Genomic DNA, 288,358 nt, shown 5'->3' with positions numbered 1-288,358 from the left:
CTGTCAGACAAATCCTGGATAATGCTGATGATTGGGAACCAAATTGGGGTGACCTCAATGAGGTCCTGTAAGCACAGAACAGCCACATATCTAGTGTGCGGCTCTGCAGCTGGAGAAGTATGAAAATTTTCAAACGCATTGACAAGTAAAAAACTCAAATTTACTTCTGTATATCCTGGATCTGCATTTCTACCTATCAGCAGAGAGGAATATCCACATTTATTTCCTTCTACATGAACTGAATTGTGAAGTTGCAACGTGAGCGACATCAGGCTATTAGGTGATGGTGGATAATATGCAGCATAGAAACTGTCTTACTTTGAAATCTGCCATTGGTAGATGATAAGGGCTTTGAGTCACTCATTGAAGCCTTTGAAAGAGTAGGAAATTGTTACATTTCCTTGATTCAAATCTTCAGGCTGTCTCAGGGTACTCCTGATTTTTACTGAAATTATTTTTTGGGGAGGCTGCAACTGGGGTTAACTACCCAGGGAGGACCTTGCGCAGTTCTGGAAACAAAATGCAATCATTTTTTTAAAACAAAATTGGTAATCTTCCCTGACTCAGGACTTTTCCGATTCCATCCAATTTTTAGTTGAATTGATATTATTTGGGAAATCTACTGGGATGACTTTCCCAAGGTAGAACCCTGGTCAGGATTGGGCCCATGCGCTGTGATGGGCAAAAAGTAAAAAAAAAATTATTAGTAAATTGCCAGGCATATATATCTCCCAAATTTATTTACTGTAGATCTCTGCTTCCTCCTCCATCATGTTTGACAGAAGTGAACATTTTTTGGGGGGCGTCTACTGAGATAACTTCCCCCAGATATTATTCTGCACATCATTGGGCCCCTGCGTAGGACAGAACACAAAGAGAACAATTCTTGTAATTTAGGAAACAATAATTCTTGGTATTCCATTAATGCAATTTTCTTTAACAAAATTCTCAATTTTTGTTTAAATAATGTTTTTTGGGGGTTGGGTTAAGTTACCCAGTAAAACTTTGTGCAGGATTAGGCCCCTTCCCAGGGCTGGGAACATAAAAGGCTCTGGCAGTTTTTGTTTAATTATACTTCCTATATTCACGATTTATCAGCATAGGAGGCTGATAAATCGTGCTCAATGCTATCATATAGCAATATTAAACAGTTATCTTGAAAAGGCATCTCTTTTTAAGGGTTCCAAGTTGAACATAATTTAATTTACAATTGTAATTTATTGCCAGTTCCTCAGCTAGATAACAATTTTGCAATTCAGGTTCTTCATTCAGCAGTGTCATTGGTTGGCACTAAATTATATATATGGAAAAAATGATCACTTAAGGAATAAAACCGTGAGTCTCTGTTTTTCATGGTCTGGATACCATGCTACCCATGCAAAGTACCACCTAAACATGATAGGTCACATGGACACAGTGTCATTGCCACAGGAATGGATGGCCGTCATCAAGTCCAGGACTTGTGTGCATTGTTTATAAAATGCACTATCAATTAGGCTTGGTGTAGACCACTGGCCTAGGCAGATGAATTTTAAAAAAGCACTCTCATCAAAATTTTTATCCTATTCATATTATTATTATTATTATTATTTTTAGAGCGCCATTGATGACAGGTACAGAGGGGAGAGGACCCTACCCGTGTGGGCTTGCTTTCTATCGATATTCTACAGGCATATTGCAATCATCAAATTATATGGCACTGTGTACTTACAATTGCTCATTTTTCCCATCCACCCAGCTATTTTTTCTCTTTCCCATTAGGTCTATGACATCACGTGATTAAAAACTAACTTGCTGAATTCTTCTAAGCTCTATGTAAAAATAGGTCAATTTTCTCTGTATAAGTAATAAGTCACTACAAAAGTCCCTGCCAGGGGGAGGAGGGAGCTGCTGAGTCAGGAGTTGAAGAGGGAAATGATTCATGCAGGGAAAAGAGACTTCCTGTTTCTACATGGAGCAAAGAAGAGAAAAGAGAAGAATTAGCTGGGTAGAAAGGCAAAATGAGCAATCGTATGTACCCAGTGCTATATAACATGATGACTGCAATATTATAAAATTGGGTCATCAGATATAAGATGGGAGTTGTTATGATCTGCTACAAGCACTAAGGAAAGAAAGGAGATCTGTCCCTACAATAGAACTAAGCTAGATGCCTACGATGTAACGGGGAACCTGATCCTGCGATCAGACCCGCTAAAGTCCTCGGCTAGTCTGTACGAAGACCTATAGATGCAAGGGAGGGATCCCTACAAGAACTAGGGACTGGGATAAAGTTGGGCACCTCCTAGCGGAAATTGTAGCAGTAAAAGACAAACACACAACATAGAACATAAAGGTCCGAAGACCAAGCAAAACTGACTGAGAAAGGTAACTAAGCACCAGGCTAACTTAAGAGTAGAAATTACAATGAAGTCCAGCAAGGCCAGGAGGGCGGAGCAGGATTAAATAGGCAAACAAGGTCATGTGACCAGCAAGATAGAAAAAACCTAACAGGAGAGTTCTAACAGTACCCCCTCTTCTATGAGGATCCTCCGGATCCCCTAGGCCCAGGCTTATCAGGAAACCTCTTGTGAAACGCTCTGACAAGTCTGGAAGCAGAAACATCATCCGACCTCACCCATGAGTTATCCTCGGGTCCGAAACCTTTCCAAGCGACGAGATACTGCAAACTCCCTCTATACCGTCTAGAATTTAGGATGCGGGAAATTTCATATTCCCCGTCCTCCACCACCGGAGGAACAGTGGCAGAGGCGTCTCCATCCGACACATAAGCTCTTTTCAACAGAGAAACATGAAACACCGGATTAATCTTCCAGGAGGTAGGAACCTCCAACCTAACAGCAGATTGGTTAACTATCTGAAGCACCTTAAAGGGCCCTACAAACTTGGGACCCAATTTTTTAGAAGGAATCCTCAACCGCAGATTCTTAGAGGACAACCAAACCATGTCACCAATAGCAAACAAAACCTCTTGCCGTTTCCTATCAAAGTACCTCTTAGATTTTTTGTTAGCCTCCTGAAGATTACCATGCACATCCGTCCAAACTCTCTCCAAGTCACCGGAAAAACTCTCCTCCTCAGGCACAGCCGATACCAATTTGGAGAATGACCCAAAAGACAGATGTCTCCCAGAACAGCAAAAAAAGGCGAACAACCAGCAGAAGAGGATGTATGGTTGTTAAGAGCAAACTCAGCAAGTGGCAGAAACTCAGACCACCCCTCCTGATTGTCTGCCACAAAACAACACAAGAACTGCTCAACATCCTGATTCTTCCTTTCTGTCTGGCCATTAGACTCAGGATGATATCCGGATGAAAGCGACAAATGAACTCCCAACCTGTCACAAAAAGCACGCCAAAAACGAGCCACGAACTGAGGTCCCCTATCCGAAACAATGTCAGTAGGAACGCCATGTAGTCTGACAATTTCCTTGACAAAGGCCTTAGCGAGTGTCTTAGTGCAGGGCAGTTTGATGAAAGGAACCAAGTGACACTTCTTGCTAAAACGGTCCACGACCACCCAGATGACTGTGAAACCCTCAGAGGGGGGAAGGTCAGTAATAAAGTCCATAGCCAGATGTGTCCAAGGTGCACTAGGAATCTCCAGAGGGCAACGCAACCCCGCTGCAGGAGTATGTGAAGACTTAGATCTAGCACACACCGTACATTGACGCACCCACTTAATGACTTCCTTCTGCCATCCAGGCCACCAAAAACTGCGACCCACAAGTCTCTTGGTCTCAGAAATTCCTGGATGACCTGCTAACCGAGACTCATGACACTCAACAAACAAATCTCTCCTAAAGGTCCTAGGCACAAACAACCTCCCATGGGGAGTGTTAGATGGGGCATTCTGCTGTGATTTAAGAATCTCATCTTCCAAAACGGAGTCCAATGCAGCAATCACAACACCCTCTTGTAAAATGCTCCCCTCCTCCTCAGCACCGACCATGGGAGAAAAGCTGCGAGGCAAAGCATCAGCTTTAACATTCTTGGTACCCGGGATGTAAGTAACGGAAAAATTAAACCGCGAGAAAAAAAGTGCCCACCTAGCCTGACGGGCATTCAAGCGCTTGGCAGCATCAAGATAGATCAGATTTTTATGATCAGTGAAAACCTGAATGGGAAATTCAGCACCTTCCAAGAAATGACGCCAGTGTTCAAATGCGAGTTTAATAGCCAGCAATTCCCGATTACCAATATCGTAATTAAGTTCAGTCTCAGAAAATTTTTTTGAAAAAAAAGCACAGGGATGTACTCCATCCTTGTTTTTCTGAGACAACACCGCACCGACCCCCACCGAAGAAGCATCAACCTCAACCAAAAACGGCTTAGTCACATCAGGCTGCATAAGGATGGGAACAGAGCTGAACCTCTCCTTTAGAAACACAAAAGCTTCAATGGCCTCAGTAGTCCACTGAACCGCATTAGCACCTTTCCTGGTGAGATCGGTCAGTGGTTTGACAATAATAGAAAAAATTGTAATGAATTTTCTGTAATAATTGGCGAAACCCAAAAACCTCTGTATCGATTTCAAACCAATAGGCCTAGGCCATTCCTGAACCGCCTGAACCTTCACAGGGTCCATCTCAAAGTCCTCGCTGGAGATAATGTAGCCCAAAAAACTAATTCTCTGTACAGCAAACTCACATTTCTCCAGCTTAGCAAAAAGCGAATTGTCAATTAATAACTGTAATACCTCACGCACGCCCCGCCAATGAGACTCCAGATCAGGCGAATAAATCAAAATGTCATCCAAATACACAACCACATTTTTGCCAATCAAAGGTCTAAGGATGTCATTAATAAGATTCTGAAAAAATGCTGGAGCATTGGTAAGACCAAAAGGCATAACCATGTTCTTAAAATGACCCACAGGAGTGTTAAAAACAGTCTTCCATTCATCACCCTCCTTCATGCGCAACAAATTGTATGCCCCCAGGAGATCAATTTTAGAGAACCACTTGGCCCCCACTAACTGGTTAAACAAATCAGGAATCAATGGCAGTGGGTAAGGATTGCGTACAGTAATTTTATTAATCTCACGAAAATCCAGACAAGGACGTAAACCGCCGTCCTTTTTTTTAACAAAAAAAAATCCAACAGCCACAGGAGACTTGGAAGGCCTAATGTGACCGGCGGCCAAGCTTGTCTGTATGTATTCCTCCAAAGCTTTTCTCTCAGGAATAGTAAGATTAAATAAATGACTTTTTGGAACAGTCGCTCCAGGGACAAATTCAATGGTACAATCATAGTCTCTATGGGGAGGCAATATTTGTGACTCCTCCTCAGAAAAAACTCTCCAAAAATCCTGAATACGTACAGGTAATTCCCCTTTTTTCACCGCAGCAATACGTCCGTTACAACACTTGTCATAACACTTAGGACTCCAGGACTTAATTTCATTGGTAGACCAATCCAGTACAGGATTGTGCAATTTTAACCAGGGTAACCCCAAAATTACTGGAGAAGGCAAATTATTTAATACCACCAAATCCAAATTTTCTTGGTGAAGCAATGCTGAGCAAACCTTGTCCCGGGCCTCTCGACGTTCCGGAATCGGTGTTGTGGCCGTTTCCCGCAGGGCAGCAATCTGTTGCAGCATCAGTTCATTTGTTCTTTGCTGCTGCTGGTACAGTAGCTGCTGCTGCTGATTGTGCTGCTGTTCCCGCTCCTGCTGTTGCCGTTGGAGATCCTGGTGCTGCTCCTGCTGTTGCCGTTCCCGCTCCTGCTGTTGCCGTTGGAGACTCAGGTATTGCTCCTGCTGTTGCCGTTGGAGACTCTGGTGCTGCTCCTGCTGTTGCCGCTGAGACTGTATCTGCTGCTGCTGGGTGAGTACCAGCTGCTTTAACAGCTCCTCCATTTTGTCCATGGGGTGGAACTGAAAGGTGGCAGGCCGAATTGTGGTCATGCAGCTGCCGGTGGGGGTATGCCTCAGTCACAATGCCCGCGTTCTCCACCAAACTGTAAGGTGGCGGTGTTCACACCGTGCAGTAGCTGAGGCAGTGACCCAAGCAAGTCCAACATAAACAGCTTTTATTCAGCAACTCACGGGTAAACAGAAAGTCCTCCGGTTCGCAGCCGGGTTAACATGAGTCCATAAACAACGGTTGCCGGGGACAACGGCCACGCTGAGCCGCTCAGAGCCTGACAGGTGCAGAGCCTTCCTAGGCGGTGGTTCGGCCACACACTCAGTCCTGCTGAGCTTTCCTGCTATGCTCCTAGCAGGTTGCAACATAGAACACCACTAATCCTTAGTGCAGGGATTTTAAAGGACCTTTGGCAAGAGCCACTGGAAAACCCGGGTTGGAGGGAGGAGGCCGCCCCACTGCCTCCTGTGACCTCCTCCAAGAAATGAAGGCCCTGCCGGGTTTTACTTAATCTGCCTTAGCCAGGTAGTCTGACCAGGTCATCGCTCACCTTCATTCCTGCATTGCAGCCGCAGCTGTGTCTGTGACTGCAATGCACTCCAATGGATTTAATAGGTCTCTGTACACATTCTGGGGGATATATAACGTCCCTCGTATACGATCCCGGTCACTGCCTCACAACGTTAATGACCAGGCCAATTTTTACAATTCTGACCACTGTCACTTTATGAGGTAATTACTCTGGAACGCTTCAACGGATCCCCCTGATTATGAGAATGTTTTTTCATGACATATTGTACTTCATGATTGTGGTAAAATTTCTTCGATATCACTTGCGTTTATTTGTGAAAAAAACTGAAATTTGGCAAAAATTTAGAAAATTTTGCAATTTTCAAAATTTGAATTTTTATGCCCTTAAATCAGAGAGATATGTAACACAAAAAAGTTAATAAATAACATTTCCCACATGTCTACTTTGCATCAGCACAATTTTGGAACCAAATTTTTTTTTTATTAGGGAGCTATAAGGGTTAAAAGTTGACCAGCGACTTCTCATTTTTCCAGCAAAATTTACAAAACAATTTTTTTAGGGACCACATCACATTTGAAGTCACTTTGAAGGATCTTTATGACAGAAAATACCCAAAAGTGACACCATTCTAAAAACTGCACCCCTAAAGGTGCTCAAAACTACATTCAAGAACTTTATTAACCCTTCAGGTGCTTCACAGGAATTTTTGGAATGTGGAAGAAAGAAATGAACATTTAACTTTTTTCAGAAAAATGTTACTTTAGACCCAATTTTTTTTTTACTTTCGCAGGGGTAACAGGAAAAAATGGACTCCAACATTTGTTATGCAATTTCCCCTGAGCACGCAGATACCCCATATGTGGGGAAAAAACACTGTTTGGGCGCACTGCAGGGCTCGGAAGGGAAGGAGCGCCATTTGACTTTTTGAATGTAAAATTTGCTTGAATAATTAGCGGACGCTATGTCGCATTTGGAGAGCCCCTGATGTGCCACAACAGTGGAAACCCCCCACAAGTGACACCATTTTGGAAACTAGACCCCTCAAGGATTTTATCAAGGGGTATAGTGAACATTTTGAATCCAGAGGTACGACACAGAATTTGATAACATTAGGTCATCATATTGAATAAGTTGTCATTAGTCTTGAGCGCAAGTGCTCGCTACTTGAGTTTGCATCGGGTACTCAGGTATGCACCATGTATCGCGTGTGCTCGAGTGACATGCTCGAGTCCCCGCCCACATGTTTCACGGTTATTAGACACCCAAAAAAAAAAACATGCGGGGATCGCTCGTGCATGGCAGGCAATCCCCGTGAGTTTTTTTTGGCCACGAAGCATATGGGGCGGAGACTCGAGCATGTCACTCGAGCACCCGCGATACTCAGTGCATATCCGAGCACCCGATGCAAACTCAAGTAGCGAGCACTTGCGCTCAACACTAGTCGCCATATTGTCATCTTTTTTTTTTACTTTCGAAAAAAATCCCAACCCTAACCCTAGCTCAACCCTAACCCTAGCCCAAACCTAACCCCAACCCTAACCCTAGCCTAACCCTAACCCCAACCCCAACCCTAACCCTAGCTCAACCCTACCCCAAACCCTAACCCCAACGCTAACCCTAGCCCCAACCCTTACCCCAACCCCAACCCTAACCCCAATCTTAATCCTAACCCCAACCCCAACCCTAGCCCAACGCTAACTCTAGCCCAACCCTAACCCTAGCCCAACCCTAACCCTAGCCTAACCCTAACCCTAGCCCAACCCCAACCCTAACCCTAGCCCAACCCTAACCCCAACCCTAACCCTAGCACAACCTTAAACTTAACCCGAGAGTTTATTTTTTATGCCGTTCCTCATGCGGTATAAGTGATTAGATGACTTTATTCCATATTTTGGCCGACAGAGTCATGTGATGGCTTGTTTTTTGCGGGATGAGTTGACGTTTTATTGGTGCCATCAGGCTTGTGACATTTTTTAATCGCTTTCTATTCTGATTTTTGGGAATCAGAATAAACAAAAACCAACAATTCAGGAATTGTTTTTTTTTACATTTTTTTATGCTGTTCCACGTGTGGTAAAATTTATAAGGTAGCTTTATTCTTCGGGTTAGTATGATTACAGCGGTACCACATTTATATCGTTTTTCTATGTTTTGGCGCTTTTACACAATAAAAGCTATTTTATAGAAAAAATGTTTTTTTGTATCGCTTTATTCTGAAAGCTATAACTTTTTTATTTTTTGGCTGATGGAGCTGTATGGCAACTTGTTTTTTGCGGGACAAGATGACGTTTTCAGCGGTACCATTTTTATTTATATTCGTCTTTTTGATCGCGTGTTATTCCATTTTTTGTTTGGCGGTATGATGATAAAGCATTGTTTTTTGCTTCGTTTTATATTTTTTTTTTTACCGTGTTCAATAAAGGGGTTAACTAGTGGGACAGTTTTATAGGTTAGGTCGTTCTGGACACGTCAATACCAAATATGTGTACTTTTATTGTTTTTGGTTTTTTTTCATAATAATATTTATTGATGGGTACATTATATTTTTATTTTTGGTGGATTATTTTTTTTATTTTTTTTAATATTTGTACAATTTTTTTTTTTCACTTTCTGACACTTTTTTTTTTTTTTTATACTTTGTCCCACTATGTGACTTTCACTTTTTTTATTCTGATCGCCTGTATAGCACAGGAATGCGGCACCATTCCTGTGCTATACAGGCTGTCAGCGCTGCACAGTGAGAAGATATTTTGGTCATTCACTTGCTCATGACCAAAACATCTTCCTGCTGTCTGGTGACCCGGATGTTGTCATGACGACATCGGGTCGTCATGGCAACATCCAGGAAGCCGCGGCAGACAGCGCTGGAGGCCGGAAGAGGAGGTGAGTATTGCGATCACCTCCCCTTAGCCACCGCAATGCTGTGATCAACTTCGATCGCAGCATTGCGGGGGTTAATGTGCCAGGAGTGGTGCGGGACCGCACCCAGCACATAGCACCGGGTGTCAGCTGTGACTATAAGCTGACACCCGGCAGCGATCGCGCCCGCACAGCCTGTGTGCGCGCGCGATCGAAATGACGTATTAATACGGGTCAGGCTCTTAAAGCCCAGGGTGCAGACGTGTATTAATACGTCTTGGGCTTTAAAGGGATTAAGCGAGATAGTTATATCACACAAAATAGTTAATAAATAACATTTACCACGTGTCTACTTTACATCAGCATTTTTTTGTTAGGAAGTTAGAAGGGTGAAAAGTTTATCAGCAATATCTCATTTTTCCATCAAAATTTACAAAACCATTTTTTTTTATTTGAAGTGACTTTGAAGGGCCTATATGACAGAAAATAACAATAAGTGACACTATTTTAAAAACTGCACGCCTCTATGTGCTCAAAACCGCATTCAAGGATTTTATTAACCCTTCCGATGTTTGACAGAAATTAAAGCAATGTGGAAAAAAAACTTAACATTTTATTTTATTCATAAAAATGTTCCTTTAGCCCCAAATTTTCCATTCTCACAAGGGTAACATGAGAAAATAAAAATAGACCATACAATTTGTTGTTCAATTTCTCCTGAGTATGTCAATACTCCATATGTGGTGGAAAACTACTGTTTGGGCACATGGAAGGGCTCGGAAAAAAAGGAGCACAATTTGACTTTTGGAAGGCAAAATTGGCTGGAATAAATTGTGGACGACATTTTGTGTTTGCAAAACCCCTGATGTACCAAAACAATGGAAATCCCCCACAAGTGACCCCATTATGGAAACTATACCCATGAAGGAACTTATAAAAAGGTGTGATGAGCACCTTGAACCTGCAGGTGCTTCACAGAATTTTAGAAAGTTTAGCCGTGAAAATAAAAAGTTATATTTTTCACACAAAAATTTTGCTTTAGCTTCAAATTTTTTATTTTCACAAGGGTAGCAGGAGAAAATAGACCACACAATTTGTTGTGCAATTTCTCTTTAGTACGCTGATACCCCATATGTGGTGGTAAACTACTATTTGGACGCACGGCAGGGCTTTGAAGGGAAGTAGAACCATTTGACCTTTGAAACGCAAAATTGTTTGGAATCGACAGAGGACGCCGTGTTGTGTTTGAAGAGCCCCTATTGTGCCTAAACAATGGAAACCCACCACAAGTGACCCCATTTGGAAACTACAACCTTGAAGGAATTTATTTAAAAGGTGTGGTGAGCACCTAGAACCAACAGCTGTTTCACATAATTTTATAACGTTGAGCTGTGAAAATGAAAAATTACATTTTTCACATAAAAATGTTGCTTCAGCCTCAAAGTTTTCATTTTCACAAGGCTAGCAGGAGACAATTGGCCACAGAATTTGTTGCACAATTTATCCTGAGTACACCGATACTCCATATGAGGTGAAAAACTACTGTTTGGGCACATGGCACAGCTTAGAAGGGAAAGAACGTCAATTAAATTCTGGAGCACAATTTCGGCTAGAATAGATTGCGGGTGCCTAACATGCCAAAACAGCAGAAACCCCCACAAGTGACCCCATTTTGGAAACTACTTCTCTTTAGGAATTCATCTAAGGGTGCAGTGAGCATTTTTAACTTTCAGACCGCGATTCACAAAATTATATAACATTTGGCTGAGTCAATGGAAAATTACCATTTTTACCTCTAAAATGTTGCTTTGGCCCTTAGTTTTTAATTAAAAAAATGAATAATAGGAGAAAATGAACAGTACAATTTGCTACGCAATTTCTGCTGAGTATGCCAATACCCCATAGAGAAGAAGTGCCATATTGGAGTTCAGACTTTGCTGGAATGGTTTTGAGGTACAGGTATGTCAAATGTTGTGAAGGGATTAAATATAAAAGAAATTTCCCCAAAATCCAGACATTTAACTGCAACTTTGTACCACACAAAGTGTGCCTGTTGCAAACACATTTTTTGCACATCTATTTTACTTGTTAAATCTACACGTCACACCAATATAGCACCATGTTCCTGCGTTTTTTACATGTACCTACTTAGAATTTCTTGTACAGTACAGACCAAAAGTTTGGACACACCTTCTCATTTAAAGATTTTTCTGTATTTTCATGACTATGAAAATTGTACATTCACACTGAAGGCATCAAAACTATGAATTAACACATGTGGAATTATATACTTAACAAAAAAGTGTGAAACAACTGAAAATATGTCTTATATTCTTGGTTCTTCAAAGTAGCCACCTTTTGCTTTGATGACTGCTATGCACACTCTTGCCATTCTCTTGATGAGCTTCAAGAGGTAGTCACCGGAAATGGTTTTCACTTCACAGGTGTGCCCTGTCAGGTTTAATAAGTGGAATTTCTTGCCTTATAAATGGGGTTGGGACCATCAGTTGTGTTGTACAGAAGTCTGGTGGATACACATCTGATAGTCCTACTGAATAGACTGCTAGAATTTGTATTATGGCAAGAAAAAATCAGCTAAGTAAAGAAAAACGAGTGGCCATCATTAATTAAAGAAATGAAGGTCAGTCAGTCTGAAAAATTGGGCACACTTTGAAAGTGTCCCCGAGTGCTGTTGCAAAAACCTTCAAGCGCTACAAAGAAAATGGCTCACATGAGGACCGCCCCAGGAAAGGAAGACCAAGAGTCACCTCTGCTTCTGAGGATAAGTTTATCCGAGTCACCAGCCTCAGAAATCGCAGGTTAACAGCAGCTCAGATTAGAGATCAGGTCAATGCCACACAGAGTTCTAGCAGCAGACACATCTCTACAATAACTGTTAAGAGGAGACTTTGTGCAGCAGGCCTTCATGGTCAAATAGCTGCTAGGAAACCACTGCTAAGGACAGGCAACAAGCAGAAGAGACTTGTTTGGGCTAAAGAACACAAGGAATGGACATTAGACCAGTGGAAATCTGTGCTTTGGTCTAATGAGTCCAAATTTGAGATCTTTGGTTCCAACCACTGTGTCTTCGTGCGACGCAGAAAAGGTGAACGAATGGACTCTACATGCCTGGTTCCCATCGTGAAGCATGGAGGAGGAGGTGTGATGGTGTGGGGGTGCTTTGCTGGTGACACTGTTGGGTATTTATTCAAAATTGAAGGCATACTGAACCAGCATGGCTGCCACAGCATCTTGCAGCGGCATGCTATTCCATCCAGTTTGCGTTTAGTTGGACCATCATTTATTTTTCAACAGGACAATGACCCTAAACACACCTCCAGGCTGTGTAAGGGCTATTTGACCAAGAAGGAGAGTGATGGGGTGCTACGCCAGATTACCTGGCCTCCACAGTCACCAGACCTGAACCCAATCGAAATGGTTTGCGGTGAGCTGGACCACAGAGTGAAGGCAAAAGGGCCAACAAGTGCTAAACATCTCTGGGAACTCCTTCAAGATTGTTGGAAGACCATTTCCGGTGACTACGTCTTGAAGCTCACCAAGAGAATGCCAAGAGTGTGCAAAGCAGTCATCAAAGCAAAAGGTGGCTACTTTGAAGAACCTAGAATATAAGACATATTTTCAGTTGTTTCACACTTTTTTGTTAAGTATATAATTCCACATGTGTTAATTCATAGTTTTGATGCCTTCAGTGTGAATGTACAATTTTCATAGTCATGAAAATATAGAAAAATCTTTAAATGAGAAGGTGTGTCCAAACTTTTGGTCTGTACTGTATATGTGATGGTTTTTCCATGCACTACTCCAAAAAGTCCATGTGTACTTGGGACAGCTTCCCACCAAGTTGTAGATAAGTCCAGAAAGTGAATGTTTCCAAGGCATCGGAGTCATTATCTCGTCTTTTTATTTTCCAAAATGCATATAAAATACAAAACAACATTTCTTATTATGTAATTTTTTGGGAAGGGGTTTATTTATTTATTTTAAATGTAATATGCAACTGTGCTTGCCTTTTTTTTGCAAACTTAGCTTACTGGTCTAATTTGACGACTGTGTACACGTGACATCATTTGGCTTGCTGCTAACATTTTGTTTTCTGTATGTGTACCTTCCCACCTCTCATTTTTTGTTTCTCCTTTTTGTCAAGAGTTGAATAATTGGGGTCAAAAAGATTGCCAAAAGTTAATCATAGTATGGTACAGCTTACATAGTAAAAGAAAAAATGGCAATATCAATTAACTGTGTGGTGTAAAAAAAAAATCTGTCTGTGATCACAAATAACTAGGAGGGGCCATTTTTTTTTATTTCAAAAACTATGAAAAGTACACTACTGTTCAAAAGTTTGGGGTCACCCAGACAATTTTTTTTTCCATGAAAACTCATACTTTTATTTATCAAATGAGTTGCAAAATGACTAGAAAATATAGTCCAGACAATGGCAAGGTTAGAAATAATGTTTTTTATTTGAAAGAATAATTTTCTCCTTCAAACTTTGCTTTCGTCAAAGAATGCTCCCTTTGCAGCAATTCCAGCATTGCAGACCTTTGGCATTCTAGCTGTTAATTTGGTGAGGTAATCTTGAGAAATTTCACCCCATGCTTCCTGAAGCCCCTCCCACAAGTTGGATTGGCTTGATGGGCACTTTTGGGGTACCATACGGTCAAGCTGCTCCCACAACAGCTCAATGGGGTTGAGATCTGGTGACTGCGCTGGCCACTCCATTACAGATAGAATACCAGCTGCCTGCTTCTTCCCTAAATAGTTCATGCATAATTTGGAGGTGTGCTTTGGGTCATTGTCCTGTTGAAGGGTGAAATTGGCTCCAATCAAGCGCTGTCCACAGGGTATGGCATGGCATTGCAAAATGGAGTGATAGCCTTCCTTATTCAAAATCCCATTTACCTTGTACAAATCTCCCACTTTACCAGCACCAAAGCAACCCCAGACCATCACATTACCTCCACCATGCTTGACAGATGGCGTCAGGCACTCTTCCAACATCTTTTCAGTTGTTCTGCGTCTCACAAATGTTCTTCTGTGTGATCCAAACACCTCAAACTTCGATTCGTCTGTTCATAAAACTTTTTTCCAATCTTCCTCTGTCCAATGTCTGTGTTCTTTTGCCCATATTAATCTTTTCCGTTTATTAGCCAGTCTCAGATATGGCTTTTTCTTTGCCACTTTGCCCTGTAGGCCAGCATCCCGGAATCGCCTCTTCACTGTAGACGTTGACACTGGCGTTTTGCGTGTACTATTTAATGAAGCTGCTGTTATGTTCTGCTACCAAAGCTAAGGAAAGAGAGGAGATCTGTCCCTACTATAGGACTCAGCTGAATCCCTACGATGTAACAGGGAACCTGATCCTGCGATCAGACCTGCTAAAGTCCTAATCTAGTCTGTACGGAGACCTATAGATGTGGGGAGGGAATCCCTACAAGTACTAAGGACTGGGAGGAATATGGGACACCTCCTAACAGAAATAGTAGCAGACAGACGAAAAAACAAAATAGATAGAACATAGAGGTCCGTAGACCAAGCAAACTAACAGAGTTAGATACAGAGCACAGGCTAGCTAGAAAGTAGATATACAATGAAGTCCAGCAAAGCCAGAAGGGCGGAGCAGGATTAAATAGGCCAACAAGGTCATGTGACCAGCAAAGGAAAAAAAACCTAACAGCAAGGTTCTAACAGTACCCCCCCTTCTAAGAGGATCCTCCGGATCCCCTAGGACCAGGCTTATCAGGAAATCTCCTGTGAAACGCTCTGATAAGTCTGGACGCGGAAACATCATCTGACCTCACCCAAGAGTTATCCTCGGGTCCGAAACCTTTCCAGGCCACAAGATACTGCAAACTACCTCTATACCGTCTAGAGTCAAGGATGCGAGAAATTTCATATTCCCCGTCCTCCACCACCGGAGGAACAGAGGCAGAGGCGTCACCATCCGACACAACAGCTTTTTTTAACAGAGAGACATGAAAGACCGGATTAATTCTCCAGGAGGTAGGAACCTCCAACCTAACAGCAGATTGGTTGACAACCTGAAGCACCTTAAAGGGCCCTACAAACTTGGGACCCAATTTCTTAGAAGGAATCCTCAACCGCAGATTCCTAGAGGACAACCAAACCATGTCACCAACAGCGAACAAAACCTCCTGTCGTTTCCTATCAAAGTAGTCTTTAGATTTTCTGTTGGCCTCCTGAAGATTACCACGCACATCCGTCCAAACTCTTTCCAAATCACCGGAAAAATTCTCCTCCTCAGACACGGCAGATCCCAACTTGGAGAACGACCCAAACGACGGATGTCTCCCAGAACAACAAAAAAAAGGCGAACAACCAGCAGAAGAAGATGTATGATTGTTCAGAGCAAATTCGGCAAGTGGCAGAAACTCAGACCACCCCTCTTGATTGTCTGCCACAAAACAACGCAAGAACTGCTCAACATCCTGGTTTTTCCTTTCTGTCTGGCCATTAGATTCAGGATGATATCCGGACGAAAACGACAAATGAATTCCCAACCTGTCACAAAAGGCACGCCAAAAACGAGCCACGAACTGAGGACCCCTATCAGAAACAATGTCAGTAGGAACGCCATGAAGTCTGACAATTTCCTTGACAAAGGCCTTAGCGAGAGTTTTAGCGCAGGGCAGTTTGACGAAGGGAACCAAGTGACACATCTTGCTAAAACGGTCCACGACCACCCAGATGACAGTAAAACCCTCAGAGGGGGGAAGGTCAGTTATAAAGTCCATAGCCAAATGTGTCCAAGGAGCACTGGGGACCTCCAAAGGACAAAGCAACCCCGCAGCAGGAGTATGTGAGGACTTAGATCTAGCACATATAGTACATTGGCGCACCCACTTAATGACTTCCTTCTGCCATCCAGGCCACCAAAAACTGCGACCCACCAGTCTCTTGGTCTCAGAGATTCCGGGATGACCTGCCAACCGAGATTCGTGACACTCAACAAACAAATCTCTCCTAAAGGTCCCAGGCACAAACAACCTCCCATGAGGAGTGTTAGATGGGGCATTCTCCTGAGCTTTAAGAATCTCATCTTCCAAAACGGAGTCTAAAGCAGCTATCACAACACCTTCTTGTAAAATGTTTTCCTCTTTCTCAGCACCGACTATGGGAGAAAAACTGCGAGACAAGGCATCGGCCTTAACATTCTTAGTACCAGGGATGTAAGTAACGGAGAAATTAAACCGCGAGAAAAACAGTGCCCACCTAGCCTGACGGGCATTCAGCCGCTTGGCAGCATCAAGATATATCAGATTTTTATGATCCGTAAGAACCTGAACGGGAAATTCCGCACCTTCCAAGAAGTGGCGCCAGTGTTCAAATGCGAGTTTAATAGCCAATAATTCCCGATTACCAATATCGTAATTCAATTCAGTCTCCGAAAATTTTTTTGAAAAAAAGGCACAGGGATGTAATCCATCCCCGTTATCCTGAGACAATACTGCGCCAACCCCCACAGAGGAAGCATCAACCTCAACCAAAAACGGCCTAGTAACATCAGGCTGCATAAGGATGGGAGCAGAGGTGAACCTCTCCTTGAGATACACAAAAGCTTCAATGGCCTCAGAAGACCACTGAACCGCATCAGCACCTTTCCTGGTGAGATCAGTCAGAGGTTTGACAATACTAGAAAATTTTTTTATGAATTTTCTATAGTAATTGGCGAAACCCAAAAACCTCTGTATCGATTTCAAACCAATAGGCCTAGGCCATTCCTGCACAGCCTGAACCTTAACCGGATCCATCTCAAAACCTTTGCTGGAGATAATGTAGCCCAAAAAACTAATTCTCTGTACAGCGAACTCACATTTCTCCAGCTTAGCAAAAAGCGAATTGTCCATTAATAACTGTAATACCTCACGCACGCTCCGCCAATGAGACTCCAGATCTGGCGAATAAATCAAAATGTCATCCAAATACACAACCACATTTTTACCGATCAAAGGTCTAAGGATGTCATTAATCAGATTCTGAAAAAATGCAGGAGCATTAGTAAGACCAAAAGGCATAACCAGATTCTCAAAATGACCCACAGGAGTGTTAAAAGCAGTCTTCCATTCATCACCCTCCTTCATGCGCAACAGATTGTATGCCCCCTTAAGGTCAATTTTAGAGAACCACTTGGCCCCCAATAACTGGTTAAACAGATCAGGAATCAATGGCAGTGGGTAAGGATTGCGTACCGTAATTTTGTTAATCTCACGAAAATCCAGACAAGGACGTAAACCGCCGTCCTTTTTTTTTACATAAAAAAATCCAACCGCCACAGGAGACTTAGAGGGCCTAATGTGACCGGCGGCCAAGTTTGTCTGTATGTATTCCTCCAAAGCCTTCCTCTCAGGAATAGTAAGGTTAAATAAACGACTCTTAGGAAGAGTCGCTCCAGGGACAAATTCAATAGAACAATCATAGTCTCTATGGGGAGGCAAAACCTGCGATTCTTTCTCAGAAAAAACTCTCCAAAAATCCTGAATAGGAACAGGCAATTCTCCCCTATCCAAAGCTGCAATACGCCCGTTACAACACTTGTCATAACATTTATGGCTCCAGGATTTAATTTCACTGGTAGACCAATCCAGTACAGGATTGTGAAATTTTAACCAGGGCAAACCCAATATTACTGGAGAAGGCAAGTTATTCAACACTACCAAATCCAATTTCTCATGGTGAACACCATTAATAGTGAGAGGAAATTCACTGACCTTGAGAGTAATATTCTTCAAAGGGGAACCATCCACAGAAACCACAGCAATGGGGGATGATAAAGGTTCAGGTTTTAAATTGAGTTTTTCCACGAATCCCCCATCAATTACATTCAGTGTAGACCCGCAATCAACAAACACCCGAAATTCCATTAATTTTTCCTGAGCAATCGTGGAAGCAGCTAAAAATATACCCTTGGAATTTAAACAGGCAATACGGGCGTGACTGACCATTTTTTTTTCTTTCTTCATACGAAGCTCACAGCCTTTAATCAAATGACCAGATTTTCCACAATAGAAACACAAGCCTTCCGAAAAACGACGGTCTTTTTCTTGAGAGCGAGGTGCCACCGATCCAATCTCCATCGGTTCACCACTGTTAGTACACACATTATCATAACCAGAAACTGACATAGCAGAGGATTTGCTCTCATTAACCCTAGCACGCAGTCTTCTATCCACCCGTATGGCTAATTGCATAGCCTGTTGCAAATCCTCAGGTGTAGGATAAGCAATTAGCAGGTCTTTAACCCTTTCACTGAGCCCAGCAAGAAATAGACTTTTCAGAGCAGAATCGTTCCACCCTGTTTGAGTGGACCAACGACGAAAATGTGTACAATATTTTTCCACATTACCTGATCCTTGTTTTAAACGTCTCAACTCAGTCTCAGCTGATGCGACACGGTCAGGATCATCATATAATAGTCCCAAAGCAGAAAAAAAACTATCCACTGATCTGAAGCATGAATCACTAGGTTGCAAAGAAAAGGCCCACTCCTGAGGCTCTTTGCGCAAAAGTGACATTATGAACCCTACGCGCTGGGATTCATCCCCAGAGGACTTAGGTCTCAAACGAAAATACAATAAGCAAGCATTTTTAAATGAAAAAAATTCTCGGTGTTCACCAAAAAATAAATCCGGCAAACATACCTTAGGCTCCAAGAAATGTGCTCCAGGACAGTTACTCACGTGCTGACGGAGCTCGGCCACCTCCAGAGAGAGTCCCTGCAGGCGATGAGCCAAATCCTGAACCGACACCATGATGGAACAGAAAAATCTTTCCTTAGAGAATTTGCTGGCTGGACTTACTGTTATGTTCTGCTACCAAAGCTAAGGAAAGAGAGGAGATCTGTCCCTACTATAGGACTCAGCTGAATCCCTACGATGTAACAGGGAACCTGATCCTGCGATCAGACCTGCTAAAGTCCTAATCTAGTCTGTACGGAGACCTATAGATGTGGGGAGGGAATCCCTACAAGTACTAAGGACTGGGAGGAATATGGGACACCTCCTAACAGAAATAGTAGCAGACAGACGAAAAAACAAAATAGATAGAACATAGAGGTCCGTAGACCAAGCAAACTAACAGAGTTAGATACAGAGCACAGGCTAGCTAGAAAGTAGATATACAATGAAGTCCAGCAAAGCCAGAAGGGCGGAGCAGGATTAAATAGGCCAACAAGGTCATGTGACCAGCAAAGGAAAAAAAACCTAACAGCAAGGTTCTAACAGCTGCCAGTTGAGGAGCTGTGAGGCGTCGATTTCTCAAACTAGAGACTCTAATTACTTGTCTTGTTGCTCAGCTGTGCAGCGGGGCCTCCCACTTCTCTTTCTACTCTGGATAGAGCCTGTTTGTGCTCTCCTCTGAAGGGAGTAGTACACACCGTTGTAGGAAATCTTCTGCTTCTTGGCAATTTCTCGCATGGAATAGCGTTCATTTCTAAGAACAATAATAGACTGTCGAGTTTCACATGAAAGTTCTCTTTTTCTGGCAATTTTGAGAGTTTCATAGAACAAACAAATGTAATGCTCCAGATTCTCAACTAGCTCAAAGGAAGGTCAATTTTATAGCTTCTCAAATCAGCCAAACCGTTTTCTAAACATCCATTAGCCTTCTTACACAGTTAGCAAACACAATGTACCATTAAAACACTGGAGTGGTGGTTGTTGAAAATGGGCTTTTATACAATGTATAGAGTGTATTTCTGTTTCATTTAATGTTAGCTTCATTGAAAAAAAATGTGCTTTTCTTTCAAAATTAATTACATTTCTTAATGTCCCCAAACTTTTGAACGGTAGTGTATGTCAGTGCGCTGTTATTAAATAGGCTGTTGGTTACTACTGTGTTACCATATATTGTTATGATAAGGTCACTTTGACATTATTATGGCTGTGTTTGTATTGAAGAGCTTAAAAAGAGTTACCGTATTTTTCGGACTATAAGACGCACTTTTTTCCTCCAAAATTTTGGAGGAAAATGGGGGGTGCGTCTTATATTCCGAATGTTGGGGGTGGGGTATATTTATGTGTGGTGTGGGGGGAACGGTATCGGTGGAGGAGCGGGGCACAGGAGGCAGCAGCCGCCTGCTGCAGCCTATACTGTCCCCGCTGATAAAGAAAATGAATATTCATGCTCCTTAATAGCAGCACACAGTGTAGCCATGCTGCGGCTCCTGCTGCTGCCGGAATCACCTGTGCCCGCTGTTAAAGGGCATGGGGAGGGGGTGAATATTCATGCCCTTTAATGAGTGGGCACAGGAGATAGCCGGCAGCAGGAGCCGCAGCGCGGCTCTGCTGTGTGCTGGCTAGGAAGGAGAGTGAAGTCACTGCTCCCCGCGCACACAGTCCCGGCGTGGGGAGCAGTGACTTCTGGCAGCTGATCTCTCCTTGTAAGCCGCGCATGGCAATGACGTCATGCGCGGCTCCCATGGAGAGATCAGTGCAGGTTGACAGGACGCGGCGCTGGAGGAGAGAAGAAAGGTGAGTAGGAGTGTTTATTTTTTTTAATGTGCAGCATGATGGAGATTAGGGGTACCATGTATGCTAGGATAAGGATGAGGGGGCCATACATACCAGGACAGGGATGAGGGGTGCCATGCATATCAGGATAGGGATGAGGGGTGCCATGCATACCAGGATAGGGATGAGGGGTACCATGCATACTAGGACAGGGATGAGGGGTGCCATGCATATCAGGATAGGGATGAGGGGTGCCATGCATACCAGGATGGGGATTGCTGTGCCATGCATACCAGGATAGGGATTAGGCATGCCATTCATACCAGAATAGGGATTAGGGGTGCCATGCATACCAGGATAGGGATGAGGGGTGCCATGCATACCAGGATAGGGATTAGTGGAGCCATGCATACCAGGATAGGGATGATCGGTGCCATGCATACCAGGATAAGGATGAGGGGTGCCATGCATACCAGGATGGAGGGATGCCAGGCATACCAGGATGGGGATGGGGACCACGTATAAAAGGAGGGGGGGGTATATATACCAGGATGGGGTATATTGTCAGAATTGGGGGAGATTACCCCTATACCAGTGTCAGCAGAAGACCCCCTCCCCCTTAAAAGTGCATTATCACCACATTTTTTGCTTAAATTTTTATTTTTGGTCCGGTGCGTCTTATAGTCCGAAAAATACGGTAGATACAGTCCTAGGAGACCTCCAAATGTTATACATGTATATTCAGGGCAATTGGAGGTTTTGTGGCATTGCAATTGATTCGATGCAAATCAATTTTTTTGAAAAATTTGTTGAACCAAACTATTCGATCATCTGTAATGTTTAGAAATGCAGTATGCTTTATACACAGCTATATTATGGACCCATAGGGCACCCATTAAGGTACATGGTTCCACACTGCATCTGCTCATGTGTCCAGTTTTATATGAAGGTATACATTCATAAAAATACTGAAAGAAATAAGACATGCTCCTATACATAATGTAGTATGGAGGAGCACTGATATTATTGCCCACATGTTGAGTAGCTGTGGCCCTGATTCGGACATGAGGCCTTAGGCTGCGTGCCCACTATGCGTTTTTTAAGCGTTTCTGCAGCGGCAATTCCGCCGCGGAAACGCTTAAAAAATGCTTGGTAGAAGGTCTGCAATGGTCCCCAATGATAATCCGCATGTGCTGTGCACATGCTGCGGAAATTTCCACTGCAGATTATCATTGCGGAAAAATCCGCAGCACGTCCATTAATTTTGCGGAAACGCGGCGTAATTGCCACCATTGACTTGCATTGAATCGCATAATGTCCGCATGAGTACATGTACACATGCGGATATTAAGTGATTCAACACGCGGATGGTACCCGGGTCTGGAGAAGAGGAGACTCTCCTCCAGACCCGGGTACCATAGTATCTGTAGTTAAAAAAGATTTAAAATAAAATAAAAAATTATACTCACCTTCTGATAGCCCCCGGTCTCCTGTACGGTGCGTCCGGTGTCTTCGGCGGCTTGCGGTGGTGTAAAAGGGCCTTCCAAGACGTCATTTTGTCATGTGACAGGTCATGTGACCACCGACGTCAGCGGTCGCGTGACCTGTCACATGACTAAATGACGTCATGGAAGGTCCTTTTACACCACCACGAGCTGTCGAAGACACCGGAGAAGGAGACCGGGGGCCATCGGAAGGTGAGTACAATTTTTTTTTATTTTTTACCATTTTATTCTTTTTTTTTTTACTATTGATGCTGCATTTGCAGCATCGTAACTTGGTCACACTTTATAAATCCATGCCGGTTGCATGGATTTATATAGTGTGACCAAGTTGTCAAGCACTTTTCCAAGTGAAGATAAAATCGCTTGGAAAAGCGCTTTACAACCCGCATGCGGAAATGTATGCAAAAACGCTTCACAAACTCTTCTACCTGGCAGGAAAAACGCATGTAAAATCTGCATGCGTTTTCCTGCCAGGGAGATACAGAAAAAATCCAGAGCATTTCTGCTTCGTGGGCACTTAGCCTAACTTTGCATTTCTATCTTATCTCCTCTCTTGTTTTCACTAATGGTTTTAGTACTGCTGTAATCAAATGTTAAAAATGGGATGTCCTTATGGCAATTGTTTTACAGTAACCCTAAAATTAAAACTTCCCCAAGGCAACTTGATCTTTGAGGAACATCCTATCATCAAATTTCCACACCATGTAGTATAAATAGTCTGCATGGCTTAACTTAAAGGGTTGTCCCATAAACAGCATTTATACAAACATGATGTGTGAAAAATGCAAGTTCATTGTGTGAATGGAGCAGTAGTGAATATGTGTGACCACCACTCCAATACACTGTGTGCACAATTATTAGGCAAGTTGTATTTTAGAGGATTATTTTTATTATTGATCAAAAACTATGTTCTCAATCAACCCAAAAGACTCATAAATATCCAAGCTTAATATTTTTGGAAGTTGGAGTGTTTTTTTTAGATTTGACTATCTTAGGAGGATATCTGTTAATGCAGGTAACTATTACTGTGCAGAATTATTAGGCAACTTAATAAAAAACAAATATAATCCCATCTCACTTGTTTATTTTCACCAGGTAAACCAATATCAGTGCACAAAATTTAGAAATAAACATTTCTGACATGCAAAAACAAAAAACAAGAAAATTAGTGATCAATATAGCCACCTTTCTTTATGATGACACTCAACAGCCTTCCATCCATAGATTCTGTCAGTTGCTTGATCTGTTTTCGATCACCATTGCGTGCAGCAGCCACCACAGCCTCCCAGACACTGTCCCGTGAGGTGTACTGTTTTCCCTCCCTGTAGATCTCACATTTTATGATGGACCACAGGTTCTCTATGGGGTTCAGATCAGGTGAACAAGGGGGCCATGTCATTATTTTTTCTTCTTTTAAACCTTTACTGGCCAGCCATGCTGTGGAGTAGTTGGATGCATGTGATGGAGCATTGTCCTGCATGAAAATCATGTTTTTCTTGAACAATACCGACTTCTTCCTGTACCACTGCTTGAAGAAGTTGTCTTCCAGAAACTGGCAGTAGGTCTGGGAGTTGAGCTTCACTCCATCCTCAACCCGAAAAGGTCCCACAAGTTCATCTTTGATGATACCAGCCCATACCAGTACCCCACCTCCACCTTGCTGGCGTCTGAGTCGGAGTGGAGCTCTCTGCCCTTCACTGATCCAGCCTCTGGCCCATCCATCTGGCCCATCAAGAGTCACTCTCATTTCATCAATCCATAAAACCTTTGAAAAATCAGTCTTAAGATATTTCTTGGCCCATTCTTGACGTTTTATCTTATGTTTCTTGTTCAAAGGTGGTCGTTTTTTAGCCTTCCTTACCTTGGCCATGTCCCTGAGTATCGCACACCTTGTGCTTTTTGATACTCCAGTAACTTTGCAGCTCTGAAATATGGCAAAACTGGTGGCGAATGGCATCTTGGCAGCTTCACGCTTGATTTTTGTGCCTTTTTTGGCCAACACGCTTCTTGCTACCCTGTTGGCTATTTGCCATGAAACGCTTGATTGTTCGGTGATCATGCTTCAAAAGTTTGGAAATTTCAAGACTGCTGTATCCCTCTGCAAGACATCTCACAATATTGGACTTTTCAGAGCCCGTCAAATCTCTCTTCTGACCCATTTTGCCAAAGGAAAGGAAGTTGCCTAATAATTAAGCACACCTTATATAGGGTGTTGATGTCATTAGTCAACATCCCTCCTCATTATTGAGATGCAGATCACCAGATTTACTTAATTGGTAGTTGGCTTTCAAGCCTATGCAGCTTGGAGTAGGAAAAACATGTATAAAAAGTATCATGTGATCAAAATACTCATTTGCCTAATAATTCGGCACACAGTGTAGACTGGAGAGAATGGAGCAGTCAGACCCAGCCCCTAGCAATTATACATTTATGATCTATCCTGTAGTAAAGTGATAAATGTAATTTATGAGACAACCACTTTTTAGCATGTGTCATTTATTGGGAAACAAAGATGTTTCTATACTGTATATTAAAAAATGCATATAAATCAATTATTATATGCAAGACAAGACAAACGGGAAAGAGCACAGCAGAGCTGGAAGTGTAGTGCACATCCCACTGCATTTGCGATTAATACTTGAATGATGGATTTTTCAAAAATGCCCCAAAAAAATACAACAATCAAGTTTTGAATGTAATAAGCATTAAATAGAGTCTGTCTCCCCAAAATGCATTTTAAATGGGCTCTACAGCATTGTAGGGAACTTCCCTGTACGTGTTACTGGTACCATGCGTGTGAAAATAACTTTTCATTTGTATACAAGTGAGGAAGCTTCTGTGCACCCTTGGCGTGGCCAAGAGTTTGGTGCACCATTATGCCTCCTCGTTTGCTTACTGGGGGCGTTCTCCAGCTTCTGATTGACAGTGCTTGATACCCAGGGTGAGGTCTGTCTGAATGCTGCTGGCATGTGTGCGCATGTGTACTGACATTGCCTGTCCCCAGCCGTTCTCGCACAGTGGCCAGGTAAATTCTCCTCCCTATCTTCTTTCTGCTGATACCACTTGCTATACTACTGTGGCGAGGGAGTTCTCTGAAGCCTCTCACTACACTTCCGGGAGTAAGTATTAGTTTGGCGAGTGGCATCAACATAATGATGACAGGGAAGAGAATGTGTCCGCCCACTGTGTCCGTGCTCTGTGTAGCGGTGGTCCAAATAACAGAAGGCTGAAACAAAAATCCGGCTTTATTATATACAAAGGGATTATATGCCGGGAAGCGAGAATAACAGAATTTACAATGACAATATCAAAAACATGAATACAGGAAAAAAAGCTGAAGCGAGTCACAGAGCTATGCTCCAGCTATGGCAATGAAAGCTCAATACAACAGTACACATCAAGTTTCACATACTACTCTAGGCTAGTCCCCTATCTGGCTTTCCGCTAATCGGGCCACGCTGCTACAGCATTCTATCTAAAGAAAACTACACTAAATCCTAGCACAGTTCACACCAGTGAGTCACTCACTGTTGTGCAGATCAAACGCAGATGACGGCTACCGCTTGTTCATGGTGTAACCGAGCAGTATCACGTCACTCGAGACCTTTCCTTTGCATACTGGATCTCTTTCTTCTGCAAGCAGGCAAACCTTGCTTCAGTTTCACTGAGGTAAAATGGCTGGTACTCTGTGTTGTGTGTTACTGAAAGTCAGCAACCTTCAGGGAAAACGTTTTTCAAAAAGGGATGGATTTCTCTACTCTTGACACAGTCCTGACAACAAATTTTGATAAAGTCCATGCTCTTATCTTTCCAGAGGCTTAAGGCCCCGTCACACATAACGAGATCGCTAGCGAGATCGTTATTACGTCACGGTTTTGGGATCACTGGAGAGTCGTTTCGTGATCGCTGGGGAGCTGTCAAACAAGCAGAACTTCCCAACGATTTCGGCCGCCCCAGCGATCTAACTAACGATCTCGGCGGTCGTTGGGACGCTTTCACACAGCAACTATTTCAACGATCCACACCTTGATAGGGACTGTACTGTGTCACAAAGGCGTGCATAAATTACTTTTCCGCGCCCCCTCATCTCCGATTGGTGGACGCTACTGTGTTCTGATTGGGCGGCCTTGGTTTAAAAGAAGGCCACGTTGTAGCAATTCCGTCCCTTTGTTCCTGACTGCGTTCTGGTTTCAGATCGTAGTAGCGTTCTCCGGCTGTGACTCTGTATCCATTCATCTGGGCTATGTTCCTGACAAGCGTTCTGGTTTGTGGATTGTAGTAGTGTTCTTCGGCTGTGACTCCACATATCAACAGCCCGGAGAATTCTGCTAGGATCTGCAATCCAGCACGAGGTCAGAAACAAAGGATGGAATCGCTATTCTGTTGCCTTCTTTATGCACGGCAGAAAATGAGAATGCTGTAGCGACCACCAATCAAGGACGAGGGGCGCGGAAAAGTCCAATTTATGCACGCCTACGTGTCTCAGTTCTGAATCGCTAACGAGGTCGTTGATGAGCTGTCAAATACAGCGATGCACACTGCCCAGTGGGAGCGCAATGACCCAGGAATGGTCCAGGAAGCTTTGTAACTATCAACAATCTCACAGCAGGGGCCTGATCGTTGCTACCTGTCAGACATAACGAGATCGCTAGCAAGATCGCTATTGCGTCACAAAAACCGTGACGTATCATCGATCTCGCTAGCGATCTCGTTATGTGTGACGGGGCCTTTACAGTTTCTTTTTATGGTTTCTCTTTTTCAGGAACAGGCAGGAGCCTCTCTGCTCCCTCAGACACACACACAGGTCCCTCTGCTTCCTGGTTCATATCCCTCTCCCAGCACTGACCAAGAAGCCGGGGGGGGACCGACTAGTCCATAAGCATAAAACCCAGAGGGGAGCATGGTTTCTTAAAGCCACAGTGTATTCAATGTCTGGTAAGGGCTGATCCCCTACACGCTGCATGCACGCAAACGCCTGCTGCATTCCCACACTTATCGCTCTAGGAAGCGAGAACTGTCAGTCTAAGCAGAGAAGCCCCCCAATATGCAAATGAGAAGGCATAATGGTGCATCAAACTTTTTTCCATGCGAAGGGTGCACTGAAGCACCCTCATTTGCATACAAATTTAAAGTTATTTTCTCAGACACTGTACCAGTAACATGGGCAGTGCTAGCATGATTTTTTATAGGGGACAACACCCCCTACAACACTTTATATGCCATTAAATGTATTTTGGGGCTTTACACTTTACACTCATGCATTTAATTAGGGGTGGAATATCCGCTGACATGTCCTCTTTATGGACAATTTCTAAAAATTCATTATTTGAGACACTGATACCTCTTTGCAGAGTATTGCATCCAAACTAAGGCTGCGTGCCCACGTAGCGTTTTTCAAGCGTATATGACGCGCCCCCTGGGCCATATTCGTTAGTGGGAATATCCGGAGCCGGATCAGATGGGGGTTGTAGTCTTCCGAGTGGCTGTGACCCGGTCCGTGCCCAGGGTGTCAAACTCAGTTGTATGTGGCAGTCCTACAGATGTTATAAGTTCTTAATGTCGACTACGCCACCCGTTGTGTTGCGGTCACTATGGCCGCCGCTGCAGCAGGGTCCGCTGAGGCTGATGGTGTAGGTGCAGCTTTTGGTGGTATAACCCCCAACGGGTGGGGTATAGCCTCAGGGGGTCAGGTGCAGAGGATGGGGGTTGTGGTGGTGCAGCATAGGTGTTAAAGGAAGACAGAGTCGGGTTGTGCAGTTTTAGGGTATTTACTCACTGCTGATGTTCCGGTCACTCCAGCTTCAAGTGACCACCCGAGCCGTGCTGCGTCCACCAGGTCCTGGATCCAGCCAACCCCCAAGCGAGTCCGGAGCGTGACCCTGAGCTCTCCTTCTGTCCTTTCTCTGGCCGTCCCCACTAGTGATCCACCCAGGTCCAGCTCCCTCGGGCCTTCTGTTGGGTGACCCTTGGCCTTGGGTTCCCTGACCCTCCGCGTGGTATGCCTTCGTGGTGGATGTGGTGGGTGGCCGTGGCAGACGCTGCCCACGGCCTCCGGTCTCTGGCTGGGGTGTGTTTTTGCCCCCACCAGCTTGGGTTCCGGTACCCTAATGCCGGCTCTTCACCCGTTGTTTGAATTTGGGGTCTTAGAGTCCTCTCTTCTGCTTCCCCCTCTGGGTCTCTCTTTCTTTCTCCTCTCTCTCTCTCTGGATCTGCTCTGCTCCTCTTCCTGTGACTCCTCTGCAAAGGCTGACAGACTGACCCTGATCTCTGATGGTGCCCACCTTATATACACCCTCTATGTGTGAGCTCAGGTGACCAGCACCCAATGAGCTCCTATCTTTACCCAGGCTGCTCCCCCTATCTGCCCCTACACTACTTGGGATGTTCCACCCCCCTCCCACTCCAGCCAGGAACAGACTCGGTCGTACCTGCACATTTCTAAGTGGGAGTACCGTCGGCCTGTTCCTCGGAAATGGGATGTATGTAGTGCATGCAGCCTACCGAGCTCAGTTCCACACTCCATCCTTACCCGGGAGTGGAATATCACACCTCTGGGTTGAGGTGCAATACCCCTGTAGCAGCCGAATCCTCAGGGTGCTACATATATGCTGCGGAATTTCCGCAGCGTAAACGCTTGTGAAACGCTAGGTAATCCGCCCCCCATGGTCCCCAAGGGGATTCCGCAAGTTCTATGCCCATGCTGCGGATTTTTCCGCAGCGTTTTTGATGCGCGGAAAAATCCGCAGCATGTTCATTAATTTTGCGTTTCCGCAAGCTGAATTGCCTTATTGCAATGCAATAAAAAACGCAAGGCAATTCCGCATGTGGAAAACGCGCGATAAACGCGTGCGGAATTCCGCATGCGTTTTTCCGGGAGAGGACTTGCAGAAATGAAGCAGAAATTTTCTGCTTCATTTCTGCAACGTGGGCACATAGCCTTACACCGAGGTTTGGAATAAACAACTGCCACTAAGAAGATGCTTGTTCACAACAGCAGTCGTCACTTTCCTACGATGGAGTATGTGGGAGAAGGGGCAGAGCCTGAGCGTGGTTACGATACTCAAGGTTTTACTAATTCAGTATAGTGTGATCCATTCATGAGTCAGAATGTACAATGTTAGAACAATGTCGCCTCAGATCACCCTGCAGTGCATGATATAAGACGCTACAGGTCCTGAGCTGACTCCTGGCACAGTCCTCGTCCCATTCAACAAGATGTCTACTTTATTAACGTATTACACTTATAAGATAGTTAAAAAAAAGTTTCATCACTAGTTTTCTCCCTTTTCTTTTTTTTTATTATTTTCTGCAGCATTTCAAGAAATGTCAAAATGACTATACTTTTAATTTCCATAGCCAAAAATAAAAATGGTAACTAATGTAAATCGATGCAGTTTGAGCCTTTAGCTTGCAGCTGCTATATTTCTTTAGTATCAGTAAAGTACAGAAAATCTACAATGAAAACACCATTATGACACTTACTTCTTTTAACTCCTTACAGCAGAGCTCATAAAACTGAAACCTTACCACAGAGACAATAAGAAAGTATATTAGGCTGGATTCACACACAATATTGTGCTATGTGTTCATGGCATTTTTTCAACATTTTTTAGGTAAAAAATGCAGTAGTCTGATATAGAGTCAACAGTGAAATATTAGCTTGATATAAACTTTTTGGTTTGTGACATTTTGAGGTTAATGGTGTTTTAATAAAATGCTCAGGGTATGTCATTTTTTTCTGGTGTTGTTTCTGTAGGCTTTTCTGTAGGACTTGATAAATGATATAACCAAAAATGCATGCTCATAGTGCTCAAAATAACACTTCCAAAATGCTTTAAAAAACGGCATTAAAAAAGCATAAAATACATAGTTTTAAAAAGTGTGCTTGAAGGCATTCTTAGGGTGTCATTTTGGGAAACTAATAAAATAAAATAAAAATGTGGATTTTGAAGCAGATTTGTTTTGAACTTGCTTCTGATTTCCACAGGAATTCCAAAGAAAATCCACATCAAAATTGAAAAGTCTCACGTTTTGCCTCAGTTTTGTCCTTGATATGAAATGTCGCTGCATGTGATTCAACCCTCTCATTTGCAGCGGTTTGCTGTTTTTTTTTCAGTATATGGATTTCTTCAAACCCCATGTTAGAAAACCTGAAACAATTTCAGCAATAGCTGTGATATATCTGCGTGTGGATGTACGGGAGTGCATGATCAGAAATTGACTAATATACATATTCATTGTCAGAATATTATCTTGGGACCACGACTGCAAATTATTCCGAGGGCTTCCCTCCAGCTATACAGACTAAGTGTGTGTCTACTTTTAATTGTTTTGTAACCAATTACTAGGAACAGTTTATTTGTGAAATAATGCAAAAAGTTTTATACTGTATGCGTCATTCTGGGACACAGAAAGTTTTTTCTGGTAATTTGAGATTGAGACCACATATACAATACAAAAAGCTGCAGATTTTTTTTCCTGCAATCTTTTGCATATTTGCAAGCAATGATGGGGACAAAATGATGCAGTGCATTATTGGCAGCACAATGTAATATGATGTGAAATGATGATTATGACAATTTTTTATACATGCATGAAAATCAAATCAGCTGACAAACATTTTGCTCATTTGCCAAGTGATTTACGGCAATTTTACACCAGGGAAAAATTGTCAACGATTATGGGCTTGTGTAAAAGGGTCATAACTTTTAAACGCCTTATTTACTGCATTTATCTTCTCCATAGAATTTCCCCAAAGGCCAAAACAGACAAGCTCTGGGAGGTGTGAACAAAGATAAATAAATCGTTTTTATGGTCCTCTATTACAAAAGTAAAACACTTTAAAAGCTTTTTTCCCACTTCCTGACAGAGTGACAAATATGACACAAAACTGATGAGCGTTAATACCCACAGGCGTAACTATAATAAGAGCAGGGGTTGCAATTGCACCCAGAAGCCTGGAACTTTAGGGGCCCGAATGGTTTTAGTCATTTAGTGACTAGGGACTGCGAGCACCTACCCAATCCCTCGAGCTAGGGGTGCTCTAGTCTATCCTTGTCCCTCAGATTGCTCCTAAATGTGGAGATGCCGGGGTCAGGTACCTTACTATACTCCTATCTTAACCCTTATCTGTTCCCTTCCCCACCCAGGGAAGTGTGAGGCCGAAGTGTATAGGATAACACTAACCAGACAGGCAAAGTAAGACACAGAGGATAAATGAATACTACAATCATACAAAATACACTCACCAAACACCAGTCGAACACAGGGGAGATATAGGAAGGTGAAACCAAATAGGAGAGGATGAGGATGAACACACAAACAAACTCCATGCAGAAATCTCTAGAAAAAACTCTCCAACCGCCAAATCCAAACACTGAATTTCACCTCCAACTCCTAACCAGGCAGTAAGAACTATCACTGGCAATTTCCAAGTGCCAGTGGGGAGCATATATAGCAGAAGGCAGTGGCCAACACTAAACAACTGAGACAATCCAGATAGAAAAACTCCAGGAGATTGACTGAACTGATTAACCCTTACACTGCCAGCAACAAAAAAAACCTGCACTGTTTAATAGGATGGTAAGGCAGTACTAATCAGTACAAGAGTTCGTGAACCCAGACGTCGCTATCTTTTGGCCCCTCTCTGTCATGGTATCCCCCTGACAGTCCCTTTGGCCTATATGAAAAGCCCAAAACTATTAGAGACTTGAAATGATTGGGCCTCCATTGGAGCTTTTGCATTGGGATCCATTTTCTATCACTATCATATTGATAACTTATCAATATGAGAACAGGGGAGGCCTGAATAAGAAGTTCAAATAATAGGAGCTGACCTGCAGCAGAGCGGTGCTGTTCTGCTTTGTACACTGTTTACATCCCCCTTTGCTGGTGCTACAAACAGCTAATGATGGGGTGTCTTGGTGTTGGACCCTCACTGCTATGATATTGAAGACCTTTTCTAAGGAAAGCTCATCAATATTAAAGTGGTGGAGAAACCTTTAATGGATAAGTTTACATGGAATGGAAATGCTGCTACAGATTTTTTTTAGATTTATGCGCAAAATTTTTTGGGACGGAACACAGCATCAGGCTGGATGAGATTTTAACAAGTTTCATCACGGAAAATGACCCGTTGACCAAATTTTTATATGATGTTAATTTGGAATTTGTTTCAGATTTTCCCCATTAAATTAAAAAGAGAGAAAAAAAATCTGAAATGAAATCCTAGTGGTGGCATACATTATTATTTAATGGTCAGTTTAAGTCCATGTGATGACTGACAGCAGAATGGGTCTGTTGAGATGGGATGTTATTGGCAGGCATGTACACAATAGAAAGCTTTCTGGAAATGTTTCAAAGGCAGTCACAAGGAAGTCAGTCTGAAGTAATTAAAATGGATTCCAACAATGAGCGGCTTTTTCTAAATAGCAGCCGCTGAGCAGACATCATAAGTGCTGATTTGTTTGCAGGGACTTATGTCAGATCTTACAGAATTTGCTTTCATACCTATACTAAATTTATTTTACTATGGTGAATAAATGGAAAGTGACCTGGATCTTAGATGGACTTAAAAATCAAATTTTAAAGGGATTGCAGCCAGTTATGTTTTACTCTGAAACACTGTGGTATTTCTGAGTGAATATACTTTGCAAAGTTGGCTGTTGAATATGTCGGCTGACTATGTCGGCTACTAGTCCAAGGAGGGCCCTTGGCCAGCTTCTCCATGCCCAGCTCCAGGTCACTAATTGGTGAGGTAATACCTCTGGAACGCTTCAACAGATCCTGCTGATTCTGAGATTGTTTCTTCGTGACATATTGTACTTCATGATAGTGGTAAAATTTCTTCGATATCACTTGCGTTTATTTGTGAAAAAAACTGAAATTTGGCAAAAATTTCTCAATTTTCAAAATTTTAATTGTTATGCCCTTAAATCGGAGAGATATGTCAAACAAAATAGTTAATAAACAACATTTCCCACATGTCTACTTTGCATCAGCACAATTTTGGAACCAAAATTTTTTTTTATTAGGGAGCTATAAGGATTAAAAGTTGACCAGGAATTTCTCATTTTTACAACAAAATTTACAAAACCATTTTTTTAGGGACCACATCAAATTTGAAGTGACTTCGAGGGGCCTTTATGACAGAAAATGCCCAAAAGTGACACCATTCTAAAAACTTCACCCCTCAAGGTGCTCAAAATCACATTCAAAAAGTTTATTAACCCTTCAGATGCTTCACAGGAATTTTGGGAATGGGGACGAAAAAAATGAACATTTAACTTTTTTCACAAAAATGTTACTTTAGTATTTTTTTATTTTTGCAGGGGTAACAGGAAAAAATGAACCCCAAAATTTGTTGTGCAATTAACCCTGGGCACACAGATACCCCATACATGGGGAAAAAACACTGTTTGGGCGCACGGCAGGGCTCAGAAGGGAAGGAGCGCCATTTGACTTTTTGAATGTAAAATTTGTTTGAATAATTAGCGAACGCCATGTTGCATTTGGAGAGCGCCTGATGTGCCTAAGCAGTGGAAACCCCCCACAAGTGACACCATTTTAGAAACAAGACCCCTCAGAGAACTTATCTAGATGTGTGGTGAGCACCTTGAACCCCCAGGTGCTTCACAGAAGTTTATAACATGGAGCCGTGAAAATAAAATTTTCACATTTTTCCCACAAAAATGTTTTTCAACCCCCAGCTTTGCATTTTCATAAGGGTAACTGGAGAAATTGAACCATGTAACTTATTGTACATTCTCTCCTGAGTAAGCCTATACCCCATATGTGGGGGAAAACCACTCTTTGGGCGCACGGCAGGGCCCAGAAGGGAAGGAGTGCCATTTGACTTTTTGAATGTAAAATTTGCTTGAATAATTAGCGGATGCCATGTTGCGTTTGGAGAGCCCTTGATGTGCCTAAACAGTAGAAAACCCCCACAAGTGACCCTATTTTGGAAACTAGACTCCTCAGGAAACTTATCTAGATGTGTGGTGAGCACCTTGAACCCCCAGGTGCTTCACAGAAGTTTATATCATTGAGCCGTAAAAATAAAATTTTCGCATTTTTCCCACAAAAAATGTTTTTCAGCCCCCAATTTTGCATTTTCATAAGGGTAACAGGAGAAATTGCACCATATCATTTGTTGTGAAATTTCTCCTGAGTACACCGACACCCCATATGTGGAGAAAATAGTGTTTGGGCGCACGGCAGGGCTCAGAAGGAAAGGAGCACTGTGTGACTTTTTGACTGCAAAATTGGCTGAAAATGAGAGCGGATGCCATTTCGCTTTTGGAGAGCCCCTGATGTGCCTAAATAGTGGAAACCCCCCACAAGTGACCCCATTTTGGAAACTACACCCTTCAAGGATTCTATCAAGGGGTATAGTGAACATTTTGAATGCAGAAGTACGACACAGAAATTGATAACATTAGGTCATCATATTGAATAAGTTGTCATTAGTCTTAAGCGCAAGTACTCGCTACTAGAGTTTGCATCGGGTACTCAGGTATCCACCATGTATGGCGAGTGCTTGAGTGCTATGCTCGAGTCCCCGCCCCGCATGTTTCACGGTTATTAGACACCCAAAAAAACATGCGCTCATGCATGGCAGGCAATCCCCGTGAGGTTTTTTTGGCCACGAAGCATATGGGGTGGAGACTCGAGCTAGTCACTCGAGCACCCGCGATACTCGGTGCATACCCAAGCACCCAATGCAAACTCAAGTAGCGAGCACTTGCGCTCAACACTAGTCGCCATATCGTCATCATTTTTTTTTTCTTTTGAAAAAATACCAACCCCAACACAACCCTAACACAACCCTAACCCTAGCACAGCCCTAACCCTAGCAAAAACCTAACCCTAGCACAACCCTAACCCTAGCACAACCCTAATCCTAACCCTCGCTCAACCCTAACCCTAGCACAAACCTAACCCTCGCTCAACCCTAACCCTAACCCTAGCACAACCCTAACATTAGCACAACTCTAACCCTAGCACAACGATAACCCTAGCACAACCCTAACCCTAGCATAACCCTAACCATAACTCTAGCATAACCCTAATCCTAGAGTTTATTTTTCACGGCGTTCCTCGTGTGGTATAAGTGATTCGATGACTTTATTCTTCGGGTTGGTGCAATTACATCGATACCAGATTCATATCGGGTTTTTATGATTGACAGCTGTCACACACTAAAAGACGCATTTTTTTTGCAAAGACTAGTTTTTGCATTGCCATATTTTGAGAGCTATAATTCCATATTTCGGCCGACAGAGTCATGTGATGGCTTGTTTTTTGCGGGACAAGTTGACGTTTTTATTGGTACCATTTTCAGGCATATGACACTTTTTGATCGCTTTCTATTCCGATTTTTAGGAGGCAGAATAAACAAAAACCAACAATTCAGGCATTGTTTTTTTTCTTTTATGCCGTTCCGCGTGTTTTGAAATTAATAAGGCAGCATTATTCTTCGGGTCAGTACGTTTACAGCGGTACCACATTTATATCTTTTTTTTATGTTTTGCACAATAAAAACTATTTTATAGAAAAAAGAATTGTTTTTGCATTGCTTTATTCTGAGAACTTTATTCTATAACTTTTTTATTTTTTGGCTGATAGAGCTCTATGGCAGCTTGTTTTTTGCGGAACAAGATGACGTTTTCAGCGGTACCATTTTTATTTACATTTGTTTTTTTGATCGTGTTTTATTCAATTTTTTTGTTTGGCAGTATGATGATAAAGCATCGTTTTTGTTTTTTTTTACCGTGTTCACTAAAGGGGTTAACTAGTGGGACAGTTTTATAGGTCAGGTAGTTTCAGGCGCGGCGATACCAAATATGTGTACTTTTATTTATTTTTTTTTCAGAATAATATTTATTGATGGGTATATTATTATATTATATTTTTATTTTTTGGGGATTATTTTTTTCTTTTTTTATATATATTTTTACAATTTTTTTTTTTTTTCACTTTCTTACACTTTTTTTACTTTTACATCATGTCCCACTATGGGACTTTCATTTGTTGAAGCCTGATCGGCTGTATAGCATAGAGAGCAGCAGCTCCCTATGCTATGCAGCCTGTCAGCGCTGCACAGGGAGAAGTTACTTTGGCCATGCACTGCGCATGACCAAAGCAACTTCCTGCCTCCTGGGTCGTCATGACAACATCCGTGAGCCGCCGCAGACACCGCGGGACACCGGCAGAGGAGGTGAGTATTGCTCAAGTCCCCTTGCCCCTGCAATGCTGCGATCGACTTTGATCGCAGTATTTAGGGGATTAATGTGCAAGGAGAGGTGCGGGACCGCTCCTGGCACATAGCACCGGGTGTCAGCTGTAACAATCAGCTGACACCCGGCGGCGATCGTCCTGCACCGCTTGTGTGTGGGCGCAATCGCCGCACGCGTAATAGTACATACCTGGTCATAAAGCCCAGGGCGCAGGTACATACGGTACTATTACTGACTTGGTCATCAAGGGGTTAAAGCACGGAATGGAAGCTGATTCTTTTTGTGAGTAAAACATTTCTCTCCCTGTTTATAAGCAATATTTTACCTCAAAGAAAGAATCAGCTATGATCCCCTTCTGTAATGTTTGTATACTCTTTTGCTTCCTCCCCTGCCCAGGAGCTGTGGTATGATCAGACCATGTTCCTGCACGGTGAGCCACAGCCATTACACAGTACACAGCAGGGGCACATTTATAAGATTATCTCAGCACAGGAACATTTTATTTAAACAGTCAATTGTGGAAATTATTATTATTCCAAGATCTGTTGATTATAATGTACTTTTGTTCGTTAAATTATTTAAAAATAATTTCAAAGAATCTTGGTCCTCTGTTCAAATAAAATAAACATCATCTATGAATCGTTTCCATAGGACCAGATTCAGACCAAGCTCCCCATGGGGCTGGAGTGTGAGCTCCTCCCACCACCCCACGTACAGATTAGCGAAGCTTGGTGCGAATCTGGTCCCCATCGCAGTTCCCCCCCATCTGTAAGTAAAATTGTTCATCATATTTAAAATAATGAGATAAAATAAATCTGATAGCTTATATAATGAAATTAATTTGATTTTCAGGCATTGTTACATCTCCTATGCCCCTCTTAAAATATAACTCAACCACTTTACATCCTTTTTCATTATCTATTACAGTATACAGTATAATGAAGATATATCCAGTGTACCCATGGATAGTTTTTATCACTTGCAAGATATGTTTTGTATCTTTAATATGAGTGGGTAATGTAGGAACATATTTTTGTAAGATAAGATCAAGGTACACTGACAAATTAGCGGTAAGGCAGTTAATGCCTGATATTATGGGTCTTCCCGGGGGATTATGTATATCCTTATGAATCTTAGGCACATGATAAAACATTGCCAGAGCTGGATTTTGAATATGAATATATTTATATTCTTGAGTAGAATAAATAGAATAGTAGCAGAGTAGTATAGAATAGTAGAGTAGTATATTTTTTCCTTTGTTGATTAAAATTTTGAGTTCTCTAGAAAGTCTCATAGTAGGATCCCACTCAAACTTTTCATAGGTATCGATATCACTTAGTAACCACATCAACGCCATGTGATATTTTTCTTTATCTAAAATAATAATCGTTCCGCCCTTATAGGCTGGGCGTATTACTATATTTTTATTTTCCTGTAGTTTATTTTATATTCCTTTCTTCTTCGCTAGGTAGATTATTATATTGTTTTTTGCTCTTGGTTTTACTTATGTCTCTAATGATCAAGTTTTGAAAGGTGTTAAACTCCTCGGAGCAGTCCTGTATTGGATTATACGTTGATTTGCACTTTAGTTCTATGTGTATGCATGGATCTTCCTTAATCTCAGTATAACTATTTATTATGTTATTTGGTTTATTAGAATCTTTTTTCCAATAGTATTTCTTTAGTGCTAGATTCTGCCTAAATTTCCTTATGCCTATGAATGCATCAAATTTGTTGAAGTAATTGGTAGGAGTAAATTTTAAACCCTTCTGTAATAAATTATATTCTGTACTGGTTATTTCATGTTTTTTTTCCCCCATATCAATTACTTTCCCTTTCTCTTGTTCCTCTTTCTTTTTTTCAGTTATCTTTTTCTTGGTAGATTTCCCCCCACCCCCCTACACCCCCAGGATCTCTATTGAGCATATGCAACGCTCTGCAGGACAGTTCATTTGGAGCAAGCAAAAGGATCATCATACAGATATATCCATAGGGATTTTCATATGGCACAGATCAATAGTAGCAGAAGATAACAAAAGGTAGGAAACACCATTTTTGGAACCTTTACATATATATCCAATTGGTTTATATTCATACCGATATTATTCCTATACTTTAGTTTTGGATTTACTTCTTAAAGCATCTCTAACTTTTTACATTGGATTCATTAATGAATCAGAAGTGTCTGACTCCAACACAGCCCCCTTATCAAGACAGCCATTGTTTAAGACAGGCTTGATGAATCGAGGACATGATGATTTTCAGGAGTGAGGCTATATGCCCACGATGCAGAAATGCTCTGGATTTTTTCCTGAGCGTTTCTGCATCTCTCTGGCAGAAAAAACGCATGCGGATTGTACATGCGGATTGTACATGCGTTTTTCCTGCCAGGGACATGCAGATGTGAAGCGTTCTTCACATGCATTTCCGCATGCGGGTTGACAAGCGCTTTCCAAGCGATTTTAGCATCACTTGGAAAGTGCTTGACAACTTGGTCACACTATATAAATCCATGCAAACGCCATGGATTTATATAGTGTGACCTTAAAGAATGGTAAAAAAGAAAAAAATAAATCTATACTTAACTTCTGATGGCCCCCGCAGTCTTCATTCGCTCCGTCCTGGCTTGCTGGCAGCTCGCGGTACACTGAAGGACCTGCCGTCACATGACTATGACGTCAGCGCAGGTCTTTCAGTCCACCGCAAGCTGTCGGCAAGCGAAGACAAGCGCACCACGGACCATCAGAAGGTAAGTATAATATTTATTTTTTATTTTATTCTTTTTTTTACAGGTTCAATGGTACCCGGGTCCGGAGGAGAGTCTCCTGTCCTCCACACCCGGGTACCATCCGCACATTGAAACGCTTGGATTCCGCATGTACAGATGCAGTGATGCGGAATCCAAGCGTTCCAATGCACGTCAATGGCGGCGAAAACGCAGCGCTTCCGCAAAATAATTGGTAGTGCTGCGTTTTTTTCCACAATGATAACTCGCAGCGGAAATTTCCGCAGCATGTGCACAGCACATGCGGATTATCATTGGGGAACATGGCAGGCCTTCTACCATGCTTTTTTTAAGCGTTTCTGCAGCGTTTCTGCTGCTGTGGAAACGCTTAAAAAACACATCGTGGGCACACAGCCTGAATGTCCTAAGAAGACTTCAGACAATGATTGTAGACAAATTGTTAGACAACAAGCTTCTCCTTAAATCATGTCAGACAGACCCTTGACCTAAAATATACAGTATCTGACACTATATATAACTCCTTACTTTATGATAATAACATATAAATACAGATGCACTACATTGACAGCCCCCCCTGACTATAACAGTAGGCAATTTGGAAAGTTATGAATCAGTAATAATTGACATCTTAATTATGTATTACAGTTCTTGAAATGTAAACATTTTGTTGAAGCTAAAGTTACTTTTTGTTTATGACTAATTTAGTGCCAAATTTCATACTTTCATTAAGTTTTTTGCCCTTACTTCATTAGCACTCCATTTTCACCTTAATGATTTCTACTATTTTTATCTTTCATTAGCAAGTTTTTTACATAGGGGTCTCTTGGGGCCACTAAGAGTCAGAACTTGCATGACTGCTCAGAAATTGACAATATTTTATTATAGCTTTGGTTTTCACTGGGAAGCTTCACATTGTAATTTATGCAGGTCGTGGCTCATCCTCAACATATAATGGCCACTGAATATAGCTTTGTGCTTTAAACATGAAAACTTACATCTACAGCCTCTTTAAGAAATGAAAAATGTAATTCAGTTCAATCTAAGATACACGTTGTAGTGTCGTTCTAGTGGGCCAACACTTTTGGCAGTAAAAATTCAAGACTGTACTTAAGATAAATTTCCTATACGTGTATTTATGCTGGTTTGAGATGATAATCCATGGTCGTGTCAGAGATACTAATTGATTATTCATTGTCATTGTAAAGTAGTAGGGGTTACATAGGTTGGTCTTTATGCCTTGAGGGGCATTGGTCTCCTCTTCACAGTAGGAAAAGAAAAATATTACAAATCATGCTAATTACATAATGAGGAAATCACTCTAGATAACTGGTGGACCCCTACGGTTCACCCTACGAAACCTGTCTCTGCTCTTCCATTGGTAAAATACAGTATATAGCTTTGTCTCCATCATGTTCTGTTGTCATGCGTGTTTAGCGTGGCACAGGGCGGTAACCACGGGCGAGTCACTCGTGTCCCATTTTTACACCCCAGCACGCTACATGAAAGTGTGGATCCTTTCTGGGTGTTGGTTTTGTGACGGCCTTGCGCCCATGGAGTCCACCTGTAGCCGCTGCTGTTGGCTGGCCAGGGCCATAGGTTCCGCAGTTCAATAAAGGAGACTTCCGTTCTAAAACATGGTCTTTACAGAACGATAACTTGGTAAGAGTTATGTACAAGGGGTAGTGGGTACAAAGTCCTATTGACGTTTCCTTTTCAGTATAAATCATTTTCATACACACAGTATCCTTCCACTGTTGTCTACTCCCGGGTCAGTGAAGCACACTGTTTCGCCCTACTTCATCACAGCCTAGCTTGTCGCCACAGTCCTGATCAGCAAGTCTCTCTACTTGCTCAGCGGTTTCATGTCCTAATTCCACGACTACTAGCACTCTGGATCTACCGCTTGGGACCCTTACTAGTCCCACAAACTCAGTCCTGTTTAGGTCTGTTACCTTCGGCGTTTTTCAAGCTCAGGGTTTCACGTGACACGTCATCCTATCCAAGGACCCATTTTCTGGAAGTCTACTCTGTCTCATCGGTCACTTCAGGATCTCGCTATTCCCTTTTCCCTTAATCTCTTTTTCATGTAGTTCACCCAATAGGGCAACACTGCTCCCAGAACACTTTCTACACTGTCATTTGCCCTAACACTTTCCCCTTCCACTATGGGCTAGTCTCAAACATGAACTCCTAACTTACCCTAATGTCATTACTTAACTATAGTTAACTATCTTATACTACCTACCTTATGTATTAAGCCCTAAACCATGCATCCCTGTATTAGCACATCCTACACTGTACATAACATTACTTATGCACTATACAAATTACACTGGACATGACACAATATATATAATATATATATATATATATATATATATATATATATATATATACAGTACAGACCAAAAGTTTGAAAACACCTTCTCATTTAAAGATTTTTCTGTATTTTCATGACTATGAAAATTGTACATTCACACTGAAGCCATCACAACTATGAATTAACACATGTGGAATTATATACTTAACAAAAAAGTGTGAAACAACTGAAAATATGTCTAATATTCTAGGTTCTTCAAAGTAGCCACCTTTTGCTTTGATGACTGCTTTGCACACTCTTGGCATTCCCTTGATGAGCTTCAAGAGGTAGTCACCGGAAATGGTCTTCCAACAATCTTGAAGGAGTTCCCAGAGATGCTTAGCACTTGTTGGCCCTTTTGCCTTCACTCTGCGGTCCAGCTCACCCCAAACCATCTCGATTGGGTTCAGGTCTGGTGACTGTGGAGGCCAGGTCATCTAGCGTAGCACCCCATCACTCTCCTTCTTGGTCAAATGGCCCTTACACAGCCGGGACGTTTGTTTGGGGTCATTGTCCTGTTGAAAAATAAATGATGGTTCAACTTAACACAAACCGGATGGAATAGCATGCCGCTGCAAGATGCTGTGGTAGCCATGCTGGTTCAGTATGCCTTCAATTTTGAATAAATCCCCAACAGCGTCACCAGCAAAGCACCCCCACACCATCACACCTCCTCCTCCATGCTTCCCGGTGGGAACCAGGCATGTAGAGTCCATCCGTTCACTTTTTCTGCGTTGCACAAAGACACGGTGGTTGGAACCAAAGATCTCAAATTGGAACTCATCAGACCAAAGCACAGATTTCCACTGGTCTAATGTCCATTCCTTGTGTTCTTTAGCCCAAACAAGTCTCTTCTGCTTGTTGCCTGTCCTTAGCAGTGGTTTCCTAGCAGCTATTTGACCATGAAGGCCTGCTGCACAAAGTCTCCTCTTAACAGTTGTTGAAGAGATGTGTCTGCTGCTAGAACTCTGTGTGGCATTGACCTGGTCTCTAATCTACGCTGCTGTTAACCTGTGATTTCTGAGGCTGGTGACTAGGATAAACTTATCCTCAGAAGCAGAGGTGACTCTTGGTCTTCCTTTCCTGGGGCGGTCCTCATGTGAGCCAGTTTCTTTGTAGCGCTTGATGGTTTTTGCAACTACACTTGGGGACACTTTCAAAGTTTTCCCAATTTTTCAGACTGACTGACCTTCATTTCTTAAAGTAATGATGGCCACTCATTTTTCTTTACTTAGCTGCATTTTCTTGCCATAATACAAATTCTAACAGTCTATTCAGTAGGACAATCAGCTGTGTATCCACCAGACTTCTACACAACACAACTGATGGTCCCAACCCCATTTATAAGGCAAGAAATCCCACTTATTAAACCTGACAGGGCACACCTGTGAAGTGAAAACCATTTCCGGTGACTACCTCTTGAAGCTCATCAAGAGAATGCCAAGAGTGTGCAAAGCAGTCATCAAAGCAAAAGGTGGCTACTTTGAAGAACCTAGAATATAAGACATATTTTCAGTTGTTTCACACTTTTTTGTTAAGTATATAATTCCACATGTGTTAATTCATAGTTTTGATGCCTTCAGTGTGAATGTACAATTTTCATAGTTATGAAAATACAGAAAAATCTTTAAATGAGAAGGTGTGTCCAAACTTTTGGTCTGTACTGTATATATATATATATATATATATATATATATATATATATATATATATATATATATATATATATATATATATATATATATATATAAGACATAATACACATGATGCGATTGGTGTCTTCAGGGAGTAGAAACGCGACAGTCCAATTGACCTCCCTTACATTTGCATATTGTACCCTGCTCCATGAAACACATGTACATATGCACATTTATGGCATTTCAATAGTATCTTCTATGAACGCTTGATTTTGAACCTGATTGATTCTGAGAACAGTGGTCCATTGTCCGTGCACATGTGCTGCCACCCGTGCTGAGTATGTGGGGAACACAAAGTATTAAATATAATAGAAAGCCACCAATGGAGTTTGTATCCAAGACACCAGAGGTCTCTGTATGCTATCCATGTACAGTCACTTGAAGCCCAAACAAGCTGAAATAATGCTGACCTTGATAAATGTGAACGTCTACATACCTCATATTAACAATACCATAATGCAGTCATCCGCAATACTGCCATATATCAATACGCAATAAATACTGAGCATGTTGGATCTTTCAATATGTCTTTTATCCTCATAGATTGTAAGCTTGCGAGCAGGGCAGGGGCGTACATAGAAATCATGGGGTCCCATAGCCGAAGCTCTAATTGCCCCACGCCACAAAAAATAAATAAATAAATATTTGTCTGTGTCAGAGAAGAGCAAATCTCACAACTTTCCAGCCGTTACTTAGTAATTTTCCTCCTGCTGAAGTCCTAGTTTCCTCTTTCATTGCCCCATAAAGTATGATGCCAATAAAAGTGCCCCCCAAACACAGTATGATACCCCCATGGTGCATTCCTCCACATTAGCCTCCACATGCACAGTATGATAACCCTACTGTACCCCACCTCAACTCCCAAGGCAAAGTATGGTGACCCCAACACAGTATGATCCCCAAACTGTGACCCCCACACAGCCCTCCATGCAGTATAATGGGCCTACATACAGTATAATGGCCCCCACACAGCCCTCCAAACAGTATGATGGACCCCACACAAACCTGCACACCGTATAATTGCTTTCATACAGTATAATGGCCCTCCACATAGCCCTCAAAATATTATAATGGCCCCACATAGCCTTCCATATAGTATAATGCATCCCCATAATCCTCCATATAGTATAATGAACTTCCCATAGACCTCCATAGAATATAATGCACTCCGTTTAGTTCTCCATTCAGTATACTACACACTCCATAGGGTAAAATGCAGCCCTCATATAGTATAATGCACCCCACAGTCCTGCAGTATTATGGGCACCACATACTCACTGATTTTAAAATACCGTATATTTTAAATAAGCCGACCGGAGTATAAGCCGAGGTACCTATCGTATTTTTCGGACTATAAGACGCACTTTTTTCCTCCAAAATTTTGGAGGAAAGTGGGGGGTGCGTCTTATAGTCCGAATACCATCTCCCTGTATATACTGTGACTCTGCGTGGTAGGAGGTCTGGGGGAGCAGCAGTGGGGGATCAGCAGGGCACTGGAGGCAGCAGCCGACTGCTGCAGCCTGCGCTGTGCCCGCTACTAAAGAAAATCATTTTCCTTAATAGCCGGCACACTGTACCGCAGCACTGCTCCTGCTGCGCTCTGCGGTCTGTGTGCCCATCGGTTGTAGTGAATATCCATGGTCTTTAATAGCAGGCACACTGACCGCAGAGCGGCAGCAGGAGCCGTGCTGCGGTACAGTGTGTGCGCTCTCACACTGTGTGAGGGCACATGGCAGGAATGCCATGCGCGCCCTGCCATGCGCGGCTCACACAGTGAGAGTGTCAGCAGCAGAGCTGGACAGCGCTGGAGAAGAGAGGAGGTGAGTATGATTGTTTATTTTTTGTGGGCAGCAGGATGGGGGCTCAAGGGGTGCCAAGCATACCAGAATGGGGGCTCAAGGGGTGCCAAGCATATCAGGATGGGGGATCAAGGGGTGCCATGCATACCAGGATGGGGGCTCAAGGGGTGCCAAGCATACCAGGATGGGGGCTCAAGGGGTGCCATGAATACCAGGATGGGGGAGAAAGGGGTGCCATGCATTCCAGGATGGGTGATCAAGGGGTGCCATGCATACCAGGATGGGGGCTCAAGGGGTGCCATGCATACCAGGATGGGTGATCAAGGGGTGCCATGCATACCAGGATGTGGGCTCAAGGGGTGCCATACATACCAGGATGGGTGATCAACGGGTGCCATGAATACCAGGATGGGCGCTCAAGGGGTGCCATGCATACCAGGATGGGTGATCAAGGGGTGCCATACATACCAGGATGGGGGTTCAAGGGGTGCCATGCATACCAGGATGGGTGATCAAGGGTTGCCATGCATACCGGGATGGGGGCTCAAGGGGTGCCAAGCATACCAGGATGGGGGCTCAAGGGATGCCAAGCATACCAGGATGGGGGCTCAAGGGATTCCATGAATACCAAGATGGGGGAATCAAGGGGTGCCATGAATACCAGGATGGGGGATAAAGGGGTGCCATTCATACCAAGATGGGAGCTCAAGGGGTGCCATACATACCAGGATGGGTGATAAAGGGGTGCCATACATACCAGGTTGGGGATCAGGGGGGTGCCATGCATACCATGATGGGGCATCAAGGGGGTGCCATGCATACCAGGATGGGTGATCAAGGGGTGCCATGAATACCAGGATGGGGGCTCAAGGGGTGCCATGCATACCAGGATGGGTGATCAAGGGGTGCCATGCATACCAGGATTGGGGTTCAAGGGGTGCCATGCATACCAGGATGGGTGATCAAGGGTTGCCATGCATATCAGGATGGGGGAATCAAGGGGTGCCATGAATACCAGGATGGGGGATCAAGGGGTGCCATTCATACCAAGATGGGAGCTCAAGGGGTGCCATACATACCAGGATGGGTGATAAAGGGGTGCCATACATACCAGGTTGGGGATCAGGGGGGTGCCATGCATACCATGATGGGGCATCAAGGGGGTGCCATGCATACCAGGATGGGGGAATCAATGGGTGCCATGCACACCAGGATGGGGATGAGGGGGCCATACATACTAGGATGTGTGATCAAGGGGTTCTATGCATACCTTGATGGGGGCTCAAGGGGTGCCATACATACCAGAATGGGGGATCAAGGGGTGCCATGCATACCAGGATGGGTGATCAAGGGGTGCCATGCATACCAGGATGGGGGATCAAGGGGTGCCATGCATACCAGGATGGGTGATCAAGGGGTGCCATGAAAACTAGGATGGGGATCAGGGGGTGCCATGCATACCAGAATGGTAGATCAAAGGGGTGCCATGAATACCAGGATGGGGGATCAAGAGGTGCCATGCATTCCAGGATGGGGATGAGGGCCACGTATACCAAGATGGGATGGGGGCCACGTATACCAGGAAGGAGGGGCCATACATACCAGGATGGAGGATATTAACAGAATTGTGGGACATTACCCCAATACCAGTGTCAGCAGCAGACTCCCTCCCCTATAACAGGGCATCATGACCACATTTTTTGCTTAAATATTTTTTTTACTATTTTCCTCCTCTAAAACCTAGGTGTGTCTTATGGTCCGGTGCATCTTATAGTCCGAAAAATACGGTAATTTTACCACAAAAAACTGGGAAAACTTATTGACTTGAGTATAAGTCTAGGGTGGGAAATGCAGCAGCTATTGGTAAATTTCCTCATCCTGGTACGCATTGCTTCCTCTTTACTAATCCTGGTATGTATGGCACCCCTCATCCCCCAATCCTGGTATGCATGGCCCCCTCATCCTCCAATCCTGGCATGTATCGCACCCCTCATCTCCAATCCTGGTATGTATGACACCCTCATCCTCCAATCCTGGTATGTATGGCACCCCTCATCCCCCAATCCTGGTATGTATCGCACCCCTCATCTCCAATCCTGGTATGTATGACACCCTCATCCTCCAATCCTGGTATGTATGGCACCCCTCATCCCCCAATCCTGGTATACATGGCCCCCTCATCCCCCAGTCCTGGTATGTATGGCACCCTCATCTCCAATCCTGGTATGCATAGCCCTCTCATCCCCCAATCCTGGTATGCATGGCCCCCTCATCCCCCAATCCTGGTATGTATGGCCCCCTCATCCCCCAATCCTGGTATGTTTGGCCCCCTCATCCCCCAATCCTGGTATGTATGGCACCCTCATCCCTCAATCCTGGTATGTATGGCACCCCCATCCCCCAATCCCGGTATGTAGGGCACCATCATCTCCAATCCTGGTATGTGTGGCACTCTCATCCCCCAATCCTGGTATGTATGGCACCCCTTATCCCCCAATCCTGGTATGTGTGGCACCCCTCATCTCCCAATCCTGGTATGTATAATACCCTTCATCTCCCAATCCTGGTATGTATGGCACCCCTCATCTCCCAATCCTGGTATGTATGGTACCCCTCATCTCCCAATCTTGGTATGCATGGTCCCCTCATCCTCCAATCCTGGCATGTATGGCACCCCTCATCTCCAATCCTGGTATGTATGACATCCTCATCCCCCAATCCTGGTATGTATGGCATCCCTCATCCCCCAATCCTGGTATGTATGGCACCCCTCATCCCCCAATCCTGGTATGCATGGCCCCCTCATTCCCCAATCATGGTATGTATGGCACCCTCATCTCCAATCCTGGTATGCATAGTGCACTCATCCCCCAATCCTGGTATGTATGGACCACTCATCCCCCAATCCTGGTATGTATGGCCCCCTCATCCCCCAATCCTGGTATGTATGGCACCCCTCATCCCCCAATCCTGGTATGTATGGCACCCCTCATCCCCAATCCTGGTATACATGGCCCCCTCATCCCCCAGTCCTGGTATGTATGGCACCCTCATCTCCAATCCTGGTATGCATAGCCCTCTCATCCCCCAATCCCGGTATGCATGGCCCCCTCATCCCCCAATCCTGGTATGTATGGCCCCCTCATCCCCCAATCCTGGTATGTTTGGCCCCCTCATCCCCCAATCCTGGTATGTATGGCACCCTCATCCCTCAATCCTGGTATGTATGGCACCCTCATCCCCCAATCCCGGTATGTAGGGCACCATCATCTCCAATTCTGGTATGTATGGCACTCTCATCCCCCAATCCTGGTATGTATGGCACCCCTTATCTCCCAATCCTGGTATGTGTGGCACCCCTCATCTCCCAATCCTGGTATGTATGATACCCTTCATCTCCCAATCCTGGTATGTATGGCACCCCTCATCTCCCAATCCTGGTATGTATGGCACCCCTCATCTCCCAATCTTGGTATGCATGGCCCCCTCATCCTCCAATCCTGGCATGTATGGCACCCCTCATCTCCAATCCTGGTATGTATGACACCCTCATCCCCCAATCCTGGTATGTATGGCATCCCTCATCCCCCAATCCTGGTATGTATGGCACCCCTCATCCCCCAATCCTGGTATGCATGACCCCCTCATCCCCCAATCATGGTATGTATGGCACCCTCATCTCCAATCCTGGTATGCATAGTGCACTCATCCCCCAATCCTGGTATGTATGGACCCCTCATCCCCCAATCCTGGTATGTATGGCCCCCTCATCCCCCAATCCTGGTATGTTTGGCCCCCTCATCCCCCAATCCTGGTATGTATGGCACCCTCATCCCTCAATGCTAGTATGTATGGCACCCTCATCCCCCAATCCTGGTATGTAGGGCACCATCATCTCCAATCCTGGTATGTATGGGACTCTCATCCCCCAATCCTGGTATGTATGGCACCCCTTATCTCCCAATCTTGGTATGTATGGCACCCCTCATCTCCCAATCCTGGTATGTATGACATCCCTCATCTCCCAATCCTGGTATGTATGACACCCCTCATCTCCCAATCCTGGTATGTATGGCACCCCTCATCCCCCAATCCTGGTATGTATGGCACCCCTCATCCCCCAATCCTGGTATGCATGGCCCCCTCATCCTCCAATCCTGGCATGTATGGCACCCCTCATCTCCAATCCTGGTATGTATGACACCCTCATCCCCCAATCCTGGTATGTATGGCACCCCTCATCCCCAATCCTGGTATACATGGCCCCCTCATCCCCCAGTCCTGGTGTGTATGGCACCCTCATCTCCAATCCTGGTTTTCATAGCCCTCTCATCCCCCAATCCTGGTATGCATGGCCCCCTCATCCCCCAATCCTGGTATGTATGGCCCCCTCATCCCCCAATCCTGGTATGTTTGGCCCCCTCATCCCCCAATCCTGGTATGTATGGCACCCTCATCCCTCAATCCTGGTATGTATGGCACCCTCATCCCCCAATCCCAGTATGTAGGGCACCATCATCTCCAATCCTGGTATGTATGGCACTCTCATCCCCCAATCCTTGTATGTATGGCACCCCTTATCTCCCAATCCTGGTATGTGTGGCACCCCTCATCTCCCAATCCTGGTATGTATGATACCCTTCATCTCACAATCCTGGTATGTATGGCACCCCTCATCTCCCAATCCTGGTATGTATGGCACCCCTCATCTCCCAATCTTGGTATGCATGGCCCCCTCATCCTCCAATCCTGGCATGTATGCCACCCCTCATCTCCAATCCTGGTATGTATGACACCCTCATCCCCCAATCCTGGTATGTATGGCATCCCTCATCCCCAAATCCTGGTATGTATGGCACCCCTCATCCCCCAATCCTGGTATGCATGGCCCCCTCATCCCCCAATCATGGTATGTATGGCACCCTCATCTCCAATCCTGGTATGCATAGTGCACTCATCCCCCAATCCTGGTATGTAGGGCACCATCATCTCCAATCCTGGTATGTATGGGACTCTCATCCCCCAATCCTGGTATGTATGGCACCCCTTATCTCCCAATCTTGGTATGTATGGCACCCCTCATCTCCCAATCCTGGTATGTATGACACCCCTCATCTCCCAATCCTGGTATGTATGACACCCCTCATCTCCCAATCCTGGTATGTATGGCACCCCTCATCCCCCAATCCTGGTATGTATGGCCCCCTCATCCCCCAATCCTGGTATGTTTGGCACTCTCATCCTCCAATCCTGGTATGTATGGCACCCCTTATCTCCCAATCCTGGTATGTATGGCACCCCTCATCTCCCAATCCTGGTATGTATGACACCCCTCATCTCCCAATCCTGGTATGTATGGCACCCCTCATCTCCCAATCCTGGTATGTATGGCACCTCCCATCTCCCAATCCTGGTATGTATGCCACCCCTCATCTCCAATCCTAGTATGCATGGCCTCCTCATTCCCCAATTCTGGTATGCATGGCCTCCTCATCCCCTAATCCTGGTATGCATGGCCTCCTCATCCCCCAATCCTGGTATGCATTTCCTCCTCATCCATCAATCATGGTATGCTTGGCCTCCTCTTCTCTCAATCCTGGTATGCATAGCCTCCTCATCCCCCAATCCTGGTATGCATGGCCCCCTCATCCCCCAATCTGGGTATGCATGTCCCCCTCATCCCCCAATCCTAGTATGCATGGCCCCCTCATCCCCCAATCCTGGTATGTATGGCCCCCTCATCCCCAAATCCTAGTATGCATGGCCTCCTCATCCCCTAATCCTGGTATGCATGGCCTCCTCATCCCCCAATCCTGGTATGCATTTCCTCCTCATCCATCAATCATGGTATGCTTGGCCTCCTCTTCTCTCAATCCTGGTATGCATAGCCTCCTCATCCCCCAATCCTGGTATGCATGGCCCCCTCATCCCCCAATCTGGGTATGCATGTCCCCCTCATCCCCCAATCCTAGTATGCATGGCCTCCTCATCCATCAATCCTGGTATGCATGGCCTCCTCATCCCCCAATCCTGGTATACATGGCCTCCTCATCCCCAAATCCTGTTATGCATGGCCCCTTCATCCCCCAATCCTGGTATGCATGGCCCCCTCATCCCCCAATACTAGTATGCATGGCCCCCTCATCCCCCAATCCTGGTATGTATGGCCCCCTCATCCCCCAATCCTAGTATGCATGGCCTCCTCATCCCCCAATCCTGGTATGGATGGCCTCCTCATCCCCCAATCCTGGTATGCATGACCACCTCATCCCCCAATCCTAGTATGTATGACCCCCCTCATCCCCCAATCCTGGTATGTGTGGCCCCCTCATCCCCCAATCCTGGTATGTGTGGCCCCCTCATCCCCCAGCCCTGGTATGCATGGCCCAATCGCTTTACACATAAAAAATAAACACTAATACTCACCTTCCTTCCTCACCTCTGCTCCAGCGCTGCGTCCTGTCTGCCAGCAGCTCATGTCAGAATCTGAGGAGCAGATGTGAGCTGCCAGCATATTCACTCCTCTACACACTGGGATTATGGGTGTGGAGAAGAATGAATATGCATTCTCTTTAGTAGCGAGCACTGTCAGCAGGAGCCACAGCTCAGCGATCCTCCGTGCCCACTACTAAAGAGAATGAATATTCCCTCTTCTCCATGCCCATGGGAGTGGAGAAGAGGAATATTAATTTCCTTTTAGAAGCGGGTACACGTGGTAGCTACCACGTGTGCCCCGCTCCTCTGCTGCAACCCCCCCGCTATCCACCAATGGAATCTCTATATACTCGAGTATATAAGGTAAATACAATACTCACCTATCCTCCTCGTTCCCCCGCTGCTTCGGGGCCCCCCCTGCTCACGGGCCCCATAGCAGTTGCGTGGCCTGCAGCCATTGGCTGTATGCCACTGGAGCAGGGCCCCCACTCCTCTTGGTATATTGTTATTCTGTAATGTTTTTTATTGTCTGTACAATTCCCCTCTAAAATATAAAGTGCTGCAGAATATGTTGGCGCTATAGAAAAAAAAATTATTATTATTTATCAAATCTCCTATTTCTGACATGAGAATTGATAAAAGAAATATTGAAAGATCCAACGTGCTCAGTAGTGTGTTTTATTGCGTATCAGTTACTAGAAGCTACATCTTGAGGCAAAGAAAAACTTTTTTTGAAGAGAACCTGTCATTTGTCATAAATATGTAATTTTTTCACCTGGTGTAAACACTGCTGTACTCCTCAATTTGTAATTTTTCTCTTTTGTTCCTTTGCCTCTCCATTTTTTGACATATGTCCCCTTCTTACTTTATGTAAATCTAGTCTTCTTAGGGATCTAGGAGTGGTCCTCAATTCTTCCCTGAGGGTATCTCCTTGAGGACCACTGCTTCTTGGCTAGCAAGACTATATCACATAGAGGGAAGTGAGGCGCAAGAGCAAAAACAATGCCAGGTTCAGAATAACCGTGGTACTTACACCATGTAAAAAAAAGTGACATATGGCAAGTGACAGGTCCTCTTTAGCTCTTCGAGCTGAATTCCTAGAATCGTCTACACCAGACTACTTTGGATTTTCCTCACTATGGTGAATATGGTGGTTGATCATTATTTATAATTGACATTTTTCCATGAAAAATTTTGGAACTGCAAATTGAAAATTGATAAAAGCAATATTGAAAAAATCCAGGTTGTTTTATGCCATCTTTTTGCATTTTACCAGGTAAAAAAATACATATGGCAAGTGACAGGTCCTCTTTAACCGATTTATTCAAATAGTATATTTGGAAGAGTAAAACACATGTAACATCAAATGACTTTCTGATAAAAAATTTACAAAATTGCAAGTAAAAAGGGTAATTAATTTCACAGTATAGTATATAAAGGGGCATGGAGGGGTGGTATCACAGCTTCTGACGTGAGTCCAGTACAACAGGGAAGCAGATACTGAACAGCGCCTCCTCTCTGATCTGACGCTGATGGTGCGTGCACATCCCAGAGAGAATTCAAGGCTCCTCAGAATCTTTTATGTTTAGTATTCTGGGCACTTGTCACTGACTCACTTGGGGGAGGGGAAATGGTGCACCGGCTGAATGGGAGGCTGGAGCAAGACTGGTATATACACACAGAACGCTGAAAAGGCATACGGAGAGGGGAATAAGCATGGTGAGAGCTACTATAGCAGAGGTGTAGGGAAGACTCAGGTGTGTGTAGGAGGAGGACACAAGATTTGCCCACATCTGTAGACGTTTACAGATGTGTCATGCACAGGAAGAACTTGATGGATGAACTGAGGTGGAATCCTAAACAGGGAATGTAATATCATGTGGGTGTATATAAAAAACCCAACCATTATAAAGCAAACCTGCAGGGATTTATAAGGAAAAATAAAAAAAACAAAAGGATAAAGGAGAATGGTGATCTATAAAAAGAAAATCAGTGATCGGAAAAAGCATGCTCCAGTTATTACATTACAAGTCATGTGGGAAAAAATAGAGTAGGCAGACATAATCACTAAGGAAAGAAAGTAAGTGTTAATGTGGCCATAGCTGTGACTGATCCAGCTGCTGAAAGTTCTTGGATCTATGGAGACAAAATTACATTTTCAATCTTCCCCCCAAAATTATCCTCCACAACTAACTCTTATCATAAAATGAGGTGGAAATTTCCCATATAAGTCAGTGTAAAAAGCAATTAATTTTTACCATAATTTACCAAAATTTTCTATGGTTAAACTCGGTTAAACTCATAATCATAACAAAATATATCTGAATATATAGTCTTTCTGTCAAAAGATCCTCTTATTAGTTGTTAACGTTAACTGGGTTAAACTTTGCACTGCCCGACACTTTATTTAATATACAGTGCACAATAAAGACAAAAACCTTTTCCTTTATATTATTTATTTAAAGTTGTGGATAGATTAATTTTGTTCAATTTAAGATTTTTTAACATTTATCAATTTTATTCCAGGTCGCAAACTGTTCAGTCCACCATGTCTTAAAAAAAGATTGAAATAAACTTAAAAATTAGTTTTTGTTCCAAAAAATATTGTAATATAACTCTATGAGGTCAAAACCCCCTATTTATTAATGCTTACGTTTCTGCTCTAACGAGAAGCGTAAGCACAAATAATGCTTATTCCGTATATGAATTGACCTAGTTATTCTGCATTCACGCTGTAGCAAACAAACGTGATTGACAGATTAGAAGCATGTAAACAGAAGGCGATAGCAAAGTTTGTAAAGTTGCTTCAATTTATGTATATCCAGTTAACTCCCTTAATGCTACAATGTAGAACATGGCATGATTTGAAAAGTTGCAAAAAAAAAAGAAAAGAAGTGAACAAAAGGGTTAAATCCATAGCTTCTGCTCTCCCCACCCTTACCTCCCTTTGGCAAAACAACGCCTCCAATGGGAAGCAAGTCCAGGTGAGACAGAGCCCAACCCCTCACCTGGCACAGTGCAAAACAGAGCTGTGGGATACAAGAAGTACTACGGGGAGTGCATCTCTCCACTACTTTCTCCAGTCTATTTTGAGACTTTTCTTGAGTGCACTGAATAAAGACAGAGGTGCTGGGGTGAACCCTTCTTGGAATTTGGCCAGAAACATCCTCCATGTGCAGGAAGGGATGAGGAGTTGGCTTCTGCAAGTGTCCAAAACTCTATAATCTGCCTTAATTCTGCAGCTGCCTTCTTAGTCCTGCAGTTTACAAATAGGAAAAGCACGGGAGTTTTTGGAATTTCTAAGAGACTGTTCCATTCACACAGCTGAACCTTAGCCTGGCCTGCCAGAACTGTTTTTAGGGCATCATCCTTTTCATTCTGACACTCACTAGAAATCCGCAAGCTTATTCTAGCTTTTTCTGCTCCCCCCCCACCTTCCATCCAGTCTCGCTTGTCGCACAATCTGTCAGAGCCCTAACATTTCCTCTCCTTTTTCTGTGCTGGTAAAGGGCTTTTCCAATTTGCTGTCTAAAGAAGAGAGCGGACAGAGTGCTTGAGAAACCACTGAAAGAAAAGGGGCTGAGAAGCGAGCAGCCCCTCCTCGCAAGATCTGAGGAGAAGCATCCTGTGTTTGCCAGACCCTGCAGACTGAAGTCATGATTTTGGGTGAGTGAACATTTTCCACCTATTATATTATATTTATTATTCCTTTCTTTTCTCTCTTAAGCTGTTGCAGTTGTGCGCAGTGATGGAATCTATTGATTGTGTTGCCTCTGTCTGCATCACTTTACTAAGCTCCTTGCTATATTCTGCTATGTTATTTTTATCTTCCCATTCACAGATTTACTGTAATTCTCTTTGATCCTGCCTTTCGTAAATGTTCATGTCTTTGACTCAATATTTCTCTGCACCATCAGTGACTTCTATTTGTCCCCTGTTCATCTTTATTTGCCCCTCTCCAGCTGTGTGTATATTTGAGAAGAGGGGGTAGGTGGACCACTGTTACCCCTTACATCATATCCTACAGCTGGTGGAATAACTTATTTGCTTTTGAAATCTCTAAAAATTAATTTTCAGTCAATGACCAATAACTCGTCATCTCCCTTCATCTTTATTTCCCCCTTCTGAATTTTACAACCTATTGTTTTTATAACTCTGGTAAAAGAAACTTTAAAACTATTATTGAGGGGTTTCCAAATAACGGGGTTGTCATTGTTTTGAATTTTACTTTGCTTCTCTGTCTTGATAATGGGTTGACCAGTTTTATCCATCACCTCCCCATATCTTAGACCTCTTGGAAAAACTTTTTGTATTAGAAACCACAATTGAATAGTTTCTTGATTAACACTCCCTCCCAACTCATCTCAACTTTATGTCCCTCTCCCCAGAGTCTAAATGTGAGCATGAGGCCGATGTTGCCTTCAAACATCTCCTGGTGTGGCCAGAATAACTTTGTCTTTGGGCTGCTGTTCAGAGCAGACCAAGTCATAATTTTGACTTTGGCCTGTATTGTATCCCCTTACAAATTTGTATCCTCTCTTAGATTTGGACTTTAACGTTTGGACCATTCATTGGTCTTTTACACTTGTCTACCTTGTAACAACATATTCATCCTTCACTTATAACTGAGGTACTGGAAGTAATGTAAAATACTTGGTAAAGGTTTATTTAGGCAAGATCTGTGTTTATTCTAATATGAAATATTAATCATTGCTGATTTCTGGCTAATAATCTGTATTTTGGCATAGTGGCGTACAGTATGCTGTGTTTTACTAGCTGCCATATGTCGCATATTGGCTGGAAGGATTGACGTATAGTTAGAGCTACTGAAATGTTAATGCACTCTCTGAGTAGAAAGTCGGTGTATTGTAGGTAGTGAAAGTGGGAATTTATAGAATTTCAGCAGAAGGATAAGCTACAGTACATAAGGCGTATGACTGAAACAAAACCACACAATCAAGACTGGGTGTTATTTTGCGTTTCAAAATTCGGAATTCGAGACTTTTCCTCACTAACCATCCACCATTTCTTCAGGGCTAGAAAATTTAATAGTGGCCCAGTAGGCTCTGCAGTTATTTGGCTATATAAGGGCTATGATGCATATTGTTCACTGGGGAGTTAAAACATTCATTCTAATGGACACAGCTGCACGTGTCCCTCCTCACCTTGGCTCAGCACCAACATTTTCAGCAGCTGCGCCTCTGTATCCCGCCTTGTAATTAAAAGAGACAAGGAGTCACTGTACCTGTTCCAGTTGGGACCTGAGCAATGACAAAACACCATTTCTCAAGACTTCATACTATAAACTTTTTTTTTTTTGCCTTAATGAAGCCTCCGAGAAGATCAGACAATAAGATCAATCTCAGCATACAACTGCAAACCCTCAATATTCCAGAGGCAGCACTACTTAAAAGGGATGTCTAAAAACAAACATTTATCACTTATCCATACAGGGGGGTCCCACTACTGGTATACTCACTGTTCACTAGAACTGGGATCCTAAACTACCATATTGTGAAGACTTTGAATGGAGAAGTGGTGACGCATGTGCATTGTACCTCTTTTTAATGCTTATGTGACTGACTGATGGAGCTAACAACATTATGTACTGTACTAAGGATAGGTGATAATTTTTTGACGGAGATAACCTTTTTTTGTGCACAAATTCAAATTTTCAAATGTCTAATTATGAAAATAACTATAACTGTAGAGAAACTTTCCTAAAAGACCATCTCATTGTGAAGACCCATTTATCTAGACCAGATCTGAGACAGAATTTGAGTTCCACCATATCTTATGTAAACTGGTCTTCTTTGCAGACGACCCCTTTAGAAGACCATTTTTCACTGCAACTTAATGTAGTAGTAACAAAGCGGTTATGGTCAACCATATCATGAAGTTGCCTCCAATATTGGTTTAGTTTCTGTTCCTTAGGGAGCCATGAATCAGAAGGCAAAGTAGTAGAGTAATGGATGGTTATTGAGACGCTAAGCTCATTGACATTGCTTTCGTATTTTATTCTGCAAATGGCACGTTTGGTTTTTAAGGATCTAAAGCTTGGTATGAATAACTTCAATTAACTTTGTATCGATCATTCTCTATGTGGTCCTTTAGAAACCATTGTTTAATATAAACAATAGAAGCAAGGACTCACTGGCATAAAGCACAGCACAAACAGACTCAGTGTGCAGGATAAAAGGATGTATAGAGTTGCTAGGGTATAAAATGTTCACATATAGATTATACAGGAGGAGCTAAGCTGTGGCAAACTTGACACCCGAAGCTCTTAAAAGGCTTCAGTAGTCATATAAGAATCCACGACTTGCAATACGAAACCACCTTAAAAGTACAAAGATTGAAAAAAATGGTAAACCATTCTTCCAGTGATAATATAGTCCAGGTAACCCTGTAATCATGGCAAGGAATGATGGCCTCTATTACACACCAAGAACCCAAGCAATCTCATTATTATGCTCCTGTTTGGGATTTTTTTCATAGAATTTGGTATATGTACAAGTAATTACTTGTAAATCCTGATTTGAAATGGACTTTTAAGCATCTTTTTAATAATTCATCTGATTTGTCAACCCTGTTAAAGATCGTTCCCCCGTCATCTCTTTGTAAATCGTCCTCGGCGGAGGAGAAATTGTAGAGGCATGACTAACAGTCAGATATTGTTTACATCAAATTAGTGTCTACTTTATAGTTTCTCCATTACCCGGCAGCAAATTGTCATTATGATGGTGACCTACATGCAAAGGAATAATGTTAATGATACCATAGCTAGGAGTACATTTAAATCATTGTTACAATATAGTCCGAAATCCAAATAATCCAGAACCTAGCCTGAAATTCTGGTTTATCTGGCGACTAAATGAATCACAGCTCCAGAAAAGTAGGACAGTTCCAGACATGTTCTCGTAGCTGTTGTTTGTTATGGCTTCCTGAAAAAAAAGGCACCCTAAAAGAAAATGAGGGTAAAGAATGAAGCACTTGGCTAACTTGACCAAAAACATTGATATATTTCCTTTTAAAGAGAAGTATGATGGCCTCATTCATGAGAGATTATGGCTCTGAACTCTGCTGTAAAGAACTGTCGCATGGGACCCAGAGAAATGTAAAAAGAAGAGATAACTCTTAAAAAAGATTGATTGTTACACTTCCTAAAATTTAAGAAGTGCATTCAATCTTTTGTATGAGTCTTTCCTCTTTTTTTAAATTAATGACCCATAGAAATTTACTATACCCACCTCTTCATCCAATGTGATATCTGACATGCTCTATCTGGGGTCATATTATGTAGGCTCGCTGGAGTGCATGAAGTTTAAAAGTGGCCATACACTTTAGATGATTGTCGGTTGCATGATGCTTCCCCGATCGTTCGTCCGACAGTCGTCTCAGCTGACTATACCATACACAGAGAAGGAACAATACTATTGGCAGTTTGAAATCGGACATGTGTGATCAACATCTTCTCTGACCATCAGTTGGCTGGCGCCCTCATACCCATTAAACCATAGACCAAACCCGTCGATCTTGGCGAATTTGGACAAAATTAGTATAATGTATATGGGGGTTTTTACTCTTGGACTTTTCCATTGTCAGAAATACTAGCAAAACCACATTGTTATGGTGAATATAATAGTTCAACAGTTGATTGTCAGGGGACAGAAGAATTGGACCTATTCAATTTTAATGTCAGTTTAAGCCTCCTTGAAAGGCTAACTCCCCTCGCCCCATTTAAAATTTAAGCATGCTTGGCCGAACCATTTGGGAGAGGCGGCAGATACAGTTGTCAGCTGAACGAGCGGCCAACAACTTTCTAAGGTATATGGAGACTTTTGGACTTATACAGTTATATGAAAAAGTTTGGGCACCCCTATTAATCTTAAGCTTAATGTTTTATAAAAAATTGGTGTTTTTGCAACAGCTATTTCAGTTTGATATATGTAATAACTGTTGGATACAGTAATGTTTCTGCCTTGAAATGAGGTTTATTGTACTAACAGAAAATGTGCAATCTGCATTCAAACAAAATTTGACAGGTGCATAAGTATGGGCACCTCACCAGAAAAGTGACATTAATATTTAGTAGATCCTCCTTTTGCAAAAATAACAGCCTCTAGTCGCTTCCTGTAGCTTTTAATGAGTTCCTGGATCCTGGATGAAGGTATTTTTGACCATTCCTCTTTACAAAACAATTCCAATTCAGTTAAGTTTGATGGTCGCCGAGCATGGACAGCCCTCTTCAAATGATCCCACAGATGTTCAATGATATTCAGGTCTGGGGACTGGGATGGCCATTCCAGAACATTGTAATTGTTCCTCTGCATGAATGCCTGAGTAGATTTGGAGCGGTGTTTTGGATCATTGTCTTGCTGAAAGATCCATCCCCTGCGTATCCTCAACTTTATCGCTGATTCTTGAACATTATTGTCAAGAATCTGCTGATACTGAGTGGAATCCATGCGTCCCTCAACTTTAACAAGATTCCCGGTGCCGGCATTGGCCACACAGCCCCAAAGCATGATGGAACCTCCACCAAATTTTACTGTGGGTAGCAAGTGTTTTTCTTGGAATGCTGTGTTTTTTTGCCGCCATGCATAACGCCTTTTTGTATGACCAAACAACTCAATCTTGGTTTCATCAGTCCACAAGACCTTCTTCCAAAAAGAAATTGGCTTCTCCAAATGTGCTTTTGCATACCTCAGCCGACTCTGTTTGTGGCGTGCTTGCAGAAACGGCTTCTTTCGCATCACTCTGCCATACAGCTTCTCCTTGTGCAAATTGCGTTGTATAGTTGACCGATGCACAGTGACACCATCTGCAGCAAGTTGATGCTGCAGCTCTCTGGAGGTGGTCTGAGGATTGTCCTTGACTGATCTCACCATTCTTCTTCTCTGCCTTTCTGATGTTTTTCTTGGCCTGCCACTTCTGGCCTTGACAAGAACTGTCCCTGTGTTCTTCCATTTCCTTACTATGTTCCTCACAGTGGAAACTGCCAGGTTAAATCTCTGAGACAGCTTTTTGTATCCTTCCCCTGAACAACTATGTTGAATAATCTTTGTTTTCAGATCATTTGACAGTTGTTTTGAGGATCCCATGATGCCACTCTTCAGAGGAGATTCAAACAGGAGAACAACTTGCAAGTGGCCACTTTAAGTAGCTTTTCTCATGATTGCATACACCTGGCTATGAAGTTCAAAGCTCAATGAGGTTACAAAACCAAAAAAAGTGCTTTAGTAAGTCAGTAAAAAGTAGGTAGGAGTATTTAAAACAAGAAAATGATAAGGGTGCCCATACTTATGCACCTGTCAAATTTTGTTTGAATGCAGATTGCACATTTTCTGTTAGTACAATAAACCTCATTTCAAGGCAGAAACATTACTGTGTCCAACAGTTATTACATATATCAAACTGAAATAGCTGTTGCAAAAACACCAATTTTTATAAAACATTAAGCTTAAGATTAATAGGGTGCCCAAACTTTTTCATATAACTGTATTGTTAAAAGATCCACATAGAGATATATCAGTGGTGAGTTTCTGATTTGTCACTATATTATATGATATAAGCCTTCTATATTATTGCATTTTATACTAGAAACAGCTTAAGGACACGGTCATCTACATCTGTATAGTTTTCTATGTTAATCCTCTGCAGCAATAACACAGGCTTACAGCGGTCTCTGAAATGGTCAATGCCATGTTTAGCATGCTGGATAGTCTCCGGCAGTACTGGGAACATCTGTTGGCCTCTGCCTGGAATTTTGGGCATATGGGCTGTCATTCTTCATTCCTACTCAAGATCCATAGCATTTAATGAGGTGATAATGAGTTTGTATGTACCAAGAGACAGATGTGTTTAGAAACACGCTCTCATAGGGATGTATATAAATGTTTTTTCATTAACTCTGAGTCAGGAAGCATTGGTCAGGCAGTGACTTTGTCTTCTGCATTCCTCTGTTCTAGGACATCATCTGACTGGTACCAAGGACAGAATTTTTTTTCAGAGCTGATTCTCTTTGAGTGGCATTATAAAGTATACTACAGTAATATATTGAAGGTTTAAAGCATAATAGTTACAGATATTTCAAATATAAAAGCTAATTATATTTATACATTTTTATGCATTGATTCCCTAGTCATGATCAAATCTTCTAAAACTTTAAAGGCGTCAAGGCTTAAAAAAATATATTGCCCTAACCTAGGATAGGCCATAAAAGGTTGTTCTAATGTTCCCTCTGCTGGAGCACATTGCTCCTTTACCTACTAGCTTCCTGCTTGCCGAGGACAGTGCACTCTTGAAGACTGACAGTTTGGACCAGCGGCATAGTCATGCTGGTGGTCCAAACGGAGCACTCTCTCATGCTTTTAGAAGAAACAGCTTTGCCTCCTCAGCATGGGTGAAGTGCAGAGGGACTGAAGCTGGCTACATACGGCAATCCGGCCAGCTTCTGAGCGCTACACACAGGCTCTAAAGTATAGAGCCCACAAGCGGCACACATGCCCTATCTCGGTAACCAGACACTTTGAAACTGCGGGGTGGCTGGCAGCTTAGTTAACGAGCTGTATACTATAAAATTAAATATTCATCTGTTCTTGAGAACGGAGAGGGATTTTAATAAGGGGTAAAATGTAAAATTGCTTTTTCTTACAAGCACTTTGTAATTTTACCCATTTAAGAACTTTGAGACAACCCGTTTAATAAATCAGGGAGTTTTACTGTATAAAGGCACCTTGGTGCTCATGTGGGAGCTGCAGCCTCTTACATTTCTACATTAGTTTTATGTTGCACTTGTTTCATATCAGCAAGGTATAGCAATATTGTCCTATACACTTGAGATTAGCTGGGGTTTTATTAGAAAGAATCATCCAATAAACACTTTTTATAGCTAACCCATTGTAATTACCGGTTGTGGGTCTTTCACTGATGAGTAATAAAAATTCCTGTAACCATGATGCAAATTGGCCAATGGTACTTTTCTCCCCCTACATCTTCTATCATAGAGGTCCCATACGAAATATATAAGGACATGTTGTATTTCATCATGCCCAATCCCTTGTGTCCCTTGGTGTCCAGTCACAGCCAGAAAGCGTTGAAAGTTACTAATTCCCCACTCTCTTTTACAATTTAGATATATACAATCAGCTGAATCAAAAGTACATGTTTAAGGAGAAAGTCATGAAGTCATGGGATGTAGTTGACAAAAGGATGGCATAAGTATGGGTAATGTAAAAAAGCTTTATGGGTAGATCTCAAACATATTCCACGTATCTTTTAATAATAAAATCTTAACAAAAAAGCTTGACCCATTTTAGTCTAATGCACTGAGAAAAAAGCAGTCATAGAAGACAGAATTGGGTGTCCTCCTGGTGTTGGTCAATGTTATCATGCCATTGTGTTAAAAAGGACTATTGGGTGCTTCTATCATCTTGCACATCTTTTACCTCCTCTCATGTGAAGGTCCTAGAGTAGGAGTAATTTTGTGAAGGTTTACACTACTCATGAAGAAAAATGAGTTAATTTGATTAGAGACCTCCTCAATCATCATTCTATGCTGTCACCATCCTTTTAATACCTATGCAATTGAATTATGTTAGTATCAAATAGTTCTAAACATTGTATGAGATTTCATAATACTAATTTCTTCTACAACTACACCTAGTCTAGTTTTCCAAAACGGATGGAGGTTATGTAGAACACTTCTTCTGTATACTATTTACTGCACTTTACAGCAGTCTTCATTCTGAACTGAACAAGTGGAAACTTCATAGAGATCATCAATCCCATAATTGAATCCTATCTGTGATTAAAGGGCTACACGTATAAGGGTGGAGTGTCCCTAGTATACACATCCCGTCATGGTTCTAAACTTATCTGTGTATTTTCTGCGTGTTTTATATCACTTTCAGTTAATTTTTGTTCTTATCTGTAATCTGAAGAAAAGTTACATGAGGCTTTCAATGATGAGAACAGATTTTAGACTGTTTGCACACATAACAATGCTTCCATAGAGAAAGGCTGGCAAGCGAGAGTCTATCAATGCCAGTGATAGAGAATAGGCCAGGCCACACTCACAAGGGAACAACAATACTTATAGCAGGTTTTCACACTAACAATAAAAAGAAAAGGCTTATCCTCCATAGTCAGCCAAGTAAAGCAATGATCTCTGCCGAAGTCAAGTGCAGAGGGGGAACGTTCAACTTCAGCCACACCTTGAGACAAGATGATAAGGGCTTTTCCCTTTAGTTTGTAATTTGAGCAATTGCCTAAGAATTTTAATCTATACAGTACACCTCCCAAGGCGGTAACCTTGTCTGATTCCGAGTTATGAAATATAAAGAAAGGAAATATTTTCTTTATGTATGTGAAAATAGATGGCATTGCAGTGATGTCTGATATGTAGACATTACCTCAATAGTATATGCAAGGACAAGTAGATATAGCTAAATCTACCATTGTGCAAGACCAGCAAGTGTTTTCATTGTGTGACTTTATTATAATATTACATATTGAAATTGAATTGTCCTAACCTTGCACTGTAATAATGAGTCCTTGTCAACTTATCGCATTGTTCTACCATATGAAAAACTACAAGACCAATATCAATATGTAAAATAATTGCATATAAATATATTAGATTTATTATCATTGGATTTATATATAATAGATATATGGTAGAACAATCAATCTGTAGCTATCACCAGCGCTTTGATAATGTGGGGTTCTAGGTCAAAGTAATCATACATGCACAAAAGCTCGTATATTCTCCTCCGAGGTGTGACTTAAAACTGTGACAAGGCCTCACCTACCATAATATGCTACTTTGACATGAGGCCCCCCAAACAGGCATCCCTGCTATCATCGTACACCCCTCAAATCCCACCACAGACAACCCCCAGCATCGCATACCAACCCCAAAAATCCCCCCATAGTCATTCCCTACCATTGCGCACCAACCCCAAAATCCCCCCACAGTCATTCCCTACCATTGCACACCAACCCCAAAATCCTACCACAGTCATACCCCACCATTGCACACCCCACAAAATCCCCCAAAGGCACCCCCAGCATTCCCCCTCCTAAAATCCAACCATCTCCCTATCAGTCAGCCAGCACTCACATACACATCCAACCGTCAGCCAAACTTGTCAATATCGGCAGGTTAGGACGACATAAGTCTAATGTGTATGGGGGGCTTAAGTCTCTGCCAGACTTCTGTCAGTGGTTTATCTGCCTGAGGAGCAAAAGGATTGGATATTTGAAATCAAACTGTGTGATCCTTATCACCTAACTGTCAGAGAAGCCACACACATTCGATGGTTGATCGATCCCTGGTGTCTCCCTTCGTGGCTGAGGGACCTTCAGACTCCATCAGGCACCAGGCCCAGTTGCATCTGCTATCTTTTCACTTCCATCATAACCCTTATGTTCTGGTGCACTGCTTTTACCTTATTTTTGCTCCTTTTTTTCTCCCAGAAACATACATATAATAGGTCCAAGTGTAAAGATGCCAATTGCTGTTAAACCAAGGTTGACCACATCCCCCAATGATTTAAGATGTATGGGCAACCAGACTGTCCCTTGATAGATGATGTAGAGGAAAAGAAGTTTCAATCTTTGTTCTTAAGGAGATAAGCCAACATCATCAGAACAGTTTGGTAATGTCATGCTCTCCTCTTCCCCTTGAGGACACATGCACTCTCAGCTGAATCGAGCATGCGTATAGGTATTCACTGAACAAGTATTCAGTTAGCAGTTATTGGAAGTGTATGGCCAGCCTAAATGTACGCGTCTGTGTTGATAAAATTATAATTTGAGTTCCAAGTGGCCACAGACCATATAAAAAGATTACATTCTGGGTATATTGGCCTCCATCCATTAAGACAAGTGGTTTATACGCCAGTGTTAATGATGGGCGTGCAGGTATGAGATGATCCAAATTAATAAAGAAGCACACGCCTCTTAATGAACTCGGCCTATCCTATCTGGTGTGCATCTTTCCAGAAGAGTTACTCCATTGAGGTACTGGAGTAACATTTCTAGTGTAAGAAAATAAATGCCGTCACTTCTCAATAATTTGACGGGTGAATGTAGCCATACCTCACCCCAGCTCCTCCTATTTTAGCGGAGATACCTGAAACTGGCATTAAAAATTAAAGGTCGCAAAATTGTTGCGAAACTCTGTGTGATGCAAAAATTTTGCAACTTTTAAGAGAGTATTTTACACCAGTTTTGTAGCATAAACACTTTGATGAATCAGGGTCATTGTCATTACTGAACCACCAATATTCTCAAGGAAATTGTCATCAACCTTCCCCCACTCCTCTTGACTTGTCCCATAAAGTACATTATTCCATACGTAAAACTAAAGAGCAACGGTAAAAACACCAGAAACATTGAAACAAACTGACATTTACTCCTTCACGCTTAATATAAATGAAATTAAATATTTAATGAAATTTATTACATTTACAAATGTTTAGTGCCTCCATTGACGTTACAAGCGGGGGTGACTGAAGTTCTATAAGTGATGCATCTGCCCGGTATAGATGGTAACAATACTCACCTTGCAGATGAAATGCTAAATTTGGCCCCCGAGGGCTTTTCTCAGAAAGGAGGATTAATGTAAACTTCTATATTCTCACATAATCCTTTTAAGTTCTCATAGGTTTTTTCCAATATGAAAGTGAATGCTGTTTATATTCTTTTATGTTCTTTTTGCTGCTCGCCAAGGAATCATCCATCAATAGAAATGGATTTAAGAGCACTGGGAATACCGAAAAAAGAACTCATCACATATACTCATTTCTCAGATTAAAATGTAGCTATTGCATACTTTAGTCCGAAACTGCAGTATATTAAAAGTGTTTTAGCTTGTAACAATGAGTAGACTGGTATTTCAGCAGCCATCTGTAGTGGAACTGACACATGTGAATGGGGATTTCAATACACTTGTAGTTATATTGATTTATTACTGCAATAATGCAATCAATGTACTCTATCATTGCCGTCCTTGTCTGCCAAGTCATCTTAGTGTTTCTATTCAGTTTTATTTACTCACTCTGGTATTAGATATCGGAATCACAGCAGTTGAAGCAAACAGTTTTGCCATGTTCAGCCATCATGATTTTTTTGGAATTATAGCAGGAAATAAAAATGAGTGATATTTAACCATAAATTCTAATGGCTAAGATTGATTTTATGGCCTTTTATTTGGTAGAGTCAGGTGTTAATGGCTTTCTTTAGTGTTTGTAGCCATTTATTCGGCTAAGGCTAGGTGCAGACGAGCGTATTTTTTGTCATGCAAGAAAATCGGATCCATCTATTATGCTAATCACACTCTGATCAGACTCTGATCATAGTGTGATCAGAGTAAGACCAGAGTGTGATCAGTGTGATCAGTGTGATCAGAGTGAGACCAGAGTGAGACCAGAGTGAGACCAGAGTGAGACCAGAGTGTGATCAGAGTGTGATCAGAGTGTGCTCCGATTCTCTTGGATGAGGAGAAGATGGAGAAAAAAAATTCAGACCATGGAAACTGAACCGCACTCAGATGTCATCGAGAGCAGTCTGATGTTTTGTTGGATCGCACTAGGACAGGTAATATGGTTGTCTGCATGAGTCCTAACAGCTTTCTGTCCAAATCCCCTCAGCTCAGCTGAGTGCTCATATCATGTGTTCTGTATAGGAAGAGAACATTAAGAATATCCATACATCTAAGGCTTTATTCAGACGTCAGTTTTTTTTAACATACGAGAAAAGCGGACTGAGTTTCTTCAGTTATTTTCAACAGAGTTTCATCATAGTTTGATTAGTTTCATTGACGTTTTTCACTGACGATCAAAAAAAAGTTTCTCCACCTTCTCCCATCTATTAGTCAGTGAAAAAGGGTCAGCACACTGTGGCATCTGAATGTTGGCAGATTTTTCACTGACCCGTAGATTTGCATTGTCAATTTTGATCCAACACTCGGATTAATATCAGGCATGTCTATGTGATTTTGCATGGACCACTCGGCCCAAGGAAGATATTCGACATGTGAACAGCCCCATATGTACAAGTGCTATCCATGAAAAACACAGCTAGCACTTGTATGAGAAAAACTGATGTCTGAATGAAGCCTTAGGCCTTACTTACTTAAGCATGTCCTCTGTAGCTTATCTCCAGGAGAACAATGCGATCGGCAGTCTGCAATTGGACATGTACGATTGACATCTCTCCCTACCATCAGATGGCCGGCGTCCCCATACACTTTAAAACCATATACCATAAAAAAAAATCTACAGCGGCATATAACCGCCAGACAAGAAGAGATTCTGACAACATGAGAATAAAATATAAACTATTTTATTTCAAATAAGGAATAAAAAATGTAATAAATTAGACAAGGAAAATAAACCTCCAAAAATAAGGGGGATGGGATACACAATAGGGTCTAATGAATATTAAAGATGTCATGTAAAGCACCTACAGGATTGTACACCTAAACAAGGTTAGATAATTAACCCTAACAATTTGAGGAATGTAAAACAAAGAACTACTACCCCCAATATTTTGCAAGTGCGACAAGGAGAGTATATCCAATGTGAGTTCCAGTTATGTTAAACAAGGAAAAGGGGGCTCTGAATGGAATATTAGAGCCACTATAATAGATCTTGATAGGAATAAGAAAAAGACACGCCCCCGGAAGAAGCAATTAAGCGAAACGGCGTCCGTCGGGTGTGGGGAGGAGACTACAGGTCTCCAGCGCTCCAGGACCCACTTTACAACGAGGTATTCTTATTCCCTCCTTCACAGGCATCTTTTTCTTATTCCTATCAAGATCTATTAGTGGCTCTAATATTCCATTCAGAGCCCCCTTTTCCTTTTTTAACATAACTGGAACTCACATTGGATATACTCTCCTTGTCGCACTTGCGCAATAATATTGGGGGTAGCAGTTCTTTGTTTTACATGCCTCAAATTCTTAGGGTTAATTATCTAACCTCGTTTAGGTGTACAATCCTGTAGGTGCTTTATATGACATCTTTAATATTCATTAGATCGCACTGTGTATCCCATCCCCCCTATTTTTGGAGGTTTATTTTCCTTGTCTAATTTATTACATTTTTTATTCCTTATTTGAAATAAAATTGTTTATATTTTATTTTCACGTTGTAGAATCTCTTCTGGTCTGGCAGTTATATGCCGCTGTAGATTTTTTTGTGGTATTATAGTTTCGAAGTTGTCCGACCTCATGTTTTTGGACTAATTTTTGATTTACTTTAAAACCATAGGCTAAACCCGTTGATATCGCCAGGTTCAGATGACTTTAATCTAATTTGTATGAGGGCTCAAGACTCTGCGAGATTTATCTGTCTGTGGGTTATCTGCCTGGAGAGCTAAAGGAAGACCCTTATCTCTCATTTGTCGGAGAAGTCATACACATTAGATGGTTGACCAATCCCGGTGAAATTCAGTGTTGAGCTCGGCTTTCTCACACAGTCCCATAACCCAGAGTTCAATTAATGGATTTTAAAAGTCATTGAGAGATTTAAGAAAATTCATTTTTTTCATCATAATTATGGGCAAATACTTGATAACAATGAACTCATTTTTTAAAGATAAACCCATGCCTTTCCTTTATGTGGCTTGATTATTGGGTGAAAATCATATTGGCCTCCAATCAGGAGTTGTGGTCCTACACTATCTATCAATGGGCCAAGTAATTATCATCAGCTACAATCTAATCAATATCTCATATGAGGCACGAAAGCAGTAATCTTGTAGCTTCCAGTTTTCCAAAGTAAGGCAAAAAGCCTATGGGCAATGTAGTATATTTGTTTACTATAGGTGACGATAGAGGTACTGTATATAATTAGAGGGTTGTGTCCCATGATGTTCTGTGCTGCATGTCACATTGCCCTACATCAGTAGACCTTTCCTGTCCCACATACTTTTTCTCACTTCCTCCCTTGCTTATCTTTGCAGCTAATTAAAAGGAAGCCTGTGGACACAACGACAGCCTTTACATACAGCAACACAATGTAGGCTGACATTTTAGTAACGTGGAAATAATTGCTGTTTACGTAACATCCCTATTAGGGAATGTGCCAGTGAACCATTTTTGGGGACTCAGTTGCCTTGAGCAGGAGGAAGAGGTCATTTAGTTTTGGATTGTTGCGGCTTGGGGAGTGACAGATGTGTCCCTCGGGGATGTGTGCTGACCATGCGAATGTCTCTTCTTTGTGCTTATCTGGCTTTATCATTGAAACAGTGCATAAGGTTTCTCTATTAAAGGGACGATGATTGTTTAAAAGGTCACCTTTGATTCTACCCAAGACAATCAATAATAAAAAATATCACGCCCTGCGATTTCAACATACTTCTTTTCACCAATAAATTATTTTTTGGGGGTTCCTGGAGTCAGTGACCACATATGATCAGAGTACTAGAGTATGAATTTGGGGGATTTGCATGTAAAATAAAATCTATACTTTTAAGTCCACAATATTCAATCTTAAACAGAACTTGACAGCAAGATTTACCCCTGGGAGATATTAAGGCCCCCATACACATTAGACTAATGTCTGCAGAACCCATAGATATTGACACGTTTGACCAAGAATCTAATGTTTATTGGGACATTGGCCAACTGATGGCCGGGAGAGATGTCGGTCGAGCATGTCCGTTTTCAAACTGCTGATCGCATTGTTCTTCTGGAGATAAGCTGCCAAACGACACGACAGCCAGTGGCTTTTCATAGAGGACATAGGAGCATTCAGCCGAATGAGTGCAGGAGCGCTCGGCCGAATGAGTGCTCCTGAGTATGGAAGAGTCAACTGAGATGAGTGTCAACCGAATAATCGGCCAAAGCATTCTTCAACCAAGAGACATTTAATATGTGTGGGCACGCTTAGGACCACCTCATCAGCCTCTTAATGCTGTTTTAATGATCACCATGTTATACCTACATGTATGCTTTTAAAAACTATGTTAAATGCTTCCTGGTCTCCCTGCCTGTGTGTAGCGGACTTGTCAGGGACCACTGTTAGTCTTTACTACAACGTGCTGGGATCATGCTCATAGCGGTACTATGACTGACATCCTGCCGTGTGCAGGGAATTCCGGGAGGAGAAGTTGGTCGACTTCTCTTCCACCCTGCACGTTGTGATGTCAGTCACACCACCGCTATGAGCCTGATCCCAGCACGCTGATCACATACATGTAGCGTTTCGGTATAACACAGAGATTATTAAAACCAGTATATTTAGAAGACTGATAAAACACTCTCAATACCTCATAGGGGTAACTTCTGCTGTCAGATTATTTCTAAGGCTACATTGCCATAATAAACATGGTGACTTTTTGATGTTGCAGATTTTCTTCAGCATTTCTGCTATTATTAGTTGAATTAGGTTTCTTGCATTGTTTTTACATGCGTTTTTATCTTTTCGATATGTCATGTTTTAAATAAAGCTGCTTTGTTATTGATGCTTTCTGATATTTGGCTTTGGTAAACTTTATAGATACACTCATATGCGTATTTACATGCATTTTTAGTGTGTTTCTGCAATGGAAACACACTAAAAAGACATACGCGTTTTTTTACCTGCAGATTTTCGGTATGTAGTGCAATTTTATGGGGAAAATCCTGACATAAAACTCAGCATACTCGCAAGAGAAATTGACATGTTGAGTATTTCAAAAATGTGCCACAGAGTCAGTTTAGGCAGCGTCAAAAAAGCACAGTGGGCATGAGATTTCTATAAATCCCGTCCACTACGAAATCTCGAAAACTCATCATGAGAACTGAAAGTTGTCCTTTGTTGCCTAGTTAATTAAGTTTTTACATCAATGTATTTTTCCAGATGTTTTACATTGATTCCTCAAATGTGACTTTTTAAAAAGTTGCAAAATTTATTGCAAACGTGCTCCAGTGCCACATGGAGTTATTTTATTTATTTTGGTAAATTTTGCACCATATTGGGAAAGGTGCAACTTTTGGGGCTAAAAAGTAGCAAGATGGGTAAATTTAAATAAAAAGCTATTTTTTATTTTGCTCAAAATTAATGATGCACGTGTGCCAGTTTGAAGAATTTGGCGAAAGAAAACAGCTACAGATACTATAAGACAAAAAAAAAATAGCAAATGAGGAATCAAGATCTATGGCTTCGACTTATCGACACCGGCGTTGTTCATTCTGGTCTTTGTAAGGAGGCATGCTGGAGTGAGAGCTCCTGACTCATTAGAGGTGCAAGAGGTTAATGCATCAGGAGCGTCAGATGAGTGGCCTGAACTTCCCTGTGTGGCTCACCACAAATCTTATTCCAAACAGAGACTGGAGTAAGATTTGTGGCAAAAGAAAAGTCCCTGCTTGTCATGAATTTAATGAGCAGGGGTTGTAAACGCCCACATCGTGCCTACTTTGTCGCAGCTGGACAAATATGACATGAGAACGTTATAATTGCAAAATTTTATCGCAGCCTTGGCTTGCACCAAAATTTTGCAACTTTTCAAAGTTTTTTACTCAGAATGTTTTTACAGAATCTTTAAATCTTTGATGAAGTGAACCCCATGTCTTTAAAGCACCAACTTAATTTTGTAAGATACTAAGAATTAGGTTTCATTCAGATGTCCTTTTTTATGTGTTTTATATGTTTTTCACAGAACACATACTCATTATAAACTGTGAGCTTTTCACACGCACATTCTTTTTTGTGGGTCATCAGTGCGAAAATAAAACCGTAACAAAGTTCAATTTTGACTCAGTTTGCAAAATCTCCCATTCAAGTCAATGGGTCTGTGATTCTGTCCATGTTGCATCCTAGAGCTTTTTACTGTCTAATGGGTCAGAGGAGCATGGAAACCTCCATCTTTTTTTAAGCATGCAAGAAAAGTGGATGTCACATTTATGTTAAAAGCAGACCAGAAACCACATGAAAACAAGACAAAATACAATAAACAAACTTGATCCATTTTTCTTGTACGTAAAAAAATATATATATAGCCTAATATATAAATGAGTCTTTAATCTTCTAATAATTACTGCTTTAGGATATTTATAGATAATTTCACTTGCTCGGGAATGCCTACCCTAAGAGCATGAATGGAAGAAACTTTACATATAGTTTTAGTAATAAAAAATCTATCGTAACTACATCTTTACTGCAGATTTATGTATTTCCATGGTAATAGATTGTAATTTCAGTGTGGACTAATTCTGCAGTCATATTCACTGACCCCACATATATTATGTAAAAAATATTGTATATTAAACCAATATTGTATTAGCAGCATGTTTTACTCTATAATCAGCTAAATATTTTGGATAGAGACTGAAACAGTACAATGATATCCACAATGATATCCACATGATGGTGCCAACAATTTATTAGTGCATTTTTGTGTGGATCCACCCTGTATTATTTTCCTTTTGTTTGGACAAACAATTCAACGGGGATTAATAAAACAGAATGGATCGGGAACAGTTATAGAACATGCACTTGGTCTCTTACATACAGCCATATGTTTCTGAATACATACCCTTATAATAGTACCTACATTTTAAAGGGGTTTTCCAGTTACAAAAGAACATGTCCCCAGGCACAGATTGTTTAGGAGAAGGAAACCTAGCTTTACTCATCCTCCCTGGGTCCAGCGCTGAGCCTCCGGTGCTGCTCCTGATGGTGTCCGATGGTGTCCGATACTGGTCCTGATGAATGTTATTGTCTGCAGCTCTGATATCACATGGACAACTCTGCAGCCAATAAGTGAACTCAATGGCTCTTCGCGAGCGGCTCAGAGCCTCTTAGTTCACTGACTAGCTGCAGTGCTATTGACATGACAGCAGCACTGCAGACAAAAGCCTCATCCGAGAGCAGAAGAGGAGACACAGCACAGGACCTGGGGAAGGTGAGTAATGCGCCTGAAGACAGGGGTTTTCAGAAAACGGAAAACTCCTTTAAGGCACAATATATTAAGCATACTCTATAATTATAGGAAGCCTGCGTCTTTTCAAGTAATATTGAAATCATTTTTCATTACCGTTTGTATTATATTAAACTGAAGGCTAAAATGACTTTACATTGATTCCTATTTAATGAAACTTGCGATACTAGACAGTTCAGTGTAGCACTTGTATGCAGCAATATCTGGCCAGCTATAGACCTTTAGGAGTTTCATTGCTTACTCTGAATCCCTGATTTACACTGTAAAGCCTAGATAGCCAGAAAATGCAGCCAATACAACCTAAAACAAGCATTAAAGGATATGGACATCTTGAAACAACGTTATTTTTAGTGTTCATTTTCTTCATAAATACAAAATTCAGCAACTTTCTAAATAGTTTTTATTAAAACTTTTCTATCATTTTGTAGCTCAGGACTGTGTATAGCTCCTTCACATAGCTGGCTGTCCTGCTGCTTCTCACATAGACATCACAGCAAACGGCTCCTGGCTGTGTCAGCTTTCTCTGCTTTCCCATCTCGTCACACCGTTTTAAACTGGCCATATATATTAGATGAATGTTAGCCAAAACTAAATGTGTATGGGTTTGTTTTGGCTCTCAATGGCATTTTGTGATGTAGAAAGGGTTGAGGATGTTGGATTTTAAAAAAAAAAGTAGGATCCTTCTCTTCTTATTTTCTTCTCCTGATTGACAGCTGAGCATACATGTGTAAAGGGGATTGAATGCAATAGTTGTTTTGCTGAAATCTGTCTAACATGTATGGTCATCCACCTTTTTAGATATCTGCATGTGCACCGTTTACACACTAGACTTTAAGACCAGAATTGGTCTGGATTCCAGTAGTTGGCCTAGTTTTCAGTTCCCATAAATTTACCACCTAGTAGATGATAAATGTGTTTAGCCTCTTGTCAGGTACTGGATTTGTTACATAGCTGGCACCAATTGCAACAGTCTAACCTCTCAAAATGACAGTAGCATTTAAAGGACTTTAATATAACAGATTTAAAGGCGTTTTCACACAAACAAACGTAATCTCAATCAACATTTTAATCAATTAATCTTTGAATAATGATAAGTTTCACAACTGGATGTGTTTTAAAAAAAAATGTTCCTGTGTTGAGATAATCTTATAAATGAGCCCCTGCTGTGTACTGTGTAATGGCTGTGTCTGACCGTGCAGGAACATGGTCTGATCATACCACATCTCCTGAGCAGGGGAGGAAGCAAAAGAATATTCAGACAGCATGGAATCGCAGATGATTCTTTCTGTGAGGTAAAACATTGCTTAAAAACAGGGAGTGAAAAGTTTTACCTCACAAAAAGAATCAGCTGTGATCCCTTGCAGTAATGTCTGTATACTCTTCTGCTTCCTCCCCTGCCCAGGAGCTGTGGTATGATCAGACCATGTTCCTGTACTGTCAGACACAGCCATTACACAGTACACAGCAGGGGCACATTTATAAGATTATCTCAGCATAGGAACATTTTTTTAACACATCCAATTGTGGAACTTATTGTAAAAATCTACTTCTCAAGTCACAAAAAAGCCCTCAGAGTCATAAAGGTCCATTGATAGAAGAATAAAAAAGTTATGGGTCTCAGAAAATGGCAATACAAGCCAGATATTTTTCGTGTTTTTCACGACATTATATGGTAAAATAGTGTCTTTTAAAACTATAATTCGTCCCTCAAAAAAGAAGCCCTTATATCACAGTGTTAACAGAAAAAAAAATGATATGGCTCTTGGAAGAAGTGAAGGAAAAAACAAAAGCGCAAAAAATAAAAAAAATCCTAATCATTAAGGGTTAAGCAGAAATGTAATTTAAAACTCTTGGTCCCCAAAGCAATATCTTTAGCAAGGCTGCTCACCGACCATGTAATTATGTAGTTGGTGTTTTCTTATGTTTAGGAGGTGCCTCAGGACCACACCAGGTTCCAAGTGGTGTAAGAGTGGTGGACTTTGCTGCTGTGTTCCTAACCCTGAAGACACCAATTGCATCAATAGTGGTTAATGTGATATGGAGTATATAAGTATTGTTAATATAGCATTGTAAAGTATAATCTGCATAGTGTACAGTATAAGGATAAGGACAATAGGCTTAGTGCATACTGTTATAGGATAATAACCGTAGTTAGATAAAGGTACAGCATAAGATACAGTTAATGTTTTAGGGCTAGCCCACAGTGGGAGGGGGTAATAGTGCTAGTGAAAAGCAGACACTTTCTGGTAGTGACTCAGGTAGGGAAGTACAGTAACAAGGTCAAGTTCAAGTGCAGAGGGCTGCTAGAGCCAGCATGTACTTATTGATCAAGGCAGTGGGAGGCTGTACTAGAAACCTATGTGGACATTTTGGCAGTGTCAGGAGCTCAAGAACCTGTATAGTGAATAAAGGGCGCATCGTGTCCTCTGGTGCACAGGGGAAGATGGATGTGGAACAGTGTGAAGAGAAGATATCAGATCCCGGGTGCACTGCAGGACTGGACAGAAAATCCCTGGGGCTGATGAAGCCAGTACGCATAGGGATAGTCCATGAGGAATGGAGGGTAGGGCTGAAGATATGTTGGGCCCTATCCTACATGCTACAATCTGATGAATTTGAACTGTCCAGTAAACTTGTATTTGTTGAAATGAACTTGGTGTCCCCTGAGTTGTGTGTGACGACTCCTGAAGACGAAGGCCCATATACAGCGGAGGCCTGTGCCCTATAAATGAGTGCGAGGCACCCCACACTTGACAACACACTGGGACTGGGACACAGTTTTCCTGTAAAGTGCCAGAGCGTAACGAGACAGCAGCTTGGTCATCACTACCGCTCTCGGCCACTTTACAGAAGTACAATTGCTACCTCTGCATTCCTACAACTGCGTCCCCTGGACTTATGGCACAGACGCAGCATAGAGAAAACGTTATTGCCATAAGTGATTCATAGATGTTCTAACACACAGTCTCGTAGATGTTGCTATCAGCATGAAAATGCAAAAATTGTAGTATAAATAAGTGTTTAAGGACCATTAGGAATTGCTGATTGATTTTGTTTGCTACATATAGCACTAGATACGTAATAGAAACCAACGTTGGCTATTCTGGGTTCCTATAGGGTCCCTCGAGTTTCCAGAAAAGATCTCTTCATCACAATATTTGTGGTAATTAACACGAATGATGTTCCCTTGCACAGCAACGTTACTTTCTAGCTCACTTCCAGCAGTGTCTTGAGTTGATCATAATAAAATGCCTGATGTTGCAGACTCATCCCCTGCAGACAGAGACATATGGATGTCGCACTGGAACCAGTTTTGCCTGATTAAATTTCCCCCCAACTCTCGTTTAACATTTAATTAAAGAACACAAAGAACAGACTAGATCCAGCACTGATAAAATGAAAAATAAAGCAGCTCAGGGAAGAATGAATGCGTCGCTGATTTTAACCCAGCTTTTTTCAGGGGCAAAATTCCAATCCTTCGTAGATGTCCGTGAATTCTAGGAGCATGCATATCTTGTGTTACTTGGGAATACCAACAGATCCCAAATTCAGGGGAATGAGGATATGTGTGTGCTTTATATGAATACTTCTGGAGGACAGTTATGTATTATGGGTCTCACTTCATTGCATAATGTCTTATCTTGTCGACTTTACATTTGATGTATTGGGTGAGCAGCATACATTGGATACATTCATGCACATGCCACATTCTAGAGAGTCTACTCTCTGCAAGACATATATGACTGCTTATCTTAAAGGTGTTGGTCTCTTTATGTTTATTCAACAAATGTGTTTTGCATGTGTTTTTGAGGCAATTGCTAATATATGATTATTACAGATTCAGCTGATTGGCTGAACTCTTCTTTCGAGAAGTGCTTGTTAGTGCCACCTTCCCCAGTAATTGAGGAAGGAGCATGTAACCAGACTGGTCCATCAGTCTCCTCCAATTAAAATGCACTGCATATAGGAAAGCTGCTTTCCCAATTGGAGGAATCTGATGGGCAGGTCTGGTCACATGATCCTAAATCAGTAGCCATTTTATGGACAGGAAAGCTGTGCAGTCTTTGAGGAAGGCGGCACTGACAAGAGCGGAAGGAGAATCTGTAATAGTTATATATAATAAGTGCCACAAAATCTTGACCCCCCCCAACACATTGGTTAAATTAAACATAGAGTGGACCATCTTGTTTAACTGGGCTAATCATGCAGTCAAGATACAATGGCATTAAGAATAATAATTGGGTCGCAGACAACGCGGTCAACTTTTATCCATTACTTGTAAAACAATTCAAGTCAGTTAGAATATAAAACTAGTAATTGTTTCATAAAAGTGTCAGTATAAAATATTTACAGGTGTTAGATCTCAGAAGACCATGTCATGGAATAGATGCTGTGTGTCGACAAAGGTTGCTTTATATGTTCAAATTACCTTAGGAACAATGAAAAAGGAAACCACAAGATTATAAGGTGATAGTTTAGGCAGTAACTTGTCATATACGTTTTTTCCCATTTGTGCTGCCCGCTTAAGCTGATGCGTAAGGGTGATCAGTATTGGTTTGCTGCTTAAGGTTCCTTGGATAATTGTATGCAATATAGAAGATTGTCGATAATCTTTGACTATTGTATGTATAACTTATAGTCCTGATCAATATAAGCGGCTTTAGTACCACTGACTGATTACATTTCAATTCTTGATTTAGTCATTGTCCTGAGGCTACAACAAATTGAGAAGGCACAACCAAGTAACCAACAAAGAAAACAAAGCCTAATTTATAAGTGTGAAACAGTTATATTTCATGCCGTACTAAACACTTAACTCATTGTGTGTACCTTGTGAAGACAACATTTTGGGTTAGGAGGATGGAGAAGAAGAAAAATATTTGAAAAAGCTGAATGGGGCTGTAAGATGGGCTGTAGACAGAGGAATATGAATTAAAGGGGTTGTCCGGTCTTAAAGTACAAGTCTGCAGTTACTCTATGTGACTGCAAACTTGTGAATCCTCACATCGATTCTCAGGTCATGTGACTGCAGGTATGTGATATGCATACAAGTGGTCACGTGCAGACTAGATGAGCACGGCCTTGCTCAATGCAAGTACATTGGCTTGAAACAGTCTAGTCGGAATGTGACCGGGAGTATGCATATCACATATTTGCGGTCACATGACCATCCGCTCCTGGCACTTGCATGGTGGTGTCGAAACCAGCACTGGACTCCAATCTTCATTTCTTGCAATTCCTTGCCTTAAAAGTCATATACATGAGGAACCTAACCTTTTATATAGGACTGGGAATATACTTTCTTGTACTGTAAAGTTGCCTGCCAGAGTTAGTCCATGTACCCAACATGTATATGGAGTGTATGTCATGTGATCAGCATCGAAACTGGAAGCTGACAGATGGGGTCATGTAAAACGCTCAAGAAGCTCGAATGTTATAGATGATCATTCGTGTCCCTTGTTCTGTGCTTGATTGCTTCTTTTACGCAGACATTAAAATCATTGTTTGTTAGTAGCAAATGGCCCCATGTAAATAGAGATGTGTTGATTGCAATAATAAAACTATATGAGATTGATCGCACAAATGATTGTTTGATCACATACACTACCCATGATTCTTTCAAGCATATGGAACGAAACAAGAATGGGCTGACTTGTTATATTGTCTATCAGAACTTATTTCAAACAAAAGAAAATCCGCCCATGTAACAGGACCCCAAGTTATATATAATAGAATATTTCCATGAATACAGGATGAAACACATGACTGCATTACATAATGGAATTCCACTAAGGTGTTATTGTATACTCAGTGTTCTCCCTGTGTCTGGGTGGGTTACCTCCTTCTTCTTCCCACACTTTACAAAACATAGGTTTTGGGCTTTTTATAAAATGGTTCTAATATCTGTCTGAGATAGAAAAAAATAAATAGTGAGAAATGGACTAATGAGCATGGTGACCATCTCTGTACTGTGCTGTGGAATATGTAGGGGCTACATGAACAGCCGTTCAAAATCTAATACTTATTTTTCTATTATATAATATTTCTCCTTTTCAGAGAAGGAGGACTAGCCCGAGGCATCATTAGAACGTTACATTACCGATTCTGTCTCCCAGTTCTCATATCAATTTTTCATTAAATGCTTTCCATTCAAAGTTTTCCCACTCTTGAGAAATAAGTGATTCTTTTGAGCTGCCATTGTACCCTTATCTCAGAGGTAGAACTAGTCGGTTGTGTGAGATGAATGGGACCTGTAGTGGTGAAGCTGATACACATAAAGCAATTTTCTTCAGCCCTTAGTTACTTAAAGGGTGGGTCATAGGTGAACTTTGGCTTCTACTCAGCACCATTCCTTGGATCTGTGCATTATTACATGACATGTAAAAGAAAACTATTAACTGAAAATGCCACTGGCAATTTTGTGGAAGGTTCTGAACTAAAATAGTAGATTTAAAGAGTAAATAAACATTTTCTATTAATTTTTATATGTCATTGTTTCCTTTATTGCAAGTAGATTGGTGGAGTCCGGGTCCTGGGCATAGACTTTCTACTGCTTCCATACCCCGTTTTGTGTAGTGTGGGACGTGTGCCTTCCTATTTTTTAAGCTGCGCACCGCTCAAGGTATTTCTATGCGATCGGTGGGGGTCTCAGGACCTGGACCCCAACCGATCTACTTGCAATTAAGAGAATAGCAAAATATTTAAAAAAAAACAACAAACGTTTAGTTACTCTTTTAAAGAGGGGCTATCATCAGAAATTGTTTAAATCAGGCTTTTCAGTTACTTGTATTTTTAAAAAAACTGTTTGCAATGTTTTTTTGCATATCACTATCTGTATTAAAGATACAAAATAAAAATTGTGCTTTTTTTAGCATAATTTTTCAGAAAACAATACATGTATATAGCCACAATGAACTGACCCTATCTTTTGTATAGAAGCATCTAATGAGTAGGTGCAAAGGTCATTGTGAAGGGAGGGGGAGCAGGTCAGCTGTGACATCGCTTACTGTGATTGGTGGATCTTGTACTATCAGCTGTATATAGAGGAGTTACCTTTCACTGTAATCCTGCCTCTGCTGTTAAGTAGTCTGCTGAAAACTCTATTGAATGGACAGGAAGTATGAGCCTAAAAATTCCTAGTTGCAAGATTATTCATTATTAAATTTTTAAAATAAAGATAGTGATATTGAAAAAAAAATAATTGACAACATTTTTTTAAAAAATTACATGTAACACAAAATCTTGATTTAAACAATAGGTTATTTTCTGATAATAACTTCCATTTAACGTTACCAACGTCATCTATGGTGGAAATTTTATAACTTTTAAAAAAACTTTTTCTGTCAATGGTCATTAGATTCACTTGTTTTCATTTCGCACAGTGATCAATAAGCATGATTATTGACACATATGATTGAAATAAACAATTGATCATTGAGAAATACTCCAAAAAACCTTTGAAAGCTGCAAAATTTTCAGCAAAACTTGAGGCTGTGCTAAAGTGTAGTTACTTTTTCCTTTCTCACTCCATTTTTGTTAAACTCCGACAAAGTGGGTGGAGCTGCCGCAGAACAGGGGACAAGCAGCGGCGTTCCTTAGGTCACAAATTTTGCTTCAGCAGGGACTGGAGTAAGATTTGTGGCGAGTCACACACAGGCACACGCCACTTGTCAGACTCACCAGATTCATTAAGAGGTGTGCACCTTGTTAATGAATTAGTGCCTGACTCCTGCACACCTACTAATAAAGACAAGCATGTACAACTTGATGAATCGGGGTCTCAGTGTCTAGTTTAGTCCTCCATGGCAGCCAAATCAGGGCAGTCTTCACTACAAATGGGCATCAACTTCTCACAGGACATTCTCGACCTGGCATCCTGGGTTCCTACAGCATTTACTTGACCCCAAAAGCATCGCAACACACATTATGAGGTTATATGAGGTCTTTTGCCTAGGCCTTACATGATGTCATTAAGCCCCCGCTATGAGTGTCTTCCCTGTATGTAGATCCGGGATGGTAAATATCATTTATTCACACTTTTTCTATCAGTCTGCAATTAATTTATAGCAGCATTTGGTGTTCTTATCTAAAATGTGCAATGTAGCCCAGAATCAAGAATATTATTTCTAAAGATGAATGGTTCTATATAAACTAAAGGGGATGTCCACTACTAGGACAACCCCTTCTTAATCACTATATTTCCCCCATGTAAAATAATAGCACCTACACTTATCTCCTGTGCAGGTGCCATTCAAGCGCTGTCGTTATCTGCTCTCCTGGGGATTACTTGAGATTATTATGTCACGTGACCCCTGCAGCCAATCAGTGACTTCCCTCTTACTTTCTTCAGACGTAACTGACATCCGGAGGAAGTCAGAGAGCAGCAGCAACTCTCACTTCTTAGGGGTGTCAGCTTTGTCCGGAGAAAGTGAGAGTAAAGAGGCCACTGATTGGCTGCAGGGCTTGCATGACATAATAGTGTCACGTGAGCCATGGGAGAGAAGACACTTATATCTCCCGCACCGGAGGTGAGTATAGCTATTATTATTTTACCTGGGGGATATATACACTGTGTTCTGAATTATTAGGCAAGTTGTATTTTAGAGGATTATTTTTATTATTGATCAACAACTATGTTCTCAATCAACCCAAAAGACTCATACATATCCAAGCTTAATATTTTTGGAAGTTGGGGTGGTTTTTTTTTAGATTTGGCTATCTTAGGAGGATATCTGTTTGTGCAGGTAACTATTACTGTGCCGAATTATTAGGCAACTTAATAAAAACCAAATATAATCCCATCTCACTTGTTTATTTTAACCAGGTAAACCAATATCAGTGCACAAAATTTAGAAATAAACATTTCTGACATGCAAAAACAAAACCCCAAAAAACTAGTGATCAATATAGCCACCTTTCTTTATGATGACACTCAACAGCCTTCTATCCATAGATTCTGTCAGTTGCTTGATCAGTTTTCGATCAACATTGCGTGCAGCAGCCACCACAGCCTCCCAGACACTTTTCCGAGAGGTGTACTGTTTTCCCTCCCTGTAGATCTCACATTTTATGATGGACCACAGGTTCTCTATGGGGTTCGGATCAGGTGAACAAGGCGGCCATGTCATTATTTTTTCTTCTTTTAGACCTTTACTGGCCAGCCACGCTGTGGAGTAGTTGGATGCATGTGATGGAGCATTGTCGTGCATAAAAATCATGTTTTTCTTGAACGATACTGACTTCTTCCTGTACCACTGCTTGAAGAAGTTGTCTTCCAGAAACTGGCAGTAGGTCTGGGAGTTGAGCTTCACTTCATCCTCAACCCGAAAAGGTCCCACAAGTTCATCTTTGATGATACCAGCCCATACCAGTACCCCACCTCTACCTTGCTGGCGTCTGAGTCGGAGTGGAGCTCTCTGCCCTTTACTGATCCAGCCTCTGGCCCATCCATCTAGCCCATCAAGAGTCACTCTCATTTCATCAGTCCATAAAACCTTTGAAAAATCAGTCTTAAGATATTTCTTGGCCCATTCTTGACGTTTTATCTTATGTTTCTTGTTCAAAGGTGGTCGTTTTTCAGCCTTCCTTACCTTGGCCATGTCCCTGAGTATCGCACACCTTGTGCTTTTTGATACTCCAGTAACGTTGAAGCTCTGAAATATGGCAAAACTGGTGGCGAATGGCATCTTGGCAGCTTCACGCTTGATTTTCCTCAATTCATGGGCAGTTATTTTGCGCCTTTTTTGGCCAACACGCTTCTTGCGACCCTGTTGGCTATTTGCCATGAAACACTTGATTGTTCGGTGATCATGCTTCAAAAGTTTGGAAATTTCATGACTGCTGCATCCCTCTGCAAGATATCTCACAATTTTGGACCTTTCAGAGCCCGTCAAATCTCTCTTCTGACCCATTTTGCCAAAGGAAAGGAAGTTGCCTAATAATTAAGCACACCTTATATAGGGTGTTGATGTCATTAGTCAACACCCCTCCTCATTACAGAGATGCACATCACCAGATTTACTTAATTGGTAGTTGGCTCTCAAGCCTATGCAGCTTGGAGCAGGACAACATGTCTAAAAAGTATCATGTGATCAAAATACTCATTTGCCTAATAATTCTGCACACAGTGTAGTGATTGAGAACCCCTTTAATGATAATAATACCTCTGTATAAAATCTGATTCACAGTATATTTACAGGTGCATCTCACTAAATTAGAATATCATCAAAAAGTTAATTTATTTCAGTTCTTCAATACAAAAAGTGAAACTCATATATTATATAGAGTCATTACAAACAGAGTGATCTATTTCAAGTGTATATTTCTGTTAATATTGATGACTATGGCTTGCAGCTAATGAAAACACAAAAGTCATTATCTCAGTAAAGTAAAATACTTCATAACAACAGCTTGAAAAATGATTTTAAAATCCAAAATGTTGCCTACTGAAATGTATGTTCAGTAAATGCACTCAATACTTGGTTGGGGCTCCTTTTGCATCAATTACTGCATCAATGCGGCGTGGCATGGAGGCGATCAGCCTGTGGCACTGCTGAGGTGTTATGGAAGCCCAGGTTGCTTTGATATCAGCCTTCAGCTCGTCTGCATTGTTGGGTCTGGTGTCTCTCATCTTCCTCTTGACAATACCCCATAGAGAACTATGGGGTTAAGGTCAGGTGCGTTTGCTGGCCAATCAAGCACAGTGATACTGTTGTTTTTAAACCAGGTATTGGTACTTTTGGCAGTGTGGACAGGTGCCAAGTCCTGCTGGAGAATGAAATTTCCATCTCCAAAAAGCTTGTCAGCAGAGGAAAGCATGGAGTGCTCTAAAATTTCCTGGTAGACGGCTGCGCTGACTTTGGTCTTGATAAAACACAGTGGACCTACACCAGCAGATGACATGGCTCGCCAAACCATTACTGATTGTGGAAACTTCACACTAGACCGCAAGCAGCATGGATTGTGTGCCTCTCCACTCTTCCTCCAGACTGTGGGACCTTGATTTCCAAATGAAAATTGGAACTCTGGGACCTTGTGGAGTGTGTCAATGACTGCCTTCTGGACATCTGTCAAGTCAGCAGTCTTCCCCATGATTATGGAGCCTACGGAAACAGACTAAGGGACCTTTTTAAATACTTAGGAAGCCTTTGCAGGTGTTTTTTGTAAATAATTTTAATTTGCTGAGTTAATGACTTTTGTGTTTTCATTGGCTGTAAGCCATAATCATCAACATTTACAGAAATAAACACTTGAAATAGATCACTCTGTTTGTAATGACTCTATATAATATATGAGTATCACTTTTTGTATTGAAGAACTGAAATAAATTTACTTTTCGATGATATTCTAATTTAGTGAGATGCACCTGTACCATGTGATAGATTTGTCCAACACAGATATATAATATCGCTATCTGCATTATTTTTTCTGCTTCCATTTATACTGATATACAGTAGGGAAAAAAGTATTTAGTCAGCCACCAATTGTGCAAGTTCTCCCACTTAAAAAGATGAGAGAGGCCTGTAATTGACATCATAGGTAGACCTCAACTATGAGAGACGAAATGAGAAAACAAATCCTGAAAATCACATTGTCTGATTTGGAAAGAAATTTTTTTTCAAATTTTGGTAGAAAATAAGTATTTGGTCACCTATAAACAAGCAAGATTTCTAGCTCTCACAGACCTGTAACTTCTTCTTTAAGAGGCTCCTCTGTCCTCCACTCATTACCTGTAGTACTGGCGCCTGTTTGAACTTGTTATCAGTATAAAAGACACCTGTCCGCAACCTCTAACAGTCACACTCCAAACTCCACTATGGTGAAGACCAAAGAGCTGTCGAAGGACACCAGAAACAAAATTGTAGCCCTGCACCAGGCTGGGAAGACTGAATCTGCAATAGGCAAGCAGCTTTGTGTGAAGAAATCAATTGTGGGAGCAATAATTAGAAAATGGAAGACATAAAAGACCACTGATAATCTCCCTCGATCTGGGGCTCCATACAAGATCTCACCCTGTGGGGTCAAAATGATCTCAAGAACGGTGAGCAAAAATCCCAGAACCACATGGGGGGACCTAGTGAATGATCTGCAGAGAGCTGGGACCAACGTTACACAGGCTACCATCAGTAGCACACTACGCCGGCCGGGACTCAGATCCTGCAGTGCCAGACGTGTCCCCCTGCTTAAGCCATTACATGTCCGGGCCCATCTGAAGTTTGCTAGAGAGCATTTGGATGATCCAGAAGAGTACTGGGAGAATGGCATATGGTCAGATGAAACCAAAGTAGAACTGTTTGATAGAAGCACAACTCGTCGTGTTTGGAGGAGAAAGAATGATGAGTTGCATCCAAAGAACACCATACCTACTGTGAAGCATGGGGGTGGCAAAATCATGCTTTGGGGCTATTTCTCTGCCAAGGGACCAGGACGACTAATCCATGTACATGAAAGAATGAATGGGGCCATGTATCGTGAGATTTTGAGTGTAAACCTCCTTCCATCTGCAAAGGTATTGAAGATGAATCATGGCTGGGTTTTTCAGCATGACAATGATCCCAAGCACACCACCAGGGCAACGAAGGAGTGGCTTCGTAAGAAGCATTTCAAGGACCAGGAGTGGCCTAGCCAGTCTCCAAATCTAAACCCTATAGAAAACCTTTGGAGGGAGTTGAAAGTCTGTGTTGCCCTGTGACAGCCCCAAAACATCACTGCTCTAGAGGAGATCATGCATAGAGGAATGGGCCAACATACCAGCAACAGTGTGTGCTAACCTTGTGAATACTTAAAGAAAACGTTTGACCTCTGTCATTGCCAACAAAGAATATATAACAAAGTATTGAGATGAACTTTTGTAGGTGACCAAATACTTATTTTCCACCAAAATTTGAAAAAAAATTCTTTCCAAATCAGACAATGTGATTTTCAGGATTTGTTTTCTCATTGTGTCTCTCATAGTTGAGGTCTACCTAAGATGTCAATTACAGGCCTCTCTCATCTTTTTAAGTGGGAGAACTTGCACAATTGGTGGCTGACTAAATACTTTTTTCCCCCACTGTAGCTATGTTTAAAGGGACAAAGCATAGAAACAATACCACCGATACTAAAACATACACAGTACCTGTTCCTGGTTTTGATATCCTGGCCCCTCCATTAAAATTTCATCATGCATTCCTAAGCATTCTGAGGTTCTCCATTACAAACTGGTATTTGGGGCTAAGGTTACAAAATCAGTAAATTGCTGCTATCTGATACCCCAGTAAGTTTTAATAGTCGGGCAAAGAAAAAGATGCAAACTTGAATGGTGGATAATGAAAGAGAATATAATGGCAAATATACTAAAGTTCAGTTCAAAATAAATGTAATAAACACCAAATGACATTTCATAGGAACAAAAGAGTAACGCAAGAGAATGTCAGCATTTAAAGTTAACTTCAGTTCATCAGAGATATTAAACACAGTTATCTGGAGAATTAAAGAAGGATTCTTTTCAAAGTAATAGCATAAATAATATGATTTTTTCAATGTGTTGGATAAATGGCCTCATTTTGCCTCTACATTATTCCAGGAGACAAGATGGTACAGGTTCTGCTGTGTTTTACGTCATATTAACCAACATTGTTAAAACATCTATAGAAAAAGGTTTGTATTTTAATGTTAGCTCCATACGACCTGCCTCAGGCACCAAGAAACAAGAATGTTAGCATGACTGGGCAGATCGACTGAGACTGGCAAGCAGCAGAAACAAAACTTTAGAGTGGCTTCACATATAGAGATTTTTTTAGAGAAAAAATGTTTGTGTTTTGCAGCATTTTATTTCTTTTTCTTTTACGATTGGGGTAAATATCAGGTTAAAACTAATTATGGATTCTAAAAAGTCACTACTAAAAATAATTTTTTTGTGTTTTTTTTTTATTCAGTTTAAGTGCCTTTGTATTCTTTTTCAACTTGCAGCATGCTCTAGATCTGGAACTTTTTATGACACGTTTCCTCATAGAATTTTTTATAAAAAAAAAAACACAAAAAAATGCTTGAAAAGGGAAATGAAAGGAAATGCTGGATATTTTTTGCTAACCAAAAACAAGTAACATAAAAATAAATCTGTGGATTAATGTAACATAGTATAGAATTTTACTACCTTGCCTACTGGGATAAAGAAAGCCAAACTTATGGTGTATTAAAGAAGAACTCCCATCAAAATTTGTACCCTCTTAATATTGCAATTGTCATATTATACAGCACTGTGTATGTGGCGCCCCTGCTGCGCATGAGTGCCACAGATCCTAGAGGGGTGCATGAATGGATTTCGCCACAAGAGGCCCCCACAGCATACACACACCTCCACCTTCCACCTCAGACCACCAGAGGGAGCCCGGATAGGGATATAAATAGGGAAGGTGGAGCTAGGCAGTCAGTTCCTCTGAAGAGCTCAGCAAGTACAGGTCTGAATGCAGCTCAGTCTGAGGAGAGCCCTTGCAGAAGTGATACTGCAGTGAAGCTCAGTCAGTTTAGTCAGACTCAGTTGTAGCTCAGAATAGTGAGCTTAAGGCGTGCCGACGCCATAAGATCGGTGAAGCGCGGCAAGCTGCCGCTAGTGTGTATAGCCTAGTGAGGGCCTCGAGCGATGCCGAAGGCTAGAGGAGTGTGTAGCATTGGGGGCAGAGGAGCTGTACAAGCTCACCCCAGAAAACATATACCGGACACCGGGTCCGCGTCTACAGGGCCGTATATCCCCCTGTAGAGACAACCGGAGACCCCTGGAAGACTTCAGGTCCCAGGATCACCCAAGAGCTGATACGTACCAGAGCCAGGAGTCACTGAGGCCCCGCAAGCTGGGAACGTGTACTCCAAGAGAAGGCCCTATCACAAAGTCAGCCGGTGCAGGACAGAGACAAAGTTAGGCCTAGCTCCAGGCAGGTCAGAAACTTACTACACAAAGGCAAGAAACAGGAGGCCCTATACCCGCTCACTGGGGAGAATCCTGATATGCACCCTTCACCCTACAGTGCTCCGGAAGGTGCCTGGACTTCCATCAGTAAAAGGTACTGAAGTGAACTGTGTGTTTGCCTATCCTTCTCCAGACCCGGCTGGGTCCCCCCCTGTCCTGCATCCCTACATCCACGCTGCCCTGAGGCCTAGCTCCACCTGTGGGGAGCTATACCACCCAAGCTGCCTTAACACCAGCCTCAGTGGGCTGCCGCAGCGCTGGTGAACCTCACCAGACACCACAGGTGGCGTCACGAACGTTCATATAATCATCCACCCTTTAAAAGAGAGGCCCAGGGTACGGGCCCGGGAGCCGACTACCGTGACATCCCCCAAAACTACCAACAAGGCCCGGGCGCCGAGTCCTCCCCATCCCCTGGGCGCTACATGTACTTACAATTGATCATTTTGCCTTTTTATCCAGATAATTCTCATTTTTTCCATTAGGTTTATGACATCACGTGATTATAAACTGACTAGCTGAATCCTTCTAAGCTCTATGTAGAAACAGGAGGTCAATTTTCCCTGTATGAGTCAAAAGTCACTGCAAAAGTCCCTGGCAGGGGGAGGAGGGAACGGCTGGGTCAGGAGTTGAAGAGGGAAATGATAAATTCAGGGAAAATAAACTTTCCGTTTCTACAAAGAGCAGAGAAATGAGGAGAATTTGCTGGGTAGAAAGGCAAAATGAGCAATTGTAAGTATACAGTGCTGTATAATATGATGACGGCAATATATTAAGAGGATAAAAACTATGATAGGAGTTGTTCTTTAAGATGAGTACATAATTGGCAAATCAGCATTCATAGGAACTCTGGTTCCTGTTCATTGGACCTTGTAAATATGGAAGCGATCACCTAACGAACAAGCACAATATAATTTGTGAGATGATCAGATTGTTTATGCCTGTGAAAAAAATCATTGTTGTCGGCAGCACATTGTCCCTTGTAAATAGGAGCTGGTCATATTGCAATTGCTCTGTTCTCATAAGTTTTTGATGGCCTGTGCAAACAGGCAAATAAATGAGTGACAAACAACTTGTATGTAGTCAATAGTACTCTTAACATGCATTTGTGGGACAAAATTGGTACATCTAAATGAATCATTGGGGTATTGGTGCACACATTGTGTTTTTCAGCCGATTCCACTTGGATCCCCTGAAAAAGCGCTCAGTAAATGTTAAAAAATGTCACAACAACTTGCTCTTCATAGTGTATGTTTTGTCTTTAACTTCTTTCGACTGTTTCAGGCTTCAAAAGCCATAAAGCAGCTAAAAGAAGTGACCAGACCATTCTCCAGGCAGTTACCGCTTGGAAGCTGCTGCTATTTAATTTATTTAAAGAAAGATGCCCGTGGTGAAACAAAAATGACTACAGAGACGGTAGAGAAGACTTCAAGAAAAACACAGCTTGCATTTTGCTCAAGTGTCTTCTCCATTAAAAACTATATGGGTAGGCCGGGGTCTATGAGACGCTGCGTGCACATACTTTGAGGGTATGTGTAGACAAACACAGTTTCAGTCATTGTGCTATCAGTGTGCATGATGGACTCCACACAGGCATTACGTTGACTAATGTAAGTCAATATGCCAGTGCACATGAGCAATTTTTTAGATACATTGAAAAATGCAGTATGCACTAGTCTCGTCCACTTTTCAGATAAGACAATACAAGCGCTTGGAATTGCACATTGACCCAGTCGAGTCTGTAATTTGGGAACATGACTGGTCCAAGACTTAACACCTTCATGGATACTTTCCAAAAGAACCTGAATTTTGCAAAACCGACCTATGCTGGTGTCCAGTCCGAGAACTTGCCCAAACAGGTAACAGTACCTCATCAATGTGGCATGGACATGTTGTATAAATTAACCTATGTTAGGCCACATTCACACGGTCAGTATTTGGTCAGTATTTTACATCAGTATTTGTAAGCCAAAACCAGGAGTGGAACAATCAGAGGAAAAGTATAATAGAAACACGTCACCACTTCTGTATTTATCACCCACTCCTGGTTTTGGCTTACAAATACTGATGTAAAATACTGACCAAATACTGAATTTGTGAATGTGGCCTTACAAGGATTTGGACTCAGGAAAGGAACATTAATTGCTGGTCCTTGTAATCAAGGGTAAAATAAAAAGGTATGATATTATTTAAGTCATTTCGCTGCTAAAATGATTTTTATCATTCTAGTTCTACATATTTTAGACTTCACTTGTCTTCTTTTTCTAGTTTTTCTTTTTTTTCTAAATGCTGGCCTGAAAATAAAACACATCTGCATGCTTACCAAACTTCACAAATGAATTTCATTGTATTTGCAGATTAGTATGGCAAAATTCCTAAATCTGGATTTAAAGACACAAAAATTGGAAATGTCCATTGTTTTACATGTCTGGCTGCATTTAGAGAGCTGCAAACTTTTTGCTCTATGACTAAAGAGTTTTTTTTTCACAAAAATGTTAAATGTTCTACATTGTAAACTAGAACAATATCTATGCAGTTTATGATTGCATGTTTATACATTTTACAGAGTGGATATACAAGATTGCCCCTTATTTAATGTACATTACTGTTTCAACAAGCCTTTACTCATGTACAAATTAGAAAAACAAGCAAACAGAAGAATGAAAAATGTAACTACTAAAGCCAAGTTTGGGATCACTAATGCTAAAAATAGCTAAAAACACAATAATATAGATGACAGAATAATACAAATGACAGAGGTGGTGAGTTTAGAAGAGAATATGCACAAAGCCATGGCGGGGAAGATGATACGGATGTTGAGAACTGGCGCCCTTCCATAATAAATGCAAAGAGTTGATGGACAGGCATGGAGCACGTATCATTCCACATAAGGCCTCCATTCATCTTGCTTTGACGCTTCTGGAGAAATATTCTGTCCTGTCCACAATAATGACAGGGGTTAAAACTTTCTCCGGAATGGCAGGCTTGCTTAGTATTTATAGGAAGTTTGCGTATAGGAGATGGGGAAAAAAAAGTTTTAAGATATTTAACCAAATGTAATAAAAATAGAATTGCTTGTTTTTTAATTTGTTACGTTGAAAAAAAAAAGATTTATATGACGGCGGCTCTGCTCCTTTTATCCAACTAGTGCAATCAACCACAGACGTCACAATATGACATGAGCCAGGGCTATTATTATATTGCCACAAAAATTATTCCCTTCATTATTTAGTGACAAGCGAGAACAGGTGACAGAAATTCAGGAAACAGAACAAAAAGATCAGAAGAAACAGCAGACTATTCTTAGCTGGAGACGGAGAGTTTTTCTAATGGTAATGAATATCGAAGGACATTTTATCAAAAGAATTGATCACAGGCTTGGGCAAGAACTGGCACATAGGACCCATAGATAATGATAAAAGTATAATGGCACGTGATACAATTGTCCTAAATTAATTTTACAGGTTTGAAAAAAGCAATATCTAAACAGAGATATCACTTTAGTGTACAATGTGCTGATATAAATGAATGTAGTGACCGTCATACTATTCGGGCGGTTTCCTACTGGATGCCAACATTTTATCCAAATGTACATAAAAAGTTAAAGTATTGATCTCAGTGTTTTTAAAGGTCATATTTCAGGAAAACCAGAAGCACAAGTTCACTTCATCATGTTATGTTTTCCTATACACGCCTTTATGTTTCATCATTTCCCTTTGTTACCATTGTTGCAAATTTCCAAAGTTTGTTAACCAATTCCAGGAATTGATAACGTTTTAACCAATCAAGGGAATTGATTAGAGTTGAGCAAAAATATTTGCAGGACCCTGGTTCAGAGGACATATCAGTGGTCCTTGGCTTCCAGACCAGAGTCCAGTGAACCTCCTAAAACCAGCAGCATCCCTGGTGTCTCTTCTGATTTGTAGGCCACCAAAATTTTATGCATGCTTCACACAGCAACGTAATAATGTTGCATGGCCTACTAACTAAGGTCACATGTACACGTTGAGTATTTGGTGAGTTTTTTACCTCAGTATTTGTAAGCCAAAACCAGGAGCGGACAAAAAATATTTATCATCCTCTTAGCTACGGGCCTTTGCCTTTATACTGTTCAAAACTTAGTCGGCATAACAAGTTGAAAACATAGAATACATTTTATTTACTACCTTTTTTATTTTTTTGCAAAATTACTCCTAAAAATGTGTGTGCTAAAAAACATTCTCATATTCCACTAGATTGGACCTTGAGAGACATCTGTTTTGACATATTGCTGTGGTATCACTGTAGACTGTAATCCACTTTATGTATCCAAGGCAGAACATGTAGTACGTCATGACATGACCTATATTTCTACAACAGTAAACAGTAAATTATCCATAAAGACATGAATGATGGGGAATTTATGTGTGTGTGTTGTGCAAAATATAGTTTAGTTGTTTGGCAATCCACAATTTATAGAGATCAGTCCTCCAGGTTTTCTTTTGTTTAGGGGTTTAAACGGAAAACATTAAATCCACATTCCTGATCTTACATCTTATAGTCAATCATCATTTATATGAAATGTTTCCTTCAGTTTGCTGCCAAAGGCTGCAAAGACCATGAATGGTAACGCAGTATGTGACTATCTATCTACCTGTCTATTATCTACCTATCTATATACAGTGCTTTGAAAAAGTATTCATACCCTGTGAACTTTTCCACATTTTCTCACATTACACTCACAAACGTAATTTTTTTTATTGGGATTTTATGTGATATACCAACACAAAGTATCAAGTATTTGTGAAGTGAAAAGGAAATGATGCATAGTTTTCTAAATGTTTAAAAAATATAAACCTGAAAATTGTGACGTGTATTGGTATTCAGCCCCCCTGAGTCAATACTTTTTAGGATCACCTTTCACTGTAATTACTGCTGCAAGTCTTTTGGCATATGTCTCTACCAGCTTTCCAAGTCTAGAGGCTGAAATATTTTCCCATTCTTCTTTGTAAACTAGTTCTAGCTCAGTGAGATTGGATGGTGACCATCTGTGAACGAACATCAATTTTCAAGGCTTACCACAGATTCTCAATGGGATTAAGGTCTGGACTGTGACTGGGCAATTCACACATGAACATACTTTGATCTAAACCATTCATTGTAGCTCTTGCAGTATATTTAGGCTCGTTGTCCTACTGGAAGGTGAACCTATGCCCCAGTCACAAGTCTTTTGCAGCCTCTAATAGACTTTCCTCCTCTATTTAGCTCAATTTCCAATCAACTCTGACCAACTTTCTTGTAACTGTTAAAGAAAAGGATCCCCAGAGCATGATGCTGCCACCACCCTGTTTGATGGTGAGGATGATGTTTTCAGGGTGATGTGCAATGTTAGTTTTCCACCACACATAGCGCTTTGCATTTAGCACAAAAAGTTCTACTTTGATTTCTTCTGACCAGAGCTCCTTCTTCCACATGCAAGCTGAGTCCTCTACATAGCTTTTGAAAATTGCAATTGGGACTTCTTATGGCTTGCTTCCAAAAATAGCTTTCTTTTTACCACTCTTCCATAAAGGCCAGATTTGTGCATGACTAACACAGTCGTTGGACAGATTATCCCACCTGAGCTGTAGATCTCTGCAGCTCCTCCATAGTGACTATGGGCCTCTTGGCTGCTTCTCTAATTGGTGCTCTCCTTGCTTAGGATATCAGTTTAGGTGGACGGCCATGTCTTGGTGGTTTTGTAGTTGTGCTATAGTCCTTCCATTTTTGGATGACGGATTGAACATTGCTCTGTGAGATGTTCAGAGCTTGGGCTATTTTTTTAGAACCTAACATTTAATCTTCTCCCCAACTATATCCCTTACTTCTCTGGTGTGTTCCTTGGTTTCCATTATGTTGTTTGATCCCTAAAGTTCTCAAACAAACCTCTGAAGCCTTCACAAAACAGCTGTAATTATACTGAGAATAAATAACACTCAGGTGGACTCAATTTACTAATTGTATGACTTCTGTAGGCAAATGATCACTCAGGATTTTATTTAGGGGTATTAGACTATAGGGGGCTGAAAACAAATGCACATCACAATTTTCAGATTTATGTATTTAAAGTATTTAGAAACCCATGTATTATTTCCTTTACACTTTACAAATACTTGATACTTTGTGTTGGTATATCATATAAAATGTCTATAAAATATACAGTATTTAAGTTTGTGGATGTAACGTGGAAAATGTGAAACTGTTCACAGGGTATGAAGACCTTTTCAAAGCACTGTGTGTATATTGTATATATAGCTCATTCATAATGTTCAGTAAAATTAATCTAAAACATATCAAACAAATGTTGCAATTTCATGAAGAACATCCATAGGAGTAGGTGTATTGATTATGATATCCAACTTTATTTGGTAGTTCTGAATTTTCATGGTTTCAGAATTACTGAATGACCTTTTGAAGGAGTTTTGCTACTACCTAATTGAAGGGGATTTTCCATCCCTTTTTTTATTTTTATTTTTTTTAGAAACAAACCATATTAACATAGTAGAAGTAAAATAAAGTATACTCACCTTACCAATCGATTACACCTCATTCTCCAATCCTCTATGGCTCCCCCACAAGTATCCATACTTTAAGTTTGGTCCAGATAGGCACGTGGCCACTGCAGCCAATCACAGGCCACAGTAGTGACCAAAGTATCACATCTGCATCCATTGATTGGCTGCAGCAGTTGTATGTCCATGTAAACCAAGAAGGAAGTTTATGTGACCACTGCAGGTAATGATTGCCCACCCGGACCAAGCAGGAAGTACAGAGGACTGACAAGGGACCTTAGCAGACTTGGCAGTGAAGTTGCAGGGGGTCAATAATGTGAATATACTTTAAAGTACCATGGCTATAGCATTCTGGATGGTTTCAGGAATAAATTATACCAGTTTCTTAAGCCAAAAAGGAATATTGCATAATGTAAAGTTGTGTTACCAAGTAATATCAAGCTTATTTTAATTAATTTATAAGCAATTTTGCATGAAAGGAATAGGAACATTGTTTTTTTTTTTTGTTAGCAGAATAATGTTTTCATATCTATGTTCCTCTGTGAACATTTACACGTAATGAAGTTATATTAATTCCCTTATTATAAAAGTGATTTTTCATCTTTGACTATAGACTATGCCCCTCGCTGTAATTATTCTGCACAGGTGACCTACACGAAACAAGGGGCACGGTTCCTAATGAAAATTAATTAACGCCATTGTAAACAGTGTTCACTTAATGTTTAAGGTAATTTAACTAAGCTCTCTGATATTTCTCATCATCCACTCTGAGCCTTCGCTGTATTCCTCCAGTGTTGCAAATTTGCTGAGCATTGACCTAAATCCCTTCAGACCTAAACAGAAAGAGACAGGATGGGTGGGGGTATGGGGAGAGAGATTACGGGAGGATGAGAAATGGAGTCACTGACTGTGTCTTTTACCTTCTTCAATAACATTCACCGGACACATGCATTATAAGTAATCTGACCCCATTTCAGGATAATGCTATGGGGTTTTTCTGCAGGTGTCAGCATTATTGCACAGATACATCAAAATATCATATGAAAGTTGTCTAAGAATAGGTAAGGTTTATTACTCAGGCAATAACAATAATAACAATCATTATTATTACTTTTCTTAAAATTTCCCATAAATACTCATCCAGTTGAATTATTTTGAGCCTATTCATTGCCCCTCTTCATCTAATTTATAACAAAAGAGAAAATATAATGGTAGTGTCATACAAATTAAATAACACCTCTATTAAAGGGTTCGGAGTTCTGAGTTAGTGTTAGGGCTCGTTCAGACTTCTGATTTTCGTGTACGTATTTTTCACTGATAGCATTCATACTTGTGATAGACTATGTTTAACCCTTTAAACGAGCACTCTCGGGTACTCGAACGAGTAGTTTCAGCGTGATCGGCATTTCAGTTTCAGCCGTTTAAAGGGTTAAACAAGCACACTCGCCCATCACTTACGGCCATATAACTTGGATGAGGATCGCAACGCAATGCTCGGACTGGCCGTTGGCTCTCCAGTCTTGACCCAGGCGTGACAGCATGTATTTTTTTGCAGATGTCAAGCTCGGTTCAGGAAAGCCGGCGGCCAGTCTGAGCACTGTCTTGCGATCCTCATCTGAGTTATCCGAGGTGCATTGTACTCCAGTGAGCCCTACATTAACGCAAGTCTTAATAAATTGGCCCCTGAGTTTTTAGACATTTTCAAAAACACACTGGGCCTCCATTATCAAAACTGTCTGATAGTAAGATTGTCTTTGTTGCCCATAGCAACCAATCAGAGCTCAGCTTTCATTTTTTATACTGCTCTGGTAGAATGCAAGCTGATCTCTGATTGATTGATATGGGCAACATCGACAGGATTAATAAATGAGGCCTAATATTTTAGAAAGCTGAGATATCAGGCAATGTTCACACTTGTGTCATGACTACCATTATTCACAGTGATATAGCAATTACTCTTTATGAAATAGACACAAGATAACATTAATTTTTATTGGGGCTATTAGGTTTCTGTCAGGTTTTTTTTTTTTTTACTTTTAGAAAAGAATAGAGTAACAAAACATACAGCTTGTGTTGACAAAAAGTAACACAATGTAGGGCTCGTTCAGACGAGTGTATAATCAGTCCATGTGCCTTATGTGCCCACACAGAGGGCACATGGACCCATTATAGCCAGTGTGACAGAGAGGTCTGATCGATGGTCTGCATTGAACAAAATCGGAGCATTTACTACTTTGTCCATTTTATGGACCAAAATAATGCAATGAAAGGCAATGACATGTGGACGAGCACAGGGAGCTGCACGAGAAGCCAATCACGCTTGCAATTTTCGGTTATGCCCGATTTTCAATATGGCCGTCTGAACCTGGCCTTATTGAAAGGAATTGAGAAATGTATTAAAGGGATTTTCCGGGACTAATTTATTTTTTTGCTGTGAGCATAAGAACTAACAGGCAGGGAGTTTCTAATTACCTACCTGTTCTACCCGGTGCCGGCACAGAGCAGTCACTGACCGTTCCTGCCGGCAATACTGCTGCTCACGTCAACAAAGCAGCTCTTCCACTTCTGGGCTGCTCTGTTGATGGGGTGTGACTGTTGTCGTGATGCTGATTGACAGCCGGCTGCCTACAGTTATGCAGCAGGATTCTGGCTGTCAATCAGCATGACTTCGGCAGTCACGCTCCATCAACAGAGCAGAGAGAAGAGAAGACGCTGCTCTGTCAATGTGATATCAGCAGAAGTCTCAGACTCGCCGGCAGGAGCGTTCTGTGACCGCTCTGTGCCAGCAGAGATCTGCACTGGGCAGAACAGGCAGGTAGTTAGCATCTATTTGTCTGTTATTTCTTAGTCACATAGTAAAAAAAAATAAATTAGTCCCAAATAACCCCTTTAATAATTGTTCATTCAGCATACAAACAATGCAGCAATCACTTGCTTTTAATTAGAATCAGTCGTTTGCGCCCAGCATTTTCTTCAAACACAACCTGTACAAGACTCATTAAAAGCTTGGTGTGTCAGGAACACATAAATATATCAAAGATATAAAGCAATTGTTACATCTTTATTGTAAGCTTTCTTGTATTGAGCTCTTAGGCATGTCAAAACATAAAAAGAAAAAAAGTAGGAATTATGACATCAGTAGTCAATAGACAATTATTACATTTTCAAAGTTATAAGAAAAAGAGGTTACTGTATTTTCAGTATTTTCTCCCAAAACAGTAAGATCGCTTTCAGAAGACAACAATCCGGGTGCATTTAAGCACTAAGTAGTAGGCACTAACTGAACTTTTCATTTTTCTGCTCAATAACACCACACAATGATATGGTATGGCCCTATACACTTACATGGTTGACATATTATGTCAGAGGTTGTTCGGAGATATAGGCTGGGATCAATGTTTGGTATCAAACTCTTCTTCTCTTCCTTGCTGTATGAACCATTGCAAAACAACAATTCAAACAGAATATCAGTATTTGTATATATCAGGCATGTATCTTGGCTCTGTTCACATGCACGTTTGGGATCCTTTTGTAACAGATCCGTAGGAAAAAAATGGACATGTAGAAAAAAATAATGCAAACAGATATCAAACTGAAACCAACGTTCCGTTTTTAAATGGATCCGTCAAACAAATACAGGTAACAACTGAAACTTTGCTCTCCATTTTGTATCTGTTTGCATCCATTTTTGTTCCATTTTCAACAAATCTGTTTCCACTCCAGGTCTTTGAACGCGTCCAGTGTTCTTGTCATGTGTATTGCTGAAAACAGATCCATTGCACAGATGACTTAACATATGACAATCCTGTATGATCGTTTTTCCCTAGACAAAAAAAGTTGTCGAGATTGTTTTTCGGTCCGCATGTAAAAACAGATAAATGAAACGAGGATGCAGTGGGATGCCGAAAACATAAAAATCTATCCAAATGAATAGGTCTTGCAACAGAAGGTTTTGTTTCCATTTTTATGCTCCCCATACGGATCATAAAAATTGAAATCTTTTTGTCTTGTATGTGATAATGATTTATATCAGTGACCTGGATCAGATTTGCATTAGTCCCTGGGCCATGTGTCCATTTTTACCATTGGTGTGGCATCTGTTTTTCTCATATGTAAATCGATGCAAATACTTTTATGCCCAAAAATGACAAAAATATGCATGTTTTATCCGTGAAAAACATGGATAGAACATACACATGATAAACGGAGATTTGATTGAAGCTTTACCATTGTAAGCCAGCACTGTGTTGCTGCACACTGGATTACAGTATTCTGACTGAGTGTAAGGGATTCTTCAGAGCAGATCTGAATTGCTGCCAAGCACAAAGTAACTTCATCATTGCAGTCAGGGGTGCACAGCTGTGTCCTTCAGAAGTGCTGACTGCTCAGAGTTTTAAAATTTCTTTAATTAACAGGCAATGAATCAATTACATTTTATTTTCTGCAATCTATACCGCTAAAATTAATAATGATGTAAATGTTTGGCTAGCACTCGCATCTGTGGATGGGGTCTGAGGGGTACAGCATTAGTTTTCATAATTGATTGTAAAAATAGAATATGGAGTGATTGATCTTGACGTTATGCCATTAACATTGTAGTTAATTAAAGACTACCTCCCGTACCTAAGGTATACAAATCTAAACTCTGGAATTCACCATGCTAATTGTTCAGTAGATTTTTCATGCATTTGCAAGGTTATATTTTTGTTGGGATTGCATGCTTCAGCCGATTCTATCACAGAAAAATAAGAATGTTTTTTTCTGCTGTGTTTTAACAGGATCCGCATCTATTTTTGGAAGAAAAATAAAAGTAGGTTCTAGGGTACAGAGCTTTAAAGGGGCTCAGTCAGCACAGGATCACTGTCCGAACCAAGTACAGGTGCTCAGTGCATCACGGCATGGCCAAACATTTATATACACCTTCACACCTGTTTGTTTTCCATTTATCTCCACCCTTCTCTGGCTCTATGAAGCCAGAGCTGTCAATCAAAAAAGAGGAGGGCGCGAAGGTGTATTTAAATGATTGGCCCCTCCATGAAGTACCAAGCGCCTGGACTTGGTTTGAACAGTCTCCTGTGCTGACAGTGTCCTTTTAATAGAGCACCCATATGCTAGCCATATATTTACACTGCTATGTGCTGACATCTAACCCTCAAGACCCCCGCATATATATGCCCACTCAATTCCACTGAAGTGTTTTCAATGAGGAAGCAGAAGTGGTTAATCTTCAGTGAGAACAAAATAATTGGGCATGGTAAAATCCAGCATGTCCAAAGCTTTTTTACCAATTATCTGCTGTTGGAAGAGTGTCTGGGCACCAGGATAAGATGGATTGCAAGTTCCACCAAGCACGGTACATCCGTGAATAATAAAAAATGTGACACACCACATACCGTATTACAGATCTATCTCCAAGAAATTCTTATACACATAGCACCTAGTTTAGCATAAATATGGCGGCACAGGGAGTCCATCCAGCTTTGTAATATTAAGATGCGCAAATGACTCTGTGTAGTTCCTTCCAGATACCGCCGTATTGGTAACTCCTGTTGCGTGAATACTTTTTTTCTTGTTTCCCTGTAATCAACTGACCTAAACTGTGGACAATTACAAAGAAATTTGACAGAGAAAATAGATGTAACATTGTCTATAGATATGTTCACGTGGGAAAGTGATATTGCGGTAGAGGATATATTCACATGGAGTGGTAATGTTGCCACAGAGGATATATTCACATGGGTCAATAATATTGTGGCCAAGGATATGTTCACATGGGTTGGTAACGCTGCAACAGAGGTTAAAAAATTGGAACATTAGAACTGAAATAAATAAAAATGGCAAAGTGCAAAATAATATTAATATACAGTAAATAGTTAATGGTGAAATATTAACTATGTGAAAACTTCTCATCTATTTACTCTTTGACAAACATCAGAAAGGGCGAGGACTTCATTTAGTCATGAAATAGGACGCCTAGGTGTGCCCTGCCAGAGAATCACACAGCCAATTATTGCTAATTATTCTTAATTACTAACCTTACATCTAGTTGAACCGAAGAGACACATTCTATAAAGTTCAGGGATGTATTGTGCAATGCAGAATGTGCACATACGTATAAAGTAGTGCTACAACACAAGTAGTACCTGAATAAAAGGTAATACATGACAGTTCTCACATTCACTTGGCATATTCATTACTAGATAAAGTATAGCCAAGGCTTACCTGGGTGGGGCGGTATGGAAAAACTAGTCCATCATAGAGAGGGCTGCTTGGTGGAGGCCCTAAATCCTCATGTGCCCTTTGTGCCCTCCCTGTAATCCATTGTTGCTCAGGTGTAATAATACTCTTTAAATAAATTAGGTAGTACCCAAAGTCAATGGCAAACAACAATGACACATTTGGATTAATCTAGAATAAGTTCTCTGTGAATGGCCAATGTCTCCTGTTGTTTTAACCTAGTTGTTGATCTTTATAATTTCACTTACAAGTGTTGTGGCGCCCCTTAGGGTTCGGTCGCCACAGAGGTATTGTATCTCACCCAGAGGTGTGGTATCTCACTCTCAGGTAAGGAAAGAGTACAGCTCAGGACCCTAACACCTGCATTCACTACACCACATTTCCGGGGGACAGGGCGAGATTGCTCCTACGGGAGAGCACAGTCCCTGGTCCCTGGCTGGAGTGGGGGGAACCACCTAGAGAGGGGGAACTATATAGTGGATGGGGTGGAGGACGTAGATCCTGGGAGCACATGTGTAGGAGCTATAAAAACAAGGAACCATCTTGGTTCAGAAGTCGAATCCGTGGAGTTCCAGTCAGACAGACTGAGGAGAAGCCAGGGAGCAGAGGCTCTGTATGAGCTCTGCTCCACAGGCGGGCCAAGTCAGGAGGCCTGAGCCTGAGAGAGAGGAGAGGGAGCAGGACGGCTCCAGGAATGAGGAGTGAAGGGACCCTAGGGGTACGGGCCGTGCAGCAAGCCACCCGTACGCCCGCCGCTACTAGGAGGTAGAGGGGTCAGGCCAGAACAGGGAACCGGGTCCCTCAACTAGTAGAGAAACTGCAAATGCTTAACTAGGAACCGGAGGCTGCAGTGTTTCAAGTGCTGTAGCCACAAGTCCACACCAGTCGCACTAAGAAGGTAGCCACATAGGACCCAGGGGACCGAACATACGTCGCCCGCCAAGGCCCGAGGGTACCGGATAGAAGTGTCGCTGGGTGTGAGGTGCAGGAAGAGGCCAGAGGAAGGTACACAGAACGGGGTCCTGATAAGTGCTCTGGAAATACCTGAGGGTGGACTGAACCCCTCACTGAGTACGCACAGCACAACGGGGGAAGATTGCTTGGTTCCTGTAATCTGAACTACAACAACAGTGAGTAAAGACCCTGGGACTGCACTATGCTGTCTCTGTGTTCCTTGCGGCGCCAGCACTCACAGCACTAGAACGCCCTGCACAATCACCACCATCATCCAGTCATGCTGCCCTGAAGCTACACTCCTCCTGTGGGGAGTCACATCACCTTGCTGCACATACCACCAGCTTCAGCGGACTGCTCCGCAGCGGCTGTTCCCAATAACCGCATTCCACAGGTGGCGTAGTCGGACATTGACATTTGTACACATAGACTACCCCCTTGGTTTGACCGCCCTGGGTCACGGACCGGGTCGCCGCCACGGTGACTACAACCCCCAGCATTTACAGGCCCGGCTCCGGGTACCCCACGGCCCAGGGGTCGCGTCAGTGTCATCTAAGAAATATTCTAAATCTTGTCCTAGTGAACATCGTTACCTCCTCCGCAGCCTTTCATGATGTTATTGGCTGTAGTAATTACACAAGGACACACTAATGAATCTGCATTACACAGCGTGAACCATTATGATAAAAAGCCAGCAGTCATTTCCACTAGGCCCAGATATTTGCCTCTCTCATTGTAATTTCGGCTTGGTAATCAGGGGTTAATGAAAGGCTCGGCCTTTGAATAAGAATTCCTTTTTTTTTTACTGAATGGATAATCAGACTATTATTACATCTGCATGGCTGAACAAACATCATTTGGAGTTGACAGGGCATTTCATTAAAATCTGGATTTTCACACGCTTCTAGCTCTGGATACACATTTTGGACCCAGTAACTGAATTTTAGTCCCTCTTACCATTTAATATAAAGAAGCCAGTATCAGAAGAGTTTGCAATTGCTGAGATATTTCATCAAACATTTTTAGTTGTTTTTGCAAAAAAACAACAACTAAAAAACGATAGCATTATACACAGCAGTGACATGGTGTTAACACATACCAATACTCTACTACATGTAATTTTTATATGTCACCTTGAGGCCAAGAGGAGCCTCTTTTTCCTCCTTCAAGTTTCTATACTGTATATGTGTTAGTCTTTTTCACACATGCACAAATGTGTGACAGACAAGGCTTTTGTGTATGTCTGAAAAAGACTAATAATGCTGCGATTTAGGCCAGACTGAGTCCAAAGTGACTCCATCGGCCTCATAATAGAGAATGGCCCAATTAGTTCTCTTTCGGGATTCTTGTCAAAATCCTATTTTTCAAGGTTTTGAAGGAAACCCCTGACACAGTGCTTTGTATTGGCTCATCCACACGACTGATTATATTGGGCCAGTACTATTCATGATATTCTATGGGGCTATAGACATGTCTGATTTTTTTGGACCACTAGTTCAGAGAAAAAATCAGAGACATGTCCAATTTTGATCCGAGTACTGGATCAAAATCAGCAATGCTAGTCTATGGGTCAGTGAAAAACATAGGATCGCACGCGGATGACATCCGAAGGAGGTCCAAATTTCATGGTCTGACAGAATGGAGAGGGTGGAGAAACTCTTTTGCCTTTTTCTCTCTTCACCTCTGAGAAAAACTGATGCCACTCTGATCAAACTCTGATCTATTTTTCTTGGATGGAAAGAAAAAGGTCGTGTGAACCTAACCTAAATGTGTGAACATAGTTTAATTCCTCATATCCCCCAGCACTCCAGCACCACCACTTTGGCAGTCCCCAATCTTGCAGCTAAACACCAATCCATTGTCGGGCCAATATTCATCAATATATCAAAAAATTTGAAATCTGAAATAACAAAGTAGACATATGATGTTTCATACTCAGGATTCTGTAAAAAAAACATTTTGCCCTAGAATTGAACTGAGGGATTAAGAAATATATGTTGTATGCTACTATCATTTATGTGCACCCTATAGCCTGTATGTACTATTATTTTCAGATAGGAAAATAAACCTAGAATTTTCTACGCTTACGTGTTCTTTATAGAATACTGACTAAGATAATAGGGGCAGGATTTCTTTTAGAGGGTTATGATTCTTCCTTTCCTTGAGTTATAACATACATGTTCTCATGCCATACATATAAAACGAGAGCGCACATTTTATAACTGCGCTTCATCCCTTCACATATTCATGGGTGTAGTTTCCCTTTAACTGCCTTTCCGCGGCAGTTAAGGGATTATTCATATTCCCAGCTGCGTTTCCATCTTTTAGGGTGCTTTGTTAAAAAGCATTAATGGGATTGCCCAGTTCAAGCAGAAATTACAAGCAGCAGCGGATGAGCTGTCATGGTTGACATCTTAGCTATCTGGCAATCAGTCTGCCTGTGCATTCACAGTTCACCTGCAGGCATGTAGGTTTGCATGCGTGCCTGTCAGAGCCTGTCCGTGCTGCCTCTTTAGCTATTCTCTTTGTGTCGGTTCTGCTTTTACATGTTGCTTTTTATTGTCAGAATCCAAAGACTGGTTTTGTTCCCTAGTTGCATATCCCATCTACCAGCCCCCTTTCCCATCCTAAGGATTAAGATCTCTAGCCAAGGCATGCAGGTTACATCACCTCAGCCAGGTGTTGAAGAGACTTATAGACAAGAAGGGCTCCTATAGCCCCCGGCAATATTTTCTTTGTTGTGGACATTTTTTGTATATTTAAGCAATCACATAGAATGGATGTTAGCCCCTCAGGGGGGATTTTCTTATATTTTACTTGATGGAACAATCTTAAGTTCAGCTAAGAATTTCCCATTTTAAAAGTGACTAATATATTTAGGAACAACATTTGATGACCTAGAACACTGAGCAGAAGTTTATCTTTAAGTTTTTGGGCCCCAATGCACAATCTGTAACAGGGCTACTAAACCATTTATAATACTAGTGTCTTTTTATGTGGCAGAAGGGACTTTTGGTATCCCCAGGCTCCTGGCACGATTGCATTCCCTAAACCTCCTATAGCCACAGTCCCGACATCAACAAGTTGCATGAGTGTTTTGTCCTATTAATAATGTAATATCAGAAAGACTAAGGCTATGTGCCCACGATGCAGAAATGCTCCGGATTTTTCCTGAACGTTTCTACATCTCCCTGGCTGAAAAAACACATGCGGATTTTACATGCGTTTTTCCTGCCAGCGACAAGTGTAAGTGAAGCGTTTTGATCATGCGATTTCGCATGCGGGTTGTCAAGCGCTTTCCAAGCGATTTTAGAATCACTTGGAAAGTGCTTGACAACTTGGTCACACTATATAAATCCATGCAGCCGGCATGGATTTATATAGTGTGACCAAGTTCTAGTAAAAGAAAGGTAAAAAATAAAAAATAAATATTATACTCACCTTCCAATGGTCCCCGGTCTCCTCCGGTGCGTCCGGTGTGTTGGGCGGCTCGCGGTGGTCTAAAAGGACCTTCCATGATGTCATTTAGTCATGTGACAGGTCATCATGACTAAATGACATCATGGCAGGTCCTTTTAGACCATCGCGAGCTGCCAGTGAGCCAGGACGCATCATACAGGAGACCGGGGGACATTGGAAGGTGAGTATAATGTATATTTTTTATTTTAATTCTTTTTGTTTACAGGTACTATGGTACCCGGGTCTGGATGAGAGTCTCCTCTTCTCCAGACGCGGGTATCATCCGCACATTGAATCGCTTAATATCCGCATGTGCACATGTAGTTATGCGGATATTAATCTTTTCAATGCAAGTCAATGGTGGCGAAAATGCCGCAATTCCGCAAATTAATTGGTAGTGCTGCGAATTTTTCCGCAATGATAATCCGCAGCGGAAATTTCCGCAGCATGTGCACAGCACATGCGGATTATCATTGGGGAACATTGCAGACCTTCTACCAAGTGTTTTTTAACCGTTTCCGCGGCGGAATTGCTGCTGCGGAAACGCTTCAAAAACACATAGTGGGCACACAGCCTTATGCTGTATTCACATATCGTGACCGGGGTGTGTTCTTTCCTGCTATCTAAAATCGTGGCAAATCTGTTGCTGTTCCACCCTGAATCTAGTAAAATGTTACTGCATGCCCTCATCATCTCCTGCCTCGACTACTGCAATGTCATCTTCTGCAGCCTCAACTAATACTAATACACTCTCATCCCTTTAGTCCGTCCCTAACTCTGGTGCCCAGTGATTAATCCACCTCTTCCTTTGCTACTCCTCCACCTCTTTGCTTTGCACATCTCTTTATTGGTTTCCAATTTCTGTATGAATCCAGTTTAAACTATTAACACTCACCATTCAAGGCCATCCATAATCTACCTTCTCCATATATCTCTGAACTAACCTCCCGATATCTTCCTACCCATATTCTGCGGTCCTCACAAGACCTACTCTCTTGAACTCTCGTACGTTCCTCACCCAATCGCCTCCAAGACTTCTCCACAGTATCCCCCATCCTCTGGAATTCTGTGCCCCAACATGTCCGATTTTGCCAAGTAACAGATTTTCTTAGGCCAGCTTTTAGGAGAGAATGAATCCACCAATTTCCGAAAGAGTATCACAAACAAAGCAAACTCTTTTTGCATGGAAATCTCAAGTGTCATCAGAGCCAGTTTTCTAAATGTTCTCATTCCAAATGATGCAGCGGAAAGCCACCAACATTTAAGGTTCTGCTTCTCCACAGATGCATCTTGGCTACACATGAGGCTAACGCTATATGTGTACCCAGCCTAAAAGTCTAAAAGGCTGAGTTAAGTAATTGCTTATTGCTCACCAACCCAAGATAATCAGGAATAGACCACGTCCTGAAACCAAAATAATGGGTACAGATATGAAGTTGAAACAAAAATAAAAAAACAATACCCCCAATAATAATAATGTAATATCAATAAAAAAAAATATTTGAATAATGGATGTGTAATAGATATTTTGTTTTAGAGCCTAAAATGGATAAGAAACTAAGAAAAGAAGAAACTGCTGGAGGTGTGTAGCAGCAACAGTGATATTGGTCAAGATAGAAAAACCATGCATGGTAGAAAAATAGAGTAAAGAAAATGGTCTAAATAATAGTGACATCAATCCATAGGCAAAAAAGAAGATAAAGCAGCAAATTTAGCCAACGATGAGAAGACGAGGAAGAGATGGACAAAGAGGCCCAATGCGTATTGCTGCACATAGCGCCTTCGTCAAGAAAAATTAGCAGATATATTAGTGTCTGAATGACGCCATGTGCACATGTCAAGACACTTCTAAACTGCTTCCGGTAAAGAAAAAATCCCCAAAAGAATTTCCAAAGAAGGAGAGTTTCTGAAGCGATTTCAAATAGAAAACTCGTAGTTTTGGACTACCTGAAAAAAATTCACTGTGCACATACACTTCCAAGAATTAGCTGAAACATCTCATTTAAGGCTCTTTTACACACTCCCTTTATTCTGCCATTTTAAAACGCATGAAAAATTAAGATTTTAATATTCCAGCAATTTTTTTTATATTTAAAGTCTATTTAGTGGCAATTTTTAAGCTTTTGAAAAAAATGTCACTGACCATAAAAACACCAAAATGCCATGGAAAACTTGCATCTCATTACATATTATAGAGGTTTGCAATTTATATCAGCTTGCTCGTGCTAAAAATAATAAGCTCGGCATTACTTACCTTCCCCTTCTCCAGCTACACCTCTCCACCCTTTTTCCTGATCTTTTGCTGACAGGCTGCAGGGGTGATGTCACTACTACAGTGCACGTGACTGCTGCAGCCAATCACTGGGATCAGCAGTTCATGTTGTCTTGGTATCAATGGTGAACCTAATGATTGGCTGCAGCAGTAAGGTGCACTGTAGTAGTGACATCACCCCTGCAGCCTGTCAGCAAAGACCACGAGCAGCGGCAGAGAGGCTTTAATCTAACAGAGTAAGGTGAGAAATGCTCAGTTTATTATTTTTAATATTAGCTAGTTGATATATTTGTAAAAATTATGAATTGAATACCCATTTGTTATATACTCAAATATAATATAATACAGACTTTATAATTAACGTCTTTAAAAACTCTACGAAAAACACCACAAAAAATGCGGCATTTTCCTGATAACACTGTGTTTGAAAGCCAGCATTAAAGTCTATATTACCTCCAATTTCTGTGAAAATCTATCAAATGCTTACATGTACACCCACACACAAACGCACACACCTCCATTGGTTCACATAGTTTATAGTCACATGCGTGAAGACCATGCTGAGGTATAATTGCTATATTGAGAAAGTGTGGTTGATTCTTGAAAAGGGAGCACTAGAGAAAAACAATGGTATAGTCAGATAAATAAGTTTAACCCTGATTTCTTATTAGGCACTTTTCCCAGTATGCATCTGGAAAATCAATGTAGCAGAATCAATGTGCTCCCATAGTACTAAATCAAATAGCACTTGCATGCCCTAAACAGTGGCAGAAGTAATATGCCAGCAGTTATACAAGCAGTATTTATTGCTAAGTACATATACGACAGACCGTGATAGCCGGACTAATCTGTAACAATTAAACCAGGACAAGTGAAAATGTGACGTTAGCGGCTTTATGGGAAGGCACATTTTATTCATTGAAGACTCTTCATAGTCTTCAAACATTATTATTTTTCATAAATATTTAAAGATGTTTTTCCACAAGCAAAAGTTGATTTTAATCAATGGATCTTCGAATAATAATAATTTCCACAATTGGATGTGTTTAAAATAAATGTTCCTGTGCTGAGATAATGTTATAAATGTGCCCCTGCTGTGTACTGTGTAATGGCTGTGTCTGACCGTGCAGGAACATGGTCTGATCATACCACAGCTCCTGGGCCGGAGAGGAAGCAAAAGAGAGTATACAGACAGGACAGCATGGGATTACAAATGATTCTTTTTGTGACGTAAACATTTCCCTGCCTTTTTTTAAAACAATGTTTTACTTTAAAGAAAGAATCATTTGCAATCCCGTGCTGTAATGTCTGTATACTTCTCCCCCCCCTCCCACCCAGGAGCTGTGGTATGATCAGACCATGTTCCTGCACGGTCAGACACAGCCATTACACAGTACACAGCAGGGGCGCATTTATAAGATTATCTCAGCACAGGAACATGTTGTGATCTTTACAACATTGTGGTCATCATGACTTTTTAGTGGCAAGTAGTGATGAGCAAGCGTGCTCGTTTAACCCTTTAATCAAGCATGCTCGGGTGCTTACCGAGTAGCTTCGGCGTGCTCTTATATTATGTTCGAGTCCCTGCGCATGTGAGGATTACCTAACAAACATGCAATCCCTGCATGTGTGGGGCTGTCTAACAGCCATAAATCATGCAGACGCAGGAGCTCGAACATAATATATGAGCACGCCGAAGATACTATGATAACACTCGAGCATGCTCGGTTAAAGGGTTAAACGAGCATGCTCGCTCTTCACTAGTTGCAAGAAGTACCAAATCTAGGTGCTTTTCAATATGCTATATAACAGCCTGGTTCCTTGAAAAGACCATTGAGCGATTGTGTTTGGACCTTGCAATTTTTCAGAGATTTTCCTCTTTTTAACTTTCTGAACCATTCACATAGATACTGGTTTACACACTGTAAAGATGGTAAGCAACTACCTACTATTGTTGAATCATTCACATTTCAGTTCAGTGTAAAAATTCTCTAAGGTCGGATTCACAAATCCATGTTTCCTGGTCCGTGTATTGGCCATGTTGCATGGACCCAAAATTGATAGTCTCATATATGCCTACAAGGCTGTTGAGTTTGGGTTGAATTTAACTTTGGGACACCCAAGGTCGGTCCATACATTGAGGTCTTTACTGTACTGTCTGTATGCATTGGGTGGCATGTATGTGTGAATCGAGCTTAAAGGGACTTCGTCAGCACAAAATGACTGTTCAAACCAAGTACAGATGCTCGCTGCACCCTGGGTGTGGCCAGATATCTAAGTCCACCTTTCCTCCCATTTATTTTCCATTTATCTCCACCTTTCTCTGGTTCTGCTCCAGCTGTCAATCAAACAACTTGGGGAAGATGGAATGGAGATAGAAGGAAAATAAGTAGGTGGGAAGGTGCACTTAAATGTTTGGCCACACCAAGGGTGCACTGAGTGTCTGTACTTGCATAAGAAAAAAGAAATAAGCATGGCAAAAAAAGGGATTACCTTCAAAATTACATAAGTTTATTTATGAAATATCAAAATAAATAAATAAAGACAGACCCTATATAGATATAAAAACAATTAAAATATAAACACAAACTACAACATGCTCATAATAGAGCTAATGTCTAACCACTTGTGCCCTATTAGGATAATAAAGGCAAACCTCACTATGCTAAACTTTAGCAGCAGCCCAAAATACAGTGTATCAAAGCGTTTGATAATACACAGTATATATTAACCCATTAGTTAAACCTCAGAAAAGGTCAATGCAGCACTATCTGTGCAAAAACTCACCATAAAGGGTCCATATATAGGAGATATATACAATGTGAAAAGTCTTTAAATAAAAAATGTAAACAGAGAAACTCACAGCGTATAAAGATGACAATGTTATTTAGCTAAAAAAAGCAATTACAAAAAATACTGTAGGTTGCAAAGAGAGTATACTATCAGAAAAATGTGAAAGATCCTAGAACTGCAAACTTTGAGTGCCAAGCATAGACATAGAGGTGGTATAAAGAAATAACTTGAGGTCATCCAGGCAAAAAATATATATAGAGGAGGGAAAAGCCCCACGCGTATCGCCACTAGTGTTGTGGCTTCCTCAGGGGTAGTGTGGGTATGCAGTCTGACAATCTTATATATACTGTACATATATAAAAATGATGAGTAAATAGTTACCAGCTGAAGAGGGCAGCTATTCCCCTACCCCCTACACCCACCATTGGAACCACATGCAAAAAGACAGTGCACCGTATACATAACGTTTAGTAAAGATACAAAGCATGCGCTTGTTCGGTTTGTCAATAAAGTTCATTCAGGGCAACCACTGACGCCTGTACTTGATTTGAGCAGGCATTCTGTGCTGACAAAGTCCCTTTAATTCTTTTATATTTATAGATCAGAAGTTGTTTCCTTGCATTGGGACACAGCACATCTCTGTTGTGCTACCTGCACCAGATGCAGCTTCTTAGTTAGAGAAGATTTTGGTTGCACTCCAGGGTTTTTCAAGGACAATGAAAATAAATAACTAAAAAGATTTGAACTGAAAGGGAATCTGTCATCAGACAGGTATTTATAAATGAGAACATCTGCTGGATGTGATGGTAACAAGCTGGTGGGTGCTAGTAGGTTTTATTGAACTCTATATCCCTGTTTGTCCAAGATGGCCTTGGTCTCTTGTTAGAAGAGGGAAGAAGGGAATGATTATGAGCAACAGCGCCAACTAGCTTTTTCATATTGGTATAGTTGATAAACAAAGATATTTCTTAGCAGATTCTCTTAGTAAATGTTCTAAAATAGTAAAACAATGGAATTTATGCAGTGAACCAAAAACCTTTTGCCTCCAGATTGATAGAGTAATCCAAATGTGTTCACTCACATCAGTGCAAATGTGTTCACTCATTTCATCCAGAGGTCAGTTTCATAGAAAGCATGAAGGATGGAGGGTGGATGGAAGTCCATTCAGTTACAGTGGTAAAATGTACAAATGTGGCATGCAAATCTTAAAGGCTTCCTCTAACATGAGGTCCTGCAATGTGGTTTTCTACAAAAGGGTACGTTCACATATCGTAGATCGGTTGCATAAATTTCTGCAACTCAAAACCTGCTCCATACATTATACATGGCTCTGCAGCCTGTGCATGGATTTCTACAAACCCCATTCAGATGCATGGAACAGTCACAAAAAATATATCTGCCACATGTCAAGATGGTCTAAAAGAAAAATAAATCAGCAAAACTGACTGTACACAGCACACGGTCTTGCTGATGCGGTGGCGGTCCAGCTCTTCGTCTCACTTCTGCTGTTGCACCCTCAAAGATTTAAAACAAACAAAGCAAAGTCAAGTGAAACACAAGCAGCAATAAAAGGGTTAATTAAAATTTTCAGTCACTTGGTTTAACCTTGCTTGGAATGCACTTTGAGTAGGGGTTGTGATTCCCTGCTGAATAGGTTCCTTTATGTCTCCCTTCCTGGCATCAGCTTGGCCTCAGGGGAATGGTTCAGTTAACACTATCGGAGAGAGGGTGGGGAGAATCCAGCAACGATGTTGTGTCATAGAAGAAGATATCTATGTCATTATAAATCTCAATCCCCCAGTGCTGTAGTTAGAGGATATTAGTTACTCCTCTGCAAGACTGTCCAAGTATTTAGTGTAAAGAGGGAAACATTGATGTTACAATTAGGTTATTGCATAATAAAGTCATGTCATATAATAATACCGACAAGACTGCATCCGGCGTGGACAACCACCTGGGCAGCCCCTTACAGATGCAGATAACCTCACGTCACATATCATATATTAATCCTACTTGCATAGATTTCATAAAAACCTTATTGATATTGTTCCATACTAAGCAGAGATAAACCTATAGAAATGTGAAATAGAAGATGAAGTAGTCTGTATCTTGGGTTTCAAAATGCCCAGCTAGCACAGTTTTTCGGCACAGACCTGGTAATGTTATGCTTCAATAACAATTTTTTACCATCTGGTCTGGTAATTAGATGTTCCTGCCCTGATAGAAAAATAGCAATACAATCTATAATGATTTATGTGGATTACACTATTCCATTATTCTGTAGAACAGAGTAAGAAACCTACAAATGTGCAGAATGCAAGTTATCACTTTTTTCATGCCAGTCTTTAAGCCAATTATAGAGAATGCACATCCACTCCCATTGGGACCTAAGTTGCTTCCAACAAGCACCCTCCCAGATACAGCAGGGGAAATAATTATTTGATCCCTTGCTGTTTTTGAAAGTTTGCCCACTGACAAAGACATGAACAGTCTATAGTTTTAAGGGTAGGTTAATTTTATTATTGAGAGATAGAATATCCAAAAAAAAATCAAGAAAATCACATTGTATAAATTAGATAATTTTTTTTGCATTTTGCAGTGAGAAATAATTATTTGATCCCATTGGCAAACAACACTTAATACTTGGTGGCAAAACCCTTGTTGGCAAGCACAGCAGTCAGACGTTTTTGTAGTTGATGATGAGGTTTGCGCACATGTCGGGAGGAATTTTGGTCCACTCCTCTTTGTAGATCATCTCTAAATCATTAAGATTTTGAGGCTGTCGCTTGGCAACTTGGAGCTTCAACTCCCTCCATAAGTTTTCTATGGGATTAAGGTCTGGAGACTGGCTAGGCCACTCCATGACCTTACTGTGCTTCTTTTTGAGCCACTCCTTTGTTGCCTTGGCTGTATGTTTTGGGTCATTGTCTTGCTGGAAGACTCAGCCATGACCCATCTTCAATGCTCTTACTGAGGGAAGGAGGCTGTTGGCCAAAATCTCACGATACATGACCCCATCCATCTTCCTTTCAGTACGGTGCAGTCATCATGCCCCCGTTGCAGAAAAGCACCCCCAAAGTATAATGTTTCCCGCACCATGCTTCACGGTTGGGATGATGTTCTTAGGGTTGTACTCATCCTTCTTCTTCCTCCAAACACGGCGAGTTGAGTTAATGCCAAAGAGCTCAATTTTTGTCTCATCTGACTACAGCACCTTCTCCCAATAACTCACAGAATCATCCAGGTGTTCATTGGTAAACTTCAGACGGGCCTGCACATGTGCCTTCTTGAGCAGGGGGACCTTACGGGCACTGCAGGATTTTAAATCATAAAGGCGAAATGTGTTACCAATGGTTTTCTTGGTGACTGTGGTCCCAGCTGCCTGGAGATCATTAACAAGTTCCCCCATGTAGTTTTAGGCTGATCTCTTACCTTCCTCATGATCAAAGATACTCCACGAGGTGAGATTTTGCATGGTGCCCCAGATCGATGTCGATTGACAGTCATTTTGTATTTCTTCCATTTTTTTACTATTGCAACTACACTTGTCTCCTTCTCACCCAGTGTCTTACTTAGAGTTTTGCAGCCCATTCCAGCTTTGTGCAGGTCTATGATCTTGTCCCTGACATCCTTAGAAAGCTTTTTGGTCTTGCCCATGTTGTAGAAGTTAGAGTCTGACTGATTAATTGAGCCTGTGGACAGGAGTCTTTTATACAGGTGACTATGTAAGACAGCTGTCTTTAATGCAGGTAACGAGTGGATTAGGAGCGTCTAACTGGCCTGTAGGAGCCAGAACTGATAATGGTTTGTAGGGGATCAAATACTTATTTCATAGTAACATAGTAACATAGTTTGTAAAGCCGAATAAAGACTTGCGTCCATCAAGTTCGACCTGTTAGTTCTGTAATTGCTAAAGTTGATCCAGAGGAGGGCAAAAACCCCAAATGATTTGGCCAATCTTCACCTGAGGAAAAATTCCCTCCCGACTCTGAAACCAGCAGTCAGAATAAATCCCTGTATCAACCTATTATTTTATTTTATTTTTAAGTATATGCTGAAATCTGCCTGGTATCTAGAAATGCATCCAGTCCCCGCTTGAACTGGTGTAGTGAATCCGACATTACCGTCTCCTCACTCAGTGAATTCCATATTCTCACTGCTCTTACCGTAAAGAACCCCTTCCTATGCTGGTGCTGAAACCTTTTCTCTTCCAGTCTTAGTGAGTGCCCTCTTGTTACCGCAATATCCCTCCTTTTGAACAAATCCCGGGCAAGATCTCTATACTGTCCCCTAACATATTTGTACACATTTATTATGTCCCCCCTCAACCTTCTCTTTTCCAGGCTGAATAGTCCTAGTTTTGCCAACCTCTCTGGGTATTGCAGTCCCTCCATTCCCTTTATTAATTTTGTTGCCCTCCTTTGTACCTTTTCAAGCTCATTTATATCCTTTCTATATATTGGGGCCCATAACAGAGCACAGTATTCCAAGTGTGGTCTGACCAGTGCTTTGTACAGTGGAAGAACAATGTTCTCATCCTTTGCAGCTATACCTCTTCTGATACATCCCATTACCCTGTTTGCCCTTACAGCAGCGGCCTGACTTTGGGCACTCCAATTTAGTTTGCTATCAATCAAGATGCCCAAGTCCTTCTCCATCTCTGAATTCCCCAATGATTTCCCATTCAGTGAGTACTGGTGACTTCCATTTTTCCTTCCCATATGTATGACCTTACATTTCTCCTCATTAAACCTCATTTGCCATTTAATGCTCCACCTACCCAGCTTATCCAAATCCCTCTGTAGGTCTGCACTGTCCTCTTTTGTATTAATTGTTTTACATAACTTTGTGTCATCTGCAAATATTGATATTTTACTATTTATCCCGTTGACTATGTCGTTAATAAAGATATTAAATAACATTGGGCCTAGTACAGACCCCTGTGGTACCCCACTAGTGACGCTTACCCAATCTGAGTATATTCCATTTATAACCACCCTCTGCCTTCTATCCTTTAGCCAGTTAGCTACCCACTTGCAGACATTTTCCCCCAGCCCCATCATTCTCATTTTGTATACCAACCTATTATGTGGCACGCTATCGAACGCTTTTGAGAAGTCGAGATACACGACATCCACTGGTTCCCCCTGATCTACTCGAGAGCTAACCTCCTCGTAGAAGTCAATCAGGTTTGTTTGGCAGGAGTGATTCCTCATGAATCCATGTTGGTTCGGGATTAAAAGATTATTAGCATCAAGATGCTCCGTAATTGCCTCTTTAATGAAGCTTTCAAAAATTTTGCCCACAACGGACGTCAGACTCACCGGCCGATAGTTTCCGGCGTCACTTTTCGCTCCCTTTTTGAATATTGGCACTACATTCGCCTGTCGCCAATCAAGTGGCACAGACCCAGTCTCAACAGAGTCCTTAAATATAAGATATAACGGTCTGTCTATCACATTACTTAGTTCCCTTAGTACCCGTGGGTGTATGCCATCAGGTCCTGGTGATTTGTTTATTTTAATGTTACTGAGGCGTTTCTGTACCCCAGCTTGGGTTAGATTAGTCATACTTAGTGGAGGATTAAGTTTGTCACTTCTCATTTCTCCTGTTATTTCGATTTCCTTTGTGAAAGTTGTCGAAAAAAAATTATTTAATAGATTAGCTTTATCCTCATCTTTCTCTATGATTTTGCCTTCCTCACTTTTTATCGGTCCAATATTATCCGATTTAATCCTTTCACTATTTATATACGTAAAGAACAGTTTGGGATTTGATCTACTTTCCCTAGCAATACGTCTCTCTGTTTCCTCCTTCGCTATTTTTATTTGTTTTTTACAGGTTCTCGTTTTTTCCTTGTAACACATTAGTGCCTCCTTGCTGTTTTCCTGTTTTAATCTCTTGAATGCCTCTTTTTTGCTATTTAACGCCCCTTTTACGTTCTTGTTCAACCATATTGGTTTCCTCTTATTTCTGGCCCTTTTATTCCCATACGGTATATATCTCTCGCACTGAGTATTCAGAATTCTTTTGAAGGTTTCCCATTTACTATTCGTATTCCTTTGATTAAGAACTTTGTCCCAGTCAATAAGTTGAAGGCTTTCTTTCAGCTGATCAAACTTCGCCCTCCTAAAGTTTAATGTTTTTGTTGTTCCCTTATTGATAACCCTACTGAAGGGCATTTTGAAGTCGATAATATTATGGTCGCTATTACCTAGGTGCCCCCCTATCTGTACCTCAGTTATTCTATCAGGCCTATTAGTCAATATTAAGTCCAACACGGCCTTCCCTCTCGTTGGTTCCTGCACTAGTTGGGAGAGATAATTATCCTTAATATTTGTCAAGAACCTTTTTCCTTTCTGAGATCTACAGGTTTCTGTTTCCCAGTCAATATCCGGGTAGTTGAAATCCCCCATTACAATCACTTCATTATGTTTTGCTACTTTGTCTATTTGTCCTAATAGCAGATTCTCATTCTCCTCTGTTATATTTGGTGGCTTATAGCAGACCCCCAGTAATATTTTATTATTATTTTTAGTTCCCTCTATCTCTACCCACATGGACTCGACCCCCTCTTCTCCCTCTCCTATATCTTCCCTTAGACTGGGTTTTAGACATGACTTTACATATAAGCAGACTCTTCCGCCTTTCCCCTGTTTCCGGTCCCTTCTAAATAAACTATAATCTAATAAATTTACCGCCCAGTCGTAGCTATCGTCTAGCCAAGTCTCTGTTATACCTACGATGTCATACCTCTCCTCCGATATAAGCGCCTGCAGCTCATCCGCCTTATTGGTCAGGCTTCTTGCGTTGGTCAGCATGCAAGATAAAACTTTGGGGTTATATAGCATCCTATTCTTCTCTAACGATCTAACTGTACTATCCCCACCCCCCTCTCCACCCTCATTATATTCACTTCTCCCCTTCCCCCTTGCTTGCCTCACATCCCACCTATTTCCTTGGTTCCCCCCCCATCTCTAGTTTAAAAACTCCTCCAACCTGTTAGCCATCTTCTTCCCCAGCACCGCTGCACCCTCCCCATTGAGGTGCAGCCCGTCCCTACAGTAGAGCCTGTAGCCGACCGCGAAGTCGGCCCAGTTCTCCATGAACCCAAACCCTTCTGCCTTGCACCAACTCTTTAGCCACTTATTCACCTCCCTAACTTCCCGTTGGCGCTCCTGTGTGGCTCGCGGGATTGGTAGTATTTCTGAGAAAACTACCTTGGAGGTCCTTGCCCTAAGCTTCCTACCTAGGTCCTTGAAATCATTTTTAAGGACCCTCCATCTACCACTCACTTTGTCATTGGTGCCGATGTGGACCATGACCGCTGGGTCTTCGCCAGCCCCACCCAGTAACCTGTCAACCCAATCCGCGATGTGCCGGACTCGAGCGCCAGGGAGGCAGCACACCGTTCGGCGATCCCGGTCTTTGTGACAGATTGCCCTGTCTGTCCCCCTAATAATAGAGTCACCCACTACCAGAACCTGTCTTGCCTGCCCTACACTTCCCCCCTCCCCCTCATTACTGGAGCATACACTCCCCCGGCGGTCAGAGGATCTGTCGTGCTCCAATAATGCCGGTTCTGAACCAGCCTTCCTATACTTCTTCCCTCTATCCCTCCTAACTGTTATCCAGCTCCCTGCCTGTTCAGCCTGCACTTCCCCTCTATGCTCCACCCCCAGTATTGACCCATTGAGTGTCTGCTCGGTGAGCAGCAAACTCCGTTCCATGTTGTCGATGCTCCTCAGTATCGCTATCTGAGCACTTAGATCCAGAATTTGGGCTTCCAAGTGCACGATATGCTCACATCTCTCGCAGCAGTATGGATCCTCGAGCGGTTTCTCACTGCAAAATGCAAATACATTTATCTAATTTATACAATGTGATTTTCTTGATTTTTTTTTGGATATTCTATTTCTCAATGTTAAAATTAACCTACCCCTAAAATTATAGGCTGTTCATGTCTTTGTCAGTGGGTAAACAGCAAGGGATCAAATACTTATTTCCCCCACTGTAGCTTTTTTGGGATCGTTTTGAGCTAAGAGGAGATAGACATGTGGCCATATATTTGCATGCCTCACCTATAAGTTGTTGCCTTGGATGTTTCCATAACTCTAATAGTCTTCAGTGAGAAGAGCTACATGAATGTATGGCCACTACTCCTAAATGAGGCTCCAATAAAGGGTCAAGTGGCGTGCAGGTCCCATTAGTTGGATAGTACACTATATCACTCCTGTGTTTTGGTACACATCTTGCAAAGACCTCTTTCTCCACCAGACTTGTACAACATTCCTACAGAACAATTGAGACAGTGCTCATTAGATTCACTTTCAATCTCAGCTCAGTGCCACGGTATGAGAGAGAGACACTTTAATCACAAGATGCCCGAAGAAGGGCATAATAAACATCAGAAACATTGTGTTGTTGATGCATTACATATGACAAATTGTATTAAACTTCTGAAGTCAAGCAAATTTAATGAATGCTGTCGCTCTTCTGGATAAATATTCCATTAATTGTATAGGGCCCCACCATTTTTTTATGGTCAAGAGGAATTGACCAACCTTTATTCAGCTCTGTCAGTTATCCTAACAATTAAAATCTGATGAGGAAGCAGGTGATCAAAGTTAATCTTACTAGCAACCAATGATGATAATAATTCAAGTGATTCTTTGACCATCCTTCAAAAGTTTTGTGAATTAAAATGTTGGCAGTGAAGATGACCGCAACCATAAATCTAGAGTCATGCTGTATTTGGGGGCTACTAGGCTTCGATTATCAGCTCATTGTCATGGTAGACTTCAGACTGGGGTTAATGCAGAAAACAGGTTCTACATAGTGACTCAACAAATTATCTGCCACCAGGTGTATCTATACCGCCTACATCTCATTGAGACAGCAGCTGAGATCAAGAGACTTTCCTTCCACAATGGGTTGAAGAACGACATGATGCCAGTTTGGGATTTGATTTGTTTCTCATTAGTGACTAGTTATAAATATAAATTAAAGAGAATAATGAAACTGGCATTGTTCTAAAATTATGTCTAGAATATAAACAGGGTAACAGCGAGATACTGGGAATTATTTAGCATTAGTAGAATTGATGACATATGCACAGGTTGTGTTAGATGCTGGAGTCTCACACATTAAGGTGCAACTGTCAGGATAAATTACCTTTTTCATAATTAATAATTTATGCAAAGGTTTTGTTATATCAGTCGCACCATTCATGCCCAAAATGTCAGCTTTATGAAATTCACCTCCTTTTATCACTATAGTTTGCCTGTCATAAGCCAATGAATGTGACAAGCAAATTAGAGTTCATAGTGTTCACCCAAACCTTATGTAAAATACAGAATGGCACACTTTTTTACATGTTTAGTCAAATTCTCAAAGTCGATATAATTTTGTTGTTTCATTCGTAACTTTAGACTTAGGGCAGTGTCTATTGATTTCTACAGGCTCATGGTGTAATTCAGTTATACAAATAAGTGTTTTGCGTCTCAATGATTATGTTATAATTTGAGTGAAAAGCACTGTGGCTTGTTCCACCACAGGCCATGTTATGGAGACACTCTCACCGAGGCTCCAAATGGCTGCAAATACGTACCCTTATGGATGTTGATTTATAGGATCTATACACCCATAATTAGGGAAAGCCGGAAAATGCTCTCTCCTCCCAGACTTCCCCCGGAACTACGAAAATTAAAGCGGGCTTCTGGGAGAAGTCCGTGTTCGGAGTTCAGCTGTCACGAGTATATCAGAGGTGACAGTTGGTTGCAGGACATCTCTATGTTTGGCATTACAGACATCTATTTAGATGAGAGGCTGTCTCTAGGACCTAGCAGCTACCTCCCTCTGTTAATTAGCTCCCTGGCCTGGGTGCATATATACCTGGTGTGTCTGAGAGGGAGGTGCTGGCTATAATCATTTCTACTTGTGAAGGCTTAGCAAGAGCAGTACTTCATCCTCTCTGGAGCTTGAGGCCTAGTTCGCATTTGTCTGGAGTTGTCTAAAGCTAAGCATTCTCCCCCTGTTTGTCTACCCTTGTTGTCTATAGAGTGGAGATCGACTAGTGCTCATCTCCTCCCATCCCTAGCCTTAGCCATAGACCAGGGAAAGACAGGGTGAGGAACGCGTGCGGCGATTGCTGAAGAGGCAATATAGGGATGGTAGTTGAGACAGGGTGACACTAGACCAGTCTAGGAGGTCTCCACTCCCCCCTTTCCCTAGTGTCTGGGCTCCCTTTCCCTCTGTGTTGTGTTGCACTAAGTCTTTCTTACACTTGCCGTGACATCAGCACTGGACACTAACTGTCCTGTACGAACCCCGAACTTTAAAGTTCGGGTTTGCTCATCTCTATTCATAATTGCCTCCCATATGCTGGATCCCTAAAACTTATTACGTGTCTTACAGTACTGCACACAGGGGTGTAAGGTCTTGTGCACACAGCACTCCTAAATTCACATTTTATATTCCATTTTGTAATTTTGTAACGGGATAGAGAAAATCACATAAAGATTGATAACCTATAGGGGCCCAAGTCGAGGCAATCAGATGCTCAACTTTTTGTTCTCAGATATATTTTATTATTATTATTATTATTATTTCATATATACAGTTGGTTCCTTTAATACCCCAATAATAGCTTAAAAATCTAAAAGCAACGTATTCACTTAAATTTTGAAGGTATATACATTGAAAAAAATGTTTCATATAAATGTACACAGTAGAATGCTTTGTTATGGAGACCGGTCCTATAAATACAGGATTCCCATATTATTGATTTCAACTGAGTAACTAAAATATACCATTTCTGTCATAACTGTACGATTTAATGTATTTTTTTCATGACATATACTGTATGTATCTGCAAATGTGCGTGATGACAATCTCTGTACAGTGCTTTGGAATTTGTTAACACTATATAATACAATTAAGGTATGGTACACTACTAATATTTATTTAGCCTTACCCAAAATAATATACAGAAAATTGATTTCCATGTGTTCTTAATTTTACCTGCAACTTATTTCCCCCTTTATTGAAAAGTTCCCCTTTGTAACCTCTACTAACCTCTTGTTAGCCTGCCTCCCTGGATTCCCTCATCATCGCTCATGTTCCCTGTCCCTACTTCCCTCCTATATTGTATGTCCTCCTTTCACATTCTTTTCTGCATTGCTGAAGAAGCGTCCTAGTTTGTCAGAAATGATAAAAGTAACTTCCACCTCATTACGCCAAGCAGCAGGATTCAGGGAAGGGGGAGCGAGGGGATAGAATGGGAGGGGGATACATACACTGTCTATTCCGGCAAATCGGTGCATGTGTTTCTATGGGTAGATGCGCATGCCTTTGAATGTGTTTTGGTTGCTATTTTTTTTTTACCTAGAGTTGATGTGCACACAAAAAATGTTGTGTTAAGCTGCTTCTGACTGAGCATACAAGGAAAAGCCTAAAATACTGAATGCTCGTCTTCCTGCTTAGCACATACAAATCCAATTCACTATGCCGCGCTTGACACTGCTGTAATTACCAGATCTCTTCACTGGTTATGGGGTATAATGAGTTTGTTGTGTCTGAGGTTTAGTAAAAGTCTGTAATAATAATTGGTGATAACTGTTTGAAGTGCAATGATTGCACAAATTTGTTCTTGAAGGAATTGGCTCATATAGGATAGAAGATAAATGTATGGTCGCTGTGCCACCCCAACTCATCAAGAGACCAGATGCTCAGCTGTCTGTCAGTCCAACTTGAAATGGAGAAGTAGTGTGTAGGTATGGACACCATTAAATTCAAACTGGTCTAGACAGACTTCAGTAGTCATAAGGGCATAACGAATTTTTAAAAAACAGTGGTGGGCCACATTTTCTGACCTAAGAATCTACTGATTGGTCATTTACTCCTCAAAATACAGATAGCTAAATACACTCTAGCAGGATTTATGTACTGTGAGAGATTAGTCTCCAGCGTAGAGGTCCAGTATGGCAAGTCCAGCATGTCTTGTATTGCATACAATTTCTCGGGAGTCTAATGAACTACATGATGAATTATTTCTTATTAAGATCATCTGTTTGAATGGTTCTTTTTCTTGCCTTTCATTATTTTATTAACATATCTGTTATTAGTGTTGTCAATGCATTTAATACCTTGGTGCTGCTGCTTAAGGATCATCAAAGGTTGTCATGAATTAGACAAGCTATGACGTCACGCCCATGCCGCACCCTTGTCCTGCCCTAGCTCTGCCTATTTTGGCGGAACTGGGAAAAACTGTTGTGAAAACACAAAAAAAATCTGCGATGTTTCAATTTACGCTAGAATTTTGGTGAAATTATTTTGATGAATCTGGGCTTGTGTCTTTAAGGCTGCAGATCAATTTAAGAAGAAGGTCAGGTTTATAGTTTATTTTACACAATAGCAGTTATACTGATGATAGTGAATGTCACTATTGTCTTCTACATTGTTTTCATCATTGTTGCCAATGTTGTTGTGTCCGTGAGGTTTGGTCAATGTATGGACTAGTCATTGACCACTAGGTTATTATTAGTTTTCCATTATCCTTGTCAGGGGGTTGGAGGACAGAAACAGGTGGAACAGCCGTTTCCTCTCAACTTAAAGCCTACACACTAATAGAATTGATTTTGTGTAATACATGGAAAGTGAGATAAATTATACTAATTTCAAATCCTTTCTATATACGAGCACTTCTCTGCCGTGAAAGCTGGAATACATACATTAAATTATGAGGAGGAAGAGCTGCTCAGTTGAGGTGAGGTCAAATGAAGCAGCAGAGTCGCCAGCAGGAGCGGTCCGTGACCACTCTAAGCCGGTCAGAACAGGAAGGTAATTGGCAAGTAACTTCCTGTAAGTTCTTAGTCCCATAAAAAAATATAAATGTCCCGGATAACCCCTTTGAACCCCTTTGATTTTGAGGTCATTATTATGTATGATATTTGAATGAAGTCAAAATGGTTTTATCTTGGGTTGTGGGTTTTAGCTGCAATATCATAATAACCTTTTAATACTTTAAATTTAGCAATACTGAATTCTTCTGCTTTCCTTAAATTTCTTCTTTCCAAGTTGAATGTAGCCAGCGATGATACCCAGACCTTGTGCGGGAAAGATTTCTGTCATTGTTGTGGTATTGTATGGCAGGCATATTGGCCAAACCAATTATGTGTTGAAATTTCAGGGCATATGCCCACAATTGCACTCTTTGTGGTGCAGTTGGAATTAAGTTCTTGTGTGAAAAGGCAGGGTATTCGTGGAACACTTTCCAATCAGAGGTGTTGAAAGTTAGTACAGTACAGTAGAGCCATTCACGTTGACTTGTTGCACTGCACAGAATTTAATCCTGCTGCATTCAGAAATATGGAACAAGAGATTGTAGGTGTAAGGTTTCATTCCGAACACAGGAAGAACAGAGCAGGTGAGGTTAGGGGGTTACCGAGGAGGATCGCTTTCCATGTTTCTATGTGAATTAATAAGGGTAAGTGACAGATGTAAACATCAGCTTCTTTCATTTTTCTCTAAATCGGACAATAGAAAAGGAGCTTAAAAAAGAGAAAACTTAGAATAGTAAAAGCAAGCAAGAAGGAATAAAGGGACTTAACCAACATTATATTTTTCCTCTGGTTTCATATTTTTATTTATTTAGCACAAAGTTTACTTAGCAATTTTTTATACATCTGATCTCATCCAATCACCATCTGGTCACAAACTTGGCTTCTCAGATCAGAAACGTTCTAGCTAGAAGGGTAACCTGAAGTTCCATTGCTCCAAGGCGAAAGAGACCCCATCAGTGTTGCCAACTTGACTTTCTATTTTTTCTGGACAGCTTGTCAAAAAATCACGGACAGACAATATTTTTTACAGACACATTGCAAACCATAACAAATCATTTTGATTATAAGTGATACATGTCTACAGCCCTTAATTTCCATACGTAGAAATCAGCTGCATTCACTGTGAACTGTAAAGTGATGAGAATTACAGTCAGAATAATCTGTATAAGTTTCTTCAGCATGAAAACCATGGAAGCCTTACATTTTTTTGATGGACAGGGCAAATAAGTGCTCTATTTTCCCAGACTATCCTCGAATTTCTACACGGTTGGCAATTCTGGACCCCATCATGTGTCAATTTTAGTACTGGTGTCCTACCAAGCAATGGTTTAGGCCTTCTCAGGCTCCAGGGCTTCGTGGGGACCACAACAAATGACTCTCACCTCTGGTCCCTGCAAGATCTTGATATCTAGCTGTAGTTTGACAATGCACCTATTTATACCGTGGCTGTTACCTAACATGCCCTCCAATATTTTTAACATTTATTTGGGCGTAATTCCACTAAATACTAGCATATGAGAAGAATCTTGGTGATTTTAGTGGGAGTCTTTGAGCTGGAACTTTTCGAGAATACAGAAGACATGGCATTATGGACCTATTCTTAGCTTGAAACTTTTGCAGATTCTTGGAGTTGTTGTCACCAGAAATCTAACACAGACTTGACCTCTTGGATAGACAATTAGCACAACTTGTGATTCTGGCATTTTGCATATCTAGTCTAGTAGTTTGTGTATTAATGGGGTCTTATGTACCTATTTCGCTGTTCTTAAAGGAATACACCAGTTAATATGGCAGTCATACCTGGGCTCAGGTGCCTATAATAATAGTTATCCAAAGACCATCTGCTGCCTAGGAAGACACCAGTATAATAAACAGTAGATTTTAGATGTGGGAGGGCTGGTACAAATTTTGCATTTCTGGTTTGAAGCTTTAAGTTATGGTTTTGACTAATCTTTGAATTTTTTTTTTATTTTAGCGTTATACTTAACTTCATTAGACCCTAAACTAAACAGATCACAGTTTATATTATTTTTTCCTGCAATGCTCTTTTTACACTGTGATGAAAGTATAAATCATCCAGTAAAAACAGCAAGCCAAAGTAAAATGATCATTTCATGAGATCTTCAGCAAAGTGCTGAGTTATCCCAGGTGACTCAGGACAGCCTGATGTCCCTAATCTACACTTATCTAAGTTTCAGTACAGAAATCTTCCAACTCAGCTCAGTAGTTGATGCAGATGTCATATGGTATCTTGGGGCTATGAAGAGAAGGAAGTGTTGACATACACTTTCTTAGGGCATGCTGTGTGAATTCTGTGACTGCAAAAATACCCCAGTGGAATAAGTCATGTTAGTGTAAAGTGTCTTGTAAAACATAGTGGCTAGTTGTTCAAATGCTTTCTGATTACTAAAAGCAATAACTTATTAAGGGGTACGTACATGAATTCATATCTTCCTGAGACAGACCTCTACTTACAATTATTCTTATGAGTCATTTATAAAGAAAAAAAAAATTGAACAGTTTTTGTGATAAAAAGTGGGCTTTTCTGTTTAGGCCTGTTAACGTTTTTATTTTTCTCAACTTTTATTGCTTCTTATAGCCTTTTATGAAAGTTTTCTTCAAAGTCAATTTAGTCATGCCACTCCGGCAAGAAAACCAATGAACATGAAAAATATTGACTGACCCTATATGTAGATCTTACTGAATCCTTAAAGAGGTGGTCCAAAGTCCAAAGTAATTTTCCTCCTAAATCCCTATTTAATGCCATAATCAAAACTATTTTCTAACATACTTGAGTAACAAATTCCCTATCCTTCCCTAACTACACTATCTAACTGCTTTTCTATTTTTTTTTACTACTCCCTTTTTGATGACGCTTTGTTTGAGAATCCTGGGATACTCAAACAAAATGTCATCGGGGGAAGAGGTTGTGGTCACTGACCGATGTGCACATTGACAGTGCGCTTTCTGTTGACTGCTCAGTTCAGCAGTAACAAGCCAACAACAGAGTGCACTGTGAGAATACCCGGTGTGCAGAGACCAGCGCCGCCCCTTCAAGTGATGTCACTGGTCTCTGGACGTCAGGTATTCTGACAACATGCTGTTTTGAGAGACCGCACTGTCATTGTGAACATCGTACAGTGCACAGCGTCAGCATGCAGGGACTAGCCCAGCCCCTGAAACAAGTGTCACTGATGTCGCTGTGTTTCAGCTAGTGGGGAGGGGCTGTGGCAGTGACCACATCTTCTGCCCCCTGATGATGCTTTGTTTGAATATCCCAGCATGCACTGGGGATTCTCAAGAAAAGCATGATCAGAAATGAAGTGAAAAAAAGAAAGAAAAGCAATTAGATAGTGTAGTTAGGAAATGGTAGTGAATTTTTAATTCAAGTATGTTAGAAGACAGTTTAGATTATGGCAGTAAATAGGGATTTAGGATCAAAATTACTTTGGACTTCGGACCACCCATTTAGGGTATGTGCACACGATGCAGAAATGAAGCAGAAAATTTCTGCATCATTTCTGCATCTCCCTGGCAGAAAAAACGCATGCAGATTGTGCATGCGTTTTTCCTGCAGAATACATGCGGATCCACATGCAGATTCACATGCGTTTCCGCATGCAGATTGACAAGCGCTTTCCAGGCGATGTTAGCATCACCTGGAAAGTGCTTGACAACTAGGTCACACTATATAAATCCATGCAAACAGCATGGATTTATACAGTGTGAACCGAGAGAGTGTATATACTTACCTCCGATGGCCCGCGCTGTCCTGCTCACTCCGTTCTCCCGGCTGCCGGCAACTTTGAATTGAAAGACCTGCCGACGTCAGCGTCACGTGACCCGTCACATGACTCTGACGTCAGCGCAGGTCCTACAACTCACTGCAAGTGCCGGAAACCAAGCAGGAGCGCAGCGCGGGCCGACAGAAGGTAAGAATACATTTATTTTTTATTTTATTCTTCTTTTTACAGCTTTTTTAATGGTACCTGGGTGTGGATGAGACTCTCCTCTCCTCCACACCCGGGTACCATCCGCACATTAGAACGCACCAATTACGCAAGTACAAATGCTGTCTTGCGGAATTGGCGCGTTCTAATGCAAGTCAATGGCGGCGAAATCGCCGCGTTTCCGCAAAATTAATTGACATGCTGCGGATTTTTGACCGCAGCGTTAACGCTGCGGAAAAATCCGCATCATGGGCACAGCACATGCGGATTTCCATTGGGGAACATTGCTGCCCTTCTACCATGCGTTTTTCATGCGTTTCCGCGGCGTTTACGCAACTGCAAAAACGCCGCGGAAACGCATGAAATACGCATCGTGTGAACACAGCCTAAAGGTTTGTACCAATATATCATCTATTCAAATGACAGTATATGTTTCTTAAGCTATGGGGACAGCAACACGGATAGAACTGTAAGTGCAGTGCTCAGTTATCTCCATCCATCTCACAGTCTATAACTAAAGTGCCAATGCACATGTTTGAGCTCTGCTCCAATCAAACATTTTCTTTTTTTTACATACGGGAATATCCAGAAAAAACAAATGCAAGCACAGGAAAAACATAAAAACTCCATGTAGATGTGTCCGTTGGTTGGTTTTGATCCCAGGACCACAGCATTTCCCATGTACATGTACATATTATTAGTTGGATGGCAGCTATGGATCTTCTCCAAGATAGTTTGAAGACTGATAAATTCTCAGAAAAGCTCGTGGTTGGTGCAAACCAGCAGCTTCATCTGATGAACATTTAATGAGGAAGTCATGGCTCAGTAGTATTTTCAGACATAATGAAAATGTCTGGATGTAACCATACCAAAGTAAGATAGGTTGCGTAAATGGCATGTCACTAGTCTTAATCCTGGAACTTATTGAATTGATCTCCATTCTCCGTTTATTACACAGTACACTAGTTCTCTATGGGAACAAAGCAGTGACTAAACCAAGTCCCTACTAATGTAACAATCTGAGATAAATCCGGAGCACATTCCAAGGGATTATCTGAATTTGTAACAGATTCAGTTCTCATTTGTCCCCGAGCACAACAGCTGTCCACCTTGGATGTGTCCATGCAGAAGACCGAGGGTCAACAAGGGACGCTGCAAACAATAAGCACAGGGTTTGTAATGATTTTTCATCTGATATTTCCAGATCATGAAGCCGCTAATCTGTAATAACGGCGGTCTATACCATGATGTGGGATCGCCAATTATTAAGCATCTTCTACCAGTAGGGAGCTAAACCTTGCATCTTACATACAATCCTTTTTATGATGTTTTGGGTGAAAGCTGAAAACTGATTTGTTATGGAACATTAAAAAAAGGAAATGCTGAAGCAAGATGCTTAGAAACGCAGCACGATATAGCGATTCATGCACCAAAGGACTACAAACACTCTGTACTTGAGTGGCCTGTACGTGGAAACGAGGAAGAACACAGAGCCAGCAGCTAAGGGCTTAGTGATGTTTAATGATGTATTGAGCACTTTCCTGGTCTCCTGTGACGTTACATAAGTGCTGTTCCAGTTAACCCATTGCGTGCTGGTAAAAATATCAAGCATCGGGGTAATACAGTAGATGAGCTTAACGTCTAGAGATTCGTAAATCTTTACAAATTGATCGTCCGGGAGGCGAATCGGCGCAAATTGCTGCTAAACTTGGACCGGATAGATTGATTCTGTCATTCGAGAGCTCATCCTTAAACAAGGTGCTGGATGATAGAAGTCACGGGCAAACTCAAGCTATATATTTACAAGGGATTTAAAGGGAGTCAGTCAGGAGTTTCGACCCTGCAAAACTGCTGACAAGAGAAGAAAGGAGACATGGGAAGGAAAAATTGGTAAAACAAAATACACTAGAAATCAGAGATGGAGATGTAATGAATACTGAGGAAGCATGTCAATACTTTATTGTTAGCTCATTTTAATTTTAAAATAGTTTATACAATACATAATAACTTTGGATAATTAATATCGCCACATAAAAATTAACTAATTATAGTACTGGAATAACATTAATTGTGTCTGTTGTCATAGGACGGGTTGATATGTTCCAAATACCTTTAATTATAAAGTAATGGAAATATTATTATTATTATTAATAATAATAGCAACTAATGATTAATAAATAGAAAAGAATTGTGATATCATTTCCACATTTCTTCATTTTTATAAGGTAATATCAATAACCATAGTTTTAACTTGAAAATTAATAATAATAACAACTAATGATTAATAAATATAAAATGTTTTGTTATATATTTTCCACATTTCTTCATTTTTATAAGGTAATATCAATAACCATAGTTTTAACTTGCAAATTAATAACTAATGATTGATAAATAGAGAAAGTTTTGTTACATTGTTTCCAAATTTCTTTATTTTTATAATAATAATAATATTTTATAATAATTAACATCAATAACCACAGTTGCACATTAATAATAATAACTAATGATTAATAAATAGAAAAAGGTTTATTACTTTCTTTCCACTTTAAACTACATATTTTCTAGAAAATGATATTGCACTATGGCTTCACCAGCGACCCCTGCTGGGTATGGGGAGTTCCTGCAGTACATTCACTAGACAGCTGCTGAACCTACAGTAATAATTTAGGGGCTTTTCCATCAGCGATTGTCTGATTTACATTTATTACGGGAAACACTTCTTTTATGAACTACAGCATTTGGATGATAGAAAAGTAAAGCGATATAGAATAAAAATGTACTGTCAGCTTTTTATGGGATGGCTGCATTTTGTAAACAGGATGATATTTATAATAATTATATGTTAAGTAATTACTGTCTGTGTCATTGTCTCATAGAAAAGCAGATGATGACCAAGATGAAAAAGTTGTGCGACAACTTGTATGGGAGTTATAAAGGCTACATTGGCATCAGGATTCGAGAACATGCGTTCCATTTGCCACCATGTGTCATCTTCATCATGCATGGTATTCTTTCCAAGGAGTAATGCCTCAAAAAGATAATAGCTACTTAAAATTGTATGGAGGCACAAGGTGGTATAGAATGGACAATAGCAGGTTATGAATGTTGCACACAGATCTGTAATATAACAAGGTTAGAGGATTTAATATTAGGAAGTAACTTGATACATTGGCAATTAAGATAACTAAAAGTCACTGATGTACTCTGAGCAATAGTGGTAATGGCTCTGTATCTTTCATACCACGTATAGTACGTTATGGTGGGGCCTCTAGATCAGAGTCCTAATTTATTCTGACTTTGAAACTAAGCTGCGAGTGTTGGGCGCTTGACACGCTGTTTCTTGGCTGTCTCTATGTACTGGTATTCACATGACGAGATGTCATTAAATAGCTTGACTCGACTGTAGAGGCATGTATGAAAATTCCAGAAAAGGGTTTATTTTCAAGCTGAATTCTTGTAGTTATGCATAATTACAGTACGTAAAAAAGACTATATTGGACAAGGGATACAAGACATCAGCTTCATAACATGGCTGACATACTCAGAATGAGGAAGAAGAAGGGAGGGGTTACTGACATCAAAGCTAGGGAGGCAGACAGGGACAGAGGGAGTACAAACTTCTAAAAGGCTTCGGCATAGCAGCGCAACAGCAACAATACGATACCATACTGTATGATTCCCAAGTTGTGGGACATGAAATAACTTAATACATATACTTACTAGAATTAGTTTTGGTACAATAGGGGTGTTTAGCTCCAGCAACAAACCCCATTCTAAAATGTCCCTCTCCTGCATGGGAAGTCCCAAACCTCACTTAGACTTTGTTTCCGATAGTTGCCATTGTTCCCCAATTTACGGGAATATTCCTGATTTTTTTTTGGTACCATCCCAGTAAATTGGAGCTGTATTGGGATTGGGATGTTAAGATTTCTTAAATCTCATGCACATGCTACTTATTTTTTCCTTGCAGATTTGAACCCCCAAAGTGTTTTGTTAAATCTATAGCATGGTAATTCTTTCAAGGTTTTTGCAGCATTTTTAACCCATTCAAATGAATGGGAAAAAACAGAAATAAAAACGCATCAAAAACGCATGTAAAAATGCATCGAAAGGGCATCAAAAATGTGCATATTTGCATATTTTATGCTGCATTTTCCTGCCAACACTGGTGTTTGGAGCAAAAAATCTGCTGCAAATACTCAACGTGTGCACAGATGACTAATGTTTTTTTTAACGTTTAATCAATTGATCTTGTTGCTACAGATCTGGCCTCTGCCTTCATTAAATTGTGCCATATACTTCTGACGCGCCCCCTGGGCCGTGGGGTACTCGGTAGCCGGGCCGGTCGATGCTGGGGGATGTCACGGTGGCAGTGACCCGGTCCTTGACCCAGGGCGGTCAATAAAAGAGGATTAGTGAAAGGGGAATAAAGTTTTTATATATAAAGTTCGTGATGCCACCTGTGGTATGTGGCAATATGGGGCCGCCGCTGTGGTCCAGATCCTCTGGAGCTGGTGGTGACGCAGCAGAGTTGGTTCAGCTCTCCACAGGCAGAGCTTAGGTCCAGGGCAGGATGTAGTGATGCTATGAAGTAGGTGCGGTTGGTGCGGTGTAATGCAGTTGATGGCGCAGATAATAATTCTAAGACACAGTGGGGTGCAGTCTTTCAGATTTACTCACAGTTGTCAGACTCCAGGTTACCAGCACCAGGGTAACCTCCCACGCCATCCTGTGCTCACCAAGGGAGGGGTTCAGCAATCTCCCAGGTATTTCAGGAGTACTTAACGGGACCCCATTCTGTGTGCCTTCCTCAGTCGTCTTCCTGCGCTGGCTCTAACCCTCCTGCCCCGCGCCTCGCAACCAGTGTCCCAAGCCGGTAGCCTCGGATTTTGGCGGGCAACCTGCAGTCCCCTGAATCCTATGCGGCCACCTTTTTGACGATATAGTTGTGGTAGTGAGCAGCTGCATCCTGAAAGTACAGTAGCCTCCGGTTCCTAGCTGAGCCTTGTAATTCTCCACTATTTAGGGGCCGGTCCCCTTTGCGGCTTCATCCCTCCATGTTCTTGTAGATTCGGGCGCACGGGTGGCTTCCACACTCGCCATGCCCCTGGGATCCCCTTGTTCCTGGAGCCTTCCCTCTGCTCCCGTCCTCTGCCAGCCTGTCCTCCTGGGCCTTTCAGTCTAGGCTCACTCCTCTCTTCCTGAGCAGAGCTCCTACAGAGCTCCTGCTCCCACTCCTTCTCCTCTCAGACTGGACTCCTCCTCAGACTGAATTCCCTCTCCCAATATGGTTCCCCTTTTTTATACTCCTACTGAAGTGCTCCCCTGTTCTTCCTCTACCCACACCCACTACATGGTTCCCCCTCTCTCGGTTCCCCCCACTTCCAACCAGGGACAGGGCTCAGCATAAGCCATTGCATCTGGCCCACCTGCTGGTTTGGAATGGTGTAGTGTTGGATGCAGTTGGCTGGGTCACAGGCAGTACTCCCTCCTTACCTGAGAGTGGGATACCACACCTCTGGGTGAGATGCAGTACCTCTGTGGCGACTGAACCCGCAGGGGCGCCACACTTCAAACACTTATTTAGCTAAAACTAGGCACAGGGTCCTTCCTTACCTAGAAAATAAAATGGTATAAACCAAATCTCTATGGGTCCATCCAGTTGTCCCAAAGGGTCTATATCTTGTGCTGGAGACATGTGGTTTGTGAATCAGAGGTTTTTCTTTTCATTATGCATTGGCTGAGGACATCGTCCATTTGAATTAGTGCTTCAGTTATAAAAGCCAGTGGTTTTGTGCATGTAGAAAACGCTTTAGATAAGCTTCCTCTTAACAATTAAAGACTAAGTAATATGATGTAACCCAAAACTAATTAAGAGCTGGACATTTATCTCCTGGCTAAACATAACAGATTTTGACAAATAGTATTTTACCATCAGATAATAACTACTTTGGATGCCGGCCATAGTGACTGTGAATTTTGCTGCAGAGATAGTGAATAGCTATGAAGAACAATTCAATTTACTTCATTATGTGGTTTAACCTTGGGTAGAAGCTGGTGGTTCATGAGTGTTCGGTGCTGCAGGAAAACAAGGATAAATGTCGGCGCACTGATATAAAACTCAAGAACACAAGGGAGAGTAAGGCTAAGTGCCCACGATGCAGAAATGCTCCGGATTTTTCCTGAGTGTTTCTGCATCTTCCTGGCAGAAACAACGCATGCGTTTTTTTAAGCCAGGGACAAGCGTTTGTCACGCGTTTTTAGCTTGCGATTTCGCATGCGGGTTGTCAAGCGCTTTCCAAGCGATTTTAGCATCACTTGGAAAGTGCTTGACAACTTGGTCAGAAGTATATAAATCCATGCAACCGGCATGGATTTATATAGTGTGACCAAGTTAGTTAAAAAAAAGAATAAAAATGGTAAAAAAAATAAAATATTATACTCACCTTCCGATTGCCCCCCGGTCTCCTTAGTGATGCGTCGTGGTTCCCCGGCAGCTCGCGATGGTCTAAAAGGACCTTCCATGACGTCATTTAGTCATGTGACAGGCCACGCGACCGCCGACGTCAGCGGTCGCGTGACCTGTCACATGACTAAATGACGTCATGTAAGGTCCTTTTAGACCATTGCGAGCTGCCGGGGAACCAGGACGCTTCACTAAGGAGACCGGTGGCCATCAGAAGGTAAGTATAATGTTATTTTTTATTTTAAAATCATTTTTTTTTACAGGTACTATGGTACCTGGGTCTGGATGAGAGTCTCCTCTTCTCCAGACCCGGGTACCATCCGCACATTGAATCGCTTAATATCCGCATGTGCACATGTAGTCATGCGGATATTAAGCGATTCAATGCAAGTCAATGGCGGCGAAAACTCAGCGATTCCGCAAAATAATTGGTAGTGCTGAGGATTTTTCCACAATGATAATCCGCAGCGGAAATTTCTGCAGCATGTGCACAGCACATGCGGATTATCATTGGGGAACATAGCAGACCTACTAACAAGGGTTTAAGCGTTTCTGCGGCGGATTTGCCACTGTGGAAACGCTTAAAAAATGCATAGTGGGCACACAGCCTAATAACTGTGTCTTAGTTGTCTTGGGCAGCATGGTGGCTCAGTGGTTAGCACTGTTGCTTTGCAGCGCTGGGGTACCTGGTTCAAAACCCACCAAGGACAACATCTGCAAGGAGTTTCTATGTTCTCACTGAGCTTTGTGGGTTTCTCCTCACACTCCAAAGACATACTGATAGGGAATTTAGATTGTGAGTCCCACTGGGGAAAGTGATGATAATGTTTGTAAAGTGCTGTCGAATACGATGCTACTATATAAGCAAAACATAATAAATAAATAACCCAACATGGAGCAATAGTTTATAGTGACACAAACAAATTTCAAATGGACTCCCTTTGTGCTTTGTAGTTGTGGTGTCCATTATTTTTAGACCAGCCCAAAAATAACACAGACTATGTTCTCATGCCCATCTGAAAAGAAAGACACTGACAGGCAAAAAAGCACATTTTGATCTTAGTTTGTGTCATTGCACTCTATCACCTTTTTCAAAGACTCGGATGGAACCCCTGGCAGAGTCATAGGTGCACTGCATAAATGCAGTGGGAACCAGGTCTAAGACAACATGGAATATTAGTATATTATGTCTAGTTTTATGGGGTAGCTGCAATCCAAAGTATAATATTTGTGCTAAATTCCACAAAATTGTGGTATTTGCTGTAAAAAAAAGATCATGACTTTCACATGCTAGTTTTGAACACCAGCCCACTGGAGAATGGTGCAGCAAATTTATTAAGGGGCTCAAGTCTATTAATACATTTGGTGCATCTCTGGGTTACCCATGTGCCAGAGAATGAAATATATGCCAGGTATGAGCTGGCGTAGATATTTCTGATATAATTTATGGCAGCTTTCTGCTACATTTGTTGCAATACTTTTGACCTCAGACAATTTACTAAGCTCTTTTTTAATAAAAAACAAGTACACAAATACACTTTGCTCCAATTTTTTAAAACTTTTTGATGCCAGAAAATTTACTTAGACCAAATTATAAATTCCCCCAAAAAACTTTTATGTTGGTGAAAAGTGGGTCCCCAGAATTAACCCCCAGTTGGACACTACATGTACCCTACTGCAATTTTATTCTATATTTCTCAGGTTCCTATTTCTCAGGATCCAGTGTACTGTACATTTGATCAAGGAAAGGTTTACTTCAACAAAAGAATCCAGCCTCAACCTGACTGCACCAATATAAAGAACCACCTAACAAGGATGATCATTACTCACTATACCATGAAATTGACTTTGCCTATAAGACATCCTCTAACACGCCAGCCTGTCTTATATCAGTCATATATACAGGTTAGTACAGGTTACATGAACGCAGAATCTAAAATGTATTTAGCTGTATAATAATTATTATACATATATAAATTATAATTTAGAACAATGGCATCAATCAATTTTATCAAAATTTTACAAAAATATTAAAGGACCTTCATAATATTTAAACCAATGTATAAAATGTTTCACATATGTAGCTCTCTTACACACAGCAAGCTGCATACAATAATCAAATTTTAGCCACACTAGACTTATTTGCACCCAATGAAATAATCACTAAAATTATATGACATTAACCCCATGTACCTTTTTGAACACCCTATTAAAGGGAATCTGTCACCAGGTTTTTGCTACCTCATCTAATAACAGCATAATGTAGAGTAAAAGACCCTGATTCCAGCGATGTGTCACGTAATTTACTGGGTGCAGCAGTTGTGACACAATCAGAGTTTTTCGATGCAGCAGAGCTCAGAAAGCTATATCAGCCTACACTACAGCAGCTCTCTGTGTACATTGTCTATTGACAGTGAGCTGTTAATCAGTGCTGGGGGCCTGGTTGGACTAGGTCTCACGTGGGCACTAGTCCAGGCACTGATAATCTGGCGATTCATTGTATTGAAACAACAGCACACAGCCTAATAAGTGACGCATCCCTGAAATCAGTATCTCAGACCCTACCTCATCACATTACCTAGCAAAAACCTGCTGACAGATTCCCTTCAAGGCTCAATGTAAATATAGTGCATGAAGTCTGATACATTCTGTATATATTACGACTCATTTTAGACCGTGTGATTGAGTCAAGTGCTAAATAAAAATTGATTAAATGATGCATTTCTAATAATAGCACAAAACAATATACTGCTCAAATTATTTTGGCTCCAGCGTGCGCCTTCATGCTACCAATCACCCAGGATTTCAGAAAGCAGACCCCTGCCAATCAGAAATTGATGACCTACCGGAAACGTAAATATAGGTCATCAACATTATAATCATAGAAAATAATTTTAAGAAAATGTTCTACTATGAGCTTATGGTTGTAATTGCAGCAGCAAACAAGGGTCAGTTGTCCATTTATGGCCACCATACCGCATTGCGCAGTCAGAATTAAAACAATATACTTTTTTCCTTTATTAGTAACATCATTCATGAAAAATTTACCTTATGATAAACTAATTCATGTAAAATGAAGCCACGTTCCCAGCTTGGGTTCACAACGTTTTACCCATGGAGAAGATTACCCTACTAATGACCTACTATAAAATGAGCTCCGGGAACATCTTCAGTGTAAACTAAAGATCTCTATAGCTTCAATATAAAATCGAATGTGTTTCCTATCTGCCCTTAACCAGCTTTTACTCTCGATATGGAGAAAGAACATACATACGACTGTATATACCTTGCAATAGTGATCAGGTGGATTGGCTGTCATGCATGCAGTTAATAGAGTGAATACATTACAGACCATATATTGAAACATAACTACCTTCGCATTCATAAAAGGCATCTAGATGAGATGTCTATTCTTTTCTAAAGCCTTTTCTTCTTGCCACTTTAATGTTGTACACAGGATATCTGGAAACTAGGCCATTTTTTGTGAGAGCCTATTTGATGTGATATTGTTGTGAATATTAAAGTGTCTTGCTTTTCTCCTTTCTTCTGCTTAGCCTAATCTCTTTTTTCTTGTAATTTACATCATCATTATGAGAATATATAGAAATGGCCATGCTGGGGTGTTAACAGAGGCGCCCATTATCTGGGGCTGGGGTTTAGCTGTAAAGGATGCTAAGGTACCGGCTATAACCATCCCCTGGTCCCTGAGGGCGACCATAGATCCTTTGTCTTATAAGAAGACCCTGTTTTTATATAAAACACACTAGCAGCCTGAGTTCCGAAACAAATAAGTTTCAGAAGCTAGAAAAGTGTGCTCTCCATAATAAAAACTAACTCAAATGCACATGCATTATTGTACGATGGAAATCTCTTAATAATAAAACTTCATATTTCTGGAAACACTTCCCATTAAAAAAAAAAACGAATTACATTTCTGAATTCCCTGTATTTCAATACGTATTTCATAAGCAGGTTGATTCTGTGTTGTTGACGCGCCCCTGGGTCTTGGGGTACTCGGTAGCCGGGTCTCTCGGTGCTGGGGATGTCATGGTGGCAGTGACCCGGTCCATGACCCAGGGAGGTCAATTAAAAGGGGAATAAAGTTTTTAGGAATAATGTTCGTGACGCCACCTGTGGTATGCTGCTATATGGAGCTGCCGCAGCGGTGCAGGTCCCCTGGAGCTGATGGTGACGCAGCAGAGTTGGTTCAACTCTCCACAGGCAGAGCTAAGCTCTGGGGCAGTGTAGATGAATTGATGAGGTAGCTGTTGTCTGTGCAGTGTAGTGCAGGGCTGGTGATGGCGCAGCAATTATTCAAGGACACAGTGGGGTGCAGTCTTCAGGTTTTACTCACAGTTGTTCAAGAGTCCAGGTTACAGTTACCGGTGTGTAACCGCCCACGTCGTCCTGTGTCCTCCGGGGTAGGGATCCAGCAATCTCTCAGGTACCTCAGGAGCACTTAACGGGACCCCGTTCTATGTACCTTTCCCGGTCGTCTCACTGCGCTGGCTCTCACCCTCCAGCCCCGCGCCTCACAATCAGTGTCCCAAGCCAGTGGCCTCGGGCCTTGTCGGGCGACATGCAGTCCCCTGGACCCTATGCGGCCTCCTTTTCGGCAATGTAATTGTGGCTATTGGCTGCAGCACCTTGAAAATGCAGCAGCCTCCGGTTGTCTAGCTGAGTCTGGTTGTTCTCCACTAGTTAGGGACCGGTCCCCTTCTGCGGCCTGATCCCTCCACGTCAGCGTGGATTCGGGCGCACGGGTGGCATCCGCACTCACCGTGCCCCTGGGATCCCCTCTGTTCCTCCTTGAGCCCTTCTCACTGCTCCTCTCTTCTCTCATTCCTTCTCCTGGGCCTCTCTCACTGGGCCCTGCTCCTTTCTCCACTCCTCCTGAGCAGAGCTCCTCCTGAGCTCCTGCTCCCATCTCTCACTCTGAACTCTAACTCCTCAGAACTCCGAACCCCGACTCTCTCTCTCTCTTTTATACTTCTACTCTCTGTGCTCCACTAAACTTCTTCCTCCACTCACCTCCTCTATCTATTTCCACTGTCCAGCTAGGGATCAGGGACTGTGCTCTCCCTTAGGAGCAATCTCGCCCTTCCCTACTGAAGTGGAGTGTATTGGATGTGGGTGTGTGGGTCCCGGGTAGTACTCCTTCCTTACCTGAGAGTGTGGTACCACACCTCTGGGTGAGATGCAGTACCTCTGTGGTGACGGGAACTGCAGGGGCGCAGGATTGCAGCATTAAGTTTTGAGTTAATCAGAAAAAAAACAGATCAGTAGAAACTGTGTTGGTAAGTTAATGTTGTTTTTGAATGTATGTATGTATATAACTTGTCAAGACAACGAAGAGTAACAAAACAATGTCAGCTGTTTTTCTCAGACTCACCTCAACATTAAGCTCTTTATGTAGTAAGATAGTTGTTGAGGATTCTATTATAGACCTTATGTTATTAACAGTTACCATTGTTTCCAAATTTACTGGAATTATCCTGATTTTTCTTGTACAAACCCAGCAAATTGGGGCCTTCCAGGAATGAGGGTGGTGGGTTTTATGGAATGGCACCCAAAAATAGTGCCATCCCCCTATGCTGGTACTGTAAAATGCAGCATTTTTACCCTTCAAAATCATGCAGAAAAAACGCAGCAAAAAGGTAGCTTCTGAATAAGTTCTTAATGAGGAATTTGCTTTTTGTTGCAGATAAAGGAGTATTCCAATCTTGCACACATATGACATATCCACACGATATGCCATAAATATTTAATAGAAGCATGTCCCTCCTCTTGGAACCATGATTATCTCAAGAAAGGGGCCATCTCCTGCCTCTAAGAATAGAGAGGTGAACACGTTTGTACAGCAATCTCTATTCACTTCTTAAAATAGCTGAGCACATTTGCTTATGGCACAGATTGCCCTAACCGATTATCCAGAGACATGCCTCTCCCCTCCCCCAGCTAATAATGTGTGACAAAGGCAGGATATATATTTTAATTTTTTTGAGAATTTGGTGTACCAAGGTAATATTTAGCTTTCGTCCAATCAACATTACAATAGTGCATTTCAGGTATTTGCTAGAATGACTGATACAAAGAACATAATAAAGGAGATATGTCGATTTGTTTATGACGCGCCCCTGGGCCTGCTTTCTGGTGTAGCGTTGCGCACGCAGGGGTACCCGGAGCCGGATCTATTAGGGGTGGTAGTCCTTGTGGCGGTGACCCGGTCCGTGCCCAGGGAGTCAGACTGAGTGGCGGTGTACGTAGCAGTAGATATTGGACGACTACGCCACCCGTTGAATGCAGCTATGGAGCCGCCGCTGCAGGGCAGACCGCTGAGGCCGGTGACACAGTTGTGCAGCGGAGATGGTATAACCCCCAACGGGAGGGGTATGGCCTCAGGGCAGGCGACGTGGATGATGGGGGTAGCAGGAACCACTCGGAGACGGTACGGTGTAGTTCAGGGTCTTTACTGGTGACAAAGACAGACCCTCCCGGAGTACTGGCTAGCGAATGGGGCCTGGTCAGTCCTTGAGCAGATGGGATTTCCCCTGGCCAGGCGGAGCTGTAGGCCTTCCCAACTAACTGTACTCTTCTGGCTACCTTGCTAGAGGCGGGTAAAAGTAGCCCACGACGGCGGTGCTGGTCCCACGCGTGTGACCGTGCCTTCGGGTTTCTTGGCCAGAGGACCGGAAATCCCCTGCCTGACGGATTCTGCTGCTGGGTAAAAGTTAGTCCCCACAGCCTCGGACTCCGGGTCCAGTGAGAAAGCTTCGATCAGGGCGAGCTCTACAGCTACCAGCCCCTGACCTCTTCTTAGCACGATTCCCACAGAGCTCCTCGTCTTTCTTTCCTATTACTGCTTCTCTTCTTCTCTCTACTCTTCTTCTCTAACCCTGCCTCAGCCCCAGGTTTATATAGGGGAAGTTCTTCCCCTCCCAGGACTGGGCAGGAGGTGTGGCATGCATAGGATTCCTGACCAAGAGACCTCCCACCTGCTCTCAGACGTAATATCTCTATTACTGTGGCAACCAGACCCCTGGGGTGTCACATTCCCCCCTAGTGAAATTTAGTACTCCGGGACTAAACATATTTTTAGAAAAAAACATAACAAGGTATAAACAATAATAATACAATAAGAAAAACACATAAAGATGGTTACGGCGTGTCCGCAACCGGGTGCAGTTTTGAAGAAAAGCAAGGTGTCCATTTCACCAAACAGGGAGACGTAACCAGGTAGGGGTCTGTCCTGCCCCGAGTCCTTAACAGTCTTTAGTCCATTCCTAGGTTACGCTCCAACCAATTGTACAAGGATTCCCGGTAAATCCACCAAGGACTCCTAAAAATAACTAGAAACACATAATTATTTACAAGTAACAGACAGGTGACCACAAATAAAACAATTTAAACACTTCAAATCCTCCAACGTGCGGGTAACTGACCTCTAGTGGCCCTAGTGGACCTACGGAGCTGGCTGTCTGGCCCTGAACTACAGGGTGTAGGAGCTGTCAAGGGTAAACTGGGCAGCTGTCTACGGGCTCTTTGGCTCACTAGGGGTACGGCAGGCTCACTATAAGCAGAGGGTTGATCCTCCTGTTCTGCTTGTGTGGAGTCTCTTGCCTCCTGGACCGGCTGCTCTCCCAGCTCTACCTGTTGCTCCGTAGGCACTTGGGATGCTGGTTGGAGGAACGTGAGGACGGGTACCACAACTGCACCATTGACTTGAGTCCAGGACCGAGGGAAGTCTCCGAGCACAGTACTAACCATATCTTCCCTTTCCTCTACGGGTCGAGGGTCTTCTTGTTCCCCTTCTGGGTTCCGTAGCTGTTCGGGACACTTCTTCAGGTGATCCCGGGATACAATGGCTGTGGTTTCCCCTCCGTCTTTACTGATGGTACAAACCTTTGGGTTGTCGTGGCTTGAGGGCAGTACGGTGTACGGGTCCTTCTCCCACTGGTCGTCCAACTTGTGGAGCCGTCTCTTCCTCTTCAAGACCTGCTCTCCGGGTACCAGGGGAACAGCGGGGGCATACTGGTTGTAAGTTTTCTCTTGTCTTTCCCTAGCCAGACAGAGACTTCGCTCCACGCTCTCCTGTACTTTCCGGTACTGCTGCTGCCTCTCTGTGTCCCAGTCTGCTTCCGGTGAAGTGTCCTCGGGTGTCAGGACTCCCATCTCCAGGTCAACAGGTAGCTTACCAGGCCTTGCCCTCATTAGGTAAGCCGGGGTACAGTTGGTGGAACCTACAGGGATGTAGTTGTATAGGTCCACCAGGTCGGGCAGCTTCTCAGGCCACAGACTGCGTTCTTCCAGGGGCAATGTTTTTAGAAGATCTATCACCACCTGGTTCATTTTCTCACAAAGTCCATTAGTTTGCGGATGATAGGGTGTCGTCCTGATCTTCCGGCAGCCATACAGAGAACAGAATTCTTGGAAGACCTCCGCTTCAAAGGCAGGTCCCTGGTCCGTCAGCACCTGCTCTGGGTAGCCGTGTGGACGGCAGAAGTGCTGCTGGAAGGCTCTAGCTGCTGTTTGAGCCATTAAGTCCTTGACGGGGACGACAACCAAGAACCGGGAGTAGTGATCCACGATGGTTAATGCGTAGACGTAGCCACTTCTGCTTGGGGTCAGTTTTACATGATCCAAGGCCACCAGTTCCAACGGCTGCCGGGTGACGATGGACTGAAGGGGGGTCTTCTGGCTGGCACGGATCTTCCTTCTTAGGTTGCATGGGCCACAGTCTCTGCACCACCTCTCGATGGTTCCTCTCATGCCTACCCAATGGAACCGCCCGCGCAGCAGGAACTCCAGCTTCTTCCATCCGAAGTGCCCAGCCCCGTCGTGGTATGCCTCCATCATCATAGCTGCGTCCCTTCTTGGCACCACTACTTGCCAGACCAGTTCATGCGTCCGGGAGTTAACCATTCTGCGGCACAACTTCCCCTTGTAAAGGAACAGTCGACTCTTCTCAGCCCACAGTTGCTTGGTCTCCTCCGGAGCGTCCGGGTCAAGGCGAGCTTCTGGCTGAGTCAGCATCTCCTTCACCAGCCGGACGGCAGGGTCACTGTCTTGCGTTTCCGCCCAGTTGTAGTGAGGTAAGGGGTTGAACGTAGCGGCTTGCTTACCCCTTACACGGTGGGAATACTGGACAGTCCCATGACGGTGGAACGCAGGGAGTTCGACCTCTTCCAAATCTTCTGAATCCTCACCCTTGTCTGGTAGGTTTGGCATCCTAGACAGGGCGTCCGCGTTGGTATTGGAGCGCCCTGCCCGGTATTTGATTGTGAACTCATAGTTGGACAGGCGAGCCATCCATCTCTGCTCCAGGGCACCGAGCCTTGCCGTGTCCAGATGCGTCAACGGGTTGCTATCCGTGTACACGGTGAACCGTGAAGAGGCGAGGTAGTGCTTAAAGCGTTCGGTGACTGCCCACACCACTGCCAGGAACTCCAGCTTGAATGAGCTGTAATTCTCAGGGTTTCTTTCGGTGGGTCTCAGTTTTCGGCTGGCGTAAGCAATTACCCGTTCTTTCCCCTGCTGGGTCTGGGACAGTACGGCTCCTAGCCCGATGTTACTGGCGTCGGTGTAGAGGATAAAGGGCTGGCTGTAATCAGGGTATGCCAGGATTTCATCCCCCGTGAGGGCCATCTTCAGCTGGCGGAAGGACTCTTCTTCTAACTTCTCCCATCTGAAGGGCGGCTTCTGGTTCTTGGCCTTCCGGGACTGGCCTATCAGGAGGTCCTGCATAGGAGCTGCCTTTTTGGTGAAACCGGGAATGAATCTGCGGTAGTAGCCTACCAACCCTAGGAACTGCCGCACTTCCTTTACACTGGAGGGACTTGGCCATTCCTTAATTGCGGTGATCTTATCAGGGTCGGGAGCCACTCCGTCAGCACTCACCACGTGTCCCAGGTACTGCACCTTTGGTTTCAGGAGGTGACACTTGGAGGGTTTCAACTTTAGGCCGTAGTTTGCCAGAGCTTCGAACACTTCCGCCAGGTGTTTCAGGTGATCCTCGTAGGTTTTGGAATAGACGATGACATCGTCCAGGTATAGCAGGACCGTCTCGAAGTTTCGGTGTCCCAGACAGCATTCCATCAACCGTTGGAAGGTTCCTGGTGCGTTGCAGAGTCCGAACGGCATGCAGGTAAACTCGCTAAGTCCCATCGGGGTGGTGAATGCGGTCTTCTCCCGGTCCGCCTCTGCTACAGGAACCTGCCAGTACCCGCTAGTAAGATCCAAAGTGGAGAAGAAATTAGCAGATCTTAAAGCAGCCAAAGACTCCTCTATCCTTGGTAAAGGGTACGCATCTTTGTGTGTGATATGGTTGATTTTCCGGTAATCTACACACATTCTCATGGTGTTGTCTTTTTTTTTAACCAAGACTAGTGGAGCTGCCCAGGGGCTACAGCTATCCCTGATTACCCCAGCCTCCTTCATGTCTCTGAGCATCCCCTTGGCGTGTTGGTAATGTGCAGGGGGTACGGGTCGGTATCTCTCCTTTATGGGAGGATGATCTCCCGTGGGGATGTGGTGTTCTACCCCCTTGACTCGCCCGAAGTCTAACGGGTGTTTACTAAACACTCTCTCATACTCTTGAACCACCCGATAGACTCCCTGTTTCTGGTGTGAGGGAGTGGAGTCAGTACCCAAATGTAGTTGCTGACACCAGTCCTCCATTGTTTTCTCAGAGCCGTTACCTTCCTCCGGAGAAGATGGAGGCAAGGGTTCTATGGACTGTATGGAATTTCGATTGATGGTATACAATTTGGCCAGCGTGGCATACCTGGGCAGATACACTTCCCTCTTCCCGATATTCACTACGCGAACGGGCACCCTCCCATGGCGTACATTGACCACCCCCCGTGCTGTCAAAATGGTGGGCCTACTGTCTGAGTAAACTGGTTCTACCATTGCCTGGTAATCTCTACCTCTCAGACCAATAGCTGCCCGGCACCAAATCATCATTTCACTTTTTGGGGGCATGGCAATAGGGAAAGGGTCACACATTCTCACGCTACCAATCTCACCACCGGAGAGTTCCACCTGTTGCTGTCGTATCAGTGCCCGGATCTCTTTCTGGAGCACTCGCTGCTCGCCGGAGCTGGCGTTCTTGGCAACCTGCTGTAAAATGAAAATCACTTCTGCAAGACAATTTTCAATCACATTAGTTCCTAGAGTTATCTTTGGGTGACTCTCGTGTTTGTCAATGTCTACAATGATCAGTCCCTGTGCTGCCAGTTCGACTCTACCGATTTTAATGGTCACCTCTTTAAATCCGATCTGTGGCACGGGCTGACCATTGCTGGCGATGATACTCAAGTCGTCGTCAGGGTAGCGGGTTATATCCGAGTCATTCCAGTACTGCTTGAAGAGCACGTACGGGATGGTGGTGACCTGTGACCCGGTGTCCAGTAGGGCACTCATAGGAATGCCATCCAGTACCACAGGCAAGACTGGACGTCATCCCACGTATTTGTCACGCCAGTTCGATGGGCCTGATGATCTTTTTCCTAGGGGTTGGCCCTCTACCCTAGGTTGGGCCAGTTTAAAGGACAGTACCTTGCCATATGTCCGGGTTGATTGCAGCGGCAGCAGATGGGTTGTCCGTCCTCGTTGTATCGGTCGCTGGGTCTTCCTCTGGCCGGTGGGGTCCTCCTTGGTCGACGCCACGGGATGTCCTCCGGTCCGGATGCCAGCTGGATCTTCCTCGAAGTGGAAACCTGTAAAGACTGCACAGTTCGGGTTAGCGCAGCAACGCTTTTAGCTAGCTCTTGGACCTGATGGTGCAGGTCTGGAGCCGGGTCATTGCTCAAAGCCTGCGCATCAGTTCCCACAGGCCCTGCCGACAAGGGCGCCGCCTCCTGGTGGTAAGTGGTAGTGGGGCGTCTGTGGGTCACAATGCCACCTGGTGCTGGTTCTCGGAGCACCCGGATGGCTCTGTCCTTGAACTGTGCAAATCCCAGATGAGTGTCCTGTAAGGCCATTGCCCGCAACTGAGTTCGGTGGGCATTGCAATATAAACCCTCTATAAATTGTTCAGTCAACAGCCTGTCCTCGTCTCCCACGCCGTCAGGGTCGGTCTGCTTAATGGCTCTCAGGGCCTCTTGTAGGTTCAGAGCATAGTCCCTTATACTTTCTTGTGCTCGCTGCTTGCACCCGTAGAATCTAAGCTTGATCTCGGCTGAGGTGCGGGTATCAAAGGTGTCCCTCAGCCGGGTTAGTATCCCTGCGACAGTCCTCCCCCCAGGTGGCCAGGACTTTACCTCCCTTTGGGCTGCCCCGGTTAATTGGGCCACCAGAATGCTCACTTTTTGCTCTTCTGTGAGGGGGTACACCTGGAAGAGGCTATCCAGCTTTTCTCTAAAGTCATGCAGGGTATGTGACTCCCCTGAGTACTGGGGTAGCCAAGCTGCCCCCGGGATATAGGGCATGGTGAAAGGCATGACCGCAACAGCGGTGGCGCTGGCGGGGGTTGGAGCGGTGAAGCTCTCCTCTGTATCCGACATCCTTCTCCCCCCTAGTGGACCGTGGCCTACCTTGCGATGATCCTCTTCCGTAGGCCGCGGCTCCGCAGTGGATCGTCAGGGTTGAGGACCTTCCGTCGCGCTCCTGTGACGTCGGCGTCTGCTGGGCTCCTTCCAGGACCTTACGCAACGTCCGGACGTGAGGCGGGGCTTCAGTTCTCGCGCGCTTTCGGAGTCCACGCCCCTCTTCTTCCCGCGCGGCGTCTTCAAGATGGCGTCCAACGGCGGGAAAACTCCACGGATGGCGGGAAGAAGGCAGAAGATGGCGCCGGATGGCGGGAAGAAGGTAGAAGATGGCGCTGGATGGCGGGAATCTTCACCACTGGTGAGTTTGAACAGTCTTTTTCAGGCACGCAGTACCCGGTGGTTGCGGGCACGAGATCCTGCCGACTACGCCAAAAGTTGACGCGCCCCTGGGCCTGCTTTCTGGTGTAGCGTTGCGCACGCAGGGGTACCCGGAGCCGGATCTATTAGGGGTGGTAGTCCTTGTGGCGGTGACCCGGTCCGTGTCCAGGGAGTCAGACTGAGTGGCGGTGTACGTAGCAGTAGATATTGGACGACTACGCCACCCGTTGAATGCAGCTATGGAGCCGCCGCTGCAGGGCAGACCGCTGAGGCCGGTGACACAGTTGTGCAGCGGAGATGGTATAACCCCCAACGGGAGGGGTATGGCCTCAGGGCAGCCGACGTGGATGATGGGGGTAGCAGGAACCACTCGGAGACGGTACGGTGTAGTTCAGGGTCTTTACTGGTGACAAAGACAGACCCTCCCGGAGTACTGGCTAGCGAATGGGGCCTGGTCAGTCCTTGAGCAGATGGGATTTCCCCTGGCCAGGCGGAGCTGTAGGCCTTCCCAACTAACTGTACTCTTCTGCCTACCTTGCTAGAGGCGGGTAAAAGTAGCCCACGTCCCTGAGTGTACCGTGTGGTGCTCACCCGTATGGCCGGTGACTCGGGGCCTTCTATTTGCTTCCGCTCCACGACGGCGGTGCTGGTCCCACGCGTGTGACCGTGCCTTCGGGTTTCTTGGCCAGAGGACCGGAAATCCCCTGCCTGACGGATTCTGCTGCTGGGTAAAAGTTAGTCCCCACAGCCTCGGACTCCGGGTCCGGTGAGAAAGCTTCGATCAGGGCGAGCTCTACAGCTACCAGCCCCTGACCTCTTCTTAGCACGATTCCCACAGAGCTCCTCGTCTTTCTTTCCTATTACTGCTTCTCTTCTTCTCTCTACTCTTCTTCTCTAACCCTGCCTCAGCCCCAGGTTTATATAGGGGAAGTTCTTCCCCTCCCAGGACTGGGCAGGAGGTGTGGCATGCATAGGATTCCTGACCAAGAGACCTCCCACCTGCTCTCAGACGTAATATCTCTATTACTGTGGCAACCAGACCCCTGGGGTGTCACATTTACATAAAATGGAAAACTTGTGACAAAAATCAAAATGGCCTCCTCAAGTCTGGTATTGATATTTACTTAAAGAAGCGCTCCTCCCATCAAAGTTTTTATCCTCTTTATATATTGTGGTGATCATATTATATAGCACTATGTACTTACAATTGGTCATTTTACCCTTCTACCCAGTTATTTTTTCTCTTTTTCATTATTTCTATGACATCACATGATTATAAACTGACTAGATGAATACTTCTAAGCTCTATGTAGAAACAGGAAGTCTCTTGTCCCTGCATGAGTCATAAGTCACTGCAAAAGTCCCTGGCAGAAGGGTGGAAGAGAGCAGCTGGTTTAGGAATTGAAGAGGGGGATGGCTCATGCAGTGAAAATTGACCTCCTGTTTCTACATAAAGCTTAGAAGGATTCAGCTAGTCAGTTTTTAATCATGTGATATCATAGACGTAATGGAAAAGAGAAGAATTAACTGGTAACTGGATAGAAGGGGAAAATTAGCAATTGTAAGTACACAGTGCTATATAATATGATTACTGCAATATATTAAGAGGATAAAAGCTTTGACGGGAGTGCTTTAATTAAACTCTAATCCAGTTACAGGAAGACTATGGACCTATGTAGCCTTCAATCCTTATTTTTTGTAGCACAGGTAGGTTGGCATGACCATTTATGATGCTGGGTGCTTATTTTCCATCATCTAATGGTTTATTAAGTTGGAAACAATACCCCAACAATGACTGAGCCTTATATGTTGTCACTGCAATAATGAGAAATCAAGACTGGCGGGTGCAGTATATGTCAGCATTCTCTTAAAGACCTTGTTATTGCCCTTTTTATGCTTGTGCTACCTTTCGTTACAATATAGTTAGGTTTCATATCTCTCCAGATTGGCATTTGCAGGTCACAGGAAAGGTTACTCTCTCATTTAGCACTGTGTCTCTTACGGTTGAGTCTTGAGTTTCTTAAGTATCTTCAGAAAGCGAGGCATGTCATCACTGGTCAATTATGAAACATGCCAAGCGATGATGAAAGATTGGAGGCAACACTGAGACCTGGGAATGGAAGAGTTCACCAACAGTTCTCCTTTCTATTTCCCAGTAGTACCTATAAGGTGAGCGCTTATTGCTGTAGTAAGTCATTTTGCAGTGCCAAATGGAAAAAGTGGGGTCAACACGGAAAGCTTTTACACATAAGTCACATCAAAAAGGGTTATAGTCCACCAGGTCAGATTACCGAGAGAGCAGCATTTTAGGCTGTCAAAACAATTTATGATGCTGTGATCTGATATCATAGGTACTAAATAGTCTGTAAATGTTAATTATTTAGCAATAAACAATCAAAGCCACATCGATGTAGACTTCTCCAGACACCGCACATATCAGATTCAGTTGATACCCGGTGACATGTAACCTGAGCTTCTGATGAAGGTGTAGATGTCACCATTAAAGATGATCATGTTACAGTAGTTTTATCTTTGTGACAGTTGTTTAGTCTTTATACAGAACACAATAAATTGCGCATTCAGAGGTACAGGGTGATTAGAAACACTTTACTGTTTCATTTTATCTTATTGCTTTTTTTCTCTACCTATTGTCTAGTGAATCTATTTACTTTAATGATGTTGCAAAAGGTTTATCTAAACTTTATGATTTAAGTGCATGATAACGAAGTTACCGTAGGTCATTTATGTAGAGGAAAGAAGTGACATGACTACCAGTGAAGCAGGCGTAGCAGCTAGGGCCCATTCACATGTCAGTTTTTTAATGTTATTAGTGTTTTTCATGGATAGCGTTCGCACCTATGACAGTCTATGGGGCTGTTCACGTATCCGTATCAGATTTTTTTCTTGCACTTAGTGGTCTGTGCCAAATCATGGAGACATGTCTGATATTGTTCCGAGTGTCGGATCAAAATCGGCAAAGCAAGTCTATGTGTCCATGAAAAAAATTGGACCGCACTCAGATGCCATCCTTGTGCCGTCTGTTTTCACTGACTGATAGGAGAATAAAATTGGATCCCATACAGATTAGTATAGCATTCAATTTCTATGGATTGGACACATTGCAGTTTTTAACAGAAAACTTATTTGGTCTTCTAAATGTTAATAACTGCAGATGCGGATTGCATACAGATGACAATATGGATTAAAAAAACAGATAAAAATCATCTAATTTATATACACTCATGTGAACGTCCCAGATAGCACTCGAACATATGATATTCTATAAGGCTGTGCATATGTCCGCAGAAAGATTCGTAGACATGTCTGATTTTGATACGAGTGTTGGATCAAAATCGTCAATTTAAGTGTATGGACCCATGAAAAAAATTGGACCGCACTCAGATGACATCCAAATTTGGCCCAATTTTAATGTACTGACAAAATGGAGAAGGTGGAGAACTTTTTTTTTCTCTCAAAGACTGATCAGAATAACCAGTCCGTTTTCCTCGGATGTGGAGATCACTCGCCCCCTGGGCCGTGGGGCACTCGGATCCGGGCAGTAGGGGAACGATGGGAGTAGTAGTGGCAACCCGGTTCCGTGGCTCAGGGTGGTGAGGCCAGTGGTAGTCCGTTATGTGCTGTTGATTATGTCCGACTACGCCACCCGTGGATTTGCGGTCATTAGGAACCGCCGCTGCAAGGCAGACCGCTGGGGCTGATGATGTATGCTGCTGGGATGGTGTGACTCCCCACGGGAAGAGTGCGGTCCCAGGGCAGTGTAGTGGATGGTGGGAGTGATGGTGGTGAGAGTCCCAATACCGGTAGTGCCGGAGGAGCGAAAAAGCACACAGACAACGTACTGCAGTCCAGGGTCTTTACTCACGGTTATTATCCAAGTCACTTCAGCTGGCAATGACTGCCCGAGCCGTGCTGCGTCCACCAGGTGAGGGGCTCGGTCAACCCCCAGGCAGTTCAGGAATATGGCACAGGACCTGCCTCACCAGTGACCCACTTTTGTCCAGCTGCCGCGGACCTGCACAGGTAAACGTGGGCCCCGTTCCTCGCTGTCCTATATGGTGCCTTCCTAGCAGGTTTGATGAGGTGTCGCACCAATAAATGATCACGACGTCCGGTCTTTGGCTGAGGGTAGTTTCTCCTCCACCAACTTGGGATCCGGCACCCTTAATCTGCCTGACCCTTCACCCTGTATTCTCGTGGGTTCTTAGGGTCCCTTCTTCCTTCTTGTTCCTGAGCCCTTCTGTTTCTTTCTCTTCTTTTCCCTTCTCTGTTCCTCCTTCTTCTCCTTTCTCGTGGAGCTGGGCTGAGAAGTAATCCCAGCTCCCCTTCACCTCCTCTCTCTCTCTCCACTCTCCTCCTCGGCCTCTCTCTAGGCCCACTCTGGAGTAGCGCTCCTACAGAGCCTCTACTCACTGTCTTCTCCTCTCACTGACTGAACAGACTGAACTGAACTCTCAGAGCTAAGATGGTGCCCACCTTTTATACCTCCCTCTGACCATGAGCGCAGGTGACCAGCAACCAATGGGCTCCTTCCTACGCTCAGGAACCAACCCCTATCTGCCCCTACAGCACTGGATATTCCACCCCCCTCCCCACTTCAGCCAGGGACATAGTCGGTCGTGCCTGCACTTCTGTCTAGTGGGAGCACCATTGAGCTGTCCCTCGGAAATGGGGTGTGTGTGCTGTATGCAGCTAACTGAGCCCTGGTCCATACTCCATCCTTACCTGGGAGTGGAATACCACACCTCTGGCAGAGGTGCAATACCCCTGTAGCGGCTGAACCCTCGGGGCGCTACAGAGACATCAGTCGTATGAACCTTCCCTTATTCTGAAACTCTGTGTTGTTTTAGGGAAGAATAATTTGAAAAAAAAGAGCCAGTCAAAAGGGCAAGAGTCCAGGTACAGGAAAAAGAATGAGGGCAGAAGAAAAAAAATTCACTGGACAGCTACCTCCAACTCCTCCTTTTCCTGCTCAACTTGATTGACAAACCTCTTCCTATAGAAAAAAAAGAGAAAAAATCCAATTAAGTTGGGTGGGCTGAAGCCAAAAAGGGGCTATTCAGTGAACACTCCCTATACGCAGCTTGGGATTCAGAGTAAAAGATAGCAATCCCCAGAACCAGTATGTCAGAGTAAGACCAGTATTTTCCATCAGTATTTGTAAGACAAAACCAGAAGTGGAACAATCAGAGGAAAAGTATAAGAGAAACACGTCACCACTTACAAACACTATTATAAAATGCTGACCAAATACTGAACATTTGAACATGGCCCAATACATAGCTCTCAGTAATGAAGGGTGCATATCTGGCTTTAATGCTGCCCATGGTTTCCACAGCATGAAATAGCTGACAGGATCCCTTTAAACTGGCCGCACGCATGGGATAGTTGATGACTGACAACTATTTTTCCCGAATGTGCATTATTTTAATGGAGAGAGGGGGGTTAACTGCTACCAGACCAAATGGAAACAATAAATCAGTCATGTCCAATCACCCTTTTCACAGACAACTGCTGTTGGTGGAAAGTAAGGTGCCATATTTGAATAGTAGATCGTATATGGCCAGCATAAGAGGTAAGGGACAAAATCAAAATGGCTCATGGAAGGGAATAGTAATGCATGTGCAGAAGGAGGAGGACAGTGGATTATGATGCAAGGAAGTGAGAAAACAAACAGAAGCAAATATTAATCTGAACCTTTCCCTTTGCTGAACTCATCTAGTCATGGTGGCCACATTCCAATTTTTCAATGGGAACTCAAGATTACTTCTTCAATGCACGTAACCTGTATTAATTATACAAATCTCCCCATAGGCTCCTATAAGGACTTGTATCAAAATCTTGCAACACAACTCATTCTGAATTTTAACAGATGTGTAAATTGAATGTATTTATTCCACAATGTACATCAACAGAGATACTAACCTCACCATAAGCGAAGCTCCACAGAGATAATCCAGTGGTTTGGGACCATCTACAGTCCATAGGCAGCTGAGGGGAAATATATGAAAAATTAACACTGGGTATGAGAAGCCTCAAAATGGGGCAAAATTCTTGTGCACATGCCTTGTGTCACACATTGTTTGTGTAACTCAAACAAGTGGCTATAGTTGAGAAGAAAAGGTGACATGATTTAAATGCACCACACCACATAAATTTTGGTGCAATAAATTGGTATAAAGCCAGCCAAGCAAAAGATGGTGTAAGATTAGACAAAAGGGTCTCAACTATGGGGTTAAAAATATAAAAATTATTTTTTACTCAGAGTCCTCAGGCCTCGTACATAAAGAGGTTGTCCGCTACTATAGAACATGCCTCCCATCGATGTAAACGGTGAAAATAAGATTTTTAGCAAATACCTTGCACTGTCAATCTGGCCTGTGAGCAGTGCTATCACTGGCCGCTCACAGGCATCATGTGACCCCGGCTGCAGCCGGCTCCGACATCCGCTGATGTCACGTCAAGTTCCGGCTGCAGTGACTCCAGTCAAATTTGGAAAGGTAGTCCAGAGCAGGTGCTACTGGAGCCACTTCATTCTTTCTCAATGTTTATTACTCAGCGACTTTTTTGATAAAGACCTGGGAGGTAGTGATGAGCGAGCATGTTCCGCAACCAAAGTATGCTCGCCGAGTATTTGCGACAGTTTGACAGCTTTAATACATGTGAGGAATGCCTAACAAACGAGCATTCATCACATGTATTAAAGCTGTCAAACAGTCGCAAATCATGTACACGGAGTGACTCAAACATAACATTCGAGCACGCAGAAGATACTCGGAAAACACCAGAGCATGCTCGTAAATCTCGAGTAACGAGCATGCTCACTCATCACTACTGGGAGGGTTGAAACGTCTTGATTGAATTATTGTCGCCCAATACATGAATCTTGCTGATTCTGATGACCATTGTGTTTTGTTTTACACAGTAAAGGACTGTTTGACACCTTGCAAAGATTTAACTGAAGTGTGCAGTGCATTCTTCCAAAATAATTCTGAGAAGGGATCTATTCCTCATTCTACTTACACCTCCAAATCAGAAATTGAGAGCACGCTAATCTATTGAAAATTAGCTGTTTCAATGACGGTCAGCAAAATGATTGATCACCAAAGGACCGTTCATTCAACTGTTGTTCAAGCATCAGCCTACTGCTACCTATTCTAGGGTTAGCTCTTGAAAATAATAATTTTGCAGTTTAAGGCAGTAACATTGTCTAAAGATGGTGTTAAAAGAGTAAAAGATGATCTTCTTTGAGATTGATATGGAGGGTACCAAATCTAAATGCTACCATACGAATAATGTCATCCCAACCCAACCTTATTGGTAGTGGGATCATCTAATAGTTTAACATGTATGGGGGGCCTACCAACATCCCTGACAGATGATATCTAGGGGAGAGAAGGATACGCCCTGTTGGATTTTCAATTGCCATTTCTATTGCTCTCTGTGAGTTAAAGCACCACTCCAATTTTTTTTAAATTTAACAGCTGGAGTGGTGCCACTAATCTTAGCTCCTGGACCCTATTAATATACTTACCAGCTGTTGTCTTCAGCTGTTTCCAGTGCCGCTCCAGTCCTGCACTGCCATCTTGTGACTACAACTTCTGAATGGTGGGAAGTCAATAGTAAGGGTAACCACCTATCAGTGTAAATCTATGAGATCCTTGTTCTGGCATTGTCCCAGCTCTCATAGACTTCGATTGAGTGGTAAATTCCGGATCCTCCAGCAAACACTGGAGGCAGGTCACAACCTGCAAAGACCGACCGGAACGGTGTCGATAACTCATGAAGACAGAGGATGGTAAGTTTAATACTAACGGCAGGGAACTTAGATTAATGGCACCGCTCCAGCAGTAAGTCTGCAGCAGTTCTCTTATGAAGAACACAGGAGCACTCAGCCAAGGTTAGTGTCCATTTACACTGCAAGACTATTGTGAACGAGCTTGCTTCCTAATAATCTTGCAGTCTAAACAGATTGTCGATCACCTGAAAAACAAACACACTAGTTCATTGGATGAATCGATCTATTGTGCTCAGCCTATGCGCTGTCAATTACCTATTATCCATGATGAGTTTTCGGTGAGTTTTTGACGCTGGATAATTTTGCAAGACAAAAATGCAGTGTCTCCCAGTTCCAGAAAAGTGGATGAGATTTATAGAAATCTCACGCTCACTGTGCTTTTTTTTAACTCAGTGTAAACTCATGCTGTGTGTTTCAAATCCACAACATGTCGATTTCTCTTGCGGATATGCTGAGTTTTATGAGCTGATTTTCCCCAAAGACTAGCATTAAATGCGGAAAATCTAGGTTTTTTTTGTGCATTTCTGCAGTGGAAACGCATTAAAAACTCATGTTATCAGCACATGACTTTATCAATAAAGTTTGTCAAAGCCAAATACCAGGAAGTATCAAAAACAAACCAGCTTTATTTAAAACAAGACGTACCAACAAGAGACAAAAAATGCAGCATAAAAAACACAATAAAAATGCATGTAAAAAAAACGCACTCAAAAACGTAATGAAAAAAATGCAAGTAACCTAATTTGCAGAAATGGTAGAGAAAATCTGCAACATCAAAAACTTACCAAAAGCTCATAGTGGGAACGTAGCCTTACAGACAGTTTGGTGTGCATCGATAAGAGCAGTCTCTCTGTGTAAACCAACCAGCAGCACTAAACGACTATCGATCAGGAACAATTTTGCTGATCGGCAGTTGTTTAGTGCTGCCGGGTCGTGTAAACAGACCTTTTGCTGTGGGATTTAGGAGAGATAGGTGTCAGCTGAGCAATCATTTGGCTGAACGCTATCTAATGCATATTGGAGGCCTTAAGCAAATATTCTACAAATTTAGACAACAAAAATTTTTTGTTCCTGTCACTTATAGACTGCTGGCGCTCAGGTAGGGGACAAGTTGTAAATGCATACTTGATGAACTGGAAGAATTCTCTGGTTAAAAATACTTGTGGAAATGTTAATTCTTATGACCCAAATCAGTTTCAAGCAAAGCAGCCAAGATTGCTGTGTAATACATAAACAATGCTTGACCTAAATCTGAACAGAAGCTCTCAAAACTGAAGAAAGATCATATTTTATTATTCTATGTACAAGACAAATATAATCAGACCAGACACTGTCAGCAATTCAATCGCCACAAAGTGATGTGGAGAGCATTTTACGTATCCTGAAGTGGCATCGTGATCCCAGCAGTTACGGGCATGGTCTATTATATCTGTTCATACATCTACAAGATGACATAGTGGCTGTCGCAGAAGAAAGCTATGGTCCACTGAGCCATCCCTTTCCTTAGAAAGTGACTTTGTTAGAGTTTACTGCTCGGACAGCTTGTAAATATTGTGGTTCTAAATAAGACATAGATGGAGGGAACATCTTACGTTTTTACAAGACATTCGAGAGTTTTATCATCGGGAACATAAACACTGCCGTCTAAACTTACAAGACAGGCCAGTGGCTGCTCTTTTTAGATAACCATTATCATATGATCGAAGGGTCATTATTATTGTATATGTATGGGTTCACTGATCTACCACAACAGTTTCCCCCAAAAAATGGGTTGTTAATAGTGCAAGAACTTTGCTTTTTTTGATTCCCTTTCGTAGCATTTCCTATTTCTGCATATGGCAGATGGCAACTAACCATTACAGCTCCCACAGAGGTTATTTCCCAGCTTTTCAGAGTCTTATGGATATATAGTAGAATTTTACACAGTGCCGTTATCAGCTCACTGATTATAAGAGGTCATGAGGGAAGAGCTCTAAGTTTTGGCACTATGCTTCAAATCTAGAAGAATTTTAAAGAATTTATTCAGAATTATAGTTTTTAAAATTCGTTAGGTGCCCTAAAGCTTGTCATATACTTTAGCTCTTTTTGGTATAACAGCTATTAAAGGGAATTTGTCACCCCCTGGGACTTATCAGTTCTCTAATATGGGCATACAGGTGATATAAATGTGAATCTATACTTACCTGAGCAGGGATCTTCTGGGCAGGCGTCGGGAAGGCAGAGTGACTCGCCATCGCCTGCGCAAAAGATCCCTGCTCCACAAGGATACAAAGGCTGCCGGAATTACCACGCCTTGCGTACCAGGTAAATTGCTCAGGCGCGGGATCCGGCACGGGAACTGCACGTCACAAGGCCCTGTGATGTGCAGGGGAGGGGGGGAATATTGAAATTAAGTAGGGGGGATTCCTTGGCGTCCCCCGGACCCCAAGCATAGATAAAATGATTTTATAAAAAGCATTTTCAAAACAATCAGATCTTTAATATGGACCATACAGGTAAGTATAGATTCACATTTCTATCACCTGTATGCCCATATTAGAGGTCTGATAACTCCCAGGGGGTGACAGATTCCCTTTAATTCTGATCATCCATACACATACATGCTTATCTTCCTAGAAGTGGAACTTTGCTTTCAACAAAATTTACATAAATCATTAGTGTAGACGTGTGACGCTCACAAGCCCTGCCCTGGGAAGATGGGGGGATACTCGGAGCCGGGTCAGATGTTGAGGGGGATGCAGCCGTGGCCTGGACCCATTCCGTGCCCAGGGCCGTCACATTAAAAATGATGTTAGGGCTTTCCGGGTTGAGTGGTAATTGTCGACTTCGCCACCTGTGGTGTCTGGTGAAAGGGCCACCAGCGCCGCTACAGTCCGCTGAGGCCCGGTGTCATGGCGGCTAAAGCTCTCGCTGCTCCCCACAGGCGGAGCGCGGCCTCAGGGCAGGCAAGGCAGGATAGAGGGGGGTTAGTAGTGCGGGGAGTACGGGCACCGCGTCGCATGGTATGGCGTGTAATGAACAGTCCGGAGGCCATAGGGATGAACTTCCAAGGCTTTACTCACTGTTCTCTCAAGCAGCGCAAGGCTTCTCCCTGCTCCTCGCGGAGTCCTGCGGCCACCAGGAACGGGGGTCCGACTACCTCCGAGGAAGTCCAGTGTGAGGTAGCATCCCTACACCAGAGTGTTCCTGCACTACAGACTTTACCCTTTCCCGTCTGTGCGTGTGTGGATAGGCCGGGTCTCCCTCTGAGCTCCTCTCAGGTGTAGGGCTCGGGTGGCAATTCCTCTCCGTCGAAGGCCGGCGGGATCCTCAGGGCCTAATCGGGCTTTCCCGTCCTGGACATAGAGTACGAGGTCGGGTGTCGGGGTCCGGTACCCCTCTTGCAGCCGGAATCCCTCTGAATAGATCAGGTAGGTGAGGACAGGTGGTGTGCTCCGCTCCGTCTGCATCCTCCCCGGGACCCATTTGCTAGGGAGCCACACTCTAAAGCTCCCGGGCCTTCTTGATCCTGGTCCTTGGCCGGGTTGAGACATTCCTTGTCTGCAACCTTCCTCTCGTCCCATAGATCGGGGTACGAGGGCTGTGTCCCATGCTGGTGCAGGCCCACACAGGATCTGCGCTCCCAGAGGGAAGTCCCATTACACACAGTATTTTGACAGCACAGGAGACCACTAGGACCACTTGGCAGACAGACTGCCAGAGACCAAAAAAGACCATATTAAATATGAAATTAGAAGTGTCACTAACTAACTGTTCCTCCACCCACACCCATTAACTGGTTCCTACAACTTTGTGTTCCCCAGTCTCCCTGTAACCAGGGGAGCAGCACTAGTGCATACTAGCTCCCTCTGGTGGAATGTGGTGTTGGATGCAAAAGGCTAGGTCACTACCATCACACCGGCCTTACCTCAGAGGAGGAACACCACACTCCATTGGAGAAGTGCAGCATTCCTGTGGCGGTCGAACCCTCAGGGGCGCCACAGATGCATATAAGAAACTTTGTAATATATTATCAGAAAAATATGCTTTCTTCTTTTTTTTATGAGTCACTTCTCGTACACCTAGTGAGGAGGAGTGCAAGAAAAGAGGAAAACATGTAAAGATCGTACTGAGCATTTTAACAAGTCATTTATCTCATCCTAGAGCTGGATTCACATCTACACAGCTAGGTTCTGCTGTATAATTTCCTCCATGCTGCAGCTGTTACTGTCTGTTTGCTACCTAAGCAATTTTATGACATGACATGACAGGCTCCCTTTAAAAGCAGGAATCCATCTTTCCATGTATTGTTCTGTGTATGGAAGAGACCATACCATCTAGTTTTCTCACACAGTCAATTGCAAATTAAAAAGGAAATGTACTTCAGCAAACTTTGCATAAATCAGTATTAAAGGCGAGAACGTAAGACATTTAGTAATATAACTTATCAGAGAAATCAGCTTAATTTCCCAGTTATCAGACACTTCTTCCCCTCCACCTTGCTTCCTAAACTTGTCATCTGCTCATATCCATCTTGCTCAGACAAGACAGACTGCAAGTGTCATGTGACAACACAGCATATTATACTCTATGGAGAAGGGAGGTGGAGGAGGAGTGAAGAGCAGGGAGAGGAAAGAGGCCGAGGAAGAAATAGTAATAGCATGGTAAATCAACAAATCTTTAACTTCACCCCAGAGCTGATTCAAATCCTAACAACTCAGCTCTGCTGTATATTTTCCTCCATGCTGCTTCTGCTTGTCTCTGTGTGCTAAATAAATGAATGAGCAGGAGATCAGAGCAGCTAGCCCTCTCCTCAGCTCAAAGTGTATTATAAATTAGAGATTAAGCATGCAAAAAAGAATACAGGTGAAACTGCAGGATACAAATCATATAATGACCATAAACAGTGTTTTTCGTTATATACTAACACAGGACCGCTGACGCTGCGTGCCCATGATGTGTTTTTGGTGCGTTTTTTGGTGCATAAATGCTTCAGAAACGCATTGCATACCTTATCCCATGACTTCCTATGACATTCTGCAAGTTCACATGGTCAGGATTTTTTCTGCGCAGATTTTACTTGCAGAAAAAATACGGACATGACCAATTCTTGTGCGTTTCTGCATGCGTATTTGCCTATACAATGCATTGGAAAACTGCATGGCAAATACGCATGCAAAAACGCGCCAAATACGTGTCAAAAATGCATGGAAAAACCGCATGCGTTTTTCTGCCAAGGAGATGCAGAAATGCTCAGGAAAATTTCCTCTTCATTTCTGCATCATGGGCACTAAGCCTTATTCTGAAAAGTTATTTGAATGCATTGCCTTTTAAAAGCAAAAGGACTGGTCATATTGAAATCCAATAGCCTAATCCTTAATTTCCCAAAATCTGCTGTAGTGGAAAGTACGGACATCATGATACACCTGAGATGCTTGGTCAATGGCCTGTCTTGAAGATTTGTAGAATTTCATTCAATGTTTATGACCACCTAAAGGCTCTTTTTCTTTGGGTTGCAGCCCCCAATTCCCATAAATGTATGTGATTATTGAGTTTTAGTGCTCTGGTGCTGGAGAATCCCTTCTAATTTGTTAGGATTTCAAGGATTATTCCTGTCTCTGCAGCTTTGATTTTCCTCAAGACGCCATTTTTCCATTGTATCACTAGGTAGATTTCCCTATCACTGAGATGGTAAAACTTTAAAAGGACTCTGTCAGCACAGAATGACTGTTCAAACTATCAAACTAAGTCCCACTACTCGGTGTATCATGGTGGGGCCAATCATTTAAATACACCTTCCCACCTGCTTGTAATCCCGCAATCTTCACGCTCCTCTTCTTGGCTTGACAGCTCCGGCTTTATAGAGATAGATGGAAACCAAGCAGGTGGGAAGGTGATTGGCCCCACCATGCAGCACCGAGTGCCTGTACTTCATTTGAACAGTCATTTTGTGCTGACAGAACCCCTTTAACAATCTCTATCTGTGGAACATGTAATGGTGATCATATTAGTTGTCAACCAGCTTTTGTTTTAATAATTTAATTTGGTATAAAGAAAAGAAATAGAGAATTGTAAGGACTTTTCTTTTATGGCAGAATGAGAAGAGCATATTACACAAAGTAACATATGAACACTCCTTAGACACTTCAGTATAAAATCAGAGCATAAAATTGATTTAAGAGGATTTATCAGATATTAGTTGGATCCAACTGCAGTGAATGTGGGACACGAAAAATTTGCAACTCATTTAAATGATCAAACCTACAAATATAATACACAACAAAGGTGATTTTCATGTAAAAGAGTTATTTCAACAAATGTAATAATTAAAAAGAAGGGGAGAGCATAACCCCCAAGGGGAAAAAATGCAAAAGGTGTGGGGCAAAATAAATATACAGCTACAATCCTTAATGATAAATCTTTAGAATGGATTGGAATACTAAATACATGATTACATAATTCTAATTACCTTATTTTTTGGACCATAAGACGCACCCCAAATTTTCAGGAGGAAAATAGGGGAGAAAATTTAATGCGTCAAATGGGGGTCCATTTTATAGTCCGAATTAAGCTTACCGGCGAGGGGAGGCGGTGGTGCTGGAGCGGGGACACAGGAGGTGTTAGAAGGTGCAACGCTGCGGGGTGATGCTGGGAGTCCCATCCCAGGCTGGAAGAAGGGGCTGCTCAGCAGAGCTCGGCGGCAGGAGTCGGGCAATATTGCAGGCGATACTGGGGGTCCTGCACTTGGAGAAGGGCATATCTGGAGGAGCGACGCTGCGTGTCCCAGGGTGGTAAGAGGGGGTGTTTGACGGTCCTCAGCAGTGCAGGGGCTCCGCCAACATTTTGTGAAAGTTCAGAGCCCCCGCACTTCCATGTTCTCTATTCGGTGGACTCTGGGAAAATGATTGCCGGAGGCGGCGCCTGCGTAGATTGAGCTCTAGCACTCATAAATATATTACACATGAGATAAAAAGTTAAATAAAGGAACCCATGAAAGAAGATTTTAGGTAAAGTGCAAGTGCATCAGAAAAGAACATAAACTGACCAGCATATGTAGACCCCATACACATATCCGCTGCTCCCAAAGCGCATTTCACCTGGGCTTTGATGAGGGATTGTGTGTGTGGGGTCTACATATGCTGGTCAGTTTATGTTCAATTCCTGATGCACTGGCACTTTACCTAAAATCTTCTTTCATGGGTTCCCTTATTTAACTTTTACCTCATGTGCAATATATTTATAATATCTTTCTACATACATTCATCCACATAATATATCCATGATTTATATGCTGCACTGTCACTTTATCATTATATTCTATGATTGGTTATATTTATCTATATATAATACTGTTTACATTGCACCTCTGATCTTCAGTCAATCTATTTTTGGAACCGTATATATTTACTGACCCTCTATACATTGGATGTAATTAGCATTATGTAATCATGTAATTAGAGCTGTAGGGCGGCGGTGTTCACACCGTGCAGTAACTGAGGCAGTGACCCAAGCAAGTCCAACATAAGCAGCTTTTATTCAGCAAAACTTACAGGTAAACAGAAAGTCCTCCGGTTCGCAGCCGGGTTAACATCAGTCCATAACAACGGTTGCTGTGGGCAACGGCCGCGCCGGGCCGCTCAGAGCCTGATGGGTGCAGAGCCTTCCCAGGCGTGGGTTCAGCTACACACAGGCCCGCCGAGCTTTCCTGCTATAATCCTAGCAGGTCCCAACACTAATCCTTAATTCAGGGTTTTTAAAGGACCTGTGGCAAGAGCCACTGGAAAACCCGTGTTGGAGGGAGGAGGTCGCCCCACTGCCTTCCTGTAGCCTCCTCCAAGAAATGAAGGCCCTGCCGGGTTTTACTAATCTGCTTTAGCCAGATAGCCTGACCCGGTCAATGCTCGCCTTCATTCCTGCATTGCAGCCGCATCTGTGTCTGTGACTGCAATGCACTCCAATGGGTTTAATAGATCTCTGTACACATTCTGGGGGATACATACCGTCCCTCGTATACGTTTCCAGTCACTGCCTCACTGTACTCATCCAATTCATTCTAAAGCTTTATCATTAAGGATTGTAGCTGTATATTTATTTTGCCCCACACCCTCCGCATTTTCTCCACTTGGGGGTTTTGCGCTCCCCTTCTTTTTAATCATTATATTTGTTGAAATAAAAACTCTTTTACATGAAACTCACCTTTGTTGTGTATCATATTTGTAGGTCTAATACTTTGGTGGATCCATGACACATAGTTATTTTGGTTTTATATTAATCATTTAGATTATCATAGAAACAGAAAAGAGCCATCCATGCACTGAAAGCGATGGAAGGAAAACTACTAATTGCAAATGAGTTAAATACGATGGGCCTGAGGTCATTGGTCAGATGTTGCTGGTAAGACTAAACAGATGTAGAGGCAGGACTCGACAGATCATGGAATTAGAGGCTTCTATATGATAAATGATTTGGCATATTCAGTACAATGGTGTCCCACTCTCATTGCCCTAAGGAGCTGACTTATAGACTGAGACAAGGTGTCTGACAGTGAGCGGACTCCTGCTCGATACCTGCAACTACAGACTGAATTTAAGGGAAATTTTTTTGCTGTTCCTGATATTTGTGGTTGCATGGATTTTTTTTTTAATTGATTTTTTTGTCAATTTGCAGTGTTGGGTGGGTGATAATGTAATAGTTTGGGAGTCTTTAAAAATATTGGATCTGCAAAAATTGTAATACATATCATGCCTTTATATTTTATTTTTATTGCATTTGCTATGATAATAGTAGTAAGTAGAGCAGGCCCGTGAACTATCGAGCCTTCATAATAAAAAAAAAAAGTCATGGGGTTCAAAGAGGACCCATAATTTGACATAAATAAGTATCTTTCTACCTGGTGTGAACACTCTTCTCCTGAATCTGATGTTCTTCATTTTTTTCTCCATTTCTGAGACATAGCCCCATCTTCCTTGTATATTAATCTGATCTTCTTAGTCATCTGGGCATGGCCCTCAGCACTTTTTGATGGGAGTTTTTTGGACAACCATAATCAGTTGGCTAAAAAGACAAGATTTATATTTCTGGTGAAGAGGGGGCCATATCTCAGGAATGGAGAGGCGTAGGAACATAAAATAAACATTATCAGAATTAGGAAAACAGCAACTTTTACACCAGGTAAATTCCCATTTTTTTGAAAATAGGTATCTAAGGGCAAAATGAAATATGTACCTGTATGTGCATAAAACAGCAACAGAAAAAAACTCGTATCTAAACTTGTATGGAGTTTACAATTATATAATCATCTGGCTCCCTCTGTTGTTCACCACTAAGTATTACACCATTGATCACTGCAATATTCTTGTCACAATTTATGATATTTTGGTCAAATCTTTTAGTCTCCTGATCTATTTTCCTTTCAGGTAAAATATATATATATATTTTTTTGTTTATTGACTTTTATCACGTTTTTTTAATGCTGACTTTGGCAATCAGAATATACCATTATCTATCTTTTTTATAATAAATATACATTATAATTTCTCACCATATGTGAATGAAAATAATATTTATATAATAGATTTTAGGTTTGGAGAAAATACTAATAAAATCCTATGTAGATCTGAATATGTGTATACAGATTATCCCTGCACCTGGTGTGAGGGGGTGTATGATGTGTATACAGTGCTATGTCTTGTCTGGAGATACATGCTTATTACCAGTGACTCACCTATCTATGTGTCAAAATACGAGTTTCTGTCTCCCTGCTGCTGAGGGGCAAATTAAACAGCAAATACTGTTTAGGAACATATGATTTCTGTTTTTTTTTTCTTGAGCAAATCCAGGTAAATTTGAATACAGGCCAGTGGTGTACAGCACAAATGCTGGGGACATTGGCTGTACCCAGTGGTATAACTAGGATCCAATGGGTCCCAGAGAATAATTTGAAATTGGGCCCCCATCTGCATGTTGGACAGATGTATGGGCCCCTGTAGTATTCTAGATCCTATAAATATATGCATGTTCAACCCCCCCATGTAATAATGTCCCCTGCCTTGGCTGTTTCCTGTAATAACCTCCCCCCATCGTAGCACCTGGTCCCTTCCTGGTATAATGTCCCCCATGCTATGCTCCATGCTGTTATAATATCCCCTGTCCTGCTTCCCTTTCTGTTATAATATCCCCTGTCCTAGACCTTTTCCTTTTATAATGTCCCCATCCTGGTACAATGCCTGCATCATGGGTACCTTTCTGGTATAATGATCCTATCCTGGTTCCTATCCTGGGCCCCTGCTTGGTCCAATGTCCTCCATCCTGGGCCCCTTTTTGGTGCAATATCCTCCATCCTGGGACACTTCCTGGTATTATGCCCCCCATCCTGGGCACCTTCCTTCTATAATGCTCCCCATCCTGCACCCCTTCCTTGTATAATGCCCCCCATCTTTGTATAATGCTCTTCTTGGTATAATGTCCTGGTATAATATTTTGCTTCTCATGTCCAACACATTAAATGAAAAAAATAAATAAATTATTCTTCTTACCTTCTTCTGCTTATATAACGTGTAGCATCCTCTTCTGTAGCTGACTTCAGTGTGCCAGCATGGGCAGCGCATGACGTTACTGCCATGCGCAGCTTGTGACTGCCAAGGCAACATCAGCTGCTAGCATCTGAACTGTTGCGTGTATTGCAGTACTGGGAGCTGGCCGGTCTCTGCTCAGCAATACACTTCAGCTTAATGTGCTTGTTTCCTCGCACATCCAGCTGAAGTAGGCCCTGGTATCTGCGGCTCCCTCCCGCATGGGCCTGGCTGTTGTACTCCTGCTGCACCATAACACTGCCACTTACAGATGCCCTCATAGAATAGCAATCAGCTAATAGCTTGCACTGAGCCTGCAGTATATACATCATATAGGAAACACTGAGGCTGCTGTTTATACTCCACATAGGAGACACTGAGGCAGCTGTATATACCATATTTTTCGGACTATAAGACGCACCGGATCATAAAATGCATCTAGGTTTTAGAGGAGGAAAATAGAAAAAAAATGTAAGCAATAAATGTGGTCATGATGCACTGTTAAAGGGGAGGGGGTCTGCTGCTGACACTATTATAGGGGTAATGTCCCCCAATTCTGTTTATATCCCCCATCCTGGTATATATGGCCCCCCCTTCCTATTATACGTGGCCCCCATCCCCATCCTGGTATGCATGGCACACCAATCCCCCATCCTGGTATGCATGGCACCCCAATCTCCCATCCTGGTATGCATGGCACCCCTCCATCCTGGTATGCATGGCACGCCTCCATCCTGGTATGCATGGCCCCCCTGATCTCCATCCTGGTATGCATGGCACCCCTGATCTCCATCCTGGTATGCAAGGCACCCCTCATCCTGGTATACATGGCACCCCTCATCCTGGTATGCATGGTACTCCTCATCCCTATCCTTGAATACAAGGCACCCCTCATCCCTATCCTGGTATGCAAGGCCCCCCTCATAGTTATCCTGGTATACATGGCACCCTTCATCCCTATCCTGGTATGCATGGCACCCCTCATGGGTGTGGGGTGCAGTGAATATTCATTTTCTTTAACAGCGGGGACAGTGTAGGCTACAGCAGGCAGCTCCTGCCTCCACTGCCCCGCTCCTCCGCCGCTTCCGCTCCCCCCACATCGGGGACTATAAGACACCCCCCCCCTTCTCTCCAAAATTTTGGAGGAAAAAAGTGAGTCTTATAGTCTGAAAAATACGGTACATCATATAGGAAACACTGAGGCTGCTGTATATACATCACCTAGGAGACAGCACTGAACATTGCATGTGCACGCACAGCTCTCTGCACAAAAATAAAATGGCCAGAGGCTCAAAAAATGGAGCCAGCAGATGGGCTGCTTTAACAGCCATCCCGGGCCGCATGCAGCCCATAAGCAATGGTTTGAATGCCTCTGCTTTACATGGTGAGTATCATCTTCAAAATCTTTGCATAAATCAATAGTACAAGCGACTAAATGAAACCTTGTAATATATCTTATGAAAGAAATCTGTCTTTTTTCTCCATTTATGAGTCACTTCATCATCTCTCCCCTTGCCTCCTGAACTCATTATTCACTCGGAAAAAACCCCAGCTCAAATCTATCTTCCTCAGCTCAGTGAGGTCCCAGGTTACACAGCCTATTGAAATCTTCGGAGAGGAGAGTAGGGAGATGGAGAGAGGAGGATATTGTGAGGTAGATAAGCAGATTGTGCAGATTCTAAATAGCATAGACCAGTGCTGAATTCACAGCTACACTTCTCAGTACTGCTAATTTACTCCATGTCTCTGCTGTTTCTATCCTTGTGCTACCAAATGAAAAAAAGCTGCAATCCTTCTTTCTGGGTATTTAGTGTAAGTAAACATCACAGCAAATAGTCTCCACCACTCACTCGGAGTCAAATGCAAATTTGAGATTGACCCTGCAGAGGGAAAAAATGCAGGATACAAGTCATATAATGACGAGAAAAAGTGTTATTCCTCATGCACATACACAGGACCGCTTATTATCAAAAGTTATTTGAAAGTATATATACTTCCACTTTAATTCCTAAAGGTTGTGAGCACCTGAAGTCATTGGTAAGCACAGACACTGTGTATCATTAACCTTTGCCGATGGTTGTCATTAGTCACGGCTCTATGAGGTCTATACAAAGTATTTTACAATGCTTCAAGAGAAAATGTAAAGCTCGGTGAGAGCCACTTCCGTCATTTTGGCGTTCTCTCTCCAGCACTCTGCTGTTGTCACAGATTGTGATTCATCTTAATGAGAACAAACTTTACATACATTCAATGATGTGTTCTGAGCTCGGAAGAATCTCAGCTGTTTCTGGTGCATATACCCCCAAAGAATCCTGTGAACTTTAAAAAGCTGTGAGCACAGCATAGCATCAAATGGTTCTTTTGTGAGCGAAATAAATGGCAGGATAATTATCAGCTTCACCCCGGTAGGATAATAACAACCTGAATGTGAGACACAGCGGAAAACACGTTAGCCCTGCAAGAACCATATTCACGTCCACTTTGCAAAATGAACTGAAGCCATTGAGGTCACTTCGGAAATGTCAAAATTCTGCAAAACCTTTATCCAAACACTTTAATAACGTGGACGAAATCTGGGACTTTGGGGACTTTTTGTTGATTGTGAGTTGTTTTGTGTGACACTAGAAGCTGAAGCATGTCTCCTTTTGTTCTTCCAAGCGGTCAGTTGTCCTAGTTTGTCCTGAAATACATCCTAGATAAGCATCATTAGAGCAGGCAATGAAATGGCTGTAGCTAAGATAAAGGCTGTAGTGGTAAGCTGGGAACAAAATCTGTAAGACAACATTCTGGGAAGAAAGACTTGTGCAGCTACTTGAGGTTGTAGATCAAATGTGACCTCCTGAGGCTTTTCTGTCACTTCTCTGAAAACCTTATCTATTAAAATGCTTGAACCATTCACACTTAAAGTTAGCAATAAAACTCGACTAACACGATTGTGGAGCATAATAAGATACCATTATGAATTATATTAAGACAGATTTTGATTTAGGGCCCTGTCTTCTGATCTTTAGTTACACATTAAAGGCTATGCAGCTTTTTGATTAACTTTGTGTGCCAATTCCTGATTATTTCTAGGAGTTCCACTTTCCAGTACTGAGACATTATGACAGTATAGATAACGTTTCTCCTTGAGGAGAGTGACATGCTAAGCATGTCAAGGTGAGGAGACTTTTAAGCCGCAATGCTCTCTGGGAAATATGCAAATTGTCTCTTCAGAGAGGAAGAGGACTAGAACTCTAGTGCCACTTATAGGAGCCTTCTCACATGACTTAGAATAAAAGGCAGAACCGGAATCTCAATTTGCAGACACTGTGTTTCGGGCTACTGCCCTTCATCAGAGCATAGTGTGAGATCTGGTTTGGCTGGGTGAGAGGAGTCCCGGTCAGACGCCTCTTACCCAGCCAAACCAGATTTCACACTTTGCATTTACGAGGGGCAGTACCCCGAAACACATTGTGTGCAAATTGAGATTCTGGTTCTGGGTTTCATCCTAAATTTACCGTCACACTTAGCGACGCTACAGCGATCCTGACAATGATACGACCTGGTAGGGATCGTTGCTGCGTCGCTATGTGGTCGCTGGTGAGATGTCAAACAGTCAGATCTTCCCAACGACGCAGCAACGATACGGCGACCCGTAGTGACCTGCATAACGATGCAACGCAAATGCACGCCTATGTGTCTCAGTTCTGAGTCACCAACGAGGTCGTTGGTAAGGTGTTAAACACACCGATGCATGCTACCCAGCGGGACCTCAACGATCAAAAAATGGTCCAGGCCATTTCAACACGACCAGCGATCTCACAGCAGGGACCTGGTCGCTACTATGTGTCATACGTAGCGAGATCGCTGCTGAGGTCGCTGTTGCGTCACAAAACTTGTGACTCAGCAGCGATCTCGCTAGCGATCTCGCTTAGTGTGACGGGGGCTTAAGTCATGTGACAAGGCTCGTTAGGGAGTCGACATTGACTTTTAGGAGTGCTAAAACAAATGCTGAAATCCCTCTATACTATAAGACACATAGACCGAATGTAGTGTTCATATGTAATGTTCATATGTAAAATATTCACTGACAGCAAACAGAGGTCTAGTAAAACAGAAAAAAAGAAAAATGGAAAAAGACAACTGTTCTCAGAATAAGTCACAATGGTTGTCAGTGTCACCTTTTAACTCAAATGATTTTAGAATCATTAGGAAAAGTTTCCTAGTAACTGATCATTAAAGGGTTGTACGTTGTATTATGATGCATTTGTATGGACTTTTCTTTATTAAACACTTCTTCTATTTTCTCTTCAGGGAGTATTAACAGAGGTGGCAGCCTCCCGACCCTGCTCCGTCCGCCTCCAGCCATGGTACAGCGTCACCTGGATATGAAACCGTTCCTCTCATTTCCTGTGGAGCCTCAGCCTGCCTTGGGTCTCTTCCCCAGATTTAGCACGGTAAGATATAAACTTTATCATATTTAAAAAAAAATGGTGCAGAGAAAGAATAGAGATTTCACTCACAGCAACCAATCAGAATACTGCTCTTATTTTTTAAAAGGTCTTTTGAAAATTAAAAAAAAATATCTGAGTGGTTGATATTACCATTTTTCCTTTGATAAATCCACCCCTTTGTTAAAGGGAACCTGTCACACTGAACATGCTATAGAGCAGGAAGAGCTGGATGGATTGATGTATCAGGTTGTGGAAAAAGATTCAGTATAACTTTAAATTATTTATTTATTTATACTATTCCTTGTCCAGAGCCTCTCAGATAACCAAATCAGATCTCATACTTTGCAATGATAAGGGGTAACACGATCCCGAATCTGCAAACTGAGATTCTGGTTTGGCCATATTGCAAGGCTTGTTAAAGAGTCGATATTGAATTTTAGAATCACTGCTTCCAATATATGGAGCAATAGTTCTAGTCCTCTTGCTTTCTGAAGATACAATTTGCATATTTAATTTCCCACAGGAGCAAACATGGCCTTTAAGTCTCCTCACTCTGACATGCCTGGCTTGGCTTGTCACTCTCCACAAGGAGAAACGTTACCCCTTAAAACTTTGTTCAAAGCTTATAAGTCCAGTGGGTGAGACTGCCTTCTAGTAGGACTCCAAAGCAATAAACAGCAGGGATTTAAAATAATAAATATAATTTAGATCAAATCTTTCCCCCAAAAAACTATAAATCAATCAGCTCAGTTTCTCCTGCCCTATACCATGGAGCTCACACATCAGACTGCATGTACAACACGACAAGATCCCTTTAACTCTATAATATAACTCTATTTAAAGCTGTTTATTCAAAAAAGAGATCTGTGGACCAAACAATCATTAACTTGATAGTTTTGCTGCCTGATTCACCCATTAACATTCACATTACGCTTGGACAAGTACGAATGTTATTTCAATCGGATGAGAGTTATAAGGCTATGTGCCCACGATGCAGAAATGCTGCATATTTTTTCCGCTTCTCCCTGGCAGGAAAAACGCATGCGGATTTTACATGTGTTTTTCCCGCCAGGTAGAAGCGTTTGTGAAATGTCTTTGCATGCATTTCTGCATGCGGGTTATCAAGAGCTTTTCCAAGTAATTTTAGCATCACTTGGAAAAATGCTTGACAACTTGTTCATACTACATAAATCCATGCAACCGGCATGGTAATAGTTAAAAAAAAAGAATAAGAATGGTGAAAAATAAAAAAGAAAGATTATACTTACCTTCCGATGGCTTGCGGTCTCCTTCTCCGCTCCGTCCGGCCTCCCCGGTGTCTCGCGGTGGTGTGAAGGACCTGCGATGAAGTCATTGAGTCATGTGACAGGTCACACGACTGCCGAAGTCAGCGGTCGCGTGACCTTTCACATGACTCAATGACGTCATGTCAGGTCCTCACACCACCGCCAGCCGCCCAACACACCGCACGCATCGCTGTGGAGACCGGGGGCCATCAGAAGGTAAGTATAATCTTTATTTTTTTTTTTTATTCTTTTTTTTACAGTTTCTATGGAACCCAGGTCTGGATGAGAGTCTCCTCTTCTCCAGGCCTGGGTACCATCCGCACATTGAAACGCTTAATATCCGCATGTGCACATGCAGTGATGCGGATATGAAGTGTTTCAATGCAAGTCAATGGTGGCAATTACGCTGCGTGTCCGCAAAATTAATGGACATGCTGCAGATTTTTCTGCAATGATAATCCGCAGTGGAAACTTCCGCAGCATGTGCATAGCACATGCGGATTATCATTGGGGACCATGGGGCACGTATTACCAAGCATTTTTTAAGTGTTTTCGCTGCGGAAATTCTGCGGCAAAAACGCTTGAAAAACGCATAGTGGGCACACAGCCTGAGAGGCTGCAGACTTCTCCAGCACCACTTGTCTCTGGGAAAGGCAAAGGATAATTTGTAGCCTCTTAACGTAGAAGAAAGAAAGCCAGGTTTAACATGATTTACTAAAATTTATTGGGAAACCGATGAGTAATGTTAGGCTCTGCGTCATAGCAATATATCCAATTAATATGGACAGTTGTCTGATGCTCATATTCATATAGGGAAACTGCTGTCTTTTGCCCTCAATGTTTGTAGTAGAAAAAATGTACATTTCACATCAAATAATTCACAAACATCTCTACCATGTATAATTACTAATTTATTCCTATTGGAAATGTGTGAATAAAATGATGAGGGTTTTACGACTCTCTGTGTCAATGGAGATTGTTCATACACAGTCCAATCAGTACTGGCAGAATTCAAATCCATAGGTACATGTACAATTCATAAAGGGAATAGTAAAACCCTCTTGATAATTAATAATACATTTCCAGATGGAATAAATTACATGTTGGCCAGTGGATAGGTTCTCATTTAGAGTTGGGTTTCTAAAAGACTGCCTTCAAGTAGGACCACTCACTGGACTCCAAAGAAAGTGTTTGCACACTACTGGACAATGCCTTCTTACTAATTGCAGGCTGGTGCAGAAAATAAAAAAAATGTCTCCTTATCTCCTGGACTGGCGCTACTCCAGTGATTTCCCTGCTGTCTCTCCCGACAGTCCTGTGACATTCTGATTGGCTACATTAGTAGAGATAGTGAGGTGAAACAGAGTCGGGAGAGAATTTGTGAAGGTTGTAGAAGTGGCGCTCTGTCAGGAGGTAAGTATGTAATTTTTTTATTTTCTGCAACAGAATGCAGCTTTTAATAAGAGGTTGTCCCAAGAGGGATGTCTCAATTGGGTAAGTTATCAACTATGCGCCAGACAGATTGTAGCTTGCCAATTGTCTGACTGTTGGGACCTCCACCAATTCATAGAACAGGGATCTGAAATGACCTATTAAAAAGGAGTGATGGCAGCTCCGCTATCTCTGGCAGTCCCAAAGGCAATGAATGGAGCCGTGGTATTTCCATTTTAACGGGACATTTATTATCCCTGTGCTTGCGATCAGTGCAGTCCCAGCAGTTAGATTCCGAGCATCCAACAAGTTATCACCTATCAAGACACCCCCTTCAATAACAAAGTGATTTTTGAAGTGAGCCTCCTGACAAGCTGGTGAAGAACAACTGTGATATCGGACCCTCCTCTGCATTGAAATAAAATTAAATATTCGTCATGTTTTTATACTGGGGACTATTCAGTATTTTGGAATTCTTTCCTAAATTACAGACCTTCTTCTGTAAGTAGTAAATTAGATTCACACTCGGCTCCTCATCCTCTAACCTAAAAGTATGATAATTCACAACCAGATGCGCTGCCGATAAAGCTCCACCTGGAAATTGGATTAAGGTGTGGATCCTGAATCCAACTGAAGGGTAAAACTCACAAAAGGGACTATCATTACAAAGGACACATAGATAATGAGGACTTCGAAACAAAACACTGAAATTTAGTGAATGTTATGCAAGCTATTGTTAGTTATAACCTATGATGTCAGTGCTGTAATAACCACAGCGCTCCGAGATAGTAATCTTCTGTAGATAAGTAATAGGGAAGTTTCTTCTAAATAAGTCAAGATCGGTGTAACATTATAAATGAAATGCTCTGTATTTCTTTAAAAGATTACTTCCCAAAAAATAGTTATGCCCCATCCATTGGATAACTTGCTGATCAATGACGGTCTGATCTTTGGGACCCCCAGCAATCATAAGATTGTGGCTCTTGAATCCTGAGAATGGGGCTCTGCTGCCTTATCCTGAATGGAGCGGAAGTATGCATGCTCCCGAAAATAGCCGAGTGTTGTACTCAGCAGCCCGACAGACAATGAATGAGGTGGAAGGCGAGCATACGCACCTCAGCTCCATCACAGCGTTTTCAGATTTCCAGAGCCCTGATATCAGGATCTCGGGGGTCTCAGTAGTCAGACCCTCAGTATTACAAAAGTTATCTCTTATCCTATAGATAGGAGATTGATATTTTGGGAATAAACCTTTATGTCCCAGAATGATGGTAGCTGCAATCTATCTATCTATCTATCTATCTATCTATCTATCTATCTATCTATCTATCTATCTATCTATCTATCTATCTATCTATCTATCTATCTATTATCTATCTTTTAAAATTAAGAGTTTTGCAAATTTTTGATATACTGTGGGAGGAATAAATCAAATTCTGTGACTTTTCATGCTGTTTCTACGTTTTTTTTAACAAAGTGGGTGTAAATTATAGCAGAAATCGTAACCAGCATAAAGCCAGCATAGCTTTCACAAACAGACAAAAAAGCAATTCTTGTAACATGAATTCTCAATATATTTTTATCAAGTGAGGAAAGCCCAGTCAGGAGATTTTAGTCATTTACATCTTACTTATGTGAGAGAATTTCAGCTATTATTGACGCTTATGTGTCACAATAAAGTATTAAAATTAGATCTACAGGAACACCTATGGGGATGTGAGAAATTCATTATAAAACGATACCTAAACCGTCTCCTATAATAGAGCTATAAATTCTTTACAAGGACTACTTTTAACTATTGGACCTGACTTTAAGAAATATTAGTAGATCGCAGTGGTTCGGTTGGGTGTGTGACCTACGGTCTTTTGAAGGGCACATGACGCTGTCGTAAGGACTGTTCTTTTGCTTCACTCATATTACTGTATTTCAGAGTTATCCTGAAGGCACTGACATTGAACGATGACACTGACAGGGAAAAATGAGTGAACCCTGAACTCCTGGCAGATTGGGTTACTCTCCTGCAAAGGCTGTTGGCATCGGCCACTCAGGGAGAGTGTTTCTTTCCATTGCTTCCACTAATTTATAGGAGATGAGTTTTATAGCAGAAAGACCAACTCTCTCTCTATACAGTGGTGGCCAAAAGTATTGGCACCCCTGCAATTCTGGCAGATAATACTCAGTTTCTTTCTGAAAATGATTGCAATCACAAATTCTTTGGTATTATTATCTTCATTTAATTTGTCTTCAATGAAAAAACACAAAAAGAATTGTCCTAAAGCCAAATTGGATATAATTCCACACCAAACCTAAAAAAGGGGATGGACAAAAGTATTGGCACTGTTTGAAAAATCATGTGATGCTTCTCTAATTCGTGTAATTAACAGCACCTGTAACTTACCTGTGGCACCTAACAGGTGTTGGCAATAACTAAATCACACTTGCAGCCAGTTAACATGGATTAAAGTTGACTCAACCTCTGTCCTGTGTCCTTGTGTGTACCACATTGAGCATGGAGAAAAGAAAGAAGACCAAAGAACTGTCTGAGGACTTGAGAAACCAAATTGTGAGGAAGCATGAGCAATCTCAAGGCTACAAGTTCATCTCCAAAGACCTGAATGTTCTTGTGTCTTCCGTGCGCAGTGTCATCAAGAAGTTTAAAGCCCATGGCACTGTGGCTAACCTCCCTAGATGTGGACGGAAAAGAAAAATTGACAAGAGATTTCAACGCAAGATTGTGCGGATGGTGGATAAAGAACCTCGACTAACATCCAAACAAGTTCAAGCTGCCCTGCAGTCCGAGGGTACAACAGTGTCAGTCCGTACTATCCATCGGCGTCTGAATGAAAAGGGACTGTATGGTAGGATACCCAGGAAGACCCCACTTCTTACCCCGAGACATAAAAAAGCCAGGCTGGAGTTTGCCAAAACTTACCGGAGAAAGCCTAAAACGTTTTGGAAGAATGTTCTCTGGTCAGATGAGACAAAAGTAGAGCTTTTTGGGAAAAAGCATCAACGTAGAGTGTACAGGAAAAAAAAAGAGGCATTCAAGGAAAAGAACACGGTCCCTACAGTCAAACATGGCGGAGGTTCCCTGATGTTTTGGGGTTGCTTTGCTGCCTCTGGCACTGGACTGCTTGACCGTGTGCATGGCATTATGAAGTCTGAAGACTACCAACAAATTTTGCAGCATAATGTAGGGCCCAGTGTGAGAAAGCTGGGTCTCTCTCAGAGGTCATTAGTCTTCCAGCAGGACAATGACCCAAAACACACTTCCAAAAGCACTAAAAAATGGTTTGAGAGAAAGCACTAGAGACTTCTAAGGTGGCCAGCAATGAGTCCAGACCTGAATTCCATAGAACACCTGTGGAGAGATCTCAAAATGGCAGTTTGGAGAAGGAACCCTTCAAATATCAGGGACCTGGAGCAGTTTGCCAAAGAAGAATGGTCTACAATTCCAACAGAGCATTGTAAGAAACTCATTGATGGTTACCGGAAGCGGTTGTTCGCAGTTATTTTGGCTAAAGGTTGTGCAGCCAAGTATTAGGCTGAGGGTGCCAATACTTTTGTCTGGCCCATTTTTGGAGTTTTGTGTGAAATGATCAATGATTTGATTTTTGCTTCATTCTCTTTTGTGTTTTTTCCTTGCAAGCAAATTAAATGAAGATAATAATACCAAAGAATTTGTGATTGCAATCATTTTCAGGAAGAAACTGAGAATTATCTGACAGAATTGCAGGGGTGCCAATTCTTTTGGCCACCACTGTATATAGTATATGTATATACTGTCTGTATACATACTGTACACTGATAATCTGGTCTGGATAAAGGAGCCTTTTCAGAGATTTGGTCTGTTTGATCACGGAGTGCACTACTCTGTTGGTTGTAAATTTAAAGAGGATCTGTCACCAGTTCAAAGTGACCAGTTTTTGCTTTTATTTCCATCGCTCCCCTGAGTATTCTGATTTTTTTCTCTCTTTTTAATCTGACATAAGGTGCCATGCGGTTCCTTTTTATTCTTTCTAATATTTGGAATCTTTACAAAGGGGAATAGCTCACAAGATTCTCTATGGGTATGTATTTAGGTTACTCTGCATTATTATCCCCCTGACCTAATGATACCAAAAATTAGTACAAAATAAGAAGGCCCATTTATTTGGAACCATAAGGCAGTTGTAAAAAAAAATTATACTCAGAGGAGGAGCTGGAATAAAAGAAAAGAAAAAACTGGTCACTTTTGATCTGGTGACAGGTCATCTTTATAGTGGTTCACTTTTCTATCTTCAGGAGCACAACACTCCCCTACCTCCTGACTTCCTGCTTTCTGGGGGAGGCAGTCCACTCCTGAAGACAGTTTGGACCAGCACCAGCAGTATGGATGCACTGTTGGCCCAAACTGTCCATTCTCCCATGCTGCAAGCAAAAAAATCTCTCAGTTTTTGAAAAGAGAGAGGCTTTCGTTTTAACAAGCATTAAATTGCAAAGTTGCTTGTTTTTAGAAATGCTTTGCAATTTTAAGAATTTAAAAGGAATTTGTCCGTAGGATCAACCCTCCTAAGCAGTCTAGATGGGCATGTAGGTCATAAGAAGCTGAAGAAAATGATACCTTGGTATCTGCGATCTGATGTCTTATTCCAGACAAATCCTCATTTTTCTTATTGTAAATAAGCTGTTCCAGACTATGAGCCGGACACTGATCTGTATGAGAATCTTCCTCCAGAGATTATTTTACATGAAGCAGGAGATGCCAGTGTGATGTGTGATGTGTAATGGCCGCTCTCTGCTCTCCTGATCTCACTGCAGAGCTGTGTGTTATTATACCTCACACATCTGCAGATTCCTCTCAACTTCCATCTCACAGGCAGGCAGAGCTGCAATACAGCAGAGCTGTGAGAGCTGCAGCAAACGTGTTTGTAAGGAGACAAAGTTCAGTTCTACTGTTATGTGTTAGTTCCATGTCTCACACTGGTAATGCCTCCTTTTATTAAAATTAAGCCCTGGTGACAAATTCTCATGCAGATCAGTGTCTGGCCCATAGCTCTTAACAGCTCATTTGCATATAGGAAAAATGTGGATTTCTCTGAAATAAGACACCGGATCGCTGATATCAAGGTATCACTTTATTCAGCTTCCTATTACCTACATGGCCATATAAACGGCTTTGGAGGGTTGATCCTTCTGACAGATTCCCTTTAAAAAGATGAGACAACTTTTTTTCAGTGCGTTACCCCAATCGGCAACAGGACTGCACAATTATTATATCTTTTTTTATAGTTGGGTCAAGGGAATCACTATTCTGACACGAGGAGGCAATCTGCAGGTAGCCTTATTTTGTTGGGTCACTTACATAGCACTATTGTTTATCAGGAACAGTTTATTGGGGATGCAGTGTTAAAAGGGTTATGCAGGCTGCCGCTTATGATCTGTTTCCTCAGATGTCACTTATAATGGTAGTACTTTACCTATCATTAAGGTGGAGAAGTGTATCATCTCTAATGTAGCCGAAAGAGACCCTTCTTTTTTAAGTTATTATTTTTTGGATGACTAGATGATTGGTCCTAAACTACTGTTCAGTTATTGGCCTTCGCAAGATTATAGAAGCAAACATCATACTGTAGCCATCCCAGTCTAGCAACTTGATTCTCTATATCTAATCAATATGTTTCTACCAAATGCATACCCCTTACTTCATTACTTCAATATGACTTTTCAGCTATTGAATGATAACATTGATCCCGTCTGTTTCAAACTCCGTTATAAACAATAAAATATCTCTGAAGCTAGACGTTTCACCAGGGACCCGAAGTTGAGGCTTGCGAGCGATATTATTTTTAGAAGATATAGGTTCTGCCTCCTGTAGGTCATTCTGTATGATCTTTATATAGCCATTCTTCACGTGTTTATTGGAAGAGAAATAATTTATCTAGGGATCTTTATCCTGCTCATTCAAGCTTAGAAGCCTGTATTTTGCTGGTATAGGTCTGGAAGCTTATAGTTTGAGACATGCATGTAATATATTTAACATAAAGAAATCATTGTGAATTGCTTATGATTACCTATTACTCTCCGACTAAGCCATATACAGGTGCATCTCACTAAATTAGAATATCATCAAAAAGTTAATTTATTTCAGTTCTTCAATACAAAAAGTGAAACTCATATATTATATAGAGTCATTACAGAGTGATCTATTTCAAGTGTTTATTTCTGTTAATATTGATGATTATGGCTTACACCCAATGAAAACACAAAAGTCAATATCTCAATAAATTAAAATAATTAACAAAAAACACCTGCAAATGCTTTCTAAGCATTTAAAAAGGTCCCTTAGTCTGTTTCAGTAGGCTCCACAATCATGGGGAAGACTGCTGACTTGACAGATGTCCAGAAGGCAGTCATTGACACACTCCACAAGGTCCCAGAGTTCCGATTCATTTAGAAATCAAGGTCCCAGAGTCTGGAGGAAGACTGGAGAGGCCACAATCCAAGCTGCTTGAGGTCTATTGTGAAGTTTCCACAATCAGTGATGGTTTGGGGATCCATGTCATCTCCTGGTGTAGGTCCACTGCGTTTTATCAAGACCAAAGTAAGTGCAGTCGTCTACCAGGAAATTGTAGAGCACTTCATGCTTCCCTCTGCCGACAAGCCTTTTGGAGATGCAAATTTCATTCTCCAGCAGGACTTGGCCCCTGTCCACACTGCCAAAAGTACTAATACCTGGTTTACTCACAACAGTATCACTGTGCTTGATTGGCCAGCAAACTCGCCTGACCTTAACACCATAGAGAATCTATAGGGTATTGTCAAGAGGAAGATGAGAGACACCAGACCCAACAATGCTGGCGAGCTGAAGGCTGCTATCAAAGCAACCTGGGCTTCCATAACACCTCAGCAGTGCCACAGGCTGATTGCCTCCATACCACGCCGCATTGATGCAGTAATTGATACAAAAGGAGACCCGACCAAGTATTGAGTGAATTTACTGAACATACATTTCAGTAGGCCAACATTTCGGATTTTAAAAACATTTTTTAAGCTGTTGTTATAAAGTATTCTAATTTACTGAGATAATGAATTTTGTGTTTTCATTGGCTGTAAGCCATAATCATCAACATTAACAGAAATAAACACTTGACATAGATCACTCTGTTTGTAATGACTCTATATATGAGTTTCACTTTTTGCATTGAAGAACTGAAGTAAATTAACTTTTTGATGATATTCTAATTTAGTGAGATGCACCTGTAACTTCGTGTCATGCCTGTTATTCCTCCTGTAATTCCTTAAAGGGAATCTGTTACCCCTAAAACTGAAATTAAACCATTAATACATTCATGTACGAAGCTTAGTCACTTTAAAAATCACATTTGTGAAACATGTTTTACTTATTTTGGTTTATGTAAAAAACAGTTTATTACATATGTAAATGAGGGGGCTCAGGTGCACCTTGGCAAGGCCAAGTGCTTGGTGCACCATTCCGCTGCCTCAATTAGCTTCCTCCACCCCTCCTCTAATTATGATTGATAGCCTTCCTGTATTGAATCCTCAGCCCTGCACGTAGTGACATAGGAGCCGAGAGCTCACACAATGTCACTAGAGGGGTCCAGCTACTGTATATTAAGCCACCCCTCACCATGATCCCGAGAGTAGGAACGGTGTGACAGTCTTGATCGAACTATCATTGCAAGAGCCGAAGGCTCAAATAATGTCAGGGTGTGTGAGCGCCCTCTGATCCCTCTGTCCAGTCTGCAGCGGATGCTCACTACACACAGGACTGCAGAGCAGCGGGCGGCCAATACTTTCAGGAGAGGGAGATGGGAGTGCAATCTGAAACTGTGTGCACTCGGCTCCTGCAAGGTCAGAACATTCTCTCATCTCCCTCTGCAATGCTGTGTGCAATCCTGCCACTGTAGTCAGGACAGGGGAATCAGAGGGCGCATTGTGTGAGTTTTTGGCTCCTGCATTGACGTATGTGCTGGGTTGTCACACCAGTCACACTGGGTCCTACTCCCAGGATTATGATGTGAGATTGCAAAATGTACAGTAGCTGGACCCCTCTAGTCTTCATTCCATTTACTCTAACAGCTCAGCCTTACGTTGATTTGGTGGTGGAACCAGTGATACAGTCATTTCTCCAAAGAGTCCCAGGAGCCCTTTTTCAAAATAAAAAGGCCAGGGCGCATGCTGCTGATGCCATTGTGAGCAGCCTGAGTGGCAGAAACTTGCTACCATGCCCTGCAGAGTCTCCGGACTGGCCTCTCATCGATCACATCTGGGCCATCATCTATTGACAATTACAAAGGGAGCTGTCAGCAGCGGATCTTGATGATTTGTGTTCCCCAGTGCATTCAGTGTAGTAGATCATTCCTCAAACAATCATTAATTACATGCCAAAGCATGTAAGTGCAAGTATTTTTGCGCGCTGATGCTTATACTTAAATCGAGATCTTTCGAATATGTTGTTTCCATTTTTTCATTATTTGCATATGATTAACATGTCTATTCATCCTGTGATTTCCATAACTCCATGACTTTTTTTTTTCTTGGTGCTGCAATATCAATATTGAGGAGTGTTTAAGAAAACACTCCTCAACATTGAGGATGAAATTCTTATAAAAAATAAATTTGTGTGAAAGTGGCCTTTGGAAAGTTTAATAGAAGCCAGTACCTACTGTTCTCCTGCAGATGTCACTATTGCTGTCTTTACATAGGTTATAGAAAATATTGGCTCTTCTGAATTCTAAAATAATATTTACCAAGGTTTAGTGCCCGTCTGCTGCACTGTGCCCTGTATCCAGGACCCCACACTGCTGCACTGTGCCCTGTATCCAGGACCCCACACTGCTGCACTGTGCCCTGTATCCAGGACCCCACACTGCTGCACTGTGCCCTGTATCCAGGACCCCACACTGCTGCACTGTGCCCTGTATCCAGGACCCCACACTGCTGCACTGTGCCCTGTATCCAGGACCCCACACTGCTGCACTGTGCCCTGTATCCAGGACCCCACACTGCTGCACTGTGCCCTGTATCCAGGACCCCACACTGCTGCACTGTGCCCTGTATCCAGGACCCCACACTGCTGCACTGTGCCCTGTATCCAGGACCCCACACTGCTGCACTGTGCCCTGTATCCAGGACCCCACACTGCTGCACTGTGCCCAGTATCCAGGACCCCACACTGCTGCACTGTGCCCTGTATCCAGGACCCCACACTGCTGCACTGTGCCCTGTATCCAGGACCCCACATTGCTGCACTGTGCCCTGTATCCAGGACTCCACACTGCTGCACTGTGCCCTGTATCCAGGACCCCACACTGCTGCACTGTGCCCTGTATCCAGGACCCCACACTGCTGCACTGTGCCCTGTATCCAGGACCCCACACTGCTGCACTGTGCCCTGTATCCAGGACCCCACACTGCTGCACTGTGCCCTGTATCCAGGACCCCACACTGCTGCACTGTGCCCAGTATCCAGGACCCCACACTGCTGCACTGTACCCTGTATCCAGGACCCCACACTTCTGCACTGTGCCCTGTATCCAGGACCCCACACTTCTGCACTGTGCCCTGTATCCAGGACCCCACACTGCTGCACTGTGCCCTGTATCCAGGACCCCACACTGCTGCACTGTGCCCTGTATCCAGGACCCCACACTGCTGCACTGTGCCCAGTATCCAGGACCCCACACTTCTGCACTGTGCCCTGTATCCAGGACCCCACACTGCTGCACTGTGCCCTGTATCCAGGACCCCACACTGCTGCACTGTGCCCTGTATCCAGGACCCCACACTGCTGCACTGTGCCCTGTATCCAGGACCCCACACTGCTGCACTGTGCCCTGTATCCAGGACCCCACACTGCTGCACTGTGCCCTGTATCCAGGACCCCACACTGCTGCACTGTGCCCTGTATCCAGGACCCCACACTGCTGCACTGTGCCCAGTATCCAGGACCCCACACTGCTGCACTGTACCCTGTATCCAGGACCCCACACTTCTGCACTGTGCCCTGTATCCAGGACCCCACACTTCTGCACTGTGCCCTGTATCCAGGACCCCACACTGCTGCACTGTGCCCTGTATCCAGGACCCCACACTGCTGCACTGTGCCCTGTATCCAGGACCCCACACTGCTGCACTGTGCCCAGTATCCAGGACCCCACACTTCTGCACTGTGCCCTGTATCCAGGACCCCACACTGCTGCACTGTGCCCTGTATCCAGGACCCCACACTGCTGCACTGTGCCCTGTATCCAGGACCCCACACTGCTGCACTGTGCCCTGTATCCAGGACCCCACACTGCTGCACTGTGCCCTGTATCCAGGACCCCACACTGCTGCACTGTGCCCTGTATCCAGGACCCCACACTGCTGCACTGTGCCCTGTATCCAGGACCCCACACTGCTGCACTGTGCCCTGTATCCAGGACCCCACACTGCTGCACTGTGCCCTGTATCCAGGACCCCACACTGCTGCACTGTGCCCTGTATCCAGGACCCCACACTGCTACACTGTGCCCTGTATCCAGGACCCCACACTGCTGCACTGTGCCCAGTATCCAGGACCCCACACTGCTGCACTGTGCCCTGTATCCAGGACCCCACACTGCTGCACTGTGCCCTGTATCCAGGACCCCACACTGCTGCACTGTGCCCTGTATCCAGGACTCCACACTGCTGCACTGTGCCCTGTATCCAGGACCCCACACTGCTGCACTGTGCCCTGTATCCAGGACCCCACACTGCTGCACTGTGCCCTGTATCCAGGACCCCACACTGCTGCACTGTGCCCTGTATCCAGGACCCCACACTGCTGCACTGTGCCCTGTATCCAGGACCCCACACTGCTGCACTGTGCCCAGTATCCAGGACCCCACACTGCTGCACTGTACCCTGTATCCAGGACCCCACACTTCTGCACTGTGCCCTGTATCCAGGACCCCACACTTCTGCACTGTGCCCTGTATCCAGGACCCCACACTGCTGCACTGTGCCCTGTATCCAGGACCCCACACTGCTGCACTGTGCCCTGTATCCAGGACCCCACACTTCTGCACTGTGCCCTGTATCCAGGACCCCACACTTCTGCACTGTGCCCTGTATCCAGGACCCCACACTGCTGCACTGTGCCCTGTATCCAGGACCCCACACTGCTGCACTGTGCCCTGTATCCAGGACCCCACACTTCTGCACTGTGCCCTGTATCCAGGACCCCACACTGCTGCACTGTGCCCTGTATCCAGGAGCCCCACAAAGTGCCACGTCTAATGAACTATAAGAAGAATACAAAACATATATTGATATCAGAAAGAAACTGCAGAGACATCTGGAGGATAAATATATATGTGAAAAATCTCCTTCTGCCCTATTATAATGATTGCCGCCTTATGTCTATGTACTTATACTGTGTTCTCTCAGTCAGTAGTAACATGAGTGGACTAATAATGGAGGTGGAGCCCTCAATAACCGCTATATGTATAATACACTTGAGCCAGGCTAATACAATTCCTTTGAGAATGATTTAGATTTTTCATTATTTATTTGCTGACTTCACACTTAAACTTTGATGCACCGTATCTTACCCTCGGAGCCTTATGCCCTCGGGCACAGCTATAATATCTGAATGATCAGTCTGCCCTGATTTACCGTAATTCTTTTTAAGGTTTTGCACAATTGGAGTAGTCCTTTTTTAATTTGATGCCCACGGGCTGATTATAATTAAGCGTTCTTGTTATCGTCTACATTGGATTAATAATCACTCTGTGCACATGGCATTTTCATAGTTAATGAATTGTGGAATACCCGTACACACAGGACTTGTTCATGCCTGAGTTAATGTAAGAAGCTAAGTTCTTAACCACTCCTTACTATCTTATTGGCTGTAGATCTGAGCTCTCCCCACCCTCCTGCCTGCTCCTAGAGGGGGACCTCCTTGATCGTAACCCTATCCTGTCCTGTCACCTGCTGAATACCTCTAGATCTAGTAGATCCTCATAGTAGACCCTCGTGCCATACGTGATACAGCATTGTATTATGTGTCCTTTAGTATCTGTCTTCTGGATATTAGTGCACTGTATCCGTACTGTCACCATGGTTAACCCTTCAGCACAGCTCTGGTCACTATTGTGGTAGGTGCACAAGCCATCTTGAGACTTTATAATGATGTATGGGTTACTGGGGGGTGATCTAGAATGTGGATGGTGGGATCAGGGATTTTAATGGATAGTAAAGTTATGCTCTGTCTTAAAGAGGGTGCGAGATGTAGTTTGCTTGGGCGGGGAGTGAATGTCTTCTTGGGGAGTGAATGGCTTCTTGGGGGAGTGAATGGCTTCTTGAGGGGGTGAATTGCATCTTGGGGAGTGAATGGCTTCTTGGGGGGTGAATGACATCTTGGGGAATGAATGGCTTCTTGGGGGGGTGAATGGCATCTTGGGGAGTGAATGGCTTCTTGGGGAATGAATGGCTTCTTGGGGAGTGAATGGCATCTTGGGGGTGAATGGCTTCTTGGGGGGTGAATGGCTTCTTTGGGAGTGAATGGCTTCTTGGGGAGTGAATGGCATCTTGGGGGTGAATGGCATCTTGGGGGTGAATGGCTTCTTGGGGAGTGAATGGCTTCTTGGGGAGTGAATGGCTACTTGGGGGGGAATGGCTTCTTGGGGAGTGAATGGCTTCTTGGGGGGTGAATGGCTTCTTGGGAGTGAATGGCTTCTTGGGCGGTGAATGGCTTCTTGGTGCTTATTGTGTTGTTGTGCCAAGTGCCCACTGTACTGTAGTTACTTTCCAACATGATTCCAAATTGTGCTAAGAACTGATTTCTTCTTTTGCCTCCTCGTGGTCCAAACAGCTAGACCTGAGACATAATGAAGTAAGAAGACTTGTGTCCTTTTACAAACTACCTAAGTTGACAGTTTAGCTCTTGGCAATGAAGGGGTTGATTTTTGCTATTTTTTTGCAGCTGTCTGTGATGTATCGGTGATATTTTTAGTGCACATTCAAAGCCTGAGTTGATATTTGCAGTGTTTCGGAAGAAAAAGGGTTAAGAAATGTACGTCGGTGTGGCATGTCAGAAGTGCCATACCAGCAGTGAAGGTGTTAATTAGGTTGTGGTCTGAACTTGATTATGAGGTTGGAGGGGGCACACCGGAGTGCACAGATCCCTGGCAGTGAAGGGGTGGATCCTGCTTTTGGGATGCACTCCGCTTGTGACAGAGCAGGCGGCTGCTCTCTGCTTGCACAGGGTGTGGGATGCAGGAATCCATTCATGAAGGGTAAGGAGGATACATTGTACCCTAAACTATCATTGTGCTGATGAATGGCACCATGAGGCTCCTCTCTGTGCGCACCCTGTCCCTTCCCTCTCTCCCTCCATCTGCTCACTACGCCTCTCTCTCTTCTCACCTTCTGCTGCCTTTTTCTGTCTCTGCCTCCACTTTTTCTTCCATCTCTTCTCTATTCTGAATTCTGGATTTTAATCTCTGGTTCTCCTGTATGAATTCTGCTCTATGTACCGCGGTGCTGGTAACTTTATCCTGGGCTGCACCTGTCCTATCCTCATGTTCATATCATCTTCATCCACAGCATCCATATCCCATATCCCCGTACCCTCATAATAAATGAGTATGTATTTGTATATTACCGTATCCTGCTATAATCCTCCCTCAGAAGACTTTGTCATTTGGTCTATTCATTGCATGACCTGTACATAGGGCTGCGGGTCGGCTCGTCACTGCAGTCACCTCTGTATGGGAATGATTTGTGCCGCATCTCATGGCAGAAAATAATTGTAAAGTATTTGGTAATATCTGTACAGCACTGTCATGTAACCACTACATTATTCATTGTAATATTTAAATGAATAATTGTTACTTGGTAATAATATCGCCTGAGTTTAGTGTCTGCACTGCATTTCACACTCATGTGGCCTCTAGAGGGCAATGTGCCACTATGATCTTGAATGCTATGAAGACTTGTATTTACACCACTATAAGAAACGCTGTCATACCGATAGAATATCTTCTGAAAATAATGAAAGAAATATTCTAATTAGCTATCAAAATGTAAATTGTGCCATATAAAGCTTGCCTTTAGGCCTCATTCAGACATCCGTGTTGCACGTACGTGTTGTATCCATCTTTTTCATGGATACAATACATACCCATTATAATCTAGGTTGCCATTCACATGTCCATGATTTTGCACAGACCGCGTGTCCGTGCAAAACTCGCTGAGACCTGTTCATTTTTCCTGCCAGTACGGATGAAAATAACCAATAAAAATCTATGGGTCCATGAAAGGCATCCGTGTGCCATCCGTGTGCTGTACGTATTTAACATTACTTTGTAAAGATAGGGGAAGCTTTCTAATTTATTTATTTCTTTATCCATTCGTGAAAAACACAGATGACACTGATGGTAAAAACGGACGCGTAGACCAAGCACTGATGACACTGATCTAAAACACTGACACCGGTACCATTTTTTCACATACATGTTTAAACATGGATGTGTAATAATTAATCTTGCTGATTGTGTACAAAGAATTTGTGCCATAAATGATGTTTTGCATTTGAATACACCCTAAAGAGGCATTTTTCCCATACACTTCTCTATATGACTATAAAAACATATTAAAGATAAAAAAGCCACAAAAGGATCCAAAAACACATAAAGTTCATAGCATTTCATTTATTATGCAGATTTGGAGGTGGATTCTTTGCCAAAATGCATGTAACAAGCACCTATAAAACATCCTCCATTCCAATGGGAAATTAACGTTGCAAAATTGCAACATTTTGTGTCGTAAACGTGAAAAACAATTCAATAAGTGACATGTTCCTCAGGCCGGGGCTACACGGTGACTTTGGCCACAATAGTTGTTGCGTGACCAATTTTTTCTCGATGTCGTTGCTACATCACAGAGCAATATACTGTAAGTGAATGGATTTCGCATTGTGACCTTGAGGTTACTGCAACGAGCAAGTTGCAAAAATTCCGATGAGGTTGGACTTCTTGGGACTTGCTAGTCGCAGTAACCTTGGAGTTGCAATCCAAAACCTATTCAGTAGTCTTGGGCTCTAATGTAACAGCGGAACCGAGCGAACCTTAGTCATGTGACAGATGTTGCGGCCAAGGTCACCGTGTAGCCCTAACCTTATTGAAGTGGTGACCATGAGGATTCAGTCTGGAAACAGCTGATGGTGGACACACGCAGATTACCCAATTGTATGGGACCGTTCTGCATGTTGACCCGGCGCAGTTCATACTGCGAATCCGTGAGAGAAATCTGATGGTCGGCCTCGAATTTCTATTGCTAATTTCACTGTAAATACACGCCAGATTATTTGCTGTTTTGAAAAACTCTGTGTGTGAACTTATCCCAGTAATTATAGGGATCACTGATTTAGAAAACGACCTTTTCCATATTCAGTGCTCAGTCATCTGTATTCATAGACTCTTGCTCTACATTAAATTTTACAGTCTTATTTTCTGTAAAAAAAAAAAAAAAAAAGTGTTATTTTCTCTGAAAGACTCACACACCAATATCACAGGAAACTTCCATTGCTTCCTCGTACACCTCCAACATTTTCATAATTGTTAGAAAAATGTGTGACTGGTTTCTAAAGGGTTTTTTTTTCAGTTTTTTCTACGAGGAAAATGGAAAAGCAACACAGGATTTACCCTGCGCAGTCTCGGGGAAGTAGTACATACTACAGTGTACAACCATTTTTACTGGATTACCACTTAGTGTCAGTATTTGTATCTGGAACTGGACATACACATTTTATTAAAAGGGTTGTCCAGTCTTAAGCTACAAGTCTGCAGTCTCTCTATGTGATTGCAGACTTGTAAATCCTCTCATCGTGCGCACTACGCGTTGTGAGGATTCTCGGTGCTGGTGTGGGTGGTCACAGGACTGCAAGTATGCGAAATGTATGCTCCTGGCCACATTCCGACTAGACTGTTACACTTGCATTGAGCGAGGCCATGCCCATCTAGTCAGAATGTGGCCAGGAGTATGCATATAGCAAACTGCCCACTCTCTGCACCTGCAGCAAGAATCCTCACAGCGTGCAGTGCACATGATGCGAGGATTCACAAGTCTACAGTCACAAAGAGTGATTGCAGACTTGTAGCTTAAGTCTGGACAACCCCTTTTAAAGTCCAAAGAAATAGCTAATTAAGGAATGATTGGTTGCCTGTCTAATGTGTATTAAGGCAATCTAATTGACACCCAATGGCAGATGAATAATCTCAAGATGTTTGTTTTTAACATGCTCAAATCTTTGTTCCCCTGGTAGACAGTTGTCAGGCATGTCCAGCAATGGTGCATGACACCAGGAATCAAAGAATCCATGCGTTTTGTACCATCCCTACATGTCTGCTCTAGGAACAGCACAATCTTTATCTTTAGAGGGTATATCTTATCAGGAAAAACTTATTCATATGACCGGTTAAGTCATATGGAAGTCATGGAGGACAATGACCTGCTAAGAACCACCTATAAGAGCCATAGCTGAAGTATGACCTCCCTGGCTATCAAAGTTCTTTCATGGAATAAATGGACAACCGTTGCGCTTATAATGTGATCTGTTTGGGTTCTGTTAGTGCTGAATGCTACGCTACTCTTGCCATCAAAAGTGAACTTGGTTTACACATATGTTTAAGTTAAAACACAGACTGCATTAATGTGCAGTAGTTAATAAACCATCTTGACGCCTGTCCACTGTGTTACCAGTCCCGGAGAAAGGCACACATCTTTGGCACTTGTTTAAACTGGTACATTTTAGCTGATACCTGACCCGACAATAGATATGGGTCGATCTGACAACATTCGAAAGTTCCAAATTGCTCGGATTTTACCAGAAAATTAGTTTTGCAACAAATTTATTCTCCACAAATTGAATGTCCCTTGTTATGCATTGGGGGTCTGGAGAAAACCCAGGACATAATAAATGTATTGTAGGAAAAAAAGACAAAAAAAACTACTAATACCTCACAGCTCATCTCTGCTGCTCACAGTCCCCCTTGCTAAATAAGCTACTGCTCTATATAATATAATGCATCATCTACATCACATGGACACAAGGATGCAAAAAAAGAAAGAAGATTCCTTTTAAGAACTATTTATACACTTTAGATGTTGTTTAACTTTTATGTATCAGTTTAAATTGTTTCTAACATACTGATATTGACTTATGGGAGGCAGCACTGGACTCCCAGTGTGCAGTTTTGCAACCTGTTAGTAGTGAATAGGCAGTCACTGGTTTTAAAGGTAAGGTTTCTCGTGAAGAATGGCCGGTTGGCATAGGGAGATTTATAGGCCATGCAAAGCCCCCTAAGTATTTAAATATGTACCGTGTTTTTCGGACTATAAGACGCACCGGACCATAAGACGCACCTAGGTTTTAGAGGAGGAAAATAAAAAAATAAAAATGTAAGCAAAAAATGTGGTCATGATGCACTTTTAAGGACGAGGGGGTCTTCTGCTGACACTGGTATAGGGGTAATGTCCCCCAATTCTGACACTATCCCCCATCCTGGTATATATGCCGCCCCCCTTCCTTTTATATGTGGTCCCCATCCCCATCCTGGTATGCCTGGCATCCCTCCATCCTGGTATGCATGGCACCCCTCATCCTTATCCTGGTATGCATGGCACCCCTCATACCTATCCTAATATGCATGGCACCCCTCATCCCTGTCCTAGTATGCATGGTACCCCTCATCCCTGTCCTGGTATGCATGGCACCCCTAATCCCTATCCTGGTATGCATGGCACCCATCATCCCTGTCCTGGTTAGCATGGCGCCCCTCATCCCTATCCTGGTATGCATGGCACCCCTCATCCCTGCCCTGGTATGCATGGCACCCCTAATCCCTATCCTGGTATGCATGGCACCCCTAATCCCTGTCCTGGTATGCATGGCACCCCTCATCCCTGTCCTAGTATGCTTGGTCCCCCTAATCCCTGTCCTGGTATGCATGGCACCCCTAATCCCTGTCCTAGTATGCATGGTCCCCCTAATCCCCATCAGGCTGCACATTAAAAAAAATAAACACTCCTACTCACCTTTCTTCAATCCTCCAGTGCTGCGACCGGCCTGCCTACACTGATCTCTTCATGTGAGCCACGCATGACGTCACTGCCATGCGCGGCTCACAAGGAGAGATGAGCTGCCGGAAGTCACTGCTCCCCACGCCGGGACTGTGTGCGTGGGGAGCAGTGACTTCACTCTCCTTCATAGCCGGCACACAGCGGAGCCGCGCTGAGGCTGCTGCTGCCGGCTATCTCCTGTGCCCGCTCATTAAAGGGCATGAATATTCACTCCCTCCCTACGCCCATGGGCGTGGAGAGAGGTTGAATATTCATGCCCTTTAACAGAGGGCACAGGAGATAGCCGGCAGCAGCAGGAGCCGCAGCGCGGCTACTCTGTATACCGCTATTAAGGAGCTTGAATATTCAGTGAATGTTCGTTTTCTTTAGCAGCAGGGACAGTGTAGGCTGCAGTAGGTGGCTGCTGCCTCCTGTGCCCCGCTCCTCCACTGATACCGCTCCCCCCACAGCACACATAAATATACACCCCCCCCCAACATTCGGACTATAAGATGCACCCCCCATTTTCCTCCAAAATTTTGGAGGAAAAAAGTGCGTCTTATGGTCCGAAAAATACCGTAAGTAGCCTCTTCAGATAAGAAGATAATTTGAACTCCTGTGCCACCTAAAAATCAATATCAACCAATCAATATCCCCAACTCCAGTCCTCAAGGCCCACCAACAGGTCATGTTTTCAGGATTTCCTTAGTATTACACAGGTGATAATTACATCACCTGCACAGGCAATAATTCCATCACCTGTGCAATACTAAAGAAATCCTGAAAACATGACCTGTTGGTGGGTCTTGAGGACTGGAGTTGGGGAACACTGCTTTAAAGTACCTTGTCATATGACTTATAGGCTTGTAGGCCTGGGCATTTGAATATGCAAATAGCCTCTTTAGAGAGATAGAGGACAATGCCATCTATTGATAGTAGCAATTTTAAAAGTCAATATTGACCCTATAAAGGGCCTTACCACATAACTTAGGATAAGAAGGCAAACCAGAAACTCCATTTGCAAACACATGTTTCAGGGTTTTGTACCTCATCAGTGCAAAGCAGTAAAACTGGTTAAGCTGGATGAGAGATCTTTGACAGGGGGTCTAAGGAATAAAATTTCTCCTTCTGATATGTGCCAATGAGCAAAAATAGACTTATAGGTGCATCTCACTAAATTAGAATATCATCAAAATGTTAATTTATTTCAGTTCTTCAATACAAAAAGTGAAACTTATATAGTACATAGAGTTATTACAAACAGAGTGATCTATTTCAAGTGTTTATTTCTGTTAATGTTGATGACTATGGCTTACAGCCAATGAAAACACAAAAGTCATTATCACAGTAGATTAAAATAATTAACAAAAAACACTTGCAAAGGCTTCCTAAGCGTTAAAAAAGGCCCTTAATCTGTTTCAGTAGGCTCCACAATGATGAGGAAGACTGCTGACTTGACAGATGTCCAGAAGGCAATCATTGACACACTCCACAAGGTCCCAGAGTTCCAATTTTCATTTGGAAATCAAGGTCCCAGAGTCTGGAGGAAGAGTTGAGAGGCCACAATCCAAGCTGCTTGAGGTCTAGTGTGAAGTTTCCACAATCGGTGATGGTTTGGGGAGCCATGTCATCTGCTGGTGCAGGTCCACTGTGTTTTATCAAGACCAAAGTCAGCGCAGCCATCTACCAGGAAATTTTAGAGCACTTCATGCTTCCCTCTGCCAACAAGCTTTTTGGAGATGGAAATTTCATTCTCCAGCGGACCTGGCACCTGTCCACACTGCCAAAAGTACCAATACCTGGTTTAAAAACAACAGTATCACTGTGCTTGATTGGCCAGCAAACTCGCCTGAGATTAACCCCATAGAGAACCTATGGGGTATTGTCAAGAGGAAGATGAGAGACACCAGACCCAACAATGCAGAGGAGCTGAAGGCTGCTATCAAAGCAACCTGGGCTTCCATAGCACCTCAGCAGTGCCACAGGCTGATCGCCTCCATGCCACGCCACATTGATGCTGTAATTGATGCAAAAGGAGCCCCGACCAAGTATTGAGTGCATTTACTGAACATACATTTCAGTAGGCCAACATTTTGGATTTTAAAATCATTTTTCAAGCTGTTGTTATAAAGTATTCTAATTTACTGAGATAATGACTTTTGTGTTTTCATTGGCTATAAGCCATAATCATCAACATTAACAGAAATAAACACTTGAAATAGATCACTCTGTTTGTAATGACTCTATATAATATATGAGTTTCACTTTTGGTATTGAAGAACTGAAATAAATTAACTTTTTGATGATATTCTAATTTAGTGAGAAGCACCTGTATATATACAAGTAGCCTCTTCAGAGAGTTTCTGGTTTGGTTTCTTTTCGTAAGTCTTGTGGCAAGGCCCCAGTCACCACGTTTTTCCTACCCCATCTGAAAACAGCATAATTTAGGCACAGTGACCCTGATGGAATGTATCACTCACTTTAATGCCGCATGCAGTCATTTTGATAAAATCACTGTTTTATCAGCTGCAGATCTACCAGTTCTCTATATGCCGATCTCTGTATAACCTCGCCCACACCACTGACTGGTAGCTTTCTGCCTGTGTACACAGAAAGCTGCCAAGTAGTGCTGGGGACAGGGTTATACAGAACTCATGAATATTGATGACTACCTGGAAGCAGTTTTACTAGTCCTATAGTGGTAATCTTCTGCTGATAAAGCAGTGATTTTTATCAAAAATACAGCAAGCAGCCCAGTAAGAGCTATATCACTGGAATCAGGTTCTATGTCTCTCAGATTAGGTGACCAAAACCTCGTGACAAATTCCCTTTAAAGGATCGATATTGATATTAGGATTGCTACTTCCAATAGTGAGCAATAACTTTCCAGTCCTTTTTCTCTGAAGAAGCTCTTTGCATATTTAAAGTATGGAAAAACACCAAGAATCATGTTTTTTTTATAGATTTTTTTTCTATGTGTTTTTAGCATTTTTTTAAAAAAATTGTACAAGTGACAAAGGTGGCGGTGCTGGCCTGTGCACGTCAGGTATTCCTCTCACAGTGCACACTGACAATGCGCTCTCTTGCCGGTTCCCTACTTCTGCTCAGAGCCGGCGAGCGAAGGCACTGTCACTATACATATTGCATAGTAACTAGAATCTACTGAGCATAAGTCATCCGGCGCATGTTCAGTAGACTAGGGACTAGCCCAACACCTGAAACGGAGGTCACTAATGACGCTTCATTTCATGGAGGGGGCAGAGGCTGTAGCAGTGACCACAGCCTCTGCCCCCTGATTTGTTTAAGTATCCCAGCATGCACTGGCAACAGGAACAGGAAGTAGTAAATAGAAAGCAGTTAGATAAAGTAGTAAGGAAACGGTGCTGAATTTTTAATTAATGTATATTAGAAAAGAGAGTAGATTATAACATTAGTTCCGGAGTACCCCTTTAACATTAAAAGGGTCTGGTATTATAGTTCAGCCCCATTAATGTGAATTGCTCTGTGCTGAAGTACCGAAAACAACCATGGATGAGAGTGGTGCTGTCTCTGGAGTGCACATTATTTTGTAATCTCATACAATACATTTCCTTTATCCCTTTATTTCTTTGTCTCTTTTTTTTGTCTATACCATATTTCAGTATATTGCTGCCATGTAAAGGCTGTCTCCTATGTCTACAACTATTTTGGCTGATTCCCACAAGTGATAGAAGAGGCGTTTTGGCAGAAAAGGCTTATAACTGGTTAATTGAATGTTATAAATATATTATGATGCAGCAGTATGCTTCATTACTCATGCATTGCTAGGAAAACCTTTCGTTGTAACGCAAGAAGCAAAAAATAACCCATTTCTTAATATACCTTAAGAAAGGTGAAAAAATCAAGGTGCAATGGTGAAACCTTAGAAGCGACTCGTATATTCCAAGAAGAAATGAAGGTTGTTGAGGTTTCCACAGAGAGAGTATCGCCATAGATTTAATAGAAAATGTGAAAATATAGTGTTTTATTTTCCTTTTTATGAGAAATGGAAAAACTCTACAGAATGTGGGAGCCATGCTTTATTATGGGATAAAACAAATGAACAGAGGGATGAGGTTGGCGGGAGGTGCCGCTGCTGTGATCCTCAATGGTGCAGCCATAACTATGCTGACATAAAAGTGTGTTTGATGAATTGCGAGCTGGCATGTCAGGTGGCAGCAGGAGATACGCTCCATACCGGGCTGCTCTGTCCATTTTCTCTAACCGTGTCAATGTCACAAAATACAGAGCTGAGGTTTAGAAGGATTTGGTTCCTCTACCCAGGAAAGCCTGATTAGTGTATAATATGGTGGCCCGAAGAGGAAAATTGTAGTAATCTAAAAACATACATGGGAAATACATACATGGGAAATTGTCCTCTGGTTCTTTCCCAGTTATGCGAGATCCTACCCAGGAGACTTTCATGACAGAACAAAAAAAAATAATTTGACTTGAGGATAACTGTACAGAGATGAAACCTGAAACTCCTGGCTCCAGGTCAAAATGTGCAGCAGGCTCCCACCCTAATGTGCCATTACTAATACTGATGTCTTCTTATGTTCCAGTGGAGTCTTTATGCCCCTTTGCGGCACTAAGGTCTTGGTGCAACTGCTACCTCTGCACCACCGTTGGATTTGCTTCTGATTTATAGATGATCGAATCTCTGGAGATATAAATTTGGCAAATTCGATGCCAATTGAATGTCCATTTTTATGCTCTTGGGTCTCTCTAGTTCCCAGAGCATAATAAACGTAGAATGTAAAAAAAAATGTAAAAAAATTAATACCTCACTACTTACCTGTCCAGCTGCCCCAGCAGCCCGCCATCCAGTCCGCCGCTCCATTTCTTTTCTCCTTACCCCATCGCGTGCATCTTCTTTGGTTTGGTTCACTCTGAGCTGCTGCTTCTGGTGTAACTAAGCCTCTGACGTCCCTCCACACAATACCTTCCTAGTCTACCCCTCGGGAGAGGCACGTTTTGAAGTTACAACGTGCGCCCCAACTGCACAGCAGACAAGGACAACAGATGCCTCATTGCGCCCACCTGAAGCCAAGAGTGAAGCAGGCTGAAGAAGCTGTGTGTGACAAGGAAAAGCAAAAAGTGGTGCAGAGGACCAGACTACAGGTCTACAGGGGCAGCAGGACAGGTGAGCTGTTGAGGTGATTATTATTATTATTTTTTTGTTGCCGGCCCGCTATGGTTAAGAAAAATGGCTGCTATTTTGCTGAATTTAGAGCAAATTGCAGAAGATCTGTACTTTGGAAAATACTAATTTTTGTAAATTTAGAGGAGAATTTAACTCCAATTAACTCAAATGATTCCATATCATTGGTGCAATCGTTGTGGCCACACAGGGGTCCAAGAGGTAAGGGGGCCCATTTCTACCTCCAAATCAGGTGCAATTTTGCATTTTTAAGAGTTCTTGGGCTGCAAATGGTCCATATATTGTTCTTGCACAGGGGCCCTTTTCTGTTTATGTCCAACCAGTGGCCCATCTCTATTCTGAATTTTTAGTACTGTATTAAAGCGTTAAAGACATGTATTACAAATCCTTTATAGGCTGTTCCTGATCCAAATTACTGACAAATCACCCAGTCATGGGTGATAATGACTATCATTATACATAACGTATGTTTCATTATGTAGTGAGATTTAGCTGTCACCACATACTGTAGGTTTGTCCTAATTTTTTACAACTCCCTCTAAGAATATCAATTTTTTGTTTTAATTGTCAAGTAAAAATTTGAGATTCACTAATGAAGGAACAATCTGTTATCCCTGACATGGAGTCATGCAATGCTGAGAGCTCACAAGTTCTCCTCGTCTTCTATCACAAAGCATGACACTCAGATGACATTGTCACCATCTGCCTAGTCAGCTGTATACATATAGAGATATCACAAGATTTAGTACATGAAGTATTTGATTGGACAGTAATGTCTGGGTTTTATCCTTCAGCCCAGGAGAACCTCCAAGATCACTGCAGCGTGGGAGGGCGTCTGGCAAAAAAATTGAATTAGAAGCTTTTCTTTAGAATTATTCTATAATCTGACTTCTACTTATCCACTTACCTTTCTGTAATCAGTAATTTTCTCTGTCTTTCTTAAACACTTGCTGCCTATTTAGCACACAATTATACTCAAGAGGGTAATTTTTAGGGTTCTATGTAAATTATAATATTATTTATTATCTATTATTATGTAGCACAACCCAAATGTCAAAACACTGAGGTCCAACTGTAATGACCCCATATTAGATTTCTGTTGGCCGGGTGCTCTTGAATTCTATAGGAGAGCCACTGCCAGACACCTTTGATGTCGGATTATCTCTAGGGAGAACAAAAGGATCATGCCACTGAAATTCAGCAGAGCAGATCCTTCTCTCTACCGATATCGTTCGATCCTAATGATAGTGGCAGATTCTGCTGATTTGCCTGGTAGATTTCAGTCTGGGCAATAAGGCTCTGCTCACATCCATGTATTCCAGTCAAGGTTCCATTGTTTTTGATAGCATGAAGTGTTATTCTTACCATCAAAAATACCAAAAGCCTTATCAAAACCAGATGGACCTTAAAATTAGTCAATGGGATTCATCGGGATTAGATGGTATGGTTCTGATCATTTAGTTTAAAGCAAATCTGTCGGAAGATTTCTGCTATGTAATCAGAGGACAGCATGAGGTAGGGGTTAAAACATAGATTTCAACGGTGTGTCACATGTCAGGCTGTGTGCTGTTGTTTGCTTACAGTGAAGGTTTTATCACCTGGTGATTATCATTGTCCTGACTACAGCAGCTACAGCAGCTACAGCAGTGCACGCATGCTTGTCTGACTCCACCCCCTTCTGTAATAAGCAGCTCACTTTCAATAGACAATGTACATAGAGACCCTGGTGTGGGCTGGATTAGCTTTCTCAGCTTTGCAGCATTGCTAAATCTAAAATCTTTGATTGTGTCACAATGGCTGCACCCAGTAAACTAAGTGATACATCGTTGGATTCAGGATCTCTTTGCCTACATCAGGCTGCTCCCAGATGAGGTAGCAAAAACCTGCTGACAGATTCCCTTTAATTAGTGTATGAGCCAGGAGGGTCTTATGAACACCTGACCTGATTTATTTTTTTGCCTTTTATGTACAGTTCATGTAACATGGATACTTTATGATATATGTGGTGTACCTTGATCATAAAAAAGAGAAGAAAATTTATTGAGCTCACCCTCCTGCAACCATCAGCCAGCAATCACAGGAAACACGGTGCACAGGAGCACTTAGGAGAGTCAATCCCACACAGAAGGTTCCAGGCAGTAGGGGACCCAGCACACGTGAATAGATAAAATCATTGTTTATTCCAAAATTGTTAAAAACATCTTCATCAGTATATATATTCAATAAAAAGATTAACTAAGAACTAGAGAGTTTAAAAGTTCAAAACCCGTAATAACTCACATGTCTTATAGATCATATTATGGAATATCTACTGATGAAAATGTTTTTAACAATTTTGGAATAAACATTGATTTCATCTACTCACGTGTCCTTTATCCCTACTACCTGAAATGTGCTGTAACTTGTATTATTTAATAAGAAAGATCATTATCGTATGGATTACAGTGTAGTGGATTTTTTAGTATGCATTATAAATACAGAAAATATTTACTTTCTTTTAATTTTAACAGCAAAAATAAGAAGTGAAAGAAAAAGTAATTAGCGCTGGACCAGATGGGTATTATTTTTATATTAATTGCAGGGAAACTTCATTAATTCGGCTATTTTAGGGCAGCTTTTATATTTATAGACAAGCAACAATGTTTCGGTTCATTAGACTTTCTGCTGGTGAGAAATATAACAATCCTGTTTATTCTAGAGATCTATTAAAGTACAAACAGGTGTTACATGGTGTTGATACACTGACAGCAAACTACATTTATTTTAAAATCATACGGCATATTTATTATGTGTGGCATGGAAACTATCAGGAGAATGCGTAATTTTATAAACAGTAATTACTAGCAAACATGACCCGTGTTTCAATGTTTATTCCAGTCTCAATGACAATTTACAAAATGGTGATATAAGCTGCTTATAATTCGATTATGCATTGACATTGGATTGACATTTCTTCATGGTGTAATAACAATATACTGTACTATGAAAGGCACTGGGAAAGATGCAAACAGCACAGGACAAAATGCCAAGTGTTTAGGCTTGAAAAATGGAGCTGTAGAGGGAATAAAGTACCAGAACATAGTGTAAAAGCCAAAATGGAGGAGGACACGGAAATTGGAAGTGCTCACCCGAGTGGTTGTGTGAGACACAGCTACTCAACAAGTAAAGATTGCCAGCAGCTGCCCCATGACTGGGTGAAGAAATCCACCAGAAGAAATTGACCAGGATGGACACTTCACAATTATAATAAAATTCTCTTGACGTAGTGAAGTTGAAGGTTTTTATTGCCACAATGCGTTTCGACGCCGAACTGGCGTCTTTTTAAAGTGTAAAAACCAGCATATAATGTCAGTATGTTAGCTTTTACATGAGAAAAATACACCCTCACTACGTCAAGAGTATTTTATTCCAGGAGCACAGCCAATTATAAACGTGAATCGTCCGTCTTGGTCAAGTGTTTAGGTTTGTCAGAACAAAAAAAGTCCTAAAAACTATCAGTTTTCTAATTCATGACAGCAATAGATTTGTCTTTGCTCCTAGAGCAGTGTTTCTCAACTCTTGTCCTCGAGACCCACCAACAGATCATGTTTTCAGGATTTCCATTCACATTGCACAAGTGATGGAATTATCACCTGGGCAATACTAAGGAAATTGCGAAAACATGACCTGTTGGTGGGTCCTGAGGACAAGAGTTGAGAAACACTGCTCTAGAGCATTTACCCTTCTCTATCCTAGACCCTCCATCATGTTTACATAGGAGGGTCCCTTATTGAGTTTATGGATGTGTTGGTCTTCGCCCGTTTGCAGGAAGGTGTGTAGCTCGAGCATTGACAATAGAGCAGGTTTGTTTGCCACCATATGGCACCATAGATGCTTGCTGTATATTAAAAGGGGCATAAATTCTGCAAAAAAATTAGATAGGGAACTTAAAAAGGTAGAAAACTTGGAGTGATGAATGTTTTCCTAATTTGATACACTGAGCGAGGGCATAAGTAAGAGGTTTCGTGCTGGCTTTTTATACCCCTTTATTCCTGACATCAATCTCTAAAGCTGGTACCCCCTGCCTTCACCTTTCCATGTCTTTTTTCCTTTAAATGACCTCCTCAGTTACTACACAGAGTGTTGGAGCCCTGTGCAGAATTGAACAGCCCGTAGAAAACCTTAATGGGATTTCCCTTGAAATGGTCCCATAAAATGCATGGATCACTTTAATGATATGCATGCCCTTGACTTGGAGATTTACAGAAATTTCTGCTTAGCTGTGACAATCTAAACAACAGTATTTCCCTATCAGTATCTTTAGGCTTCTATGCAAATCATATTGAACGGTTCCATGTAGACACAGAGGTGCCATGTTTCCCTCAGCATGAAGAACAAATAAACATATGGCTTCCCAATTACAATTTCTTCTCATTAAGTCTCTTGTGGTTATAAAATGTGATGTGTCTTGGAAACATTTGTCACATCATTATAATGGTTATACTTTCTTCTGCATCTCATCCAGACATGTATTCCGGCACCATGACCTGAAATTAAAGCCACACAGTGCAAGGTTGAGCAGAACTCTTTACAAATGACCACCCCAACCCCCCACCCCAGATTGTGCATAATCCCACTAGATTTCTAAATTACACCTCTACTATGACATGGCAGATGTGTTTGGTCTATCCGTAGCAACATCAGTCACCAATCCTCGTGGACCAAAGCAAGATTAATGTAATAGACATTGATGCTGGGGGGAGGATTACCCACATCAAATAATCCAACTTTTAGGATTAATTCTCTAAACCAGCTTTAGCTTTTCTCTGAAATCTTCCATTTCTAGTGCAGTAATTCAGTATTCACGTTGTGATGACAATATGGCACATCTCTGAACGGACCTCCAGGCCCGGCTGATACTAATGATCTGTCCATGGATTATGGTCTAGGATGGACTCCTGCACCAATGTCACACTGAATCAGCTTGGAGAATTAAAATATATCTTATGGCATTGACAAATGCTTGGTTTAATAGACCAGTTGCTGAATATCCAATCTGATTACATGCTTCGTTCTCTAATTACTGGAGACAATTACATGGCATAATATGTAACTAATAATGACCTTGCTTTTTAATACAAAGTGACAAATTGTCCCTTTCTTTTTATTTTTTTATTTTCATACTTGACAATTTAGACATGTAATAAACTCCTGATGAAATTAGACGAGATGAGATGGAGATGAACTATGCTATATATTATCTATTGCCAATTACATATATTTGTGGGATATACCAAGAATTGGGCATAGATGATGATTAGACAAATCAAATCTATCGAGTACATTTTTTAAAATGCTAATTCAGCCATTAGGCCTTGATAATAACCACTGGCTACTCCACAGGAGCTTTATACACTGACAAACGAATGAGTTGTTTTATCCAAAAAATATATTTTTTATTGAGAATATATATATAAGGAATTTAGTAAAACAAAAACCGTAAAAATTGACAAAATCCAGAATATTAGCAACAGAGCAGTGCATCTAGCATTGTACAAGAAATATATGAAAGTACAAAGCCCCAAGTAATAAACAACAATGGTCAAGACACATATTAAATGCACAAACAAACATGTACGAATTCATAGGTGTATGGCAAACGTGCTCTTACCCATAGTATAATGCAATCTACAGAGTTACTGCAAGAACACAGTCCCCAATGCACGTTTCGCGTGTTTAGATCTCGCTTCCTCAGGGGGTCTGATGTACTAAGCTGTTCCACAAAGCTATAAATGTACTGAACTGATATAGAATCCAATATCAGCTGAATTAAATACATATTACATTTTAGAATTTTAAGCATTTCCCCCCTGAATAAGCATGTTACTATTGTCTATGGTGAATGAGTTCTGCATGAAGTCTTAACTCTATAAGGTGGCTTTCAGGTGCAAGTGATATAGGTGCACTTGGACATCCCTCAGTTTTGCTGAACTGAACTTAGATGACCATAAAACCTAGGGTGATGCAAGTTTAGCATTGAGATGAAATTGAATGTGACACCTGTGATACTTACTACAAACTCATTCATTTAACGGTTGTCTTAAACTGGACTGGAATCAAAGGAATCTACATGTCACCCTTATTTTTCCATCACCCCAGATTCATATGTAAACAGTAGGATGACCATAACCGTAGATACACTTAACCAGCTTGGCCCATGAAAAGCATTTATTGCCTATAAATTGTAAATGAAAGACCACTGGGAGATATGGGGCTGAAGCAGTGAACAAACTAAAAGAAAGCCCAGCTACTACTCTGCTAAATGCCATATGAAAAGAATAGTCTGTTATTAAAGATGTTGGCCCACGAAAAACATTTATCACCAATCTCCAGGATAGGTAATAAATACTGTAAATGCTCTCCTGGGGTCCCAATGGGATCCTCACCACTCACTAGTACTAGGGTCATGATCATCTACCCAGGATAATTATTATTTAATCTCTTCTTGAAGGAGGGATCAGGACTTCAGTTGTAGTGGTCAAGGGACTGATGAAAATAATCAAGTACAGCATTGGGCAAGCTTCATCAGTTCCATAGACATCTTCCAGAGAGGGGTTTAGGACCCAGTGAGTGCTGGGGATCCGAGTAGAGGTAGATTATACATTTATTACCTATCATAGGGATATACATTTATTACCTATCATAGGGATAAGTGATGCATGTTTTTGACACCTTTTATAGGGCATTTGCCAGAGTAGCAGCTAGATTCTCCATTACAAAGAACAAATAGGTTAACTTTATCAGTCCTATATCTTCAATCAAAGAGTAAGGGTTTGTTTACATGGACTGACTGGCGGCACGATACGACCGCCCATCAGTAAACTTTTACCGATCAGTGGTCGTTTAAATGTGTGGCAGGCAGACTCCAGTAAACCATGCACACAGAGCGATCTATAATACATCACTCAGAGCACATAGGCTGCCATAGTTATTGGCAGTGTGAGTCCTGTTTACATAGGACAATGTGCCACCGAGAACAATGAGCTTTTACGATCCGCAAAAGATTATTTCATTTGGTGAATGTGCGTTTTGCTCGTTGATCGATCAGCAGCCTTTTTATACTGCAAGATTCTAATGAAATGAGTTTTTAATAACGCTCAGTCACAATTATATTGCTTAAGGGGTTATTCAGGACTTTGATTATTTTTTTGTATGGGGCAGGGGCATACGTAGAAATCACGGGGCCCCATAGCATAAATTCTAATTGGGCTCAACCCCCCCCTCTCCCCCGCCAAAAAAAGAAAGAAAGTAAAACAAAAATTAAATAAGTGTAGGGGTCACAGAAGAGCATGTCTCACAACTTTCCAGCCTTTACATAGTACTTTTCCTCCTGCTGAAATCCCAGATTCCTCTTTCATTGCCCCCATAAAGTATTATGCGAACAAAAGTGCCCCCCCCCCCCCCAAACACAGTATGATACCCCCATGGTGAATTCCTCCACATGCACAGTATAATGACCCTACTGTACCCCACCTCAACTTCCGACTCAAAGTATGGTGACCCCCAACACAGTATAATCCCCCAACTGTGACCCCCACACAGCCCTCCATGCAGTATAATGGGCCTACATACAGTATAATAGTCCCCTCTAGCCCTCCAAAGAGTAAGATGAACCCCATACAAACCTTCACACTGTATAATTGCTTTCATATAGTATAATGGCCACACATAACCCTCCAAATATTATAATGGCCCCACATAGCCTTCCATATAGTATAATGTGCCCCCATGGTCCTCCATGCAATATAATGCACCCCCCATGGTGCTCCATACAATATAATGCACCCCATGGTCCTCCATACAGTATAATGCAGCCCCCATATAGTATAATAAAGCCCCCATACGGTATAGCTCAGCCCGCATATGGCATAGTGCAGCCCCCATAGGGTATAGTGCAGCCCCCATAGGGCTTAATGTAGTCCCCATATGGCATAGTGCAGCCCGCATAGGGTATAGTGCAGCCCCTTTAGGGTATAATGCAAACCCCCAAAAATGTATAGTGCAGCCTCCATTGGGTATACTGCAGTCCCCAAAGTGCACAGTGCAGTCCCCATAGGGTATAGTGCAGCCCTTATAGGGTATAGTGCAGTCTCCATAGGGCTTAGTGCAGTCCCGATAGGTCATAGTGCAGCACCCATAGGGCATAGTGCAGCCACCATAGGGCATAGTGCAGCCCCCATAGGGTATAGTGCAGCCCCCATAGGGCATAGTGCAGCCCCTATAAGGTATAGCGCAGCCCTCACAGGGCATAGTGCAGCCCCCATAAGGTTTAGTGCAGCCCCCATAGAGTATAGTGCAGCCCCCATAGGGCAAAATGGAGCCACATTAAATAAATAAATACAAGCTTACCGCTCCTCGTATCCCCTGCTGCTTCGGTCTCTGCAGCGCGTCTCATCAGCTCCACTGCCTGACCCAGCGTGGCGCGATGAAGTGACGTCATCGCGCCCACTGCATCAGACTCAGAGGGGGGATGATGGGAGAGGGAGTGTCACATGACGCTCCCTCCTCCATTACTGCTTTCAACTGTATCGGCATATGCCAATACAGTTGAATGCGGGTCAGGGGGCGGCGTTGGCTGTCCGGAGGGAGGCTCGATGTGGGGGGGAGCCCGATGCGGGAGGGGCCTGATGCGGGCACTGACAACGGGCTCTCCTGGTTCATGGGCCTCATAGGAGTCACGTGGCCTGCTTTCATTGGTGGTACACCAGTAGTATGAGGCTAAGAAGTTACCAGCAGGCAGTTGTGAACTACCGGCCTATTCTGCCGATGATCTCTGCCAGCTCAGAGCAGTCACGTACAGAGATTCTCCTGCTTCTGCTCACATCACGTTGACAGATCAACATCTTGTTTTTTGTTCAGCTCTGTCGATGGGTCGTCACTGCAGACGTCATGCTGATTGACAGCCGGCTTACCGCTGTTTAATTGCCGGGAGCTGGCTGTCAATCAGAGTGACGATGGCAGTGACGCCATGTCAAAAGAGCAGACCAGTGGAGAAAGAGCTGCTCTGTTGATGTGAGGTTAAAAGAAGCTGGAGAACGGCGCCTGAGCTGGCGGAGATCGTCCCCAGGCAGAAGAGTCAGGTAGTTGGCAACTAACTGCTGGTAAGTTCTTAGCCTCATACAAAAAAATAACCAGGTAACCCCTTTAACAGTCGTTTTAAGTAACAGGAATTTTTTTCCCGTTTTCCAGTACATGATATGGTAAAACCAATGGTGTCGTTCAAAAGTACAACTCAACGCGCAAAAAACAAGCCCCTACATGGCCACATTTACACAAAAATAAAAAAAGTTATGGTTCTGGAAATTAGAGGAGCCAAAAACGAAAGCTCAAAAACGGAAAAGGGCCGCGGCGTGAAGGGGTTAAACTTTCCTAGTTGTCTAATTGATAAACTTGGCTGTTTTACTAGGTCAGAAGAATCCAGACTAAACATTGCCCAGGAATGAAAATTCATGATAATCTTTTAAATCCTGAAATCTACTTCATATGTGCTGTTTGCTACATTTCCCCAGGCATCTGATGATGCCGCATTATTATGTGTTAACATTTTACAGTCCTTCAGTCCATACGCTTTACTTTCACCATGAAGTACACGTGGTATGGACATAATGGATATACTGCACATAAAGGTTTATTATTGTAGTGAACGGTGCCAAATACTAATTGTATGTTCACGTAGATTGGAGATCCAGGACATGTGATATAATCTCATTGCAATTAATTTTTTTTGCAGAGAGAACAATAATTAAATTACCTTTGCAGTTATAATTGGTGAGAAATTAGCAAAGTCATGGGCTTTCTCTGCAAACAGGATGTGGGAGAAAAGTAAATACATTCTTTCTACGCTAAAAAATGCAGCTATGTAGTTTGCATTTTTGCTGTTCTTGCTCTCTCCACTTGCATAGTTTTGTCTTGGAGGTGAGGGCCAGTTCTTGAGAGTTTTGCCAGATCTCCCGTTTTCCTGTAGCATTGAACTTTCACTCCTGATGGTCTCTATCATTCTAATGAATCGCAGTGATTAAACAGATCCTGCTTGTTCTCTGATTCAAGAGTAATAAAGGCTCCACAGCCAAAACAAAAAGCCAGAAAAATGATAATACATTGCCAACAAATACCACTAAAGTGATAAGAAGATACATTAAAAAATAATAAGATTTGAGAGTCCTCAGTGGTTGATACCATTTAATGGCTAACTGAAAAGATGGTAACAAATTGCAAGCTTTCGAGACTAATCAGGCTTATTGATCAGACATAGAATAACACAAAATCTGAAGAATCACATATTTATACACAACAGGGCACAAGAATAATGCAGTAGATGAGACAAGTGATATGAAGCGGAACTATGAGTATGGGAGGGGGAGAAAGAGTTGTGGCTGTGAATATTGGAGCAGTTCATAGATAAGGAGTGTGAAAGTTTTATTGTCCTGTGATTGAGGTCTGGTCCATGGCTGTGATGCCCCCACAGGTCTGAGGAGCACATTCCTTAGTTGCTGTAGAATTACATAAATCCATGCGACACATTCATTCCTGCACTGAGTGTGTCAAAGGTTGTTATGAGTTTGTATTCCCAAATTTTTCTGTCTCTCTGAGATTTGAAGATACATTGTAAGATATTCAATGTTATGAAAGAAAGAGGATTCTGAACAGGCGATCCTCTTTATTAAAGGGTTTGTCACCTTTCAGAAAACATTCTCCAATAGCAGAGGTCCCCTACCTGTAGCTCGGAACCACATGTGGCTCGTGGGTCCGTACTGTGTGGCTTGTGGCTCTCTGCCAATTTGGTGCATTATTACCAGGTCTAGCAAACAGCTAAGAAGAGCAGGTCTCCAGACTTTTCTGTATAACCCCGCACAGATGAGCAGATCTGGATGTGCATATACTGGTCTATGGAGGTGGAGAGATAAATATGGTAAGCTGGAAATAGGATGATGCTGGAGTCCTGGGTTCAAATCCCACCAAGGACAACATCTGCAAGGAGTTTGTATGCTCTCCCCGTGTTTGCGTGGGTTTCCTCTGGGTTCTCCAGTTTCCTCCCACACTCTAAAGACATACTGATAGGGAATGTAGATTCTGAGCCCCGATGGGGACAGTGCTGATAATGTCTGTGAAGCGCTGTGGAATTAATGGCGCTATATAAGTGAGTAAAATAAGTAAATAAATACTGCCAGATTTTGGGGGTGCTCGAATCTGGATATGGTAGTGTGGTTGGGGATGTGGTAGTGCGGTTGGGGATATGATAGTGTGGTTGGAGTGCTTGATACATATAAATGGGGATAAAGTGGGAACCCCTGGTCGCAAGTATGCTGTCTATAAGACAGAACAGTACAGAGTATAAGTGCGATTTCTGTGACAGAAGCTTTGACCGTCATTGTACAGGTAATGGGGGGCGCTGGTTGTCACTACTCGCAGGGCTCTGAATGTGGCTCACGACCATCTGTCAGAGCTGAATGTGGCTCTCTGATTAAGAAAGGTTGGCGACCACCGTCCGATACACTGTGGTAGCTATATAAAAAAATGAGTATTACTGAGTGTTACACCAGCGCCACCTCTGCATTATTGCTCTAGTCTCTGTTGTTTCTTTGCCATTCTGACGTCACATTGACAGCACTGCAGTCAATCAGTGAACTCAGCAGCTCTGTCCATGTAGATAGGAGGAGCTGCTGAGCTCACTGATTGACTGCAGGATCATTTTGTCAGCTTTGCCGATAAACAGATGCCAGGAAAGTGGTGGAGAGCTAAGTAATACTTGGTTCATTTTCTGAAAGGGGACAGCCCTTTTAACTACAGCTGACCCAAAGCATGAGATAGTTGTCAGCTGAATGTTCATTAGGCAGAACGTTATCTCTCCAGACTTGTCCATACACTTGAGCACTCAGCTTGACCTATCCGTCACATATTTTCAATGGGGAGAAAGGAGAAAGTCGCTGCCAGACTCTTCTTGTCTCCCCAGAAAACAAAGAGATTTAATGTTTAAATTTCAGCTTTCTCTCCCCCAATATCATCTGTTGGGAGGCTCACACGGGAACTGACATATCATTGGGTCAAGCTGTGCAACCGCACAGGGGCCCAAGAGGTAAGGGGACCACTTCTACCTCCAACGAAGGTGAAATTGTGCATTATGAGGAGCTATTGGACTGCAAAGGGCCCAAATATTGTTCTCGCAGAGGGGCCCTTTTCTGTCTGTGTCCACCAGTGGGCTCACATACACATCAGATGGTCATCCTAGCCCACTGAAATCGGCGAGCTCAGCTGCCTTTTATCCAATGTGTATGGGGTCATCCAAAAATCCCTAATTGAGTATATAAGAAGGATACTCTAAAATAGACAAGCCCTTTAATGAGTTACAAATAACTAAGCAGAGAAAGATTTGGGGCGCAATTTGCCCAGTTAAGGGGTAACATTATCATGGGTTTGAGTTTATGTTACTTTTTACAATGCAAGGAAAGATTTAAAACCTGAATTATGAAAAACAGATGTAACAGATAGAGAAACTGAAGGAATATTGTATATGGCAAGATTCCTAAAAGACTTGTAGCATGCAAGTACCTCAACAAATATTTTTCATTGTCACTTTAAGATCTCATTATTCTGGAGACAGTTTACTGTAAGTGTCAGTTTATCTCTGACTTTTGGGTTTGGTTCATGGATGAGTGATCAGGGTGGATTTCCCTTGGGGAAGGGTGGGAGGATCAAACATCTTATACAACTAAATAAAGCTTTCTTGCTGCAGAAACTTTCTTTAAAACATTCTGAGCAGCAGTTCTGTTATATGCAGCACATCCCCATGTAACTCCGGCCGGCTGGATCATTCTCCACTGCTATAACCTTGTTGTGCCGACCACCTGTGTGTACAGTATCTTACTGGGAATAGTTATTAGCCGCGGTGCTGCAGCGTCACTCATGCTCTGGCTCTTTATTTCCTAGCTGTGGGAGACAAATGAATCTGTGGAGAGCAGAGAGCATGGTTCCTTCGGCTGGATTTCCATTACTATGAGTTACTTGCTGGTGTTTTTTGACTGGAAATTGCTTGTGTTCTGTCTACACAGATGGACCCCGTCCACAAACCTGTGATCAGCCCTAACTTTGGCATCCCACTGATGAAGACAAAACGGCCAGTCATTTCCTGCAACGTGTGTCAAATCCGCTTTAACTCGGAGGTAAGTGCTACAAAGCAGAATTCTAAAATGCTGAGATCCTCTAGAGCAATTCTCCACATAGATGAGAACTAGATTACTCGTATTGTAATGGGAAGTGTCATGTTGTGTGATCTTTGGAGGCAGGCTTGGACTGGCCCACAGGAGAACAGGAGAATCCTCCGGTGGGCCATCACCCTCTTATATGAGCAGTACTTGGCACAATATACTCGAATCACTATGTACAGACAAAGGCAGCATCTTATTCATTTAACAATCTACCCAGTTCATTGTTATATAAATTTGTGATTGAGGATAATGTCACATTTGCATATAGCTGAAAAGTGGGCCCTGGAGTTGGTTACTGGTGGGCCCTTGGCTCCTCAGTCCGACACTGGTTGGAGGCTAGCTTTTAAGGAATGCAGCACTATGCTCACCATAGAAGTCAATGAAAATCTACATTTTTGTATGATGGTGGCCAGACGATACTATAACAAATTTCCATTAACAAAAAGAAAAGTTTTGAAAGTTTTAAATCTTAAACAAATTCACATGATTTAATGTTCGTGCACCTTTCATTACATTTTATACCAACTTTATGGTGTTTTTACCAGGATGGACCATACATTGCTATATTGTTCATCTGCTTTCTCCTGCACAGATTGTTACTTTTTGTACTCAAACTTTTATATAGTTAACACTTTGGTTGCCAGCATGAGTCGCCTTATGGTAAAATGCTTTTGATTGCTTGTAAATGGTGATTGAAACTTGTGTCCCTGCCAAGAGATTTATGTGCGCGGCGCTCAGGAGTCACCCCACATACAATGGAAATGAATTGTGGCAGACCCATATCTCTGTCTGATTGATTCCCATCTAATCTGCCTCGGCTAGCTCTAGTTAACTGTCCTGCTCTTGGAACAGCTGTCCAAACAGCTGGGCCGCTTCAAATGATATTTCAGCTCTCCCGCACCCTACAGAGGAGGGGGAAGTAATTTGGGAGGAGCAAACCCCTGGGAGTGCTTTTGTTTATTTCCCATCCGCAGCTGCATGTTTCGATTGAGGACAAAAATCCAGAGGAGATTGGACCAGAATTTATTATCTCCATAGATGTGATTTTAGGAACAGCTGTCTGAATGAAGCTGCTGCTGACTTTGGATTGTTTCAGATAACGTAGCCTTTCACATATTGCAAAGTCCTGTCTCCTTTCCTTGCAGTTCTGTGATAGTATCTTAAACATTTGCATAGTACTCCTTGTTTGAGATTCCCTTAGCAAGTGAATCAGCCAGAAGCACATATAAAGTTAGCTTCAGATGAACGCCTCTTCCTGTGTCTTCCTTATCTACAACAGTCTATTCTGAAAGAATCGCACCCTGGGGAAATGAACGACTGCTGAGATACTTCACAATATTAACTCGCTCATGTTGGAAATGTGGCACCCCAGGGGTCTGGTTTCCACAGTAACAGCAATGTTATGTCTGAGAGCAGGTGGGAGGTCTCTTGGTCAGGAATCCTATGCATGCCACACCTCCTGCCCAGTCCTGGGAGGGGAAGAACTTCCCCTATATAAACCTGGGGCTGAGGCAGGGTTAGAGACTTCAGAGGGAGAGTTCGGCCAGGAGGGCTGACAGGGAGCTGTGGCTCCGGCTGGGCCCAGCTCCTGGGCCATGCCAGAAGTAGAGACAGAGAAGAGAAGCAGCTATGGGAAGAAACAACAGGAGCTCTGTGGGAACAGTGTTACAAGGAGTCAGGGGCTGGCAGCTGCAGAGCTCGCCCTGACTGAGAAGATTTCTTACCGGACCCGGAGTCCGAGGCTGTGGGGACTAACTCCTACCCAGCAGCAGAATCCGTCAGGCAGGGGATTTCAGGTCCTCTGGCCAAGAAACCCGAAGGCACGGTCACACGCATGGGACCAGCACCGCCGTCGTGGAGCGGAAGCTACTAGAAGGCCCCGAGTCACCGGCCATACGGGTGAGCACCACACGGTACACTCAGGGACGTGGGCTACTTATACCCGCCTCTAGCAAGGTAGCCAGAAGAGTACAGTCAGTTTGGGAGGCCTACAACTCCGCCTGGCCAGGGGAGATCCCATCTGCTCAAGGACTGACCAGGCCCCGACCGCTAGCCAGTACTCCGGGAGGGTCTATCTTTGTCACCAGTAAAGACCCTGAACTACACCGCATCGTCTCTGAGTGGTTCCTGCTACCCCCATCATCCACGTCGGCTGCCCTGAGGCCATACCCCTCCCGTTGGGGGTTATACCATCTACGCTGCACTATCCTACCACCGGCCTCAGCGGTCTGCCCTGCAGCGGCAGCTCCATAGCTGCATTCAACGGGTGGCGTAGTCGTCCTACATCTACTGCTAATACTCAGCGCCACTTAGTCTGACTCCCTGGGCACGGACCGGGTCACCGCCACGAGACTACAACCCTCAACAGATCCGGCTCCGGGTAAGCTCCCGCGTGCGCAACGCTGCGCGATACAGGCCCAGGGGTGCGTCAGAAACATCTGTGATGTTAGCGGTTTTCCTAGAGCTGCAGAGCATTGTTCTCCCCTAGACAGTTAGGAGATATCTTGTAAGGCCGGGGTCACACCATCGTAGATTCTCGGCTCGATTATGCTGACACTCCGATCAAACTCTGATTAGATTTTGATGCTGGTGTCAGCATAGTATGATCCAATTCTCTTGTATGAGGAACAGAATTTCTTCATCTTCTCCATTCTGTGAGTACACAAAAATCAGACTGCACTCAGATGTCATCCGAGTGCAATCTGATGTTTTCCACACACCCATACACTTGAATGTGTGAGTGTCTTCCGACTTCAGAGTGATATCGCAGCATGCTGTGATTTTTTTCACTGACAGATTCTGTCAGTGAAAAAAATTAGTCACCAGCACTGACCCATACAATAACATTAGTCTGATTGCTATCCGATGAAAAATCGGATAGCACTCGTACGATGTATTCGGCAGTGTGAACGAGCCCTAACTCACCGTATCACACGTGTGACTTCCTAAACATATTCCTCCAGTTAATTTAGAAACACCCAGTGCTGATATCTGTTAGGTTTTCCTAATTCAGCAGCTCATGTCAGTTGTTCTAACCTAGAATAATATCAGCGTGTATTTCTCACTTTTTTTATCATAATCTCACATCAAATGGTATATGAGAGGCAGCGGAGTTTTAATTGCTCAGAACACCATCATGATTCTCAGCCATAAATGGTCACTTACAAGCCACAAAGAGCCGATCAGTGCCGGTCTGGAGATCACCTTTCTCCTTGCAGGTTGGTCATGCAGCCTACTACAAGTAGTTGTCTTATTCAATCTAGAAGAGGTTCTTGGGAAGGTCATGACAGTCACTTCCAGGGACTAAAGTACAATGACAAGAGTTTCCTTTTAATTTAATGTATTACCAAGTAAGTGATGACAAATGGGTCTAGGGTAACGTTTCTCCTTGCAGAGAGTGACATACCTGTCATGACAGTGTAAAGAGACTTATACGCCATGCATTGCTCCTCTGGGAAATTAAATATGCAAATAGCCTCTTCAGAGAGGAAAAGGACTAGAACTCTAGTGCTACCTATTGGAAGTAGACATTAAGGGTATGTGCAGACGATGCGGATTAGAAGCAGAAATTTCCTGAGCGTTTTTGCCTCTCCCTGTCAGAGAAAAACGCATGTGGATTTACATGCGTTTTTGACGCGCTTTTACATGCGTTTTTTTAAGTAGTTTTTGAAGCATTTTTGAGCATTAATGAATGATTTTTGGAGCTAAATAAAGTTATTTGTGGACATTGCTTAAGCCCTTGGATTACCAAGAACTGGGGTGAGCATATTGGTTCATTTAAATTATTAAAGAATGGGTCCATTGTATTTCAAATAAAGTGTTTACACTGTGTCTGTGTGTTTCCTTATTTGGTCATGAAGTGGTCTCATTGACACCTTGACATCACCAAACAAAAGAGCTGGGTGTCAAGCTAGTCCCATTCACCCAATCTTCATTAGCATTTCTATTCATGTAATTTATGCGACTGCTGTGAGCTGTTTTTTTAGCCTGGGAAGGTGCCATTAGGCAAACATTTCCCTGGCCATTAAATAACATCTTACAGCTAGTTCGTTAGCTGCTACATCCCCCCAATCAGCACTCAGCAGCGCTTTGGACACAACGTATTTATGTTGCGTCCAAAACGCGGTGTTCTAATGCCGCCCTTTTGTTGTCGGTACATGTGAATCCACCGCATATAATGACACTTCAATCGGTCAAAATCTGCAGCGGAGACTAGCGTGTCCACTACAGAAATTGACATGCTGTTGGTGAGTTTGGGTACGTGGCCACGATTAGGAGCTGCTGCAGGTTTGACGCTGCGTGTATATACAGCGTCAAACCCGCAGCGTCCAGATGTTACAGCATAGTGGAGGGATCTCTAGAAATCCCATGTCTGTTATACGTGCATCAGAGGCTGCGAACCACCCATGGACACTGACATGTGGGGCGTCTTTCAGGACTGCAGCATGTCAATTTCTCTTGTGGAGTCGCTAGTCTCCGCAACAGAAATTTGACCACTAGAAAGTATTGAAACCAGGGGAGGAGTCCTGAGGAGATAATTTGCATATTCCCACTGCATTTTGGGGTAAGTGAAGAGTCTCCGCGAGCTCAAAGAACACTGGATTTTGGCTGTTGGAGCTGAAAAGAGGACATCGGTAAACCAGGGGAGGAGTCCTGAGGAGATAATTTGCATATTCCCACTGCATTTTGGGGTAAGTGAAGAGTCTCCGCGAGCTCAAAGAACACTGGATTTTGGCTGTTGGAGCTGAAAAGAGGACATCGGTAAACCGCGCGCATTTTGAGGCTTTTTTTTTTTTTTTAAGCTTTTTTTTTTTCACTGTTTTCAGAACATTAACAGTAAGAACAAGGAAGAGTCCAGGAGCCATTTGGTGAGCTGCATATCCTGCTACATGTTCACAGACTTGCCAGTGGAAAAGCCAAACTTCACATGCCAGAAATGCAAGCTTGTGTCCCTGTTGGAGGAAAAGTTGCGAAATCTAGAAGAGAGGTTAACTACCTTGAAAATCATTAAGGAAGGTGAAGAGTTCTTAGACAGAGCAGAATTATCTCTTCATGATTCAGAAAGAGAAGAAATTCGAACTGCACCTGAGGAAACAGAGGAATGGAAGCATGTGACCCAGAGAAGTAGGAGGATCGAGAGGCAGTCAGCACCCATACTGCTCAGGAACCAGTACCAGGCTCTCACGCAGGAGAACCATGAAGAAATACAGCAAAATAAGACTTTGCCAGCAATGAATAACCTTGTAAGCCCTCAGAATCCTCCTGGATGGAGAAAGAAGAATGTTGTCAAGAAAAAACGGAGAGTGGTGGTCATGGGGGATTCCCTGTTAAGAGGAACAGAGGCCGCTATCTGCAGACCAGACATAACCTCAAGAGAAATGTGCTGTCTTCCAGGAGCAAAAATTAAAGATGTGTCTGACAGGATATCAAGACTCTTCAGACCTACAGATCACTACCCATTCCTGCTAATACATGTGGGGACAAATGACACCGCAAGAAAGGACCTGGAAACCATCTGCAGTGACTTTGAAGACTTAGGCAAGAAAGTGAAAGAATTGGGAGCGCAGGTCGTCTTCTCATCCATCATCCCAGTGGATGGCCATGGAACAATGAGGTGGAATAAGATTCTACAGGTGAACAACTGGCTACGTCGATGGTGCCGTCAACAAGGATTTGGATTTCTGGATCACGGAATGAATTACCTATACGATGGACTACTTGCTAGAGATGGGGTGCACCTTACGAAGACTGGAAAACATGTATTTGGAAGTCGCCTTGCTACACTCATCAGGAGAGCTTTAAACTAGAACAATGTGGGAAAGGAAGCAAAAGGCCAGAAAAAGCCATACAGCTGACAAATACTATTGAGATCTCTGCTACTGGAAGTGGAAAGGAAGAACAAAGACAAAACAATTTAAATAATAAAAATATGGGAGGAAGAGAAACCAATCACAAACTAAAATGTTTTTATACAAATGCACAAAGCATGGGCAACAAACAAGGAGAATTGGAACTACTAACGCAGGAAAAGGAATATGATGTTATTGGAATCACTGAAACTTGGTGGGACGATACACATGATTGGAATAAAAGGCTAAAAGGATACAACTTATTTGCAAGAAACAGACTTGATAAACGAGGAGGAGGTGTCGCATTGTATGTTAGAAAAGCGTATATCTGCACAGAGATTGAAGCTTCAGAGACTGGGAGTTCTGTGGAAACTGTTTGGGTAAGAATACAAGGAGAGAACAACGGAAAGGACACCATTATAGGCATTTACTACAGGCCACCTGGGCAAGCTGAAGATATGGATGAACTCTTTATGTATCAAATGACCAAGTTCTCCAAAAAATATGACGTAGTGGTCATGGGAGATTTCAACTATCCAGACATTTGTTGGGAATCTCTCTCAAGTAAAACTAACAGGTCAAGCAAATTCTTATCCTCTCTTGCTGACAACTTTATCTTCCAAAAGGTAGGGGAGAAAACAAGGGGATCTGCTACTTTGGATCTAATCCTTATAAACAGGGAGGAAATGGTTGAGGAGGTAAAGGTGGCTGGGACGCTAGGAGGCAGCGATCATGCTATTATAGAATTTTGGATAACTAGAGGAGGAAGACATGTGAAGACTCAAACTTCAAGGTTAGATTTTAGAAAGGCAGATTTTAAGAGACTCAGAAAGAGAATAGGAGGGATCCAATGGCTGGATGTCCTTAAGGACAAAAATGTCCAGGAAGGATGGGAAATTTTTAAAAATGAGATTCTCAAAGCACAATCGTTAACAATCCCGAAAAGTAGGAAGAATGGGAAGCATTTAAGGAAACCAGGATGGATGAACACAGAACTTAAACACATGCTAAAAAGAAAGAAAGAAATGTTTATTAAATGGAAAGAGGGAGGCATATCTAAAGAAGATTATAATGCAGTCTGCAGATCCTGCAGGGCACGTATCAGGTTAGCTAAAGCTGACAATGAATTAAGGCTTGCAAGAGATGTCAAAAGCAATAAAAAAGGATTTTGGGGGTATGTCAAAAGTAAAAGAAAAGTCAAAGATGCTATAGGCTTTTTACAGGATGAAAATGGAGAAATGGTAAGAGAGGATGTTGAGAAGGCCGAACTTTTTAATTCCTATTTTGCATCTGTTTTCTCTCAGAAAGAAAATGTAACATCAACTGATCTTCACTGTCCTTTTAGAGGAATAGAGGAATCCAAGTTATCTGTAAACAGAAAGATTGTGAGGGAATATTTAGCTAACATAAATGAGTTCAAGTCTCCAGGTCCAGATGAATTACACCCCAGAGTACTGAAGGAGATCACAGAAGAAATTTTAGAACCACTCTCCATAATCTTTGAAAATTCTTGGAGAACAGGAGAAGTCCCAGAAGACTGGAGAAGAGCAAATGTTGTTCCTATCTTCAAAAAGGGGAAGAAGGTGGACCCAGGGAACTACAGGCCGGTGAGTCTGACTTCTATACCAGGAAAGATCTTTGAACAAATTATTAAACAACATGTATGTAAGTACATGGATAAGAATGAAGTGATTAACCAGAGTCAGCATGGGTTTGTAACTAACAAGTCATGTCAGACTAACTTAATTTCCTTCTATGACAGAATCACTGACTGGGTGGATCAGGGAAATGCTGTAGATATAGTATATCTTGACTTCAGCAAAGCATTTGACAAAGTATCTCACACCATCCTTATTGAAAAAATGACCAAGTATGCAATGGACCAGGCAACTGTTAGGTGGATTCATAACTGGCTTAGTGATCGGACTCAAAGGGTGGTTGTAAATGGCTTCACATCCAGCTGGATGAATGTCTCAAGTGGGGTACCACAGGGCTCCGTCCTGGGACCTGTATTGTTCAACATCTTTATCAATGATTTAGATGAAGGAATTGAGGGTAAACTGATTAAATTTGCTGATGACACAAAGCTAGGAGGGATAGCTAATACTAGAGAAGAGAGAGAGAGGATTCAAAAAGACCTAAATAAACTGGAGCAGTGGGCAGCAACCAACAGAATGGTTTTTAACAGGGAAAAATGCAAAGTACGACATCTGGGCAATAAAAATGAAAAAAGCATATACAGAATGGGAGGAATAGAGCTAAGCAACAGTACATGTGAAAAAGACTTAGGTATACTAATAGATCATAGACTGAACATGAGTCAACAGTGTGATGCAGCAGCAAAAAAGGCAAATACAATTCTGGGATGTATTAACAGAAGCATACAGTCTAGATCACGTGAAGTCATTATCGGTCTTTACTCCTCTTTGGTCAGACCTCATCTGGAATACTGTGTACAGTTTTGGGCACCACATTTTAAAAAAGACATAGACAAACTGGAGCAAGTTCAGAGAAGAGCGACCAGAATGGTGACTGGTCTGCAAACCATGTCCTATGAGGAACGGTTGCAGGATTTGGGAATGTTTAGCTTGCAAAAAAGAAGACTGAGAGGAGACTTAATAGCTGTCTACAAATATGTCAAGGGCTGTCACATTGTAGAAGGATCATCTTTATTCTCATTTGCACAAGGAAAGACTAGAAGCAATGGGATGAAACTAAATGGGAGGAGACACAGATTAGATATTAGAAAAAACTTTTTGACAGTTAGGGTGATTAATGAGTGGAACAGGCTGCCACGAGAGGTGGTGAGTTCCCCTTCAATGGACGTCTTCAAACAGAGGCTGGACAGACATCTGTCTGAGATGATTTAGTGAATCCTGCTTTGAGCAGGGGGTTGGACCAGATGACCCAGGAGGTCCCTTCCAACTCTACCATTCTATGATTCTATGATTCTATGAATGCGGTAAATCCGCATGGTTCAGTGAACACAAGTGGATTTACCTGCGTTCAATAGAATGCAACGTTTCAGACGCAGCAAAAATTTGCTTCCAAAGTACTGCTATGTCAGAATTATGGGCACAGAGCCTAAAATTTAAAAAAAAAAAATGGCATGGGCTCCCGCATCATTTTTATAATCAGCAGAGGGAAAGCTGGGGGATGATATTAGTAGTTATTAGTAGTGTTAGTTAACATTAGTTAACCAACAATGTTCCATGGCTATTAATATCAGCCCACAGCTGTTTATTTAGCCTTTACTGGCTAGATTACAGGGGGATCCCAGAAAAAAATTGACGTGGGATCCCTCTATAAAATCTAACCAGCAAAGGCTAAACTAGACAGCTGCGGGCTGATATTAATAGCCATGGAAGGGGCCATGAATACTAGCCCCCTCCGCTGCTATTAATATCACCCCTAGCAGTCCCAGAAATGGTGCATCCATAAGGTGTGCCAAATCTGGCGCTTAGCCTCCACTCTTCTCACTGCCCTGTAGCGGTGGCGAGTGGGGTAATGGGGTTGGGGTTCACATCAGCCTTGTATTGATGGCTGACATGATGCCCAGGTTAGTAATGGAGGGAGTCTATAAGACGCCCCCATTACTAACCGTGTGTTAAAATGGTCGCCGCGTCTTCAATAAAAGACACGGCCAGAATAAAGTATTTTAATAAAATAAAACACAGTTCTACAATTTTTTTTATTACACGCCTCCGCGAAGCCCTTGATCCCCTGAAAAAAACATAAAAAAACAAACAACAATATTCCTCACCTGTCCGCCGTCAACGATGCAGTCTACGTACCGCCAACGAGTATCCCACGACGATCCTGGTCACTTCTACAGCAGTGACATCAACCATCATGATGTCACTGCTGTAGAATACAGCACTGTATACTGACAGGGGTGTAAAATTCCCCCCTGTCAGTATACATGCTGCAGGAGGTCACTGGGGTTCATCAGCTGAAGATCAGCTGATGAGCCCCGGTGAGCTAGAGACCGTGGGAACATTCTTGTGAATGTCCCTGCGATAAGCATCAGCTGATCGGTCATGAGACCGATCAGCTGATTACCGGCGTCAGCGTGACCATCAGGTGATCGCTGATGTCACCGATCAGCTGATGATCGCGTGACCATAAGTTGATCAGTGACATCACCGCAGGTCCTGGCAGTACACTGCGGGACGCGAGAGAGGACCACCGCCTGAGACCAGGAGGACACCGGGGGCCGTCAGACAGGTGAGTATGAAGGTTTTTTCTTTTATTTTCACTTGTTTATTCTTTTTTTAACTACCGCGGGCACACGGTCTGGGAAGAGCAGACTGCTGCTCCTCCCATCCACGCTGCTCTTGCTGTTATCAGCCAAATCAGCGGTCAGATGAGAGGAGTAGTAGCCTCCTCTCCTGACCACCTGCCGCAGCACGATCCCGGCGCGATTTTGCGCCTATTGATTTTCATTAACACGCAGCAAATCCGCATGTATAGATATTATACATGCGGGTTTTCTGCGATTCAATGCAAGTCAATTATCATTGCTTTACATGGCAGACCTTTTATCAAGCGGTTTTAATGCATTTCCGTGGCGGTCTTTCCGCATTAAAACCGCATCGTGTGCTAAAAATTAACCTGTTTTTAATAAATCTGTCTCAGTGTGTGTAAAATCACAAGTGGGGCTCTTTCAGATGAATGTGTAATCTGTTCATGTGCTATCCATGTGCATCAGGAATCACACATAGAAAGCGCATAGACCTATTATGTCCAGTGTGCCAGTGCACATTGTCAATTTTCCACGTGAAATGGTGGTCTGTATAGAAAAAATCGGAACAGGTATTACTTTGGTCCATTTTAGGAACCAGCATAATGCATGAAATATAATGACAGCTTCTCTACCCATCCATAATGAGGACAAGCACACGGAGCTGCACATGAAGTAAGTCACATCTGCAATTTGTGCACACCACTAGTCTGTTTTGCAATACAGTCATCTGGACCCGACCTTTAAATTATTATTAAAGGGGTTGTCTGGCCTTAGGCTACAAGTCTGCTATCACTCTATGTGACTGTAGACTTGTGAATCCTCACATCTTGTGCACTGTGTGCTGTGAGGATTTTCTGGTGCCGGTACCAGGAGCGGCAGGCACATGACTGCAAGTGTGTAGTAAATTACATATTTGCTGTCACGTGCCGACTAGATGTGTGTGTGCATCGAGCGAGGCCGAACAAGTCTAGTCGGAATATGGCCGGAAGTATGCTGATCATATGACCACCCGGCGCCAACACCGGAGAATCCTCACAACGCGATGTGAGGATTCACAAGTCTGCAGTTACAAAGAACGACTGCAGACTTGTAGCTTAAATCTGGACAGCCCCTTTAAGATACACAATTTCTATCCCAATTGGCATTTTTTTTCTCCAAAAAATAAGGTACCTAAAAATGCCAACACAATCAATGATAAATCAGGTGACATCTCCTTAAAGGTGATTCAAATTGGGCAAGTGCAAGTGAAGCACATTTTTCGAACTGGGTGACACTAATGCTACAGTATGTGGCCGGAACATGTGAGCCCATCCAAAATATCCTAGACACTTATACCTACTTGTAGAAAGTGAGTTTGCTCTTGGTAACTCTTGTAATACTTGACCTCAGGGCTTACAAACTTCCAGAGAGCCTCCAGTGCCTCGCAGGGATCAATGTGAAGAAAGGCAGCATGAATCTATGCTTTCTTCAATTTTTTGCCGTGTAGCTAAAATTACAGTCTTTCACAATCCCCCTTATACTTGGTAAATAATGAGGCTTTTCTATTTATATCGACAGCCCCGGTTAGTGTGATTCTGCAAGAAGACTGTAAAACTTGTTTAATTGCCTCCCACATTACCTCTTCGCTTAACACTAAAGTCTATGAGCTGTCGAGTATCTCTGCGCACACTCTCTGATCCTCTGAATAAGGTGACTGCTGTGGGTTGTGCACAAGGGATCCCTGACAATCAATCGGTGTTTATAGCCAAGTGTTAAATGATTTTTTCACGCATAAAGAATTAGATTACTTACCAGTCACTGTTGCCGCAGACTGCATCACATAGTGTTAAATTGGTCAATTAGAGGAGCAGGACACCTTAGAAAAACACTGAATAATGATCAAAGATTCTTAAAATGAACCATTTACTGTGAATCTATCCTTTACTTACAAACATTTGATTGCCTGCACCATTCTTTATGGGATCACCATTTATTCACTTGGAACTAATGACATTGCTCAGGCATAAGGCCACAATTATCCCCGCTACCAGCTGAAATAATAGGCTTCATTCTCCTGAATACTTGTTCAACCCTCAAAATAGAAGCTGTATGCGCGAGCATACAATTGGTATACAAGTATGGGTTTTCTATAAAGGGGGACAAAGGGAGATTTTGCCTTCGGTATATTTATGTCAATGATCTTGGCCCAAGATCTTCTTAGGTATAATAAGCCTAACTGTTCATTATATGGATCGGAGGTTGAAAAAAACATAATAATCTTTAACAGAAGGGAAAATTAATTAATATACAACGGAAAGATAGTGCAAAAATGGTATATAATACCACATAATAATACCACACATGTGCCTTACAATTCTACAGTGGGTACGGAAAGTATTCAGACCCCTTTAAATGTATTATTCTTTGTGTCATTGCAGCCATTTGGTAAATTATAAAAAGTTAATTTTTTTCTCATTAAAGTACACTCTGCACCCCATCTTAACTGAAAAAAAACAGAAGTGTAGAAGTTTTTACAAATTTATTAAAAAAGAAAAAAAATATTAAATATCACATGGTCATAAGTATTCAGACCCTTTGCTCAGTATTGAGTAGAAGCACCCTTTTGAGCTAGTACAGCCATGAGTCTTCTTGGGAATGATGCAACAAGTTTTTAACACCTGGATTTGGGGATCCTCTGACATTCTTCCTTGCAGATCCTCTTCAGTTCCGTCAGGTTGGATAGTGAACGTTGGTGGACAGCCATTTTCAGGTCTCTCCAGAGATGCTCAATTGGGTTTAGGTCAGGGCTCTGGCTGGGCCAGTCAAGAATGGTCACAGAGTTGTTCTGTAGCCACTTCTTTGTTATTTTAGCTGTGTGCTTAGGGTCATTGTCTTGTTGGAAGGTGAACTTTCAGCCAAGTCTGAGGTCCAGAACACTCTGGAAGAGGTTTTCATCCAGGATATCTCTGTACTTGGCCACATTCATGTTTCCTTCAATTGCAACCAGTCGTCTTGTCCCTGCAGCTGAAAAACACCCCAGTAGCATGATGCTGCCACCACCATATTTCACTGTTGGGATTATATTGGGCAGACGATGAGCAGTGCCTGGTTTTCTCCACACATACCGCTTAGAATTATCACCAAAAAGTTCTATCTTTGTCTCATCAGACCAGAGAATCTTATTTCTCAAAGTCTGGGAGTCCTTCATGTGTTTTTGAGCAAACTCTATGTGGGCTTACATATGTCTTGCACTGAGGAGAGGCTTCCGTCGGGCCACTCTGCCATAAAGGTCCGACTGGTGGAGGGCTGCAGTGATAGTTGACTTTGTGGAGCTTTCTCCCATCTCCCTACTGCATCTCTGGAGCTCAGCCACAGTGATCTCGGGGTTCTTCTTTACCTCTCTCACCAAGGCTCTTCTCCCATGATTGCTTAGTTTGGCTGGATGGCCAGGTCTAGGAAGACTTATGGTGGTCCCAAACTTCTTCCATTTAAGAATTATGGAGGCCACTGTGCTCTAAGGAACCTTGAGTAATGCAGAAATTCTTTTGTAACCTTGGCCAGATCTGTGCCTTGCCACAATTCTGTCTCTGAGCTCCTTGGGCAGTTCCATTGAGCTCATGATTCTCATTTGGTCTGACATGTACTGTGAGCTGTGAGGTCTTTTATAGACAGGCATGTGCTTTTCCAAATCTAGTCCTATCAGTTTAATTAAACACAGCTGGACTCCAATGAAGGAGTAGAACCATCTCAAGGATGATCACAAGGAAATGGACAGCATGTGACTTAAATATGAGTGTCTGAGCAAAGGGTCTGAATACTTATGACTGTGATATTTCAGTTTTTCTTTTTTAATAAATTAGCAAAAATTTCTAAATGAACTTTTTAGAATTTACCAAATGGCTGCAATGAAACAAAGAGTGAAAAATTTAAAGGGGTCTGAATACTTTCTATACCCACTGTAAATGTTTTGTGCAATGTTTCATTCCAAGTCTCAGATTTTTCTGGGCTTATGATATTGATGACTTATCCATGGGATAAGTCATCAATATCAGATTGGTGGGGTTCAATTCAAGACAATTGGAGCTAATAATAACTAGTACACAGTGTACAGAGCTGTGCTGTTCAGCTCCATTCGCGGTTTACAGCTGGCGGCCATTAGAGCTGATAACAGTGATTGATGGGTTATCGGGAATCTTATCCTCACTGATCAGATAGATCATCAAAATCGTAAGTGCGGACAACCCATTTCTAGTGAATGTTCCCTGATCAATTTAAGCTCCTCATAGTGGTGGCTTGAGGCAGCCAAATTCTCCAGTGAAACCACACCAGCCTTTTTTTATTTCAGCAATGGAGTGGTATAACTAATGTAAGTTCTTTGACCTTAGTAATATACTCACCAGTCACTGTCTTCAGCTGTTCCTTGCGCTGCTCTGGTCCATGTGACCACAACTTCTGCCTGACCGGAAGTCAGAGGTAATGGTCACAAGCTCTCAATGTAATTCTATGAGATCCTCATTCTGGCCTCGTTCTATCTCTCAGACTTACAGTGAGCTGTGATGTTCTGATCGCCGAGCAAACACTGGAGTGATTCGGCAGGTCACAATATGCAGAAGACCCACCAGAGTGTTGTTGATAACAGATGATGTGACGGCTGGTGAGTATGATACTAGAAGCAGGGAACTTAGATTAGTTGCACCACTCCAAATGCTGGAGTGGTGCTTTAACAAAGAGAAATACTTAGGGCTCATGCAGATGTCCATGGATCTTGGTCTGATTATGGAGCACAATGCACGGACTAGCCGCAGGTTTCCTGACCCGAGCGTGACAGCCTCAAAGAAACATATTGAGCTGTCATGCTCCGGCCAGGAGACCTGGGGCCAGTCAGTGCATTGCGGTCCATGAACGACCTGAGATCCATGGACGTCTGCATGAGCCCTAAGTTTCATGGATGGACATTCCATTGGTGCAGCCTGTACAGAGGCCTAAAAGGTAAGTGTTAGAACCCTCCTGTTTGTTTTTTCCATCTTGTGTTTTGCGGTCACGTGACCATCTGTCTTTATATTCCAGCTCCGCCCTTTTGGCTGTGCTGGACTTCAGAGTTGTTTGACTGTTTTGCTAGCCAGGTGCTTCGGTGCCTTTCTCTGTCAGTTCTCTTGGTCCTTCTGGGACCTCTAGTACCTTTTGTCAGTTTATCTTTTTGTGTTCTGCAACAACTTCTCTGTTTAAGAGGTGTCAAATTTTTGTTCCAGTCTTTAGTTCTTTTAGGGACCCCTCCCTTAATTCTATAGGTCTTCGTTCAGACTAGCCTAGGACTAAGGCGGGTCTGTTCGCAAGGAACAGGCAGCCCGCTACATCGTAGGGATTCAGCTTAGTCTTACTGTAGGGATAGCTTTCCCCTTTCTTTCCTTAGTACTTGTTGCAGATTATAACAGTAAGGAAGCCTGTTTCTGCTTCTAAAGCAGCTTCTGTCACAGACACAAAGTGGTACATTATTGGACTGCAAAGGGCCCATATATCGTTTTTGCACAAGAGCCCCTGCTAAATTGTGACTTCTATGATATAGTTACATCTGACCTTTACTTTTGCAGGTGCCATTGTGATTTTTTTTTTTTAGAATAAATGACGTGAAACATTTTTCTAATATACCTGATAAGCCAACAGTACCTCTTTATCATTTTCCTTTTGTGTCCTACTCTTGGCGTTGAGTCACTTACCAAAAGTGCCAGATCTGTATATGGCTCCAATGGAGGTCAATGAGTGTTGTACAGTGATATATCACATCCCTCCCCAGCGGTAGAAACAGGCAGCCAAAATGTTTCTAAGTATGGGTTGGTGGAAAGAACGGGCATTTTTCTTTCCTAAAGAAATTGAGCACCATAAACTTATTAGGAAAACGTTCCAAACCATTTGTGCTGTTGGCTTCCCAGAAAATAATTGTAACAGTAGGTGAGGTTTCAGAATGTGCATTGGCAGCAGCGATAGGGACATCTCCCACAGAATCGCTCCATAGCGTCTCTATTAAATATAAATTCACCTTTTATTCCGGATTCCGTTCCTTGCTGGTAATGTGCGTAAGGTAATTGTTTAATGCCTGCAAGTCTTATGAAATTGATTAATGCTCCTCTACTAATGAGATTTCCTTTTTGTACTGTTGAAAGAAAAATCTTTAATGAAAGCATAAGTAAAATTAAAGCTGAAGATTATCTAGGTTGAGCACATCTATTTCCTTGACTAAGAAAAGCAAAAATATTTTATTTTCTTATTTCTAAGGATTAAAGCGAATAAAAGCATTTAGAAAGTTTTAATTCAATATGATGTGAAACATTAAAGATATTTTAAGTAGATTTTTTTTTAGAATACAATCTGAGTTTCTGAAGGGTAGAAATAAAGATTACTTGAGATGAATGAATTGGCCTCAGCTTGACTGTGCAGTAAATGAGAATTCCATCCAGAACTGAAAATTCAATTTACGATGGCAGGGCAAACTATTAATGGTCCTTGTAATCTAGTAAGTTTCCACTATTCTGCTCAGTAAGGGTAGACTGCCAGCAGAGTCCTGTTAATATACCATATGCTTCTTCAGAGCAAAAGGCTGCCAAGGTGTTAGAAGATGAAAATATTACAAACCTGTATTATGACAATTCACCTTCTGCTTGGGTTCTAAAATAAAATATGATAGTATGAGCAATTTAAAGGGGCTGTTCTCTCTCAGATCCCCGGCTGCGGCTTGGTAAAAAAATAAGTAACCTCGCTGAACTTCCCGTTTACATGTCCACCAGCGAGTCTATGCTCCTGCTCTCGGTGTCTGGCATTGGCTATGGTGCTGACGTCACAACGACATCATGGCAGCCAATCAGTGAGCTTAGTGGTCTGAAAGTGGAGTTTCTTTTTCATTGGCAGAGCCGCTGAGCTCGCTGATTGGCTGACACAGTCTGAACATGACGTCAGCAGTAGGAATGAGCGGACCCGTGGAAGTTCGGGTTCTGATACCCAACCGGAACTTTATACGAAAGTTCGGTTCGTGTACCAGAACTGTACCGAATGTGAACCATAACCCAAACTCCATTGAAAACAATGGAGATCTGGACTTTTGAGACAGATAATTTTCTCTCTCTCTTTCTCTGCAACTGACTTCTCCCAGAACTCCAAACATTGAAACGGACTTCCGGGAGAAGTCTGTGTTTGACGTTTAGCACCAGACACTAACTGTCCGGTAAAAACTCCAAACTTTTAAGTTCGGGTTTGCTCATCTCTAGTCAGCAGCCAATGGTAGATAATGGGGAGCATCAGTGGAGACTCGCTGGTGAACTCAGTGAAGATTAGCACAGTGCAGTTTATTATTTTTTAACAAACTACAGCCAGGGCCAAACATTATGATTATTAAGAACCCCTTTAACTATAAAGATATTGAAGCCATACTCTAGCCGCGAAGGCAGTAGGGTCAAAAAGGAAACATGTGGTACCTATGACAGTTGAGGAGACCGTGTTATAGATATTGCATTTAGGCTCAGGACATTTATGGCCACATAAAAGCACAGCAGTATTAAAATCATACTTTCCTTGTTTAGGAAAAGATTATGGGAGATTTTTTCCATAATCGCACCCCGTTTTTACAGTCCATGCCCCATTTTCCTCATCACCAAATCCTGGCATCACAGACAGGAAACCTTCTATAAGTGACAGTTTCTATGAGATTTTGGGTATGGGAGCTTTTGTGGTGCCCCAGAGATTTGCCAACTTTTTCAAGAGTCCAGGTGCTCTCCACTTTTTTCAGGAGCCTCCTGAACTTTCTGGAAGAGTTGACAAGTATCATTATAAGTGACACATGATAAATGAGGGGACCTGTAATGGAATTTCCATTGGGTCTCAGAAGCATCAATGTACTCCTCTGAAACCCCTTGATTTCCTGCAAATGTACGCATAAATCTTTGGCTGGAGTTAACAGAAAGATTAGTATGTTATATTCTCTACACATAAAGAAACAACACCATATGTGGGTTGACTGGTCAGAAGTGTAGGATTAGTTAATAACTTCCAGCCATGTATCTTCAGGACACCAGGAACAGTACGGAGGGTAGCAATCTGAAAAGTGAAATGAATATGGGAAAGATCACAATTTATCTATCCTCACAAATATTATCATAACTTAAAGTATCTGCAATTAATCTTCAATCACCTCCTTGGATGTGATACAAAATTTATAGGTTATAATGAGCAGGCCCAATATTACAAATTACCAGTCAACTTATTTTAATTATTGGTGAGACACAACCCACAATTTCATTGCGGTTCTTGTGTGTAAGCAGGTTTTTCATATGATGCTTATGAAGTATAATTATCACGTTGATTAAAAAGTCAGCAATTATCTCGGCATCATTTCATTTCTCTTTGGTTGGACTTGTGGCTTCATAAGTCCAACCTTTCTGGCAACAAGGAGCTTGACAGATTCTCCTCTGTCCCGGGAGACTTCTGCTGTGTTGTGGATGGGTCCAGCCAAGAATTTTTCAGAGGCGACTTCCTGTTAATCCCCAGTTATCTAAACACTGAACTGAGGCAGCGTGGGGGGATATTAAGCGTATGTCGAGTCAATGGCAGCCAAAAGGGAAAACTGCTTTCTCCTTCTGCTCCTTCAACTGTTTTTCTCTGCTCCTTTTTGCTATTTGCACCAACAATATCATTTTGTTTTGAATTTTTTTAAATATTTTCTCTTTGCCCAGCCTGCAATATTGAATGTCCTTTACTACCCAGGCACCTTTTATTTTTTTTTCCATTTGGTCCATCTATGTACTTTTTATTTCTTAATCATGTACCTATACAATCTTACATTTATCACTTAATAATGTTAATAATATAGCCATGTAGTGCAATAAACTAGAACCACAAATTTTAATAATATGTCTATCTCTCATCTATTTTATATGGAAAAGACACAGACAAATGTTGAGATATACTGTTCTCTTAAAGGGGTTATCCAGTACTTTTAAAAATATGCCAATGTGTTTTAATGATAAATAGAAGCTTCTTTCTAATTAACTCCTGGTGCTGTTTCTGCCTGTGAGTGGCGCTATCGGTGGCCGCTCACAGGCAGCACGTGACCCCCGACTGCAGCCGGCTCTGACATCCGCTGACGTCCCGACAAGTCCAGGCTGCAGCCGAGGGTCCCTCTTCCACGTTTCCCTGCCCACAACCCAGCAGCCACCGTGGGGAGCCCAGTGCTGAGTCACGCCTCACTTGACGTGACGTCAGTGGGGGGTCACATGCTGCCTGTGAGCGGACACCGATAGCGCCACTCACAGGCAGAAACAGCACCAAGAGGGAATTAGAAAGAAGCTTCTATTTATCACTAAAACACATTGGCATATTTTTAAAAGTACTGAACAACCCTTTTAAAGGGAATCTGTGGCGCCCCTGAGGGTTCGGCCGCCACAGGAATGCTGCACTTCTTTAATGGAGTGTGGTGTTCCTCCTCTGAGGTAAGCCTGGTGTGATGGTAGAGTTCCAGCGTTTTTGCATCCAACACCACATTTCCACCAGAGGGAGCTAGTATGCACTAGGTGCTGCTCCCCTGGTTACAGGGAGACTGGGGAACACAAAGTGGTAGGAACCAGTTAGTGGGTGTGGGTGGAGGAACACTAGTAAGTTATACTTCAAATTTCATATTTAATAGAATGCCATCTTTGATCTTGGTTCTTCGTTGGTCTGTTCTCTGGTCTCTGACAGTGTGTCTGTCTAGTGGTCGTACTGTGCTGTCAAAATACTGTGTGTAATGTGACTTCCCTCCGGGAGCGCAGATCCTGTGTGGGCCTGCACCAGCATGGGACACAGCCCTCGTACCCCGATCTATGGGACGAGAGGTAGGTTGCAGACGAGGAATGTCTCAACCCGGCCAAGGACCAGGATCAAGAAGGCCCGGGAGCTTTAGAGTGTGGCTCCCTAGCAAATGGGTCCCGGGGAGGATGCAGATGGAGCGGAGTACGCCACCTGTCCTCGCCTACCTGATCTATTCAGAGGGATTCCGGCTGCAAGAGGGGTACCGACCCCCGACACCCGACCTCGTACTCTACGTCCAGAACGGGAAAGCCCGGTTAGGCCCTGAGGATCCCGCCGGGCCTCGGATGGAGAGGAATTGCCACCCGAGCCCTACACCTGAGAGGAGCAGGGAGAAGCCTTGCGCTGCTTATGAGAACTGTGAGTAAAGCCTTGGAAATTCATCCCTATGGCCTCCGGACTGTTCATTACGCGCCATACCATGCGACGCGGTGCCCGCACTCCCCGCGCTACTACTACTACCCCCTTCATCCTGCCTTGCCTGCCCTGAGGCCGCGCTCTGCCTGTGGGGAGCAGCGAGAACTTTAGCCGCCATGACATCGGGCCTCAGCGGACTGTAGCGGCGCTGGTGGCGCATCACCAGACACCACAGGTGGCGTAGTCGACAATTACCACTCAACCCGGAAAGCCCTAACATCATTTTCAATGTGACGGCCCTGGGCACGGAACGGGTCCAGGCCACGGCTGCATCCCCCTCAACATCTGACCCGGCTCCGAGTATCCCCCATCTTCCCAGGGCTGAGAGCGTCACAAATCTATCAGCAGATTTTTGCTATATAATCTAAGGGCAGCAAGCAGTAAGGACTGAGACACTGATTTCAGCAATGTGTCACTTATTAGGCTGTGTGCTGCTGTTTCAATACAATGAGTGTATTAGCAGCAGGAGATTATCACTAGAGGACAACAGCTCCCATACATCCTGGTCAAACTCCACCCCCAGCACTGATTAGCAACTTACTGTCAATATACACTGTACACAGAATACTGCTGTATGGGCGGGGTTAGCTGTGATGTGGGTGGGGGGAGCTTTCTGAGCTCTGCTACATGCTATATCTAAAAACTCTGATTGTGTCACAGCTGCTGCACCCAGCAATCTAAGTGACACATCGCTGGAATCAGGGTCACTTTCTCTACATTATGCTGCTATCAGATGAGGTAGCAAAAATCTGGTGACAGATTCCCTTTAAAGAGTCACATAAAATCATAGTTCACATTTGTCAATTTGGTGTACTGCATGTTGACTGAATTTACCGATCATCGACAAGTTTTGGTGTCCTACATCATCAGTTTTAGGTCCCCCTTCAAATGCACCTTTCTTAGCATTTTAAAACACTTGTAAAAGGTGGAGGTTTTTGTCTTTCTTTACCAGCATTCTGGTGGCTTTTTTTAAATTTGTAACATTTTGTACATATATTCTTTTCTGGCATTTTCTCAGTCCTATAAAAAAAAAGAATATGGTAAAATCACCAGCATAACCACAAAAATGCATATTTTTCCATAGACTTATCTGGCTGCAGCATTTTTGAGCTAAGAACACATACAAATGGCAATTAAAAAGGTAAAAATGTGCAGTGAAATACAGTGTAATAACTTATAAAGCCCTACCCCTTGTTTCTTATACCCATCTCTTTGAGAATAAAGTTCAACAACAATGATAACCGTGACCCATTTTTTTTTTATTAGAAATATCTGCTACTTTAATGCTTTTCTATGAATGACATTTTTCTTCATTTTTTTTGCAGCAGAATTCTCTGCAGTCAGATGTTGGTTTTAAAAGGAAATGAGAAAGACACTGCACAGTGTTTTTTTTTTGTTTGTGCATTTTTACAGCTTTTGGTGTTTTTTTTAAATAGCACGATTTTATGTAATTTATTATGCATTTTCCATAGACTTCTATTGTGGAAAACCTTATATAAATTCTTTTGGAGACTCTAAAGTACACTTTAGATAGCTATCTTGCTAGACTCTTTCGACCACTCCACCAAGCGTTCCTGTTCCTGTGTTCTCTATGAGAAAGCCACTGCCAAAGACCTCTGGCGGCAGCTTATCTCTTGAGAACAAAAGGATTAGCAGTCCAAAATTGGACATGAAATATACTTAACTCCCCCAACAATCATCTGTCAGACTGTCAGAGAAACCCATACAAATTAGACTGTCAATCGAATCCATCAATATGGTGGATGGGGTTCGGCTGATAATAATATAATGCACACAAGTCAAACTCTGGCCCGTGGGCCAAATTTGGCCTTCAGGGCAATTATATTTGGCCCTCAATGCCATATGGAGGACTATGTGGGGTTATTATTCTGTATTGAGGACTATGTGGGACCATTATTCTGTATGGAGGACTATGTGGGACCATTATTCTGTATTGAGGACTATGTGGGGCTATTATTCTGTATTGAGGACTATGTTGGGCTATTATTCTGTATTGAGGACTATGTGGGGCCATTATTCTGAATCGAGGACTATGTGGGGCCCATTATACTGTGTGGAGGGGATGTGATCTATGGGGATCACAATTGGAGCATCATACTGTGTTGGGGGTTACCATACTTTACCAAGGGAGATGGGGGGGGGGGGCAGTACAGTAGAATCATCATACCCTACGTGTGGAGAGTACTGTGGAGGAATTCACTGTGGGGGTATCATACTGTGTTTGAGGGGCACTTTTGTTGGCGTCATACTTTATGGGGGCAATGAAAGGGCAATCTAGGGGCTTCAATAGGAGGAAAATTACTCTGTAAGGGCTGCAAAGTGGTGAGATACGCTACTCTATGACCCTGCTGAATATAATATCAAGGTTGGCCTGCGACTTTTTAATTTTGCCACTCTGTATTTGAGTTTGGCATCCCTAGTCTAATGTGTATAGGGGCCTTAAAAGTGCATTTGTCACCAGGGCATCCTGCCATGGTAAAAAATGGCTGACATTTCAAGTGGGTATTGTAGTGTTGTGATGTGAAATTCTAACTGTTGAGTGGTTCACACTAGATGGAAGGCTCCATCCATGCAAAAATAAATACAGTGAAATCACTTTGAGAACATCACCAACAATTGTACTGAAAAGGTGCCACCAGGATGTGTAGCCTTCTTAAAATAGATGACCTATATAAATAATATATGCTGGAACTGAAAATCTAGTCTGGATAAGGGGTGGTCTTCTCAAGGAGGTGGTCTTTTGGAGACATTTAACTGTACTTCAAGTACCATGTCACTGGTGTAAACACATTAGCGGCAAGTAAAAACTTAATTGGTGGTAAGTCAAAGTATAACTTTTGCACCCCTTCCAGGAATTTTTCACTAATATGGTTTCCTAGATTCCCCATTCAGTTCTCTAAATTCCCTGTAATGGAAAATAAATAGAATCAATATTCTCACTATTTACAGAACTAAGAATAAAAATATGTTTTGAAACGCTTCTGTGGCGCCCCTGAGGGAGGAGTCGCCACAGAGGTACTGCACCTCACCCAGAGGTGTGGCATCTCATTCTCTCAGGTAAGGATGGAGTGCTGCCCGGGACCCTAACACCTGCACCCAACACTACACTGCTCAAGACCGGCTGGAGGGGCAAGATGCACTGCTTTCTGCTGGCTCCGTCCCTGGCTGGAGTGGGGGGGGGGGACCAAAGTGAGGGGGAACCATGTAGTGGGTGTGGGTGGAGGACACGGACCAGGGGAGCACTTGAAGAGAAGGTGTATAAAAAGGGGAGCCATCTTTGTAAGAGGGGAGTGAGAGGATGAGAGGAGCAGAGGCTCTGCAGGAGCTCTGCTCGGGAGGCGGGCTTAGCCTGTCATGCCCAAGACTGAGAGGGGAGTGGGAGCAGGAGAAAAGCTCCAGGAACAGAAGGGATCCCAGGGGGTACGGTTAGTGCAGGACAGCTCCCGTACGACCGAATCTGCCAGGCAGTGGAGGGATCAGGCCGCAGGAAGGGAACCGGTCCCTGGACTAGCCGAGTTACTTTAGGTCTCAGCTAGAAAACCAGAGGCTTCTGCACTTTGAAGTTGCAATCGCCACATCCGCACCGAAGTCGCCTAAAAGGTCACCAAGTAAGATCCGGGCACTCCAAGTTGGCCAGAGGCATCCCAAGGTACCAGATCGGGACTTTGTGTGGCGGGGCGCAGGGCAGGAGGGAGAGACCCAGCGTGGGAAGTCGGCTAAGAAAGGAACATACAGAAAGGGGTCCCGTTAAGTGCTCTTGAGATACTTGAGGGAGTGCTGAACCCCTGCCTGGTAAACGCAGCGCAATGTGGGAGGCTGTCACCTGTACAGTGCCACCTGAAGAACCTAATAACTGTGAGTAAACTTGGACGACTGGACCCCACTGTCTCTGTCAGTTATTGCTGCTGCGCCATCGCTCCTGCACTACAACGCCCAGCATCACCATTTACATCTACACTGCCCTGGAGCTGAGCTCTGCCTGTGGAGAGCCGCACCAACCCAGCTGCCCTAACATCTGCTCCAGAGGACCTGCTCCACAGCGGCGGCTCATTTTTGGCCGCATGCCACAGGTGGCGTCACAAGACAAAACTGTTATTCATCCCCCCAAGCAACCAACCCCCTTTTTAAAGAGTGACCCCAGGGTACGGGCCCAGGAGCCGACTGCCGTGACATCCCACAGAAGGTCAAGGCCCGGGTACCGGGTTTCCCCCATATCCCCCTGGGCGAGTCACTTCATTCTTATAGGGTCTTGGATGCATGTTATCAGCGAGGCAACGAATGAGAGAGTTCTCCAAGAATGCATTTAATTTATACATCCCTGTTAGTCGGTGTGGCTGAAAAGCCAAAAATGACATACAATGAAATCTTGGCCTAGATGCCCGGCTCTCAACACCCGTACTGCAGCCAGCAACGTCTGTTAGTGTTTGAGAGTCAGGCATGTGCTATAAATATCCGTTACCTAAATTCCCATCTCTCTATGCTTACATGCATTTAATTGTTTGTGTATACGGATGTATATAGAACGAGGAGACGTGTTATAAGCAGTCGATCTTCACATGCCTCTGCTGACTGCAGCGTGGGAACATAGACTTACATAGCTGACCCCAGGTCATTGGTGATAAAAATAGTTTATGTAGGGTTCCCTGGTTGTATATATAACTTCTACATGGCCGACATTGCTTATCACTTACAGTTAGTTACACTCTTAGTCTTAGCTGCTCTTGTTGCTCGTGGATTTTCTAATATTCTTGGAGACTTTTCATCAGGAGGCAGCATTCCATTGTGACAGCTCTTAAGTCAACAACTTTATCTTAACATGAATGCATCATCTGAGTTTTACTAATTAGAAACATACTGAAACATATTTTTCATGTTCTGACTATAGATATTTTTATTCTGTTTTCTTCACGTAGTGGCATCCATCATACTCCTCCTCTAGACCATGAACGTTCTGCCACTATGAGAGGACATGCTTTGTAATCCTCCCAGAACGCTTGGTCCCTGTGCAGTTTTCATACTCTCTGCAGCACATCCCCTATTAACAAGATGCTGTTGGCAATCATTATTTTTAAAGCCACATAAAGGTTATACTCAGCTGACAAAAAAACATTTTGTTAGCTTGTCGGCTGACCACTGCTATGATTACAAGGGCCAATGATTGGGAACGAACCTTCTTAGGAATGCCCATTGAGCCAATTACTGGTGGGGAAGGGCGCTGACTCATAGATTGTTAGTGCTCATGGCTTGGCTGCAGTTTGCAAGAGTAGACTGTTGAAGCCTGACAAAAAGCCTAGATGATCTCTACCATGAGTGTCCCGCTGGGAAGAATTTATATTCTTGGGATCAATAAAAACATAAAAAAAGTATAAACTGGAGTCATTGTGTAATGTGAATCCACAAGTTAAATTATTTTGGCTTAAAGGGGTGGCCTCATCATCAGCTACAAGCCTGCAGCCACTCTATGTGACTGCAGACTTGTGAATCCTCACATCGTGCGCACTGAGCGCTGTGAGGATTCTCTGGTGCCGGCACCAGGAGCGGTCAGTCATGTGACCACAGGTATGCGATACGCATACATGTGGTCACTTCCAGACTAGATCATCATGGCCTCGCTCAAAGCAAGTGTATTGGCCGGAAACAGTCTAGTTGGAATGTGGCCGCGAGTATGCATATCCCATACTTACAGCTTCTTGCTGGCACCAGAGAATCCTAACAGCACTCAGTGCTTGTGATGTGATGATTCACAAGTCTGCAGTCATATAGAGTAACTGCAGACTTGTAGCATAAGATCGAACAACTCCTTTATGATAGGAATAATACAATTCCCTAAATCTCCTGTGTTAAGATGCTCATACAAGTTATATAGGTATAGGCATAACGCCCATTTGGATGACATATATCTCTCCCTCCTACTTCTCCATTTGTCTTGAGCAAGCATTGATATGCATACCTGCCACCTTTCCAATAGGCAAAATCGAAAATCCAAACCCAGCTATGGACCCCACATTAGCAGGAATGCTCACTTTTGAACATCATTTGCCAAAAGCCCTTCCATTTTTTGCAGTGGTTTGCTTAACGATAAGTCTGCAGTCTCTCTGTGTGACTGCAGACTTTTGAATCACCCCAGCTCAGGCACTGTGCCCTGCGGGGATTCGCCGGTATGAGACCCAGTAACGAAGGGTATGTATGTGTTTGACATACCCCCGGCCATTCAGCGCTGCCTCGCTCCATACACTTGTATAGAGCAAGGCCACGTCCCGTCTAGTGGTGTGGATGGCCAGTGGGCCGACTAGAAGGCGCGGCCTCGCCTCAATACAAGTGTATGGAGAGCATGGCCACGCCCACTGGCCAGGGGTATGTATAACTCATACTTACCCTTCGTTAACAGGTCTCATACTGGTGAATCCCCGCAGCGCACTGTCCCTGAGCTTGGATGATTCATAAGTCTGCAGTCACACAGAGTGACTGCAGACTTATCACTTTTGACCGGACAACTGTACAATCAGGATTACTGGGAATGGACAGGGAATTAAGCCACAATCAGACACTTCTATAAGTAGCTTCAAATGATCAGGTGTTTAAATTCACTCTGGCCAATACTTCTCTCCCTGACATCATTTGTTAGGAAGGAGACAGAAGACCCCCATAAATATTAGATGGTTGCCCTGTCCCACCAAACTCTGTGAGCTCAGCTGAATTTAATATGAACTAGCTATTGAACCCGTTCTATGCCCAGGTGGCGAGCATTTTTATTGGTATATGGTCTCCCATGCTGGTATGTGCTGCCCCCCTCCTTGTATTTGTGCTGCCCCCATCCTGTCCCCACCATCCAATCCTGGTATGCGTGGTAGACCTCACCCCCAATCCTGGTATGCATGGCACCCCTCACCCCCAATCCTGGTATGTGTGGCACCCCTCACCCCCAATCCTGGCATGCGTGGCACCCCTCACCCCCAATCCTGGTATACGTGGCACCCCTCACCCCCAATCCCAGTATGCGTGGCACCCCTCATCCCCAATCCCGGCATGCGTGGCACCCCTCATCCCCAATCCTTGTATGTGTGGCACCCCTCATCCCCAATCCCAGTATGCGTGGCACCCCTCATCCCCAATCCCGGTATGCGTGGCACCCCTCATCCCCAATCCCGGTATGCATGGTCCCCTCACCCCCCAATCCTGGTATGCATGGTCCCCTCACCCCCCAATCCTGGTATGCATGGTCCCCTCACACCCCAATCCTGGTATGCGTGTTACCCCTCACCCCCCAATCCTGGTATGCGTGTTACCCCTCACCCCCCAATCCTGGTATGCATGTTACCCCTCACCCCCCAATCCTGGTATGCGTGGTACCCCTCACCCCCCAATCCTGGTATGCGTGGCACCCCTCACCCCCTAATCCTGGTATGCGTGGCACCCCTCACCCCCCAATCCTGGTATGCACGGTCCCCTCACCCCCCAATCCTGGTATGCATGGTCCCCTCACCCCCCCAATCCTGGTATGTGTGGCACCCCTCACCGCCCAATCCTGGTATGCGTGGCACCCCTCACCGCCCAATCCTGGTATGCGTGGCACCACTCACCACCCAATCCTGGTATGCGTGGTACCCCTCACCCCCAATCCTGGTATGTGTGGTACCCCTCACCCCCCAATCCTGGTATGCGTGGTACCCCCCACCCCCCAATCCTGGTATGTGTGGTACCCCTCACCCCCCAATCCTGGTATGTGTGGTACCCCTCACCCCCCCAATCCTGATATATGCATGGTCCCCTCACCCCACAATCCTGTTATGTGTGGCCCCCTCATCCCTTTCACACTATACACACATACAAAAAAAATAAACAGTTATACTCACCTTTCTTCTCTGTACTCCAGCGCTGCTGTGTCCTCTCTGCCGGAGGCGGGGGGAGGAGTGCGGCGCTGGAGCACCGCGCTGTCTGGCGCCATTTTGCTGAAGACACACTGTAAATGTGTCTTCAGTAAAATGGCGCCGGATAGCGCAATGCGCATGCGCCGGTCCGACGCCTTCACTCCGCCCCCGGTCTCCAGCGACGAGAGGCGCCACGGCAACGCTCCTCCCGGTCAGGTAAGTATGTAAGTATGGCGTCGGAGATCGCAGTATGTGTTCAGTGCCTACGCATACCGCGCGATCTCCGGCGCCATCTCCGGCTGGATGCCTGCTTCTCTCTGGAGCCAGACTGCACGTCACGCATGCGCAGTCTATCGAGGTTTCAGACAGAAACACACATCCCGCCTTATATTATAGATGAAGGCCTTTACATCTGAAGTTATTTCAAACCTTTGGCAGAGCCAATCTCTAGAAGCTTTAGTCGTTTTACTCATATGTCCCAAAGGAAAAATTCCTACTTGTCAGCAAATGCAGGAAGGAAACCAGATAAATAGTTGTTTTGCTCTGATTGTGCTGATATCACTATTTCAACATTTTAGAAATAATTGTGAAATATTTTGTAACTTTTCCATCACCCTTTACAAAATTTACCACATCAAAAGTGGACTATTTTTTGCTCTTATTTTATTTTAAGAATATGGTTACGACCACTAAAAACTAACTAACTCACTATATGAGTGGTCGTAACCATGGATACCTAAAATACAGCAATGCCCTGCACATGGGGTAAGCAACATAGGGAATCAGAAGAACTATCCTACATTTCTAATTGGAGGTATTTGCTAATATTATTATTACACCTACTACATATTGGGATAGGATCTTGAAGATTAAAGGGAATCTGTCAGCAGGGTTTTTAGTAAACACCGTTTTTGATCAAAAAAAGCATAAAAGACATCCCACCAACATCAAGGTGTACTCAAGTTCGGGATGGGTACACACTGATCATCCTAAACTTGGTTACACCTTGACGTTGGTGGGATGGCTTTTATGCTTTTTTTTTTAAATCAAAAACGGTGTTTACTAAGTATCCCATGTTAGTTATATACACTATTGCTTTTACTTATTTACTTACAGCAGGGTATTTGTTCATTTTGTTTCTGTCTTGGGTTTTGTCAATTTGATGGCCAGTGTGAACATACTCCTATTTTCCATGCATACCAACTTTTACTGCAGTTCATTTTTTTGGATTTTGTAATCTGACATCAGCTTGATATAGGGATAGAGACCCTGATTACAGTGATGTATCACTTTATTTAATTCTTGCGGCAGTTGTGATATAATCAGTTTTCTCTGCTGCAGATCTAGTAGGGTTCAGAATGTTGAGTTGTTTATAGAACACCCCCCCACCCCCCACACCACTGATTGGTAGTTTTCTCTGCACATTATGTAAAGACAGACAGCTCCTAATCAGTGCTGGGGGCGGGGTTGGACCAGAAGGCACAAGACACCTAGTCCTGTAATGATAATCTCCTGCTGATAAAGCGCTAATTTTATTGAAACAGCAACACACAGCCTAGTAAGTGATACATCACTGAAATCAGGGTCTCTGCTCCTACTTGTAGACTGAAAAAAGATATGAAAAAAGATAATTAGCTCATATCACCTGATACTGACAGGAATCCCAGGCTCACGGATTAGTGTCCAGCATACACTTGCAACGATATATAGAGAAGGTAAAATCCGGTGCCACATGCGATAAATCCTTTTATTCCAAAATGAAAAATCACAACATGTCCCTAGGAGGGGAACAACTGGACGCATTTCGAGGACACAGCCCCTTATTCGTCAGTATCATATATGACTTAGCACGTCATGATCTTTCCCAGTGTAAATGCAAACTGGATACAAAAATTGTGATGTGAATCGGAATAAACTCGAATAAACTCATGAACTTCCTTACATAAATGGACCTTACTTCTCCATCACTGCATTGCAAGATAAAATTGCTTTTCAATACTGTAGGAAAGCCAGTTAAACACATATATAGATACTTTACAGATGGCTAGGTTGACTATCGTGCAATTTACAAAATTAAAATCAGCTCAAGGACATGCAGTATGTTGACTGGAGACACGGGACAAGCACCGTCACTGATGTGCATTCTTATGATTATTTGTAATTGGGTTATATTGTCTGACAATAGGCTTTTTCTTCCATTAGGATTGCTAACAGTGAAATAAATAGTCTCATATGCCTTGTATAGTTGTAACACCAGCTATACAGTATATAGAATGTCATTTATATGCTCAGTTATTGGTCCTTCTGGAATAACTCTGAGAACATCACTGAATTAATTGGTAGTGAATGGATTTGGGAATAGCGAAAATCTCACATTTTAATAATACAGCTTCCCATTCCTCCATCCTGCTGTCACCAAATGCTGCTTTCCCAGGCAGAGTGGATCTGATCTCACGACTAGTGACAGTTGGGCAGCACGCAGTTACGCGGCGCTGCACATGGCATCTGCGGCATTCGTGTTAGCTCTGCACAGATAATCTGCTACTTACTATTATAGCGACTGCGATAACTGCTGCAATTACAATTGTTCGCAATTTTTTTTTTCTTACAGAGTCAAGCTGAGGCACATTATAAGGGGAATCGACATGCTCGAAGAGTTAAAGGGATTGAGAATGCCAAAACCCGGCAGAAAGAGGGAGGGCAAGATGGAGACAGAAACACTCCCATGATCAGTCCTGTGCCCAGTGCCAGCGAGAGTGATACAGACAGCAAAGGTGACTGAGATAACATTGCTTCTTCTTTCTTTATCCATCCATTTTAGAACATGTTGTCATTAGGTTTACCTGTCAGTATAATGTGCAAAAAGGGAATCCGACCACAAATAATGTCAGCGAATCACATCCTCAAAGCATTTACTCAACATGTTTGGACACCCTCCAAGTGCACACAAGGTTGACTGCTTCTCATTTTCAAATTCGAAACCTTGTGTATCTCTATAAATTTTACATATTTTTTACATATTTCTGTGCCATGAAAACCTTTTGGGATAGAACTTTACAATTTAAAGCAGAGTCTTAGCTAACCTTCCCAAATATTCAGTTTATTAGTGACTCCTCAGGACCAACTACATCCATGGTTTAAAGAAGAAACTTTAATGGAATCTAATAGAACTCACACACTAACGCTTGCACTATGGTGCAAAAATTAGCATATAACAATGCACTGACAGCCTATGTGCTTAAAAATGTGTAAGTAAATAAAATAAACAGTAAATGCAATAATATGCACCGAATGAGACCAAAAAAGTTTGAAATAGGACAAAGACGTGGTAACTAACCATAGGAGTATATAAAGCTCCTATCTATAATTGTGGATAGGCTTAAGGGTATTTTGCTGATGTGAACAATTTCCTGGATAGATGTGGTCCCAATGTCGATGGGTGATGCCCCCATGAGATAAATCCTCTGGCATCAATGAAAACTGAGATTACGTCAGTGGAGCCCCAGCCGGTGTCGCTGCCTGGACTTATAATCAAAGACTGTCGATCAAGCAGTGTGACGACACCTGCTACTGGGACTCCCGTGAGCCAAAAAAATCCTACGCCTTTTAGAGGTAGTGTCCTCCTTCCTCCGGGATTTTTAATTGGTAACCCTGAGAAAGGAGGACTCTACCTCTAAAAGGCGTAGGATTTTTTTGGCTCATTGGGAGTTCCCGTAACAGGTGTAGTCACACTGCTCGAGCGGCAGTCTTTAATTGTAAGTCCAGGCAGCGCCACCAGCTGGGGCGCCACTGACTTAATCTCACTTTACACTACGACCAGAGGATTTATCTTGCAAGGAGATTACCAGGAAATCGTACACGTCAGCATATTACTTGTTATGAACGTGTTCACACTCATACCTGGGAAACTCTGCACCTACACCCAACAAGGGTATAGACTAGAAAGGCCATAGCCACACAACTAATAACACCAGCTCGGATATGGCTCCCTAAAAGGCCATCAAGGGTTTTCCCGTACCTCCTGAGGAACCAGAGGAGAGGCCGCAACACACTACCAAGAAGGGGAAAGGAAAGTATGAGGCGAGATACAAGAACCCAGTGTGAGAAACTAAAATACATACAAGGTGAAGGACTGAAGGTTAAGGAGTACCAAAAATAAAAGGAACCAGTAAGTTCTCTCAAGAACCAAACAGAGATAAAACGAAAAGATGATGAGGGAAAACAAACCTACTTACTGCAAGAATACAACGGAAGTTTACTTAGCAAGGTAAACCCCTAAGTTAAAGAGCTGGAACTCTTAAATGTTCATCCACCAGGAAATATATCCAGCAAGGAAGTGCAGAGAATGGATACTATATAAATCCCTACCCAGAACGTGATAGGGCAAACCAAAATGAGAAAATGGAAAACACCTGGAAAGTAGCAAACCAAGAAGGGAGAATAAGGACAAATGAACAATCAGTATATGGACAGGGAAGGAAAAAAGCTATAGCTCAACAGTCAGAACAGACCACGAAGCAACAGGACACCAGATCGAATCCCCAAATTGAGCCCTGACATTACCCTTAAGGTTATCCACTACCATGGATAGCTGCCGGAGTGGTCATGCGAATCCCACCACTGTTACCACTTTCTCACAGATGACACTGGACAGATCCCACAGATCCCACTGCTGCCACCAATTGTCAAAGATATGCAGCCAGGAAAGGAGGTTGCGCAAATCCCACCCACTGTCACCAGTTGACAAGGGAATACAACTCCGCTGCCTCGGTTATTGGGGAACTCACAGTGAGTGTATGGTATACACACCTCCGATTCCAATGCAATACAATATATGTTTATGGCCTGGTACGATCACTGCCAACTCCACAATAACAAAATGAACTACCAGCTGTCACCACCAACCATTTATATAGGCTGATTGGACACCCATTACAGGTAGAGTATGGCTTCAAGGGTGCGATTTACAGAGCAAGAGGGACAGAGCTATTACATTTCATATATTTAATCCAGAAAGGTAGGCAGTGTTTATAAAAAATATAAAAAGATAATACAAAATTGGAACAAAACAATATGATATACACAACGACATAAAATACGAAGGAATAGCGAAAAGAGAATTACTAAACCTGATGTCACAGAAATGGCTCAGAGCTTGAAGAGGGAGGTACTCCTTAGGAAAAAACACAGACAGAACCCACAGTAAGCTGCACATTCCAAAGACTGGCAAATGGCCCAAACCCAAATACTGCTTTTTATTAGCTCAATGTTATGCCCATATACCTTCCCTTGATGAGCTCATGTGGGGGCTGATTGTGGGATGTGCTAGGTCTTTTAGAATTTTATGAGATGCCCAAGTTACAGGATAACTTCGTCCCTGGAGGTTCCAGGCGGTAGATATTGTCGTCATGTTCCTTATCACAATTTTACCTATAGAGATCAAATATGACGTGGATAGCACCATGCATTGAACCTATATTAAAGGGGTATTCCCATCTCCAAGATCCTATCCCAAAATGTAGTAAGTGTAATAATAATAATATTAGCAAATACCTCCAATTAGAAATGTAGTATAGTATTTTTGATTCACTATCTCTCTTTCCTCATGTGCAGGCATTGCAGGACCTTAGGTATCCATGGTTACAACCACTAGCAACTAGCTAACTAACTGTGACTTTATCAGTGGACGTAACCATGGATACCTAAGGTCCTGCGATGCCTGTACATGAGGAAAGAGACATAGCGAATCAAAAATACTATACTACATTTCTAATTGGAGATATTTGCTAATATTACTATTATTACACCTACTACATATTGGGGTAGGATCTTGGAGATGGGAATACCCCTTTAAGTTGGAGGGGTTCTGCCGGCCTTACGGTGATGTGAATGCGTTATATTCGTCCCTTCGCAACGACGCCGAAAATGTATCTCCCATAATTATCGGATCAATGCAAACCCCAATATTCATATCTGGACACTGGAGACAGAGGGTCTAATTACAGTTGTCCAGTTTTTTGTTGATCAGAGGAAGCTTATACCTGGGAAACACACTTCTCCTCCTCCTCTGCATAAACAAATCTCAGCCTCCTTGTCTTTTTCCTGTTTTAATTATTTGTCACTGCAGAGGGCGACTACTACAATGGAGATAGAGGTGTCAGATCTCTGTCCCTCTTCCCCTGTTATAATTAGTTTTCTCTCTTCCCCATATGTTCAATGTGAGGGGCACATTTCCCTTCCCTGGAGATGTCTGGATTTTAATTTTTCTCTATGACATCCACAATTATAAGTAGGTGCTTTTTCTATTTCTACATACATATATGGTTGATTAACGAGTCTTTGTCCTATTTCAACCTTTCTAAGTCTCATTCAGTGCATATTAGTGGATTTACTGTTTATTTAATGAAATCTAGATGAAAGAACTGTTTAATATTGTACCCAAAACAATGACCAGGCTGAAAATGAAACCATGTTTGAAGGACATTGCCAAAATTCTGATGATCAGAAAAAAAATCAATATTTGTAAGTTGATTTTGATATAGAAGTACTGGACAGTAGAGCTGCTATTGGATGAGCTATGGACGACATAGACTGTTATAGGTTTTCCATTTGTTAATCCCAGTGGGTTATGATCATCATATAATGGTCCATTCAAAGATGCATGCGGGAAATTGAATTGTCAATGACTAAAATTTGTTCCAAATCATCTAAATGTACCTAATTGATAGGTCTTATAGGTTGATCAAGACATTTTAGTTACAGCCACACATGATAAGAGCCAGACATTCATGAAAATATACTAAATAGATGTAGATATATTGTACGTTCATTAGCTATAACTTTAAAACCACCATAACAATTTTGTCAAGGGCTATACTTCCCTTGTGTCACAGGTTTAAAGAGATTATTTAGGACTTTTATTATTTTTGTGCATGGGGCTAAGAATTAACAGGCAGGTAGTTGCTAACTACTTGCCTGTTCTGCATGGGGACGATCTCTGCCGACACACTCTGCCGGCACAGCAAACAATTCTGCTGCTTCAATTCACAATTTATCAACAGAGCAGCTGTTCCTGTCTACTACTGTTAATGGGGCATCACTGCAGATGTCATTCTAATTGACAGCTGGCTCCCCACAGTTAGACAGCGGGGAGCCATCTGTCAATCAACATGACGTTGGCTTTGACACCCTTTCAACAGTACAGAGTGGAAGAGAAGACGCTGCTCTGTCGATGTAATGTCAGCAGAAGCAGGGGAAATGCCGACATGAACCGTCCGTGACAACTCTGAGCAGGCAGAGATCGGAAAAGAACAGGTAGGTAGTTAGGAACTACCTGACTGTTAGTTCTCAGCCCCATAAGCAAAAATAATAAAACTCCTGGATAACCCCTTTAACCATTTAAAGCATGCAGTCCACAGGATCTTTTGAAAGTGTCCTGTGGTATATGGCATCAAGATGTAAGTAGCAGATCCCTTAAATCCTGTTTTCAAGGTCCAGCCTCAATAGATCAAACTATTTTTAAGCACATCATACAATTGCTGAGTCAGATTAAGATCTGGGAATTTTGAAGGCCATTTCAACAACTATTTATCATGTTCTACAAATTTTGCATTGAAGCAAGACACTTTATCGTGCTAAAAGACTATATTGCCATTGCCATGAAGGGTTCTTAGTCTATAACAGTGTTTCTCAACTCCTGTCCTCAAGACCCACCAACAGGTCATGTTTTCACAATTCCCTTAGTATTGTCCAGGTGATAATTCCATCACTTGAGCAATGTGAATGGAAATCCTGAAAACATGATCTGTGGGTGGGTCTTGAGGACAGGAGTTGAGAAATACTGGTCTATAACCATGTTTAGGTAGGTGGTACATGTTAAATTAACATCCACATGAATGCCAGGATCCAAGGTTTCCCAGAAGAACATTGCCCATAGCATCTTGCCTTCTCCCAATTGTACATACTGGAGCCATCTTGTCCCCAGGTATTCAATGCACATTCACATAAAGTAAAAGCAAACACATAATTCGGAAGTGGCCATCTTCTTCCTTTGTTTCATGGTCTATTTCTGATGCTTCTATGACCATTGTAGGTGCTTTCAGCATGGGTGTACTGTCCACTCTACAGCTATTAAGACCATACAAAGTTGCAGTTCATTATTCATAATTATTAATATTTCTCTATAGCTTCTGTCTCAGTAGCTCTCTTGTGAGACTGGACGAGACATACCTTCATTGAAACTTAGATGCCCATGACCCTGTCAATGGTTGTCCTTCCTTGGATCACTTTTGGTAGTTACTAACCACTACATTCCAGTTACATCCTCCAATACCTGCAATTGTATAGATGCTCTGAACCAGTCATCTAGTCTTCTTAATTTGGCTGTTGTCAGAGTTGCTCAGATCCTTCCACTGGCCCATATTTCATACTTTCAACACATCAACTTCAAGAGTTGACAGTTAACTTGCTGCTTAATATATCGCACTCCTAGTCCTAGACAGGTGCCATTGTCATGAGATCAAAGTTGTTATCGTCACCTCTCTGTAGTTTTAATGGTATGACTGATTGTAATGAAACAGTAGCACCATGATGTGTTCTGTATCATTTTAAACCTTTTTTTCATTATATGAAATTTTAGGATAATTTGTAGCAACTTAATGGCGCTCTCTGGGGATCTAATTTTAAGGGTGTGGGACATTTAGTTGCTTCACAACTGGGAAAGAAGTAAAGTTGTGCCAAATTACATAGAGGTTTGCTAATTATACTTTAGGACTTTCAAACTCTTTCCATATGAGCCTGATATAACATGTCATTGAAAGAGCATTAACCCTTTGCATCACAAAGCAAATTCCTTGTTTGCTTTATATAGCTGAACAGTCACACTTAACTTTTTGCATTACGAAAGTAAATGCATTTCCAGCATTCAAGTGGTTAAAGAAACATTTTCAAATACCTTATCATGGACTGAAAAAACATTCTCAAATACTTTATCAGGGACTCCTGTGCTAATAAAGGGGACTCTCTACAGTAATTTTATATTGGTGACTCAAACTAATGAAATTATACTAGCGTATTGCTCAAATTTAAAAGTTTGCTATATTAAATATATTGGCTTAAAGGGGTGAACTTTAGATTTGTTTGAGTAGTTCACATGATATTGGAAAATTGTGATCAGGTGTATTTGGACAGTTCATAGCACAATGGTAACAAAAGTAGTAGTGTGTGGTTAGATATATCATTATCAACTATCTGCAAGGCATGAAATGTGTATACCATACAAATAGTCCCTTCAGAGAGGAAGATGATAGGGACTCTAGTACCACTGTTATATCCTTTAAATTATATTTGCACATGATTAAGGATAAGAAGTCAAACCAGACACTCCATTTGCAGATATGTATTTCGGGGAGTTTGCTTCCCATCAGTGCAAAGCAGGATAGCTGATTTGGCTGGGTGAGAGCCTCTGATAGAGGGTTCAAAGGCAAGCTGTCAGCAGGTTTTTGCTATGTAATCTGAGGACAGCATGAATTAGGGGCTGAGACACAGATTTCAGGGATGTGTCACTTATTAGGCTGTGTGCAGTTGTTTGAATACAATGAATGTTACAGCGCCTGGACTACAGCTCCTGTGAGCCCTGGTCTGACCACACCCTCTCCTCTGATAAGCAGCTCACTGTCAATAGACAATGTACATAGAAAGCTGTAGTGTGGGCAGAGTTAGCTTTCTGTGCTCTTATACATCTAAAAACTATGATTGTGGCACAACTGCTGCACCCAGTAAACTAAGTGCTACATTGTTGGAATCAGGGTCTCTTTTCCTACATTATGATGCTCTCAGATGAGCTAGTGAAAACCTGGTGACAGATTCCCTTAAGGAGTAAAATTTATCCTTGTGGAGACTGCCAAGTCACCGTAAGAAGTCTTACAAGCCATGTAATGCTCCTCTGGGAATTAAAATGTGCAAATAATCTCTGTAGAAAGAAAGAGGACAAAAAAAGTGCCACCTAGTGGATGTAGCAATCCTAAAAGTCAATATCAACTTTTTTAAAGGGTCTTGCCTCATGGCTTATGATAAGAAGCCAAACCGGCACTCCAATCATGCATTTAATAAGTATTATATAAAAAATAATCACTATTTAAACAATATCTTTTTCCAAATATAAAAAAGGTGAATAAAGATGAGAGAACCCCGAACTTCTCCTGGAAGTCCATTTTAATGTTCGGAGTTCCGTGGGAAGTCCAGGGATGAGAAAGAGAGAGAGAGATAGAGAGAGAGAGAAAAGAGACATTTTTTTCCAAATCCAAAGTTTGGGTCTCCATTGTTTTCAATGGTGTTCAGGTTCTGGTTCAAGTTCGGGTACAGTTCTGGTACCCGAACCGAACTTTGGACTAAAATTCGGGTCGGGTACCAGAACCCAAACTTTCACAGGTCCGCTCATCCCTAAAGATGAATAAATGGTACAGGACCTAAAATGTAGAAACATCAAATCCCAGTAGTTATTTAGTTAATCTCATAGCAGCGGTGGAGATGTAGCAGTTTGACATCTGCACATCACGGTGGTACAATATTTATCTTTTTGGCATTCCCTTTACAACCTTTCTGTATTATAATATAAAACACAAAGCAAAAATGATCCATGGCTTCTCCGATAATTGCTCCTGTTTGTTTGAGAAAGTCCTTTCCTGTCGAGGGTCTGGCATTAGGCACTTCCGGGCAGAACTAATTCAGATTTACTGTCAAGTGCTAAAATCTGGTATTTGGTTCTATGTATTAGAGCCAAATGTTCATGATGCCTTGGATATGACATCATTTTCACCTTACATAAACTTAGCGTGGAAGATGTACCAAGCAACATGTCTCATTCAGTATAAAGGTTGGTTCCAATGAAGATTGGCATAAAGAACTGACGGCAGGATCTCAAACACAGTTTACATCTCCGTAGTTGGCTCAAGATTCTGACTTTGCTTTAAAATGGTTCTTTTCTATGGAATATCATTCCTACAATCTGTTCTGGGCTGTGAGGTGCACTGATATGTTTAGCTTTGGCCCCAAGACAACAGGAAAGGCGTATTTGCCTGTGCTTAAAAGAGTTAAATGTTTAATTTTTCCTCCAGCTGGGGCCACTTATCGAATTTTGGATAAATTCCCTGGGAATCATATTCACTAAAAGCATTACACCCCTCTATCCATGCCTTATATCCCTCAAAGTGAAGAAACGTGTCCCTTGGTGCCCTCACTTTTATTTACTCGAACATATGTATCTCATTGTGCCTAATTGTCTGTGATGAGGTTTGTCTCTCTTTATATGGAGTTAATGCATCATTCATATTCAAGCCTTAAGCGAAATTAGCCATTTACTTGTATTATGAGGATTTGTGTACAAGCTTATAGCAGTAATGGGCAATATACATTCAGGTATAGTGCCTACAGGAATTGCGTAGTGTTTATATCAAGGACATATGGCTGTATAATGACATAACAGAAAATGAATAAATGCTTGGATCATTCTATAAATGTGTGGAAAGTTTGGAAACTCTTGCGTGCCGCTGAGGCCATGCCTTTTCCAAACTGTTTTATGACATTTACTCTGAATGGCGATGAAGCCTGCCAAGCTCTCCAGACACGTTCTGCAACATTCCCTCTAATGGTCAATAAGCTGAAGACCATAAAACATGTTATAGCTAAGGAATCATTTTTCCATTTCATCCTAAAACAGGCAACAGAAAGTCCTGGAGGTGGAAGTGATGTGCTTGTGTTCCTACATCAGTTCTGTGTATCAGTCCACACTGCTGCATCATATCATTGCACAATATATTGGCATCAGTTGGGCGCATATACTCGTAAATTGCCAAACAGTAGAGCGAATACCTGGCTTCCACATGAGCTCTTGGCCTCTTACACTCAGGATAGCCCCATATTTATTCCAAGAAGTTCTGCTTTTCTAATTTTACTACTATTCCAGAACTAGAGTTATTACTTAACTTTGGATGATGACTATGAAGAATTGATATGGTTCCCGAACCACACCCTTTTGTTTGTGTCCTGGTGAGAAATTTTGCCAGGCTGGTATTTCGCTAGGTGGCACAAGGATACAGGATATGCTGTACTTCATTGTTAACCATTGCAGTAATAGTACTCTGTAGGATTCCTAGAGTACGGCGCTTTCGCCAACAAAATGAAAGGCAGCCAAATTTTATTACTTTTTTTAGATGGCTGGAACAGTGCAGGCTGCAATCCCTTCCAACTGATATTGCTATAACTTAGGGGCCAGAGCAGATGGCCAGTAAGAACAGGAGCCACATGCAGTCAGTGTGATTTGGTCTTTGGTTTCATTGGCTATTAATTTTTTACAAGTTTAAAGTCAGTAGGGAGACCCAAGGCATATAAGTTTCTTTTCATTCAGTAGGGGATTAGAAGACAAGTTCCGATGTCCCAGACATGTGGTGCGATGTCTCAGCACTATAGAGGTGACTGAGATTCTGCCAATAGGACCAAGACCTGATAATGGGGATGAGTTATACAGCAGGTTGGCCGCGATGGACTGTGCTGGTAAATGTTATCGTGTGCATTTGAGCTCCATCTTTTCAGTTGCAATATTCATACAAGTCTGCTTAGGCCATATTCACATATCCGTTATCCTTTCTGAACAGTGAAGCAAAAATAATGGGTGTTCTGGATATGTCACTTCACAGACACTAACAGCATCCAACAGAAGCCACTGATTCATAATGGGGTCCATTGGGTTCCATTGTGGTGTCTGTCATTTGACAAAATAAAAATGAGTATAGTATAGTGCTCCGATTTTCTCAAATATGATGGAATCTGCTAAAGAGATTGAGGCAGATACAGATGTGAATAAAGTCGTACTCAAACAAAATCAATTTTTCAAACAAAGTGTTCCAGATTTTGAAATCCACATGCAGCACACAAGGATTTTGATACTTTTTTTTTGTGCCATTTTCAGTGCAGATCTGCAGCAGAAAGTCTGCAGAAAAAGTTTACTTGTGCATTTGCACTTATTATAAACCTTTGGCAATCAGCTGAATTCAAATCCCTCATCTTCTTTGAAGTTCAGGCCACATTTGCCTATATATGGCTCATATTGACATGAGGGGTTATTTCAAAGGTTAACAAGTATATATGACTTGGACCCATAACAACCGTTGTTGGTTGCCAGGATTTTAATAAGGTATGTTTGTGGAACAACAGAAGGTTTGGGGCTCATTGTTAAAGGTGTTATTTGGAAGTTTTGTATTTTTTTTCTTATGGAGCTAAGAACTTATAGGCAAGTAGTTGCTCACTAACTGCCTGTACTGCTCAACGCTGATCCCTGCTGGTTCAAAACAGTCACGGACTGCTCCCATCAACAATTCTTCTGCTTCATTTGTCCTTATGTCAACAGAGTAGATCTTCCTCTACTGCTCTGTCGAGGAGACGTCACTGCTGTCGTCATGCTGACTAAAAGCGGGTTCCCCGCTGCCTAACTGCGGGGAACTGGATGTCAATCAGCATAACATTGGCAGACTTGCCCCATCAACAGAGGAAAGCAAAGGAGAAGAAGCTGCTCTATCAACATCATGTCAACGGAAGCCGCAGAATCGCTGGCAGGAGTGGTCTGTGACTGCTCTCAGCTGGTAAAGATAGGTGTGGGGCAAAACAGGAAGGTATTTAGTAACCACCTGCCTGTAAGTTTTTAGCACTATAAGAAAAAAATATAAAAGCTCTGGATAAACCCTTTAAAAAAAAGTGACCATTATAGATATATGACATATCATAATGGTTTCCTTGTTACTATAAGGCTAGGGTCACACGAATGTTTTTTGTCTCATCCGAGAAAATCAGTCTGATTATGCTAATCACACTCTGATCAGAGTTTGATCCGATTTTCTTGGAGGTGGAGAAAAAAAAGTTTTTCAACCTTCTATATATTATCAGTCTGTCAAAATTGGACCCATAGAGTTAAATGGGCAAGTGCCCTCTGATTCTCAGAGGCAAATCGTGTATGCTATGATTTTTTCTTCAGATCGACTTGGTCCGAGGAAAAAATCGGACATGTACACAGCCCCATAGAATAACATATCCGTCAATACTATGGATACCACTCTTCCGAATTTTACGGTCATGTGCACGCGCCCTTGGAGAAAGGGTGGGGAACCTTAGGCCCGTGGCCTCGATGACCTTTTATCCAGCCCTGGGGCAGATTCCCAGGGTCTGCAGTGCTTGGGCTGGCAGCTGTATTTTGACAGCCGCCGGCCCTTTACTTTCTTCTTGCTCCGTGAGCATGCGCACGCACTGTTCACTACTGAAAGCTGAGGCGCGTGCAATGAAAGATTATGTCCTTACACCAATCAGTTCCAGAGTTAGGACTTATTTTGTGGACGGAGTTAGTGCATGATTTGTACCGCCCCCGAAGGATGGTATAAAGATCCAACTGGCCCTTGGCAGAAAAAAGGTTCCCCAGCCCTGCCTTAGAGATACACTTTAAGGTGTTTTTACATTTCTCTTTATAATAAAACTTTCTAGGTCAGCTGTGAGTGAGCGTAGAGAGAGTTTAGTTGTTTCAGCGCATATGGGGGATTTGCTGAGCCAAGAGATTTGCACAGTGTATGTTTTGTGCTCTAACAATCTCCTAATTCTTGTTTATTTGTTGCTTTTAGGCTTTCCCTTTCTCCGTTCTCCTACTGTATGCTTATTCTGCTATTCAAAAATCTGTATAATTTCCCTGATGCCTCTAAGCACATGGGGTTGACATTCCAGATGCAATATTTCTTGTGCTTTCAGGGCAGCATTTCTTTTAGCCATAAATATAGTTTTCTGTCTCACGCAGAACTTCATTGCTCCTGACCCTGCCTGCAGCATTCTTACCATCATTACTCACTGGTATAGCAGTAACTGTGTTCTCCACCTGGAAAAATCTCTTTCACTCGCCACCTAAAATGGAACTTTAATTAGTTCTACTTCGCTAAGACTTTTTTTTTATGTAAATCCTTTAGATTTTAGTATATTTGACCAATGAAAACCGTATGTTTGTGTTAAGGTCCTATGTCTCGTTTAGACACAGCAAAGACCTGTTATATTTTCCTGTTTCCCTACTGCAAGAAACATTAAGGGCTATCATATTAATGAAGATCTGCTGTTTATTGAATAGTTTGCCAAACAGAATGCTAAGTAAGAAATGAAACTGTTATCTAGGTATTTTATTTCATAGAGAGAAAAAGAAAAGACCGCTTACGCAGGGTTCCCCAACTCCAGTCCTCAAGGCCCACCAACAGGTCATGTTTTCAGGATTTCCTTAGTATTGTACAGGTGATGGAATTATCACTTGTGCGATACTAAGGAAATCCTGAAAACATGGCCTGTTGGTGGGCCTTGAGGACTGGAGTTGGGGAACCCTTGCTTACAGCATCCCAATATGACGCCATCATTGTGTTTTCTAGCAAAGCCTACAATAGCTGGGCGGTGAGGAAAGAATTCTTGGGAGAGGTTGGCCGCTTGGTTATAAATGCATGTAATTAACATATGATATAAAGTTATTACATTTACTAATGCATTTTTAGTTTAAGTTCTGCCATGTTCCTGACATGTTTGTCCAACCATTAATAGTCCTCTCCTCGTTAGTCATGTGTCTCTTCACATCTAGGCTATGTCAAGCCCTGAGGTTCAGTTCACCTATCACAGGATCCACACGTGCGTCCATGCTTATATCCATGTTTGTATTAGTATTAGGAGCGGGGTAACACAGAAGTTGATGTCACAGCTGACCCTGCTCCTCTTCCTTTCACTATTACTTTAGTACACGCTCATTAGATGCTTCAATACAAAAGATGCTGCTAATGTTCATAGAAATTTCCAGAAAGAATAGGAAGTATGAATCTAGGCCCCAGTGGACTGTATAAATATTGTAAGATTTCTAATTCCTTTTTTTTAATACAGATTGTAATATGAAAAATGTAATATGAAAAAAACTACAGCATTGCAAAATATTTTAAAAAAACGTAAAAACTTGATTTAAACAATAGATCTATTTTATCATAAAACATTTTAAAAGCTGCAAAGATGAAGTCACCCTTTTAAATCGAGTTGAGTGATACAACGAAGTGATCCTGTATGCAATTTCTTTGCATACAGGCCATGTCTCTCTTGGTACCTACTGTATGAACACTGTACTTTGATTGCTGATGTATACATGGAAATTAAGATGAATCTCCTAACAATGCAGACTTTGCTGTAACTTCCCAACTTCTCTTATTTTTAGAAGTTGATTCCTCATTTAGTTAATATCTTATATTGTTCCCCTGCTATGAAGTGAGTTGTATTTTAGTTGGATTAATACTGCTTGGCTTTCCTTGTGCCATTTATTTTTGGAAAGTAGACTGCACCCTGACATTAGACAGATGCTGAATGATCCATTAGTTCTGAACTTTCTTTTGTCGTCATACAAACCTGGTTTCCTGCCCTATGTACCGTAAATGTCATGATGGAGGAGATGAGCTCAGTGAGAGGCATCTCTTAGTGTTAGTGTTGGATGCAGATTTAGGAATCCATTCTGGTCACAGCACGCCCTCTCTATATTTCATATCCACCCTTACGCATTGAAGTCTCGCAGTGTGATTTCTTTTCAGACCATGTCTTTGTGCCTTAACACATACTGGGAACCTATACATCAAATCGTCCTGTTTGAAAACCAGAGCAAAAATAGCCAATATATCAAACAATAAAAATGCTTTGAAAGCAAGGTTTCTTCTTTTCTAAGCTGAGATGATGCTATTTTTACCAGAGTTTTGTAACCTGGAAAGTTTCCTTAGAGCAGGACAGCCCTTGCTTCCAATGCTGGAATAAATCACTGCTGTCATTTTATTGTTTTTTTAGTGAACGCTGTAATATGTTGGCTCATTACACGTAAATGGTCATGATGTTCATAGCGTTTTCTCAGCACTGTGATCACTCACATGGTTCTGCTTATCAGGCTCTTACTTATTGCTAGACTTTTTCACATATGGTAAAAGACCATTTCTCTAACTGACAGACTGACCATGTCTGCTAAGTAGCAGAAGGCCTTATTATGCAATCATGGATAATATATACTGATAATGAATGCTACAATGCTGGGACTGTCAAACATCCTCCACCACGTGAGGAGTTCTAGTATATATCAACATTCACTACCCGTAATTCCTCTCTGTGCAGACTGTCACTCCTCAATCTCCACTAAAATATGAGGATTGAATGGTATTTCCGTTGCTGAGGATAACTGCGGCATGAAATGAACTCTTTGGTCTTCTCTGTTAATTCTGGGCTTAGGAGTCCAGTGGGCGGTCCTACTTAGTCATTGACAACCTTTCTCCACAATTGACAGATACTGTATATACATTGCACTTACATGTTGCCTTGTGAGGGTAATATTTTAAGTATTTGAAGCATCTGATCTTTACAATTTTTAAGTGGATCCATCCCTCTAATCTGAGCTAAGTCCAAAAATGATCATGCGTCAAGCATCTAATGTGTCAGGTAACAGTATAACCCCTTTTAGGGTGCAGTTGTCCTTGTTTCGATCATTAAAGGGATATTCTATCTCAGATCAGTGGGGGGGGGGCTAAACCCTGGCACTCCTATGATTAACCGATTAAAAGGTGCACCAGAATTGGCACAGCTGTGTACATTGAGCACAAGTAGATGGGAGAAAACTTGCAGTACCATTGCTTAGTTTAAAGAGAACCTGTCAGCACGAATGTAAAGTAAAAACATGGCTGTTATGGCGCTGTAATACTGATTACATTGATACCTTGTGTGAAGAAATCCGCTTTGTGGTTCTTCTTTAATCACCATCTGAAGTTTTCTGCTAATTAGATTTCGGTGCACAGGGGCCGGACTGTACACGGGGTCTTCTCCCACTGTGTGTGATTCCTCGGGCCCCACCGCTGCCTCCGGTCTGTGAATGACAGATCACTGCTGAGTTCTCAAGCAGAGGAGGCCAGTCATTCACACACCGGATACAGTGGAGGCCCCTGTCCACCGAAATCTAATTAGCAGAAAACTTCAAATGGTGATTAAAGAAGAACCACAAAGCTGATTTCCTCACCAAAGGTATCAGTGTAATCTGTATTACAGTCACGTTACAGCTCTGTCTTTACTTTACATTACAAAATCGTTCTAACAGCTTCTCTTTAATGGATGCCCTGCTATCCAGTCATTTGTCATCAAATGGATTACACAAATTTTTATTTATATGGCCTGTAATTGAGTTTTTTTTTTTTTCCAAAAAATAGACTTTCACCTATAGAAAATGCTGTACGTCAATTATTATCAGGCTGTCATAAAATACAGCCATTCCCCATGGTATAAATACTATAGTCATAGATTATTCTGTTGGCTTTAATTCATTATTTTCTTTGCCTCGAGCACTCAATTTTGGCTTTTTCACTGGATCCATAAAAAACATACACACCCTATGATGTAGCGAAGAGGCTTGAAATCAGATTTAGTTAGTCACATAGCAACAATAATAAACACAATCACTGTCTCATTCTCCGTATGAAAACTGTCCTTAACACCATCGTAATGTCTTATTTAATTACAGAAAACTGTCCTGGGATCATTCTTCTCAGGAGTCCTCATCCAGCTTTCCACTGAACTCATTCATGCTAGTTATTAAACTTTCTCTCACAGATTTGTTAAAAGAAAAACAAGACAAAACGCTTTTCTAAAATAAGGAGAATGTTGTGGCTCCAACTTCTCTATAATGGTACAGTCAGAAGAACAAAGAACTATCTAGGGACAAAATAGACACATGAACACTGCCCATCTATACAGTTTTCGATGAAGAGAACCTGTTTCTGAATGAAATTGGCAACTGTCATCATGCCAGGCCTCTATAAATGTATCCTACAAGCCTTTGTATATGTTTCTTAAAATTAATTTACTGTAACAAATTTCCATTTTTGTGTATCCATGTGATATGACTTTATAATATAAATAGGCCATTCATATGGTAAGGTACAGTATGTGCTTTGCCAATGGCACTGTTCTCCATCCTTTCATAGGTCCCCATCACACACCCGTTTTTTATGTCCGTATGGGTTCCGTTTTTTAAGGACCGCAAATGCGGACATACACACATCCATTGTATTCAATGTGTGCCCGCACGTGTCAGGTTCTTCGCACGAACCGTATGTCCGTGTGAAAAACTCGCAGACATGTCAGTTTTTTTTGTGTAGCACGGACAAAATGTGTGCTGCACACGTGCACACTGATGACACACGAATGACATCCATGTCCAGAACAGATCAATGACTCAATTGTTGGCACTGCAGCCTTGCAGCGCTGGGGTCCTGGGTTCAAATCCCACCAAGGAGAACATCTGCAAGGAGTTTTTATGTTCTCCCCGTGTTTGCGTGGGTTTCCTCCCACACTCCAAAGACATACTGATAGGGAATTTAGCTTGTAAGCCCCAATAGGGACAGTGATGATGATTTCTGTAAAGTGCTGTGGAATATGATGGCGCTATATAAGTGAAGAAAATAAATAACTACCTGCCAGTAAGTTCATAGCCAACAAACCTCAAAGTCCTGGATAACCTTTTTAATTTTACAATTTTTAACCCTGTTAATAGTTTGTTAGCTAACTTGTTAAAATGGATACAGAAAGCTTAATTGTAAGACGATGTTGACTTGTGTCCTTCTCTATATTAGAACAACAAGGGACGGACAGCACGGAGTTACTTGCTGCAGAGAGTCCAGAGACTATGATCACACATGAAAACAATGTTTCTGCAGTATCTGAGTATTCTCAGCCCTCATCTGAGGCACCCAATGATGACACAAAATCACTTTCTTCTACTACTCTTGGAAATGGTGGAACAAGTGCAAATACTACAGAGAACGATGATGACAAAACCAAGAAGTTACTGTATTGTGCCCTCTGCAAAGTATCAGTAAACTCCTTGTCACAACTGGAGGCCCATAACAAAGGTTAGTATCTGAAAACAAGAGACATGATGATCTCATGCAATGCAGTCCTCAGTATGAATAAGCACCTGTTTTTTTATATCTATTGAATTCCAATACATGTTATATTATTTATGATATTAGGTACAAAGCACAAAACTATCCTTGAAGCTCGAAGTGGTCTTGGTCCAATAAAAGCTTATCCAAGACTTGGAGGGCTGACAAATGGGTCAAGTGGACCTACCGACGCAAACACCCAGGAAAGAACTTTTCACTGTGAGATCTGTAATGTCAGAGTCACCTCTGAAGGGCAGCTCAAGCAGGTAAATATATTTATTATATTTTTTGTGATCTTTTTAAAAAAATCTTTAAGGATCTTTAAGGATATACAGTTCAGCGTGTAAGGTCCATTAACATGGACTGGCCGGCGAGAAAATAGACCGCTGATCGGTAAACCGCCAATTGGTCATTTAATAGTCAGTTTACACAGACCACTGTAAACGATGCGCACTGAGTGATTTATAATAGTTCGTTCAGTGTACATAGGCTAACAATGTTTCCAGCAGTGCGAGTCCTGTCTACACAGGATGATGCGCTACCAGTAGCAATGATTTATTGTGATGCAAAAACCATGATTTCACTCGATGAGAGAGCATTTTGCTCGTTCATTGGGTGATCAGCAGCCTATTTAGACTGCAAGATTATGGTGAACAAGCCTTCTTAAGAACGAACATTCATGATCTTAGTGTAAATGCAGATAACGTTTAATTCCTCATCTAGAATTTAAAAAAAATGAAAAATATCTCAATAAAGATTTAATTTTTTTCCAGGCACCACTGTGAGGGAGATCAGAAGCAAAGTTAAAGGGAATAACCAGATATATTTTTTTCTATGGGGCTAAGAACTGACAGGCAGGTAGATGCTATCTACCTGTTTGTTCTGCCCGGCGCCGGCTCAGATCGATCACAGACCGCTCCTGCCTGCGATTCTTTTGCTCATGTAAACAGAGCAGCTCTTTCTCTCACTCTGTCACCTGGGTGTGACTGCCCAACATCATGCTGATTGACAACTGACTCCTCACAGTTAAGCAACGGGAAGTCGGCTGTCAATCAGCATGATATCAGCAGCCACGCCCAGTCAGCAGAGCAAAGGGGAAAAGAAGCAACTGCACTGTTGATGTCACCAGAAGGAACAGAATCGCTGGCAGGAGCCGTCCGTGACCACAATTGGTTCTTAGACACATAAGAGAATAATAAAATATTCCCGGATAACCCCTTTAAATTATTGAAACCATTTACTTTTTTGCTTTGTTTTGCTGAGGGAGAGATGAAAGGTCAAAAGTTAGCTATGATGACTTGCATATGGTACATTAATAGGGGGCAAATATACAAAGGAACAGTACAAGTACAAGAAGGGCCTGGATGTTTTTCTTGAAAAACATAGTATTACAGGTTATGTGTACAAGATTTTACAGATGAGACCTTGATCCAGCTAACTAGTCTAATTGTCGTATCTGGAGTCGGGAAGGATTTTTTTTCCTAATTTGTTGGAAATAGCATTTGTCTCATGGGGCTTTTGTCTCTAGATCACGGATGTCAAACTCAAATAAACAGAGGACCAAAATTAAAAATTTGAACAAAGCCGAGGGCCAACCTTGGTATTTATTTAAAAAATGTCTACAATTGAGGACGTTTTTCCTTCTCATCAAATATAACGATGAACCTTTTTCACATGAAAACAAACTTGAGTTTTTCTTAAACATTGAATCTGGAACAAACAAAGCTTAATTGAGGGAGAGCTCCAATACTGCAGGAGAAGTTAGGGTTGTAGGGATGGTAGATAGCAGTATACTGGGGAATGCCAAGGGTGTGGTGACTCAAATAGAAGGAAATAAAAGGACTTACTGAACATCAGAAATACATAAAAACAATAATGATCCACAAAGTCAAGGGAAATTCACTAGAGAGTGAACAAAAAAAAACAAATATTCAAGATGGTAGGGAGTGAACAAAAAGGGTAAGATCTCAATACATAGAGAAAGAATAACAATGTGCAAAAAAAATGGAGAATACATGAAATAGAGCAATAAAATAAATTATGCCATGAGTGCACCAGCTCAATGGCATACCTGTGCCCAGCTTGTGGAGGAGACAGAGGGTAGTAGCTGAGATGTATGGGAGAGCACAAGGTAAGTACACGGTGATGTATGGAGGAGAGGATGGAACTTCCGGCTCAGGTGAATGACTGGCGCATAACTACGGGATGTGTTGTAAAAAGCCTTATAGTAACCAGGGAGCGTGCCGGACCGGAAACATAGAATTTGTAGTATTAGCATGTGCATGTCTACCGGCGGACCAACTCTAGTAGACATTTGATATTTTCTGGGGGGGGGCAAATACAAATATACTGCTGGCCAGATTTGGTCGTGGGCCTGAGTTTGACATCTATGCTTTAAATCAACATGTTAGATATAGTTTATCTACTTTTAACCTTAAAACTATGAAACTGCCCAATGTCTGTGTGATTGTAGAAGGAAATTGCTAGTTATTACAAAAGTTTACATAATTCCTGCAGTGTGAGAGGGAGGAAGGAGATGGTTTGGCAAGAGTAATGAGAGCTAACAAGCTTGTAGAGGCAGTAACTAGAAGTCGTTGTTAGCTCTAAGGTATCCATAGAATAACAATAGCAACAACATCACGCTAGCGAATTAGGAAGAAGTCTGCAACACAAAGAACTGAGATTGAAAGGGAAAGGCACAAAAATCACTTACATTTGAAATACAGATTGCAAAGTCAAAATAATTATCTCTATTCCTTTCAGTTTTCAGGTTTGCCTTTACATAATAAAGACTAGATGAAAGCTAGATAAATAGTAGTAGATTTTTGGACGTAATATTTGGTTGGATTTTTTGTGAAATTGTGAAATATAGACATTCTCATCTGGAAGCAATATGTTGGAGTGACATGTTTATTTAGCTTTTGAAAATTGTTAAATTTAGAAGCTAGATCTTTGATTGTGAATCCATAGAAAACAATTCTAAACATTTATATCACAGATATTCTGTAAAAGTCTAGTTTGCTGTATAAAAATAAACCATTTTATATTTCTGTCTCAGCACATCTCAAGCCGTAGACATCGTGATGGGGTGTCAGGGAAGCCCAACCCTCTACTGAGTAGGCACAAGAAGCAGCAAACTCTGCAGGAGCTTACGGTAAGTGCTTTTAAAACTGACCAAGAGAAGATACATTGGCAGCAGTAATGAGCAAATCTGCCAAAATTTAAATTTGGGATTTTGCTCAAATTTGACCAGGAAATTTTATTTGCATCAAAGTTACCGATGCAAATCGAATCTTCCTTATTAAGTTCTTGGGTCTCTCAGGACTGCAGCACATAGTAAACATGGGGGTAGAAAAATACCTCACCACTCACTTGGGCTTCTAGCACTAAGTAGGCTTGAGACATCTGCATGTCTTTTTACATGATCTTCATTTACGATGTGCACCATGATGACCCGATGCAAGCTGCCCGAGGTGCTGACAAAGTCTCGGGCACCATGTGTCATGATCTCATAACACACGTGGTCATGATGTCTGGATCAAAGATTAGAGAAGAAAACATGCGGAGAACCATGCACTGGACTGTAGTGGTGGGACATGAAAGGCGAGGTGTTTATTTTTTAATCAGTGCTTTCTTCAATTCAGCAAAACAGTTGGTCACAATTTTGTTAAATATGAGCAATGCGAATCACAAAATGTAGATTCGTGAGAATTTAAAGTGTTTATTAAAAAATTAGCTTTGAACAGATCTGCTGATCTCTACGTAGCAGTCATCTTGAATAACCCTCTTTGAAATTAATTTACTTTTCTACTCAGCTGATTAAGAATGACACACACATTGGCATTGTTAGACATTGGTCCAAACCACCTTTCCTCCTTATACTGCTGTCTATAAAGCTACTTTCACACATCAGTTTTTTTTATTGTACATGAAAAAAAGGACGGTTCTTTTTTCAGTGTGCTGGATCGATTTTTGTCCATGTGTCAGTTCTTGCAACCTATGTGAACCATTTTGTTTTTCTCATAAAAAGTGTCTATTACCAACTACACAATGAAAAATGGACAGCACTTGGGTAGAGCATGGATGACATGTGAGATATTTTGAGAAGGCACATTGGTTGTAATGGATCCGTGAGCTATCCGCTAAACGGATAGGACACATGCCAAAAAAAATAATGCGTGAAAGAGCCCAATCCAGTAGTTTTTGTTGTAATTCCACTACTTTTCAAATAAACCAGAAAGATCATATTGAAAGTAAAATAGGTCATAAATAAGAATATACAGAATTTTATACCATGCAAAAATAGGACAACTAGTAATAAGTTATTTTTGGTCTTTAGAACCACATAAACTTTTAAGGTTTGATGGGAAATGCTGTGTATCACAAACAGGATCCCACCAGTGATCATGTGAGCACAATGGCAGTACTTATGTGATCTCCTTCCTTGATCTATTGCTCTATCAAGGTGCCTCAATTATCTGAGCTCTGTGACATCCCTTGAGTCATAATGTGTGGAGGGGTTGAAGCAAATAATTAATCAAAATTGTCAATATCATCAATAAACAATCTTACTTTTATGGCTGCAATAAATGGAAGTCTCTTTGATAGTCGGAGTTTATACATCTATTTAAAAGAAGTAATATTCACATGTACCCATTTTTGTTTTCCTTTTAGACCAGTCTGATGTTCTCTAAGGACCTTTCAAAGACATTATCTGCAGGTCTTCTCCCCAGTCCTCTGGCGGTTGCTATGGCTGCTGCTGTGTCTTCTCCATTGGGTCTACGTCCTGCTGCAAACCCTCCACTTCTACAGGCTCCCCCATTGACACACCACTTACTACGACCAGCTCCAGGACCCATCAGAACTGCACATGGGACAATACTTTTCTCCCCTTATTGAGGAGAAGCTCTCTATCTAAACAATATAATACTAATCCACTGGAACTTGAGCCTGCACCAAGAAAACCATGGCAGGATTTAACCAGCTGCCTCTTGCTCGGTATCTTCCCTTCCCTCAGAAATATATAGAAACTGGAACATTCTACAAACTCATGGTCACTGCTTTCCCAGGACATAAGCAGCAAAAGAGCCTCTGTGAATTTCTGAAGGGTATTACTGATTAAGTTACGAGCTGAGAACAGTGAATAAACCCGCCATTAGAAAGAGACAGGTGGCTCAGGGTCAATTTTAGGGAACGGTGACTTGGGATAAATGGATGCACAGCTGGGAATAGCAATAGTTTTGGCATTTTTTTTGGTCCTTGGTGGATCAACCTAAAAAACTCAGTGACTGTGACTGAGAGGAAACACTGGGTGTCATATAAACGATTTCTGAAGTGTATGAGGGGTATGTTAATGCTGCTGTGAATAAAGAAGCTCTTTCTTTTGCAAAAAGGAGGAAGAAAGTCAGTAATGACGTCTGACCGTCCATGTGCTTTTTTAACAGCCTAATCTATTCGTACACTTATAGTATAAGTTTAGAATTTTCCAGTTAGATGTTTTTATTTCCAATAACTTCAGGGAAGAGCATATGTTCTTGATTTACAATCACAATGTCACATTATGTTTTCAGTACTTTGATGAATTTGAGTGTACTTCAACCACTGGGAAAAAAAAAGTCATCTACATACTGTAAATGTACAATGTTAGTGAGATTTTCCTATGCAGTTCCTACTTGGACCACAGGGTGTCTACACTGAAGAAATTAGCCATAAATTTGGATTTGTCCAACTCAGACATTCTCAGTAGTGCAGTCTTTCTACACCAGAGATAGATAGGTAACATGTTCTCACCCAGTTGCATTGGAATGACAAGCATAGCCCATTAGCCTCTAACAGGCCAGGGATGCTGGAACATTATGTTCCCCATCAGCTGAAGAGCCACATGTTGCCTAAACTTGCTTTGAACTCTAGTTTTTTTTTCCTCTCTTTATTTCATTGTGCCCCATACGGGAACAAGTCACAGCTGCAGCAATTTCTTGATATAGAGATATTTTTATTGTTTCTTCATTAACTACAACAACAAAATAAGAAGTTTGTCTAATGGGTTAAACCCATTGTAGTTTGAAGTTGTACCCAAATAGGGTATCTTCACCAAACTAGAACATGTGTTTAAGGCTATGTTTACACTTCGTTTTTTCCCCACAATCATTACATTAGGGTGTTTTATATAGTCTAATGTGTCCAATGTATGCCAAAAAGTGTGATTTTGGCTGATTTTTGGAAGCTTTTTCAATACTGTACAAGAAGATACAGCAAAAAAGATGTTTTATATATATACTACACACGTGGTCAAAATTGTTGGTACCCCTCAATTAATTAAAGAAAAACTCACAATGGTCACAGAAATAACTTGAATCTGACAAAAGTAATAATAAATTAAAAATCTATGAAAATGAACAAATGAAAGTCAGGCATTGCTTTTCAACCCTGCTTCCACAGAATTTAAAAAAAAAATTAAACTCATGAAATAGGCCTGGACAGAAATTATGGTACTCTTAACTTAATATTTTGTTGAACAACCTTTTGAGGCAATCACTGCAATCAAACGATTCCTCTAACTGTCAATGAGACTTCTGCACCTCTCGACAGGTATTTTGGCCCACTCCTCATGAGCAAACTGCTCCAGTTGTCTCGTGTTTGAAGGTTGCCTTTTCCAGACGGCATGTTTAAGCTATTTCCAAAGATGCTCAATAGGATTTAGGTCAGGGCTCATAGAAGGCCACTTCTACGTAAATAGTCCAATGTTTTCCTCTTAGCCATTCTTGGATGTTTTTAGCTGTGTGTTTTGAGTCATTATCCTGTTGCAAGACCCAAGCTTTCTGACACAGGGCAGCACATTTCTCTCTAGAATCCCTTGATAGTCTTGAGATTTATTTGTACCCTGCACAGATTAAAGACACCCTGTGACAGATGCTGCAAAGCAGCCTCAGAACATAACAGAGCCTCCTCCATGTTTCACAGTAGGGACAGTGTTCTTTTCTTGATATGCTTCATTTTTCCATCTGTGAACATAGAGCTGATGTGCCTTGCCAAAAACTTCCAATTCTGTTTCATCTGTCCATAGTACATTCTCCCAGAAGCTTTGTGGCTTGTCAACATGTAGTTTGGCAAATTCCAGTCTGGCTTTTTTATGATTTGCTTTTCAAGAATGTTGTTCTCCTTGGTCGTCTCCCATGAAGTCCCCTTTGGATCAAACAACGACGGATGGTGCGATCTGACACTGATGTTCCTTGAGCTTGGAGTTCACCTTTAATCTCTTTAGAAGTTATCCTGGGCTCTTTTGTTACCATTCGTATTATCCGTCTCTTTGATTTGTCATCAATTTTCCTCCTGCGGCCACGTCCAGGGAGGTTGGCTACAGTCCCATGGATCTTAAATTTCTGAATAATATGTGCAACTGTAGTCACAGAAACATCAAGCTGCTTGGAGATGGTCTTATAACCTTTACCTTTAACGTGCTTGTCTATAATTTTCTTTCTAATCTCCTAAAACAACTCTTTCCTTTGCTTCCTCTGTTCCATGTTGAGTGTGGTACACACCATGTTACCAAACAGCACAATGAGTATCTGTAGCCCTATATACAAGCCCACTGACTGATTACAAGATTGTAGACACTTGTGATGCTAATTAGTGGACACAACTTGATTTAACATGTCCCTTTTGTCACACTATTTTCAGGGGTACCATCATTTCTGTCCAGGCCTATTTAATGAGTTAAATTTTTTTTAAAATTCTGTGGAAGCAGGGTTGAAAAGCAATGTCTTAAATTAATTTGTTCATTTTCATAGATTTTTAATTTATTATTACTTTTGTCAGATTCAAGTTATTTCTGTGACCATTGTGGGTTTTTCTTTCATCAAACGAGGGGTACCAACCATTTTGACCATGTGTGTATATATAAATACAAAATATATATATATATATATATATATATATATCATATGCTATATCTTTAGGTCACATGAGGCTGTGACATGGGTTTGGTCTATATACGGAATTATTTCCCCAATGTATACATTCTAGATAGGAATAAAAAGGAGTCATAGTATTTGCGCTTGAATGAAACCATATGGTTAATATAAAAAGTGGTATAGCACTTTCCCATAGTCGGAAATGCATTGGACCATAACTCACTCATCTTACCTTTTCTTATTACCTTCATAGCAGAAAAAAAATCCTGCCTTATGTTTTAGATGGTAGACGAGAGCAAGGACCTTTGTGTTTCTGCCCCGTATACATGCTTCTAGAACGAGGTACATTAACCACTTTTGAAACTACTTGCACAAACTGTTTGTTGTCTACGAAAGAGGCTCGTGTACTTTGACAATCGTTTTATTTATTTGATAGATGAATTCTTCCTAAAGACTATGCAATTGTTTTTGTGCTACATATAAATTTTTTGTCTCGTTACATTTATGTACCTCCCAGCTGCTTGTGCAAGTGAATATAAGCAGCAGGAAATGTGGAACCATGGCATTAGTCTTAAAAAAACTCTCCTAAATGACATGTATAATAAGCAAGCACGCATTTATAAGCTGCTCGTAAGCAACTAGCATTAAACAGACTGACGTAGCAATAATATAGGGACAAGAGGAAGCCATTGGATGACCATTGAAGTGCAGCCATGAAGAAGCCAAAGAGCTCACAATTTCAAAACCATCATACAATCATAGCAACCCTGGAAAAATGTATACAAATAAAATAGCTGTCTTAATAAATTCTAAGTAGTTTACTTGTGTTCAGCTCTTAGTTTTGATTCAACAAGAAGCTCTGGTCACGCTTTCCAAAATCTTATATGTACATATATTCACCCATCCAGCTTGCATGTATTCACTCACTGTTACCCCATTTCGAGATGAATTTAGTATAAAAGTGAAGATACACTTTCCTTGGGACATATAGACTTAAAACTTGAAACACTTTGGAGGACTTATTTTTATTCATCAGTAATCATGGACCAACGTAACTTAACACTGTAGCAACAATGGCTTTCTTTTGTGCAAACCTTCTCCTAACCAACCCTTCTATATCCTGAAAGCTAGCCACAATAGTTATTGTTAAGTAAAACCCTTGGAAATATATAACATTTTACAAAATAGACCCAACTTGAGTAAATTAACATACCCAAGTATTTTTTCAGTTATTGTCCCCTAGTTCTACGACAGTAGTTCTCCCTGCAGTGGATCTTCTGCAGCTGCTGACCCATAATTTAAGAAGAGCGGTAGCAATTACAGACACTTACCCACCATTAGTCAGTACCTGCATGGACATAACTATAGTTGGTGCCAGGCCCTAGAGCTTTGGTGGCCCCAAAAATAACTTTTGTCCCTTATGAGAAGACCAATGCTATTAAAGATCCATGATATATGGGGGTATGGCTGGTGATTTTTAATTGCGGCCTAAAAAGCTTCAAGTTATGCCACTTATGTTTATCGACTCTAGTTGGGTTCATTTTACAAAGTGTTATAATTTGTATTCAGTTTTTATTGATTTATAGCCACTTTACTATTGATGTAATGGGGTCATTTACAGCTTGTAGGTACAGTGCAAAAATATACACATAATTTTTCCCATGATATCCTCTTTCGGGGAATATATTGGATCCCATTCCAGAATGGAAAGCATATGAAGTAGGTGCAAAGACAAATGCAAGCACGTCTAATACAAGACTTTTCAATGGGCAGAAATGTTTGCATACAAGGAGATGAGTGTACTCTTTGCTCATTTCCATACAGGTCATATGGTGCTCTTCTTTTCTTTTGCGTAGACGGCTACCCATTTAACTGATGTAAGACAACTGTTTACACCAGAACACTTAATGTCTTGTCTAAATCTTGGTAAATCCATATTTTTGCATGCAGAATCGGGGGCAATAAAGTAATATATATCCAGCCCTGGTTTGCACTGTGTTTAGCAGTTGTAAATAACCCTTAATGTATGTCCTTGATCCGGTCATATGTAATTTAGCACTTCACTGCTGGAATCTTCCAGGGCATGGTATATACATGTATTGCTCTTGGCAGCATGGAAAGTAGAGAAGCTTGTCTATTCTGCAACACATTTTTGCATATGGGCACACATTGTTTTCACTGATGACCTTAGGAAGCTGTCGTGTGGAGCAGAAGCAAAAAAGCATTGCTGTGGTGTGCAACCTGACGATAGAATCAGTATTAAGCAACCTACCTAGCGATCCCCGAAGCTTCTTATCCAACAGAAGCGGACATTGCAATAATATAACTGTGCTGGCTGGCACAAGGAGGCACTCAGGATCTTGATTATTTTAAGTAATAATAGGCCAACTCTAAGACTTGATGTACAGTTGCTCACTGCTATGACCCCTTGGCAAGCTGCACCCACAGCTCCTGTTTTGTGCCACACTGCAGGCTCCTGGCGTCTCAGGCATCTTACTGACAAACCGAAATAAAACATGTCTTCCTTTTTGTAAACAAATCTTGCCTCGTTCCCTTCTTATAAGACCTAACGTAACCAAGGCAGCAGCTGTTGCTATAATATTATGCAGTGTTTTGTTGCTATGGTGGACACCTTACTGCTTTAGCCAAGTTTATAGAGCAAGAAGCCCCCAATGAGGAAAAGGGTGTATTGCTGAGTGTATTTGGAAATGAGTCCAACTTATATTAAAATTTTATGATGTGTGAGGTCACTCCGTCCGCTCTCCATAATCCAGTACCTGGTGCAGTAATCTATTTCCCTCCTATGCAGTTGTGTAGAGAAATCTGCAGCACTTGCTTAGTAATTAAATGAAGTCTTACATTTATTTCTGCTCAGGGTTAAGATTATAGTTTTCAGGCTTCAATGTCAGGATAATCTCTTCTGGCAGTGCACGCCTTCTTATTGTGCTATTTGCAGCCAAATATTCACAACGATCCTCGAGACATTCTCCAGATCATGGGGTGTATTCATCAAGTCCTACATGCAGAATAATAGAAATGTTGGGATTTATATTTTAGTGCCTCTGTACTGTATTTATTTGGAGAATAGCAAAAAGTAGGATTTTACCATTCTCTTTCTCAACTTTCCTACAAGCAATTTTGAAAGACTCATCTAATAAAATAAAATAAAAAAAAATCTACATAAGTATAAGAAGCTATATACTGTATAAGGTGCCAAAATGCATTAATAAATTCAAGAAAACCTATATAGAAATGTGCAAGGCTCAAAATCAATAAAAATATTTTCTTTATTGGATAATATAATAATTAAAAACATACAATAGGCATATAAAAGTCAGATATATAAAATACTAGAGGTAGGAAAGTAAAAATAACAAAACTCCCTTGTGTGAATATAAGAAGTCAATATGTAGCACCCTGAGGATTCGGCTGCTACAGGGGTATTGCACCTCAACCCAGAGGTGTGGTATTCCACTCCCGGGTAAGGATGGAGTGTGGAACTGAGCTAGTAGGCTGCATGCACTACATACATCCCATTTCCGGGGGACAGAACAACGGTACTCCCACCAGTAAATGTGCAGGTACGACAGCGTCTGTCCCTGGCTGGAGTGGGAGGGGGGTGGAACATCCCAGTAGTGTAGGGGCAGATAGGGGGAGTAGTCTGGGTAAATGTAGGAGCTCATTGGGTGCTGGTCACCTGAGCTCACACATAGAGGGAGTATATAAGGTGGGCACCATCTTAGGACAGGGTCAGTCAGTCAGAGAGAGAGCCTGCAGTGAAGCAGAGGAGAAGGAAGAGAGACCCAGAGGCGCAGGACGAGAGGGGACCCCAAGATCCCAGAATAAGGACAAAAGGGTGAAGGGTTGGCAAAAGGGTACCGGATCCCAAGCTGGCGGAGGCTACAACACACCTTAGCCAGGAACCGGAGGTCGTGGGCAGGATCTGCCACGACCCTCACCAAATCCACTAGAAAGGCATACCAAGAATAGGGTCAGGGAGCCCAGAGGAGGCTTGACCACTAAGAGACCCGAGGGAGCCGGCCAAAAGTGGATCCCTGGTGGGAACGGCCAGAGGAAGGGAGAGTCAGAAAGAAGCTCAGGACCACGCTCCGGAATTGCCCGGGAGTTGACCGAGTCCCGCACCTGGTGGACGCAGCACGGCTTGGGTGGTCACTGCTGTACACAGTGACCCGAGCAACACCAGTAAGTAAAACCCTGAAACTGCATTTTATGCCTCTGAGTCTCCTTGCTGCACCTTCACAACCACCATCCTCCACGTCTGACCCCCTGAGGCTATACCCCTCCCGTTGGGGGTTATACTACCACAGCTGCACACACACCACCAGCCTCAGCGGACCATCCTGCAGCGGCGGCCTTTTGACCGCAAATCAACGGGTGGCGTAGTCGACACTTAACAACATCTACTGCCATAGACTGCCACTTAGTTTGACACCCTGGGCACGGACCGGGTCACAGCCACTCGGAGACTACAACCCCCATCTGATCCGGCTCCGGGTATCCCTAACAACATGGCCCAGGGGGCGCGTCAAATACTGTTGTCAGGTATCCCGGGACCAGGGGCTCCTTCCCTGTTCAAAATGCTAGGGGCGCCCTAGCTGGCCTTGTTCCCCAGATTACTTCTGAAGGTGAAGACGCCTGGGACACATACCTTGTCTGAGCTGCTGAATCCACCCTCAGTCTTTTCCCTCCCCCACCCAGAGAAGAGGGGAATAGTTGTGTATGGCAATACACCAGAGTAACAAGGTAATACAAACAGGGATAAAGGAAAATACCAATCATACAAATATATGCACACAAGCAACAGTGGATAACACCGGGGAGTGGAGAATGAGGAAAAAACAAAGTAGGAGAAAGAGAGGATTCACACATAACCAAAACCACACAACAGTCTCAGATAAATCTACCAAATGCCTCTTAAAACAGCAGCAAACCACCAAACTCCTAACCATGCAGCATAAAGCTAGCTCTGGCAATGACAGCTACCCAGGGTCCAGTATTTATAGGAGAGAAGAGTGGCTAAAAGGGAACAGCTGCAAGCATTAAGGCAAGTAAGCCTCCAGGGGCTCTCAACTGAGCAGATTAACCCCTGCACTGCTAGAAGAAACCCGTACCATTTAATATGAAGGTGAATTGCTTCTAGTCAGTGCAGGAGTAGGAGAAATTAGACACTGCGGTCTTTTGGCTAATATTAATGATATTAATGTACAGTGGCATGGAGTACACTTTACCTAACAATGAAAACGCGCCTGACAAACGTTTTGCATCAAGCTTCATCAGGGGGTGTAATAAAAAAAAAATCAAAGCCAGTGCCTTCGGCTGCTCTTACAATTCCCAAGGCAGCATGGATTCTCAACCTCATTTTCATGGCCACCATTAGCCATATTGCTGGGCATAGCAGTGATCATAGAAATCCTTCACCTAATAGGTGGTAGTCCCAAAAGTGCAACCCATACTTTTGACTTTAAAAGGTATGGCCACAAATATCAATGATTTGAATGCACCTTTAAAGAGAAGCTTAGGTTTTTGACCTATTTGTATAATACATTAATTACAATTATTATATATATGTAAATACAAATTTTGAAATATAATATTATTTTCTATGATTCTTCATTCATACAATGTCTTGCAGAGATGTTAGAATCTAGAGACCTGTCAATAGACTACTAAAGATGCTTAAAAGGATTGTCTAATTAAATAAATATATATTCCTTACTATGGTAATCAAGGGAGACAATAGAGATTCACAATGTTTAGGATCTACATTTTGGCCAGAATCGAGATCAGTTACAAATTACATATCTCACTCTGGAGGATCTCTCCTGTGCTGCTTTATACAAGCAGACCATTAATTTGCGTGTACATTGTATAACGTGTAAATTTTACTGTTGTGGAGCTTCAAGGAAATTGAATACTCATTACCTGGTTATCTCACAGAAAATAGGTGATCAATGATTTTCTAGCAGTAGCACATTTTTTGATCAGATTTTTGGTTCAGTGATCTTGTAATGATCCTAGTAACAAGTACCTTTCTAAACTCTTTAAAGCATACAGCACCTGTCATTAGTGATGAGCGAGCGTGCTCGCAATTGCTCGGTACTCGCCTAAGCATCTCACTGTTCGAGATGCTCGGCGAGTACTTCCGGGATGCTCGGGCAGGAGCTAGAGTCCCGCCCCGCATGTTTGGTGCTGTTTTAACAGCAAATAAACATGTGGGGATAGCCTGCCACTCACTGTAATGCCGCAGCCATGTTGGTTGTGGCATTACAGTGATTGGCTGGATGCATAGCGTCATCGGGTCTATATCAGACCTGGTGACCCTATGCTCATCAGTGTCTACCCTTCAGACAGGCAGAGTAGGGAGAGGTGCTGCTGAGCTAGGGAGAGAATTGGCGGTTTATTAGTGAGGTATTAGGCATTCCACAGCTATATATACAGTGCTGGCCAAAAGTATTGACACCCCTGCAATTCTGTCAGATAATACTCAGTTTCTTCCTGAAAATGATTGCAATCACAAATTCTTTGGTATTATTCTCTTCATTTAATTTGTCTTCAATGAAAAAAACACAAAAAGAATTGTCCTAAAGCCAAATTGGATATAATTCCACACCAAACCTAAAAAAGGGGTGGACAAAAGTATTGGCACCCTTTAAAAAATCATGTGATGCTTCTCTAATTCGTGTAATTAACAGCACCTGTAACTTACCTGTGCCACCTAAGAGGTGTTGGCAATAACTAAATCACACTTGCAGCCAGTTAACATGGATTAAAGTTGACTCAACCTCTGTCCTGTGTCCTTGTGTGTACCACATTGAGCATGGAGAAAAGAAAGAAGACCAAAGAACTGTCTGAGGACTTGAGAAACCAAATTGTGAGGAAGCATGAGCAATCTCAAGGCTACAAGTCCATCTCCAAAGACCTGAATGTTCCTGTGTCTTCCGTGCGCAGTGTCATCAAGAAGTTTAAAGCCCATGGCACTGTGGCTAACCTCCCTAGATGTGGACGGAAAAGAAAAATTGGCGAGAGATTTCAATGCAAGATTGTGCGGATGGTGGATAAAGAACCTCGACTAACATCCAAACAAGTTCAAGCTGCCCTGCAGTCCGAGGGTACAACAGTGTCAACCCGTACTATCCGTCGATGTCTGAATGAAAAGGGACTGTATGGTAGGATACCCAGGAAGACCCCACTTCTTACCCCAAGACATAAAAAAGCCAGGCTGGAGTTTGCCAAAACTTACCTGAGAAAGCCTAAAACGTTTTGGAAGAATGTTCTCTGGTCAGATGAGACAAAAGTAGAGCTTTTTGGGAAAAAGCATCAACATAGAGTATACAGGAAAAAAAAGAGGCATTCAAAGAAAAGAACACGGTCCCTACAGTCAAACATGGCGGAGGTTCCCTGATGTTTTGGGGTTGCTTTGCTGCCTCTGGCACTGGACTGCTTGACCGTGTGCATGGCATTATGAAGTCTGAAGACTACCAACAAATTTTGCAGCATAATGTAGGGCCCAGTGTGAGAAAGCTGGGTCTCCCTCAGAGGTCATAGGTCTTCCAGCAGGACAATGACCCAAAACACACTTCCAAAAGCACTATAAAATGGTTTTAGAGAAAGCTCTGGAGACTTCTAAGGTGGCCAGCAATGAGTCCAGACCTAAATCCCATAGAACACCTGTGGAGAGATCTCAAAATGGCAGTTTGGAGAAGGCACCCTTCAAATATCAGAGACCTGGAGCAGTTTGCCAAAGAAGAATGGTCTACAATTCCAGCAGAGCATTGTAAGAAACTCATTGATGGTTACCGGAAGCGGTTGTTCGCAGATATTTTGGCTAAAGGTTGTGCAACCAAGTATTAGGCTGAGGGTGCCAATACTTTTGTCCGGCCCTTTTTTGGAGTTTTGTGTGAAATGATCAATGATTAGATTTTTGCTTCATTCTCTTTTGTGTTTTTTCCTTGCAAGCAAATTAAATGAAGATAATAATACCAAAGAATTTGTGATTGCAATCATTTTCAGGAAGAAACTGAGTATTATCTGACAGAATTGCAGGGGTGCCAATACTTGTGGCCAGCACTGTATGTGGTAATCTCATGTGGTGTATGGCAGGGGATTGTACGCCTGGCAGCAGGGGCGGAACTACCGCCCGTGCAGCCGGTTCATTGAACGGGGGCCCCGAGGGAGAGGGGGCCCCTCCAGCCTCCAGCAGGGCCGCCATCAAGGCATGACTGCCCTGACTCCAGTATGGGGCCCGGCCGGTAGGGGCCCCCTCGGGGACCCCCCTCTTGTGCGTCTCTCTCCTCATGGGGCCCCCGGCCCCATGCTATGCGCCGGGTCCGGGACATTTCAGCGCTGAGCTGTGCTGTTGCAGCAGCGCCTTCATGATTCCCCTGACTTCCGGTCATGTGACGGTGCCGTCACATGGCCGGAAGTCAGGAGAATCTGCTGTCAGCGATTTGGACGAGCGCCAGAATTCTGCAGGGATCGCATGTGGGTAAGTATAACAAGTTTTATTTTTTTTAAAATACAATTAACTAGGAGTGGAGAGATGGGAGATGAACATGTGTGTGTGTGTGTGTGTGTGTGTGTGTGTGTGTGTGTGGGGGGGGAGATGGGAGATGCACATGTGCGTGTGTGGGGGGGGAGATGGGAGATGCACATGTGTGTGGGGGGGGGAGATGGGAGATGCACATGTGTGTGGGGGGGGGATGGGAGATGCACATGTGTGTGGGGGGGGGATGGGAGATGCACATGTGTGTGGGGGGGAGATGGGAGATGCACATGTGTGTGGGGGGGAGATGGGAGATGCACATGTGTGGGGGGGGGAGATGGGAGATGCACATGTGTGGCTGGGGGAGATGGGAGATGCACATGTGTGGGGGGGGAGATGGGAGATGCACATGTGTGGGGGGGGATGGGAGATGCACATGTGGTGGGGGGGAGATGGGAGATCCACATGTGTGGGGGGGGGAGATGGGAGATGCACATGTGGGGGGGATGAGAGAGGTGCACATGTGGTGGAGGGGGATGAGAGAGGTGCACATGTGGTGGAGGGGGATGAGAGAGGGGCACATGTGGGGGAGGGGGATGAGAGAGGGGCACATGTGGGGGAGGGGGACGAGAGGGGCACATGTGGGGGAGGGGGATGAGAGAGGGGCACATGTGGGGGAGGGGGTGAGAGATGTGCACATGGGGGGGTTTGAGAGCTGCACATGGGGGAATTGGGAGTAGGGGGATAATGAGCTGCACATAACGAATGTGGGGTGGGGGAGAGTAAATGATAAATGATGATGGGGTGGGGAGAGCACGGACATGATATAATGAATTGGGGCAGGGGGTGCATGTAAATATTGAATGCGGGGAGCAGGAAGTATAGAGTAGGGGGCGTTGCGGATGCAGGAGTGTGACTGGTAACAAATTGGCGGAAAGAGTAGAGGTTCTAATTAAATTATATATTAAGTGCCTATTTACAGTTAATGGGGGCACAGTGGTGGATTACAATTTATATTTGGAATGGTAGGTTGCATAATAACTAACCATATATTGATGGTGGATGCACGTCTGTATTCAGCTGCGTAATGTAGAAGTTGGGGAATGTGCTCTAGATGACTGTGTTATTTTATGCAGAGACGAGTCTTGGCTGGAAGACGTGATGGCGGTCTGTGCTGGATGAAGGAGAAAAGCGAAGATGAAGGACTTCACCTAGAGACGTCACCGGTGAGTCAGTCTATTACATGTACACTGTGTATAATGTCACTGGTGATCACTGTATTACCTGTACACTGACACTATATACAGAGCTCCTGTGTATAATGTCACTGGTGATCACTGTATTACCTGTACACTGACACTATATACAGAGCTCCTGTGTATAATTTCACTGGTGATCACTGTATTACCTGTACACTGACACTATATACAGAGCTCCTGTGTATAATGTCACTGGTGATCCCTGTATTACCTGTACACTGACACTATATACAGAGCTCCTGTGTATAATGTCACTGATGATCACTGTATTACCTGTACACTATATACAGAGCTCCTGTGTATAATGTCACTGGTGATCACTGTATTACCTGTACACTGACACTATATACAGAGCTCCTGTGTATAATTTCACTGGTGATCACTAGATTACCTGGACACTTACGTTATACATACCATGTATAGAGCTCCCGTGTATAATGACACTTATGGTAATATTAGTAATGTGGTGGTAATATTAGTAATGTAGTGGTAATATGTGGTCTGGTCATGGTGTGGCAGTTTTTCTCCCTTCTGTGTGGTATTATTCGGTCACTATGTTGTGGTAATATGTGGTCTGGTCATGGTGTGGCGGTATTCCCTGTATGTGGTATTATTGGTCATTTAAAAAAAAAATGTATATGACACATTCCCTTAAAGAAAACTAAATAAAAATATATCTAAAAAGAGTATTGGATATTTTAAGAAAATTTTAATAGGTTAGAGTAGGGCCCGCCCAGAAGAGTCTACCTTATCGTGGTGGCGGCTTTAAAAATCTTTTGGCCAAAACAAAAGCTGATGGCTATGTATGTGGCGCCGTCACATGGCCGAACGTCAGGAGAACCTGGTGGCAGCGACGTGGACGGGCGCCAGGATTCTGCAGGGATTGCATGGGGGTAAGTATAACAAGTTTTATTTTTTTTAAATACAATTAATTAACTAGGAGTGGGGGGAATCAGAGATGCACGGGGGGGATGAGAGATGCACATGGGGGGGTGAGAGATGCACATGGGGGGGTGAGAGATGCACATGGGGGGGTGAGAGATGCACATGAGGGGGTGAGAGATGCACATGGGGGGGTGAGAGATGCACATGGGGGGGTGAGAGATGCACATGGGGGGGATGAGAGATGCACATGGGGGGATGAGAGATGCACATGGGGGGGATGAGAGATGCACGGGGGGTGAGAGCTGCACATGGGTGGGATGAGAGCTGCACATGGGGGGGTGAGAGATGCACATGGGGGGTTATGTTTACATAACTTTGTTGCCTTATGAAGGGCAGGGGGGCCCCCCCAAAATTTCTTGCACAGGGGCCCACTACAGTCTGTGTCCGCCCCTGCCTGGCAGTATGCAATGTATCTCGCTGTGGCCAGTTTTCTGTCTGAAAATTCTGTCTATAATGTTTTTCCAGTAAATGCCTCCAGGTAGAGGGTGATGATGGTGGTGGAAGTCTGTGCACCTGAGCCCCAGTCATAAAGAAGCCTTAAGAACTTAAACAGAGGTGTTTTTCCAGAAGCTTCTGCATATTAACAAGAGCTGGGTCACATGATCAATCATGTGAGAGGAAGATTAACCCTTTTTGTGCTGCCTGTCAGCAGGTCTCACAGTGTATTTAAAATGCACAGTTTACACAAAAAAACAGCATTTATATGAAAGACACTATATATCTGGTATCCCATAGAAATGGCCACTTTGTGGGATACCACATATGCACATCTCAACTAACAGTCCTTCTAAGGACTAATCCAGCTGCATATATTATTAATCTTGGTGATAGCAGGAGTTAGGCAGGCAGAATTTGTGGAGAGTGTATGGGCAGAATAGGGTCCATTGCACGTTCTATCTGCTGTGCTGCTGTTACAGATATCCATAGCCCTAGATATCAGGGCTAATTTTTTTTCGCTCTTAATCCTGATTATTTGCTTAAAAAACAATATAGTACACAATTTTCCTGCTCCATTTGTTTGTTAGCAGAATACAGTCAGCTTTTTTTTATTTTATTCGCATTGCTGTATTGTGGAAGCAGAGAAACTTGTCCATCATCAGACGTGATCTGATATTACTGCAGTACTAATCATGACATTTTTTGGAGCATGCCAAATATTATACACCAGTTAAAGTCTGCCAGTTGTGTGTTGTTCAACCTATTCAAACTTGGTCGCTGACCAATACCATACTGCAAGGCCACTTCCTAAAACCGTGGTCATCAGATGTGATCCCATATTAGTGCGGTAATAATTGTCACATTTTTTGAAGCATGCCAAACATTACACTCCAGTTAAAGTCTGCCAGTTGTGTATTGTTCAACCTATTCACACTTAGTCACTGACCAATACCATATCTTTAACGTCACCGCCTTAAACCGTGGTTATCAGACGGGATCAGATATTACTGCACTAATAATCCAGAATTTTTTGGAAGCGTGCCAGATATTACACTCCATTTAAAGTCTGCCAGTTGTGTGTTGTTCAAAACTATTCACACTTAGTTGCTGACCAATACCACATCTATAAGGCCACTGCCTAAAACCGTGGTAATCAGACGTGTTGCGATATTACTGCGGCAATAATTGTGCCATTTTTTGGAGCATGCCAAATATTACACTCCAGTTGAAGTCTGCCAGTTGTGTGTTGTTCAAAACTATTCACACTTGGTTGCTGACCAATACCACATCTATAAGGCCACTGCCTAAAACCGTGGTCATCAGACGTGATACGATAGTACTGCGGTAATAATTGTGCCATCTTTAACGTCACTGCCTTAAGCCGTGGTCATCAGACGGGATCAGATATTACTGCACTAATAATCCAGAATTTTTCGGGAGCGTGCCAGATATTACACTCCATTTAAAGTCTGCCAGTTGTGTGTTGTTCAAAACTATTCACACTTGCTTGCTGACCAATACCACATCTATAAGGCGACTGACTAAAACCGTGGTCATCAGACGTGATACAATATTACTGCGGTAATAATTGTGCCATTTTTTCGAGCGTGCCAAATATTACACTCCAGTTAAAGTCTGCCAGTTGTGTGTTATTCAACCTATTCACACTTGGTCGCTGACCAATACCACATCTATAAGGCCACTGTATAAAACTGCGGTCACCAGACGTGATACGATATTACTGCAGTAATAATTGTGCCATTTTTTGGAGCGTGCCAAATATTACACTCCATTAGAATGGGCAAGGAGCGCGGAAAGGGACAGGGAAGTGGACATGATGCTGATAGAGCACGCAAAGGCCGAGGCCATGGGCAAGATGAAATTATGCCTGCTGAGGCAGCACAATAAACACCCACATCATGTCGAGCTACCTTCCTTTCCCAATTTCTAGGGGGTGGCGGAACACCACTCTTGAAGCCATAGCAGTGTGAAAAGGTTGTTAGTTAGATAGCTAATAATTCTTCCAGTCAGTTTGCCACCATCACCACCCAGTCTTCCACATGGTCCAGTCTGAGTAGCCGTGAGCCTGGACCACATAATCTTCACCCTGACACTCCTTCCTCCCACCATGCCAAGTGCCCGGAGACAAGTGATCCCACACTTGGACATTCTGAAAAACTGTTCACTTTTTCATTTATAGATTCTGGCCTCTCGCCCGGTCCATTTGAAGCGGGGCAAGAGGAGATCGCATGTAGCAATGCCCAAATATTTGAGCAGCCACGGTCACAAGAAAGCAATGGTGGGAAAGTGTCACAAGAGGTGGACGATGATTAGACACAATTGCCAGAAAGTCTGGAGGAGGACCAGAGTGTGGAAGTGGAAGACGAGGTGGTGGATGATATAGTAACTGACCCAACCTGGCAGCAGGACATGCAGAGCGAGGACAGCAGCACACAGGGGGAGGGAGGCAGAGCACCCCAAAAAGCAGGAAGAAGCAGTGTGGTGGTCACAGATAGAAGGCAGGCAACCGTTCCCTGTAACACCAACACGAAGGAAGTTGCCAGTACAACTGTTAGGTCTTCCCGAGTCTGGTTGTTTTTTAAAGACTCTGTCGATAACCTCAAAAAGCCATTTGCACCACCTGCCAGGCCAGCATCAGCAGGGGTGGCAAAACTACCAGCCTGACCACCACCAGCATGATCAGGCACATGGCAGAAAAGCACCCGACTTTGTGGGCCGAACCCCAGGGTCCAGGAACAGTGTCTGCGGGTGGCACCACTGCTTCTTCCGCTGTTGTGCATGCAAGCTAATCCCCTGGCATGGTGCATGCGAAGATGCCTCCTGCCCTGCACCTGTCATTGCACACTGTCAAGTAGCAGCATCAGGAAACATGTCCACGTCCTTGTCCCAGCGCAGCGTTCAGTTGTCCATACCCCAGTCCTTGGAACACAAGCGCAAATATGTAGCCAATGCCCCACAGGCTACACTACTAAATTCCCACATTTCACGACTTCTTGTCCTCGAAATGTTGCCTTTTAGGCTCGTGGAGATGAAAGCATTCCGCAACCTGATGGGGGCGGCCATTCCTCGGTACTCGGTCCCCAGCTGCCACTATTTCTCCGGGTGTGCCATCCCTGTATTACACAAGCACGTGTCCCAAAACATTAGCCGTGCCCTCAACAATGCAGTTACCGGGAAAGTCCACCTAACCACGGACACGTGGACAAGTGCTTGTGGGCAGGTAGGATACATCTCACTGACGGCACACTGGATTAACATAGTGGAAGCCGGGACCCAGTCTGACCTTGGGACGGAACACGTCCTCCCGACGCCAAAGGTCAATCTGGGTTGCCCCGACAGTCTACAGCTTCTGCACCTCATCCTCCTCAGCCTCCTCCTCATCTTCAGCTTCTAAATCTGAAATGACCACATCAGTCACAAGCTGGAAGCACTGCAGCACTGCCTTGGCCAAGCAGCAACAGACTGTGTTGAAGCTAAGATGATTAGGTGACAAACCGCACAATGCTGAAGAGTTGTGGACAGCTCTGAAAGAACAGGCAGATCTGTGGCTCACACAGCTGAACCTACAGCCAGGCATGGTCGTGTGTGACAATGGCCAGAACCTGGTGGCGGATCTGAGGCGAGCTCACACACGTACCATGCCTGGCCCATGTGCTTAACCTCGTGGTTCACCAATTTCTCAAATCCAATCCGGATCTGCTTGTTAAAGTACGCCGCCTGTGTGCCCATTTTAAAAAGTCACCTACAGCTTCCACCGCCCTTGCCGTGTTTCAACAGCGTTTGCAGCTTCCGGCTCACAGACTGATGTGTGATGTCCCCACGCTTTGGAACTCTACACTGCAGATGTTGGGAAGGATTTGTGAGCAGAAGAGGGCAGTTGTTGAGTACCAGCATCAACAAGGCCGTCGGTATTCAGTTCAGACTCCACACATAAGACCTCAGGAGTGGACATGGATGTCAGACATATGTACCATCCTCCAAAACTTTGAGAACTCCACCAAGATGGTGAGCGGTGATGACGCTATAATTAGCATCACCATCCCGCTTCTTTGTCTTCTGAAACGCTCTCTGCTCACAATCAAAGAGGATGCATTGCAGGCGGAGCATGATGAGATGGAGCAAGGAACCATACAGGGTGATTACACACAGCCCAGCCTCATCTCATCCCAATGTGGATTGGATGACAATGAGGAAGAGGAGGAGGAGGAAGAACAGGAGCTAGTTTCATGTGCTATAGACGGTACTACCTGCACAACTGTCATACCGTCTGTTCAGTGTGAATGGCCTGAGGACAGAGAAGAGGAGGAGGAGAGCATGGTCACTCATCCTCTTGGTGAGGACAAGGAAGTCTTGCCTGTTAGCAGTCTGGCACGCATGGCTGAGTTTATGTTACGCTGCCTTTCCCATGACCCTTGCGTTCTCAAAATTTGGGTGACAGTCATTACTGGTTGGTGACACTTCTAGACCACGCTACAAGGAGAACTTTATATCTCTTATTCCTGAGGCGAACAGGTCTACAAATATGGGGCAGTACCAGAAGGCCCTTGTTGCGGAACTATTAAAAAAATTCCCATCTGAAAAATGCTGGCGGCAGAGGTCATAGTTCGGTGGACAACCAAGGACTACAGGCGAGAGAGACACAACTCCAATCCAGCAGAGGCAAGGGAACACTGTCAAAGTTCTGGGAGAATTTTCTCAGCTCCTCCCATCACACAGCCCCTGAGGCGCGGGGTAAGTTCACAAGGAGTGCAAAGTTTGGGAAGATGCTGAGGGAGTACTTTGCCGACCGTACCAACATCCTCCATGATTCCTCTGTGCCTTATACGCCTTGGAGGTCCTGGCCTGCCCTGCCTCTAGCATTTAATCAGAGCGGGTTTTTAGTGCCACTGGTGGAATTATAACTGATAAGCGCATCCGCCTGTCAACTGAAAATGCTGACAGGCGGACTCTTATAAAAATGAACAAGGGCTGGATTGGGCCAGACTTCTCAACACCACCAAATGATAGCAGAGTAACATAAACTCAAATCCAATGTCTTTTTTTGGGAGGTGTATTCGCATGCACCTTTTCACACCCACACATGGGTATACCCTTCCTGATTTTGGTTATTTGCTCTTGTCCTCCTCCTTCTCTTCATCCTCATCCTGCACCACCATATCACCAGGTTGACCGTGGTCTGTGATGCAACACCAACATCATTTTTTTAAAGGGTGTTTATGATGCCCGTAAAAAATATTTTTTATACAGTATGTTCATGTATACCCCCCTGGGGTAAATGCTTGTCAGCCCATACACTTTGTGCATGGGCATTACAAGTATAGGAGACCCGCTCCTTTCTAATGGGAACATTTTTATTTGAGGCCCTCTAAGTCTCTTCCAAGGGGCATTGGAGTGCCTCCCAAATTTTTTTTCTGCTCTTGCATTCACTGTATAGGCCAACACTATGAGAGACCACTTCCTAATAATCGGAACATTTTTTCATGAGGCCCTTTACGTCTCTTCCAAGGGGCATTTTTGGCACCCCTTGCATTCGCTGCATAGGCCAACACAATGGGAGACCCTCTCCTTTCTAATGGGAATTTGTCGTTACTGTGGCTCAGGTCTATGTGTCTTTAAATTGTTAAGGGTTTTTTCCTTAATTTGGTCAGGCGTTGGACTCACTGCATACCCTATCACTGTATAGCAGACCCTCTCTTTTCTAATGGGAACATGTCATACTCGTAACTGTGGCCCTGCTCTATGTGTCTTTAAATTCTTAGTGGGGTTTTTTATTAATTTTGTCAGCCATTGGACTCACTGCATACCCTATAACTGTATAGCAGACCCTCTCCTTTCTAATGGGAACATGTCGTACTCGTTACTGTTGCCCTGCTCTATGTGTCTTTAAATTCTTAGTTGGGTTTTTCCTAAATTTTGTTAGCCGTTGGACTCACTGCATACCCTATAACTGTATAGCAGACCCTCTCCTTTCTAATGGGAACATGTCATACTCGTTACTGTGGCCCTGCTCTATGTGTCTTTAAATTCTTAGTGGGGTTTTTCCTAAATTTTGTCAGCTGTTGGACTCACTGCATACCCTATAACTGTACAGCAGACCCTCTCCTTTCTAATGGGAACATGTCATACTCGTTACTGTGGCCCTGCTCTATGTGTCTTTAATTTCTTAGTGGGGTTTTTCCTAAATGTTGTCAGCCGTTGGACTCACTACATACCCTATAACTGTATAGTAGACCCTCTTCTTTCTAATGGGAACATGTCATACTCGTTACTGTGGCCCTGCTCTATGTGTCTTTAAATTGTTAGTGGGACTTTTCCCAAATTTAGTCAGCCCTTGCAGTCAAAGCATGGGCATTGCCACTATAGAAGGCCCGCTCTTTTATAATGGGAACATTTTTTTTACTGAGACCCTCCTCTATGTCTCTTCAAAGGGGTATTGGGTTGCGTCCAAATTTTTGGCAGCCCTTGCTGTCACGGCATATGCAATAACAGTATAGGAGACCCACTCATTAATAATGGGAACAACAAATCATAGCCGGCTGATGGCTCTCTAACAATAGTGAGGGCCGGCTGATGGCCTTTTAAGAATAGTAAGGGCCGCCTGATGGCCCTATAAAAATAGGCTTTGTGACTTTCAGAGTCCCTCCATCATAAATAAAACAGAATGTGTCTAATGATGTGTCATACACCACATGGCCAGATAAGGTTGTAAAATGTTAAAATGACATTTCCCGGGGAATGCATTTGTCTTAAAAACTAACGTAAAAAAAACTAAAACAGTAGGATCTTTCTTTAGTATAAAAACCAGAGTCGCCAATGTAACCTCAATGTAATCACATTGTTCAGGTCCAGCACCTCCTCCTCCATCTCCAAAATGACCACATCAGTCACAGGCTGAAAGCACTGCAGCACTACCTTGGCCAAGCGGCAACAGGCTGTGTGGAAGATAGCATGCTTAATGCTTAGGTGACAAACCACCCAGCGCTGCAGAGTTGTTGAAAGCTGTAACACAGCAGCCTGATCTGTGGCTCTCACCGCTGAACATACAGCCAGGCATGGTCATGTGTGACAATGTGCGGAACCTGGTGACGGAGAAATGACAGCCGGAGTAGATACGGTCTCCCTCTATGCCAATCCTTTTACTGAGCTAAAGAATATGGCTGTGGTGAAATACAACTCCCACTGAGAAGCTGTTTCAGATTGAAAAACATTGGGCCCACCAGAGGATTTGATTCTGAGGGCTCACCTTTCTCCCCCGCTCAAGAGCCCCATAGCAGCTGCAAAGTTAGCGCTATCATGAATTCTCCTGATGTAGAAGCCAGGGCACACCAGAGGATTCTCTGGTGGGACTGTCCAACCCTGCCGAGAAGCAGTCCTGGCTAAGACTGGACACTCCATGGCTGCTTTTTTACTGAGGTGGAAACCAACGCAAACATGGGGAGAACATACAAAATCCTTGCAGATGTTGTCCTTGCTGGGATTTGAACCCAGGATCCCAGCACTGCAAGACTTCAGTGCTAACCACTGATCCAATGTGCTATCGTTCACCCTCTAATATCTAACAGGCTGGAGAAACTTGCACCTACTGCCACTCTATCTTCAGCTCCTTTGTGAGAAACTAATGTATTTGGGCAGCCACTCAGTCTACCAAATAAAATTCCTGAGAAGGAAATTGGGGATGGCTTTGCTACTGGTACCGCCGGCATGAGGATGTGAAAAGCTTCCGCCTCCACAAGCCTAAAAGGCCACATTTCAAGTGCAAGCAGCTGCCCAGAAATCTGGCAATTTAGTATTGCAGCCTGTGGGTGGGTGGGTGGCTATCTGCATACTTGCGTTTGCATTCCAAGTAACAGAAAAATAAGCAGATGGTGGCTTCTATCATCATCATGGCTTCACCTCAGCATTATGAACTCTACTGAAGGGTAAGCCAGGGCCCACCGGAGGAGACTCCGGTTCTCTGGTGGGCCCCTCCAACCCTGACGAGAAGCAGCCCTGGCTAAGAAAAGTGTGTGGGAAGGTTCCCGGACACTCTATGGCTGCATTTTTAATGTGGACTGGCTCCGTACCGTCCCTGATCACATACACCTGTCCACGTGTTTGTGGTTAGGCGGTCCTTCCCAGTAAGTGCACTGGGGAGTGCATGGGTAATGTTGTGGGACCAGTGCTTGTGGAAGGCTGAGACGATACCGGGAGAAATAGTGGCGGCTGGGGACAGAGTATAGACACCCGGCTGCCGCCGGCATGAGGTTATGAAAAGCTTCCGCCTCAACGATCCTAAAAGGCCACATTTCAAGTGAAAGCAGCTTTAGAGGACTTGCTGGGAGAAATGACAGCTGGAGTAGATATGGTTTCCCAAGTACCAGGGCCACAGTAACAAGGTACGACATGTTCCCATTAGAAAGTAAAGGGTCTGCTATACAGTTATAGGGTATGCAGTGAGTCCAACGGCTGACCAATTTTAGGAAAAAACCCCACTAAGAATTTAAAGACACATAGAGCAGGGCCACAGTAACGACAAATTCCCATTAGAAAGGAGAGAGTCTCCCATAGTGTTAGCCTATGCAGTGAATGCAAGGGCTGCCAAAAATTTGAAGGCACTTCAATGACCCTTGGAAGAGACGTGGAGGAGGGCCTCATAAAAAAGGTGCCCATTAGAAAGGAGCGGGCCTCCTATACTTATAATGCCCATGCACTAAGTGTATGGGCTGACAAACATTTACCCCTGGGGGGTATACATGAGCATACTGTATAAAAAATTTTTTTACGGGCATCATAAACACCACTTTAAAAAAATTATGTGGGTGTTGCATCACAGACCACGGTCACCCTGGTGATATGGCGGTGGAGGATGAGGAGAAGGAGGAGGACAAGAGCAAATAGCCAAAATTAGGAAGCGTATACCCATGTGTGGGTGTGAAAAGGTGCATGGGAATACACCTCCCAAAAAAAGACATTGGATTTGAGTTTATGTTACTCTGCTATCATTCGGTGGTGTTGAGAAGTCTGGCCCAATCCAGCCCTTGTTCATTTTTATAAGTGTCAGCATGTCAGCATTTTCAGTTGACAGGCGGATGCGCTTATCAGTTATAATTCCACCAGCGGCACAAAAAACCCGCTCTGATAAAATGCTGGCGGCAGGGCAGGCCAGGACCACCAAGGCATAGAGAGCCAGTTCATTCCACGTATCCAGCTTGGATACCCAATAATTATTAAGCACAGAGGAATCACGGAGGACGTTGGTACGGTCGGCAAAGTACTCCCTCAGCATCTTCCCAAACTTTGCACTCCTTGTGAGAGTACCCCGCGCCTCAGGGCCTGTGCGATGGGAGGGTCTGAGAAAACTCTCCCAGAACTTTGACAATGTTCCCCTGCCTCTGCTGGATTGAAGTTGTGTCTCTCTCGCCTGTGCTCCTTGGTTGCCCAACGAAGTGTGCCCTCTGCCGCCAGCGTTTTCAGATGGGAATTTTTTTAATAGTTCCGCAACAAGGACCTTCTGGTACTGCCCCATTTTTGTAGACCTGTCCACCTCAGGAATAAGAGGTATAAAGTTCTCCTTGTAGCTTTTTTACTGAGGTGGAAACCAATGCAAACATGGGGAGAACATACAAAATCCTTGCAGATTTTGTCCTTGCTGGGATTTGAACCCAGGATCCCAGCACTGCAAGACTTCAGTGCTAACCACTGATCCAATGTGCTACCGTTCACCCTCTAATATCTAACAGGCTGGAGAAACTTGCACCTACTGCCACTCTATCTTCAGCTCCTTTGTGAGAAACTAATGTATTTGGGCAGCCACTCAGTCTACCAAATAAAATTCCTGAGAAGGAAATTGGGGATGGCTTTGCTACTGGTACTGCGGGCAGAGCTTATACCATGGCGTCGTACCATAGTTTACTGGAAATATTCCAGTCACCAACAGTAGTGACTGTCACCAACCAGTAGTGACTGTCACCCAAAACTTTGAGAACGCGAGGGTCATGGGAAAGGCAGCGTAACATAAACTCAACCATGCGTGCCAGACTACTAACAGGCAAGACTTCCTTGTCCTCACCAAGAGGATGACATGCTCTCCTCCTCCTCCTCTTTGTCCTCTAGCCATCCACGCTGAACAGACGGTATGACAGCTGTGCAGGTAGTACTGTCTATATTGCATGAAACTAGCTCCTGTCCTTCCTCTTCCTCCTCCTCTTCCTCATTGTCACCCAATCCACGTTGGGATGAGATGAGGCTTGGCTGTGTGCAATCACCCTGCATGGTTCCTTGCTCCATCTCATCGTGCTCCGCCTGCAATGCATCCTATTTGATTGTGAGCAGAGAGCGTTTCAGAAGACAGAGAAGCGGAATAGTGATGCTAATTATAGCGTCATCGGCGCTCACCATCATGGTGGAGTTCTCAAAGTTTTGGAGGATGGTACATATGTCTGACATCCATGTCCACTCCTGAGGTCTTATGTGTGGAGTCTGAACTGAATACCGATGGCCTTGTTGATGCTGGTACTCAACAACTGCCCTCTTTGTCTCACAAATCCTTCCCAACATCTGCAGTGTAGAGTTCCAACGCGTGGGGACATCACACACCAGTCTGTGAGTCGGAAGCTGCAAACGCTGCTGAAAAACTGCAAGGGCGGCGGAAGCTGTAGCTGACTTTCTAAAGTGGGCACACAGGCGGCGTACTTTGACAAGCAGATCCGGCAGCTCCGGGTAGGATTTGAGAAACCGCTGAACCACGAGGTTAAGCACATGGGCCAGGCATGGTACGTGTGTGAGCTCGCCTCAGAGCCGCCACCAGGTTCCGGCCATTGTCACACATGATCATGCCTGGCTGTAGGTTCAGCGGTGTTAGCCACAGATCTGTCTGCTCTTTCGGAGCGGTCCACAACTCTTCAGCATTGTGCGGTTTTTCACCTAAGCATATTAGCTTCAGCACAGACTGTTGCCGCTTGGCCAAGGCAGTGCTGCAGTGCTTCCAGCTTGTGACCGATGTGGTCATTTCGGAGATGGAGGCTGAAGAGGAGGATGAGGCTGAGGAGGATGAGGTGCAGGAGCTGAAGACCATGGGGGCAACCCTGATTAACCTAGGGCCCGCAATCCTTGGCGTCGGGAGGACGTGTTCAGTCCCAAGGTCCAACTGGGTCCCGGCTTCCACTATGTTAACCCAGTGTGCCGTCAGCGAGATGTACCGTCCCTGCCTACAAGCACTTGTCCACGTGTCCGTGGTTAGATGGACTTTACCGGTAACTGCGTTGTTGAGAGCACGGCTAATGTTTCGGGACACGTGCTTGTGTAATGCGGGGACGGCACACCGGGAGAAATAGTGGCGACTGAGGACCGAGTACCGAGGGACGGCCGCCGCCATCAGGTTGCGGAATGCTTCTGTCTCCACGAGCCTAAAAGACAACATTGCGAGCGCAAGCAGTCGTGAAATGTGAGAATTTAGTAGTGTGGCCTGTGGGGCGTTGGCTGCATATTTGCGCTTGCGTTCCAAGGACTGGGGTATGGACAACTGAACGCTGCGCTGGGACAAGGGCTGGTGGTGGTCAGGCTGGTCGTTTTGCCACCCCTGCTGATGCTGGCAGGTGGTGCAAATGGCCTTTTTGGGGTTATTAGCAGAGTCTTTAAAAAACAACCAGACTCCGGAAGACCTAACAGTTGTACTGGCAACTTTCTTCATGCTGATGTTGCGGGGAATGGTTGCCTGCCTTCTGTCTGCGGCCACCACACTGCTTCTTCCTGCCTGTTGGGGTGCTCTGCCTCCCTCCCCTTGTGTGCTGCTGTCCTCGCTCTGCATGTCCTCCTGCCAGGTTGGGTCAGTTACTATATCATCCACCACCTCATCTTCCACTTCCGCACCCTGGTCCTCCTCCTGACTTTCTGGCAATTGTGTGTCATCATCGTCCACCTCTTGTAACACATTCCCACCGTCGCTTTCGTGTGACCGTGGCTGCTCAAATATTTGGGCATCGCTACACGCGATCTACTCTTGCCCCTCTTGAAGTGGACCGGGCGAGAGGCCCGAATCTATAAATGGAAAAGTGAACAGCTCTTCAGAGTGTCCAAGCGTGGGATCAGTTGTCTCTGGGTACTCGGCATGGTGGGAGGAAGGAGGATCAGGGTGAGGAATATGCGGTCCAGACTCACGGCTACTGAGACTTGACCGTATGGTAGACAGGGTGGTGGTGGTGGCGGCTAAGTGACTGGAAGCATTATCCGCTATCCAACCAACAACCTTTTGACACTGCTCTGGGTTCAATAGTGGTGTGCTGCGG

General features: G+C 42.6%; 1 protein-coding gene across 6 annotated transcripts; it reads left to right on the top strand.

Moving 5' to 3' along the window:
* The first annotated feature begins 54,518 nt into the window (after positions 1–54,518).
* Positions 54,519–266,146, top strand: ZNF385A (zinc finger protein 385A). 6 transcript variants are annotated; one of them, XM_073663153.1, is made up of 8 exons: positions 54,520–55,190; positions 169,439–169,581; positions 208,656–208,766; positions 239,631–239,793; positions 256,708–256,986; positions 257,107–257,285; positions 260,078–260,173; positions 261,694–266,146. In XM_073663153.1, exons 1-8 carry the CDS (start codon positions 55,181–55,183, stop codon positions 261,916–261,918), a joined length of 1,206 nt encoding a protein of 401 aa, XP_073519254.1. In that variant the 5' UTR covers positions 54,520–55,180; the 3' UTR covers positions 261,919–266,146. The 6 variants fall into 6 exon arrangements, with proteins under 6 accessions (XP_073519255.1, XP_073519254.1, XP_073519261.1 ...); XM_073663154.1 differs by lacking the exon at positions 208,656–208,766 and having other exon boundaries at positions 54,519–55,190; XM_073663160.1 differs by lacking the exons at positions 54,520–55,190; positions 169,439–169,581 and adding an exon at positions 184,256–184,423.
* Positions 266,147–288,358: the final 22,212 nt, after the last annotated feature.

This window comes from Phyllobates terribilis, unplaced genomic scaffold (genome assembly GCF_046119375.1).
Source record: "Phyllobates terribilis strain yellow unplaced genomic scaffold, ASM4611937v1 Scaffold_2__4_contigs__length_985480577, whole genome shotgun sequence".
Classification (NCBI taxonomy): domain Eukaryota; kingdom Metazoa; phylum Chordata; class Amphibia; order Anura; family Dendrobatidae; genus Phyllobates; species Phyllobates terribilis.
The sequence above is the reverse complement of the archived record's forward strand: the minus strand, read 5'-3'. Positions and strand labels throughout refer to the sequence as shown.

Coding starts and splice junctions, on each gene's coding strand:
- ZNF385A (XM_073663152.1), top strand. CDS start 215,347: ATGGTTGAGGAGGTAAAGGTGGCTGGGACGCTAGGAGGCAGCGATCAT. Junction 216,268..239,630: donor ACCCAGGGAACTACAGGCCG/GTGAGTCTGACT, acceptor TTTTTCTTACAG/AGTCAAGCTGAGGCACATTA. Junction 239,794..256,707: donor GAGTGATACAGACAGCAAAG/GTGACTGAGATA, acceptor TCTCTATATTAG/AACAACAAGGGACGGACAGC.